Below are 288,358 nucleotides of genomic sequence, written 5' to 3'. Positions count from 1 at the left end.
AGGACCATTTTACTCGATCACCTCGAGAATCTCGGTCTCGCAGTGAACTGGGAAAAGAGCTCGCTTTTCCCCAGACAGATTATATATTTTCTGGGAATAGAGCTGAACTCGCTGCTAATGACAGCACGCCTGTCATCTCAGCGCACATTGGACATTCGGCGCGCAGCCGGCTCGTTCCGCTGCGGCGCGATAGTCCCTCTCAAAGCCTTTCAAAGGATGCTCGGTCTGATGGCCTCAGGATCTTCAGTTCTCCAGTTGGGCCTTCTGCGCATGCGCCCACTGCAGTTCTGGCTCAGAAAGAGAGTACCACGCACAGCGTGGGCCTCCGGTCGGCTTCGCGTCAAGGTCAATCAAGCATGCATTGCAACTTTGAAACCTTGGGAGGCAAAAGACTGGTACCAATCAGGTGTAAGCCTGGGGACTTCCTCGAGAGTGATGGTGGTGTCCACGGACGCATCCACCTCGGGATGGGGAGCGCTGCTCGAGGGCAGACCGCTTTTTGGCCAATGGTCAAAGCAGGAGAAGCTCTTACATATCAACTGCCTCGAAATGTTGGCAGTGAGCAAAGCGCTCACGCGCTTTTGTTCCCTCATAAAGGGACACCACGTGCTAATACGTTCAGACAACGTCTCAGTGGTGTCCTACATAAATCGCCAGGGCGGCCTCAGGTTCCTGACTCTGTACAGGCTAACCAGGCGCCTCCTGATATGGGCCCGCAGCAATCTGCTCTCGCTGAGAGCAGCGCACGTGCCAGGGCTCCTAAATATAGGACCAGACAGACTGTCCAGGAACCAGGTTCCGACAGGAGAATGGTCTTTGCACCCACAGACAGTCCAGCTGCTGTGGAAGAAATTCGGCAGAGCGGAAGTAGACCTGTTCGCGTCTCAAGAAAACGCTCACTGTCCAGAATTTTTCTCGAAGAGCAAGGACGCGCTGACCCACGAGTGGCCTCGCCGTCCTCTCTACGCTTTCCCCCCCGTCTCCCTCCTGACTCAGGTGGTAGAACGGGTCAGGGAAGAAGGATGCTCAGTGCTGCTTGTAGCCCCACTTTGGATGAGCCAACCTTGGTTCCCAATTGTGATGCAGTTAGCGAGCACCGCCCCGTGGCCAGTGCCTCTGAGGTGAGATCTCCTCTCTCAAGCCAACGGCTCGATTTGGCATCCTCACCCAGAGCTGTGGTCCCTCCATGTGTGGGCCATCAATGGGTACCCGCTGACCTCCCACAGGGAGTGTTAAACACTATCACACAGGCCAGAGCTCCGTCTACGCGACGTCTCTATGCCTCAAAATGGTCAGTGTTCTCTAGCTGGTGCACAGCTCGTGGTGTGTCACCCCTGCATTGCGGTGTGACGGAGGTTCTCTCCTTCCTACAGGAGCTGTTGGATAAGGGCAGGTCCCCTTCCACGCTCAAAGTCTATGTAGCGGCCATAGCAGTGTTCTCTTCGACCACGCTCGGCCAGTCTATTGGAAGGAACGATTTAGTCATTCGCTTCCTTCGAGGAGCTAAGAGACTGAATCCTCCCAGACCTCCCACAGTCCCTATATGGGACCTTTCTACGGTACTGGAAGCCATGAAAGGTCATCCATTTGAGCCCTTGCAGAAGATTGATCTTAAACATCTGTCTTTCAAGACGGCGTTTCTTCTGGCTCTCGCTTCAGTGAAGCGCATAGGGGACTTACACGCGCTCTCAGTAAGCGCGACGTGCATGGAATTTGGGCCGAATGACTCTAGAGTTATACTCAAACCTAAGCACGGTTATGTTCCTAAATCCCTCAATACACCGTTCAGAGCACAGGTCATTTCCCTGTCTGCCCTGCCGGTCACTGAAGGAAATATGGACGAAAGCTCCCTTTGCCCAGTCAGGGCGTTAAGAGCTTATGTGTCTCGCTCGTCTGTTTTCTGACAGACGGAGCAGCTCTTTGTTTCGTTCAGCGGGCGTTCTAAGGGACTAGCCGCTTCGAAACAGACCCTATCCAGATGGGTAGTGGACGCAATAGCGCTAGCTTACACAACCAAGGGCATGCAGTGCCCGCTGGGTGTCAAAGCGCACTCCACGAGAAGCATGGCTTCATCGTGGGCATGGTCAAGTGGGATTGCCTTGCAAGATATTTGTATGGCGGCAGGCTGGGCCTCTCCGATTACATTTATAAGGTTTTACAACCTAGAGGTTCCCGCACTACAGGCCAGACTACTGTCGGTCTAGTATGGCCAAAATCTCATAACTGGCGCTGTCAGTTATGCAGCTATTGAGTATTGCAAATCCTTGCTCTATGCTGCTATAAGGAAGATAGTGGCTAACCCCCCTCTCTTCCAGGATTCCCTGTGAGTCCCCTGGGTTATTATGTACTGTATGAACTCCGGGCTGTCGCCCTTGAGTCTATGGTATCAGATCCCAGCACGCACGGCGTTTTACAGTAGGTTCCCCTAGCGTATTCTACGCAGTACGAGAGTATCTCTCGTAAGAGAACATACTCGGTTACTAACGTAACCTCGGTTCTCTCTAGAGAGAGGAACGAGTACTGCGTATCCTGCCGTGCATGCACGCGCTCTGGTTGCTTCGACTATGAAAAACCAGAGAAATAATGCCTGCGAGCGGTATTTATAGACCTAAGCCACGCCCGTCTCGGCGGGACGTGACGCAGAGGGCGCGAAGCGCCCTCATTGGGTCTGACGTCACTCTAGGTCTCGCTCGATAGGCTTAAGCAGTTGCCAGCAGACCAGCCAATAGGCGCGCGAGCTGCCTCGCCTATGTCTGTATGCTGCCGCAACGCGTTTTACATTAATACAAAATTAAAGGATAATATTTTGGCTTCAGTATTCTCGTGGAAAAGGATTTTCCCCTAGCGTATTCTACGCAGTACTCGTTCCTCTCTCTAGAGAGAACCGAGGTTACGTTAGTAACCGAGTACGTTCTATGTCCCAGTTCCAGTTTCCTGTTTTCAAGTTTAATGCCATGCCATGCCATGCTTTTGTTTTATGTTTGATCTTGTTTTTGAATTGTTTTGTTATTAAAGTTGCATTTGGGTTCTCAACCAGCTTGCCTCCAGTGAATCTTTCATAACATAAACAACCCTTTATCTTTTCAATTACTCTTCCCAGTTTTTTCATCACCCAAATAAACTCCATATAATTTAAAACACTTCTTTTCCATAAACCACCTGGAAGATCTCGTTTTCTATCTGTCTATTTTCCCAATTGATTTTTGCAGAAGAATTTGATGGAAATTCACTGGATACTCTTGTAACAGCCGGTATATCATTCAGACCTTTAATCATTACAACAATATCATCAGCATAAGCCGATAACTTCTGAGTTTTTAAACCAACCAATTCTTTTCTCAGTTTATGTAAAAGGTTCTAATGCATAGCATTCGGGACGACGAGCCACCTGGTCTGATCCCACAATTAACTTTAAAAGGAGCGCATAAGCCACCATTAGACTTCAACACACCCTCAATGTCACTATAAAAAGTTATTAAATTAAAACCTAATACTTTCAAAACTTTCCATACATAATCATGTTTAACACGATCGAAAGCTTTCTCTTGGTAAATTTGTTTAATAGAAACCTGGTGCTTCTTCAAAAGGCGGGCAAATTGATGCCACATTGGCAAAGGTGTGATTGCTCTCCTCGATAGCCTGCATGATTTCAGTCAGCCGTATATCATTCCTTACCCTGAACATTTCCGCCACAGCCAACTCCTGCTGGTCAGTCAGTACATGTGGGCGACCACCACCAGGTTGTCTTCTGTTAATTATGAGAGTAAAGCAGTATGCTGTCAATATTTTACTACTATAAATGACATAAAACTTTGACTATATGTTGTTCTTCTATACAGTAATGCCATTTACATTACTATGTTGTAAAAGTATGGTGAATAGTTACTGTACACTGTAAAAAATTTGTAACACTGCCCAATCAAAAATTTCAATTGACCGATAACATCTAAATTTTTCAATTGGCCCAAGTGAAATTCTGTAAATTCTAAAATTAAATGTACAGATTTTCACTTGGGCCAATTGAAAAATTTAGATGTTATCGGTCAATTGAAATTTTTGATTGGGGAGTGTTACAAATTTTTTACAGTGTAGCAGACTTACTGGTTTTCTTTTGTTGAGGAGCACCACCACCTCTTTGTTGAGGAGCACCAACACCTCTTTGTTGAGGAGCCTTTGTTGAGGAGCACCACCACCTCCTTATCGAGGAGCACCACCACCTCTTTGTTGAGGAGCACCACCACCTCTTTGATGAGGAGCACCACCACCTCTTTGTCGAGTAGCACCACCACCTCTTTGTTGAGGAGCCTTTGTTGAGGAGCACCACCACCTCCATATCGAGGAGCACCACCACCTCTTTGTTGAGGAGCACCACCACCTCCTTATCGAGGAGCACCACCACCTCTTTGTTGAGGAGACTTTGTTGAGGAGCACCACCACCTCCATATCGAGGAGCACCACCACCTCTTTGTCGAGGAGCACCACCACCTCCTTATCGAGGAGCACCACCACCTCCTTATCGAGGAGCACCAACACCTCTTTGTTGAGCAGCACCACCACCTCTTTGTTGAGGAGCACCACCACCTCTTTGTTGAGGAGCGCCAACACCTCTTTGTTGAGGAGCACCACCACCTCCTTATCGAGGAGCACCACCACCTCTTTGTTGAGGAGCACCACCACCTCCTTATCGAGGAGCACCACCACCTCTTTGTTGAGGAGCACCACCACCTCCTTATCGAGGAGCACCAACACCTCTTTGTTGAGGAGCGCCAACACCTCTTTGTTGAGGAGCACCACCACCTCCTTATCGAGGAGCACCACCACCTCCTTATCGAGGAGCACCAACACCTCTTTGTTGAGGAGCGCCAACACCTCTTTGTTGAGGAGCACCACCACCTCCTTATCGAGGAGCACCACCACCTCTTTGTTGAGAAGCACCACCACCTCCTTATCGAGGAGCACCACCACCTCTTTGTTGAGGAGCACCACCACCTATTTGTTGAGGAGCCTTTGTTGAGGAGCACCACCACCTCCTTATCGAGGAGCACCAACACCTCTTTGTTGAGGAGCACCACCACCTCCTTATCGAGGAGCACCAACACCTCTGTGTTGAGGAGAACCACCACCTCTTTGTTGAGGAGCACCACCACCTCTTTGTTGAGCAGCGCCAACACCTCTTTGTTGAGGAGCACCACCACCTCCTTATCGAGGAGCACCACCACCTCTTTGTTGAGGAGCACCACCACCTCTTTGTTGAGGAGCCTTTGTTGAGGAGCACCACCACCTCCTTATCGAGGAGCACCAACACCTCTTTGTTGAGGAGCACCACCACCTCCTTATCAAGGAGCACCAACACCTCTTTGTTGAGGAGCACCACCACCTCTTTGTTGAGGAGCACCAACACCTTTTGTTGAGGAGCACCACCACCTCCTTATCGAGGAGCACCAACACCTCTTTGTTGAGGAGCACCACCACCTCTTTGTTGAGGAGCGCCAACACCTCTTTGTTGAGGAGCACCACCACCACCTTATCGAGGAGCACCACCACCTCTTTGTTGAGGAGCCTTTGTTGAGGAGCACCACCACCTCTTTGTTGAGGAGCACCAACACCTTTTGTTGAGGAGCACCACCACCTCCTTATCGAGGAGCACCAACACCTCTTTGTTGAGGAGCACCACCACCTCTTTGTTGAGGAGCGCCAACACCTCTTTGTTGAGGAGCACCACCACCACCTTATCGAGGAGCACCACCACCTCTTTGTTGAGGAGCACCACCACCTCCTTATCGAGGAGCACCACCACCTCTTTGTTGAGGAGCCTTTGTTGAGGAGCACCACCACCTCCTTATCGAGGAGCACCTCGACTGAAAGCTCTTACAGCAGTTTGTAACTTACAAATTATCAGGCAACAATCAGACCATTGAAAATCTATGGGCATAATAAATGATTAATTGATTAAACATTAAGATTAGTTGAATTAAATGGTAGATAAATGTATTAACCTGAATGATAAGAGATCAGAAGTTTGATATTGATTACATTATGAAAGGCAGTTACTGTGAATGAACAGTTGATACAGATGAAACACATATTATGTGTATTGAAAATGATACTTTGTGATTTTTTTGTTTTGTACCAACACAATGTTTGAAAAAGTGCACTTCTGATGATCCGTTGTGATATTAGTTCTAAGAGTTTTGAAAATGTACCAATTGCCTGTGAAAATTGCGTCAAAGCAATTAAAAACTAAAACTGTAACAGATTGTTATTTAATGTAAATTGAAATGCTAACAAATGTCATTAAACTTTCAATTTATGTGATCATGCACTTTTTTTTAAATCTGCAAATAAATGGTTTACAATGATTAAAAGCTTAATAAATCATTAACAAACATTATCCTGAAGGAGGCTGTGTTGCCGAAATGCGTAGATCTACTTTTAACTGGTTTTAATGATTTACTTTACCACCTGAGTGCCTTGGAGTATTTTGTCGACATAATTTGATGGTTACGTCCAGTTCATTTAATGAGCACCAGTGGCTATGTGAAGACACCCGTGCAGCACTCTCTGCTTCTGTTATTTGCAAAAACATATAATGCTTACACTGTAAAAACATTAGGTGAACAATAAGTCATGATAACAACATATGTTTTTACATTGCTTTAACTCATCAAAATAAGTTGAGCAATTTTCAACCTGTTTTAAGTTATACAAGGTTCCACTTTTTTTAAAGTCAGTTTAATGCAATTTAAGTTGAAAGTTGATTGTGCTTAAAAATGTAAGGCATCAATTTTCTTTTTTTCTTTTTTTTACAGTGTAACGGATCAATAGTTAAAATATATTCAAATAACTATAGCACTGTAAAAAAAAAGTGATTAGTTGGCTTAACTTAAAATTGAGGAAACCTGTTTCCTTAAAATTATTAAGTAATACGCTTCATGTGTTATTGAAAAAATTAAGTTATGTGAACTTGACAATTCCACATAATTTTAAGACAACGGGTTTCCTCACTTTTTTAAGTTAAGTCAACTAATCACTTTTTACAGTGAGATGCTGGTTAATGCTTAAATAAACGTATGAAATATAACATAATGATTAATAGATCATTAATTAATGTAAATAAAATGAAACATTAAACTTCAATTCCTATATTGCCTAGTGCACTTTTACATTTACAAATGCTTTGAAAAACAAACAAAGTTGAATTAGTAATTTTACGCACTTCACACACTATTCAAGTTAACGTATTATTCAATAACTTATAACCACAGTCTGTAAAGGTCACATTTTGTCTGTGTGTGGAGACTCTTGCTCTGACCTGTTGGACTGAGCCTTTTTTGTTTTAATCTATCTAAATTTAGCAATTTGAAACTATTTAAAACAACTGTGGACAAAGAAGCTATATATTCAGTTTATATTGTATACAAAAGTAATAATCCACAAGAAGCCATGTTTTACAGTGAATTTAGAAGAGCTGAGAAGCGTTAGGCATGCAGCTTTTATATTGCCACACAATCTTCTAGAGCATACGAAAATAAATGTTTTTTTTTGTAAATTTATATAAATGAATAGCTTTCTCTAACAGATGGAGATTGCAGGGGGACAGCTGACTCTAAAAACTGCATCTAGTACAATAGTGTAGGCTTAAGTTTTTGTGTAAATTGTTGTATTAAAGTCCCCCTGTAGTCAATAATTGTATCCCTTAAAACCCCAAAGGGTTAATATCCCTTATTAACCCTTTGGTTAATCACCAAAATGACAAATTAAAAATAAATTTCCTTGAAACAATGATTCATGCCTTAAAATATCTTGAATGTAACTTGACACTCTCGCCTCATTTAGTATGCGTGGTTCTATGAATATGCAAATGAGCCCCGCCTCCACTCACTCACTCAGCTCAGAGATCCACTGGTTGACGATCACACGTTGATCTGATTGGTTACAAGGTAGTTTGTGACGTCAGAAACACCAGCGATTTCAAAGCGTGTTTTTGAGACTGTCTTTGGTTCACTGCAGTTTTAAGGAGAGAATACTCAGCAATGGTGTCGACTTATGAATTTGCATATTAAAAACACCACATAGACATATAAACTACATTAAAAGATAGATTTTCACCACAGGGGGACTGTAAGGTTTGTTGGGCCTTTAAAACTTCAAATCAGGGCATGTGATTTAGCCCACATCTCCACTCAGGCAACCCTTCATAGATCGTGTAAGCACTACATCAACACTGACACTTTCTGTTGCCTTTGTGGCTTCTGAGTACAAAGTGACTGATTTATTATATGAAGCAATCACAATAATGTCTGGGACCTCTGGGACGCAAAGGCGGCTAGTCCACTGTTTGACCACACGATGTCGTCAGTGTGCACTGTCCTGAAAAGTGTAGAGCGATGAACTATTTCAGGATACAGCAGAGAGGAAAGCCTCATTTCACCATCAGAGAATTCTTTCAAAAACATTTCAAAGAATTTAATTATTCCAAACTCTTGACTTCTACTTGCCTGCAGTGGATATTTGTTACAGAAATCTTGGCCAGAAATATATGAATACACCTGAACTAATAGGTGAATAATTAATATCTGCGATAAATCAAAGCAGAAAATAACTGGAACATGAGGGGCAGGAAAGAGTGAACAGGACTAAGAATATGAACAACAATGGACTTCATAATTCATAACATCATTAAAGACTTAAACTAAAGACATAAAGAAAATCTCAGCAGATGTGACAGTCTGTGGTTTCAGGGAACAGAAGTGAGAGAAGTGAGAGAAGAACAAGCTGCTGCAGGGCTCTAAAAAATGCTCTCTGATCACTTGAAGGTTTGCAAGTGTTTGATGCCCTAAATTATGCGACAATGATGTAACGCTCCATCTCTGTAGCTCAACCCCAGCTTCTTTTGCTCTTTGAGAACATGAAACTGCATGCCGACTCCTCAAGGGTTTTCTATTTCAACTCTGTGTTGAAATATCAGGAAGATATGTATTGCATGCCCTGGAACAAATGTAGTGGAATGACAGCATCTCTGAGCATCAAACCATTCTCCAAATTGGACATTATGTGAGATAAGTAATCTATTTAACGCAAGTCATCATTTATTGCATCAGACAATCAAACTGACACAAGAAAGTGGCTTACGTGGGCATATGGCTTCTCATTTACTAAAAGGGTTTTCTGTTCACCAATGCATTTCAACTAAACACTCCAAGACATCACACACCCTTAGTTGAAACCCATGTGCATTTCAAATTCAGAACGAAGGACTTGCTCAAGTTCATTATTTTAAAGTAGATGTTTTGACAGTGTCTAGTGAGTCTAAAATCATTTAAAAGTCTGAAATAATCTACTGTATTGTTCTCCCGTTTTGCTGATTTTCAAGTTATACAACTCATGTGTTCCAGTGATGCCACTACAGCCAGTCACTGTCATGATGACATTTACCTCGAGGCTCCAGAATGATTAGTCACATGGTATTTATATGGATCAAGAGATACTTTTTTTTATCCACGAGCAAAGATAGCAAAGTTAGCTAACCCTAACCTGACCAGCTGCCATTGGCATGAATGGAAGGTCATCTAACGGATAATGCTATTAAAGCAATACATAGTCACTATAACCAATCAATCTTTGGATGAATTTCAAATTCAGTTGTGGAGATTGATTCCACTTCAAAAAAAGGTTTTATTAAAAATAAAATAAAAGGCAAACTTAACTCAAATGCTTTGTTTAATTCAATTAAGTTAACTTAAGAGCAGAATATTTGAGTATTTACTTTCCTGGCTTTTGAGAAATTATTGCTTGTCCCCCTGTAGTCAATAATTTATATCTTTAAACTCATCTTTGATCACCACAATTTCACATTTTTCCTTGAAAAAATTTCTTTATGCCTTAAAATATCTTGAATGTAACTCAACTCCCTTGCCTCATTTAGTATGCGCGGCTCTATGAATATGCAAATGAGCCCCGCCTCCACTCACTCACTCAGCTCAGAGATCCACTGGTTGACGATCACACGTTGATCTGATTGGTTACAAGGTAGTTTGTGACGTCAGAAACACCAGCGATTTCAAAGCGTGTTTCTGAGACTGTCTTTGGTTCACTGCAGTTTTAAGGAGAGAATACTCAGCAATGGTGTCGACTTATGAATTTACACATGGTTTGTCTTAAAGCACATTAAAAACACCACATAGACATATAAACAACATTTAACGCTGGATTTTCACCACAGGGGGACTTTAAGAAAAACAGCATACTGCATATTTTTCAGTTAAACTGTTCTCCTAAACACAATTCCCCAAAACTTGTAGGACAACATACTGTTGTAAATGTATGTAAAAAAAAAAGAATCTTTCATCTGTCTCAAGAGTATATTTACACTAAGAGCAAATAGAGTGTCACTTAGGCAGAGGCCATACACTAACTCCGCCCAGCATTGCCCGGTTGGGCCAGGCAAAATGACAAAAGAAACCTGTCTGATAACAGTGTAAGTATGGGGGGGTATAGCTGTTCAAATCCTCCTTTTCAGATCGCATTCTTCTCCGTTCTCCCATCGCATATCAGCTCTGAGAGGCGAACTGTATATGTTAAATAAAACTGAAGAAATGATTGAGGAAGTGGAAATAAAATGCTTAATGGGTATTTAATAGGCTTATGATTTAAATCGGATGTAGTGTCCTTGGATTGATCGGACAGGCTGGCACACTGTGAAGCGTGCAGCTTATATTGTTACCACGGTACAACCATTCCTGAGCATTCAAAGAGTCCTGTCTGCCCTTTCTGAATTTCCCCCAGCGTGAAACTGTCACACAAGAGGCTTTATGTATCATAATGATTTTATGTATAATAGAGTTTTGACAGTTATATAATAAAGGTTTGAAAGGTCCATTTTATGCCTCTTATTATTTTAAGTGTGTATGTCTTTAAGAAATATATGGTTGGCCTGTCATGTGCTACAGGAAACACACCTGTATGAAGGGAGCAGCGTGGCAAACAAATGGACGTCACTAAATACAATAACCACTGTTCTGGATTATGGGCTTAGCTTTCCAGACACAAACTTCAGGGATTTGAATCATCATGTTATTGGACTGTATCTGAGGCATCATGAGTGAGGCATCATCATCTTGGCTGGTTGAGGACTGAACAGCAGTGTGGAACCAGACCAAGATTTTCCTGTCTCCCTTCTTTTGTCTCAGTCTCTCCTCATCCTTCTGTCTTCTTTTCTCTCCCTCGTCTGTCCTTACTCGCAGGTGCTGTGTCCTGAAGGGGCGATGGGGAATGTGGCAAGCAGGACGGGGTCGAGAGCTGTGGGAACGGAGCGAGGCCGGTGGCGCGAGCGCTAATGAGCATGTGCACCGCACCGGTCCCGAGTCACACGGGGATAAAAGGAGAAGTGATGAAAGTGAAGGACGAGAGAGGACCAGGCCTGGACTATTTATGTTGTGTTTTGTTTATGTATGTGCAGCAGTCGTCCATGAGGGGCTGTCGCTTTTCTCTGGTTTTGTTGTTTGTTATTTTGATATTAAAGATTTGTTGAACGTTCGCCGGTTCCGGCCTCCTTCTTCCCTGAACTTTAACTTTGCTACAATATTGTATTAAATCACTCATCTAAACCCTGTTCTCTAATATGTTTTTCTTTGCTCTCATGGCCTGGTCACTACGCTGTCCAAGGCGCTCGCTGAGGGGCTGAGAGAGTGATGAAGATTGAATGTGGATTTTGTTTTCGGTCGAGATTGTAAAGATAGTGGTCGATAGAATGCGTTTATAAATACACTGTTACGACTGAAATAAGAGTTAACAATGTTAAATATAACAGAGATTATAAGGTAATTGCATAACGTAATTGGCCTCAACATGTTTGTTTGAAACAGGCCTCTGAATTGCAAAGGCCGATTTTAAACAGGAAATTGAGGGTTTGAAAACTGAATGTGTAAACGGGGAGCATGATTGTGTCCTTTTTAATGTGGGGGATGTGATAACAGTTTTTAAACAGTGTAAGATGAGGAAGGCACCTGGGCCTGATTATATATGGGGTCATTACTTAGGGAAATGAACGGTTAGGACCAATATTTCATGAGATTTTTGCCCTGTCCCTTCAACAACAAAAAGTACCTTCAACCCGTCTACTGTGATTCCAGTGCCAAAAAAGCATAATGCACATTAGAGGACTTTAGACCTGTGGCGCCTACATCTTTAGTTATGAAGAGAGAAATTATGCTAAGGACTTTTCTAGATCCCCTTCAGTTTGCGTATAGGGCTAAGCGAGGTGTCGAGGATGCAGTAGCAACTCTCTTACATTGAGGACTTCAGCATTTGGATAAGCTGAAAACATTTGCTAAATTACATTTTATTGATTTTTCATCTGCTTTCAATACCATTCAGCCACATATTTTAGTCGAGAAACTCATTAATGAATTTAAGTTGGATTTTAGACTTGTAGGATGGATTTTAGATTTCCTTGTGCAGAGAATAGAGAGTGTCTGAATGGCTGGTGTCATCTACTGGGTCACCTCAATGATATGTCCTCTCTCCTTTTTATCTTGTATACAATTTATTGTAGGAGTAGTTTTAGAAATAGGAATATTATGAAATGTTCTGATGATTCTCTAATTGTTAGCCTATTGAGTCAATGCATGGTCCTGTGGTTGATGATTTTAATATTTGGTGTCAGAATGCTTTTTTAAAACTTAATGTTCTTAAAACCAAGAAGATGACTATTGATTTTAGCTCTAGGAGGAAATATATTCAGTATAAGCAAACAAGTATTAATGGAGTGGGTACTGAGAAGGTCGAACAGAACAAGCATTCGGGCGCTGTCTTAGATAACACATTGTATCTTTGTGTAAGAGGGGGCAGCAAAGATTGAATTGATTGATAAATAATAACGAATAAATAAGGATAAACTGAATTGAACTGAAACCCACATATACAAAGCATGCAACACAATCCTACTGGAAAAAAACTAAAACAAAGAATCCCCCACAAACTGAAATCTCAACAACGATCTGAGCGGTATTGCAGAAAGCAAGGTTAACTTCCCGTCACATATACCCTGAACTCTCGGTTGATTTACTCAAACCTTACTCAAGATGCAGAGGTAGTCTTGAAAAGTTGCTACATCTTTAAAAATGAAATTGCTAAGTTGGCTTCAAGTGACGCACACCTATAGTAACGACTATAGGCTGTTCCAGTTAACCCACGTACGACGTGTACGGTCACACATAGGCCTAATTATACATCGCTCTTTCTAATAGGCCTATTTCCTTTTGTGCTATTGAACAATTTCTTTCATTCACTGAACTTCAAACTCATCCAAGCCACCTTGTTAATTCTTAAAACAGTGTCTTTATTAAACACTGTGTTGCACTGTATGCTTGCTAGTAACCAGCTGATGGTTATGTTATGTGCAATCAATATTTGTGTTCTGTGAAACAATGTCTCTTTCACAGAAATGAAAGGTGGATTCAGGATGCCGTGTAATTCAAGAGAATGGTCAATGAAACACTTCTGAGAAATAAATAAAACCAAATCAATTGAATCAGTTTGTTTATGGCTCCCAGCGAGTGCATGCGTTGATATTTATCATGATACATCATGATCTTGGTATTCAGAACGTCTGCAGTGTCTGCGATAATAATTTGTTTGGTTTTTAATCAGAAACATTTTATTTTCTTTAAAGGTCCTGTTCTTCGTGATCCCATTTTTCAAACTTTAGTTAGTGTGTAATGTTGCTGTTAGAGCATAAATAATACCTGTAAAACTATAAAGCTCAAAGTTCAATGCCAAGCGAGATATTTTATTTAACAGTCCCCTTTCAAAGCATACAGCGAACGGCCGGTTTGGACTACATCCCTCTACTTCCTGCTTTAGAACCGTTTTTTGACTAACCTCCGCCCACAGGAATACACAAAAAAAGGGGCCGTGGTCTTGTTGCGCTCCCACAGAGAAGAGGAAGAGTTGCGTTTGTAGAGTGTGTTTGTCGCCATGTCGTCGAGAGGCTGTTATTTTCATATAACACTGAGCTCATGCATCTCCAGGTTATGGTAAGAGGCGTGACCTTTCTGCTGTCGAATCACAACACAGGAACCGCTGGCACAATCAGAACTCGTTACGTATTTCTGAAGGAGGGACTTCATAGAACAAGGAAGTCATCAGCCCGTTTTTAGGACAGTGAAAACAGCGCTATACAGATAAGTAAATTGTGTGAAAAATACTGTGTTTTTTTACACTCGAAACATGAACACATGTTATATTGCACACTGTAAACACAATCAAAGCTTCAAAAACACAGGAAAAACGGGACCTTTAAAAAGTTAAATACTCTCAGTTTCGCATTTCTCATTTTGTTTTCCTTTTGTGCATCTGGTGTTCTTATTTAAAATAGAAATGTCCTTAAAATTGAGATTGAAGTTCCTTTGACCGGTCCACTCTTGAATCTATGGAAGCTCGTTTCTGCCATAGAATACATTCAATTAAAATTGTAATTGTGATTTTATTTTTTTATCTCAAAATTCGGACTTAATATCTCGCAATTTCCGACTTTTCTTCCCAGAAGTCACAGTTACCTTTTTGTTTTCCCTGGTGGAAACAAGCTTCCATAAGTATCCTATGTTTTATTCTTCATGTTGTGTGTTAGCTGTGTTAGTCTACCCTTGCATATTATGCAATAACACATGGTTAAGATGGAAAAATATTACATTTTGTCAATTTGTCAAATAATGATTTTTATTTCTATTTGATTACATGACTTATATACATAACATCTCTTTATGTTTACTGCAGACACACACACACACACACACACACACACACACACACACACACACACACACACACACACACACACACACACACACACACACACACACACACACAGCCTTTTAAAGACACCATGAAATCAAAATTGATGCTTGTCATCACTGTAAGCTCTCACACACTGGAGCAGGACATGGAGGGTTTGATTAATGAAGGATGGAAAACAGCAGGTGTGTTATCAAGGCCACACGACATCAACTGGACCCGCAGTCACTCCTCGTCATGGTGAACGCTGCTCTCCACATTTCTCCAGTTCTCTGATTCTTCTGAGACGCGATCGCTGCAGCTTCACAGAGCTGATCGAGAGTGCTTGAGGATTACTGTACTTTACTGTATTTAAGCCTCAGTAATCAGTGCATGAATAAAGCATGTATTAACACACTGAGTAACTATTACTATGTGTAGAAATAATAAGATGAATAAATGTACATTTAAATAGATTATTAACCATTTACTTGCACTTTCTAAATGATCTTATGAACCACTGAAAACTCCTAAATAACTGGTTTGTAAATAATGTAATACATAATTTAGAAATGATAAATCGACCATTAATAAAGTATGAAAATACAATTATTAAACACATTATAGATATGCTATATAGATATAAATCAATAATAAAGCATTTATTGCTGTATTAATAAACACTGTATTAATGTCTATTAATGCTTTATAAATTATGAATTAACTATTTACTAATGCTTTACTAATGATTCATAGCATGCAGTTATTTGAAAGTGTTACCAAAAAGATTTGAAGATAAAGAAACGAATGAATTAATAAGGAAAAAAAGTAGATCAAGAATCGTTTTGGGATTGGATTGTGACTCCCAGATCCGGAATCGGATCGGATGGTGAGGTGTCCAAAGATTCCCAGCCCTACTATACATGTGTCAAACGGTGAATAAACCATCAACACTCGGGAGAGGGCTCCAATACAGAGGCTAAAACATTTCTGCCATTTGTGTTACAAAACCGATCATGATTAGAGATTTTAAGCCTGAACAATACTAGTCTTTTATTAACAATCAGCAAAAGGAAGGAAACAACTTTTATATAAAAAAAGAAAAAAACTATTTTAATTCCAAAGCCTACTCACACAAGTACTGAAGGATTACATCGTGGTTCTCTCTTCTCTGCTTGTGTGTCCAGGGGTTCCCATGTTGTGGATGAGGTTTGGGAAAGTTTGTACAGTAGAAAAAAAATCATGATGTCTGTGGAGAGTCCTCATAAAACAAACAAACAAACAAACAAACAAACAAACCACAACTGTCTCTGTGTGTGCATCTCTATTACAAAGTAATGTTTTTAACCCAAAAGAGCCCTCAAGACATATAAATGCTTTTGTTTCTGGTATAAGGTAAATTGCACTATATATTAAATTACATTTTAAATGTAAAAATGTATTTGCTCGGTAATCTATATCTGACTTAAAACTAATAAGGTCAAAATATAAAATCGTATTAGGGGAGAGTGGGGTAATTTGTGCCAGGGGGGAAGTAGTTCGACCCTTGTTTCTGGAAAACCATAGAAGAAATGGGTCATGTGACCACATAATTTTGAAAAGCAATCACTTTTACTCGTCCTCCAAAGAAGAGAGACACATGGCATGAGAGTTAAGCACATTTTAGTGCAAAAAAACTGTTTTTTCCCTTTCAAAGTAAAATTTCTATGATTAAGGTTTTTTTATTGTAGTGTCTGAACAATTATAGACAAGTTTGAAAACATTTCACACATGTTTTAGTGCTTTAGTAGGCTACACAATGAGTCTATACAGTTAGCATGATGTTAGCTCTTAACTGCTGGATCATGCTAGTTTTTCAAACTTGTGGGTCTGGGGTGATTTGTGCCAAAGGGCCTGGGTTAAGTTGTGCCAGATCCAGACCACCTAGACCTACATACTCACAGGGGATAATCTTGAGAAGTGAGGAGATGGGCATGCCTCATCATTGTTTGACTTAGGCCTGCCTGCTATTTGTTTAATTTAGCTAACACTGATTTCAGTTTTGAGTTTGCACTATGTTATTAAAGAGAAGTTTTATTCCGTTTTTAAGTGGCCTATGTCACAATAGGATGTTTAGAAATTAGCCTAGTCACTTTATTCTTATATGTTACATAATTGATAGCGCTATGTCAACAGGCATCTATTGCCAAAGCCTTTTTGCATGAAATGATTCACAAATATCATATATTGTGTTGCTATGGTTCTCTAAATGGTTGCTAGGGCATAGCTTGATAGCTTCACAATGATCCTGAGAGACTGATTGGTCGTCTGAGTAAAATGAGCCCGCCCCCTTGTCTCTATGACACTGTGATCCAGAGTTATGTTCAATACAAAATCCCTATGCAATTGACCATAGTAGAAAAACGCATGCTATGGTATTCCAGGGTGACAATATCTAAATAAACCTTAAATGAGTAATTGTGTATTGAATTTATCTTGCTTTCATAAAGCATTACGGTTCATAACATTAAAATGTTCTATTTTACTTCAGAAATCACTGGCACAATTTACCCCCAATGTATTCCCCCAAAGGCACAACTTCCCCCGCACCAGGGGCAAGTTGTGCCATGAGACCACTTTTTTCCCAAGAGCTATATTTCTGAAACAATTTATTTCAGATCCAAAGTTATTGTTCTCAGGGATGCACCACATCCTGAAATATATGTACATCCTTAAGTTGAAGGCATTACTGCCATGGCCTCACTTTAAAGTCACTTTGAGTAAAAACTGGCACAACTCACCCCACTCTCCCCTAATGTTTTTTTTTTTTTTTTTTGCAAAGTCATAAAATAATAGGCTATAAATAATGTAATTGACCCATATATTTCTCCACAATATGTGGGCTATTATTAATCCTTCAACTAGTCTTGTTATCATCAAAGTTCAGTGTATAGCCTGCACTGTCTGAGAGTGCTGTCTTCTCACCATGTCTGAGTAAAATTAATAACACGATATCTTACGACGGTAACGGACAGTGACGAAAACATCTCCAGAGGAAATATTCCCGCTTTGATCCTTGACATTCCATCATGACATCATCACCATGATTCTGTCAGAGGACGCGCGCACAGAACATTCCCGCTGTGGCGCGCGCTCGGGAGCATTCATCACCAGTGAGGAGGAAGACACTGGATCAAGTTGGCAGAGAGGAAGACTCTTCTTCTGAACCCTTCATCTGTGCTCGAGTTACGCGTTTAATCATGGACGCGTCGCTCTTCCAGTTCTTCATTGAGGAATTCGGCGACTCCAACTGCACTCTTATGGACGCTTTCCAGCACACTGTATACGGGAACTCGTCTTTCGCGTCGATGAGTGTCGATGGTGGGGATTATATTCTTTATTAGCGCATGTTATTCAGCACTTGTCATGCACATTAATCAGCATCGGTTATGTATTTTCCTCTAAGGCATCTATTGTAACTCCACCACGGATGAAATCGGAACTTGCTGGCCGAGAAGCAACTCTGGGCGGATCATCGAGCGGCCGTGCCCGGAGTTCATCAACGGCGTCAAGTACAACACCACCAGTAAGAGCTCCAGTGCACTGTCACACACACACACACACACACACACACACACACACACACACACACACACACACACACACACACACACACACACACACACACACCTGAGGAGACAGTAGGAGAGAGAGCTGTATCTCAAGAACTGTTAGACTATTGATCTTCAGTCAGAGAAGTACAGCAGAAAGATGCTCAGCAAAGTGAGTAGATGGATGGAAAAATGATAGAACATTTTCTGTTAGGACAGGTGTAGCTTTTGACATTTGTTTTTCTTTCAAAGGCCATTTTTATTAATATAAATGACATAATATTAATATTTTAGGCCAGTAGTTCTCAACCCTGGTCCTGGCAAACAAAGTAAAAGGGTAATCCAACAAACTGCATCCATTGAAACTGGCACAATGATCATCACAGTTAGACAAAACAGCAGGCAATAGACAACACTCGCCCCGTAAGGCAGTTTTTTTCCCTCAAAGCTTATTTATGCAATCTTTATTACTATAAATGACATCATAATTTAGGCTAGCAGTTCTCAATCCCAGTCCTGGGAACCACACCGCCTCTGCACATTTAGTGTGTCTTCTTAATTTAACACATCTGATTCAGATCATCAGTTAGGAGAGAGCTCTATATGTCACACACACACACACACACACACACACACACACACACACACACACACACACACACACACACACACACACACACACACAGAGAACCACTGGACAATTGTTTGTTCACCATTTGTGCTTCTGTGTTCAGTGTTATCTGCCCTGCCACATGCTCTCTGCTTTAATGTGTGAAATCAAGCAAAGCTGTGAAGTTCTCACACACACACACACACACACACACACACACGCACACGCACACGCTCACACTCACGCTCACGCTCACACACACACACACACACACACACACACACACACACACACACACACACATGCTCGCTCAAGCTCACTCTCACTCTCACACTTATGCTCACACACACACACACACACACACACACACACACACACACACACACACACACACACACACACACACACAGTCTCCATGCTGATGCTGCAGAGATGTTTTATTTTTATTTTATCTGAAGAAATGTTCCTTTAATTATCATGACGTGAGTTGAAGTTGTGTCTGCTTGTTTGTTGTGAAAGTTTGCGTGATTACATATGCCAAATGTGTGCATTTGTGATCATCATTATATAATGTGAAAGAGAATACATGAATTGATTAGATTCTCCTGTGATAGACAGTAAAGGTGTAGAGTCGAACACAGGACAGCCCAGTTATTCCTAGCGGATTCGCAGAGCAGTTATTTTATGATAAATTTGTAGTATATCTCACTCATGTGCTGCTGTTTTACTGGATGTTGATTATATTTCATAATTAACAGTTGTTGCTTTTTGTATCAGTTAATGATTTAAAAAAGTTAAAGTATTTTACTTAAATGGACAGCTGGCTATAATTTCTCTATGGTTAAAATAAATATGCAATGCCTGTCCCTGAAAATCAATTCTAGGGGGCAAATATCACCCTCGATAAAAGCAAATATTATTTCTGACGTTGTGTAAACAAATGATTATGTAATTATCATGCTCATGATTATGTAATCATTAAGACCCTGAGTGTGAGTGTGTGTTATCTTCAGTTATGAAGGCTGAGGCACAGTCTGCAACTTTCTTCAGCGTATTGATGTGACTTTCACATGAGACAGGGCACATCTAAGCCTTTGATTGCTGAGCACTGAATGTGTGTTTTATATAGTGAGCTGCTGGTTATATTACAGTTTTATCGGCTCTTTATGTGCTTTATTTACACAACTGGCATGTTTTTCCGTGGCATCATTAATCCAGTTTGTCACCTCAGTGGTGTCGTCGGTCTGGGCAATCTCGCCTCCTTTGCGTGGTTGAATTTGCATTATGATGTTCAGGGGTGCACATCAGGTTTTCGTCTGGTTCTCACACACCTGGAGATCTGCTTGGTACACACACTTTACACGGCACACTTATCCTACAAGCTGTCCTCATCACATATGAACTAAGTAGTGCTTTTCAGGCAAGTCTAACTGTATTCAGTAATATTGTATTCAGTAGTTGAATAATCAAATGTGAAATAACTGTATAAATTAAATATAATTCATGTAATTAATACAGTTTATCTGTGTTAAAGCTATGAAAGTGATTTCCTCTTTCTCTTTTGTTGTTTGATTAACATTGGGTTAACACTGGGGTTTTTAAAGTGGGGGCCGCCAGGGGGGCTGGTGACCGGAATTGGATGATTTTCACGTGATTTTCAGTCTGACATATGCCGATTTTATGCCGGTCAAATGCACTAGCAAAGTTTTTCCGGCGTGCATGTTAATCAGTGAGTGCATTCACACCGCGAGCAGGAGCAGCGCGTGAGCGTCGCGTGAGCAGCAGTGAAGCGGAGGGTTTCGGCGCTGAGTCTACTTTTGCTGCGCTGCTCACGCTCAATTAAAGTGAAAGCACACTTTTGATGGACAAAATAAATATGATTTCACACAAAAAGTACTAAATAGTGTGTTTTAACAAGAATTGGAGTAGGCTATGTCAGAAAAGAAAATGAAGACTCAAAAACATTTATAGAAAATGTACCAATTTAAACTTGTTTTTATTAATCAGTTTGGGTAAAAGTGGTGTTTTATAAAAAAATAAAATATAGAAAATATATATTTGTGTGTGCTGTAAAGTGGTTAGAAAAAATGAAATCTGTATCGGCAGGTCAAACTCAATGACAAATCGGAATCGGCCTAGAAAATTGTAATCGGTGCATCTCTATAATCTTTCTTATTGGCTGGTATCAAACACCATCACATAATCTGATGTTCACCTAGATGTTTTATTTATTTATTTCTACATTTATTGTCGATGGGTTCAATAACACATGCTGCAAAAGGGGGACCTTGGTCAGAACCTAGTGGTATTTGGGGGGCCTTGTCATGGAAAAGTTTGGGAACCCCTGGGTTGACAGACATCTGCGGGTATATTAGGCTGCTGTCTCTTTAAGACACACGAGGGATCTGACGCGTAAAGCCTTGTTTATACTCGACGCGTCCGCACGAGCGCGAAGGTGCGCGCGGCAAAAATTACGTCATTGCGGTGTGGGCGGTCGTGCGCGTTGGGTTCGCAAGACCCAATTTCGCCTGGCGGTGTGCGCGACATTTTTTGTAACAACGCGCACGGCGCCGCATCCGAAGATGAACGACTTCGAGCCGAATCTGGCCGAGCTCGAACTTCTCACCACACCGGCACCCAGTTTGCACGTCTAAATGAGTTGCTTACGTTTAAAAAATGAGCATACAATAGCATACAAAAGTATTTTTAATGAACATAAAGGTCCATGTTTAATAAAAATGTTCAAGAAACTTAATGAAATGTTTAGTGAAATTAGAAAATATAAGAGATTGTTAATTTATTTGTATTGTATACACATTCTCATATCCATATATTTTGTGTTATTGTCACTAGTAATAATCTCAGGGTTTACTGGGTTTTACACGATTCTTTTTTGTAGTGTGGTATTGGTGGCCGTGTACTAAAATAAAGATTGTCACGTGTGTATAGCTTCTTCTAACCGCTGATTCCTGATGGTTTAGAGGACAATTACTCGAGTCGCCCCCTATCGTTTCAAAGAATAGTACTACGGCGAGCGCGTCAAGTATAAACGCCTCGTCCGTTTGGTGAGGTGCGCGCGCAGTCTGCGGAGACTCGCGCTGCGGAGCCAGGCGAAAGTATAAACAAGGCTTAAGCCTGTTTTATACTTCTGCGTCGGACCTACGCCGAAGCCTCTACGCTGTAGGCAACGCGTTGGTTTTCATTTATACTTCTGCGTCGTTGACGCGCAATTACACTTGCAGAGGGAGCATGTGAAACCCGAGGGAGGGGTTCTAGCAGACCAATCACAGCGCTTGTGTCCGCGTAGAGTTGACGCGTTGTTACATTTTTGGAGAGGTGCACGTCAGGGTACGGCAAAGGGTACGCGCGCTAAACACAGCCTACGACGTAGCTACGCCGTGAGTTCGACACAGAAGTATAAAACAGGCTTTAATGCAGGCTCTGTGTGCGCGCACAAAACAGCGCGCGAGTTCCAGTCTTGTTCTTGCGCTTGATGTTTAAACTGACAGGACGTAAAAACACATGCAAATGATAAACTTTCACTCCATGATGGGTAAACGTTGCAATTAATCCGCGGATCGCATGCGTTCCGAACTGAAACTGATCAACTGAGATCCCTATATGTGCATGACATCACACATGCTGCGATGTGACTAATTTGCGGACACGCACATCGCGATATCGATGCTAAAACGTTATATCGTGCTGCCCTAATCATGACTGCTATATTACCACAGATGGAGAAAACCCCTAAAACCCTCTCCTACTTCGTTCATTTTCACCACGCATGCGCACCAGTTATGTGCACCCTTGATTATGCTTTTCTTTCACAAATGTCAGCACTGTTTGCCTCTCGCTGTCAAGAAGTTTATATAAACAGAATGTTTCTAGCAATCAAGTGATGATCATATGATGGAGAAGAGTGTTATAAACCCGTCAGCCCCTCCTGATCTGCATGATTCCTGTAGTGAATTTGACACAGCACATGCCAATAAACAGTGACCACAATGCATTGCTAGAAAAACCCATCTGAATGCTCTACCTAATTAAGTTCACATTACGTGAATTATTCTGTTGAATCTAGATATTGTTTGCTACCTCAGACTTAAATGCAATCAATGGGACAAACCTTGAAGGGTTATTTATAGCTTGCATGAAAGTTCTGCGTAACACTGGTGTGAGCCGTTTCCCTGAGGCGCTCGACTCTAAACACTGCAGACACTGATACTGCACACACACACACACACTCACACTCAGTGCCACACACACGCAGTTTCTCCTTCTGACTCACTCTTTATTATAATGTTCACTTTTTATCCAGCATTTTATTCACGATGAACTAATCATTTACTAAACATTAATATAGATTTGTAGATTAGTTGACATTATCAATGACGTCACAAATTTCTTGAAGTATCAATATCTCAATATACACAAAATCTCAATATACCGTATATCAATATAGACATTGGTTAATCATAAACAAATGAACAGATCACTAGTAAATGACCATATAACTCGCTGATGTAAATTAAGTTATTGTAAGTCGGCCTATTAAAAGCACAAAAATGCAATTATGACAGTTTTTTTTTAGCTTACCCTGAAATATCCAAATGATACCAGTCCATCTGAGATGCCAGGGATTTTGGAAGATTTGAGATTTGGAAGTCAATTACATTGAACTGTGACTATCACAGGTCAGTTTGCTCAGCAATGCCAGTCTTGTAAAGGACAAACTTCACAGCAAGAACAATAACTAGAAAGATAACCATAACAATAACTATATTAGTGTCCACACCAGTGTACGATATCGTTCTGTTTTTTATCATTTTGTCTTTTGCCACTTTAGATGCTCGAGCTTTTCAAAGCAGGATGGATTCTGTTAATGATTTTAACATAAACTCATTCTGAGAGTGACTCCAGTGATGTCGTCTTCCTGTGCCGGTGTTGTTGTAGTGGTGGTGTGATGCTCTGCTATTCTTTTATACTTGGAACAATTTTTAGAACTTTATCATTATCGTTATAGTGTGAACGGGCCTTTAAATGCCCTACTAATTGCTCGATTTCTTTAAAATCTCATAGAAGCAATTTAAACTTTTGAGTTCATGGTAAAAAGGCTTTGTCAGATAACCCAAAACAATGAGTCAGTGAATCAACCTGTCTACATTAGGCTTCACCAATACAAGTACTTTTAGGGTCAGATCATGTCAAATAGCTCCTAAGTTTAAATTGCCTTTTACCAATTAGAAGTTGTGAAAAGTACTTTGATAGGAGAGAACAGTCATTGCTGGAGTTATCGGGTTATTCCTCATCTCAGTGCACTCATGCATTACAGCCGGCTAGATCTCTGAGAGGGATAGGATTGTAAGGGTAGTAAACATGCATCGTTCTATCGAAGTTGCACTAGGGATCTTTGTGTTTCTGTCATGCTATTTAAAGACAAGCTAAGCCCTGGGTTAAAACATTGCTGATCATTTCTCCCTGGTCGTCTTCCACATCAGAGAAGCTTGTTTTTTTTTCCATTGAAGATCTGTGTTTGTGTAATGTCTGATTAAACTGTATGTAAACTTAATTGATTTATGTAATGATTGAAGTCATAGTAGATGCAATATGATCACAGGACTTTAGTAAGCATATTGTAGAAACACTCAGAGCACTTCTGTTCACTTGCAATATTGTGATAAATGAACAGAACTGCTATTAATGGTGTAATTGCTTCTGAATGAGGGTTTCTCTTCGACTGTCATAACTTCGATTCATAGTTGCCACAGTTTTAATACATAATTTAACAATTTCTTGCACATAAATGCAATGCCACAGTTATTTCCCTTGTTCAAATAAAGTTGTATTACTAAAGTAGAAACCAACATAATGATCAAGTTTACTCTATACATGTATTCAGCTTTATATATAGTGCTGTGCAATAATATATTTTACATTTTGCTGTGATACAAACGATCATGCAGCTGAGATTTACTATTTATATAGTATATACTGTTATATGTGAGTTTACCATATCTATGCTGGTAAGCTGGATGTACTAAATATCCAACTTTAAACATATTGCTGAGCAATAATATACTTCACATTTTGTGATGATATAAACAGTCAGTTAAGACTTGCTATATAGTTTATATTGCTTTACATGTGTGTACTGTATGTATTTGGGTAAAGTTGGATATACTTATAGTAGTTGTAGGTTGTTATTATTAATTCTTTATGTGTTGACATTGAAGATTATAAAACCTGTAAAGTTTTCTTCAGTGTATAGCAATTTGATGTAATGATGAGCCTATTTACTATTTGTGGTGTGTATCACTGCCATGATTGAAATGATGCATATCAATGAGAAGGTTAAAGATTTCAATCATTCCGCCTACCCCTAAGCAGTTTAATTGAGGAATTAATTGAAAGTCATGGCGTAACACAACACATTTTCCATAGTAGCTGCATAATTTATTTAGTCCCCTAGGGTGCAAGCAAAAAGCAACAGTAGCAAAGAACATGATTGATGTTGGCTAATGGAGAAAAAAACCTTAGGAGAAACCAGGCAGCACCAGGTGGCTAGTTCTCCTCGGGCGATATAGTGCAAATATAATGCCTATACTTAAATAAATATGATTGTCCATTGATTGTAGTCTTTGAGCTCCGTCCAGGATTGAACATTAGAGTGCAGGTGTGTCCATCTGAGAGCAGCAGCAGTTCATCCTCTGTTAAAGAAGGTTGTAGAGACACAGACGTTGAATAATTGAGATGCCCCTCGCTGAACGCATGGCACAGGTCACGTTTTGGGGATTAGTTTAGAAGGAATGCAAAAGAATGAATGAATTAGGGCTATGTTTGACTGAAAGAAAGGTCTTTAGTCTAGACCTAAAGTGAGAGTGTCTTGAACAATGCTACGAAGATGATTCTATAGTTTAGGAGCCAAGCGGCAATAATAATCTAAAAGATAACCTTTCAAAACATCATTTTATTTACAGCAAGTAATCTATAGTAGTAACTATAAAGTTTTTCACTGTCTAGGTAACAATATTCTGGAGTCTTTTTCACTGGAGTCTGAGTCAAGTCTGAAGTCTTTATCACTGGAGTCTGAGTCAAGACTGAAGTCTTTATCACTGGAGTCTGAGTCAAGACTGAAGTCTTTATCACTGGAGTCTGAGTCAAGTCTTTAGTCTTTATCACTGGAGTCCGAGTCAAGTCTGGAGTCTTTATCACTGGAGTCTGAGTCAAGTCTGAAGTCTTTATCACTGGAGTCTGAGTCAAGACTGAAGTCTTTATCACTGGAGTCTGAGTCAAGACTGAAGTCTTTATCACTGGAGTCTGAGTCAAGTCTTTAGTCTTTATCACTGGAGTCCGAGTCAAGTCTGGAGTCTTTATCACTGGAGTCTGAGTCAAGTCTGAAGTCTTTATCACTGGAGTCTGAGTCAAGACTGAAGTCTTTATCACTGGAGTCTGAGTCAAGTCTGGAGTCTTTATCACTGGAGTCTGAGTCAAGTCTTTAGTCTTTATCACTGCAGTCCGAGTCAAGTCTGGAGTCTTTATCACTGGAGTCCGAGTCAAGTCTGGAGTCTTTATCACTGGAGTCTGAGTCAAGTCTTTAGTCTTTATCACTGGAGTCCGAGTCAAGTCTGAAGTCTTTATCACTGGAGTCTGAGTCAAGTCTGAAGTCTTTATCACTGGAGTCTGAGTCAAGACTGAAGTCTTTATCACTGGAGTCTGAGTCAAGTCTGGAGTCTTTATCACTGGAGCTTGAATCAAGTCTGAAGTATTTATCACTGGAGTCTGAGTCAAGTCTGGAGTCTTTATCACTGGAGTCTGAGTCAAGTCTTTAGTCTTTATCACTGCAGTCCGAGTCAAGTCTGGAGTCTTTATCACTGCAGTCCGAGTCAAGTCTGAAGTCTTTATCACTGGAGCTTGAATCAAGTCTGAAGTCTTTATCACTGGAGTCTGAGTCAAGTCTGAAGTCTTTATCACTGGAGTCTGAGTCAAGACTGAAGTCTTTATCACTGGAGTCTGAGTCAAGTCTGGAGTCTTTATCACTGGAGTCTGAGTCAAGTCTGAAGTCTTTATCACTGGAGTCTGAGTCAAGACTGAAGTCTTTATCACTGGAGTCTGAGTCAAGTCTGGAGTCTTTATCACTGGAGCTTGAATCAAGTCTGAAGTATTTATCACTGGAGTCTGAGTCAAGTCTGGAGTCTTTATCACTGGAGTCTGAGTCAAGTCTTTAGTCTTTATCACTGCAGTCCGAGTCAAGTCTGGAGTCTTTATCACTGCAGTCCGAGTCAAGTCTGAAGTCTTTATCACTGGAGCTTAAATCAAGTCTGAAGTCTTTATCACTGGAGTCTGAGTCAAGACTGAAGTCTTTATCACTGGAGTCTGAGTCAAGTCTGGAGTCTTTATCACTGGAGTCTGAGTCAAGACTGAAGTCTTTATCACTGGAGTCTGAGTCAAGTCTTTAGTCTTTATCACTGGAGTCTGAGTCAAGTCTTTAGTCTTTATCACTGCAGTCCGAGTCAAGTCTGAAGTCTTTATCACTGGAGTCCGAGTCAAGTCTGAAGTCTTTATCACTGCAGTCCGAGTCAAGTCTGGAGTCTTTATCACTGGAGTCCGAGTCAAGTCTGGAGTCTTTATCACTGCAGTCCGAGTCAAGTCTGAAGTCTTTATCACTGCAGTCCGAGTCAAGTCTGAAGTCTTTATCACTGGAGCTTGAATCAAGTCTGAAGTCTTTATCACTGGAGTCTGAGTCAAGTCTGAAGTCTTTATCACTGGAGTCTGAGTCAAGACTGAAGTCTTTATCACTGGAGTCTGAGTCAAGTCTGGAGTCTTTATCACTGGAGTCTGAGTCAAGTCTGGAGTCTTTATCACTGGAGTCTGGGTCAAGTCTGGAGTCTTTATCACTGGAGTCCGAGTCAAGTCTGAAGTCTTTATCACTGGAGCCTGAGTCAAGTCTGGAGTCTTTATCACTGGAGTCTGAGTCAAGTCTGGAGTCTTTATCACTGGAGTCTGAGTCAAGTCTGGAGTCTTTATCACTGGAGTCTGAGTCAAGCACTGCACTTCAATTCAAAATTGCCTCCACAGGAAGTTTTATTAATCATTTATTGGCTCTCGCCTACTTTCAGCATCTATCCAAAACATAAAAAAAATTGTTGTTCAAAAAAATTTGTCCCTGTAAAAGTTGATTACACCTAATTTCAATAGTCCACTTTAGACATTCTACAACTTTTGTCTAATTTTTGCAAGTGTTTCCATGTTTCATATTAATACCTACGTATAAACAATGAGGCACCGTCACCTCCATGAATGTGTACGTGTGTCATGACGATGGACGTGTTTGACATTTTTTCCATTGCTTAAAGGGGTGGTATAATGCCCTTTTTACAAGAAGTAAAATAAGTCTCTGATGTCCCCAGAGTGTGTATGTGAAGTTTTACCTGCGCTAATCACCCCGCCCAAGTAGCAGTGCTTCGCCTTCTGAGAAAATAGTTCCCAATATTTAAACGTTAAAAAAATGGCTGTGTCTCATATGACCTTGTTATTTGTACACACTGTGACTATACAAATCACAACATGTAAATAGGAAAATGTTGGCGTTATTTTGTCACTTATTGGGATAAGTATGCTAGCTGTAGCCATTTACATCCAGTCTTTGTGCTAAGCTAGGCTAGCGGTGGGTGCGTCAAACAGACTTACAGCACGCACGGAGATGAAAAAAGTATGTATGGACTTATCTAACTCTGGGGGATAAGGTGAATAAGCTAAAGTCTCAAAAAGTCGAAGTGTTCCTTTAAAAAAGTGAAATCATAATCAACCACCCCTTTAATGTGCTCTACAGCATATGATGGCAATATAGTATGACTTTGCATGTCAGTAAGTTATACTTGTATTTAAATTGCTGCACAGTTCTGTGAATCTCAGGCCTGGTTTCACAGACAGGGCTTAGATAAAGCCAGGATTAGGCCTTAGATCAATTAGGGCATTTAAGTAGCTTTTATAAACGTGCCTGTCAGATCCAGCATGCTCAGATGTGACTGAAGCTTGCACCACTAGCCCACTATAGTACAAATGTATTTATAACTGGTTTTACTGTAAGTGATTTTGTGTGTACTCTCATCCTTATGTCGAGCTGAATATTTTTATGTGAACGTGGATCAGGCACATATTGAGGTGAATTAAGCTCCCGGGCTTTGACAGAATGAATTCAGTCCCGTGACAGAGCCGGTGGTGAGAAGAAAATGTAAAAATAGATTGAGCTGATAAAGACGGCTATTTTTATGCAGCGTCTCCCATTTCCTGGTTCAATTTTTCCTTCCATTAAGGTTCATTTCCAGACCAACAATCTGCCAACCTTGAAGGATCTTATCAATTATTAGTCATTGAAACCGGTCTGCGAATGTGCCACAGGATACAATGGCTCCAAAAATAAGGCACCTAAACCTATTAAAAAAATCTTTAGAATATCTTCGCATTATGGGGTGAAATGTCACAGACATTTTTTCCCCCAAAACATTTGCTTTTAAATGATAAACAATAGATGTATTGTTCAAAATAAACTAAAATAGTGAGATAAAGCCAAATAATTTTTCACATGCCATTTGGAGTGATGTTTTGTATTGCAATTAATTTGAGTAAATTATTCCTTAATTTTCCTAAATTTTCTCTCCCATGTTCATTTATATTCTGTGGAGCACAAAAGGAGAAATTTTTAACAATCTACCTAGAGCTCTTTTCCATACAACGGTGATGCTTGACTTCAAATGTTCTCTGCTGTTGCAGCTCTCAAATTTCATTATCTAAATGTTCAAACATGGCATATTGTGTTAGATTGGATCACACACACGAGCTAATAGTGTTTGGCGTCGCTGAAATCAAACCTGGCACGGAGCATCATGGCAAATGAGATTTCAGGGCTTCAAGAATGTCTGTGAATGTACATTTCCGCACTTCAAGCAAAGCCACTGTATAGCTTCAGGAGACTTGACATAAAGTGCACATGTCATGTCTTTTAAGTTTAAGTCATGAGAACTACTAAGTTTTATCATTAACATAAACTGGTCAAGTCATCGAAAGCTTTCAAAGTATTTGTACATTTTTGGGTCATAATTCTGTGAGTAATACAGTGATAAAAGACATACAAAGATCCATATATTTCTGTAAGGTAGATTAAATCACTTGTAATACATTGGTTATCCTCCTTATTTTCTGTGAATGTGCGAGACTTATGATTCATTAGCCGCTATAGGGAAATAACTAAAGCATAACAAAGTGCAGAAAAAAGCAACAATATTTGTGCTACTGTCAGCACAGTATGCAGGAACAGACTGAAGAGGCAGATGATGAAGTTCACACGCAATATTTAATAATAATCCACAAGACAATCCAAAATAGGGCAGAGGAAAAACACAGCACACGCAAGCGTGACCATTTAAACAGAAAACTCAAACAAGATAATTAATCAAACACAGCTGAAAAGAACGAACTCATGATGACGTTGCCATAGTAACAAAGGAGGAGCGGGAAAATGAACAAAGGACGATAGAAAACTTGTGAATACAAACTAAAAGTTCATGATAACTACACAAACTGAACATAACTGTGACAGCTACAAACCAGTGTATTTATAATTACAACATTACATTAAAATAATATGGTAAGAAATACCAGTTTGTAATATAACGTAGCGTAAAAAGCTGTAAAAAATAACCGGAAGCAGGTGACACCAGAGGCCAAACAAATTTTAAGTAAGTAAACAAATAAATGAACTGAATGCAATTAAGGGTGAAGTGCAGAGAGATGCAGGAGCAGTATGTGACATGGCATCTTATACACAGTCTGACTAAGAGCCTGTGTGCTTCATCAAAAATCTTTTTATAGCATATTTTGTAGCCTTGGTGTTTATTTTTATTTTTATTTTATCTTATACACAGAAGCCATCGGCAGATGCTGCTATATTTAGTGGCACATCTGGATTTCAGTGGCATGTGCCAATGGATTGTGATGTGCCACTGAAATAATGGAGGGGAAGGTTGGGATGATTCCAGGAGCCCTGATCAGTGTTTATTGCCATTGGGCTAGTATATTTTTTTCTGCCAGAACATAATGTAGACGGTGCACACCACTCTACACCACTTCCACATGGCTACAGTCCAGCGGAGCTGTCAGTGGGCAGAAGAACGACAACTGTCCTGCCAATACTGCCGTCACACGCCCAGATGCTGACAAACAGCTTGAACCCAGTCTACGTGCTCGCACAGACAAGAGACCTTTCTCATCACTAAAGTCTGGAGAGACTGTTAGGATTAAGAACTTTTGGCCAGACTTATTTGAAGATGACAACATACCTGAAGATGACCAGATAACCCAGTAAACAATTACCGTCTTTCAGCGTTGAAATATGGTTGAAAATAAGTCGGTTCGCCTTGGACTGGTTTATGACGTGATTTCAACTAAGTAGTTTCAGCCGGACTGTTTGACTACGTGTTTTTAACTGATCATCTAAGACAGGATAAGTCTGTTATACATGCTACAATAACGGAGAAAAACACACTACCAAACCATGTTCGTTATCTCAAATAAATGTAAAGAGTTTTACACATTCCATCAAGACGTTGAAGATCGACCTGTTTTCAACATTGAAAAGTCGTAATTAGACGTTGAAGATTTACGTTTACTCAACGTCTATTAGACGACTTTTTGGGAACCTGAAAGTCAGACGCCCACAATCCATCACTCAGCTCGAAGCCCGCAGCCTGCTATACCTACCCGACATGGATCTTACACACGGTTGGGGCGTTTGTCTGTCCCACTAAGACGAATGAACCTTTAGTTCATGGCTGGTGATCAGAGAGGCAGAATAATCCTCTCACCGTGCCAGGAGTGTTCAGGTCGTCCACCCTGACCTCCTCAAGAAGAAAGGAGACAAACAATGTTAATGTGAAAAAAGAGAAGATCTAAGTTAATGTGAAAAAAAAGAAAGAAACAAAACGATGTAATTTTAATAAAACAGTCATTTTTAGAGAAGAATTTCATGTAGACACTTAAAAGTGGGTAAAATTGTTACAGTTTGTTTATTATGCCGGAATAGTAACATATTTGAGTAAACAGTTGGGGAGGGGGAGATGTAGTGATGTCTAGTTGGTGAGATCGTTACCTAATTAGCCACGCCCCTAAGTAGAGAGTTAGTTACTGTGCAAATATAGTTCACTCACACACACGTTCTGTAGTTAAATGGTGGGTAAATATTCCTGAATGCACCAGTGAAGTTTTGAGGTATTTATTGAGGTCAATAAAAACTTATACAAATAAATCAAGTTAAACTCACCTCAGTGGATAAATAAAAGAAAAAGATGGTGGGCTGGTAAAACTAAAGTGAGAATGATTTAACAAGTGCAAACAGAAAACAGTGGGAAGATGTGAAGGCATCTATTGTGTAGACTTCTGAAGCGTCAGAGAGAACAGTCACTGCGGAGGAGAGAGCGTTTGATTCCGTGTGCCAACACAGACGTGAAAATAGGGTCTCTGAGCAATTAAATGTGATCCTCTCTAAAGCTGTATCCAAGTTACATAAAGACCATTTTTGTTGATTTTAAGGCTATTTGAGATGAACCTTGTAACATTTATCAACTGGTTTCCACTTCTGCTCGGCTTCACCTGGAGGAATCATTCTTCAAAAGTGGAGGCAAAGATTCTCATATTGACAAATAAAACAACTTCCCTAAATTCATTCTGGGCTTTTTTTATTCTTAAGTCTTATTGTTGCGTATTTTACTAAAGTAATCACATGTATATTTTAAAAGGGATTGTTGTTCTACTAGAGGGTTGTGTAGAGCAGCACCCATATTTGCCCATTCCAGTGCTATTTTTTGTGTGAAATATGCTAAATGAAGGTGAAAAAAATTATTGTACAGTTCTTTTCTAGGTAAAACAAGTCTAATGCAAGAAAATAAATAATAGTTTAGGATCCCAGTTTCTACAGCAATGGCCTGTTCTCACTGATGTGGTCAAATAATGCAAATGCAGGGATGTGTGTTGGCGCAGAGTTGGAAATAAAATAGAGTTTTGCGCAACTAGACAAACCAAAGATTCACACACCTGTACACACACATAGACAAACGATGTTTATTTATTATCTATATATTTTCTGTATTTCATTTTTTTGAAATACACACAATGATTTTTGAGAAAGAGTATAGCTAGAGTATAGCTTTATACACTTTTCGTGGACTCCAGTTGCTCTGGTAATTTGCTTTGATGAGATCTCTTCTGAAAGAGTTCATTATCTCAGGAGACAAATCTGGGACACAGGAAGCGTAGGCTAAGGTCTCCATTTGATCTCCACGAAGCCTCTTAACCCACACTGTACTGCTGGCGGGCAATTGATCCGACCTATGCATTATACATTATAGCAAAAATAATAGTAAGTACATTTTTTGACAAGAGACATCATTATGTTTTCCCATCTCTGCATGCGATCAGATCATTTAAAGCCGCCACTCTCCGGAAAAGTTTTCAGTCCAAGGATTCAGTAAGGCAATGCATTCAATCAGTCAGTCCAAAACTGGTCAGATTAAATTAGAGATGGCAGAGAGAATAGTGACTCATGTCCAGTTGAAATCAATCCAGTGTGTATTTAGATTTTTAAAAACAACCTGAATATGAAACAATCCTTGAGTTGTGCGACTCCTCTGTTACAGTGCTGAGTGACTGAAACATTCAACTGGCGCCTGAGCGTTACGATGGCAAACTGCGACTCTCGCAAACCAGTGTCTTGCTAGTAAAGTTTTGATTGATGTCGATTGTAATCAAGGCAAAGACGATTGCAGTGACATACCGGAATAGAACATTAAGCATGCGTGAGTCTGTTCATTTTAATGCACAAACAAACCGTGTATGTGCGCACTCAACATTCATGTCTGGCGAGTGTTTTATAATGGACTTGTGGAAAAAGTGTGTTTTGGTGGAGTTTATTAGTCTCGCGTAGCCAGAGCGTATCGCAGCTTTTCTTGGTCAAGGGCCGCCCAAGAGCACGTTTGACTGACATGTAACGCAACCAATCACAGTTTGTTTTGTTCCGAGTCATGTTTAGGGGTGTGACAATATAATGTTGATATCCCTACATAACTGACCGGCGTGCATCTAATAAATTATTCATTCAAGGACGTTGTGCAAGTTAACTGCAACATTGGAGCCGCGAACTTCACAAACTTTTGAAAATCCAGCGTTTAGTTGATCCTGGTATGCGCTCATTGTCACAGTTGTAAACACAACGGCTTTCTTCTTCCACGAGGGGTTTTGGTGTCACAGCATTTGTTTCCCGGCGGACCGATAAAAAACGCAACACGCACGTCTCCCGGACATCCTGTAGAATTCAACCAATCAGATCGCGACTTCGAATCTCCTGAAGTGTTTCCAGAAAAGTGTGCCATATGCATCAGACGTTCAGCCAACGGACCGTGGATATCAGATGCTCCAAGCACAGACACACTCACTCACTCTGAAACTGTTCACTGTAGATGTTGACCCGCCTTCAGATCGCTGAGTTTCATGTTTTTATTAGGGATGCACGATATATCGGCCACAGTATCGGTATCGGCTGATATATGTTCATTTTTAATGTTATCGTTATCGGCCCAATAAGAAAATTTGGCCAATATATATAAAAGACGAAAAATATTTGATTATTTCCTTCGGGTGAGACACTTCAGATGCATGCTGTTCACCATGATGTTATTGAATTGCTTGAAATATGATTGGAATCACTTCAAAAAGGAAAATACAGTACACTCTGAGTATAGGTTACCATACTTGGCCTTCCCGTCATATCACGTCACGTCACGTCACTAACAAATACTTTGCCATCCTGCAGGTCCATCAGGCCAAGCCAACTGCACTAGGGTAGTCCTAACCCAGGTTTGATGCAGGAGTTGCGCTTGGCACGGGCTCTGGGTCGGGTGGTGTCCCCCCTGGTGGTCCAGGAGTGCCATCTCTGGCTTAACCTTGTGCAGACACGTGATGCTGAGAAAGTGCCACTTACTCGATGCTCCCACCTCCCAAGGTGGCCGCTTTCCTGACACTGTCCAGGACTTCTCACAGCAGTTCTCGGCAGTGAACAGTGAAGACGAACACAGGCTCCACTCCGTCCCCCGGTGGAGGGCCTGGAGGAGATGGGTTTTTCTTTTCATTTGTTTTTTCGCTTATAGTAGGAGGTGATGCCAGACGTTGAAGGGCCGATGGCTTTTTCACGGTCAGAAGAAGAGCAGTTTCCTCATTCCCTGGGTCATTCTCTCTCAATCGATGCTTATGGCCCTCGTCACCACGACGGCCATACATCGAATGCTTGCACAGGGAGCTCTATGGATGCAAACTCCTTGCCTCTTCACACTCCACTGCAGCTCACCTGCAGTCAGGGAAGTGAGCAAGGTAGGTGTTTCAATGCCTCTATGGCCCAGTCACTAGTTCGGGACGCATGTCCTTCTGACATGGCAACATCTGCTCCGTTGCACCGTGAGATACCCACCATAGGTATGTCAAAAAGGATTGTTCCCTTGGTGCGGAGCTTGGAAGCATGGATAGCGCTCTCAGGCACCCGCCCAGGTTCAACAGCGTCCTGTTTATCTCAGTGTAAGGCTAGAAAATGTCTGTCCTGTGTCCGAGGATCACGTTCCTTCTAGCGAAGAGCCTGTTCCTCCAGCCGAGATTGTGGTTGTGGGATGCGGGCAGATCTGTGATTGTTGAATAGGGCCCTGCACAAACTCCTGTTCAAAATGCTGACACAGAAACACATTCTGACCTGATGGAACTGAAGGATGCATACTCCCTTGACACAGACCGTTCCTAATGTTTGCCTTCGAGGTACGAGCGTATCAGTACAAGGTCCTCCCTTTCCGGCAGTCCCTGTCACCTCGTATCTTCACGAAGGTCACAGAGGCTCCCCTTGGCCTGCTAAGGGAAGTGGGTATTCACATTCTCAATTAAATCTACGACTGGCTAATTCTAGCACTCTCCAGTTTTATTGTGTGCACACAGGGACCTGGTGCTCGAGCACCTCAGTCGTTTGGGGCTTCAAGTCAAATGTGAAAAGAGCGAGTTCTCTCAGACGCAGAGCATCTCTTTTCTCAGTGTAGAATTGGACTCGGTCACTATGACAGCACGTCTTATGAGCGAGTGCACCCAGATGTTGCTGAACTGCCTGAATTCGTTCAGGGGAAAAAGAGCGGACTCACTGAAACCATTTCAGTGGCTCCTGGGGCAAATGGTGTCCTTGGTGGCGGTAACACAGCTCAGGTTGATGCATATTTCAGCACTGGCTTCAGACTCGAGTCCTGACATGGGTTAATCTTTTTATTTTAATTGAACATAGAACTGTGACTATCTCTCTTCAGTTGAGGATACTTCTCTCCTCTTCTCCACTAAGCAAATGGCACAGATATTGAATTTACGATCCATATTGTTACAGTTTTCAATTATTACTTGGGTTTATGCATAAACATGCCCAGAAACAAAAACATTAAAGCTATCACATTACTTTTTTTTTTAATCACTTTTTCCTTATAACATTGTGAAGGTCTTACATACTACCCATTTGGGCCTTCATAAACTTAAGTGCTTTTACTTAAACAAATGGAACAGATGCACTGTGACTCTAAACTCATTTGTCATTTTCAACCCAGACTGATGCTGTCACACCCTAAAACCTCATCATCTGCATGCAGAGAGAAACTGTCACTCACTTATACTTATCACGTATAATGATGGATGTAAAGATATCATAGAGGGTTGTGTAGATATTTCACTGGAACTAGCATTATGTTTATTTTGTATTTCATTTTTTTTATGCATTTGTTCATGTTCAATGATTTAAAAACCTGGTTATACAATTATTAGAAATGTGGCTAAAATGTCTGGTTTGCTATCTTTGTGGGGACTCTCCATAGACGTAATGTTTACTTAGCTTTCTAAATGGGGATATTATATAGACGTAATGGTTTTTATAGTGAACAAACTGTATATGATCTCCCTTTACACTAACCCTACCCCTAAACCTACCCATCACAAAAAACTTTCTGCAGTTTTACATTAAAAAAAAAAAAAAACCTTCAATTTCTTTATTTCTGTCAGGACCAATATCGTCAAATACGATTGACAACTAGCATACAGTTAGGATCATTGGCGGTATGGTTCCGTTCTGGGCAAGAACTCCCTGCGCATCCAGTCAGCCTAGCATGGATAAGAGCAATAACCCCCCTTAGGGTAAACAGAACAGAACCAACATTTATGTATTGCAGATATCATTAATTCAAGATTTTAAAGTACAACATGATTCGAGAATTTATTCTGATTCAAGGGGAATCAGAATACCAAATCCTGACTAACGAGAGGTGGAGCCACCACAGTTTTACCAAAGATCCTATGGGAAACACTGGTATTGCTATGCTAATGCAGCTTATAGCTTGTTTTTTGGATGCATAACTGTGGAGTATAGTTCAATTGTATTAATAAATTACAATTTTGTACTTATTTCATCTGTTAACTCTCACTTGTTCCTTACATGGCATTAGTGGTTTTAATGAATAGGAGTTGAACAAAAACATATTCAAGGGCGTGCAAAGATGGGTGGTGTTTATGATCATATGTAGTGGGCCAGTCTGGGCCAAAATGCCAGGGCCGATTTTTTGTCCCAGTCCAGCCCTGATGTGATGAAAAACATAACCTGCATCAAGTGTACCCCCCAGAAGAGTTATTGTGCCCCTGATTTCAACCATGATTTCAACTGAGGCGAACCCTTATCAAGCGAAAACACTTTCTGTCAGAGCGTTCTGTAAACCCATATGCTTCAGTGCAATGGCCATCACAATGCACTTTATACACAACAGCCGGATTTAGAATAGGTCATAATTGGCAGCGTGTCTCAAAATGGTGCTAATAGACCTACTGTTTGCTCTTGCAAAACCAATATTCTCTAGAAATCCTAGTTACCTGATACCATGTGAGAACAACACACACAGATCTTCTTACAGCCAAGCACATAATGACTATAAGATTGCTGCATCTGTCGAAACAAGAAGTGACTTCTTCGTTGAGTATGGATAGAAAAGCTGACTCATTCTCTTTTAAAATGGCTGTAATAACGAGATGCAGTATATTAACAGGATTTTGAAAAATCTAATTAAGTTCCCAAGTGCAGCTTGGAAAAGAGATTAGAATTTTCCATTAAAAATGAAAAAAGTAAAATAACCAGAGCAAAGCAAGAGAATTTAAGCATGATGTATTTTCAAAGATATGCAAAATAACTCCTTGGAATAAGAAACTAAGTGAATCGGTCTGCGCCTTTACAAATTACATGCTCAGATTCTCAAATGGAAACAACGTATCAAATAGGTAAACTCTGAACTGGAAGGTTTACCTTAGATAGAGCCAGCAGCCCTTGAAGTAGGGAAGAATTTAAACGAGTCAATGCCGTTGAGCTGTTATAAATGATGTGTGTATTCAGCAAGTTCTTCAGTGAGGACATTTACTTCAAAGACTTCCAATTTGCTTTAACTTATGTGAATTTTAACTATGACTGGTGAACAATGGAAATGTTAACCTCTTTGGGCTTTAAGAACCACACTGACTTTGTAATTCCTTTCATTCCCTGCAGGAATTGCTTACAGAGAGTGCTTGGACAATGGCACATGGGCACTGAAAAGTAACTACTCCAGCTGTGAGCCCATTCTAGAGGAAAAGGTGGGTAAATGTGTTAGAAGCCTGAACTGTACTCTACTGAACTCTGCTGTTTTGGATTAAGTGATGTCCCCAGGATTGTTTATAACATTTCATTAGTAAAAGAAAAATGATCGATCATCACTTGATTCCCCTGGGAATATATATTCAGTATCCGATTCAACATGTCACATTGGGAAATAAGATCTGGGCACTTCGCTGGCCGCTGGCATTCCTGTCTTGCAAGAAAGCACACACATGATGAGCACTATGGCTGGTGGCATTGATTGTCATGCAGGAAGAGCCAGCTGGAAGGAGACCACACGAGGGAGGAGGATGGCTTCCCTGTATAGCACAGCGCTGAGACAACAAGCTCAGTCCGATGATGCTGTGATATATCGTCCCAGACCATGATGGACCCTTCACCTCTAAATCGATCCCACTTCAGAGAACAGGCCTCGGCGTAATGCTCAGTCTTTCAGCAACAAATGCGAGACCTATCATCACCTCTGGAGAGATAAAAACGTGACTCTTCTGTTAAGATCACTTTTCACCATTCCTGTCTTGTCCAGCAGTTTGTGCCCTCATTGCTGCCGCTGATATCTGGTAAGGACTTGCCTTACAACAGGCCTATAAGCCCTCAGTCCTGCCTCTCTCTACCTATTGCGAACAGCCTGAGCACTGATGGGGGGATTGTGCATTACAGTTGCTTTTGGCATCCTTTACCAATGCCGCATGTATGAATTTCGGACGCTGACCCTGTGCATGTGTTGTTATGCGTGGCTTTGCCAGAAAGTCTTAGGTTTCTCATAGGGATGGGCATTCGATTAAATAACGTGAATTAATAATTAATATTTTTATATTGAAATTCATTAATTCTTTAACTTTTTATAAATTAAAAATGCAATGAAAATACAAAAATACAGTTTGTTTGTCCTCGATGAGATCTTTATTACAAGAAGATCAACTTGTGGCAGTGAAACTGGACGTTCGGTAGACTTGAAGATATGCCCTGCGGTGCTCTAAAACAGCGGAACCTGCAGCTGCGAGCCGGCGTTCTTAAACAGAGACCCACGGCCACTTCATCCGTTTTCTGTGATCGGATAGCTATCCAATCGTGAAAAGACCAGGTGTAAATGCCCTCCGAAACGCATTCGAGACGGATTTAAATCCGATCGCTCAAACCACTTCAGGAGGAGATCTGAGACGCATTCCAGATGAAACTGGACAAGAGTAAATGCATCTGGTTGTTGAAACCACATATGTAAATTTGACTTATCCCAAAAATGCTAAGAAATAAACGTGTGAGAGCGTGTTATAGGCTATATGTCATGTTATAGCCAGATATGACGACGCTACTTCAACACGCATCACCACAGATGAGCATCTATTCATCAAGCCAACGTGCAAACTATCGCAAATCAAAGTGAAAGTCATTCATCAACACACAATCATCTTCATTAAAAGTAAAGAACCGAAATGATCTTACCAGGGCTGTTGCCGCAATATCTTGTTGCGGTCTTTGATTTAGAAATTTTCGCTGATGATCAATAAAATGCAGCTCATATCAGTTGCTTTCGGTGACATGCAACAATTTAAATCTGCATATAGCGCGGGAATTCAAGATCGGATTTATATCCGTTTTGCAAAAACACATTTATGTGACCAGGTGTGGCCTAAATGGAATCGTTTTGATAATTCAGATAGCTATCCGATCTGAGAAAACGCATGACGTTCCCATAGAACTTCTGCACCAGTCTACTGATTTCTGTTGAGAAAGATAAGCATGTTGACATGATCTGGGATCAGACGCGACCGCAACCTGGTGACAGCCAGTCCCGCCGCCGAAAACACCCGCTCTGAGGGGACTGACGTTGCCGGGATGCACAGGTACCGCCGCGCTAAAATTAATTCCATTGCTTCAAGACTCACACTCTACGCAACGCAACCTGCATTAGTTTAATCGATAACAAATAAACGTGATCGACGAAATTCTTAACGATCAATTATCGATCGTCGATTAATCATGCCCATCCCTAGTTTCTCACAGTACAGATATTGCAATTGCCCTGGCCACATCTGCAGTCCTCAAGCCTCCATGCAGCACGTTTCATGCTTGTTCAGAACCACGGGCTTCTTTCTTTTGGTGTTTTTCAGAGTCAGTAGAAACGTCTCTTTGGTGTCCTAAGTTTTAATAACTGTGAACTTAATTGCCTTCCATCTGCAAGCTGTTAATGTCTTAATGATTGTTCCACAGGCTATTTTTATTTTGCAATAGATTTTAGTTATCTTTAATATATACTGTAGCGTGAACATTTACTTTTTTTACAAAACATTGAGTTTGCCTGACAGAGAATGTCTGTCTCCAGTCAGCAAACGAGATTTTTGTCTTTTTGTCTGCTCCCTAACAGGACCCTGAAGTGGCTAAACAGTAGGGAAACCTGTTTCAAGATGGGAGAACCTGACTCAGTGAGGTTCCCGATAAAACTATTGAACTGTTGTCTGAAATGCAGAATACAGTGAAACTGACAGAGTCTCAAAGACAGGGTGGAGAAAGGCAGATATTCGTTGACAGTCTGACACAGTTCTCAGATTATTAATACGAGGATTTCAACATGCACCATGGGGACTCATCCTGTTGAAACCACGATGCTCGTGTGAACCAAAACACTACTCCTCCCGCTCTGAAGTCTGAAGTGACAGTAAACAGACACATATTCAAGAAAAGAGATCACATCGTGAGCTTCCAGACTTGAACACACGCGTTCCTGTGTAAAACACACTGCGCATGGTCCGGGGAGAGTGAGAGAGCCTCGAGCTCCACACGGGATCTCCAGCAACCCGACTCATGCAGCGACTCTGCAAACGCAGAACCACGGTCTCGGGGGATTACTCTTTTCCTCAAAAGAAAGCGCACTTTGAGTGAAGCACTTAATTTTTGAAAACTAATGCAGTGTGAAATCTCGATAAGCCGTTGAGCATGGCAAAAGCCAAAACACTGAACACGCTTACAATGAGTGTCCTTGATCATAATAAGCAAGAACACGGCGCACACACTGATGAAAAATGGCATTGTGTTCCCCACTAAGGGAAGATTAACTCGAGTCGCTGAAACACAAGAAAACTCTGAAGACAGAACGGCAGATAAATCGTCCTCCTGAAGAAGAGCAATCTGAGGAGTGATGGCACTTGATGGTCTTTTATAAGTCACTGCAATTATTCCCTTTCTGTACTCATTGCTTATTGTTTTCTTACTGCAAGACTAAAAGCTTCCCTGCGCAACCTGAACTGTTTGGATTGGTTTAAATCAATTAATGCTATTAATGTCAATGCTTTTAGGTTCTGTTGTTTACAGAATCCAACACATTCTGAATGACATGCATAACATAATTTTGCTTTCGCCCCATATTATGAAGCAGCCCATATTTGACATTACTTCTCTCCATATCAGTCAACTTCTCCCTTCACTTCTGCATGGAAACATTCTCCAAAAGGACAATTGAATCCTTTAGTATGTCGTCTACAGTTTTGTGACCTCTTTCAAGGACTCATGAGGTTCAAGTCTTTTAGAAGCTTCCATAAGATATCAAGCAAGGACAAAATGGTCATTGAGTAATAACTATTGATTTGTGCTAAAATTGCAATCATTTATCATATTATATCATATCGCATGCTAGGAAGAGAATGAATTACTTCTGATCATGTCAGAATTAATAACGAATCTGTTTTCCACAGAGGAAGTACCCCATGCACTACAAGATAGCCCTCATCATAAACTACTTCGGTCACTGTATATCTGTGGGAGCTCTCGTTATTGCCTTCATTCTCTTTCTGTGCTTGAGGTAAGTGTGTCAGGGATTTATCAGCACTTGTGAGGAAAGGCCTTGTTCAACGTTAAGAAATCTAAAACAAAAAAAGTAAGAAAAGAAAGAGAAAAAAAAGAACAAATTGAATATGTTTTGACAATTAAGGGCCAGATTACTAACAGGGCACATTAGCGTGAGAGCGCGATCCCATTAAAGTGCGGATGGCAGTGGAAAGTTCTGGTCGTGATCTACTGACGACACACACATTAAATAACACAGACACAGTCGGATCATTTCCATAATGACCAACACAATCTACTTGTTAGCATCTGGTTTAAGACTGACTTGTTTTGGGTGGTAAATAATGACGCAAACCCCAGTAAATTGACGAGGGCTAACCTTAGTAAATCACCTTGTATGATTCATTTAAATACTCTCCTCACATACATTTTGCGTCTAAAAGGGAAACTCCTACAAATGCATTTAATATCAGCCGCAAAAATAACTGTCCACATCTTTTCAGCGCACATTTTTCACTGCGTGTCTTGAGTAAATCCTGACAGAAGCTTTTTAACGGCTGAAAAAGATGGTTTGCGCTGGAAGCTGTTAGTAAATCTGACCTTAAGCCTTAGACTTAAAGATAATGAAGATTGTATATACACTAAAGGAAACATTTGGTCATTATAATATCTACTCTAATTTCTTTTTAAGAAGTCACTGTTTTTTTTTGTTTTGTTTTTGTTTTAATACCAAATAATGGGGAATTAAATTTGTTATTTTATATTAAAAATGGCATAAAAACATTCAAATCTTCTGAAGTCATATGATAGCTTCGTATGAAAAAGACAAGTCATTACACAGTGTCACGGATTGTCTGTCTTTCCTTGTGTGCTCTTGTTGTGTAGTAATTTATTTAGTATTTTGCTTTATTGAGGGGTGTCCAATCTCTAATGTGACCCTGGACCACAAAACCAGTCACATGGGTCAATTTTTGGAAATTGAGATTCATACATCATCTGAAAGCTGAATAAATGTATGGTTTGTTAGGATTAGGATAGGCTGAGATACAACTATCTGAACATCTGGAATCTGAGGGTGCAGAAAACATCGAAACATTGAGAAAATCACCTTTAAAGGTTGAACTTTAAACTTTATGATTTTGCTGCATTCACTCACACAAATAACTGTTTTATATATTTACGGTAGGACATTTATTAAATGTCTTCATGGAACATGATCTTTACTTAATATCCTCATGATTTTTGGCATAAAAGAAAAATCGATCATTTTGACCCATACAGTGTATTGTTGGCTATTGCCACAAATATACCCGTGTGACTCGTGACTGCTTTTGTGATCCAGGGTCACATGTGGCATAGAAACAAGAGTTTAACTGGAGTATTAGCTGCGATCATGATAGTCACAAGCAAAACCATTCTCTTCGTAGTATATGGTTACTTATAATAATAATGAATAGAATTTATTTATAATAATATTTATATTTATAATAATAGGTGGTGCAGAATTGAAAAATGTGTAATTACCGGTGTGTTTATGGCACACTGTTTTCCGATTGAACTTGTCAATCACCTCAGATCCTTTAACGTTCCCGTATCATACGAGTTCCCGTATCATATGAGTGTATTAAACAGAACGTAACGTTAATCGTTTGATAGAGCAGCACTATTGCTTTGAGCTCAGTGAGTCGATATCCAGCGCTCTAGTCTTCCGTCACTCACACGTGACACTTATTTATGGAAAGATAATGAATTCCAAACTGTATCATGTCATTATGAATGCACTGCAACCTTTACAGTGCATTTGATGTGTGTATTTCCTGCACCACTGAGAATCACTGCACCCCCCCCCCCCCCCCCCCCCCCCCCCCCCCCATCGAGTCACGGCCCAAACACACGCCATTGGTTGATCCAAATCTGCTGGACAGATTCTCAAACAGAGTCAGTGTTGTGTACAATAAACATATGAATCACTTGAAGAATTGATGAAATTAAACATGTCATTTTTTAAATATGCAGACCTCATTGAAAGTGTCACTGAACATTTCTTTTAAATGGGCATTTTTATCAGGCTTCTATGTTTATTTAAGTGTATTTGTCATTTATTGCAATGCATTATTTTAAAAAATGTCACTGATTTGAGTAAAATAAATAAAAATGCTGATTTAAAAGAAAAAATGTCAGACCTTTTTGCATCTGAAGTCTTTGAATCCTTTAGCTGTGTCTCTAGCTCCTCTTTGCTCTCTGTCCCATATTCATGCTTATGTATTTCCATAATCAGCTCATGCAATGCTAAAACTGTGTCACAGGGTAATTGCTGAAATGATTGTTTTTTTTGTTAATCTTTTTTAATTCAAGGAGCATCCGATGCCTTCGCAACATAATCCACTGGAACTTGATTACGACCTTCATTCTGAGGAATGTAATGTGGTTTTTGCTTCAACTGATTGACCAAAACATTTATGAGACAAATGAGGTATGAAACACTTTTAAATTACATTTCAGCTTATTAATATGTGAACAGATCAGCAGGTTTCGAACATTCAGATTTACGATGTTGGCAGACGATTCCTCAGGATATTATTCTCAAAAAAAGTGGCTGAAGATATTGCATGAAGTATATTCTCCAAATCTCTGCCTCATTAGAGTCTTCCAGCATCTTTCCCTCCGCTGAAGAGAGGATATACAGGACTACATGTTTCCACCATGCGGTGTTTATTGTCGTAGACATTTTAAACTGAATATTAAACTAACCATGTTTCTAACATCTAACCTTATTTAACATCTAACATCTGAACAGGATGTACTGTACGAAACCAATGGAAAACTTGTGTCTTTGAGTGTGTGCGTGTATAAATAACATAGTTTGGGAAATGAAACTAGACCGTCTGTTAGAATCTTGTGATTAACAGATGAAGTCATCATTAAAACAAAGTTTGCTTTACCTAGTAACAGGGGGGTTTGCATATGAAGAACCAATCAAATAGTGGGAAATTATGTAATGCATGCCTGACATTTATGCCATACCTCTATACTATAAAAACTGTTGTATTCTTGTGCACTGTGGGATTTATCAATGGAATTTGTCTGAGATCCTCCGGCCTTGATTCTTCTCGGGAGAGTTGAACTGCTCGAAGACTCTCCCGGCCGTTATTAAAGCATTTGGAGGACATTTGCTGATGTCTGTCTGTTCATTTCTGCTGCGCAGCAGGTCAGTTTAGGGAAGCAAGGAAGTTAGGGTTAGAGACTCGGCCAGTTGTCGACGGAAGACGCAGAGAGCTGGAGTATAAAGGTTATTAAGTGTCAATTTGTAGACGCTCGGTGTCGATCAGTAGACGCGACAGATTTGATTTATTAAGTGTCGATTTGCAGACGCTAGATAGTCAGGTTTTAGGGAAAAAATCCACTACATTATTTAGACAGAACGACTGTAGTCTTCACTGACACAAAGACAGTAACAATGTGATTGCTGAGCGTGACACGAGTGGCATTGCTTTTTTAACATGGATACAACATAATACAAATATTTCATTATACACATTATAAGTAAGCAAATTTAAAGGGATAGTCCAACCAAAAATGAAAATTTGACAATTTCATCCCCATGCCATCCTAGATGAATATGACTTTCTTTCTTCAGACGAATACAAATGAAGTTATATTTCTGTAAAGAAGCATGTGATGCAGGTCTGACTCTGAAGTATACATGAACCTTACAGTGCAGTGTGATGCTGAACACCAGCTCACTAGCTCCTGTCAGTAATACAGTACAGCATCCATTGAGTCAGAATATCATTGTTGTTTGCTTTTTCAAGTATATCCTAGCAGAAGTATATCACACTGAATTGAATAATGATTTTATGGAAATCTGTGAAATGTATTATGCAGTAACCATTTAGTAGTAATGGCTGTTGAACATGTTGTGCATAACAGCACGGTTTGGCTTGCCACATTATTTTCCAGGTGCAATATTAACATTGCAGTATTTGCAATAATCTATCACCGTGCAAAACACTTTTATGAAATATTTGAGAAATCTGGGGTATGATGTTGTTTTAAGACCTAGAATAAGATTCCTGTTAGCATCAAGTAAAAGTAATGCATCCGAAGAGTTCACCTCAATTAACACCCTTTCTCTTTCTCTTTCTCCGTCTCTTTCTCTCTGTGTAGCCCTGGTGCCGTCTTATAACAACAATCTATAATTACTTTGTGGTGACCAATTTTTTCTGGATGTTTGTGGAGGGCTGCTATCTTCACACGGCGATTGTGATGACATATTCCACAGACAAGCTTCGTAAATGGGTCTTCCTCTTCATCGGATGGTGTGAGTTGATTTCTCTACATGAGTGTGCTCGTTTTGAAAGGCCTAATCATCTGCAATTTAAATTAGCTGTGAGGAAAGAAGCGGGAATCTAGTCTGCTATTCAGCAAAGTTTAACAACAACGTTTTGTTTTATTTGGAAGTTTTCTGTGTGTCATGTGACTTTATTAGAGTGAATCAGAAGTATAAATGGTACAGATATTGCAGAACACAAGAGTCAAGCACCCAAACTTAAAGGGGAGACTTACAAAGTTCAATGTGAGAATTAAAAAATAGTTTTAAAAATGTCTGGTAACACTTTACTTGAAGGGGTGTGCATAAGACTGACATGACACATGAGGTTTTATGCATGTTTATGACAACTGTCATTAAGAGTCATTCGCTCAATTATGACATTTTTAATGCAAATATGATATTGTTTGAGATGTCTTTGTTATGACAACTTGACATAAACCAGTACATCATAAACATGACATAGCAGATTAATCATCAAACTTAAGAAACTACTTAGCTTTATGGGTTAACGTTACATTATATTACTGACCACTTTTTTTTCCCCAGTGGTACAAATTGAATTTGTCATTAAAATGTCATTAAGTGTCAATACTCTGTCAAATAATTTTATAATTAATACTGGAATACTGGAAAAAAAGTGGTCAGAAATATATTCATGACACAGTTATAACGGCCTCATGACGGCCAATGTCAAAACCAACTAAACCACATGACAGTTTAATGTAATGTTAACCCATAAAGCTAAGTGGTTTTTTAAGTTTGATGATTAATCTGCTATGTCATGTTTATGACATATTTATGACAGGTTATGATATATTGGTTTATGTCAAGTTGTCATAACAAAGACATCTCAAACAATGTCATATTTGCATAAAAAAAATGTCATAATTGAGCGAATGACACTTAGTCATAAACATGCATAAAACCTCCGTCATATTCATCACGTGTCATGTCATGATTATGAAGGTGTCATGTCAGTCTTATGCACACCCCTTCAAGTAAAGTGTTACCAAATGGGGTACTAAAAAAATCTCAGTATATGAGAAATAGATGAATACAGTGCACTTGGCATTTCATCTCACGTGTTCAAGTCTCGAGCACCTGAACCCAGCCAGTCAAAATACCAAACAGAACAAAAGTGGAGTTTATATTGGACTCAACCTTGTTTACTTTCCCCTCAGAAATGATTAGCTTTCTTAATTATACATTTATACTGTAATATTAATAATAATAATCATATGATTTATTTTAGTACATATTTATTATTATTAAAATTTTGAATAACAATTATATGAATTTTTTTGAAGATAAAACAGTCGAAGGTAAATTTAAATATAGAAAAAATGAGAAGGGGGGAAAATAATATCTTTTTTTAAATTAGGAAATGAAAACCGCTGTGGCAAATCACTGTCTTAATGAATGAATCATAGAAGCATTCATTCAACTGATTCATTCAAAACGGCTGATTCATTCTGGAATGAAGCAACTTGGTCACTGAATCACTGAGTCGATTCGTTCATTCGTTCGCCACAGAGACGCATAACTCTTTTGCTTGTCTGTAGCTATTGTCCTTGGAGAAACAGAGAAAAAAACAGTCTAAAATGTCACTTAGCACAATATTCACTCTTTATTTACTGAACTGTTGTATAAATTCAACATCACATTTGCAATCATGCTAATATTATGGAAATATTGGATGACATCATATGTTATAAATATAAAATAACTCATTCTAGGGCCATTTTTGCCACCATATCACCAATTTTTGGTGGGATTTTGCCCCAACTCCCTGATGTCTGACCCTGCTTCAACAAAACACGACAAAACATTATTAACAGTTTTGTAAATTGTTTTCCGTCATTGGAAAGAGACATATTTGACGTTAAAGCACTAATGATTTGAAAGAAACTGTTGCAAGTGTCAGCGAATTTACATCACGTTAATTACAAAACATGCCATCATTATTAATCATTTTAATCTACTGACAGCCTTAAGCTACACTTGAAAACATAATTTTGTATAAGCGGCATGCTGTTTTGACCATTATTCTCTCTAAATTTAGTCAAGTGAACTATAACAAACAGGTTAGCTTACATGGCTTTCCTTTCTGAAGCGGACAATCCTGTCAGTCAGGTCTCGGTCCATTGATCATCAGTATCGGGGAGAACTGGATCAAATCTGAAGCAGGAGTAGTGAAAGACTGGTGACTACTGTAATGGTGGAGCCCTAATAATAATAATAATAATAATAATAAGGAAAAACAACAGTTACAATAGAGGCTACAGCACCGTCACTGCTCGGCCTGACCCTCCGGGGCTTGGGCCGTAATTACACTGAATTATGACGGTATTTTCAAAATTTCATGTTCAATATCCTCCAACTGGATGAAGTCTGTGCCATCATACACTACGCAATTTTTTGTTTATCTGCCAAGTCCGACTGTTGAAAATCAGAGCCAGTCTGGAGATTATGGGCAGATATCACAGCAAATGATGTAGCGTATGATGGCACAGACTCATATTTTTAGCTTTATTTAACTAGCGCTGACTTGCCCAGATTGCAAATTGGGGAAAATATTTGGGCAAAAGCCTTGCAGTGTGTTCCAGTCTTAACTCTTCTCTGAGCCCCAGAGGCAGACCAAGACAGGGGAAGATGAGGAAGCAGGAGACAAAGACGAGTTTGTAGTGAAATCTGTGAACGTTTGTACAAACAAATCATGATTCATCAATAACTTTTTTTCTGAAGTTTGTTCAAAATTTTGACAAATTGTAGGAGCAACTGGAACCTCTCGTAATCACATACTCTGGGTGGCCTTATAAATGTGGTGTATGTGTTTGTACATATATATGTTTGATTTTAATATTTCATTTTATATATATATATTTAGTGTTTATACACACACTGGCCACTTTATGAGGTACACCTTCCTCACTGGGCCTCATTCATTCATTCATTCATTCATTCATTCATTCATTCATTCATCATTCACACGGACCCCCTTTTGCCTTCAGAAGGTGCTGGAACATTTCTCCGAGATTTTGCTCCATATTGTCATGATTGCATCACACAGTTACTGCAGATTTGTCGGCCGCACATCCATGATGCGAATCTTTCGTTCCAGCACATCTCAAAGCTGCTCTACTGGATTGAGATCTGGAGACTGTAGAGGCTCTTTGAGTTCAGTGAACTTATCGTCATGTTCAAGATTTTCTTGATATGATTTGAGCTTTGTAAAATGGCGCATTATCCTGCTAGAAGAAGCCATCAGAAGAGGGTCCACTGTGGTCATAAAGGGAAGGACATGTTCAGCAACAAAACTCAGGTAGACTGTGGCGTCAGATCATCTTGATCATTCTACATGCCTAAATGCATTGAGTTGCTCTCATGTGATTTGCTTTAACAGGCAGTTGAACAGGGATCTAATAAAGTGGCCATTGAGTGCATGTGGTCCCACTTTTTATTAGGTGTCTTTAATGACCATGTATTAACATTTAGATTAATCATTGAATACGATGCACTTATTGTGTACATACATGTTTACACTGTGCTTGTATGTTTTTAACAATACCTGCATGATGTAGACGACATTCCCTTAACCATCAATCCGACCCATTTCACCAAACCTGTCCTAACCTCACCCATCTCCCACTCCACTGGCAGCACCAGAGTTTTGCAATACAGTATGAACACAACAAGTACATTGTGCTTATTTTTCTATAGTAGTCATAGTAGATAAGGACACCTAATATAAAAATAATCACGTCCAAGTGTGCGGAAAGGCCCAGTCTGCTTCCACACAAATGTCCTCCAAAGACGCACGCTTAGATAAGATAGACTGAGAAGAAGCAACGGAGGCTGACTCAATTGGTTTGAGCTGAGAACATTAAACCTTCTAGGAATATAGATAAGTTCCCAGAGCAAACACGAGCAGTACAGATTGCTCTTTGGCTTATCATCCCATGCATGAAACGAGGAACAATTGAATGCCTCCCCTAAAAAACTCCACCTGGTGCATATTCAGCAGCAATAACATACACACCTTAATTATAACAGCACAATTCTCCCGAAGGAACGCCAGAACTGATCCGACAGGCGATGGGTCCAAATGCACTCTCTGCATCACGATGCAAATATCCACCACTTGAAAGCGTAGGGCCTTCGTGATAATAGCAGAACTTTCTCATGGTCTGAGAAAATATTTTCATGCAAATAATGATCAATAATGCATTAAAAATATAAAGCAATTTAAAATACTATTTGGCCAGTGGAAAAGATTAAGAAAAACTTTCTCTGAAATGTATTCTACACTATTTGATTTATTTATTCCAAAACAAGGCAAGGATAGGTTACTAAATGATTTTTAGCAATGTAATGTGACGCACATCCGTATCTCATATTTTCCTAATGTCTTGTACTGTTATACATGGCATCACGTGGATGAATATGCATATGCAAATGATATGCAGATGAGGATATGCACAGTATAACGAGGCGTTGTAAGCTCATATATGGTTATTTTCGGGGAGGAGACGCATGTGCGCACAATCTTCCACTGACTAGGATTTATAAAGGGAATTCAGCGCAGGTTCTGCCGTACACACGGTTTATAAGTCTGAATATTTTTTGGCGTACACCATTTTTGGCTTTCAGGATCCTACGCACAGTTTTATGAATGAGACCCCAGAACTTATCAAAGAGGCCCTTTTCAAAGGTCAAACCCAAAGTTTCCACATCTTAGGCTGGGGATATCACATATTGCCCTGAGCCTTGGAAAGTAGATCTGCTCTAATTGAAATCTCTCAAGGACGGTCCTCCGATCTGAGAACCAAATGTGGGACTGATACGACACTGCTACCAACAGAATGTGCACACTGTTTTCTCACACTCTCGCAAGAACTGCTGGAAGCAGACTTATTGGCGGAAAGGCAAAGTGGGACACGTATGTGCTCGGAGAATTTATTCATAGTGATAATGGAGACTAAAAAGGGCACTGGGTTGTTTCACTCGAGGCGAACATATCTACCTCTGCTCTGCCGAATCAGAGCACAGACTGGAGAAAGGCATCACTGCACAGAGCTCAAGCAAGAAGACATACAGATGATCTGCTGTTATCCTGAACCGATACACATGGCTGGATTAACATATCCCGGAGGACAGTGTGAGAAAAGGCAAATGCATTTCTGCAGGTTGACACAATCCTCCCAAAGGATCCTCCCGTTCTGGGCCATCTGATCAGGAACAGCCCTCCGGCTGGGAAGCCTCAGCTGCCGACCTCAGATCTAGGGATCTGCCCGAAGCCCAATATCTTATTCAGAACGGCACGGATAATGGCCTCAAAACGAATAACAAATAATTCTGCAGAATAATAGAGAAAATATTCGGCTGACATATTAGCCGTGTTTCCATTACCCTTCAAATTGCGCAAATTGAAATTACGGATTGAAAATACGCCCAATGGAAACACGTCGAGTTTTTACGCTCACATGAGGTGTTCGAAACAGGAATATTTATCAAACCTGCAATGGAAACAGTTTTTGCACATTTACAGGTCACCTGGTGTGTTTGGACAGAAAATGAGAGTTCTTGAAAGAATTATGGGAATACTGGATTCTAAACAACAAAGAAATGCCACAATTGATCAAGATCTTGAAGCAGAAATGAGGGAGAAACACCAGAAACTCCTCATATGAGCCGCTCCCAGTATAAGGGGCTTTCCTTGTCATTAATGCTTGGATACACACTTACGTCTCCTTCGATTAATAATAATGGCTAGTGCGGCGGCTGGGATATACGTAAACCCACCAACATCTGTTGCCATGATTTTTGGAATGATTATCGTGAGAGGAAAAAATTACGTTTCACAATAGTTTTTTAGCGACATTTAGAAAACATCGCAAAAGTTTTGCGCAAATCTGTGATGGAAATGTGGCTAGTGACTGCTCGTGTTTGCTGGGTAACGGGTAAGGCAGGGGATAACACGAAACTATACTTAAACCTAAAATCACTACACAATTCTGGGCCCTATCACACACCCAGCACAATGCAGCGCCAAGCGCGACGCAAGTGTGTTTTGCTAGTTTCAGCCCGACGCAGTTTTCATTTTCACGTCCAGCGCCACGTTATTTAAATAGCAAATGCATTTGTGCCCATCTGTGTCCATGGGCTGCAGGTCTGACAACGAGGTGTGTGTTCAGGTGCATTGTTGGACCGTTGCTATTTTGAGGAACTGAAATAGACCATTGACCAACTGAAGCCTGGTCTAAAGTCAATGGAGCAATATTGTTTTTGTTATTTAAAGAGCGTGTTAGTAATGTGCGCCTATAGGCGGGTCCACAATGTGCAAACACTCTGCTTATTACTCACACTCTACTTATTACACACACTCTGCTTATTACACACACTTTGCTTATTACACACACTCTGCTTATTGCACACTCGGATACGCAGCAGCACACACACATGCCAAATAAAAATAAAAGGATTACAATGTGAAAGATGATTATTGTGTACATAAAGATATGGTGGAATCCGGCTTGTCCCGTAGATGGTCTGAGCTTTAACCTCTCTCACCTCTCACTAAAACCTCTCAGATTCGTTTGCTCTCTGGAGACGTGTTCAGTCTTTCCGCATACAAATTCCTTCATGTAAATAGCGAATCTGATTCCCTCTGATTGTTTTATTTCATGTTACGCCCAAAACCCACCCATTACTCATTAAGAGAATAGAGACAACCCTTTTAGACCATGCACCGGGAGCGCCGACCTTTTTTCCTGTCGTTAAACTAGCAAAAGTGGATTCGAACACACGCCCTAAGTGCACTTACACCGTGTGCTTTAGACCATGAGCTTAGATCATTAACATAGGGCCCAATGAGTGTGTGAAGTTAATGATTGTGAGCTATATAAATGAATCGAGCGCAGATCAAATAGCCGCTTAGACATCTCCGTGCATCTCTCAGAAATCAGAGCTTGGTAAGAGTGATATCAACTAAAATAGGCTACAACATCACACACATGCTCTACTTTTTGATATGCTTATTTAAATTATTTAAACCTTGTATGACATGATACACGAATGAATGCACAGAATGATCGCAAAACAAATAACCGTGTTGCTGTTATTATATAACCAAGCCAGCTCTCTGTCATGAGTAATAATGCCCGTTTTGTGGTTACGTATTGGGAAGCCAGGAAACGTATCCATCGTCAGACACATAAATTAGCCGAACTCTCCCTGTCTGTTAACACGATGCTACTTTCAGAAAACCATATTATATGAGTCGTCAGATTTGAGATGAACCACAGTGCAAGTGAGCCGAACCATGGGTGGAGAATGGTACGATACGATATTTACCAAACACCGTTGCTCCCCTAGTGTTTGTTCTGTAATGTGTAACGTGTTTATGACGTTATGTTCTGTTTTCACTGTTCGCTGGCTGTTGATTAGTTTCCACACACTGTTTCTGTGTCTGTTCTCCTTGACTACATTCCCTGTGTAATTTTCTCTTCAGGGTCTGGTTTCATCAATGTTAATTGTTTCTTGTGTGTAAGCAGACCTACTGAAAAACAGCTTCCTTTTTTGTCTCTATTTCAATCTCTTCAAGTGTCATGGCCTTCGGAGTTGCTTGCAGTGCAGTGAAGTTGACATATTCCTCGGCTATTCCTCGACTACTTTGATACCCTTGTTCTGTGCTCTTTCTCATGCAAGACACAATGTCTGGAAATAAAGTCAGCTGGATTGTCAGTTCCTTCTCGGTGTTCAGTTCTGAAGTCTTAGATCCCACCTCTCAGCTCTGGCTGGTTGCTTTGATATTGGGTTATTCCATGTCACGCCAATGCCAAGTTCAGTGCTCTTTGAAGGGTCACACTTACATTACAAGCATTTATAGGAGAAGCCCTACCATAAAACTGGGCGACATTACCCTTTGAACATTAGAGAATTTGATTGTTTTTAACAGATGGCATATATCTGCTTAAACAATCTTGTTGTCACATCATGAAGTAGTTCAAGTTCAAGTTCAAGTTCAGTTTATTTATAGAGCCCATTTAAAAACAGCCACAAGACTGACCAAAGTGCTGTACTACAAGATCTCATCAAATCAAAATCTAAACACTTAAAGACAAAGTACTGACAGAAAACCACTATAAAATAAGTAAATTTAGATGTTAATAACCCAGGAAGAACAGGTTTATTTTTAAAAGTGACTTAAAAATAGTCAGGGAAGGTGCCAATCTAATCTTTATTCCATAATCGTGGATCAACCACAAAAAAACTTGATCCCCTCTACGACTGAGTCTGGAGTGTGGGCCTAGAAGAAGGTTACACTATACACTATACGACTTTAAACATCTGCGAGAGAGAAAAGCTGGTCATCATACACTACAGGACAGAGGATCATACACTACACTACACTACACTGGACAGAAACACGTGACGCATTCTTCAGTGATGTTCTGTATTTTTCGTCCTGGGAGTGAAGTGAGTTAACCCCACTGTGTGAATACACTGAAACTGCTGCGAACAACTACTAAACAAATGGCAGATTCTGCGTTTTCTAACACATGTAGCCTATCTCATGCATGGCTTGCGGAAGCTCGCGGCTCCATCTATATCCTCTCAACATGATCACTCGTCACTCGTCAAGGGCCAAGCTCGTGATCCGGGATCAGGATGGAACATTTTTTCTTCTTTTTTTGTCTTTACCTGATCTCGTAAGTCATCTCCATTTTTTTCCCGACCTTTGTGACTTCGCACCCTTCATTTCCATTGTCTGGTCAGCGTATGACTGTATTATGATCAGTATTTATTAGCGATGCATCATACACCGTGTGTGTTCTACAATCGGCTCAAAATATCAAACATGTTTTGATGTCCTTCGACTGGATGGAGTCTGTGCCCATCATTCACTATTTGATTTTCTGTGAATCCTGTCAACTCCGAACGCACAAAATCTGCAAAAATCAGAGCAAAAGTGGTGTAGTGTATTCCAGCCTTTAGACTTCTGGAAGGGGTACGGACGCAGCAGTTCAGCTGTGGAGATTCATACACACACTAGAGAATTTTGAAATTGATTCTGAATTGAATAGACAGCCAATGTAGAGCCCTCAGTATTGGAGCGATGTGATCGCATTTACAGCTTTTGTGAAGAAATCTGTCATCTGCATTTTGGCCCAGTAGGAGACGAGCAGTTTGAGATTTGGAAATACCGCAGTATAGTGAGTTTACTCGCAAGTTCTTGAATCATTATGGCACTAATACAATTAAAAGTTACAAAGTGTTCAAACTGCTGGAGAGATTATTGTGGAGTCAGTGTACCACGTAATATTTGCAAGCATGCTAAATGTGTGTGTGTGTGTGTGTGTGTGTGTGTGTGACTAGAGGATTCTGGGGCTTATTCAGAGCTGTCGGAGAGCTGATAGGAAATTATACTTCAGTCAAAAGACTGTTACTTCTGTCGCTCGGCTGATTTACTGTGAGAGCAGCTCAGCGGATCACGAGGCCAACACGTTCACACTGTCAGCTTGTGTGATTGACAAGGACATTTTGAAAACGTACGGGTGTGTGTACGGTTATAGAATACGGTTGTCACTCGTGTAAATAACTGAACTGTGTGTGAACGTAACCGTATTAAGGACTCAAATACAGGACTGACAACTGTATTCTGGTGTTGTGTGAACGTGGCCATAAAGTGTCTCCAACCACTGTTTCTACTGTTTGTTTTTTGTTGGAAAAAAAGCCAGATATAGGCCAATTTCTTTCTCTTATAAGATGATGCATATAGTGCTGTTTTCTCTGAGGACACCACAAAACAAACAAACCAAGAAGACAATTAACTGTGCACAACATATTGCAAGGTGTGAGACTGAAAGTTCTGTTCAGCGAGGCAGCGTCTCTTTTGCCGAAACTCATGATTATCTCAATGCCTCGTCATTGTCATAATACCCGTCTGTCATGTTCACAAACAGTACGCAAATCGGCATGAGTCAGTCAAACAAATTAGTGGAGGTAGAGGGACTAATTACTGTACAAAGCAAACGACTCACCCACTCAGAGTCACATCCAAATGAAATACAGTACATCTGAAATGACGGCACTCAGCTCTGTTAAATTAAAGCTGCATGATCATGACGCCTGCTGTGTATTTATTGACTAATGGCCATAATAGGAAGGGAGTCAAGGGACTAATACCCTGTTCAATAATGTTTTTTACTGTATTAATGTATTAGGCTATATAGTAATATGTCATATGCAAATAAAAATGTATAGAACTGCATAAGCAATGACACTTGATTTTAATAAATAGTATGTTATTATAAACATAAACTAATATTATATTATTGGCTACTTTATCATGCTAGTGTAAATGGTGTTCCAACTCTGAAAATGTAAACATAAAATTGAACATGTAATTTGCAAATATGCATATGTAAATTATGAATGTCTTCAATCTAAACTTAATCTAAGGTACTATGTTGCATCTCTTTCCACTTGCATAAACAAAATCACAATGAATTCCCACTAGTTCGTGATGACAATTTAATTTCACGTTTCTGGAGTTGCTATCCGTGAAGTGTGATTTGCAATCTTCTCTCTTTCAGGTATACCATGTCCGATAATTATAGTGTGGGCCGTTGGAAAACTTTACAACGAAAACGAACAGTAAGTTGCTGATTTGCAGAAATAAGCTTAGTGCAATAAACCTGTGATGGGAGTGAATGACGGGGTAATTGCAGAGTAATTGTAGAGTAGAGTATATGCAAAATATGTCAATGAATGAGCCTGTGATTTGAATCCAGATACGTAGAATATTTATAAAACAGAAAGAGAAGTTAGAAATATATGTAAAAAAACTCAAATGTAAGAAATGTTAGCTAATGTAAGAATAAGAACCTGTTCGTAAATTCTTCGCCATTGGTGGCACCAACAAAACTGCACAAACTCCCCGGCACAGCACTCTGGTTATATTTTAAAACAAAATTATTCCTACCTTAAAATATCTTGAATGTAAGTCGACACCCTTGCCTCATTTAGTATGTGCGGTTCTATGAATATGCAAATGAGCCCCGCCTCCACTCACTCACTCAGCTCAGAGATCCACTGGTTGACGATCACACGTTGATCTGATTGGTTACAAGGTAGTTTGTGACGTCAGAAACACCAGCGATTTCAAAGCGTGTTTTTGAGACTGTCTTTGGATCACTGCAGTTTTAAGGAGAGAATACTCAGCAATGCTGTCGACTTATGAATTTACACATGGTTTGTCTTAAAGCATATTAAAAACACCACATAGACATATAAACAACATTAAAAGCTGGATTTTCACCACAGAGGGACTCATGGAAAATCATAGGACCTTTACAAAAAAGTGTACTTCAAGTTAAAACTGAAAATTTAAATACAGTATATTTTCCAAGTATACTCTATGTAGTAAGTATACTAATATCAATGTACTGGTAGTATACTTGTGTGTGTCAATACTTAAGACTAAATTGGCCCACTTTTTTATAAAGTATGCTTGGATATGCTTTATTTTGATCGTCCATTTGAGATATTCTGTAACTATAAGTAACTTTATAACTACTTGTCGACTAACTCTCATTAATTTCCAAGTACATGTCAACTAGGTTCGGATTAGTAGAATAAGTTGGCATGTAGTTGCAAAGTTACTTATAGTCAGCATAATGTCTGTTTGGAGCATCGACATAAGGAGTTAGCGGATATTAAGCAGACAGTCTACTAATACTCTAATGACTGCTAGTTGACATGTAGTGAAAGTTACATTAATTTGTGCTGTTTTAAAGCTGCTCTAAGCGATGTTGGGTGACGTCACTTCTTGTTGACGTTCGAAGTATTGTCAAACAAAACGTAGGCTAACTCGACCCTCCCTCCTCCTTATCCTGTCCCCTCCCCCTCCCTCCCGTGCTTCCTGAAACAGTCATGAACCATTTAGAGAAACCAAACTGGATTTTCCCTGTCCAGCAGAAACAGAGCCAGCTGAACGTCGGATCGGAAGCCCTTCTGCCGGCGGAGTTCTCGCCACCTTTTCAACACTTTTCAGATGTAAATTAGTGATTTTGCGTTCCTTCTCCTTTTCCCTATTCTTTGTTATTTGTTCATCCGAACGTCGTCTCTTTGGTCGTGTGTCGGCCATATTAAAATTCTCAAGAATATACATTTTTAACGTTAGTCGTTGTCGTTGTCTAGGACATCTCTGCTCCCAGTCCCAGTTTCAGTGCGAAATGTTGCGAAATAAAAAGTACAGTATTATGCTTTGAAATGTAGTGAAGTAAAAGTTTCCCAAAATAAAAATACTCTGATAAAGCACAGATACTTTAAAAATGTACTTAGGTACAGTAACAAAGTAAAAATACTTAGTTATTGCCCACCACTGAACTGTAGTTCATTTTGAGGACACAAGTTTGCATCTATTGTGTGTCTTTAGTGTTGCAGATGTAATACAAGTGAACTGTACAGCTTGTGTCGGTCAGCACAAACCCTCTTTCAGACGTAACCAGGGTTTGATAACACCCGCCAACCCAACAATCAACAGTGGCGGGTAACACTGTCAAATCACCAGCCAATCTGGTGTTACTTATGTTTACTCACTGTGCTGGGGAAGTTTGTGTTAGTCAAATCTGCGCAGATTTAGCGAAAATACTACATATATTAAATGCAGTGTATTGTGCAGAATCTGCTCATATCTGGCTAACTTGAACACACACGTCACTACGCAACAAATAACGGCGCGCTTGTTCATTTACATTGAAGCAACAGTGAAGATTAAAAGCATTTGGTGAACAGAAAATACATTATTTTCCAACATCCTAATTTTTTATTATCCACTTAATAAAATACGATCTGTCCACTTAAAATAAGTTTTTGGTAAAAAGGGTGAAAGAGGAAGGGAGGAGATGCTGGATGGCAAGATCTTGTTTGAATAAAAAATGTATAAAATCCAAATTTCATTAAAGAAAATTCTGGTTAATTTCTTCTTTTTTGTCTTGGTTATATATATATATATATATATATATATACAGTGCAATGCATAAGTGAATACACCCATGCTAAAGTTGACTAAAAAGAGGAATAAAAAATCATATTTTGGAAATTGAACTTAATGCCTTAATTTAAAAAATTAGGAAAAATCCAACCTTTAAGGACACCAATTTTCTTTGTGAATGAATAATGTATCGTAAATAAATAAATGTTCTTCCTTAAAATACATGGTGCATAAGTTTGGACACCCCTATGTTAAATTCCCATAGAGGCAGGCAGATTTTTATTTTTAAGTATTTAAAAAAAAAAAATTTTAGGTTACTATGCATCCTGATAAAGTTCCCTTGGCCTTTGGAATTAAAATAGCCCCACATCATCACATAGCCTTCACCATACCCAGAGATTGGTATGATTTTATTTCAGTTAGCCTAAAAGCTAGTTTGATTTGCATTGAGAGATGATCTTATGGAAAGTACCCCATGCCAATCTCTAGGTATGGTGAAGGCTATGTGATGATGTGGGGCTATTTTAATTCCAAAGGCCAAGGGAACTTTATCAGGATGCATAGTATCCTAAATTTTTTTTTTTTTAAATACTTAAAAATAAAAATCTGCCTGCCTCTATGGGAATTTAACATAGGGGTGTACTCACTTATGCACCATGTATTTTAAGGAAGAACATTTATTTATTTACGATACATTATTCATTCACAAAGAAAATTGGTGTCCTTAAAGGTTGGATTTTTCCTAATTTTTTAAATTAAGGCATTAAGTTCAGTTTCCAAAATATGATTTTTTATTCCTCTTTTTAGTCAACTTTAGCATGGGTGTATTCACTTATGCAGTGCACTGTATATATATATATATTAGTTCTATAGTTATCTGTGCTGTGAGTACACGCTAAAAGACCTCTGTGTTTCAGATGCTGGTTCGGGAAGGAACCTGGGAAGTACGTAGACTACATCTATCAGGGGCCCGTGATTCTTGTTCTTCTAGTAAGTATTGTTGCTTTTCTCAGATCTGTAGTTGTCAGAATTTAAAGCCAAGTGGACAAAACTCTTAAAGCATTACAAAGGACAAAATGTAAACGTAATACCCATTTGTGATTTCTAAGAGAGCTGTCCAATAATTATTAACATCAGCAAATAGTAGGCCAGGCCTTGCCAGAATTTCAGCTTGTTATATAATGGCAACGTCTACTAATTTCAGATAAAGTGCTTGAGCTTCGAGAGAATTATTGAACTGAAGTGAATCTTTTTTCCCTCCCTCTTCTTCATGTGAAAGCATTATAAGAACAGTATTTAATTTAAGCCATTGTGCCGTAGTGCATCAGACCTCTGCATGTTCTGTGCAGAAAGATCAAGCTGTTCCAGAAATATACAAATATGCATATTCCTAAATCCCAGGAGCAAAGAGATTTAGTGTTCACTGAAAAAAGGATGAACAAATTGCAACAGAAGCAAACTCAACTGATTTTGTATCCTCAGTATGTCCTGAGTAAGGAAAAAAAAAAAGCCCCAAAGAATCCCATTAGGGGAAAGTTTAGAAAAAGACCCAAATATAGAATACGCCTATTCATTTTTTTTCTCACGTGAATAGGGTAAACATTTTAAACCTTTAGATATCACCATGAAAATTACAGAGTTGGTTACTTACATCAAGACAAACAAAAAATGTATTACAAGTTTTTTTTTAATTGTTTGTTAACATGGACAAACGGTGCATAATCTAATTACGTATGTGCTCATTTGCATAAATACCACAACAGATCTAAACATTGGATATAGCCAGGTGAACATGGCTTGTTGAATCTTGTTGACACATAACAGTAAAATACTTAATGTTAAGGTCTGAATGGAACCCATTTAGGCTACCCATGGGCATTAATACATAGAGGCAGGAAGAACCAGCCTTTATTAATTATTATTGCAGAGATGGGGTTTGGGGCTGGGTCTGTGGGACTGTTTCTGGGGATTCACTTTTTATTTTACCTACCTTTTGTCTTCAGCATTCTCCTTACCATTGTCTCCTGTTCTTCCCTCAGACTCGTCCCCCAGAAACAGTCCGATTTAGTCAAATTTTTACCCTATTCACGTGAGAAAAAGAATGAATTGGCGTATGAATAGGCTATATTTGGGTCTTTTTCGAAACTTTGCCCTAATGGGATTCTTCTGGGCTTTTTTTTTTCATACTCAGGACATATTGAGGATACAAAATCAGTAGAGTTTGCTTCTGTTGCAATTTGTTCAAGGTTGACCCCCATTTTGGCTTAAAATGACTGGACTAACTGTAATGAGTGCCATTAATTGTGATTTCTGGGTTCATTCAGACATGTCAAACTCTTACTGACCGACTTCCCTCTTCCTCCTCCCCAACACAGATCAATTTTGTGTTCCTTTTCAACATTGTGCGCATTTTAATGACAAAGCTGAGGGCCTCGACCACATCTGAAACTATACAATACAGGTACAGTACTTTAACTACTGCTCACTATTACAGTAATATCACAGAGTGAGAGTTTGATGAATGATGCTCACCTGTTTCATGGTCATGTTCAGTAAAGGAATGGTTCTGTCACAGGGGTGTAACAATACCTTCATGTCACGATTCGATACATATCACGATACTGAACTCACGATACGATATTATTGCGATACTCCAAGACATATGATAAAAGGTTAACAAAAAATGAACTGTTGATTAAAATGCTAAATTTGGTGTTACATTGTGTGTGTAAATGAATAGTCTTGGACTCGGTGCTGGAAACCCAAAGCACAGGACAATAGAGACGCCAGAATAACAATATTCATGATTCTGAAGATGAAAATACAGAATTATTTTAGACGAATATGCTTGATCTCTGTCACTGACTAGATAAAATAATATAGGCCATTTGGCATTATCAGGACCCACAAATATTCCCCCATTGCATTATTATACATTATATTTAACATTATATATAGTAGTTTAATGTAGTACTGACACTAAAACTCTGAAAATGTGATTTTTTCCTCAAACATAAATTTTTATTTTGGGTGAACTATCCACAATACATATTGTTTCATTTTTGTATTGCGATATATTGTTACACCCCTATTCTGTCATTATTTACTTACCCTTGTGTAGTTTCAAAACCATATGCTGTTCATTCATTTCTTTATTAGGAATTATCTTTACACCGCTCTTTTACATAAAATTACATTTAAACACTCAGTCTCCTCCTCACACAACTTTAGGATGCTTGTATGTGTGGTTTTTTTTTTTAGATTGACACAATATCTGTGATGCTCAGATCCACAAAAGATGAAGAGGATAATAAAATAACATACGATTTATTACGAGCTCAGAATAACAAGCCAACATGCGAGACTGTGTGCTATACACAAACAACAACCGACAATGAACTGCACAAAGAGAGGAACTTAAATACACAGTGATGACGAACAGAAGTGATGATGAGTGTGAGTGACTGATGAGTGACGGGAAAACAAAGACAAAGAAACACACGTGATGAATGAAAACAAACTAGAAGTCAATGAACTGAATTAAATAGAACATATCACATCCAGTCAGTCATTATGAAATGACATATACACTACAGTCAACTACAGTTGATTGTAGAAAAACATAATAGCGTACATTTTGGGACTTTTGGAACAAACATTGGGTGAATAAATGATGACAGACATTTACATTTTGGGATGAACAATTATTCAGAAACAGATTAATTTTGTGAGTGTGAGTTTCATTTAAATAAGTCAATTCTACTGAAGTAAAGTAAATCTGCTTGACAAAACACAGTTTTTTCCCCCTTATGATTATGCCATCATATTAGTCAAAAAGAATATATATATATATTCCAATGCTGGGATTAATAACATTTGAAACGTTTGAAAGAGTAAAAAACAGACAAATAAATTGTTTTCAGTTGCAATCTTTTACATCATCTTCACTGTGCCATGATAATAATGGTAATTTATTCAAACGGTTCGCTGGATTTTCTGCTTGAGAAATGACACATAAATGTGTTTGCTTATAGAATGTGCAATTTCAGCCTAATGCATTTTATTCATTTTATTGTATTGCATGAAAAACAATCACATTTTCAATTTGCTTGTTTTCATTTCTCACATTCTGATATATTCCTTATATTTCATTGTTGGTGCAATTGTGTTGAAACACTTCAAACTATAAGTGTACTGTAAAAGAACAGTAATTAGTTGAATTGTAATGAGAGTCTGTGTAGAAACTGGCATGTGTGTGTGTGTGATCTAGACACTTCTGTACACACTCAGCCCGTCAGCTCCTCTGAACACTTGCCAGATCTTTAATCTGGTACCAGTCTTTGTCATGTCATTGGAGGTTACTCCGATTTGAAGTTTTTATTTATATATATATATATATATATATATATATAAATAAGCCTACCTTTTTTTTCCCTTTTTTTTTTTTTGAACTGAAAATCCACTGACAAGCATGAGTTGCTAAAGTGTGAGTGTGTCTCAGGGCGACGCTTACTTCAGTCAGAGCAGAAATGAGTTATTTCATCAGGTTATCTGGGGATGCATTTGCAAACTTTGCTGTGGCGTTTCACTTGATTTCCTAAGTATTAATGCAGTGAGTCTGAGTCTTGAGGACTAGCTTATGGAGAATTAATCTTCTTTTCTTCATTTTTTTTTTACAAAATGTCATTGTTGCATGGATTTTTAAAAATATATCAGAACCAATACTTTTAACTTTAATGTATAGTTTCTGGAGATTTTTTTATTTTTTTTGTCCCAGCCAAACTCACCATCACAATGATGGTTGAGTGGATGATCACACATATTGTGTGCGTGCGTGCGTGCGTGCGTGCGTGCGTGCGTGAGAGAGAGAGAGAGTGAGTGAGTGAGTGAGTGAGTGAGTGAGTGAGTGAGTGTGTGTGTGTGTGTGTGTGTGTGTGAGTGTGCCCTTGTTTATATTACATTGTGGGGACCAAATGTCCCCATAAGAATAGTAAAACCTGAGATCACCTACATTGTGGGGACCAGCCAGCGGTCCCCACTTTTCAAAAGGCTTATAAATCACACAGGATGAGTTGTTTTGAGAAAGTAAAAATGCAGAATGTTTCCTGTGATGGGTAGGTTTAGGGGCAGGGGCAGTGTAAGGGGACAGAATATACAGTTTGTACGGTATAAAAACCATTACGTCTATGGAGAGTCCCCACAAATATAGTGAACCAGACTGTGTGTGTGTGTGTGTGTGTGTGTGTGTGTGAGTGAGTGAGTGAGTGAGTGAGTGAGTGAGTGAGTGAGTGAGTGAGTGAGTGAGTGAGTGTGTGTGTGTGAGTGTGTGTGTGTGTGTGTGTGTGTGTGTGTGTGTGTGTGTGTGTGTTTATAACAAATATCAGTCATCGTCACTATATATTTGCCAATTTAATGTCTTATAAAGATGATATTTAAATGCTTAGATTTATGATTAAAGCTCTGTAGTTTTTAATGTGGGAGAAAAAACATAACGCAATGCAACAAAATGATCCTCAAAAGCCTGATGGTCATGCAACAAAACTGAATTTCATACAGAACTGGGTGCATAAGATATTGAACCCAGTCTCTATCCACTGTCGTTACAGTAACAAACAACAACCTTGGACATTCTGCTAAACATAGGCAGAATTTCATATTTGTGTGCTTCATATTTCCCCAGCTCACAATAGCTGAGTATCTCTACAATGTTTTGTAGTGATCCTGCTGAATAATGCACATTTTTGTGCATGTGCTTAATAGCACTCTGAAAATCATAGTTTCAGATCTTTTCTGGCATACATTGCCATCACAGGTGTGTTTTGTTGTCATGTTTGATAAGAGGCCAAATTATATGTTATTTGTAAGCGACTCAAGGGTAACAAGGGCAAATGGATGGTTGAGCATGACGTCTCCATCACACAGTTATTATAGCAGAAATAAACACAATTCAGCTGCTGGTTCAAACCTGAGCAGTGGTTTTGATATTTGATGTGTACATGTACTAAACTTTCAGATGTCGATCATCTAGATTTCATATATCAGCTATTTTACATTTTAACTCTCTCGGGACTGAGGTGTTTTCTGGGCCCTGGGGGTGTTCTGACATGCTCATGACATTTGTGCTTATTTCTGTTACTTGTGACATTTTCATGGCTAAAGTCTGATTACACTGTATTCAGCACAAACTCTGCTACAATAATATGTCAGCAGCATGTATGTTAAAGTTTGTAGTTTTGAGAAAATGATGTTTAAACATGGTTTGTGAAAAAACTAAAAAATGTTAGTCACTGAAATAAGGCCATATAACGTCTCGGTTACCAATGTAACCCTCGTTCCCTGAAGGAGGGAACGGAGACTTAGTCGATTGTGCCTAGTGAGCCCGATCACTCTGATTACTCTTAAAATCAAGCCAACAAGCTTTGGCAGGTGCGTAATCAACGCCCCGCCTTAGCCTGCGGGTATAAACACGGAAGTGGATGCACCTACCAGTTGTTTTTCGCTGAGGAGCAGATCGTGCCCCAGTCAGCGGTGGTCCAGTAGAAGTGGCAAGGGGACTAAGTCTCCATTCCCTCCTTCAGGAAACGAGGGTTACATTCGTAATCGAGACGTTCCCTTTCAGTCGGGTAACGTTCGACTTAGTCTCCACTACTACTAGTAACACTCCACTACTACTGCCACCTTCCAGTGCCTAAACACAAAGCTGCAAGAGCTTCCGCATGGCGGACGGTCGAGCTTAGGTCAGGAAGTCACTGCTGTTCCACAGGACCACTGGGAAAGCGTACCTTGAAGGAGAGGTCTACGCTGCGAACATATGGGATGTCATTGAGGTGGCTCCAGCCGCAGAAGGAGGGGTGGGAGACACAACCAGTCAATGACGGCAGAGGTGACTCTAACGAAGGAAGATACGAGCTTACCGTAGGAAGCATGCCGTAGAGAAATACACATACGGGATCACTGTAGGGATCACAATGTATGGGCCCCACCTAACACAAGTTTCACAAGCATACAAGTGATAGGACTAGTATCAGACGCTCCGCCACGTCTACTACCGACAGGGGGCTCGGAGGACCTCAATTGGGTTCCGTAGAACTCACCAGATTAAATCTACGCACTTATCCAGTCCAAGGAGGGGAATGGCATAGCAAGCCGACACTAAATTCAGGCTAAGTGAGGCTGACTTCAGTGAAGGAGCCTACTAAGCCGTGAGTTCAGTACACAGTAGTGTAATGTCGCCCAACACCTAACACAATATCTGTTCAGCGAGGCACCCATGTCGATGCTTAGGAAAGAGCACACGCTCCAGATGGAGGGACTCTTAACCCAAGTGGACACGGTGCACCTTGGACTTCCACCAAAATGATGGCCACACATTCCCACGTGGGCCAACCATCGCACAGGGAACCGCCCTCCTTTCTGCTGGTCCCCAATCAGACAAGTAGTTAGTACGGTACCGAGACTTTGCGTTCTGTTCTACCACCGCAGAGCGAGAGAAGCAGAGAAAAGTCAGGGCTGGGTCAGGCAGCGCTCGCAGGCTCACTATCTATTCCCATTACAGGAGAGATAGGAGCCTTGGTATATATCCAGGCCAGGGTCCCCTGCAGGAGTAGCCCTGGCCCGAATCCAGGCACACTTTGTCAACTGAATTGATGTAAGTTTCCATCTTCTGAGGAGTAAAACACATTAGGAGAACTGTTACTTAAAACAGGTTTTTAACTCGCTACCTGACTACTCAGGGGACCGCTCCAAGTGCATGGCACTGGAGAAGTCTCAGAGAAGGTAAGAGCTATGCAAGAAGGATGATCCCTTGCATTGCTCAGGAACCAGACGATCAAATTGTACCCCCCTCAGAAGCCGCACCGTGACGTGCCCATGAGAACATCGTCACCCAGAAAGGTAGAGCGGAAGCCGCACTCCACAATTCTAGTGCAGGAGGGAAGTGACAAAATGCCCAAACATCTCAGGGGTTCTTATTTCTAAAAACGCCAACGAACCGGTTCTACTTCGGATCACAAGCAGGCCTCCAGTATGGAGGGGTCTCACGCAGAAGTATTAGTATCCATAGCTCTTTCAGAGGTAGATACTGAACCACCACAACCAAGCTGCCGTTTAGGGCTCAGTGTGGGTGCCATCGATGCCCATCTCTGAGTGACTCAGAGGAAGTCAGAAGGCTCTCGAGGAATAAGTCTAGTTGGGCCGGAACGGGGCAACTGAAGACTGTTCCATTCTGACATAGCACACAGACGTGCAAGAAAGCTCACGGGGAACGCCCTTAGCGTGAACCCTGGCGTCAGTTCGTTCCGATACAACCACTATCCCTAGTGAGTAGCGAAAAGATAGGGGAATACCCAAAGCAGCACGGATGACCCAGTGCAGCCCCAAGAATCCTCCCTACTGACACCTAGGAGGATGGGGTTTCCACTCTCTTATGGCATTTGCTATCATGAGGCCCTGATGCGGCATGATTGAGCAGGCCAGAGTTTTACTGTGGAGAAGCGTTCCCAGCTTCAGCCCCATCGGAGGTAGTGGCAGGCGAGTTTGGACCAGCGAGGAAGCCCTTGAATTATCCTCGCTGAAACTATAGGCGAAAAGACGCCAATGTAATCTGACACACCCAACTTAACTGACTACATGCCCATTATACATGGCCCCTGCGCTCATGTCCCCTGATCTGGTCTAGAGTCACTGACTCGAAAACCAAGACCTGTACACGGCTAAGGGTTTGGTAGCACACCACGTGAGTGTGCTACTCTGCCATGGCCACTAGCGAATCTGGTCATAAAGTCAATGTTGAAGCGGTCAACACATGGAGGAAACCATCCATCCTGGGTCACACATGCCCCGGGAGCCTCTGAAATTAATCAGTGGGACCCTTTCTCATAATAATAATAATAATTCGTTACATTTATATAGCACTATTCTAGGTACACAAAGCGCTTTACATGGAAGGGGGGATCTCCTCAACCACCACCAATGTGCAGCATCCACCTGGATGATGCGACGGCAGCCATATTGCACCAGAATGCCCACCACACACCCGCTTACTGGTGGAGAGGAGACAGTGATGAAGCCAATCAGTATATGGGGATTCTCACACCAACACTGACTGGACATGTCCCCTGAGGAACATGTAAACCAAATTCACCTCCAGACTAAGAAAGGTTCCTCTCTGTTTAGGAAAGGAACCCCTCTCAGTTGACCTGCAAACCCCACTGGCTGATCCAGCAGGTCCTTCATTGCTACCACTGAAGGACCACAGTTTTACCTGCTGTGTGAAAACTGAACGGAGGCTTTTTATCTTCCAAAAAAAGCCCAAACAGTAAACACAGATCCCAATAAACTCACTGTAACCCAAGTATTACAGAAATGGATCCCATAGAGACCCGTTTCCATATCGGCTGGAGGAATGGCCTCATCGCAACCCTCACCAGTGGGAAGCGATGACCACGCTCGTCACGGTGCTACCTGCACACATAGTGACACAGGCAGCACCAGACCGAACAGGTGCCAGACGAACTGAATCGCCTTAGCCGAGTCAAAAATACACGAACCAATCGAGACGATCAGGAACACTTTTCAGCGCTACAACTGACCACCCCAAAAGGCTCAGCATACCAGACCTACTCAGAATGAGGCAACGGTTTGGAGGCAGAGACCTAGCTTCAGAGAGCCCGTAGGCAGCCAAAGACCAGGTCTGCCTCCTTAGTTAACAGCAGAGTGCGTGAGAAGGCATGAGCGGGTCCTCGAACGCATTACTGCTAACTAATGAAGCTGAGTCTCTAGCATAAGGAAAAAAACTGAAACAGCCAAGAACACCTCACGGCGCTACACCGGTGAATCAACAGAATTCCAGATACCATCAACCACAACTTCAGTAAACAGGGACTCTACTCGGAAGGCCCGTGGGCGGCCCGAGACTGAATCATGTGTACATGTAAGTGCACTTACCCATTTCCCTCGTTTCAGAGGATCTCAAAATAGCGTGAGACGCCCAACCGATACCGAATCGCCATAATGAGGGCTGGTGATACAGACGTGTCTGTTGGTGTCAGGCTCCTGGGTTGCACACCTACAGCTCACCTCTGCTAATGCTCAGGGATAAAGAAATTTGCTCTTTCTTTGAAAATGTAGGTACCCGCTTTTACGGGGAGCCAGCGGCGGAACAGACATACATAAACAAAGACTCCCCCCGGTCCTCCACCGAGGGGAGGGAGTGAACTGGTACCAAGAACAAAATCCCATCCCTGGGCGGCCCACCTCACTAGTGCTTGTGCTTGTGCTTACCACCTGGCTTGCCAGCACCTGGCCTTGGCAGCACCTTGGTGGGCGCGGCGCTACGCCTGCGTCTGGATCCACGCTGAGCCCCGGGTGAAGGCTGCCACACTTGCTCAGCGGGAGAAGAGGCGGACGCAGGGGGACGCCCTCGGCAACGGGCAGGCGGAGGATCTACCCCCAACGGCCGGGTGGAGGCAGCAGGAGGCCGTCGGGGAAGGATGTGCCGGATGGTCTCCGTCTGCTTCTGTACAGTGGAGAACTGATGGGCGAAGTTCTCCACCGCGTCACTAAATAACCCAACCTGGGAAATGGGGGAGTCCAGGAACCGAACCTTGTCCGCTTCCCTCATATCCGCCAGGTTGAGCCAGAGATGGCGCTCCTGGACCACCAAGGTGGACATTGCCAGATCGATCGCGCGAGCTGCAACCTTTGTATCCCGGAGGGCCAAATCAATTGCAGTGCGGAGCTCACCCATGAGCTCACGATCTGTAATACTCTCGTGCATGTCCATGAGTGCCTGGGCCTGGTGGACCTGAAGCAACGCCATGGCATGCAGCGAAGATGCGGCCTGCCCACAGGCCTTGAAAGCTCTGCCCGCCAAAGCAGACGAGAACTTACAGGCCTTAGAGGGGAGACAAGGGTCTCCCTTCCAGGAGGTAACGGTTGCTGGACACAGTTGCATCGCAATAGACCGCTCCACTGGGGGGATCACCTCGTAACCCTTATCCGCACCTCCATCGAGGGTAGTGAGGGAGGAGGAGCTACCAAGCCTGTTTTTGGCAGAGAAAGGTACCTTCCACGACCTAGTGAGCTCCTCATGCACTTCAGGAAAGAAAGGTACCGGAACGGCGGGCTGAGAACCAGACCGGCCCGCTCCAATAAACCAATCATCCTATCGAGCCTCGGCGGCCTTCTTGAGCATAGCCGTCATCTCAGGATCCAACATCGGCATCACCACTCTCCCGGAGGAGGGCAACAGCACAGAGTCTTCCTCCGTCAAATCAAGCTCCCCCTCTGATGCTGCGATGGACATCCCATTGTCCGGAGTCGCCCCAAAAGAAATGTCCGGTCGGTCCATCACAGAGGGGCCGGCGCATTCCTGCTGAGCTTCCCCCGGCTGCGATGCCTGAGAAACGGGAGGGATCCACGGGGCCATGCCGGGCGGATTACCCCTCACCGTAACTCTCATATCACCCGTACCCTGCGGCATTCCAGGTTTCCCCTGGGAGGTTAACCCAGGGGGCGCTCTAGAACGGGGCAAAGGCACAGGGACTACACTTCCGCATTTAACGGAAGCGAGTCTCGATCTTAGCACCGAGATGATCATATCCCCGCAATGAGGACATGAATCATCCATAAGAGCCGCTTCAGCGTGCTGAATGCCCAGGCACTGGACTGATGAAGTTTGATTCTTTGTTTTTAAGGTAATGAGGGCATTTACAGGTTCGCGTTCCTTCACGTGGACCATTTACATGTGAATCTCTTTTGCGCGTGTGGGTGTGGTCACATTAGAGCTAATGAGCTCTCGCTTGAGAAACTGGACATCTTGTTGGTTTCATACAAATTACTTAAACAGAGAATATTTGTTTTCGTTTTGAATAATTAGATCATTTAAAAGTACACACTTAAATGTTTATAAAGATATATTGCTCATGTATGTGTGACAAGTATTCGCTGAGTTTTGTTTCAGTTTAGAGACGTGCTCCAGAAAAAAAGTACACGGAGACGGAGAGGCAGAAAGCACACCCTGTTTATTTTCTTTATTTTACAAAAGCACAATGTTTTGTTTTGATTATAAGTGGACACATACAAAAGTAGACATATCACAGATTCTTTTTTCATATTTCTTTTTTCTGTATGACCATAAATGACGGAGTAATTTAAGTCTATTGTGCTACAATGTGAAGAAAATCCAGCAAAACGCGCCAGGGCGTTTATCGACCCCTAAGGGTTAAATGAGGTTTACAACCATGTTAAATTAGGGACATCTGAATGCAGTATAGTTATTGTAAACTCTGATTCGTGTGAATTTGTTATCATCGACATAACTAATATTGTCTCACGAATTCTCAGTGCTTTAAGACACATTTTTTAAAATTACACAGGCATGCGCTAGTGTGCCCAATAACACATTTGATCAATCTATCAATTAAAATGGCAGTTGTTCCATCAGGATGGAAGGTGGCTATAGTCTCACCAATTTTTAAATCAGGTGACAAAACAAATATTTCAAATTATCGCCCCATCAGCATCCTCCCTGTCGTATCTAAGGTTGCAGAAAAGTGGATCGCCAAGCTGCTGAATAACCATCTCAGCCGTGGTCCTTCTCTTCTGCATCCCATGCAATTTGGGTTTCGCAAAAATCACTCCACTGAGACGGCAAACTGTGTCTTTATAGAAACAGTGAAATCGTTGCTTGATAAAACCACATGTGTTGGTGCAGTCTTTTTGGATTTAAAGAAGGCGTTCGATACTGTGGATCATCGAGCCCTTCTGTCTAAACTGACTCACTTCAACTTTGCAGAAGATGCTTTAGTTTGGTTTCAATCTTACTTGTCCAACAGAAGACAATCTGTGAGTGTTGGTAGCACTAAGTCACCTCACCTTGAATGTTCAGCAGGGGTCCCACAAGGTTCAATTTTGGGACCAGTATTGTTCTCTGTTTATATAAATGATCTGCCAAACATTTGTGAAAAAGTCCATTTTCAAATGTATGCTGATGATGCGGTCATTTTTACATCTGCTAAAAGCACACAGGAAGCATCATATATCCTCACATCAGCATTGGAGAATATACAGCAATGGCTGCTTAAATCTTGCCTACTATTGAACAAAAAGAAAACTGTTGCTATGTTCTTTACAAAAAAACCCATAAAACTAGAGCGGTCCAATGTGTTCCTGGGGGAAGTGGAACTTGATATTGTAGAGGAGTTCAAGTACCTCGGGGTAACACTGGACTCAACACTTTCATTTAAAAAACACATCAAACTTACAGCGAACATAATTAAATTCAATCTACATAATTTTAAACAAATTAGACCATCAATGACAATTAATTCCGCTAAAATGTTCTTACATTCAATGATATTTTCGCACATAGATTATTGCATCACTACCTGGTCACTTACTGGAAACACAATTTTAAAACCCATAGAAAAGTTATTTAAAAAATCTATAAAAATACTTGATCAAAAACCTCTGTCATACCATCAGTGTAATATTTTAGAAAAATATAATTTGCTCAATTTTGAAAATTTTATTAATTTTAAATATAGCTGTTTAATTTATAAAGTTTTTCATGGATTAGCCCCACCTTCACTATCTCTATTTATCAAACCAAGGTCTGACAGAGGTCGTTGTACCAGAGCTTCATTTAGAGGAGACATAGAAATCCCACATAGAAAAACTAACTTTGGTCAAACTGTTTTATCTGTCAAAGGGGGTCATTTTTGGAATAGCATTCCAACAATTACTAGAGAATGTCCCACTTACTGCACATTCAAAAAGCATCTTAAACAATTTATTAAAATTTCACAATTATGTACTCATTTTAAATAATTTTATTGATATAACGTAATCTGCCTGATTGTGTGCTAATGTGTTTTGTGCTTGATATTGTACTGTCATTCTTTTATGTTGTATTATCTTGTATAATGTTATTTTCCTGCCTCGGGACTACAGGTGAAAATTAGCATTTATGCTATAACCTGGCTCATTTACAGTCTACAGAAATGTTTGATTGTCCATTAATGTGCACTGTCCCGAATAAAAAAAAAAAATAAATAAAAAAAAAGAAGAAATTAGCTGAAGTTAGGGAAGTTTTCCGAATGTCAAATAAGTTCCTGTGCCATAAATCTAATGAGAACTTGTTGCTCCCTCTCCTTCCCTGTTCCTTTTCCCTGTCTTTCTGTGACCGCAGGAAAGCTGTGAAAGCAACTCTAGTGCTTCTGCCTTTACTCGGGATCACATACATGCTGTTCTTTGTGAACCCAGGGGAGGATGACATATCTCAAATTGTATTTATCTATTTCAACTCATTTCTTCAGTCCTTTCAGGTGAGTGTCACATCATCATGTATGTATAGAGTCATCAACCCTAACCCTAACCCATTCCTTGAACTGTGGGTACATTTACAGGTGGAAAGGACACTGAAATAGATCATGTAATATTTGCTTCAAAGTCATACACCTAATACTGAAGAAGACACTTTCTTAAAACTCTTCATACGGTCTGCATTACCAACATGAATCTAGGCCAGACAGTTAATTGCATCCCTAAAGGACTAGAGTAGTAAAGAGACGTTTAACAATTGTTTACTTCGGAAATCAGAGCATTAGCACTATAAATAGCATCACTGCTCCCCTGTTTTGTAGGAAAATAGAAATCAATGGTAACACAAAGTTTAGAGGTAAAGGAGGGAGAGTAAGATCTTCAAAAAACTAATCACACCGCCAGTCATTCTTTCAAAACCTGATATCATGCTTTCATTTTGTAGTTGTACATCTTTTCTTTCCACATAATAATTGTTTCAAAACACAAGATTATTATACCATAATGGGAACATTTGATTTAATCGCCAAAACACAGCAGCATGATCTTCTTTCAATCCTGTGGTTGCATTATAAAAGAAAATACATTTACTGTAAACACTTAGATATTTTAAACATTTAGATAATCTCAAATACAAAATGCACAGTCTGTCTTCAAACTTAGCCATGAATTTTCATCAACATCACAGTGAATATTCTTGTTGTTAATGCACGTGGGAAAAACCTTCTGGCATGTTTTTTTGTCTTGCGAGCCTCATCCATGGCTTGAAGGAGGGTGACGTGTTCACAGGGATGCTGATCGTTCACCTTACACCTTCATGTAGAGATGGATTCTGCAATGGGATTGAGGAAAGGGGAAGATAGCGGGTCATTAACTCACACACATTGAAATGGATGGTTGCCCATTGACCAATTAGGTTTTTTGCCAGATTGAAACATGCCCTGTCAACAAAAATAAACTTTGAGTAAACACACAGTGGATCCAGCTCCATCACCCTCTAAAACTATAGTTTGGTTTGCTCTTTTATAAAGAATAATTGACTGTTGGTCTGTACAGGATTGCAAGTAACATGTGTATTACATACTGTATGTAAAAACTGAACACCAGATATCACTGTGCCTGAACACATTCTGCATGCAGTCGGCTCACAGCATGCTTTCTCTCAAAAGGCAACAGGTACATTTGTTTCATAAAAACCTGGTTCTTCTTCAAAAGGAATGCTGATTGATGCCACATTGGAAAAAGCGTAATTGCTCTCCTTGATAACCTGCTTTGATTTTGGACAACTGTATGTCATTCTTAGCCCTGACCATTTCCACTAGAGCAAACTCCTGCTGTTCAGTCAGCACATGTGAGAGGCCAGCTCCAGGTGGACTCCTATCAATTCCTATCATGCTGTTAATATTTTATGACTGTAAATTACATTCAATTGTGTGACAGTTACATTTTATTCACTATTCTATACAGTAATGCCATTTACGATACGGTACTGTAAAAGTATAGTGAATACTGTAGCAGACTTTCTTAATGAAATGTTCTGATGATGGAGCTTGACCTTTGTATGTGTAAGGGTCAGACAGGTCAATTTAGCTTAAAGGGAATTATTAATTCATTTATAGGGAATCACTTATTACAGCCGAGCAAATGACTCGTTGATTTGAACGGGCCGTGACTATCAGCTCTGCAGCGGATATAAATATCCAAACTAGTGAAAACACTGTTTTTTAGCAAGGTAACTTAGATCAGCAGTTTAAGACATTAAATTCATAAGCACATAACACAAGTAACACGTCTGTTTAAAATACAAACAAGACTGTATTGATTATTCTAACACATAAAACTAATATCTAACACAAACACACATTCATACGAGTTGCAGAAAGAACGAGTGAGGAAAGAATGAGTTTTAAGAGTGAGATGATGAAATGAAGAGTCTGGAGGCTACTTGCTTGTCTTTGCGTTCCTTTTGGGGATTCATATTTGTCGGCGTCAAAAGGGAGTTTCCCGGGTTTGTTGATTGGCTGGTGGTTTCCTCGTGCCTGGATGGATGTCTGGGGCGGCCAATCACGTGGTGTGCTGGCGGATAGATGGAAAGTCTTTGAAGTTGGAAGTGGGCTTTGCAGCCGAATCGTGGACCGAAACTTTGCAGCAAAACTTAACTTAGAATCGAGACTCACAACGGAAAAGAAAAGAAACTAAGTAAGAGAAAGAGAATTGAGATGAGATGAGAGCAGTTAGATGGCTTGAATGAAGCTGTTTAACCCATGTTCTTCTGATCTTGATTTGGGTTCTTTCGTCTGCTCGTCTACATGGTTACTCGTCTGTCTGGTTACTCCGTCATGGCTTCTCCATGATAGTCTATAGTTAAACTCTCCACAGCTTTGTTCGGGTCCTAAGATTTTAAACTCAAATGTTTGTCCAGCCTCCTGGATGAGTTCTGACCAATTAGACACTGTCTTTATTTGAAAGGTGGCATTTTCTTCACCTCTCATCGTAAATCATGCGTTATCTGTGATCTCTTTACTCTACAGAGGGTACAGTTTAGACATCATTCCTATTATAAGAATACGAAACATTTTACACAGATTTCAATCAAGCCATCTTCATAATTGTGAACATACGATCGCACTGATAGGAAACAAGACACACTTTCATTCAAACATCTAATAGTTATAACAATTACATGACTTATATGTGATCTAAGCATAATAAGCCCCTTTCACACAGAGATTCCGGAAAATACACGGATAAAGTGACCCGGGATTTGACCCGGGTTCATTTGATTTTGGTTCATTCACACTGCCAGTGATTTTCCGGAATCAGAGAGCGCGTTCATACACAACCCGTGTATGTCCCGGAAAGACACGTGACATCGATGTGACTTGTAATGTCTCAGCAGCGTCTTCAGTTTGCTTATGAGCTGCGATTTCTCTCTCGAGAAACCACGCTTGTGCATTTATTTCTCTGATTCGATCATAAAATTGCGCATTTCGTACCGTTTCACAGCTGGCGAACGATCCCAGCTTCAGCGTCATCACTACGACACGGCATTATTACGGCTTTTGTTCACACAGCGCGCGTTCCGGGACTGAACACGGCAATGTTACTAGGTCCCCAACCCGGCATCGATCCCGGCATTAAACCCGGGTCGTGTTTGCGTTCACACAGAAGGCGTTCCGGCAATTTGCCGGCAATTTGCCGGCAATTTGCCGGGTTCAAAGCGCTGTGTGAATGGGGCTATAGACACACACATAGGTTGTAGACACAATATAGAATTATGTAGTTGAACGATGTTTGATTAAGTCCGTCAAGAATTGTTCTGGGATGATTTTATGTATTTTTTTTATGTAATGTCTCTGTGGTTTTAAGAGATTTCAACCCTGGGGTCGTTCAGATGTCCTTAAGAAGAAAGAGGTCTGTTTTAAATCCTTTGTCTTGGTATCAAACAACCTCTGATGTTATCTTGGTGGGTCCTGAGCTTTGCCATCTCTGAACCTATCAGTCTCTTCCAAACTATCTAACATTGACAACGTTCCCTTTCGTCAGCAGGGAACTCCGACGCCTCGTCGGGGGAGTTCCCCTGACGAATTGGGATCACGCCAGGGATCCAACCGCCTTCGAGAGAGTTTAACAACGAGCCAATGAAAGAGAACTGAATTGGCATGCAATATTTGCATTCCGCGACCCGCCTACCAGCGCGGGTATAAAAGGCGGAAGTAAACATTGCGCAATGCTTATCGCCTCGGAGCCGAACAGGATTCAACTGTCTGCTGTTTCCTTCGCCTGAGAGATTAAAGAGAAGTTTTTCATCGAGTCCTCTTCAGGGAAGAGTCCTCTCTGTCTGCCGGTATTACAGCCTGTCAGCGATCGCCGCTTCCTGCTGCCAGCCGTGCTTTATTGTTTAAATCAAAAGCCGTTTTCACGGCTGGTATTGAGTGCCCACACGGGCTTGCAGTTTCCCCGTGTGTGGCCGCGGTGGGTCCCTGTGTGCTTCGGCACGTGAAAGAGAGGTTCTCTCTCTTTCCTGAAAGAGCTTTTTCGGGCGACCTGCGCCTTTGTCTACGTGACAAAGATGTCATCTCGCCCGTGTGTTTCTGGATGCGGTAGACTTCTGTCGCAGGATGATGGTCACAGATACTGTGTCCCGTGCTTGGGCTTAGCGCACGCGGAGGCAGCATTTGTGAACGAGTCATGTTCCCACTGCGGGAACATGACTCTGGCGACGCTCCGCTCGAGACTTAAAATCCTTCAGCGGAAAATCGCTGAGGGTGTCCCTTCAGTCTACACCCGATCTAGTTCGTCGGCTGGTTCAGTCCAGCAGGCGACTACTTCAGCTGTGGCTGTTGGTGAGCGTTTGAGGGTTACAGTGCGGAATATCTCGCCAGGTGAAAGATCCTCTCGAGGTTCCCACTCCTCAGTAGCGCCGTTGCCATCGGTGCCCCCGTTGGAGCCGCTGGAGCCGCCTCGTACGGTTCCGGTGGTCTCCTTCGGGGCGCCACCTGACGATGCGATGTCTATCGCTGCATCGGAGGGAGAGCGGTCATCCTCAGGTGACGACTCGGCGGGTCTACCCCCTTCGGGTGTAGTGGCCGCGGCCGAGCCGGATCCTGAGTTGGCCGCTATGCTTGCCCGGGCGGCCGCGAATGTTGGGCTCGTGTGGAACCCTCCACCGTGTCCCGAACCTTCGCGGCTTGATGATTGGTGTATCGGGGCGGCCCGCGCTGGTTCTCAGCGTCCCGCCCCGGTCCCATTCTTCCCGGAAGTGCATGAGGAGTTGACGAAGTCGTGGACGGCACCTCTGTCTGCCAGACATAGACCTTCTCATTCCTCCCCCCTCACCACCCTGGATGGTGGAGCGGTTAAGGGGTACGAGGGAATCCCCCAAGTGGAGCGGTCAGTAGCGATGCACTTGTGTCCGAAGACCGCTTCCACTTGGCGGGGTGCCCCTCTGCTCCCCTCCCGCGCCTGTAGGTTCTCCTCCGGTCTGACCGAGAAGGCTTACACGGCGTGTGGAGAGGCCGCTTCCGCCCTGCATGCCATGGCGTTGCTTCAGGTCCACCAGGCCAAAGCGCTTCATGACATGCAGCAGGGTGGTCCCGACCCAGGGGTGCTGCAGGAGCTGCGTGTGGCGACAGACTTCGCCCTCCGGGCGACGAAAGTCGCCGCACGTTCTCTGGGACGGGCGATGTCCACTTTGGTGGTCCAGGAGCGCCACCATATCCCGAGGGGGCCTTTTCGGCGACGCGGTGGGGGACTTCGCCCAAGAGTTCTCCGCCGCCCAGAAGCAGTCTGAGGCCCTTCGGCATGTCCTGCCCAGGAGACGGGATGTTGCTGGCCCGTCTTCTGCGGCCGAAGAGCCTCGGACTACTCGTCGCCGAGGGCGCCCTCCTGCGGCTGCCTCCGCTCCTCCTCCTGGGCAGCAGTCCAACCCCAGGAGGCGGGGCGCCGGTCGTAAGAGGGCTCCCCCGCCTGCTCAGCCGCCTCCGACTCCCAAGAAGGCCAAGGGGAAGAGGCGGTCCTGAGACGGGCGACCCAGAGGATCCAGGAACTGTTCTTCAGGAGGGGGCCCCTGCTCCCCTCCTTCCCCCGGAGGAGGGCCGGGTGGAGAATCTTTCGTTTGTCTTTTCTGTTCCGCCACCGACCAGCCGGTCGGTGGTACCCAAAACTTCAATAAAAGAGCAGTTTCTTCCTCCTCTGGGTCATTTACGGCGGAGACTGCTGAACGAGCAGTCTCTCCCGTTAGAGAGTGGGATGGCAGTGTGCGCCACCCTCAGGTCTCGCCACTCTCAGTCCCCTCTCCCCAGCTCTCAGATAGCAGTGGCGCCACCTCGGTCACGCCACTCCTCTCTGTCGCTGGGCGGGAAGGCTCGGAGACCAGCAGCCGCCCGTGGGCTTCGCTCCTCGTCTCCTCCCCTTCCCTCGCCAGGCGACAGCCTGCAGCAGAACACTCTCGGGTCTTCTCTGCCGTCTGTCCCCCGGTGGAGGCAGGTAGGTGTTGTCCAATTACACACCCAGACCCCGCTCTCGGCCGCCACGATGCCACCAGAGCCGTGTCCCTGCCCTCCACCTCGCTGCCCCTCCGCGGGTACGCCGGTCGTGCGGGTGGGCTCGTTGCGGCGGTTTCTCGGAGCCTGGTTAGAGCTCCCGAGTCCGTCGCGCTGGCTCATCCGCACCATCCGGCTCGGCTATGCAATTCAGTTTGCACGCCGGCCTCCCAAGTTCAGGGGCATCCACTTCACCCGTGTGCGTCTAGTGGATGCTCCGGTCTTGCGGAAAGAGATCGACGTCCTGCTGGCGAAGGACGCGATCGAGCCAGTCCCTCCAGCCGATATGAGGTCAGGGTTTTACAGCCCTTACTTCATTGTACCCAAGAAAGGCGGTGGGTTACGACCAATCCTGGATCTGCGAGTATTGAATCGGGCCCTGCACAAGCTCCCGTTCAAGATGCTCACACAGAAACGCATTTTCGAGTGCATCCGTCCCCAGGATTGGTTTGCAGCGATCGACCTGAAGGACGCGTACTTTCATGTCTCGATTCTTCCTCGACACAGACCATTTCTTCGGTTTGCTTTCGAGGGTCGAGCATATCAGTACAAGGTCCTACCCTTCGGGCTGGCCCTGTCGCCCCGTGTCTTCACGAAAGTCGCGGAGGCGGCCATTGTTCCCATGAGAGAACAAGGTGTTCGCATTCTCAACTATCTCGACGACTGGCTCATTCTGGCTCACTCGCGAGATGTGTTGTGCGATCACAGGGACATGGTGCTCCGTCACCTCAGTCAGTTGGGGCTTCAGGTCAACTGGGAGAAGAGCAAACTCTGCCCCGTGCAGAGGATCTCTTATCTCGGTATGGAACTGGACTCAGTCGCTCAGACTGCGCGCCTCACAGAGGAGCGCGTCCAGTCAGTGCTCACCTGTCTCAAGTCCTTTCGAGGCAGGACAGCGGTCCCACTGAAACAGTTTCAGAGGCTGCTGGGGCATATGGCAGCCGCAGCCGCAGTAACGCCGCTCGGCTTGTTGCATATGAGACCGCTCCAGCACTGGCTTCACGACCGAGTCCCGAGGTGGGCGTGGCAGAGCGGCACGTTCCGGGTCAAAGTCACCCCGCACTGTCGCCAAACCTTCTCCCCTTGGTCGGATCCTGCGTTTCTACGGGCCGGAGTGCCCCTAGTCCAGGTTTCCAGGCATGCTGTGGTGTTCACAGATGCTTCTGCCAAGGGTTGGGGGGCCACGTACAAAGGGCATGCAGTCTCGGGTCTGTGGACGGGGCCCCAGCTGCATTGGCACATCAACTGCCTAGAGTTGCAAGCAGTACGCTTAGCCTTGTGTCGCCTCAAGGGCCTTCTCAAACACAAGCACGTACTGGTCCGTACGGACAGCACTGCGACCGTTGCGTACATCAACCGACAAGGTGGTCTGCGCTCCCGTCGTATGTCGCGACTCGCCTCCCACCTCCTCCTATGGAGTCAGAAGCATCTGAGGTCGCTTCGTGCCGTTCATGTCCCTGGGGAGTTCAATCATGTGGCCGACGAGCTTTCACGTCAGCCTCCCCTCCCGGGAGAATGGCGACTCCATCCCCAGGTGGTCCAGCTGATTTGGCGAATCTTCGGAGCCGCACAGGTAGACCTGTTTGCCTCTCCGGACACGACCCATTGCCAGTGGTATTACTCCCTGACCGAAGGAACTCTCGGCACGGATGCCCTGGCACACAGCTGGCCCCGGGACCTACGCAAATATGCGTTTCCCCCAGTGAGCCTTCTTGCACAGACTCTGTGCAAGGTCAGGGAGGACGAGGAGCAGGTCCTTTTGGTGGCCCTGTATTGGCCAACCCGGACTTGGTTCCCAGAACTCATGCTCCTCGCGACAGCCCCTCCTTGGCCGATTCCTCTGAGGAACGACCTACTTTCTCAGAGACGGGGCACTCTATGGCACCCGCGTCCAGACCTCTGGAAACTTCATGTCTGGTCCCTGGACGGGATGCGGAGGTTCTAGATGGCCTGCCACAGGCAGTGGTAGATACCATCTCTTCAGCTAGAGCCCCCTCTACGAGGCGCCTCTATGCTCTGAAGTGGAACCTGTTCGTCGGCTGGTGTTCTTCCCACGGGGAGAACCCACGAACTTGCCCGATCGGTGTAGTGCTCTCCTTCCTACAACAGGGGTTGGAGCGAAGGCTGTCTCCCTCCACCCTTAAAGTGTATGTTGCCGCAATAGCCGCACATCACGATGTAGTTGAAGGTAAGTCCGTGGGGAAGCACGACCTGGTCATCAGATTCCTCAAGGGTGCTAGGAGGCTAAATCCACCTCGCAACTTGCACCCTGTACCCTCTTGGGACTTAACTCTGGTGCTTAAAGCACTTCAAAGTCCTCCTTTTGAGCCTTTGCTGTCAGTCGAGCTTAATATCCTGTCCATTAAGACAGCGCTCCTGTTAGCATTGGCCTCCTTCAAGAGGAATCGACGAATCGTGCCTAGAGTTCGGGCCTGGCCTTTCTCAGGTTATATTGAGACCCAGGCTCGGATATGTGCCCAAGGTTCCTACCACTCCCTTCGTGGACCAGGTAGTGAACCTGCAAGCGCTGCCCCAGGAGGAGGCAGACCCAGCCCTAGCTTTTCTCTGTCCCGTCCGGGCCCTCCGGGTTTATATAGACAGAACGCAAAGCTTTTGGACCTCAGATCAGCTCTTTGTTTGTTACGGAGGCCAGCAGAAGGGGAAGGCTGTCTCCAAGCAGAGGTTAGCCCACTGGTTAGTGGATGCTATCACCAGGGCTTATGAGTCCCAGGGTGAGCCCTGCCCTCCCAGGTTGCGGGCTCATTCCACTAGGAGTGTTGCCGCTTCTTGGGCTCTGGCACAAGGCGCCTCGCTAACAGACATTTGTAGAGCTGCGGGCTGGGCGACACCGAACACGTTCGCTAGATTTTATAGCCTACGTGTGGAACCTGTTTCCTCCCGAGTACTCGCTACGGCCAGTAATTAGAGGGAATGGGTGTGTCGGCTTGCGACGCCATTCCGTGAGCGGATACGTGCGTCGTTTTGCTCCGTTGGTTACCCAACAAACGGCTAACCTCGTGAGTTCCTCCATCACCCCCTCCGGTGCCAGGCGTTGCGGACCGCCGGCGCCAGGTCTGCTACCTTCAGTAAGGAGTTGCTAGTAGACTGGGTGTTTTTCCAGTGGTCCCTGCGGCGACCCATGATTGCCACGTGCAGTTCAGCCGTGTCTTCCCCTTGACAGACTCATTCTGTCGTCCCTGTTGAGTACGCTCCTCACTCCTCCGGACTGGGACTACCTTCAAGGACTGCCATATGTTTCACTACCCTATGTGGTTAGTACATGTGCGTATTTGAGGGCCTTCCTCTAGGCTGCCTCAGCTTCCGCAGCGTTCCCCCCCCTTATTATATTCCTTGGGGATGGGCACGCTTTCCCAGTGTTATCCAATATCCACTGATTGGGTCTTGCGGAACAGCAGTGTGATTCCCTAGTTAGCTCCCGCAAAATTTTTCTGGAAACTGCTGCAGGGTAGCTTAGCTGGGCGCTGGAAGGGGCCAGCACCATGGCGTTTTTGTAGGGATCCCAATTCGTCAGGGGAACTCCCCCGACGAGGCGTCGGAGTTCCCTGCTGACGAAAGGGAACGTCTCGGTTACGTATGGTAACCCTCGTTCCCTGAGTCCAGGGAACGGAGACGCCTCGTCCCGTCGCCATGTTGCTGTACCTTCGCGGAGGACTGGACACTGTTCGGCTCCTCAGCGAAAAGCATTGCGCAATGTTTACTTCAGCCTTTTATACCCGCGCTGGTAGGCGGGTCGCGGAATGCAAATATTGCATGCCAATTCAGTTCTCTTTCATTGGCTCGTTGTTAAACTCTCTCGAAGGCGGTTGGATCCCTGGCGTGATCCCAATTCGTCAGGGGAACTCCCCCGACGAGGCGTCTCCGTTCCCTGGACTCAGGGAACGAGGGTTACCATACGTAACCGAGACGTTCTTCCTTTAGTTGGGCTCATCTCTTTAAAGCTTGCATGGTCATAAAGTTCTTAGCTGGGGGTTTTCGTTGGTTAGCGTAGACTGGCTGGAGCCCACTCCATTTATAGCCCTAGATTAGACTGGTTGATTTGGGGTCTGGAGTGTTGAGTTCTGTGTGGATTTATGTTTGAACGAATCATCTGGAAGATTCACTTGTGTTTGGTTCACCCTCAAATCCTACATATGTTAGGTTGAACTGACCTGACAGCCTCTGCCATGGTAAGGCTCTGTTAACCACATGGCCAATGATGATGGCCTGAAATGAATTTGAAATGACAGTCCACAGCCTTCTGCCCACATTCCTCTGCTGAACACCTCTTTGTGAAAGCCCACAGCCATCTCTGTAACACGGTCCATGTCTGCCTTTCTGATCCCTTTGTTCGTCTATCCTGCTTCCTGCTCGCACATTCTCACACACAGTATCTTTTCACCAAGTGACAGGATTTTGTAACTGGGATTTATTATAATTGGTCTTTTATGATCGAAAGCACTATTATTCTAGACTACACACAATAGTCTCGTTGAAATCAGACTAGTTGAAAATCTGTAGATATACCAACATTTTTTTTAACTGATTAAGCATTAAGATCAGTTTGATTAAATGATAGACAAATGTATTAAACGGAATGAAAAAAGATCACTCTAAAAAATGCTGGGTTATTTCAGGGCCTTTACTGTGAATGAAACGCTTATAATATAGACAAAACATTTATTATGTGTAGTGAAAAGGACATTTTATGATGTTGTGTACTGTACTAACAATTCAGATACTTACACTGAGGTGCTGTCGGAGTCTGTTACAATGGGTCTGGGTCAGAGGTCTTCAACCTGCTCCTGGAAACCCACTGTCCTGCAAAGTTTACTTTCTACCTGCTTCAGCGCACCTGCCTGTGAGTTTGACCTTGATTAGCTGGTTTAGGGTTGAAGACTTCAGCTCTAGGAGCAATCTGTCACTGAGAGATGAACACAACAGATGCCTGCATTAAACAAAAACAGGCAGTTAGACACCAACATTTTAGATACCTGTGAAAATTCACAATCCTCTAATCCAATTTCGATACCACAGCTAAAACTACTAGACTAACTAGTATAAATTGTATAGCTTACATTTTTAAAGACAAGCAAACAGTCAGTAATAAAATAAGAACAAACAATCAGATTAAAAGCAAAAGCACAAATAAATAGACTACATACAAATGAAATAAACCGTGCTCTTCAGGCAGGTCTAATATTTTTCAGGTACAGAAATGTATTAAAGTGAGCTAATCAAATAAATAACACTGCATATATATCCCTTTTAAAGTTCAAGAGCAGTGAGTGATTTTTTTCTTTGTCCTTTGTTGTTTGATTAACATTAAAAACACGGACAGTATCAGGATTATTAGGATGATGTCACTTTAAGACCGAATGCACGCACAGATCATGTGTTTTGTGTTTTTGTGTTCACCGACTATGTTTACTATAGTATACTTGCAGAGATGGGCAGTTTTTGACATCATTTTGAATGAATTCTTCCACTTTGCGCGCTGTCTGAGAGACGCAGGTATCATTCACGTTTGTTCATGTTCATGTTCACAAAATTGCATTGTTAGAATTCAAAAAATTGTTACTGGCAACTGACACAGTTTTACACTCTCCAACACTGACCTTTACCTGCTTTTGCCGCGTGGCGAGTGTTAATTTTAGGCCCTATGCACATGGGCATGAACAGGACGCCATCACCTATACCAGGTAGGAGCTTATGGCATCCCGCTAAACTTCATTATTTCTGAACTTCCTTAAGGGCACCAGCGGATATTTGTTTAGAAGCTAAACACTGGCGGAAATCAGCGTGGAGCTAAATGGGGAGCGATTGAGGAGGAGAGGCGATTGCCTTCAATTATCCTCTTCAATGCCCATTCAGTACGGAATAAAATGGTCACATTACGGAATAATGGACCGCCGAGGTGCGGTCTGTGTTTAAGTTAAGCATCGATGATGTGGTTCTGTTACTGTAAGGGAGACTATAGTGACCGAGATGTGGAACTGCTGTGCATTAGCTTGAAACCCTTATATTTGCCACTTGAGGTTGGTAATGTTGTCATCTGCATTGTCTATGTGCCACCGGATGGAGACGTAGTAATAGTTGTGATACAGGTGTCAGAGTGTGTGCAACGCACCCCAAACGCTCCTCTGTTTGTTTTAGGTTTTATAAATCACTGTCATCTCTGAAGATTTCTTCCTGGGTTTCAACATGAAGTGAAATGTAATACAAGGAACATAGAATATTTTGGAGAAGTGCTATGGGAATGCATCCAATGCGTACACTGCGAAAGTTAAACCACTATTAGCCAGCTCTGACCACAATTTCTATGTACTGCACATCGCTGAAGTCAAGTAAGCCTTTGGCCTCCAGAGAATGTGGAGATACTGAAAGGCTGTTTTCTCTGTACTGACTGGAAGGCGCAATCCGAATATTGACGAGCATAATGAAATCAGGTCTGTGTCAAGTTCCGTGTGGATTCTGTGATACCATTTAAACAGGTTAAATGTTTTCCAAACAACAAGCCTAATATCACCAAGGACGTTAAAGAGTGTATTAACCTGAATCACTTGGCTTTTAATCAAAAAGACCCCGCACTCAGAAAACTGGCTCAGAAAAAGCGCAATCACAAAAGAAGAGAAACTCAAGCATTATGGAGATGTAGTTGATAGTGATATGAGTAATAATTCAAATAAGTTGTGGTGTATAACCAATATAACTCCCAAAAGTATAAGTATGCATACTGTATAAGTAAAAAAGTATAAGTATCTTACGGTAGGTTGGATGTTAACTCTTATGACAGTAGTGATGTATAGGGCTATTATGACTGCTTTTGTACTTGAGCCACAAATGAGACTGGCTGATAATGTTAAGGTTTTCAAAGGTCTCGAAATCAAAAAGGCAACTGGGTCGGAGGGTCTTTCCCTGAAAACCTTTGCAGAGGAATTAGCCTGTGCATGGATGGACATTTTCCAGAGGTCCCTTGATTCACATATTATCCCCGATAATTGGAAAAAGTCCATTATCATACCAGTTTCTAAAAAAACACAGCTCTGAAGAGTATAATGACTATGTCCCAGTTGCCTCAACCTGCATTGTAATGAAGTGTTTTGGAGAGGATTTTGGTGTGGAAGCTTCAGGACTATGGAAGAGGTAAAGGACTATCTTGATCCCTCTATTACAAAAACAGGGGCACTGATGATGCTATCCTGCCAGGCTGTTTTTTCTTGATCTGAGCTCTGCTTTGAAAACCATGCAACCACACAATTTCGAAACTTTGCAAAAACCAACTCTAAAATCAATCAGTGAATGCTCACGTTAAAAACAATGCTTAGCATTCATATAGCTCTTACGCACATCTATAAGACCAAATGGTCAGTGAGAGCAGAACGAAGCTGTCTCTATTTTAAAAACAAGAACAGTAAAAAGCAGCAAGCATTCATCTAGTTCATGTTCACATCGTGAAACAACCGAGAAACAGTGTGAATGGACAAAAAAACACACTTTTGGTGTAAATGACCTGAATTTACCTCTCAAGAAGAAGACTTTTATTTCAATACGTGAATATATATTTCATCCAGCGCTGTTTGTTCTTAAGTATCTTCATACTCTCTGTTTTTAAAGACTGAGAAAGCTTTTCAGAGGATTCAATGAGAAAGCAGTCCAAATGAATGCGAATCAATTCAGGCTCTTTTGCAAACCCATTTGGCCGATTAACTGAAAAGAAAGAGACGACACAAAAGAATGATTCATTCACAAATGTTTGGCATCGCTGGATCGACAGAAGTGCGGAACACACATAATAACTGCTGAAATATTCTCAGGGAAAACATTTCTCCGGTCAGTCAGAGATCTTATGTTGCACACAGTGAATACAATGCAGACGCCACTGTTGGCATTGGCCCGGAGAAGAATGCTGTTAGACTGGAAATCAAACAAACCACCACAAGTTTCTCTCTGGCTCAGCGATGTGAGTAAATGAAATATTCAGGATCCACTAAACACTTTCATTCAGTAAGGAACCCAATTATTTAGTTTTGTTTTGAAAAGTGCACAACCTCCTCCCCAAACGAAAAATATTAGTGGAATCAGAAGAAATGGGTCTTACAATCAGACAGAATGAGTGAACAATAGTGCTGATTATTTTCTCACTGTCTGTACTTTCAGCATTTGTTCTGGATGTATAATTTATTTATTTTATTTTGCATAATGATAACATTTATTGGGTGGGGAAATGAAAACGAAAAGAGAAATATTGTTTACCAACACATTTTGCATCAACAAATGGATAATGCTCCTCATGCACTGGCTTACCTCCTCTTCAAGCAGTGGTAGTGTTCTGCACTAGTAATGTCGCGTGATTATATGGCGTGTTACACATGTAACCTTGTTTGAAGGGGATTGCTGGCTGAAGAAATGGTGTTCCCTGCCGCATTATATGGGTCGCATTCCTGCCGAATACCGTGAGCTAGAACATCATTGACCAATTGTAGGCAAGTTAGTGTGTCTCTATAAGACTTCAGGATTGGTTGGAAAAAATAGAATTTCCCTGTACAACGCAACGCTGCATATGATATATATATATTTTTAGGTCAACCCACACTGGTTCCCTCGACAAAAAACCCCAACAGGATTTATCCATTGGCTTTAGAATAATGCAGAAAATAAGCTCCATGACCAGGATTGTGATGCATGCATGAATATCACAGTCTTTTGTTGGTCAAGGAGCTTATTTTCCTCAATAATTCTATAGCCAATGAAAAAAATCCTTAACCAGGTTTTGTTCATCATGATATTCTTGACAAATGGACACAAGTCTTATGGATTTTGAAGCGTAAATAGAATCGGCAGAAGTCTAAACGTAGACTATACACAAACTACAATCAGTAAGCTTCAACAACCCTTTCAGCCTTTTGTCTAAAAGACATGTTACCTGACAGTTTAAATTTTTTTTTACCTGACTATTTCAAGATGAGTAAAAGCTTTAAAAAAAAGGGAGGCATTACTAATGTAATTTATGTCAGATATTTCACCAAAAACCCATTGACTTTGGGACAAGATCACAAAGCAGCTTTCAATTACAGTCCTAATTCTGCCAGCAACTGCTCTGTACAAAGCACCAATTTACAATCTGTCAATAATTAACCACATTTCTGAAGCTGATTATATCATACAGATTTATGTAATGTTTGTCATTGTGGCGAGCACTCTCTGCTATGTTGCAGTTTGCTGTCAACAGTTAGAGTGGGCGAGAGTTTGCTCTCTGGGAATCATCCAGCAGTTGAAACGCAGGAAGAGTGTAGGCACATCGAGCATCTCAACATCAGCTGGCCCTCGCTGGATTAATGGCTATGTGGGAGTCCAGGCCCTTGTTAGTACATATTTATTGAATTCCTGCACTGTGTGTGGTAAAATGATGCAGCAAGTCTCCATTATTTATTTAAAAATAGACAGTTAAAGAAGGAAATGTGTCTAAAAATCTGACAGTCCACATGTTGAGGCAAATGTATATGGTGCACAGTGTCATACACACAAATTCAAAACTCTATCAGGAAACACACACGGCACTAAAATAACGGAGTAAACATTAATATTCAAACAATATGAGATGCAACATATAAAACCCTAACATATGTAACTGAAAACTGATAATTATTTAAATGAAATCACATCAAATGTGAAGTGTCACACGACACCGGTTGTGAGGAAGTGCACCAAAATAAGCAATTCAGTCTCCCCTGTGTCGCTGCACAACAAAACCATCACGATCAAGTGTTTTTTTCTTGTTGCTGTTGTTGTTTTAACAAATACATGTAGTTCAAATAAAGACAAATAATGCAAAGTGGGATAAGACCACCTAAACTGAGACCAAGACCAGACCAGCACTCCTCAAATTCATCTGAAAGATCCATATTTACTTCCTGAAAAGTGTCTTATATTTAATCAATAAATACAATTAGAATAATAAGACACTATATAGGCCTGTTTTACCATAAACAATTCAATCAATAACAACAAAATAATGTGAAAATTCTCTGCATCTGAATCTGAATTGGTACAATTGCAACTGCATAAATATTGTTGAGATTAACGTTTTAAAAATAACATTTTGAATATAGAAATATGACTAAAACTGCCAGTAGGTGGCGGAACGTCTCTGTTTCGTATGGTAACCCACGTTCCCTGAAAGAGGGACCGGAGACGTTCGTCGGAGGGATCCGACTTGAATGGGATCTTCACAGAGAGACCAATCTACTTCGAGAGAAACTAAACGAGCCAATCTGTGTGCCTTCCTGTTGGATCTTTAGTGAATAAACCTTTTCAGGCTGTTAAAAGAGTACTTTTATCCCTTTCCGATGAGGAGGAGATTGCAATTTGTAGGTTCTCCATCCCAGTGCTGTGATTGGCTGCTGGCATCAGCCGTGGCACACACAGCGTGGCCCATCCTTCTTTCCCCTGTGGAAATCATTTTGCATAATCTAAAGCACACTGTTAGAACCGTGACTTTGAAGTTTTACTGTGCATTACTCACTTCTCAAAACACCTCTGGCGATGTTCTGAATACAAGATGGAAGAATACTGAACTATCGTGAATGATTATGAATCCATACAGCTACATTTTGTGTAAACTGTTGTATTACAAATAGCGGTCATGTGTAATACAACAGTTTTACAGTTTTTCCTCAGGAATTTAATGGCAGGCATGGCCTGAATCTTGAAGAGAAAGTCAAGATGAGTGAAGGATAGTTAGTTCATAGTATCATAAGTTAGTTTAAAAAAAACAACAACACTTCAATGTAATCAACAAGTCAACAGTGACAATGGCACACATACCAACTTTTTAACATCAAACATCATTAGCAACATTTCCTGAGGTGAAAAAACTCAATAAAATAATAATAGAACATTTGAGGCTGTATCTCTTATTTAAACAAAAATTTGGAATCTTTGCAAATTTTTGCAGTTCAGTTTTAATTCCAGTTCATTTTATGTTATGTTTAATGTCAGTTTAGTGTTAATATCTTTTGAATAATATAGCCTTAATTCCTGTTTCTTCTCAGTGTAGATTCCTAGAGACATTTGAAGTACAGTGCTCGTTTTATGTATTCTTACTCATATTGGTCAAAACTTGTGGAAGGTCTGGTTTGAGTCTTGCATGGGATGCTTCATGAGCCATTGCTTTTGTGCATTGAATATAAAGTCCCTAGGGTGCTTGGTACAGTAATCGCAGTTATATTTATTCTTGTGTCTGTCAGGTACACCTGAAAGAACTGTATAGATGTCAATATTGCGAAAAGATTTTGTGTAAGAGAGTTGGGGACCATTATTGGTCTTATGTCACCCTTTTTAAGTGGGATCTCCTGATCTCTTTCTGTTTGAAGTGGTCTGGAGTCTATTTCGTCTTCTGCTCTCATGAAACTTGTAAGTGCTTCAGTGTGAAAAATAGTTTTGTTTCCCCTGAGAACATTATTTCTCCGCAGCCTTTGATGCAGTCAGTCTTCAGAAGTGGAGCTGACACCTGAGCAACAACATGTGCCAATTATTTCTGGATGGAGCTTTGTTCCTGAGAATTTTTTTTGTTTTGTTTTGGTTTTTTTTACTGCGAGAACAACCTGTGGTACAAGACCCACTGTCATACCACCATAATCTGGCACTTCACATGCTGAACAAGGCCAAAAATATTACATTTTGATGAGCAACATTTTTCATTTTATTGTTTGCATTTAACAAAGTTAATTGAAGTGACATTACCTGATGTTGTTTATGTTTTGTTTTTCTCTAACAGGGATTCTTTGTGTCGGTATTTTACTGCTTTCTAAATGGGGAGGTGAGTCAATGATGAGTTTAGTAATTTCATGGATGGACAGAAATGAAAGATGACTATAAATATATAGGCCCTTTGCACAGCCATATCACCCCGTCACCCTATCTGTTCTCTGACACCAAGTCTATTATTATGTGGGAGGCTATTTAACCCGACTCGCTTACACACAAACACCAAGACAAACAGAGCAATTTATCAGCACCCTGCAAACTGCTCTCATTTAATGGGGCCATGTGTATTGCCTATAGGATTCCTCTTCAGTATCACTTGACACATCTGTCATTTTTCCCTAGTTATTTCCCTCTTCTATGTCCAAACAGAATAACTAATATTATTTGTGTGCGTGTAGATATAAGTTGGCCCACATACCACATTGTGGAAGAAAATCTCTCCGTCTCACTATACTGTTATCCTTTCAGCCAGAGCCACGGAGGGAGTTTTATGAGTTAACTGGAGAATATGTCATGTATGACATACTTTGATGCAGAAGCAACAAAGGCACAGACGGAACATGTAACCAAATAAATACACAACTGTCATAGTTATTTTCGATAATCACATGTGTATTTAAATATAATGACGATGGTTAGCATTTAGCATTGCATATAAATATATATTTTTGCTTCGTACTGTGATCAGGAAAGCAATCGGATCGCAATCAGAAGTTATTTCAGACACTCGCTGGTGTCTGAAAGTGAGTTTTGAGCTGAGAATTGTCTTTAATGTTGAGGTTAGCTGTTAGCCTGATATGAAAACATGGCAAATGAGAAGCGGTGTTCACTCTCAAACTCTGCCTCTGTTCGTAACCACTCCTCAAGCCCCTGTTGGCCCGCTCTGGACAAAGGTATTCGATGGACCAAAAAAACCCTGGCTGTTGGCCCCCGATGAAGCCCCTACGAGGCCCGATCAAGCCTGGGAAGTGACAGTGGGCACATTCTAGCACGCTTGCTTTTGGCCCGACAGTGGAAACATGGCTATTGTTACCGAAACCCGGGAGGAAAGAGGGGCACGCTGTTGGAGAGTCCTCGCTGCCGAGGGGGATCGTGGTGCCGAGGAGGTCGTGCAGTTCGGACGAAGGTGCACCTGGTTTGCCTGACTCTTGGAGCGGTGGCTGACAGAGGAGTTGCCCCCGTCAGATGGGGGGCAGGGCCTGCTGCTGTCCGCTATAATGGGAAGGAACAGGCTGAGTGAGGGAATGGGGGACTCGCTGCCGGGCGCCCGAAGCCAGAGGAATCAGGCCCGAAGCCATCACATGGCACTGCAAGTGAGGGCTTCTCAGTTGGTTGAAGACCGAGCAGCAGTGTGTTCGTGGAACTGGACCAATATTTCCTCTCTCCTATCTCTTGCCTCTGTCCCTCCTCATCCTTACATCTCCTTTCTCTTACCTCGTCTGTCTTACTCTGGCGCCCTAATCCCCGGTTCTGCAAACAGTATACCAAAACGGCATACTATGAGGTTACTGCTGGTTTATCAGCCCGTAAAGCTGAGAATCTGTTAAACATTCCAAGAACAGAGAGAAAGAAACACCATCTAAAGCACATTCTCAGCAGCAACTGTAGTCACATATATCTTAAATGTCGCTGGAGCTGCACCCAAAGAGAAACGCTCTTGTAGAAATCCAGCACTGAGGTGAACTGGTTTCCAACCCTCAAACTCTGTACCACAATGCAAAAAGTAGCCCCAATTTAAGGCATAAAGGCACCGTTTAGACAAAACTTGTGGAGCTTGACCTCCCTTTCAGGACCATAAAATCACAAATGACCCTCGGAAGACTGAGGTTGAGAAGCCTTAGCTGTTTAAACTGTGTCATGACATTCCCCCCAGCTATGCCTAGAAACGTCCCTGTTTGTTCCTACATAACTGTGCCAGTTTCATGTCTCTTAACAGAAAATAATTATAAAAAAAATCACACAAAATAATGGCCATCCATTAATAAATACCGTGAGGTTCACTCTCTAGTCAGGCTAGTTGTTACAACAATAGACTAGTTTCTATTATGTCTTCTTTTCTACAGTCGCTGTCTGCTCTGATGACGGCAGATCTGACCTGCCATGAACACAAGTATTCAGCACCATTTCAGAATATTCTTAGTGTTTATTTATTATCATCATCATTGTTATTGATATAACTTATTGACGTTTAAATACAAATCTTCAAAACTATTTAACTAAACATTTATTATTTTTTCTTTAGAATATTATTTTACAGTCTAATGGTCTTTCTTTATATCTGATTTGTTATGTGGGTTAATTATTTGGATTTCTGTTATGACCCCAGGCAAGATGTAGACTTACACTCAAGATGATCTGTCATCTAGACCGTCAACATCAAACCAAATCATATCAGTGCCATCTGTGACTCAGCTATGTCATTCTCTGTTTGCCCATACATATTATAATGTGTTTAGTTGAAGGCAACAATGTTCTCTCTCATGACTGACCGACTAAACGAATCAATTTTGTAATGAAAAGCCCCTAGCAATCATCCAGCTCTTTTTATTGTTCTTTTTCAAAGCTCTTTTACTTTATATAACCATTACATGCATGTCTTTTTGATAGCTAAAAAATCAAGTCCATTCGTCTCTATCCATTTCAATTTCAAACCTTGCACTTGAATGAAGACTGGGCACTATTCTAGGGCAAAGGAGTTTTACAAATAGATGTTGAGGGTTAAAACAATTCACTGTCATGCATCTGCATTTCAATTCTTGTATTCTGAATTCCTGAATTTTTGTAGAAATAAAAAAATTGTCATCGTTGTCATGATCAGACATACTCCAAAAATTGCTAATATTAGATAATGCGTGAGAAGCAACACTTGAAAGCCAGTTAACCCAGGAGCCTCATAAACAAGATAAATCGCATCCTTAACCTATTGTGACATCCTTTTTTGTAGCAGCAACACCCCTATTGTGGCCATCAAAACAAGAAAACAACTGAATAAATGATGCCACTGGCTCCTGCGGTCAACAAGGACGACGATCCCGGGTGGAGTCGACTGGTCGATGGGCCGAGGTGGAGTGACGGGCGACCCGATGCGGAGCCAGGGGATCCATTTTTAAAGGCGGAGCTGGAAACCAACAGATCCTCACAGCAGAGTGGAGTAAACAGAGGAGGAGCCCAGGAACTGAATGGAGCTCGCAGAGACACAGGGACCAGCAGCGACAGGAGACTTAGGGGAATAACGTCTTCCTCAAACCATTGCATTGGGACCTGGCACAGCTTACCCTCAGCAGCAGGAGTATGGGCAGGGCTCATTCCATGCCGTCATTCTCCACAAGGATGCCCTCCGTGACGGATGTTGTCGCCAGCTCTTGCACCTGGTCAGACTCGCAGTTGGGCTTGCGCGTTGGCTTTGCCGCTGGTTTCGAGGCGGGCTCGGTGGGCTCAGGCTCTTCATCAGTGATGGGCATGGCTGATGATAGGCTGGGCTCTGGGGGGATTCACATTTCACCAGCACCCACTCGAAGTATTCTGCAAAGCTCCCTCGAGGAGCTGCCATGGGCATGCATCCCTCGGACCGCTCGTTGGGGGTGGTGTAGTAAAAGACGTAGAGGGAGCAGTGAGGGTAGTGAGTGAGACACGCCAGATCAAGGAAATCCCTTGTGTGGTCCTCGAGGGAACACTCCTCCTGATGTCCACCTTTTCTGTTAAATCCGTATTTGTGGTTCGATGTTCTGTCACGGGTAGCAACAGCAATAATCGCACGACAGGAGAATATAACAAAAACAGTCTTCAATAAATCCAAAAGGGAACACAGAGGAGATCACACAGTGTAATATACAACACAACCACGCAACACAAAGACATATATAACACCAAACAGGTAACTGACAGAACTCAGGGCTTAAATGCACAGGGAATGGTAATCAACAGAACTAGACACAGGTGTGGAACTAATGAGTAACTAGGGAAACTAACTAGCAAACAGAACTTAGGAAAACCGTAACAGGGTACAGAATGAAAACGACACCAAACCAGAATGAGACTGTTTCAATTACACAGTGACACTGTACGTCTAAGATTAGTTCTGATGCTAAATTAGGTCAGTCTTGAGTTATGGCTAGTCCTGAATAGAATCTTATACACTCACATTTATACATTCATGTTTATATAAAGTGGCAACAATTGTGGCAAGAATACATTTGTGAACCCTTTGAAAAGTTAAACCCACAATAATAGACAAACACAATCTGTCAAAACTAACAAGACACAAACGGTTCTGCCTTTAACATGTTTTATTGAATACATTCAAAGAGATTGAACCTTTGCATTTAGTAACTGATATTCTTTTAGCAGCAAAAAATGCTTTTTTTAAACCTCTCACCCACAAATCTTTTTCAGTCTATCGATATTTCTAGGTTGTCTTGATAGCTCAGCCCACTTAAGGTCCACACAGCATCTGAATTCGCTTAAGGTCAGGACTCAGGAAAACACGTACCTTGTTCTTTTTTTCTTTTTTTAACATTTAGTGGATTTATTTGTGTCCTTTGGATCATTGTCAGTTGCATCAGTTTGAAGTCATGAACTGTTTTCCTGAGGTTCTCCTGTAAAATCTCTTGATACATTTTTTAATGTACTGTTTTATCAATGCTTGTACAGTGTTCAGGCCCTCAGGCAGCAAAGAAGCACTAAACCTTCCAGCATTTTTTAGTGTGCAATGCCCATTTTTACCAAAAAGTTCAACTTTTATCTCAATTTGACCAGAAGCATTGTGGAACATCCAGGTGATTTGGGGCAAACCTGAGACGTGCCTTTTTTTTTTATTGTTCTAGACAAGTTCATGCCTTTTTCTAGAATTGTTCTAGACAAGAGTGGTTTTCTCCAGTATGTGTTGTCCGATCATGAACACCATTCTTGTTCAGTGTTTTTAGCGCAATTTTCCACCGGACAAAATTGCGATTGTTAACTCATGATTTCTGTTCTGTCTGTGCGCACCAATCTTGCACTTCTATCTACTCCTCAACCAGACCACCTAGAGACTTCAGGTTTTCGGCATTATGTTAAGGAAGGTCTAATCTCGGGAACGCACAAAAAAAAATCCAGGAAAAGATTTACTATCTCTTAGTGTTGTGATCCCATGACGTCAGAAAATTGCGCTAAAACACTCACTGAGTTTTTATTACTTGTTTTGATAGTGGACACATGAACAAGTGATACTGAAGATTCTCCTCCACAATCAGTGCAGAAAACTCAAATGCTGAATTTAAAATACCATGAACTAATGCATTTTCCTCTTCATAGGTGCGTTCCGCAGCCAGAAAGCGTTGGCATCGATGGCAAGACCATCACGCACTGCGAGTCAGAGTGGCGAGGGCCATGTCCATCCCCACCTCCCCCACCCGCATCAGCTTTCACAGCATCAAGCAGACCACGGCCGTCTGACCTCTACACAACTGCTTTTCCCCTTTAGTAATTCAGCCACACAGATGGACTGCAAGTGGCATGAGAGACCAAATGATTGTTTGCCTTTCCGATGGTCATGGGTGTATCATCCAATAACCAGTGAATTTAATTTATATGTCTGTAATTTTGACAATCTGCTCTGAATTAACAGTTTTTTAAACAGTATTGATGAACTGTTTCTTTTCACTTAGTAGTTTGCAAACATCCAGAACACTGTAGCATCTGTTTCATCTATCTATCTATCTATCTGTCTGTCTGTCTGTCTGTCTATCTGTCTAATAATTGGTAGCTGGCAATGAGTTAGTAATGAACTCAATAATAATTTCAAGGTTTTTTTAGGGAGGAGAGAGTGATCTATTTATTACAACAACAACAACAACAAAAAGTCTCAATGTTTTAAAATAAAACAATCTTAGTCCAATTTCAGCCCACACTTGTGAATCTGAATCACACTCGGGACCAGAGTCTCCAGATCTCCACAAAAACAGCAGATATGGTTGTACTGCAACAAAGGAAAGCAACTGCTAGTACTCACAGGCCAATACTCAGTTATATAAATTACATATATATGTGTTTTTCACCAAACTATATCATGTGCATTTAGAAAACTTTGAACATATGGGAACATTCTATGATACTTTTGCACTTTTTTCCTAGAGCTTGAAGGTGGTCACTCTTCCATGTCGAGTGCAAGCAGGACGTTTTATATTTTTTCTAGAAAAAAAATTGTACTTCACTACAAAAATTAAATTGGCAAGCCATTGTTCTGTGGCCCCAAGGTTGGCTGTCTGCAAGTGAGCCACAAGATTGCTATCCGTAACCACAGTAAACCTTGATCCAGACAGGTAATTTTTATTTATCTGTCTTTTTTTGTTATGGCCATCAACTCTAATACAAAGGAACTGTAACTGGCATGGATTCACTCTACAGGGTGGAGACCTAAGCATAAAGCAATCGCATGCTCTCGTCCATCCTGAACTTGGAAAAGGGCACACAATCCCTGATGACTGATATCTGTATGCAATTCAACTAGCAAGGAAAAATCGGCTTGAGCAAGATTTCGGATTTTCATTTGATTCAATGTCCACCAAACTTAATTTCCTACCAAAAGAGCATTTAATGGGTGGGGTATTTTGTCAAAGTGGAGATAAAACACCTATAATAGCCTGCAAGGACCAAAAATGCCCTCACCTCTTAGACTGTAATCAGGGTGATCCTGAACTGAATCTTCAGTATGGATCCCAGTACAACCAACATCATCCTCATTCTTAGCAGACGATCCCTTTAAAACTGGATCAAGATCTCAGAGCTAATGTACGGCCAGATCTGGTGTTTGGCTGATGCATCTCACATGTAGCTGTGTATTCCTCGAGGCCGACAGCTTCAATTATACTCGCCTCAGAGATGGCATCAGGATCCATGATCAGCCTGAGGTTCTCACATCCATAAATATCAGGACTGTTGACTTCGTGACACTGCCCAGTTTCTGATACAGTGACAAGAATATATTTGTGAACCTTTTGAAAGTATCTGAATTTTTGCATTGATTACTCATACAATGTGATATGGGGCCCTATTTTAACGATCTGAAACGCAAGTATTAAACGCGAAACACAAGTAACTTTGTGGGCGGATCTCGGGCGCTGTTGCTATTATACCGGCGGGATAAATGACTCTTGCGCCCGACGCAAATCTAAAATGGGTTGGTCTGAAGTAGCTTCATTATTCATAGGTGTGGTTTGGGCGTAACGTGAAATAAACCAATCAGAGCATCATCTCACATTCCCTTTAAGAGTAGACGCGCTTGTTCCATGGCGTATTGCTATTATAACGGCGGATTTGCCAGGCGCTCGCCAGGAGCGGTTCAAGGCCGAGGAGACTGACGTTCTCGTCAGGGACGTAAAACACAGAGAAGTGACATTGGGGATGGAGAAACACCCAAATTAGCTTCGGTTAAACAGGCGTATAATAATTTGGGTAAATGTGTAAGCTAGATTTATGCCTATTTTTTCACATCTTCATGGACACAACAATGATTTCCCTCGTGTGTTAATATTTTTCCTTGTAATAATGTTTGATTTGCAAAAATGAAAACTGCTGCTTCTGTGTAGATGAGAGAATCAAAGTGTGTGTGCGTTGTGCACACGCTACATTATGGCCAAGCATGCGCCCTTAAAATAGCATCTGAATAACATGCGAAACGCGCCACTGGCTTTAGACGAGGTTTCTCCTGGTCTGTGGCGGAATTGTTTTCTGAAACTGCAAAATAGCACCAGGGAACGTTTGCGCCGGAACACGCCTCCTCTTTTCACTGAACAGGCCCCGGGAGCGCAAGTTCATTCCCTAATTTACCGGCGTGCGTCTGTGGAGGGAAAAGTCCGCTGTCCGCGGGTGCAGAATAGGAATGATACATGCGTTGGTGTACAATTGCGCTGGGTGCAAGATAGGGCCCATGGTCTTAATAAACTCTCACACTTAATAAAAACCCACACTTTCAATCTCATCTCCACTAATAATAATAACAGTAACAAATGTTCTAAACAGATTTCCCAAACACTCCTCCAATCCCCACGTGGTCGACAGTTATCCAAGGAATTTTGATACATCAAACCATTACTAAGATATAAGTTAAATGGTCATCTATTTGCCGAACACAATGTCTAAACTTAACTAAAGCTGATACACACGATTTAACAAACATGGCCACCAGCAGCCAATCAAATTTCAGAGTGGCTGACCATTATGAAAATTGATATATTCGTACATAGTGACAAAACGAAGGTGTGTACCCTGAAAGGTGGCACTATAATAACCAACTTTACGTTTTTGCTCATAACTCTCTATCCATGCATGCTAGCATCAAAGTATCTGTTTCATCTGAATATTTGTGTGTCAGGCCCTTGAAATGTATTATGTATTTTTCTATAAAGTTTATCCACCATTCTAAATCCTTTAAAAACTGAGATCTTCACAAATCTTGGCACACATCAGCTCTAGTCCACGCAGTGTCTAAAACAGCAGTCATTTATTTGTATGGGATCGATAGAAGCAGGACATGTTTGTTTTCCAGCTTAAGAAATCCATTCAGGCCTCAAAGATTCAAATCTGTGTAAATTGTTCAATACATTGACTTGTAGTATTTAGAAATTTTGTTTTATTCCATTTGCAAAGAAACCTGTAATTACCAAAATACTTAGATCATCTTTATGTACCCAGATCTGTTATTGAAAACATATTTGTCAAGTTGCAAGACTTGAATGTATTACTTTTAAAAATGTGAAATAATCGAAAAGCAGCCTGTCTGTGTGTATGTGTGTGTGTGTGTGTGTGTGTGTGTGTGTGTGTGTGTGTGTGTGTGTGTGAGTGTGTGAGAGAGAGAGAGTGTGTGTGTGTGTGTGTGTGTGCGTGCGTGCGTGCGTGCGTGCGTGTGTGTGTGTGTGTGTGTGTGTGTGTGTGTGTGTGTGAGTGTGTGTGTGAGAGAGAGAGAGTGTGTGTGTGTGTGTGCGTGTGTGTCCTCCAAACTTGTAAATAGAATTTATACGAGGAATGAAAGTATTTTGTATTGAAAGTATTGAAAGTTGTTTTAAAAGTATTCCTCTGTTTGAAACAACTTAGTGTAATTAAGGTTATAAATATTAACATTGATAGTGTATTTCCAATTAATTATCAAGAGTCTACATCGATACATGATTTTGATACCTTTGAATGAAAAGAAGTAAAAACTAGTTGGGCAGAATTATGTAGATAATAGAGGGCTAACATTTCTCCTCAAAATTGATATTGTATATTTGCCAAAGACAAGAATATTTAATGTTCAGTTTGCTTTTTGTGTTTCAGAATGTTTTATTACCAGATTTTCTGTTTGTTTGTGGTATTTATTTTTTTAAACCAAATGCCTTAAGATTTTGAAAGTGTGGATATGTAAACAATAGACATAAAGGTTACATGATCGATGTTACTGCTCTGTTTGAATATAAAGCGTTGTGAAACCGCCTTAGGTCCTGCATTCATTCCTGATTTCATCATACTTGTGTTCTGTGTGGGATTTAAGAGACCCTTTATAAAATGTATACGTTTGCATACTTGGTTTTGATTAAGTCGGAGGAACATTTAAGAATAGAGAAAATGTATTATTATTTTTACACATAGCATTGTAGTAATTGTTTGGGACTCTAAATTTATAAAAGTCACATGAGAAAATGAGGGTTAAATCAGTTACAGACTCACTGAAACACACCATCCAAATATCACATGCTACATTAGACACAGCAGAGCATCATCTCAGTATTCACACCAAATCCCATTTTCTCAGTCTCACATTTTGTAAATACTTTAACAATTGTATTACACGTTTTAAAAATGCATTATACACCCCCTGACTCAATGCAATTGAGTCAAATTCACCAGCGATATTAATGCAGGTGTGCAAAATCATGTTAAATAAAACAAATAAAAACATCACATCCGGATGCTAGGCGCTGATATATCTTGGGATAGCCGGAGGGTGCGTGTCAAGTTATATAATTCATATGCTGACTCTTCTGTGTGAGTTTTTCTTGGCTAGACAACAAATAGAGCATAAATTCGTTCTTCAACCATCTCAAGCAGTGTCTTTTCTCTCACCATCAACAGGACATTATTTATTGCAGTTTGCATATGTTAATGTCAGCCAAGTTCTGTAACAATAAACCTGTGAGTAACCCTGTGAATGTATAAGGAGAGGACATTTGCATATGCCCGCCTCCAGAGGAAGATAATGACAAATAGTTATACATCATCGCACCATAGGCCCCGCCCACTGACGTTCATTAGCGTAACGGCTGACATTTGCCTACACTGGATGTGAGCGTAGCGTAAAAAGTAAATAGAAGCCATTATAATGACTGACGCTGTCTACACTGACACAGTATACTGTTTCCAATGCAAGGACGTTAGCCAATAATAATATTGGCCATTTACTGACAAACCTTAACGAGGTCATGAATTGAGAAATCAAATTTGCCTTGAGCTTTTGACATATAAGAGGTCATCAATTAAAAATGTATCATTTCAGACAGAGGGTCAGAATATGTCACGTCGTGGTTGCAGCAGGGATGAAAAAGGCAGTATCTAATCGCAGCAGTTTTCTTTATTAAACACTAAATTAAAATATCCAGCACTCAGAGGATCAGACAATATACAAGAAACAGAACAACCATTTAACTGAGATGAGATTGGATCAAAGGAATAACTGAAAACAAGCTTTTTATATTAACAAATGGAGGAAAATGGCCCCTGACCAGAGTCCAGAGATGACTCCAGCCCTCCAGCCCCTGACCAGAGTCCTGTGATGACTCCAGCCCCTGACCAGAGTCCTGTGATGACTCCAGCCCCTGACCAGAGTCCTGTGATGACTCCAGCCCCTGACCAGAGTCCTGTGATGACTCCAGCCCCTGACCAGAGTCCAGTGATGACTCCAGCCCCTGACCAGAGTCCTGTGATGACTCCAGCCCCTGACCAGAGTCCAGTGATGACTCCAGCCCCTGGCCAGAGTCCAGTGATGACTCCAGCCCCTGACCAGAGTCCTGTGATGACTCCAGCCCCTGACCAGAGTCCTGTGATGACTCCAGCCCCTGACCAGAGTCCTGTGATGACTCCAGCCCCTGACCAGAGTCCTGTGATGACTCCAGCCCCTGACCAGAGTCCAGTGATGACTCCAGCCCCTGACCAGAGTCCAGTGATGACTCCAGCCCCTGACCAGAGTCCTGTGATGACTCCAGCCCCTGACCAGAGTCCAGTGATGGCTCCAGCCCCTGACCAGAGTCCTGTGATGACTCCAGCCCCTGACCAGAGTCCTGTGATGACTCCAGCCCCTGGCCAGAGTCCAGTGATGACTCCAGCCCTCCAGCCCCTGACCAGAGTCCTGTGATGACTCCAGCCCCTGACCAGAGTCCTGTGATGACTCCAGCCCCTGGCCAGAGTCTAGTGATGACTCCAGCCCCTGACCAGAGTCCTGTGATGACTCCAGCCCCTGGCCAGAGTCCAGTGATGACTCCAGCCCCTGACCAGAGTCCTGTGATGACTCCAGCCCCTGGCCAGAGTCCTGTGATGACTCCAGCCCCTGACCAGAGTCCTGTGATGCTCCAGCCCCTGGCCAGAGTCCTGTGATGACTCCAGCCCCTGACCAGAGTCCTGTGATGACTCCAGCCCCTGACCAGAGTCCAGAGATGACTCCAGCCCCTGACCAGAGTCCTGTGATGACTCCAGCCCCTGACCAGAGTCCAGAGATGACTCCAGCCCCTGACCAGAGTCCTGTGATGACTCCAGCCCCTGACCAGAGTCCAGAGATGACTCCAGCCCCTGACCAGAGTCCTGTGATGACTCCAGCCCCTGACCAGAGTCCAGAGATGACTCCAGCCCCTGACCAGAGTCCTGTGATGACTCCAGCCCCTGACCAGAGTCCAGAGATGACTCCAGCCCCTGACCAGAGTCCTGTGATGACTCCAGCCCCTGACCAGAGTCCAGAGATGACTCCAGCCCCTGACCAGAGTCCTGTGATGACTCCAGCCCCTGACCAGAGTCCAGAGATGACTCCAGCCCCTGACCAGAGTCCTGTGATGACTCCAGCCCCTGACCAGAGTCCAGATATGACTCCAGCCCCTGACCAGAGTCCAGTGATGACTCCAACCCCTGACCAGAGTCCTGTGATGACTCAGCCCCTGACTAGAGTCCAGTGATGACTCCAGCCCCTGACCAGAGTCCAGAGATGACTCCAGCCCCTGACTAGAGTCCAGTGATGACTCCAGCCCCTGACCAGAGTCCTGTGATGACTCCAGCCCCTGACTAGAGTCCAGTGATGACTCCAGCCCCTGACCAGAGTCCAGAGATGACTCCAGCCCCTGACTAGAGTCCAGTGATGACTCCAACCCCTGACCAGAGTCCTGTGATGACTCCAGCCCCTGACCAGAGTCCAGTGATGGCTCCAGCCCCTGACCAGAGTCCTGTGATGACTCCAGCCCCTGACCAGAGTCCTGTGATGACCAGAGTCCAGTGATGACTCCAGCCCCTGACCAGAGTCCTGTGATGACCAGAGTCCAGTGATGACTCCAGCCCCTGACCAGAGTCCAGAGATGACTCCAGCCCCTGACCAGAGTCCAGTGATGACTCCAGCCCCTGACCAGAGTCCTGTGATGACTCCAGCCCCTGACCAGAGTCCTGTGATGACCAGAGTCCAGTGATGACTCCAGCCCCTGACCAGATTCCAGAGATGACTCCAGCCCCTGACCAGAGTCCAGTGATGACTCCAGCCCCTGACCAGAGTCCTGTGATGACTCCAGCCCCTGACCAGAGTCCAGTGACGGCTCCAGCCCCTGACCAGAGTCCAGAGATGACTCCAGCCCCTGACCAGAGTCCAGTGATGACTCCAGCCCCTGACCAGAGTCCTGTGATGACTCCAGCCCCTGACCAGAGTCCAGTGACGACTCCAGCCCCTGACCAGAGTCCAGTGATGGCTCCAGCCCCTGACCAGAGTCCAGTGACGACTCCAGCCCCTGACCAGAGTCCAGTGACGACTCCAGCCCCTGACCAGAGTCCAGTGATGACTCCAGCCCCTGACCAGAGTCCTGTGATGACTCCAGCCCCTGACCAGAGTCCAGTGACGACTCCAGCCCCTGACCAGAGTCCAGTGATGGCTCCAGCCCCTGACCAGAGTTAAAATTAAAATTTGAATTGTATAAATCAATGTCATGACCCCTTTAAATGCAGCTCAGATGTGCACCTCTGTAAAGTGGCTGCAAAGAGAAGTTTGTTGGTCTTTGCACACTTTCTGGTTGGCAAACATAAATTGAAGTGGGTATGACTTCATATTGTACAACTACAAATGTATTTTGCAACACTCGGTTAAATTGTTCTGCCAAAAAAAAAAAATGGTTCAGAAAAGTTCAAGAGATCACTTGATTTCTGTTGATGCAATAGCATTAGATCCACCCATGTCACACATGTCTATCAGCTGGAGTTGGAAACTGTTTTAGTACCAGAAGGACACTGCATTACCTGGGACCTGGGAGAATGACTTATCCTCAGTGACCCAAACACGCTGCAAAAGCCTAACTGGCGTGGATTAAAACTCGAGTGGATTAACTATCCGCGAGTGGTTCAGCTGAGATCCAGACAACAGAGCAGCGGAAAATCAGCTTAATGACATCAGTGACATATGGGTACAGTTTTGTTAATATGACAAACTTACATAAACTTGAAAATGTATTGTCAGTCTAGACGTGAAAAGCACCTGATATCTTCAAGGTTACATCACACAGAAGCTCTTAATGTCTCATATGTTATTGTTTACTCATTTGTATTTCATTTATTGCACCTCAACAAGCAGACAGATCATTTCTCTATTCAAAACTCATTAATGATTGTGGAGTCTTTGCTGCTAAATGCTCTCACACTTCAGCATATTCACATTTTGTTGTGAATGCAGCACAAAGGCTACACAGTTCTTTTGTTTGCAGCATTTATGTGTTTTTTCATGCATGTGATGCACATCTTCCTCTGACAAACACAAAAGAACGTTTATTCACTGTAATCCTTTGAGTCCTCTGGCAACAGGGGCTAAAAGGCAGACTGCATTTTCTCTAGCGTGATTTTATATCTACTAAAGCAGAGAATTTAAAACTGTGGCATAAATCTGTGGTGCTAATAATAATCCATTCTTGCCGTATACACTTCAAGTCCTGATACAAAGTCCAAAGGCATTACTAAAATGTTTTATCTGCACTGTCAAGTAAATCCAGGCCTTTGTTCATTTAATAGCATGTTTACGCCCTATTACACTGGCCATGAACTTCAGGACAACACCATGAAGGACACGTCCATGTGCTTTGAATCCTGTGCTGACTCTGAGTGGAAATGCCCTCTCTTGATCACAGAGGATCCACCCAAATCTGACATGATGGACCGTGGGCTGTGAAACCACAGGAACTGTACTGATGCATAGACGTAGACACATCTCACATCTTTTGTTTGTGTCGAAACTGAGCCAATAAATTATATTAGACTTTTCCGATTATTATAAAGTGATCGTGTTTCACTTGAGTTTAATTTTGTAAACATAATAGGACATGACGTGGGGAAATTAATTTATGGGCTGCCCAACATGACTGCTTAATGCTGGGAAAATCATGTCTCACCAAGCACAATATTTGACATTTTGTATTATTTTGACCAAATATTTAAGATGTATAAACTAATTTGAGGTTCTGAATGCTAAAAAAAAAAAATTTATTACACTGATGTCCTTTTATATAATGTGTGAAACTAACAGGTTTGAGCTTTTGGATTGTTTGTTTGTTTGCAATAAGCATGTATTAGATTGGTCTATCTCTATGATTCTCTGGTAGTTTGTGTACAGCATGTCTGCCATCTAGTGCCTGAATTAGAGAGTGCAGGCTCTCTCTCTCTCTCTCTCTCTCTCTCTCTCTCTCGCTCTCTCTCTCTCTCTCTCTCTCTCTCGCTCTCTCTCTCTCTCTCTCTCTCTCTCTCTCTCTCTCTCTCTCTCTCTCTCTCTCTCTCTCTCTCTCTCTCTCTCTCTCTCTCTCTCTCTCCCCCCTAAGGCTGCTGGAGGTCCCTGTACAAGACTCCTGTAGAGAACAGGTCTGGAGACCTTCAGTGGAGGATCATGGGATAATAGCCACACACAGACACAGAGCACACCTTGACCCAGGGCTGTCCGTTCTGTGGGATGCAGGAAACTGTTTTTCATTTGTTTTTTTAACTGTTTTAGGCTAAAGCCATTATTTAACAAATTAGAAGAGTGGTGTCAGACCCTGGGGGAAGTTTTTATGCCTATGTTTTTTTATTTATGGGCCTAAAAAAAAGAGGTTCATGTTTTATTACATTTTTTATTTGGGCAAGCCAAAAAGGCAATTTGGTTGTCACGAAAAAGGAAATTGAATGATGGTGGATCAACTGATGTGGTTGCAGTGTTACAGGGGTTAATGAAATCCTGTATAAGTTCAGCTAATACAAGTTGGTTAATGACTTGGATGCTGAGGTAAATGGGGCATAAAACTATTTATTTGTGATGTTGACACTGATGGATGTCTCCAAATGTAAGCATGAGTGAGTTTTGAAAGTAAAGGAAATTAAAGAAAAATGGGAAAAAGAGGGGAAATTTTTTTTGGAAATGTATTTTGCGATGCTATTTCATGTCTTGAGATTCTGTGTTTGTTTTTTAAATCCATTGCTCTCATTAGAGGTGGTTTTAAAAGTTTATTTTTTTTTTACTAAAAATGTCATATCTTTAATGTTTTTGTAAATAAAGTGATCTTAAAATCTCAAGTCTCTCTCTCTCTCTCTCTCTCTAGCTAGCTAGCTAGATAGATAGATAGATAGTTGGTTAAATTTCGTTGAAACATGGTTTACAAATGTTTAGTTCTGAGAAACAGACACAGGCCACTTGGTCAAGCTGCATCATAGGCTCATGGGAAAAAAGTTCCTGTGGCAACATTTTTGCAAAATACATAGGGGTAGAGTGGGGGAAAACGCCCCCCTGGGGTAAAACGCCCCCCACCTGTTTTTCCCAAAATGATCACTAAAAGTAGTCAAGATACATTTTTACTGTTGCTATGCACTACGTTGATAACGGGGATATACAAATCTCTATGGAGAAGCTGACACCAGCGACATATTTGAAGAGAAGAGTATTACATGGTAAATGCTATAATTTTCAGATATTAGTAAACAAGTGTTTAATACAATATTGTTCTGCAGGATATCGCAGTGATGTATGATAGATGAATAGTGAAGTCTGTAGTTTGAGATCATATGGTATTTATAAGGAATATAATTATATTAAAAAAATTAAACATTTTTTTTAAAAGTCATAGCTTGTGGGGTAAAACGCCCCCTACGCTGAGGGGTAAAACTATAATAAAATATTTCTGTCTATCAGATCCTTTGTTTTACACTTAATGCATAACTAGGTGGTAAAATCAAAATATTTGAACAAAACATGAAAAAATTACCTCAAGTGACTGTGAGCATTAACTAGCTAGCTTGCTAGCAAAGTTAGCTCACTGATGGAAGGTAGTTAAATTTGGCTATTTTGGACATTGCTGAAATAAATATTAATATATATACATGTTGATACATTAATTGCCTTTTACTTTTAGAGATTAAAAACTATTGTCTGTTAATTTTGCTGTTGATCTATGAAGCAAACTGGTTGGTAAGAAAGGGGGCATTTGACCCCACCTTGGGGGGGCGTTTTACCCCACCGCTGGGGCAAAACGCCCCCTTTGTACAAAAATATTTTCAGTGAAAATACTAATTAATTATGAAGGCTGAGCAATTTTAATATTTGGTGAATAACTCCTGCCATAGTCACTCAAAACCGGGATGGCAATTCTAGTCACATTTATGTTTTGTTTCACTGTAACGTCACACTTTCCTTAAAAGCGCGTTTTCCCCCACTCTACCCTATACACAATACATATCACTGCAGTTTCTAAAAGAAATTAACACTAGAGGCAGTAAAACAGCAAGTACTTTTAATCGTTTTCAGACACAATTATGACTACAGGGGCAGATTATGGATTAATAAAACTTGTTTCCACGCGGCTCCTTGCACAATTATATGACCTCAAAACATTTTACCATAGCCTAGTGTATGATTTGTATATGTTTTGGAGTTTTCATCACTTCAAGCAGCTCCATACAGTCATACTAAGCTCGCTCGACAGCTCAGCTGGTAGATTTGTACATGTGATGCGGAGAGTTCGGGTGCGAATCCTGTGAAAGAGACGAGTCACGATACAGAGCTTGAAGACAAGAGTTACAAACCAGCTAAATGCCATGGTTATGGATGCGTTTTTATATCACATTTGCTTTTGTTAACACTGTCGGTTCAATGTAAGGTTTAGTAGGTTTAGCAGTAATAAAACGTTGCCATATTCACGTCCATCTGTTCCGGGAAAACACTAAACACGCTTTCAGCGCCACTCACTGGACATTTCACTAAACGTGAACGAAATGATGGCAAATTGTAGGCGCTTTTCTTATTAAAGATTTTTTTTATTATTATTATTTTTTATTTTATTTTTTTGCTTTGACAGATTTTTCGAAACTGATTAGCATTCTCTAAACTGTAAGTTCATTTGTCACACCTGGAACATCAGAACTCGCCCAAAACATTTCATTCATGCTTCAAAACCTATAGTTATTGTATCAGTTAATAGACCAGTGCCACCAAAATAAAACATGTTTTTGTCATTGAGCCACACTGGACAACATGTTTAAATGCTTTTTCACCATGGAAATATTAGTTCCCTTACGAGAACGTTCTCTCGTACTGCGTTGCAAACGCTGTGGGAAAACTCCTTTTCTCGAGAATATTGAAGCCTTTATTTTAAAACGCATTGCTGCAGCATAAGCGAGAGCATCAGGCTCGCGCGAGCTAGCTGATAGGCTATGCTGCATGCAACTGCACGAACCAATGGCGAGAGAGCAGAGGCGCACGAACCAATCAGAGAGCTTGGCGCCCTGCCATACTCGAGCGCGCCAAATAGGGCGTGGCAGAAGAGTATAAATACAGAGAAATCTCGCCATAAAACAGATCTAATCTCCTTCAGCTTCGAGACTCACCTCTTCGCTGAAATCTCCAGAGAGAAGCCGCTCGTCGTTGAGAAGCCCTTCAGCGGAACAGCTTCAGGTTTTGGCAGATCATCCTCGCAGATCGCCGGCTGAGCGTTTCCCTGTGGCATCCGACGAGTATCCTTTTTGCACTATCTAAAAGAGCATACCGCTGTTTTCACAGCGCGCGAACAGCGTTGTTTCAAATGTCTGTTTGCGAGTCCTGCGGGGTTTCCCTGCATGTGTCTGACAGACACACACTGTGCGCGGTCTGTCTCGGTCCTGAGCACACCGAGGCAGCGCTCACTAAAGGCGGCTGTCCACACTGCGACAGCATGACCATGGCGGTTCTCCGGTCACGTCTCGCCCTCGCTACTTCAGAGGGCGAACCCGCTTCACTTCCGTCTTCGGCGCCCCACGAGCCCCGTAGGAAGAAGCGACGAGATCAGAGGATCCCCGAAAGCGGTGAGGTTGAAGAGCTCACGCCGGGTCTCTCCCCGCGTGCTTCACCCGCCTCCCAATCCCCGGTTCTGTTCGCGAGAAGCGACCAACGCCCCTCTCTCGAAGCGGCGGGACTCGTTTCTTTTGGCGGATCGGCGGATGAGGATGACGCTGTTTCTGTGGCGGCATCCGAGAGCGAGGAATGGTCGGGCTCTGTGGACCCCGCCCCCTCTTCTCTGAGCGATCGTCCTGACACACGTGCGAACATCGACGCCGAACTTTTCCGTGTCATGTCTCGCGCTGTCGACGAACTAGGACTCAACTGGCTTTCCCCAGCTGAACCTGCAAGAGGCCGCCTCGACGAGTGGTACCTGCCGGGCCGCCAACAGGCCCCCCGTCAGCGCGCCGCTCCTTTTCTGCCGGAGGTCCACGAGGAGCTCACTAAAAGCTGGCGCGCGCCCTTTTCAGCGCGAACGCGCGCTTCCGCTTCTCACACGCTCTCCTCTGTCGACGGCGCTGAAGAGAAGGGCTACGTGTCTCTTCCCCCCATCGATGGCGCTTCGGGCCACGAAGACCACCGCTCAAGCTCTCGGCCGCAGCATGGCCAGTTTGATTGTGCTTGAGCGCCACCTGTGGCTTAACTTGACGGAGATCAAGGACGCAGATAGAACCGCCTTCTTAGACTCTCCGATCTCCACATCTGGTCTCTTCGGCCCATCTGTCAATGGCTTCGCGGAGCGCTTCACCGAAGCACAGAAGGCTTCTAGTGCTATGAAGCACTTTCTCCCCAAACGCTCCAGCTCGGCTTCACGGCGTCCCAAGAGCGCGCCGCGGCCAGAGAAGTCAGTTCCTCAGGTTCATCAGCCCCGCCCAGCGGCTGAGACCGGTCAGCGCTTAAAGCCAGCGAAACGTTACCCTTTCCCTAAGCGCCAGGGACCCAGACCGAAGCTCACGCTCGACCTCGAGCCGAAGAAGCCGTCCTAACCGGCAGAAAGAGGGGTTCATGTCCCGCCGCGGCCGGACCAGCCCCGAAGATCGCTCGAACACTGCTCACAGCCCCCTCTTCAGTTCAGGCGGCTGGAGTAGTTTTAAATGCAGAAATAGGGCCTGCTATCTGTCATGCACCTCTGCACACAAACGCTGTTTTAACAGCGACCCACAAAAAGCACAAATCGAGCAAAATTTCACTTTCATGTCTAGTCGAGCCCCCGTCTCCGGGCGCTCAGTCTTCAGATATGATCATACCTCTGGTTCATCGGGCTCTGGCATGGCAGGCCATACCCGGAGTCTCAGAGTGGGTAATGAACATCATAAAGCGCGGTTACTCGCTTCAGTTCTCCCGCAGACCACCACGCTTTCGAGCGGTTATTCAAACTTCAGTAAGGAGCACACTAGTTCATGTCCTCCGCACCGAAGTACAGGGTCTGCTGGCAAAGGGGGCTATCGAGAGAGTTCCCGCTGCACTAAGCGAGTCAGGGTTTTACAGCCGTTACTTCCTCGTTCCGAAGAAGGACGGCGGCTTAAGACCCATTTTAGATCTCAGGCATCTGAACAAAGCCCTCATGACACGGCCGTTCAGAATGCTTACAACCAAACACATCCTGGCGCAAATTCGCCCAGGCGATTGGTTCTTTTCAGTGGATCTAAAAGACGCGTACTTTCACATCCAAGTGAACCCCCACCACAGGCCATTCTTGAGATTCGCCTTCGAGGGGCAGACATACCAGTACACAGTTCTACCTTTTGGACTGGCACTGGCACCTCGTACGTTCACGAAATGCATGGATGCAGCTCTCTCCCCCCTGAGACAGCGGGGAATGCGCATCCTGAACTACCTCGACGACTGGCTCATTTTGACTCAGTCAGAGGCGGAGTCCAATACTCACAAAGCCTGGCTTCTCAGTCATTTAGAATGCCTGGGGCTCAGGGTGAACTTCTCCAAGAGTATTCTGTCCCCCAGTCAGCGTATTACGTTCCTGGGAACAGTTCTAGACTCCGTACTTATGAGAGCGTGGCCCACTTCTACCCGCGCTCTCTCAATCCAACAGCTCGCCGCGTCGTTCACGAAGGGCACTCATGTACCCCTTCGAACGTATCAGAGGATTTTGGGCCTTATGGCTTCGGCAGCTTCAGTACTCCAACTAGGTCTACTGCGCATGCGTCCTCTTCAGCTGTGGCTAGCACCTCGGGTACCCCCTCACGCTTGGCGTACAGGTATCCTGAACATCAGGGTGGACCAGCATTGCATTCTAGCACTGGCCCCTTGGATGAACGCCAGCTGGTATCAGCAGGGCGTGAGCATGGGAGTGGTCTCAGAAAGGAGGGTCATTTCGACAGATGCCTCCAACTCAGGTTGGGGAGCCCTGTACGAGGGCAGGCCTGCCTCCGGCCTCTGGTCGAGCTCGGAGAAACGCCTACACATAAACTGCCTCGAGATGAGAGCAGTTTTTCTGGCCCTAAAAACCTTCCTTCCACACCTGGCAGGACACCATGTCTTGGTCCGGACGGACAACATGTCAGTGGTGTCCTACATAAATCGCCAGGGCGGTCTCAGATCCCGCAATCTGCTCGCCATAGCTACCCAGCTGCTACTTTGGGCTCAAACCAATCTGCGCTCGCTCAGAGCAGCTCACGTGCCGGGCACGTTGAATACAGGAGCAGACATGCTCTCTCGGGGCAACGTTCCCCCAGAGGAATGGTCTCTCCATCCCCAGACAGTTCTCCTATTATGGGAAATCTTCGGACAGGCAGAGGTAGACCTCTTCGCCTCAGAAGACAACTGTCACTGCCCAATCTTCTTTTCGAAGAAAAAGGACGCGCTGGCCCACGACTGGCCCAATCGTCCCCTTTACGCGTTTCCTCCGGTCTCGATGCTGCCTCAGGTCATCGAACGGATCAGGAACACGGGGTGTGCGATCCTCTTGATAGCTCCTCTCTGGCGGTCCCAATCTTGGTTCCCAGAGCTGATGCAGCTGTCAGTTTCAGACCCTTGGCCAATTCCTCTGAGGAGCGACTTATTGGCTCAAGCGAACAGAAGGATATGGCACCCCCGTCCCGACTTGTGGGCCCTTCATGCCTGGCCGCTCAACGGCTACCCCAGGACCTCCCAGAGGGCGTCCTGAATACTATTCTGGAGGCTAGAGCTCCGTCTACTAGACGTCTCTACCACCTTAAATGGTCAGTGTTTTCCAGCTGGTGTCAGGCTCGAAAGCTCGACCCTCACTCTTGTGAAGTACCGTTGGTTCTTTCCTTTCTCCAGGAGCTGTTGGACGCGGGACGTTCCCCGTCCACACTCAAAGTTTACGTGGCAGCCATCGCGGCTTTTCACGTTTTGGTGGCTGGCTCTTCTCTGGGAAAATGCGACCTTATTGTTCGCTTCCTTAAAGGAGCCAGGAGGCTCAACCCGCCTCGGCCTCCCTCAGTGCCGGCCTGGGATCTTTCTCTGGTTCTACGGGCCCTCAAGGGACCCCCCTTTGAACCCTTGGGGTCCACGGACCTAAAGTCCCTTTCCCTGAAAACTGCTCTGTTACTGGCACTGGCGTCTGTCAAAAGAGTAGGGGACTTACATGCGCTTTCCATAAGCGCTTCCTGTCTTGAGTTTGGCCCCTACGACTCTAAAGTCCTTTTGAAGCCAAAACACGGTTACGTGCCTAAGGTGCTCTCTACTCCGTTCAGAGCGCAGGTAATTTCGCTGTCGGCCCTCCCAGTTTCGGGAGAAGACAGTGATGCTCATACGCTCTGCCCTGTTAGAGCGTTGAGATTATACTTGGAGCGTTCGGCCTCGTTTAGGCAGTCCGAACAGCTCTTTGTCTGTTTCGGGGGCCGAACCAAAGGGTTGCCGGTCACGAAACTCACGCTATCCAGATGGATAGTTGATGCTATTGCTTTAGCATACACCTCACTGGGCCTTCCTTGCCCCATGGGTGTCAGAGCTCACTCCACGAGAGGCATCGCCTCCTCGTGGGCTTGGACTAGTGGTGTCTCTATTGAAGACATTTGTGCGGCGGCAGGCTGGTCAGCTCCGTCCACATTTGCGAGATTTTATAACTTAGAGGTCCCTGCTTTACAAGCACGGGTTCTCTCAATCTAACCTCGGCTCTCCGATCCGGGTTAAATTTCTAAGTTGTATGGGAACTTTACATGGGCTGGCCCCTTTCGCCCTAGCCTATGTACACACCAAGTATCTTTAGACCCGATGTTCTGGTCTGTGGTATTCTGGCTACTTTCTATCCCGGAAATTCCTGGATTAGAGTAGCCACGAGACTTAGCACGGCGTTTTAAAAAGTGTTCCCACAGCGTTTGCAACGCAGTACGAGAGAACGTTCTCGTAAGGGAACGTACTTGGTTACTTACGTAACCTCGGTTCCCTTAGAGATAAGGGAACGAGTACTGCGTTGCCCTGCCGTGCTATCCTCGAAGGTATCCATCAGGTATTTTCGTTCAGTCGATTAGACCTGTTTTATGGCGAGATTTCTCTGTATTTATACTCTTCTGCCACGCCCTATTTGGCGCGCTCGAGTATGGCAGGGCGCCAAGCTCTCTGATTGGTTCGTGCGCCTCTGCTCTCTCGCCATTGGTTCGTGCAGTTGCATGCAGCATAGCCTATCAGCTAGCTCGCGCGAGCCTGATGCTCTCGCTTATGCTGCAGCAATGCGTTTTAAAATAAAGGCTTCAATATTCTCGAGAAAAGGAGTTTTCCCACAGCGTTTGCAACGCAGTACTCGTTCCCTTATCTCTAAGGGAACCGAGGTTACGTAAGTAACCAAGTACGTTATATTCACATGTCATGTGTTTTCTACTCTTTAGTTGACATGGACTGCTTTTACACTGTTCAAGAACTGGGTTCTGTCTGAATGATCTTGTGTCTCACACTGAGCTTCAACAGTAGGTAAATATTCACTGGGAAAAGCCAATAAAGTATAGTAGGCTACACAAAAAGAGCATGGATATTTGTATAGTGTATTAACTTTTGTAGAAATGTTGCTTGTTCAACTTTACACACTCTATTATGTCTTCCCAAAAGCACCACACATTCTCCTATCGCTCTTCCACACAAGCAACTGTGAATGTACAGTTTACATGTGACACATTTCAGTATTTCTACATCACAGCTTTTGCTGTTTAGGGTTGTGATGTTCCTCCATGTTCAACAATGCTAGAGATTGTGGACAACGATTGGTTGATTGGTAAGATTTTGATTATATTTCATTACAATGGCTGAACATTTGCCAGTTTCAGACATTACAAACATTGATGTCAGATAATTATGGAATATACATGCCTGACATATTATGATAACTGAATGTATAATTTTGCATGTGATGTCTCACATGATGAAAGAATATTTAGAAGTTGTGAAGAGTTTGACAATTTCATTGAGAATCATCAGTTTTGATCATCAAGTCATGTGCGTTTCGTTACTGTACACATTATAGACAAATGTACTTACTCTTGCCAAAACACATGCAATTTGCTTAAATAATACATTAAAATCTGATGTGAACAAGAAACTAATTGTTCAGAGATCTGAACTTGTTGTTTTCAGAGAGAAAAAAAAGTCTCATTCGAGAATTGAGCCAAATATTGAGAAAAACTAATAAAATAATATCAAAGCAACCCATTTCATTACTTCCACAGCACAGACATTCAGTACAAGTGATGAACAATACAGATGAAAAGGATTCAGAGACAGAGAGTTTAAACCAAACATGACATTTAATAAACGAGTTTGTATTCACAGAAAGAACAGGCGTGATGTGTTTGGGCACAACAGACGGAGGAGCCGTACAAAAGAAGCGTTTGAGAGACAGACAGTAGATCCACAGAGGAAAGCTCCTGCATGGCCTTTCATTTACAAAAGAACAGCGACGAAATAACATTGGCATTATTCTGGATCCTCAATTGAAGTGTCTTGATCATCTGAAAAATAGTGGGAAAAATCTACAATCAACATTAATACTGACTATGCACACGGGACTCTACGGGCTTTACAGGGTGAAGTGACTTGAATTAAACTCAACTAAACTTAACAGAAATGCATTCGAGATGAAGTTGAAACGGGTGATTCCTCATACCTGTTCAGCCAGCCATGATGTGCTTTACAAAAGCTGTGGGGAAAAAGACGAGATCTAAATCAATATCCTGTGCTAATGCATGTTTAGTCTACACTATTCTGAACCCAGTGTTGCTATTTCTATTTTCTGCTTCAGTCATGTAAGCATAGTTTTCATTTAAGGGGAGAACAATTTAGACACATCCAAAGTCATCCTTGAGTTTCATAGAAAATCTTGTAGTAGATGGGTCAACACTGCCATCTAGAGGCGAGGAGAACAATCTTATTTTGATTAGAGATAGAAATATAGTTTTTGTTCTCATTTTCACTTTTACTACATTCATAGACATAAACTGTGATGTTATCGCTCTTCTGATAACAGATGTTGATCTATAAAGTAACATGCATTTTTGTAAGAGTGTGTAGAGTGTGTAGAAGCTGACCTTCGTAGTTTATACAGCCGTTGGCATCCTCCTGTCCAGCCATCAGCTGCTCCACCTCATCTTCCTTCATCTTCTCTCCTGGACACACACAACAGAGAGATGCTAGCACATTTAACAAAGAAATGCATGTAAATTAAATTAAATGTGAAACTTTGAAGTAGAAAAAAATTTAATATTATTTTCTAATATTAAAAAATATATATTTTCTAATATTAAAAAAGTACTCCAATAATCTTTGTTTTATTTAAAATCATTATTTACAGTGTGATCTCTATTGTTTACACTGAGAATCAAAATATTAAGAATGATTTTGAATGATTAAAATTGTCAATGGCCATTTGATTGAATAAAAATCTCTGAAAACAACTCTTAATATCTTGCACAGTTTGCTTTGACAAATTTATTGTTAATAAGACAAGAAAATATTTTGTTGAATAAAAGTGAGATGAAACCTAATGCAAAGGCTAAAACCCATCTCACAGAACTATGTTGTTTTGCCAACATTAAGTTAAAAAAAACATTATTTCTGAATGTTCTCCGAACGTTCAAAACGCCAATATTTTTAAATGTTTTAGAAACGTTTCTCTTGATTATGTGAACGTTAAGTGAACATTCCGTTTCATCATTCTTCAAACATTATCGGAACGTTACTTTTGAATGTTCTCTGAACGTTCCGAAAAACAAGTTGTTACATTTAAAAAACGTTAGAAGAATGTTCATCTGAAACTTTCTATGAATGAAGTAGCCTATAAACAATAACACTCTGTTGCAGAGTGTCAGTCCATAACATTGAACTTTGCAGCTGCTAGAGGACTCTGCTTCTCCAGAAGACAGTTCAATCGTGCGGTCTTTAATGGTTATAATGAAGCTCACCCAGAGTGGCGAGGACGTGTCTGAGTTCAGCGCCCATCACGGTCCCGTTTCCCTCTTTGTCGAACACCCTCAGGCCCTCGACGAAGTCCTCAAAGGTGCCGCGGTCTTTGGCCTTGCAGATGTGCTGATGCATGGGCAGGAACTGGTCGAAATCCAGCATCTTCACCTGCATATCTGACAAGGAAACAGCCAGATGTGTTTGGCAGGGCCAGGTGTGGACAGTCAGGCTGCTGTTCTCATGGGGTCAGGGTCTCACCTTCAGCTTTGGGTTTGCCTAAGACGTACATCACCTCAGCGTTGGTGGGGTTCTGGCCCAGGGCCCGGATCAGGTCTCCGCACTGAGCGAAGGTGATCTTCATCTCATTGGTTGGTGTCCTGTCAAACAGCTGAAACGCATCCTTGAAATCTGCCGGGGGAAACACAGTGGGACATGATCAGTTTCTCCAGCACACGGGACACTTGGCATGAATCTTGAGTGTTTCAAATGAGACCTAATTTATGATGGTTATGAAAATATGTGATACCTGTGAAAACTGTTGAAAATGGTCATTGCTTTATCATGAAAATGGTACTTTAAAAATTCGAGTGGATATTAACATCAAATTTGGAACACAACTTGGTTAGACATACGGCTTTGATTTTCAAGCAGTTTTACAGGCCAAATTATTTCGTAAAATATATATTTTGTATAAATGTTCAGTACATTTGCTCAAACTTCTATAACTTTTTAATAGAGCTCTATAGCTCTCTGACTGTTTGCATTGATTGTTACAGCAATTATTCTGATTATGTCAAAACATAGTTTCATTATTCAATATTTAGTCTTTTTCCCCCATTTAAAATATTTAAACATCCTTTAAAAGAAAAAAAAAAAAACTCGAAAGAGACTTGTTAGAGTTGAGAGAATATATTTTGAATTAAATTTCATAAAATTGTTTTTTTTTTTCTTGTCGATATTCTGAATCAGCAACATGCCTAAACGAGATGCATTAAATAAATGTAACATTTTTACTTGTGCAAACATAATGCATACAAACATCTGACTTACCCTCAATCTGCTCAGCAGTGAACTCAAGCTGCCAAGAAAGAAAAACACAAATCAAACAACAAGCAATCATTCAAACGTCTGAAGTGTGATCGATAACTGAAGGTTCTCAGGGGGTTCGATGTTGGAGATGTGATTATTAAAGCTCGCTGGTATTTGTCCTTCAGGACACGGCTGTCAGATGTCTCTGGTAACTCAAGCTCAGTCCCGTTTGTCCTGTGACTCATTGTCCAAAATAATTTATGAGCAGCCTTGGTCCAGAAGGAGCGTGTGGCCCTGTGGCCGTTCACCCGACACCGCTTCTGTCAAACAGTTATACGTCAGGGTTAGCAGTGATTGAAGACCGCCAACACATGACACTGATGCTCTTTACGGCCTTAGGAAATGGGAACATGCCAAAAGATGAGCCCACAGTTAGGATATTACGACCTAACACTGCAAGTACAGAGTCAAAGGTGTACTTTTGTATTCGCTCCTGCCAGACATAATTGAAAAGATTTAAATCTTAATCTCCGCTGCCATTAAAAGCCATTGTATCTGATTTGTCTGAATTCACTGAGTAACGTTAAAGCCCACTGAGGCACAACCAATCACGGACACAATGCCACTGGATGCAGGAAATTATACTGTAAATGATTATTCTCAGGAATCAGAGCTCATTACAAATGTATTCTAGTCGATTGACACGCTTGCTTGATGTCCTTGACTAAAGCTGTATATGGATGTGAAGCTGCTTGAGAATTCTCAACGCTGTTGAGTTTGGGTGGTCCAGTCTGGGCCGGCGTAATCAAAATCACATTGTGTGGCCCAAACCTCAGTGGGTAGGAACATATATTATGGCTTCTCAACCTCAACATTTCAGACTATGGAAATGTGGTGTAGAGTGGCGATGTTGACCACTCAAATCTCTTTTGTTGTCGGAAACTCTCGTCAAAATTTCCACCATTTGACTGGCAAAAACTAAATATCCCTCGACCTGCACAGAAAGCCATTGGGTTTTACAGATGATATGTTTGAGAACATTGTATTTAAATGCTTAAATATGTGTAACTAATGCGAGTTGCTAAAACATTTTGGGTGTGGGAAAGAGGTTCTCTGATGTAACAAGACAAATGGCTTCTCAAGTCTTATTCTGAGCTCTGCAGATTAAACAAATATGTACACAACACACGGCCAAATACAGCTGGATGGATCATTTATAGACGCTCAGCCAAAGGAATTCATCCATCACTCAGCAGCAGGCTGTGCTTTTGGACGCACTACCCCCTGTTCTTCAAATAGTGCATGGACAATAAAGAAACGTGAGGTTATCAATGTGAGAAGGCAACATTTGTCCTCTGGGAAACTTTTGTCCTCCCCAATGTAGAATGAGTTAGGGTTTGTTTACACGACAACGATATGCTTAAAACGGAGAAGTATTTCCTTTGAGTTTTCCGCGTACAGACGACACCATTATCAAAACGATCCCCGTTCACACAGATCCGCGAAAACGACTAAAACTGCTGTATTCTGCTGCCAGACCAGTAGATGGCGATGAAACACAATAGACTGAACATGCACTTTGAAACCCGTTTTCAAAACTTTGCATTTTCAGGCCCCCGAAACATAGTTGTGTGTAAACGAACGGCCAAAACGCATACAAAGTTTTACATTTATAGTTGAAAACGGTGTTGTGTAAACAGCTCCTAAAACTCAGATCTATGAAGAGAAAGTCTTACAGTAGATCAGAAGCGGCAGGAACGATAGCGATCATTTTCATGTTTCTCACCATAGTTAATCGGGAAACAGAAGAGTGATAAGCCGTTTACACGACACCGTTTTTAAATAAAAATGTAAAACTTTATGCGTTTTGGCCGTTCGTTTACACGACAGCGGCGCTTTGGGCGCCTGAAAACACAAACTTTTGAAAACGGATTTCAAAGTGCACATTTTTGAAAACGCTCTCCATGTAAACAACAAAAACGTGAATCTGTGAAGACGATGACGTCATGCACATGCGTGTTACGTGTTCAGTCTATAGTGTTTCATCGCCATCTACTGGTCTGGCAGCAGAATACAGCATTTTAAGTTGTTTTCGCGGATCCATGTGAATGAGGATCGTTTTGATAATGGTGTCATCTGTCATCAAACGTCTCCGTTGTAAGCATATCGCTGTCGTGTAAACGAATCCTCAGCGCAAACCAAACTAGACACCATATTCAGTTTGATAGGAATGAAAATGCAAACCCGTTCGATAAACTGTCAGAATGAGTGAGTTGTTTGGCATCTGAGCGATCGGTGTGTAGAGATGTGTGGTTGGTACCTGGACTTCTGCGGCGTTGAAGTCCGGCACCTTGGGCGGCTCGGGCTCCGGGGGCTTGGGGGCCGCTACTGGCTTGGGCTCTTCCTTCTTCTTGGGGGCCATGCTGATGTTCCCGGAGACAGAGACAGAGACAGAGACAGGCTGGGACACACGCTGGGTGCAGGACTGGGGAACGGGACCAGCCTTTATCCTCCACCAGCAGGTGAGGCCGGCCCCCCTCTGTCCCGGGATGGTGCCAAACACACAGAGGAAGGCCGTAAAAGGACAAGCGCTAATGCTTCTATTTGAGACACATTGTTCTCTCACAATAGACTCTCCCGTCCATCTGTACAGGGCCATAGAGACTAGAGTTTGATAGCACACAGAGAAATGGTTTTTGGTCATCTTCACACTTTAAAACTGTTGTTCAGAGTAAAGTCACCTTTGTCTTTATAGTGCTTTATACAATAGAAAAGGTGGCAAAGCAGCTTCACAGTAAAAAGAAGCAAGCTGTATTATTCAGTCAAGTCAGCCTAGACATTTTAGTCAATTACTCTGAAACAGTTGCCGGTTCGAGATAGAATTATCAGTAACACTTTATTTTACAGTGTCCTTGTTACATATGTACTTACCATAGTAATAACAGTAAATTATGCATAATTACATGCAACTAACGCTCAACCAAACCCTAATCCTACCCTAACCCTATAGTAAGTACATGTAGTTCATTAATATTACTCAGTACTTAAATATATAATTACACTGTCACAATGACACCTTAAAATAAAGTGTAACCCAATGATCTATAAGACCCTGTTACGTGTTTTTAAGGCATTACACTTTCCTGCCCCTTCTTTTCTTTCTAGTGTGCTGGCATTATAATCCATCTAGATCTCTGAGATCCGAAAATCTAAATCAGAACAAGAATTTAAAAGCCCAATCACTATTGTTCTTCTATGAAAACATGAACGAAATATCTCTAATATTTATTTTAAAGAGTGTAGAGGCAAAAAGAAATACATTTCAGTCTGAAAAAAAACAGATATCTGGTGCTATAAGTTATTGCTCGTCATCCACAGAACAAGTTTAAAACAAAATAGAAAAACTTGAGTTGAACTCTAATTACAGCCAATTCAAAACTTTGTCAAAAATAATATTCATTATTATAGAATGAAATATATTTAAATCTCCAAATCAGAAAAGAAAATAATACACTGCATTCTGAAAATGCAGCTGATTTTGAGACTGTTTGCATTGTGACATTATTTTTATGACAATTATGAAGTTCTCATCACCACAAAGTTCTAATTAATACATTTTCTATATTTCCTAAGCATTTGATAATAACATGTATTCATGACTTCAATGAGCTCATTGTTTTCTGCCTTAAACAAATACATTGTTTACACTGATAAGTTATGAGCGATGTGTGATGTGTATATGAACATTTCTGAAATACATTTATTTATTTATTTTAGTTTATTAGTTTATTTGTCAGGGACAATGTACAAAATACATTAATCTTACGAAAAGATGTTTTGTACCAGAGTTAGCAAAAGATATTTTCCATCTGCAGTCCCCGGGCAGGTGCACAATATTAAAACATTAAATAAAAAACGAATCAAAGAACCATCACAACGTAAAATATATACAACATAGACAAAAACATTTACTTCAATTTTACATTTGTAGACTTTAAGTGTGCTGATGCTGACACAGCTGGTTATCGGGGATGTAATTCTTTACGTTTCGAGAGAAATTATTCAGATCTACAGATAATTTCAGACTGTCTGGGAGTTGATTCCCAGTTTCTCCCATAACTCAGTTTCCTCTGATAACAGATCACTGTAAATTGTAATGTAGACTCAGGCATTAGCTTCTGTAAAGCTGCTTGAAATGATGTGTATTGTGAAAAGCGCTATACATGTAAATGCAAATTAATGTTAAATTTGAGGTATTTTGATTAAAGACCGTCTTTAGGCATTTTGTACATGAATACTTTTTTTTTTCACAACAGCAATGAAGTTAAACACTTGTTTTAGTAATAATACAGTATATTTCATCTTAACGGTCCTACAAGAAGTCTTTATTTTCCCCATCCAGAAGCATAAGTTCTTCTCTCCTCTGACCTGGAGATTCTTCATCTGTCGATCACTCATACAGGACCTGTATCTCCAGCAGGACTGAACTATACGTCTCATCCCAGCGCACAAATGTGTTCTAAACATGTTTTGCTAACATTCGAATACATTTTTAAAAACGTTATTTCTGAAAGTAACAAAAAAAACAGAGTTATTTTGTTATGAGAAGGTTATGGGAACGCTCCATTTGATAATTCTGCTTTTAATGGAATGATACTTTTGAATGTTCTGAAACAAGTAGCAACATTTAAAAATGTTACATAAAAACATTTCAGAAATAAAACAATTCACTTTTATCAAACGTTCTATTAACGTTGCTGGAAGAACATGTGATCATAACTTTGAGAGAACATTTCATTAACTGTCTTCAGACGTTTTCCTAACATTTTATTAAAAAAAAAAAAAAAAAATTCCTTAATATTGTAAATACTGAAACCACTCTTTAAATATGCATTTCAGGACATCACTATAGATAACATTTGTCTAAACTGCCCTAGTGAAAAAGTACACTACAAATACATGTACATATTATGTACTGAATATAAATACCCTACAATTGTACTTGTAGTTTACTAAACTGGTATACTTACAGTCGGATAAATTGGAAAAACTAATTTTGTACTAAATGTACTTTAGTTATCTGGAAAGAGTGCCGAGGTCCAACTAAAGATATACTTAAATATATTTGATTATGCTCAAGTGGAACTATTGCAGGTACACTATACATATCTTGCATTTAAAAACTGATATTATACAGAGATCATACTATCCTTATTAATAGTGACATTACAGTAAAACACATTTGAGTCTTAATATTACAGTAAGAAATGTGCATTGTGCAATAAAGTAGTCCAAATAAAGATTAATTTTAATATTTTTATCAGTAAGCCTCAAGCATTGTCAGTAAATATGTTAATAGTTTGTAGTATACTTAGTATTAAATAAATGTACTTTAAATACATTTTGGTATAGTTTTTTTCACTGGGGTGTGTATAACGTTGATTTCTTCTGTTAAATCAGTGTATTAGGAAACACTGTCTGCACTGAACTACTTCAGATGTGACAGTGTGTGTGATTGAGAGTGTGAATGAGAGTTCACGTCTATATTAGGAGTCAGGTGATGAGGAAATGGGGTTAATTGTTGAGAATAACTCTATAGAGTGATATTACATGATCAGCAACCCTAACACAATGCCATTTTTAATACACTATGGTAGCAATGAGATGTTTGATCTGTAAAGAGGTTGAGATCTCTTCTGAAGCCGAAGAGGAGACACACACGCGAGAGTCTCCGGCTCAGGAAACATCTGATGTTGCTGAAGTCTCTTCTGAAATGTGTGTTTTTCTCAGACAAAAGCCTCCGTTTGATGTTCATGCAACTTCACGGACATCACGTCCCGGTATTAGATCCTGGAGTGGTCCATTCCCCCCGCCACAGACCACCAACAGCTCCACAGGTGTGGGGTCACAGCTCCACAAACACCTTCAGCTGCTCACCGAGGCCATCATTTCAGTGTGTAACTAAGACATTTGCCTTGCTTGAGAACTCAGAATCAACTAACCTTTTCCCACTTTAATTTACAGGGATAGTAGAGAGGTTAGAAATTTCAATTCAGGAATTCAGGATACTTGATATCAAATTAAAATTTCGATTCCTTTGTGAGCATTTCAATATGACTTTAAACAATTCAAGTGTGAGACAAGTTATAATAACACTAATCAAACAACAAAAGATAAAGACTTATTTTACATTTGATTACAGTGTCTGTACCTGAACTGTCATATCTTTGGTCAGTTGTATCTATTTGTTGCGATTGCAAATTTTTTTTATTTGTTCTTTTTTAATTACTGAGTGTTTACTTGTCTTTAATAATGCTTGAAATGTATTAGTTAGTTGTTTCTATGGTATTTTTAAACCACTGTCAAAGTGTGTTCTTGAGCCTGTAGATTTTTGTTCATGATATTCAGTTAAATGGTTTGCAGTATGACTGATATCTAATTATTTTTTTCACCTTATTGGAATCGAAATTAGGAATCGATGAGCAGAATCGGGGTTGTTAAAATTCAGACGATCCCCAACCCTAAACATATTGAATTCTGCACAAAAATGCCACAATTTACAGTAAATGCCTCTTCAAAGTGCACGGCAACAATGCTCTGCAGATCATGTAAGAATAATGCGTATGGAACAACATATAAATATTACTTTCAATGTTTTGAAGGAAGAGCTGTTAATGGACCCTCGGCCAGTCTTTAAGTGCCTAAACCTGCGATTAAACTAGACAACAGATCCAGCTCTTCTCTCCCTGCACCTGAAGCTCTTCAGATGGCCAGATCTCTGAGCGCGGGTATAAATGGCTCGACACAGGCCGTGTGAAGACCAGGTCAGGTGATCGGGCTCGGATGCATTCTGCACATGCCAGCCTGAGACCACAGAAGACAGGCTCGTAAACCATGCAAGATCTGTTATTCTGGCAGCGACCTGTTGTTCTCTTGGTATGAACCCTGGGAGGAGCGCAGCTACATTACAATAGCCATTGTCATCCGAGCCCGTCTTCAGTGACCTTCACATCTAACAGCAGCTGCTGGAGCTCAGCAAACAGCTCACACACACACACACACACACTCATTTCTGCTCCGTTTAACCTGGCTAAAGCGGGCTTTATCACTCTAACCCGCAGTAAACCGGGATCAGTATATCATTATGAAGAGTCAAATAGTTATAAAAACAGCATGAATTAAAGCTTCTCATTGTTCAAACTAATGATTTTCAAGCTTGATATCATTTCTTCTGATCTTATCTCACACATTTATAGAGGGCTCAAATGATTCCTCCTGTTTTAAACAAGCTTTACGTCTCTATAAACAAGTAGCAAAATACATAATATACATCCAAAAGATAAATCTAGTAAACCCTAACACCCAAAATAGTAGTGATTCATGTTTTGTTATGCTAATTTAGAAGAATTTCTGTTAATGTTGGTTTTAGGATAGTTACCATCATGGAGACAAGTGTTGGATGAGCTTGATTTGAGAACAAATAAATCTTATTATTGCAGCACTCATATACAGCAAGTGCTACTTTATTACATACTATTGTTACCAAATTAGCATGTTAGCAAACTAGCTTGTTAAAGCTAGCTAAGTTTATACTAATACAAGTGTTCACATTGAGATTACAAGAAAGTTTTAAGTTAAATGTATGAATTAGTGTACTCAAACATTTCAAGTTAAGAACAATTAAAATGTATAAGTACAAAATAAAAGTCTGCCAGTTCTGCTTACTTAAACTATTCCTTAACTTAAAAAAAAAATTGAGGCAACTGATTGCCTTACATTTTTTGAGTTTTGCCAACATATTCGGGTTTACAGTAATTCCTTCATTTTTTGATGTCACTATAATTTACATTTAAAATAAATTAACTATTATTTTACACATTGATTAAATTAATGAGCAATCACCATCGCACCTGCAGATGATAGGTGGGAGAAAAGACCAAATAAGTCAGGTCAAAAACAAAACAAACAAAACATGGAAATCGCACACTATCAATACTTGCAAACGAGTATCAAAATTGTATTAGCAACGTTTAGGTCCCATGACCTTCATCAGGTCGTTTCGTGACCGAGAACATGAGACCGAAAGGTTGCTAATAAAATTGATACTCGTTTGCAAGTATTGATAGTGTGCGCGATTAATTATTATTATTTTTTACATTGATTAAATAAAATCATTGAAGTACAGTACATGTCTATTGAGTTGTTTATAGTTTGTAAAGTAATTAATTACATTTTAATTTTAAAATTAATTCATAGTTGCAGCTTGAGAGGATCTGAAATGAACTTAACGGCAGAAGTGACCAGACTATGATTCCCTCGACCGCGTGTGGAGCGCGTGATTCGAGCTTTGATTCCACTTCTGGTTTTCTTTGGCCTCCGGTGAAATACTTCGGTTCCGATGAAGATGAGTTTAAGATGAAGATGAATTTAAGATGAAGATGAGTTTAAGATGAAGATGATATCACACAGGGTTTATTTAAATAGCTCCAAATAGACAGCCAGGAGAAGGAACACAAACGAGGATAATTACGTGGTGGTGGTGTGGCGCAATGGATAAGACACATGCCTTTGGTGTGAGAGACCCGGGTTCGAATCCACTGTGAGACACCAATGTGTCCCTGAGCAAGACACTTAACCCCTAGTTGCTCCAGAGGCGTGCGACCTCTGACATATATAGCAATTGTAAGTCGCTTTGGATAAAAGCGTCAGCTAAATGAATAAATGTAAATGTAAATGTAATTACTTAAACACAGCTGACGCACATTAACTAATAATGACGGTAACTATGGAGACAGAGTGGCGGGAAGCAAAGAAGCACGTGACAAATGAAAACAAACGGAAAGTCCGTGAACAAAACTACAGAATGGACACATCTGGGTGTCTGTTATTCAGCATCTAACTTATTTTCTCCCTGGAATCGGGTCAGAAACATGATAAACCAGGGGTTAGTGCAATAGTGAAAAGAGTGAAAAGCTTTATAGGATGTGAGGTTTCATTGAGATACATCAATATAAATTTCGTTTGTGCTTGCACTAGTTATACACACCAATGTAGAGTTATACTGCAACAAACCTCAAACAACCTTTGCCACAATCAAATAATTTTCACTTTGGTCTCCCACAACAAATAAATAGATTTAGATGAATAATATATAGGCTATATATAAAAAAAGACATCATATCAAGAATAAAAATAATGTCAATCTCACAGTGCTACTATAGGTGTGCAGAACATAAGAATATGATGCAAGACACAGCTTAAAGTCCCCCAGTGGTGTAAATCCAGATTTTAATGTTGTTTATATGTCTATGTGGTGTTTTTAATACGCTTTAAGACAAACCATGTGTAAATTCATAAGTCGACACCATTGCTGAGTATTTTCTCCTTAAAACTGCAGTGAACCAAAGACAGTCTCAAAAACACGCTTTGAAATCGCTGGTGTTTCTGACGTCACAAACTACCTTGTAACCAATCAGATCGACGTGTGATCGTCAACCAGTGGATCTCTGAGCTGAGTGAGTGAGTGGAGGCGGGGCTCATTTGCATATTCATAGAACCGCGCATACTAAATGAGGCAAGGGTGTCGAGTTACAGTCAAGATATTTTAAGGAAAAAACGTTTAAATATGTTATTTAGGTGATCAAAGATGATTTTTAAGGGATAAAATGATTGACGAGTTACTTTGGGATGATTGTGTATCAGCTGCTGCTCTCTCTCTCTCCCTCTCTCCCTCCCTCTCCCTCCTTCTCCCTACATCTCTCTCTCTCTCTCTCTCTCTCTCTCTCTCTCTCTCTCTCTCTCTCTCTCTCTCTCTCTCTCTCTCTCTCTCTCTCTCTCCCAGAGATTGAGTGATGTTACAGGGATGAGCAGTTTCGGGAGGGAAGAGTGTCACCTACTGGGCCATATGGGATATGTCTGGAGTTCAGAGAATCCACCAAACACTCTTCACATAACTCTGTGTACCTCACAGAAACGCCTGTCTCTACTGTATGTGTCAGACCTAAAGGTCATGGTAACTGCTTTTCATAATGCTGTTACAATCAAACTTTAATTTGCATCTCTTCTCATTAGTGTAATACCTTATTTCCAACTAATCTTAATGGATAATCAACAAATCAGTTTATAAATACATCTAAAGATTTCTACAGTTATTTCTACAGTCTAATCTGAAGAACTTGATTGCAATTATGAAAATGCATAACCAAATAAGGTAAACCTTGCGACATCTCCCAAAACCTACTTTTGGAGAGTAAAAACAGTACATGCAAATAAAGTTAAAAAAATAAAAAAATAAAAATAAACTTCATAATTTATTTTAAACCCTGTCAGAACCCCCAAAAGTTTTTTCCCACTGATATCCAGCACAGCTGTATATTTTTTGATGAAGACCAGTTTCCAGTTGTCTATTGTCCATTAGTGTGATGTCTAAAGCCGGTTCACACTGTACGATTCTGGCCACGATCAGGCCGTCTGAGACAACTATTGTGAATCCTAAAGAATCCTCTGATCCTAGGCCTAAATATGAAGTGTTTGATCGCTACTTTGACATGTTTTGACCATTGTGATCAAATATTACCTCTGACGATATTCTGGCAGTGTCGCAGGCCTAGTCTTAATTAAATCTTATTCTTAAAATTCCATTAATTTAGTTATTATTATTATAAAAAAGCAATAAATTAAACTAAATCAATCAAATGAAATCAGTATCAACATCTTTGCATCACAATGTATTTAATGCTGTTCAGAGGTGCCATGAATGCTATTACAATGGCACAAATAATGTTATAAGATAATGTTTTAAACAAAAACTGTTCAATAGAGAATATGAAATGATGGTGAACAAATGAGTAGATACTTTTAAATATTAAACTAAAACCACCAGTAGGTGGCGGCAAATCACTGTCTTCATGAGTGAGTTATCGAGTCATTCATTCAGTAATGATGCAAGTTCACTTCATTTAAAACAGAAGAATAAATATGCAAAGCATTGGCTACATTTAGAGGACAATATTTAGAAATTGAACAGAAACAGGCAAAGATCTTGTAAACTAAAACGTGAACATTTGAATTTTTGGTGTACCTGGTGAAAAAGTGCATTAAACACATTAAGTAGAATCGGGTGTGTGAACATGTCAAGTCGAGGTCAAGATGAACGCGCTCCAGCCAGTGCCAGAGTTTCAGCTGCATTTATTTACCTTACCTTTATAAAGGGCAACGTTTTTCTAACCCTATTAAAAGTAGGTCATGTTTTATCAAATTCTTAAAATTCCATTAATTTAATTATTAATATAGCCTAATAAATAAATGAATACAGCAAGCTAAATCAATCAAACTGAATCAGTCTCAACAACAGCCCTCTCTGCCCTGCAGTGGCGCGCGCTGCCTCATGAAGTGTCTAATGCTCAGAGAAGGCATGAACACAACACAACTGACCGGATCAGAAGCAGTGGTTGTGTTTTCTGTCGCTCTTCGCTCTAGGCTCCTTCTGAATATGCATTTTTCGGGGCTTATTGCTGCTTTCAGTTATATTTGATAGTATTCTTATTATTGGAAGCCCTATAAACTGTACAAGGGAAAATTATGCAATTTGGCATACGGGGGTAAAAGCTGTGTGCTTTTATTGCTCATGAATTTTCAGCAGTTTTTGAGGCCCCAAAAACCACCAAAACCTTATATATGTGTGTGTGTATTAATCCTTAGGAGACCAATAGGGCCTTCCCAGTTAACACAGAACGTTCCCCTAATGTTATTTTTTTTTTTTTTTTTTGGGAACCAAATACTTACGTTAGGGGAACGTTCTTTTTTGGTTTTATTTTTATGTAACAATAAAATAACGTTCCCAGAACGTTGCTGGGTGGTTACCATAAAAAATAACGTTCTGGGAACCATAAACTAACATTCTGAGAATGTTCTGGGTACCAAAAACTAACGTTATGGGAACCAAAAATTGTTAGCTGGGTTGCATACTGTTAGTGCTTGGTCCCTAAAAACACTTTACAATAAGGTTAATTAATGAACATTAGTTAAATACCTTGGTTAACATGGACTAAGAATGAACAATACTTTTACAGCATTAATCTTAGTTAATATTAATGTTAACATTTACTAATACATTATTAAAATCAAAGGTTGTATGTGTTAACATTAGTTATTGCACTGCGAACTAACATGAACAAACAATGAACAGCTGGATTTATATTAACTAACATGAACAAAGATGAATAAATACTGTAACAGATGTATTGCTCGTTGTTTGTTCATGTTAGTAAATACATTAACTAATGTTAACTAATGAACTTTGTTGTAAAGTGTTACCAAAATAATCCTTAGGAAAACAATAGGGGCCGCTAGTGCTCTCTGTGACCCTTAATACTGGCATTTAACTGTTTTATGTACTGGAATCCGGCATCCCACAAAGCCAAAGGTTAAGCTCAACGACACGCATCATGTCACAATCTACTATATAAGCGTTCTGACATGCAAACATTTCTCAGTTGCATTAGGTCAAAGCACACAACTGTACGCATGGCATTTTGAGAGCAGCACACAGTGTCTCTGTGTAAAACTGCACTCAGACCTCAGGAGCGTGAGCTGAGGCTGGATGTCTGAGAGACCCAGGTGAGCCTGTGTGCGTCAGAGCCAGGGGCAGAACCTCAGCCCGACGCTGTCCTCTTCCAGCTCACTGGCTCAGCAGAGGGCCAAACCATGGTCTTTAACCACGCTGGAGTCGACTGCACTGTGAGCGGAGATAGAGGTGCTTTATCCAGAAGTCTCTGAAAATATCTGGTAGTTTACCTTTTTAATGACACAGCCAGGTTTGTGCATGCTGTAATATGGAAGCCTTCAAAAAATAAATAAAAATGTATGAAAAAAAAAAAAAGGATGTTGAAGCAGTTTTATTTTATTGTATTCAATATTTGAGAAAAAAAAAGATTGTGTACTAACAAATGTATTTAAAATGTACAGTGTGACTGCATAGAAACCCACACAGAACATCCTTTCACGCAGAAAACAAAGCTCTGGAAACCACACACAACACTCTAGCATTGTTGCAGCAATATTGTCACTGGCACATACCATTCACTTGTAAAAAAAAAAAAAAAAAAAAACAAGTAAAAAGACTAGTTCGCTTTCAAGGGACCTCGATGTTGCATCAGTTGCAGACGCTATGGGAACGCTTTCGGTGTGCGCCGGTGTCTGAAGCACATGTAAATACTAATGCTGGGACAAATATATCGATGCATCGCGATTCTTGGATCGATTCCAATTTTTTACGAATGCATCGCGAATCGATTTTTAGCTTAGACACAGCAGATGGCGCTCCAGGCTTGTTTTTAACCGCACGCTCAAATGCTCACGAAGAAGAGCGCTCGTGCTCGTGCGTTTGGCTGAGTCAAGTACTTGCACCTAAGAATGCTTTTATGACACAAAAGTTAATGTAAACAGCATTAACAAACACCCTTATAATTCGCTCCAACCTTTTTGAACTTTATGAATGACTATTTTACAGAAGGTTCACAAGCACGCTGTTTCTAAAGCACACAGTGCCATCTGTTGTTAAAAACTAAACTCAGAATCCAGAATCATTTCTCGATTCACGATGCATCGATATATTGTCCCAGCCCTAGTAAATACATACCAGTTCATTGGTCGAGGCAGTCATGTGATGTCACTATAAAGACGCGCATGCAAAAGACGTCATCAGCTTCTTTGTCTTCAGGAAGCACTCTGTGTGTTGTGAGTCTTATTTATTGTTGTCTGTCCCAGCGATTATTTAAAGGGGACATATCATGAAAATCAGACTTTTTCCATGTTTAAATGCTATAACCGGGTCCCGGGTGCATCTACCAACCCAGAAAACGTGAAAAGTGACAACTTAGTAACTTTGTCTTGGTGAGCCTTTCTCTGCAAGCATGTCAAAAAATAAGCCGACCAGATTTCGCTCCCCTTCTGATGTAGGAAGATGATCTTATTATAATATTACCGGCCCTTAAGCTGCACGTTTACACACACACCAGCCGCCATTTGCTTTTCTCAAGCGACAACAGAGACCAGTTCTAACGCAATGGCAAAAGTTCCAGCAAAGCATGAAACTGTTCTGTGGTTGAGCACAGACGAGCACTGAACACTATTGACCAAAACATGTCACCGCTGTCTTATAAAGACCTCAGGAACTGTGGACACTTGTGGAAAAGTTAAACATGACGGTACATTCAAGTTGATGAGATGAATCAATGTAACTCCACAACAACAACATAAATGTATCCACTAACCATTCAGATATGTCCAGGTGCGTCTAAAAGTTGAACCTCTTCCTGAGTCTCTCCGTAAGACTGCACTCGCTACGGGTTATTTCTGAGGTTTGCTTGTTTTGTTATTCCGGGAGGATCGGCCGTCTTCTGAACGGGGAAGATCTGGGGGGTATTTTGAGCTGAAATTTCACTGACACATTCTGGGGACACCACAGATTTATATTACATCTTGTGAAAAGGGGTCATAATATGTGGCCCTTAAGATGGAAGCAAGCAAGCATACATTTAGAAAGAACACACATCTATGTGTGTTTTGTTTAGGAGCAGAGTCTCCCATTTCCATATCCATTTCTCAATTTCCATGAAGAGTTGTCGAGATTGTGGGAGAAACTGTATTTGTCTCGCACTGTTCTCAATGGTTCACCATCGAATTATTCGCATGCACTAGGGCTACGAGCATGGATATGAGAAGATGCCCAAGGTATGAGAGGTGCTTGTGAGCTACCTCTCCCCGAGTACAGTGTCTTCACTGAAGGCTCCGGTCTTGCCATCCAAGCCGTGTCAGACCACTTTGGGTCAAACCACCATGGCAGTGTTGCAGTCGTACCAGGCCGACGTTCTCAAGGACCGGGGTCAAAGTGAGGGATTGACACCTGAGACAGTCATGGAAAGATCTTGCTCTCCGTGCCACAAAGTAGACGGTCCATGCCATCGGCCAATCTATGGCTGCTAATGTTGACACGGAGCAGCATCTGTTCAGTGATCGGGAGGTCTAGAGAGGTGAAAGTTCAGTCTGTGGCATTCCCGAGTTTCATCCCTCCCCGCATCCAGGATCCGTCATCACCTGTAGATCCCTCTGACCCACAGCCAGTTCCTAGTGTGGGTGAGCGTGGCAGCACACCCCGAGGAGGCCTAGGCAGGACCTTAGAGAGGTCTTTTTGCTAGCAGGTCTGAGGATCTGAAGCCTTGAGGGTGTTGGGGCACAAGAGGTTGTTGGAGTGGGTTTTCCTCAAGTCTCCGGTAAGGAATTGAGTGAGCTCTCCCGAGGAAAGAAAGAGCTGAAAAAAGAGAGAATGTGCAAACAAGGGTTTGAAACCATGGAAAATCATAGTTTGCCTAATGATAGAGGCACATGTTGCTTCCCATAGAGGTGTTGGACCAGGACTCCTGGCGATCCATGAGGAGGTATAAGTGGCTGTGTTGAGCAGACACTAGGTATTGTTCCCATGCTAGACGCAACCCACCTTTAATTACATCAATCTGCTTCCCTAAAAGGTCTGCTTGGAAGGAGACAGACTTCATAAGTGGACCATATTGCAACTGCATTCCACTTCTTCATCGGTTTTTAGAGATCGAGCAAGCTCTCCCAAAGATATAAAGAGCTCTGAGACCAGCAGCAAGTAGCAACCATCAGCCTAAGGGTAAAAGAGCTTTACAGAATGGACTAGGACATTATATGAGACCCACTCTCTCTCTCTGTGGCTTCTCTCGGGCAAAGTATTTCAGAGAAGGGCAACTCTTCCAGTTTTTCTTTTTAAAAAGAAAAAGACTAGAGTAAGAGTGGTCACCTCGGTACCTGATGGACTGTGAGGATTAGCAGGGTTGTAGTGGTCGAGTCGCTTTAGGCCTCCTATTCCCTTGTATGTCGTTCCTCCCGTGGAAGGATCCCTCTTTGTAGTACTTTACTTTCCTCTTTCAAGGGGGATCGGGGTTGAGCAGACACTGTAGAAGAGATGGACTATATCTCCATGGAGTCCATCTTCCTAATCTGTCGTCCTTCCTCTAGTTTGAGAACTGGAGGTTGAAGTGCATGTATGGCTGCATGCCTCCAGCTTGGGTTGCTTTCTAAGAGCTTTATGATGTTGAGGTATGTGAATGACAACCCACTTGAATGGTCTTTTTACTCTCTTCTGTTGAAGATGTAAGTTAGACATGGTCGAGGCTATGGCTACGGTTTCCCTTGCTAGCTCTGCTCCCAAGGGCTCTAGAAAATTAGGCTTTATCATGAGCAGGGGGATTGAGCAGGAGTGAGTGTTCACACCTCTATACACTGAAGCTCTTACACACAGTAAGTGCTTTGGGAAATGGAAAACTAAAAAAATAAGATGAAAAGCGACCCTGGACTTAGACCCTTCGGTTGTTGTGTGATTGCTCGCTTGTGGTTTCTATCACAGCTTGAGTGCAGGCATTTTTTCAGGATGGCGTAGTGGATATTAAAGTGCCCCCATGAATAAAATTCATGCAGTGTGTAATATAGCTATTTGTGAATGTAAACGTTCTGCAAAGATGTAAAGTCGAAAGTGCATGATAAATAAAGTTATTGTCTCCCAAAAGAAAGAATCGACTCTGAACCGCTTTTACGAGTCGTTTTTTGTTTCGAATCAAAGTGCTTTACGGTTTTACGACACTAGAAGATACATTTGTATAATGCCCATACACCATACACTATGGGCCACTATTACCTAAAACTGTGTCTTATTAATGCAGATTGTCTGTCTTTCTTACTACTTTGAGAAAAGATAAAGGATGGAGAAAGATTTGTTTTACAAACTTTAATGTTACATCAGTCATTCACATTAGTGCTGGGCTAATGTATGCACTGTTACTGATACAGTTCCCACATGTTCACCGAAAGCAATATGAAATATACACATTGGTTTGTTTATGGACATACACTTGTCAGAGCTGATGGTGAGGAATTACAGCTGCAACATCTCATAATGTTATCTTAAACTGAGTAGTGTATCACTGAGAAACGTCCTGCTCAAGTCGTCCTTCGATGGAGGTAAGTTCAATCGCTGAGCTGTAAGAGGCCTCCGACCAGAGCTGACGTTCAGTTATTAGATTAGATTAGATTCAACTTTATTGTCATTACACAAGTACAGGTACAAGGCAACGAAATGCAGTTTAGGTCTAACCAGAAGTGCAATAGCAGCAAGTGCAGGATATACAGTGGTTCATAAGTGCAGAACATGGATATGTACTGAATAAATATAGAGTTGAATACTATTATAAACAAAAATTTACAGATAGATTGTCCTATGAATATAATATACAGATAACTATTACTGTGAACAGAATTTACAGCTAGATATGTACTGAATATAATAATATACAGATGGCTATTACTATAAACAGAATGTTTACAGATAGATATGTACTATGAATATATATACAGATGGCTGTTACTATAAACAGAATGTGAGCATAATATACAGATGGATATTACTATAAACAGAATTTTACAAATAGATATATGTATAAGTTAGGCTAATGAGCAGTATAACAATGGATTTAAAGTAGTGCAAATAAAGTTTGGACAGAAGCTATCCGAGTGAGTGCAGTGGAAAGTAATTGCATATTACAGTTAAGGTACGATATTGCAATGTATATATAACAGTCGGTACTGTAAATAAACAGTCGGCAGTGCAAATGAGCATATTCCAGTCAAGGTAGTAGTGCAAGATGCATATGTAAACAGTTGTTACTGTAATAACAGTCAGCAGTGCAAATGAACATTATAGTATTGCAAATAACAAAATGGAGGCAGGTGTGAGGAGGGAGAGGAGAGTCAATCAGTATATAAGGGGAGTGGGATATTATGGCAATGGGCGTTTAGCTTCCAACAGGCACTGTACGCGGTAGATCAATCACATCTGGGCCATCTGACCAATCAGAGTAGAGTAGACCAATCACAACAGACTGGGTCATCTGACCAATCAGAGCAAAGTAGACCAATCACAACAGAATGGGCCATCTGACCAATCAGAGCAGAGTAGACCAATCACAACAGACTGGGTCATCTGACCAATCAGAGCAAAGTAGACCAATCACAACAGACTGGGTCATCTGACCAATCAGAGCAGAGTAGACTACTCACAACAGACTGGGCCATCTGACCAATCAGAGCAGAGTAGACCAATCACAACAGACTGGACCATCTGACCAATCAGAGCAGAGTAGACCAATCACAACCGACTGGGTCATCTGACCAATCAGAGCAGAGTAGACCAATCACAACAGACTGGGCCATCTGACCAATCAGAGCAGAGTAGACCAATCACAACAGACTGGGTCATCTGACCAATCAGAGCAGAGTAGACCAATCATAACAGACTGGGCCATCTGACCAATCATAGCAGAGTAGACCAATCACAACAGACTGGGCCATCTGACCAATCAGAGCAAAGTAGACCACTCACAACAGACTGGCCCATCTGACCAATCAGAGCAGAGTAGACCAATCACAACGGACTGAGCCATCTGACCAATCAGAGCAGAGTAGACCAATCACAACAGACTGAGCCATCTGACCAATCAGAACAGATTAGACCAATCACAGCAGACTGGGCCATCTGACCAATCAGAGCAGTGTAGTCCAATCACAGCAGACTGGGCCATCTGACCAATCAGAGCAGAGTAGCTCTCGGAAAGGAGGGATTTAGAGAGACTGATTCATCCAACGAGTCGTTTGAGAATCATTGAACAATCTGGTTATTTACAATGTATATTATGAGAAAAATAAAACTGTTTTATGACTTTTATTGCATGTAAACTTGTTGTAGGAGACTCCAAACCCAACATTAGCCTTTAAAATAGCATAGAGGCACTTTAACGTTCCCATAGCGTCAGCAACAGATGCAGCATCGAGTTCCTCGAAAGGGAGCGTTTAAGGGTTAAGTATGTAACCTGGTTCCCTGCGAAGGGAACGAGACGCTGCATTATGTAACCATACCTCAGGGCTTGCACATCTTCCTTCAGACAATTCAAAGGCAATGACGTCTATCACATGCACATCTTTATATTTCATCTTTATATCTTTATATTTACACATGCTTCAGACACACATTGCATCAGCAACTGACGCAGCATCTTGTTCCCTTCCCAGGGAACTGGGTTACACACATAACCCTATAAGATGTTTTTCATTCAGCTGAGGACTCCCAGAAAATTGAGAATCAAACTGAAGCTGTTGTTATAATTCATGACTGTGGCATAAAAAGCTCAATTTGTCACCCTTGGTTGTCACCCAAAACCTCAACAATCACAATCTCAACAAACCCACAGCAACCATCAATGAGACGTTATTACAGGGACTGCCTAAGCAATGCACTTAAATATATATGTATGCAAGGGCCCATTGGAAAGCTACTTGCACAAAGCCCTGTCTGTCTAATTTCAGAAATGAACAGCTTTCTCAACCTTAAAGAGGCTTAACACTGTCATCGTATAATGCTCTTCTCATCTGCTGCTTGTTGTGCGCTCAGCAGGGCTTGTGCTGTAGTGGATTTTAATGTTGCCAGATGGCAGAGATCAGAGGCTATCTAATGACAATATAGCGACTAATGGAGATACAGCAATATCCTCTACACCGATACAGGCTTAGAAGTGTGCACTGAGTGTGTGTGGTGTGTGTATGATAGGAAAATGAAATTGCCGCATTCCTTTGGATCTTCACTGCAGGGGTTTAGTATCGCTGAGGATTACCAGGACGAGGTAAATAACGTGCCCTCTCTTCTGGCACTGGACCTGCCAGGATACTTGTTACCATTTCTTTTAACAAATGATAATGGCTCATTTGATGTGAAAACTTCCCAGTTTACAACCTTATAAGGATAGGGTTATTTTTAATCATTTTAAACGTGCTGTTCTGCCTGTGAGTCATTCCCTCGTCCGCTTCAAACATGACACTGAACCTCCGCAGAGGCAGATTACTGCAAAACACGCTCTCAAACGCTCTCAATCACTCAGTCTCAGTTTCAGACTTAACTCCCGGATTTCAGTGCTTGCCTGCTATCATTTTGAAGGTGTTAAAATCAGACGGAAGCCCTTGTTTTGGAAAGACTAAAACACATGCGCTTCTACTGTAGGTTACATTTCACTTTACAGATGACAATAGAGAAACTACGAGGAGGAGTTCATTGTGTGGTTTCACAGCAGAGTTTAGCAAACATCTAAACTGTGTCTAATTCATCTTCCACTTGAAGTACTGGGAGAAAACAGGTTAAAGAATAGAACAAATAAAATAAATAAAAAGATATATGTGGAACTTGGAATAATCGATTATATATTTTAAACGTATTTGGATGAAGATAAAAGTGTATTTTAGGACATGTATGTTTCTTTCAGAGATACATATTTTGCAGTATATTTTTGTGCTTCTTAATTTTAATATGCAAGTGATAATGCATTTGTCATAATTTTGGTACAGTAAATAGAAAATCAAACGAAATGGTACAGTTATGTTTAGAAGACTGAAGTTGTTAAGCAGAAATATATTGTTTAATGTTTGAACTATATGTCATACTCATTGAACTTAAATATATTTGCCACTAAAATTGAGTTTTAAAGCCTCAGATACAGTATAAGCGAAAAATGACTTAGCTGTTATCTTTTAATGTAAAATGGAAATAATATCACATTGCTATTCCATATGAGTCTGACAGACTGCAATCTAGGGAATCCCAAGAGTGGCTTTTTTTCCCCCTGCAAACTCCACCTTCCTTTGAGAAAACTAGTACAGGGAAAAACTTCATTTAAATCCCCTAGTTAAGAGCTGTTAAAGTCCACCTGTAGTTTCATTCCCTTAAAACTCATCTTTGATCACCAAAATGACCCTTGAAAAAAACAAAACGTCATGCCTTAAAATATCTTGAATGTAACTCGACACCCTTGCCTCATTTAGTATGCGCGGTTCTATGAATATGCAAATGAGCCCTGCCTCCACTCACTCACTCAGCTCAGAGATCCACTGGTTGACGATCACACGTTGATCTGATTGGTTACAAGGTAGTTTGTGACGTCAGAAACACCAGCGATTTCAAAGCGTGTTTTTGAGACTGTCTTTGATTCACTGCAGTTTTAAGGAGAGAATACTCAGCAATGCTGTCGACTTATGAATTTACACATGGTTTGTCTTAAAGCATATTAAAAACACCACATAGACATATAAACAACATTAAAAGATAGATTTTCACCACAGGGGGACTTTCAGCTTCTGGCAGTATTGCCCCTAAAGAGGGAGATGGTCTTTTAATCAGTGAAAATATTCATATTTTTATTGAGCCTAAAAATCTTTTACTTGAATCACTTAGACATCAGGGATATAAAATATAATCGAGTGTAAAACCACCTGGAATGCCAAAACATTGCCTGCTCAGTCAATGTGCCGGGATTTCTAGCAGAACCGCTCACGTTAATTCACTCGGGGAATAGTTCATGGCCAGAGGGAAAAACGCAGATTTTATGCTACCATTTATGAGACGTTTAAAATTCTTCCAAACAAAGCCAAAACAGAATCAACCATTCCTGCATGTTGGTTCTGTATAAATCATTTTACAAATCATTTTTATTATATTATAACGGAATAGGTCACACAGTAAATAAGTTTATCCCAGTGAATGCATAAACACATCTGAGTATGCTCTTCATATAAAGCTATTGATTCAGAAGACTGGGATTACCGATGGCTTATCCGGGGCTTTGGTGTATTTGAAGCTTCTGCAAACTATCATTTCTAATGTTGCACAACAAACAGCAGCAGGTTTGGATCACTTCAGTAGCCCAATGAACACACATGTGCACATCAGTATCATGGCTTTATTTGGAAAAAGAGAACATCAATTAGTAAAATGTAGAATATTTACAAATTCTTTTCAGATATGCCAAGATATGGCATGCAAAGATGACTATTTAATGTTTCTTATATTTGTCTTGATTATACCACACACAGATACTCTCATTAATGGATACAACAGTTGATAACACATGCTATCTATAGCCTAAATATCACTTTTTTGGTTGTTGCAAGAATTGACCTATACATTTTCCTAAGAAGTTAATGTAATAATGTATGATTTATATTTTGTTTGAACTTTTTTGATCCACTTCAAATGTTGACAAATGATTCCTCACTTTCGCGACATTTCAAATGAATGATGTTTAGCTTATTCAGGCAAACAAACAAACAAACAAACTTTCTAATTTTATGAATCATCTTATTTTCTTAAGATTATTAACATTTAGCTGATTCTGCATTTTTTGTAAACTTATGACTTTAGCTATTCTATGCATATTTAACATCACTGGTGCTCATTCCCAGAAGACCTCAATACCTCAAACACACAGCCTGTAAACTACAGGTATGCTATTATTTAACTTTTCTAAGCGATCAGCTTCATGGTTTTATGGTAGGCTATCAAACTGAGTGCCATATATTGCTTCATGGTTGCAACTTTTGTGTGCATGATTTTTACCTTAATAAAAATGCTAAATTAAGGTTTTATTTTTGTTTTTTGAAAATGTAAAAGTGCAGAAAGTTTTGTACTGTATGTTGGGTATAGGTTTAGGGGTAGGGGTATTGTTAGGGGAGAGAATATGTTTGTACAGTATAAAAACCATTACGTCTATGGAGAGTCTCCACAAAGATAGCCTAGTGTGTGTGTGTGTGTGTGTGTGTGTGTGTGCGTGTGTGTGTGTGTGAAGTAAACATAAAAATACTAAATCAAACACATAAACGAATAAGCCAAGTGTGTAAACCAAGGTGTTGTCATAAGTGAACTTGACTGACTGTTCAAGAATGCATTTAATGAATGAGCAAATATATAAAAAAAACCTAAAATATTAAAACCATTACTGAAAGATGTATTTCAGAAGCCAGAGAACGTTACCCAGCACTGAATTAGCATATATTCATCAGTTGCATCGCACGGTGTGGACGCGCGCCGCTAATAAACGCTCCTCTGCCAACATAAAGCACAGCACTGAATGCGCGGCTTGTGCAAAAGGGGCGTGTCGTCTTGACTCGTGGTGTAATGAACCCCTGGAGACCGCGAGCCAATCAAATCCCTCACCCTTCCCCTGTGGGCCAATCAGAATCATTCACGCCTGTCAGCGATACCTGCCTCTTTTTCTCCCAGCTACTCCACTACTCTCAGAGGTCCAGTGAGGGTTACCGACGTGTGCTGGTCTGACTCGAGGCGTCTTGTCAAAGAGGACAACTTGCCTAAAAATAACCCGAAAACCAACTGATTCTTTTGTTTGTTTTTTTTCCAGCGGCGCGGCGTAACGTGACGTTAATTGTGAAGTAAACGTAGGAATCTGTCCTTTTAAAACATCCCACTACACATTTATCTAACGTTTGTACCGTATAATGCGGCTGTCAGATCAACATCTGCCTCGAAAATCCGTTTAGAAACAGATGCGAAACTTTCAGTTAGTTTTGAAAGAGCCCAAAAGCATGTTTTAAGTAGCCTGTTAGTTTACATAAAACGAACTCAGTCTCACAGATATTTCATTAAAGACATTTGCGCTTGAAGTCTGTCAGTTAAACTTGCAGACGGTGTTTCTGAACGAACAGTAGCCTAAAAGCCCGCGAATATTTCACGTATTGTGTATTTCGGTTCGCTTCAGCACATCGATACCCATGATCAGTGTCCGATAAACCCGTTCAGCCGATGTTTTTTGGTGTCCTGAGCAGAGAAAACTGATGGTTGAGCCTGAGGGACACCGCTTTATTATGTCGCTTTTTTTACAGCAGGGCTGAAGGGAAATTTAAAAGACCTAAAAATAAAGTGTCGGTTTCTACTCCACAAAGAATCATTTGAACTTCCTACCGCAGAAGGAGAAGGACATAAATAGTTCTGACATGTGGATGTAATTTCAGGGAAAAAAGGCAGACAGATGCAGAGAAATAAAACGCGAGCGGGAGAGAGAGAGAGTGGGAAGGGACCTGTGACAAGGAAAAGCCGTGAGAAAATATTCATAATTTCACAAGCGAACGATGTAATGGGAGGGCGGCAGATGGACGAGAAATGACTGGCTCTTTATCGGCGCTTAAACAGACGTAAACATCCGAGAAATCCCGTTTAATCTGACATCGGTGTGCGTGAACTCGAGTCGGGATGGGAGCCACGCTGATCGTACACACTTTAGGGCTCCTCTTTTGCGGCACCTTGCTGAGTTTCGTCTATGGTCTGGTAAGTTCGTTTCTTTCTTTCTTTCTTTCTTTCTTTCTTTCTTTCTTTCTTTCTTTCTTTCTTTCTTTCTTTCTTTCTTTCTTTCTTTCCAATTCTCTGGTCATGAAATAAATGGTGATTGTCTCCGGTCTTCTTTCGAAGCGCTTTCTGATGTTCCTGACTGACTTTCTTACAGATGCAGTAACACTTAATACTGTCAAGTGGGATTTATTATAAGAGATTGAGTGGCATGTCACCAGCCTCGTCTTCTAACTAAACAGGATTGTCCTCTAATAGCCTTGTCTAATCGATGTTCTGCCTTTCTGTCGTACTTTACACTGTTGATTGATGGTGTAGCCTATTTGTCTTGATTCGTTATGCTTCATGTACAAAAACCTCAAGCTAAAGACAGAGTCCACACACCATATAAACCTAAGTTTGCCTTTACTTTGGCAAAACCTTGGTTGAGCGCCTTTATTACAAAGTAGCTAAATAAATAAAACGTGGAGTCCTGATACCGTGATGATGGATGTCGTCCTTTACAGCTTCACACTGTCAGATGTGCACTGTATTATTAAAGCCAGTCTATATGGTGAAAGCTGCAGTTTCTAATATTAGTCATCACTAATCTAATCTATTCTCGCTCACAAAGCCATCAAAAACTGAAGCATGCTCAAGTGCCTCTACATTGCTTTCAATTCAACAGATTTTTATACATGATTATGGATGTCTTTGAGCACCTAACCCTACCCTGACCTTCAGGACAACTACATAACCACTGCAAACATGACAACTGCACTGGAATAAAACGACTAAAAATAAGCACGCTGTAGGTTGTTGACGTGTGTGAATGTGGCATATAGCCTATATTTTATGTGCTTATATTTTTAAGTCTATTTTTAATTACCTTTTTGCATTCACCAGTTCACCTAGTGACAAGTAAAGTATTGAACGTACAAATAAATCATGTAGAAATTAATACGAGGACTTACTAACTGCTTATACAATATTTTTTGTGATTTGATGTTAAAATGTGAAAAGTGACACCATGTAAACAACTTTGCATATAAACACGTATTTAGTGCAGCAAAATGAATGTATATAAAAAGTGTAAACACAAAAAAGTGGGACAGAACTAGCATACAGATTATTTGGGTTAATTTTCGCTCAGTTTTTTTTTTGCATCTTTATGTTGACAGTCTTTGAATTCATTGCACAGATTATTCTTGAGAAAACGGGACAAGCCTTTGGCAGAAGCAGCACTGGTTCTGCCATCGCAAACACAGAAATTATTACTTTTGCGGCTTTTTGAGATGCTTTCTGTGACCCATTTTGTGCATTTCCGACAATCTGAGCACGTTTGAGGAAAGTTTGAATCTGTGGATAATAACACGGTTCACAGTACACCAGAGTGATGCTGCGTGACGTGAATAAATTATGCAGATTGCCATACGTTTTGATGTATTTATTGTGGCTTGGAGACTGAAGTTATATGTCAGGTATTTGAAATCTTATAGCGTACTTAGCATTGTTTTTGTCTGTCTCTTTCACGGTGTGTCGATTGTATTTTGTCAATAGAGAAGAAAGAGTGTTTATTCAGCAGTAACTGTGAAATCATTATATATATATATATGTACAGTAATTTATTGCAAAAAACAGTACAAAAGTGTCACAAATGGTTCATACAATATGTTTGTGTGAGAAACACAAGGTTTTAAACCCTGAAAATGATCCCGCTCCATCAACGCAGTCACATCTCATTCACAAGTTAAACCTGAACATTAGCATCTTTGGCCTGAAACACATGGCATTTCACAATCTAAACTGATGTGGTTTGAGTGTGTTCAAGACTGGAGCGTTATGGCGGAGGGATCAGTAGTTTTAGGTCTGTTTCTCACTCAAAGCAGTCGCTAGGCCTCAGAAGACTCGGGATGTTTGTAATGGTTTAATAAATCGTGACGGTATTTGTATCTGCCGTTCTGCATTATATGGGCGCTCAAAAATGCCTTTATAGTTTAATGAAAATAAAGTTATCGTGGGTGTTTAAATTGAAATGTATACCCCAAAATTATACCCTAGTTTAATCCATGACGACGATAAATTTCCCATTGACTGCAAAGGTTTCTCATTGAAAGCAATGGAGTTCCTTGTTTGTCAATAGAGTGACTTTACTGTCTCAACCGTGGCTCTCACGATGCTCGACCGGGCTTCAGGCTTTGACTCTTCGAGAGTGAAAACAGGGTGTGTGTACAGATTGTGCCTCTTATTTTTTCCAAACACATTTTCTAAAATGGCACCAGCAGGTTTTCATCTTCAAAGGAGACGCAGAATCTGCTCGAGAGTCAGATTTGCCATTAAAGGAGCGCAGCTGAAATATGTTAGAACAGAAAATAACGTTGGAATTGCTCCTAATTGCATTATATGCTGAATGTGGTTAAATTGAGCGTATTTACAAAGTGCCTTATAAGTACCTTTAAATAAAATTATTTTGAGTTGTGCTTGTTTTTTGGGTGGTTGCTATGGTGTTTCTTTGTTGTTGCTAAGGTGTTATGGATTCTGTTGGTGGTCGCTATGGTTGCTGAGTAGAGCAAGTCTTCACTATATTATATTCGCTATGGCTTTTTAAATAGATATATATATATATTCATGGTTTGCATTCCCTTGAGTATAATATACCGACATTGTATAGCTAAGATGTATTTTTCTTTTGTCTTTATTTCACTAATACAATATTTTGCAGATCTTATAACTGGTTTGCATGCTTGCCATTCACATTATCACATGCGTTCCCAAATGCTGTCGCAAGTACATCAAAAAAGAAAACAAATCAAACAGCCTTTGTGTTTATTCATAAACATAACACAGGTGCACAACGACTGAAAAACAGTTGTACTAAAGACAATGTTGAACAGCGCTGTCACATTAAGAGCTAGCAGAGCTCTGTTAGACATTCAGGGCAGTTTAAAGAGTTGCAAAAGGACTGTAACCAGAATCAGCCTCCATGAGCTGTTAGATTAAGAGCAGGGCTTGTGGAAATACAGTCACTCTCAAAGTGCCTTTGTCTCTGATCTCATTCGTTGAAGTAAATGAATGAATTCATTAAAACCAGGGTCCCAAATACTCAAGTCTGAACTCCTCTGTGAAGTGAAGCATGTCTTCAATACTTAGATGCGCAGATCGTGATTTTTCATTGCAGATTCTGATCATTTTTTAACAAGCAAATGAGCAAATTCAGAGATTAGTTTCCCTTTAAGCAAATTTATCTGTAGTTTATTTGCTCTATAACAGGCCAAACTGGCCTTAATATATATATTCAATTTTGAGTCAATTTTGAGAAAAAACGAGTTAAAGTTTTCTGAAGGTTCCAAAACCTATACCTTAAAATCACTGGGAATAACACCACATTTGAAACACACCAAGTCCAAACCAAATAGTTCCTATATATCTATAGGAAAAAAAAAATTCAACCCCCCCCCCCCATGATACCACAATAGTTTGATTAACATTAATGAAACAGACAGTCTATATATTCAGACCTACTGTACCACACGGATCTAATATGATGTTACACATCAGATGATTTCCCCCAACAGTTAACCAAACGTTCACTTCAGACGTAACAGATTATGTTTGCGTGAATACTCGCAAAGGCAGATATTTTGAAATACTGTGATTCTGTGTATGTGTATATCAGGATGGCACGCTGTCTGAGAGGCTTTGTGCGACGCTTCGGATCTGTCAGTCAGCGTGAGTAAGATCGTTTTTCACGAAAAAAAAAGTACTCCTCTCATAAAACATACAAATGAAGATACTTGTAGATGTTTAATTGCTTTTTGGAGCATTGGGATCGCTAGAAGAGGGGTTAATGAACTCTTTCATGTGAAAACTTCAAAATCGGCCAAAAACTAAATTTTTCACTTGTTTTGCCTGTAGCTCGAAATTATCCTGTGCGCATTCTGACTCCTTTTGCCAGCACGGGTCACACACACACACACACACACACACACACACACACACACACACACACACACACACACAAACAGGCGCACACATCTTTGTGGGGACTCTCCATAGACGTAATGGTTTTTATACTGTACAAACTGTATATTCTGTCCCCTTACACTAACCATACCCCTAAACCCATCACACACACACACTAACCCTACCCCTAAACCTACCCATCACAGAACACTTTCTGCATTTTTACATTTTCAAAAAAATACAATTTAGTATGTTTATTAACCCATTTCCCTCGTGGGGACCGCTGGCTGGTCCCCACAATGGAGGTGATCTCATGTTTTACTATCCTTGTGGGGACATTTGGTTCCCACAATGTAATATAAACAAAAACACACACACACACACACACACACACACACACACACACACACATACATATACTGTATGTAGTAGGCATGTGCCGGTATCAAATTTTCATGCTGCGATGAATTGATTGAGCTTTTATCACTGTATACGGTATGATCACGATATTTTAATTGCTCAAGAGAAACGGATGGATTGGGGGGTGGGGGTGGGGGTGGGGGGGGGGGGGTGTAGAAAAACCCAACTTGCATCACAATAGGTGTAATTGTGATTGTCAAAACATTTGGTAACTAAACAGAATTTTACACAATTTTCACGATTTCAATTCAATTCTTGGGATTTGATTTCAATCTTGATTCAATATTGACTCTGGATAAATATTAGGGAGGCTACAGTAGATAGCCTACATGTTAATTTTTCACAAGAAAAAATATATCTCACATAATGCTGTAAACATACAGAGAGCCCTGTCAGCTGGTATTATTAAAGGTTAAAAATTAACAAATTAAATTAAATATAATTTGGTTTTCATTATAATAACAATTATGACACAAGTAAAAATATAATACAAATGTAATATAGTGCACATATTTAGCAAAATACTCGTGTTGGTCATTAAATGGCTTTCCTGAGGTAAATGTAACATTCTGTGACATAATTGTTCACCTGCAGTTTTATTGACCTCTTTCCGTGGTTGAAAAACACTGATTGATCGATATTATACGTATGAGGCATGAATACCTTTTGGTAAGTTGTACTGAATCTTTAAATAAAAAGTAACAGATGATCGGTTTACTTGAACTGAGGCGCTACAGCGATCGGTCACGTCACATTTACAAGCGCCAAAACGGTATTTATTCGTAATAAAATGGACAGAACATGAGAGCTGAGAATGTTTTTCATATCAAAAGTAACCTGCTCTGTCTAGTCTGTCGGTGTCAGTGTCCTCTTTGCTCCATGATTTTTCTCTGCGTGAGAAAATGGATGTGTGGTGTGAGAGTGTGTGAGAAGTGTAAATTGCGTGAGTCTCACGCTGACTGCGTAGAGTTGGCAGCCCTGCTTTTAGAAGGGGGGTAAATCGTCGGCAGCGTTCCTCCTTCCGCCGTGCTTCTTCTCCATGTGAGGATTCATTACATTAGACTAGAGTGCGCACTGCGCCGCATGCACACAGTGCTTCTACATGTGGGGATTGTTTACATCAGAGTTCGCACGTGTTTCGCGCAGCATATACGCGGTGTTTGTTTAAGCGGTTGATGGAAAATAAGCTAATGCGCGTTCTATAAATATAAATTCTGATATATTATTTTTCATGGTATTTTGAAGTGCCCGCGATAACAATATCGTGCATATTCATTACCGCGGTTTATCGCATTACCAAATACCGGCACATGTCTAATATGTAGCCATTTGAAATTAGAGGCAACCACTGCATTTTAATCACAATCCAAACTAAGATGCTACCCACATGTGACATGAGTAGTTGTTTTTAATTTAAATTAGACACTGAATGAAACTGCAGATTCACTCTCTGACAGTAGGTGGCGCTTGTGGAACAGCAGTGGTTTCTTTAGGCACCGCTGCGCTTATAAACACTACTGTATACAGAGGAATGCTATCGAAACTGATCTGAAGACAGTCAGAGATACATTCATATAAACCCCCACCACATTTCAATATTTATATATTCTTGCTATATTTCGCACATGTTGAACAGTGAACTGCGGAGCCTGGTCCAGTGTTTTCTGATGTCTCATCTCCTCTTTACTGTATTAATGTCCTGTTTACAGACTTCATAATATTTCACCACAAATGACATTTTGGGAAATGATTGCAATGCTGTTTGTGTGCAAGTCCGGAATAAAGATCGGCCAAAAAATAAAATGAAAAACCAATCGTGTGTTTGGCGCAATAACCGTCCGGGCCTGATTGACCGTTGCATCTCTATTTAATACATCAACCAGTTCATCAACCAGTCCTGAGTAATCGATAACCTTCAGGAATCTTCTGGTCCTCCAAACCGGAGATCCCACTGTACTGATCCTTTAAACTACATTACAGAAAGAGCTAATAAAATAAGCATGCATAATTCATGTGTAACTGTATTAAGACCAAGTAAATGACAATCTATAGGAAACAGTCACCAATAGCTGATGGTGCTGCTGATTCAAGACTATTGACCTTGTTTTGTATTTAAAAGCATTTGCAATTTTCATCTGTTGAATAAATAAAACACTGCATAGTCTAAACTGCATGAATCAAACACACAGTTATTCGTATTAAAGCTACAAAAACATTTCCTTTAGCGGTTAGCTCTACATTAAGGATATAAGGATTACCTGTAGGCAGTTTTACACATAGGAAGATATTTCTTTAAGAATGTTGAAAACCAAACAGTTTTGTTCCCATCGACTTCCATTGTATTGTTTGTCCATTCTATGGAAGTCAATGGGAACCGAAACGGTTTAGTGAACAACATTCTTCTAAACAAGAGATGTGAACAACATATCTTCTATGAAGAGAGGATACAGATCCACAAGACCCGCACTCAGTCTAAGGAAAGCCAACAACTGTGAGATAAAACCACTACTTTAATGAAAAAATGGCAAATGTTTCGGCCACATGTGACCTTTCTCAATGCCCAATAATCAATAGTCTTAATAAAAGAAGAATAAAGAAGGTCATACAGGTGTCAAATAATGACAGAATTTTCATTTTTAGGTGGACTGTCCCTTTAAGCCAAGGTTAAAGGGCTTCAACGGTGAATTATTATAGAATGTGTATAGTTTCTTTCCATTCCATTTTAACATGGTGATTAAATCAACATATGCCAATACTGACTAAATCACTGATTTAAGCTCACAACAAGAGCGATAACTATAAAGATAACTTTAACCATAAACTATATCAGTGTCCACACCAGCAGATGATATCAGCTGTTACAATTGATCTGTTTTGATAAAAAAAAGACAAAAGAAAAAAGGTACTGTATAAGAAGCTAGAACTAAAAATGAAAAGACAAACCACCACAGACTAGATAGATATACACGTCTTTATTCCTCTGAATAACAATAAACAGTGAAATATATTATTATTCAGGGAGCAACTAAAACAGTGAAACATGAAACTACAATTAAACAAGCAGAAGTTCCACTCTAGAAACTATAATGTTGCTGTTGAATCAAAGGAGGACGCAGGATCCACGCGCAGCAAACTTTATTAAATAAACTCAAAACTTGGGGAACAAAGACTGAACTAGCAGGGCTTAAATACACAGGCAAACAAGCTAAACAAGATAACAAGGGGGCGTGGCTAATCAGAAACACCTGGAGAGACTAATCAACAAGAAAAACTACAAAGGACTACACAACATGACACAGGACAGGAAATAACAAAAGTGCACACGAGACAGGAATCATGACAGAAACGGAGGTCTATAAAACCTTGGTGTTTTCTTATCACCACCATCCTCTCCAGTGCATTACACTGACATGCTGCCATTACTTTAGTTTGTGTTGGTTTGTGTTTCCTATGGAAGCTTGTTTCTGCCACAGAATAAAACATTTTAAAAGATAATTGTGACTTTTTATCTCACAATTGCGAGTTTACATCTCGCAATTCTGACTTTATTTCTCAGAATTGCGAGTTATAAAGTCAGAATTGCGTGAAATAAAGTCACAATTGCGTGAAATAAAGTCACAATTGCGTGAAGTAAAGTTGCAATTGCGTGTTATAAAGTCAGAATTGCGAGATGTAAAGTCAGAATTGCGTGAAATAAAGTCACAATTGCGTAAAATAAAGTTGCAATTGTGTGTTATAAAGTCAGAATTCTGGCTTTTTTCCTCGCAATTGCAACTTTATATCACGCAATTCTGACTTTATAACACATAATTGCGAGTTTATATCTCACAATTCTGAGAAAAGATGTCAGAATTGCGAGATACAAACTCAGTATACACTTTTTTTTTTACCTCAGAATAGTTTATATCTCACAATTCTGACTTTATAACACGCAATTGCGACTTTATATCATGCAATTCTGACTTTATATCTCCCAATTGCGTATTATAAAGTCAGAATTGCGAGATATAAACATGCAATTCTGAGAAAAAAAGTCAGAATTTCAAGTATATTTCTCATAATATTTAAAGTTTATATCTCATAAGACTGACTTCATAACCTGCAACTGCGACTTTATATCACGTAATTCTGAGATAAAAAGTCAGAATTGTGAGAGGTAAACACGCAATTGTGTGAAAAAAAGTCAGAATTGTGAGATTAAAAAATCGCAATTACCTTTTTTATTTTTCACTCTGTGGCGGAAACAAGCTTCCATAGTTTCCTGATAACAGTGTCTAAAGAGATAAAAATCCTCAAGTTAATGCCCACCATTTTCCAAAGCTGTACGCAAGTAGGATCACATTTAGGCCACACTTTGTATGTCTATTGAGGGAATTCTAAACCATCCGACAGAAAAGTAACGTTTGAGTTCATTTGACCTGCGTTTGGTCCATTTACGCCTCGTGCTTCAGAACCGCGGATGAGGCGATGGTTTACAGCCTCTTAAAAAGTAAAAAATGTTGTAGTACTTTTCTTACCTACACCTATTGTTGTGCTCCAGAAGACATTTATTCATCAACTGGAGCTGTATGGATTATATTGTGTTCACTTGGTGTGGTTTTTAAAGCGTCAACTTTAAGGAACCCGCATAATGTGGACTCGCAGACATGGATTATTTTTCTACAAATCTCTGTTTGTGTTCCACAGAGGGGAAGAAGTGAGTAAATGATGAGAGGATTTTTATTTTGGGGAGGAGTTTAACACCTTTAACACAGCTAAATTAACACTTTGTCTGCCTGTCCTGCTGAGAGATCCAGCATTTGCTGGTTTCTGGTCACTTTTTTGCTTGAGGACAGCATGAGTATGCTTGTCCATCAGCTAATCCAGCTCTAGCCTGGACCAACATGGATTTCATGCTGGTTTATGCTGGATTTTGCAGCAGGGTGGTAATGGCACTCGCAACCGAACTCAACAGATGCCAACAGATACATGTCAGAAAGCATGTTGTGTCTTCTACCAAAGCCTGTGTTATCTAGCTAAGATAGCAAACTGTAGCATTAGCGTTTCACTTATACAGTACCATGCACTGGCATCATGCGTTTCAGCCATATCTATGAGATTATCTCACCCCTTGGGTCTGAGACTGTAAAGAGACAGAACTTTGACTCTATTGTGTGGGTGGAACAAAAATATTGACTTGATATAATAAGTTAAATAATTATATATATATATTTTAAAAAATTATCAAAAAATACAGGAATTTATATAATTATAGTAAATTATTATGTACAATCATTATGTAAATAGTATTATTTACATCAACAAAATAATAATAATGTCTATATAAAAAAAAAAAAAAATCATAAAACTATGTAAAAGTTGTTGAAAACATTACGTTTATTTTCTCCTAACTGTTTCTGTAAATTCAAGACATGACTGACTGTGTTTACGTGAAAAACCTTTATGTGTGCATTTGCACAAAGGTAAAACTGGCAAAGCTTAAACATGATGAACTTTCGTGACGGCTCAGCATAATAGAGACGATAATCCAAAACATCTACCAGCTGACAAATTACTTCTGATTTATGGAACAGTAACGGTGATGAAAATACCAGAAATCAAGGATGTTTTGTGATGCGTTTGTATAGGACTCTCCTAGGCTACGTCTACATTAATCCGGATACATTTGAAAACGGCGTTTTCGTTTATAAACGCTCTCCGTCCACACTGGCGTTTTCAGGCGTTTTCGGACGTTTCAGTGTGGATGAGAAACGTTTGAGAAACGCTTGAAAACGCTAAATTCACCTTTACTGCGCATGCGTAAAACCCCACAAAAGATCACTGATATGATTCAGATGGAAACATAAATAATGGAGTTATCGCGCAATTCTTCTGACAGGATCATTTTATTTAGTAAAATACCTCACCATTCACTGATGCGGTCCAGGTCGCAGTCACTTATGTTTGGTCTAAAACGCGACTGCTCTCATGTATCGCCGCAGGACAGCAAATGTGAGTAAATTCTGTCATCTTTGTAGGACTGTGATATGAAGAGTATATTTTTAGCAACAGTGTGAAAGTGAACAGCACATAACAGGCACAATATTGATATAAACATCAATATCTATTGGTACAATATGCGTCACATGACTAAATTTACGTCATCATTATTAAATACCACCGGTTTCACAGTCCACACTACAGCGTGAGCACGGCGTTTTCAGATGTATCCACTTTGGGGTGCGTTTTTATAAAAGCTTTGTTTTCATTAATAAAAACGCCAAAGCGGAGAGAAAAATATACATTTTCAAACGAAAACGTATTAGTGTGGACATGGCCCTAAACTCCTGATATATGACAGTTAACCCTGTGAGTTTAGCAGATTCTGTTCCGTTCCCATGTTGCCGGATTGTGTGGAGCACAATAACATCCAGGAGCATCTCTTTTTAAAAGGGCAAAGACTGTGGTTGTGAGTTAAGGTGAGCCACTGAGAAACGGTCTAAAAAAAGAGTCCCATCTCAGCATGCCCTTTTTGTAGGAAATGTTGTTTAGACTAAGTGACTCACTATGTTCCTGCATTTATTAAGAAGAAACACAACTTCTCAGGAGCCATGGCGTGCAACTAATGCCCGCCGCATGACTGAGCTGTTCCTTCGCTGCTCAAATCTTATTTATCACAGAGTAGCAGTCTCGTCACTGCAGACGAACGCTGTGACCCAACTAGTGACCCAACTAATGACCCAACACCCAGCCAAAAGGACAATAACAAAGGGTTGCGTTGCAGTTTGTAAGCTGTTACAGTCGATTATTGAACATGTCGCTACTTTAGGAGGAAGACACTAATGAGTGAATCTGTCTTTCTCAAGATATCGATGAGGTAAAGCTCATTATAGGTCAAACATGTGGCTAGTTTTGACACGTACGAAAAAAGGCAATGATTACAAACAGTGCTGGACACAAAGAGAATTGATAGTAGTATCACGATATTCAGACTGCAATTCCACTAATGTGATAATGTCTAACTAGTGTTAGATTTATGACGACTCTTATCCTAACTATATTTACATTAATGTCTTTTATATTATTTGTTACATATAATGGTAAATATACAAACCCATAGATTGTGAAATTAAATATTTATTGATCATTTGACAAGAACATGCACCCGTCTCACATGCAATGAACTTTTTCATTTTATTTAACATTTAGTATTATTGTTTTAATAAAAAGATCTGTCCTTTCCTTCTTGCTCTTAAACCCCCGAGAACAGCGTGCGAGAAACATGGGAGAGAGTTTATTGTTGTTATCCAAAGTATCTCTCTATTTTTAATTAAGCTTTGAGAACTCCTTTGAACAGACGCTTAATTGAATTGTACTTCCTTCAGAAGAAGAAGGTTTTTGAGATAAATACAAGAAGGAACCATTTAAAACGTATGCATATTCTTGGACACGTCTTCTACAGTCCAACTAGTTTGAGCATTTCGCTGAATATTTGCATTTGCACCTTTTGCGAGTCATGCAGTAGTGTTATTCTGAACCCCCATCCACACAATATATTATAAAGAGCAGATTTATCTATTGTGACATAAAAGTATTCCTATGAATTCTCCATTTCACAGAGAGTGTACAGTTTCTGTGCAATAGGGTGTTTAACATATTGAGAGTTATTTCTCGCCATTCCTCATACATATCCCATTTATGTTTTTGCTGAGGTTCGTACCCGTCCATTGCAAATAAATTACATTATCTTTGAAGCCACCAGTCTCCTTAATGTAGTTGCAAAACATTTTTACAGCACTACAAAACATTGCACTTTGTATTTGTTTCTTCCGAGGTCTTCTTACTCATAAGCATCTTATACAGTATATGCAGAACAATGTTTCTCAGAAAGGGTTTTGTTTGTTGTACTACACCCATGCTATCTTCTCCAGACATATGGCCTAAAAACTGTCCGGATTCAGTGAACTGAACATCCAGTAGTGCAGCATGAATCACTGCGGCTCCACAAACCGGCGGTGAACAAATGGATCTGCTTTGGCTTTCAATCCCCTATTTCTTCTCCAGCTCTTCACACCAAACACACATTGGAGTCTGATCTATTCTTACAGTGCATCCGCTGGATTTTCTAAAAAAAGGTCTAAGAATTGACAGCGCGGGCCGCTTTACTTTACTTTATCAGCAGTGTTTTCACAGTTACTATGACAGCTCTGACCTTCAGGAAGCATTCCCACTGATTGGCCCTTACATTTGTGTGTCTAATACTAGGTACAAATCGTCATGATTGCAATCAGATTTTTTTCCCCTCGCTGAATTCATGCCTTGTAACCTTGCGAGCACTTGATAGGAGAAACCGAAGTGTCAGTTGTAGTCAGCTCTTACTGCGTTCAGTAGGACACTGTGAGGCACAAAATGGTGCCATGGTGTACAGTAGTCTCATCCTCTGGAAACTGAAGTCAGGTCCTAGTAGTGGTGAAATAACTGTTTTAAAGCACTGTCTCAATCCTCCATTGGTCAGACAAGCAGAAACTCCTGCCTCAGACTCGCACCATTGGTTGAGCCAATACTGAAAAACCCAGCATGAATCCAGGTTTGCGCTGGTCTGGACCAACACTTTCATGCTGTTCTCAAGCTAAACTGAGCTGGTCCGCCAGCATACAAAACATACCTTATGCTGGATTGCAATGCTGGATTAGCATTAGATTTTAGCAGCGACACACTATGGCTCTATAGGTTATAGTTCTTTATAGTAGGGCTGTAGTCAAGACCACCTTTGTCGAGTCCAAGACAAGTCCAAGACCAGGACTAGTCGAGTCCAAGTCAAGACCGAGTCCAAAGAGGTTCGAGTCCGAGTCAAGACCGAGTCCAAAAAGGTTCGAGTCCGAGTCAAGACCGAGTCCAGGACAGGAAAAAAAAAAGTCTGCTAAAAAAATATAGGCTATAGCCTATAGAAATTAAATCACTATGTAATAATGAAATAATGAATAATTTTAATTTTATTTAAAATAATTGACAAATTCAAAGAACAAAAAAAAAAAAAAAAAAAAAAAACATTTATATAGGCCTAAAGGAGCACACACATTCGTTTCGACTGTCTGATCAGCCTCACATTCTGTTCCTGTCAATCATACACGCGATGTCAACCAATTAAACTGCATGAGGGAAGGCCGAGCCAACTCACAGATACACACACACACACACACAAGAGATGCGGATAAACCGCGGATCGGGCGGATGACGTGACGAAAAATAATATTTTAATTAAATTCAGGCGGGTGGCGGCTGAAGCAATCAAATGAAAAAAGTTTGCCACTAAGCAAACCTGCAAGTTATGAGCTGGGTTATTTTGTTTCGATATTAGCTATATTTTAAAACAGCCAGTCATTGGAGCCTAACGTTACCACTCGTGGAATAGGCAAAGAAAGAAAGGTAAGAAAAAAAGTCGGAAACCTTTGCCCATTAATTAGATGTGCAAGGCAAGCAGGCTAGTTTTCGGGGTGTTATGGACAATCAAAAATGTGAATATTCACGTTGCACTAGCGGTGGACTTTCAGCGAGTTTATTTAAACATTTATCTTTTAAAGAGCCGTTTGTGAGTCAAAAGAGCCGGCTCTTTTCAGTGAGCTGATCAAACGAGCCCGTTCACGAAAAAGAGCCGGCTCTTTTCAGTGAGCTGAGTGAAACGAGCCGGTGTGGTATAGTATCCTATACCACACCGGCTCACGAAAAAGACCCGAAATGCCCATAGTTATTAAGTGGCCAGTGTTTCACTTTCCCTCCAATAATATTTTGTTTTAATATCGCGGCGACGTATGTGTGATTACTGGGAACATAATAAAGACTCCTGGACTCGGTCGAGACCAAAAGCCATATTTGGCAAGACCAGTGGCCGAGACCGAGACAAGTCCGAGTCCGAATACCAGCGAGTCCGAGACAAGTCCGAGACCATAGAAAAACGGTCTCGAGTCCGGACTCGAGTCCAAGACCGGACTCGAGTACTACAGCCCTACTTTATAGTTTCTAACTATAGTTTAAAATTCATAGTTAGAACAGTCTTTAAGGTTTTTTTTTTTTAAGCCTATTTCCAGATTAGGAATTGTGCTGAACACATAGGGCCCCATTTTAACGATATAAGCTCATGGTCTATAGAGAACGGCGCAAGTGCACTAAGGGCGTGTCCGAAACTCTTGCTAGTTTAACGACAGGAAAAATGGTCGGCACTCCCGGCGCATGGTCGAAAAGGGTTGTCTGTATTCTCTTAATGAGTAATGGGTGTGTTTTGGGCGTTATGTGCAATACACCAATCAGAGTCTCATCTCCCATTCCCTTTAAAAGCCAGTGGCACTCGCACCATGGCGGATTCACTATTTACGTGAGGGAATTTGTAAGCGGAAAAACTGATCGCGTCTCCAGAGAGCAAACGCATCTGCTCGTGCGCGAGGTTAAAGCTGTGTGTGTGTGTGTGTGTGTGTGTGTGTGTGTGTGTGAGGTTAAAGCTCAGACCATCTACGGGACAAGCCGGATTCCACCATATCTTTATGTACACAATAATCATCTTTTACATTGTAATCCTTTTATTTTTAATATCTGGCTAGTTTGTGTGTTGCTGCGTCCCTGTGTGTGTCATAAGCAGAGTGTGTGTGTCATAAGCAGAGTGTACACACATTGTGGACCCATTGTAGGTGCACATTACTAACGCACTCTTTAAATAAATATATATATACATACTGCGCCATTGACTTTAGACCAGGCTTCAGTTGGTCAATGGTCTATTTCAGTTCCTCAAAACAATGCGCCAACAATGCGCCTGAACACACCTCGTTGTCAGACCTGCAGCCCATGGACACAGATGAAATGAAAACTGCGACGGGCTGAAACTAGCAAAACACACTTGGATCGCGCCTGGCGCTGCATTGCTCCAGCTGTGTGATTGGGCGCATAGAGTCCGAACATGATTCTGAGATGTTGAACTTTCACCCATGCATCGTTGTGTCAGAAACAGCACACTTTAAGTGAATACAGTGCTATGAATGGATATGGAAAAGATGTGCTCCATATTGTGTGTTTTGTGTAATGAAAGAATGTATGTATCATTCCCAGATAAGGATAAGCGTCGGGGAGAAGAAAAGCAGTCGCTGTGATGGGAGTCGCTGCATGTTAATGCTATCATTGTGTGGAAAGGGAGTTTCGAAGCTTGGCTTCTTCTCTTCCAGCAGTCCACTACACATTAAAACTAAAATCACAACAAGTGGACCAGTATCTGTGCCATAAAGCTCACTCCCACTAAAGGAGTCAACATTCCTCCACGAGAGCTAAATACTCCATACTAAGGATAAAAGTAACTGGAAAGAAATATCCCTCAATTGAAAGCGCTATCTTTCTTTCTGAATATTCCTAATTTGCAGCCGGTCTGCGGTCTGACGTACAGCAAGTGTTGGCACCAGTTCATGACTCAGAGCTCATAACGCTCGTGTTAATAGGTAAGGCCTCAGTTTCACTGGCGTGGTAAAGCAATATGATGGCAGTATTTGACTCAGGAAAATGTTGTTTACTTGACTTCCCTTGACCTTTGCAAGGATTTTCCCCCACACCGTTTCCACTCAAAGAATGTTGGAGTGTGAGTAACTCAATGCCGGTTTTACAGCCAGCTAAATAGGTGACACAGCTAGCACAAATATTTCAACGAGAGGCATTTTACCTGTCAGGTTTCTGGATGAAGTCCATGATGTGCCAAGCCCTGTGGAAAGGGACTCATGCATTTCATTTATGCATTATACGTTGATGTCTCCTTGCTGGCTACTGAGGATTTTGTTGGGCATCCCACATGTAGGAGAATTTAAATATATCAGAAATATTTGGGGAAGGTATGGTAGACTGATAACTTTCAGTAGCTGAATGTTTCTCAGGCACTTTAACGCATTGGTTTGGACCATTTGATGTCCTTTTGTATGAAGAGGTTAGGTGCCCACCAGTGATCCACACCCAGGTCTGCTTTAAAAGGGTACAGCAAAGACTATAGAATAACACAAGACAAGTCACTCGTATTGTTTTGAATGGGGAAAAATGCAATGCTCAATATAGCGGAATAAGTCCCGCCTTCTAAATAAGAGCCAATTGCTGATTGGTAAAGTCATCGCATCACTGCAGTTGCTGTTAGAAACTCCGGTTGCTATAGAAACAGTCAGACCTAAAGCATGCGCTTTAGCTTGATCCAGCCTGAAATTATTTTTTTTCTGTCATGATACGAGCATTGAGAAACAATTTCTGAGATGGTTGTTGTCAGATTTCATTGGTGATTTCAAATATGAAATTTAACCGTAAGCTTGGCGAACAGTTTTGGAGAATGTGATGTTTCCCCATTCAAAGAGATAGGAGCTGCACTTGCATGCCCGAGAGGCGTTTCAAAGATGGCCGCCGAGTGAAATGACTTGTCTTAAAGGGACTTTGGGGTACAGTTTATGTGTGGTCCTCTATGGCTCGAAGGTAGTATGAGCGCAATCCGTCCTGACACACGAGGTGAAACACTATTGATGACACATAACAGGGTTGCCAACTCTCCAGCTTTTGGGCTCTGTCTCACACTCTCTCACAGCCCAACTAAATCTCACGCCAAATAACAAGACGCTGCAAAATAACTTTCCCAAAAGTTTGGCATAACTGTGAATAACTGAACCGAACTATAGGTATAATTTCATAACGCATGTGAATGTGTGTCAAACATGCAGAGAAATGAACGCAGTCATTTGGATTAAAACATGCATTTTCATGCATCATAAAATTTGTGCAAAAACATAATATTTACATAACAGTAACTGTAATAGGATTTATGCACCACAAGAACAATGAATGACATGAATGTGTAACTGTGTTACCGCGTTTTCTACCTCTGACCTGTTTACACTTAGATTGCGCTCTTATTCTAAATCTATAATTTAGTCATTTTAAAGTATATATCTGCTTTACAGCTGTGGACAAACAAGCTTATGTTGTGTAGCCTACAACACTTTTATATATTATAACATGTAGGCCTATATAATACACATTTTGTAGAGCATACAATGTAGCATACAAAAATGTATGATTATTATTATCAATTTCAAGCTAGCTAATCAGTTTATGTGATTAAAGTTAAGGTTAATAGGGACAGTTTCTAAAAAGTGCATCTAGTGCAACATTAGGCTGAAATATTTGGGTAATTTAAAGTCCCCCTGTGTTGAAAATCCAGCTTTTAATGTTATTTATATGTCTATGTGGTGTTTTTAATATGCCTTAACTCAAACCATGTGCAAATTCATAAGTCGACACCATTGCTGAGTATTCTCTCCTTAAAACTGCAGTGAACCAAAGACAGTCTCAAACACACGCTTTGAAATCGCTGGTGTTTCTGACGTCACAAACTACCTTGTAACCAATCAGATCAACGAGTGATCGTCAACGAGTGGATCTATGAGCTACTGTGAGTGAGTGGAGGCGGGGCTCATTTGCATATTCATAGAACCACACATACTAAATGAGGCAAGAGTGTTGAGTGAGACTGTCTTTGGTTCAACTATTTTAAGGCATGAATAATTTTTTTTCAAGGAAAGATGAGATTTAAGGGATATAATGATTGACTACAGGGGGACTTTAAGACAAACTTTTAAATGAATTGTTGGATCCTTAAAACCTCAAATATGGGCATGTCATTGATTCGGTCCACGTCATCAAAATCTGACTCCAGCCAGGCAAGCAAAGCTATATAATTTGCTTTTTTTTTTTTTTTGCATCTACTGTACTTATTAATGTAGATTTCTTATAGCTGCTCTAAATTAATTGTCAGTGAAGAGCAAGATTATTTAGGGATTCTTCTAATCTCTTGCAAATGCATCCATGGCACAGAGGTGTCATATGTCCTCCTGAATCATTATCCACTAGTATTCGCAGTGGTGCTCGTGTTGATGACGCAAACGTAGCACAGTTCTTACCCAGAAGTGTAATGTGAAAAGAGATCTATGTCGGCAGGGGAGGATGGTGAAACTGAGGTCTGGTTCAGACCATGCAATTGAACCAAGTGTGAATTAAACACAATATACACACAGCCAAGACACTAGGATCATTATCTCAGAAAGTAGGAGGCAGTTTTTTTGCTATACTTCTGCATAGACCTGCTATTAAAAGGATTTTTTCCCATGTGTCTGGTTGAAATGATGTGTGCCATATGTGGGCAGCTGACAGGTTTCAAAGGGATATGTATACAGAAGAGGATAGTCTTTTTAGATACTAGGGAAACATGTCAAGATACTGTGACACACCATAGGGAAGTCTTGTCGTCTCTTTGCTGGTTATCACATGATATACAACCCACACATTTTATAGACAATTACAGCTGTGAAACTTTAGATCTGACAGAATTTATGATAGAACTAGAGATCAGATGACTAAAGCTATATATACACCAAACTAAAACTAATTCTTATGGACAGCTTGCCTGAGCTGGAGTTGTAGAAAGAAACCACTTCTTGATGTATTCACAAACTTATATTGTCTTTAGTTCCTGCTTTCAGCCTTGGTGTCTAGGTATAGAAACAATAAACATCACACACCGGCTTGACGGTGATTTATTACGAACTGTCGAAAGTTACACCGCGTCCTAACCAGACGCGAGGCGACACCTCAACAAAAGGTGTCTTTTCCATGTTAACCAGAGTTTTTGTTCTAGCCAGCTGCGACGGTGATATGCGACGAGCGATAGCGAATTCAGTTTTAGGAACAGTTTCTATTCTTAAGATTCTTATGACAAAGTATTACATTGATAATCTCAGGTACTGATTATGTGCTTTATTTAATGTTAAAATAATTTATTGTGAGTTTGAATATCATTTTGCGTGATCTTTATAGATGTACTGAAAGCAACAATGGTTAATTCCCCTCAGATTAAAAGAAACAAGAACGTTCAAACTGTGAACAAACTGGAGTGCATTCTATGACAAAGATTGCTTCAGTCACTCAGTATGTATTCTTAATTATGTGTAATATTTATACATTCGATTATTTATCCTTTTCGAGTGCAGTGCATTTGAGACTCCGCCCACACGCTCTCCTGATTGGCTGTGATTTTGGATTTATTTGGTTGCGAGTGCAGTGTGTTTGCAGAGAGACTCCGCCCACACGCTCTCCTGATTGGCTGTGATTTTGGATTGATTTGGTTTTGAGTGCAGTGTGTTTGCAGAGAGACTCCGCCCACACACTCTCCTGATTGGCTGTGATTTTGGATTTATTTGGTTTTGAGTGCAGTGCGTTTGCAGAGAGACTCCGCCCACACACTCTTCTGATTGGCTGTGATTTTGGATTTATTTGGTTGCGAGTGCAGTGTGTTTGCAGAGAGACTCCGCCCACAGGCTCTTCTGATTGGCTGTGATTTTGGATTGCTTTTGTCACGTCTCGTTGTCGTGATGCATCGCGTCTTGTAAGGATGCTGTGTTAGAGTCTCTGGTCAGTAATAGCTAAATAGCACCAAGTGGGTTAAACTGCTGGCATCCATGTTTGTTTTTCACAGCCACAAGCTCTAGTTATCTCTATACACCAAACATAGCAAGTTCAGGAGTGAGTCTTCTAATTCTGATAGTTCAGACAGAATAGCATACGTTTGATGGCTTTGACTCAATCAGTTTGACTCAGTCCACTGTGAATGTTGTCTTCTTTCTGATGTCCTGGCCCCAGAATCTCAGGCAGCTCTGCATTCCTCAACTCCCAGGTTGACAGAGTAGTGTTACCATGTGAAAATTCTCAGTCATGAACTTTTGCTTCTCCACTCCTTTTTCCTGCTACTTTTTTGTTTTTTGTTTTTTTGAGTCGTCACCCTCTAGTAGCAAGATTTCATTTGAAATAAGGAGGACCTATTAAGCATATTATTTTACAGAATCTTGATTAGGGTTGTTTAAATTTTAACGATTTCGATTCCAATTCTTATCAATTCCTAATTTTGATTCCAATAAGGTAAAAAAAAAATCATAGATATCTTTCACATTTAATCAAAGTCTTATTACAAAGCATTTAATTCAATAAACAATAAGCAAAAATCAACATGCTAAAGAACACTTACACAAGGAACTTTTACCTATAGTTTAAAAATACAATTAAAACAACTAGACTAACTAATATACATTTCAGGCATTATTAAAGACAAGTAAACACTCAGTAATTAAAAAAGAACAAATAAAAAATTAGCAATCGCACAAATGAGTACAACTGAAAAAAGATACGACTGAAATAATAAACAGTGTTTTAAGATTTCCAGGTGTTCAGGTACAGAAACTGTAATCAAATGTAAAATAGCACTGCACTTTATAAACAAAATAAACATTACAAACTTAGTTACACTTAAGTTATTCAGTCAAGAATAGTGAGTGGTCTCTTGGTCAAAGGCTGCTGTCACTTTAAGAGCTGTACAGATCCAATATACTGTTACACGTGTTTTCTCTGCCAGCTGTTTATGTTCATGTAAGACATTACCGACTGTGTTTACCAGAATATTTTGACATGTTTTTGTGTTTATTTGTTCAAGTGCAAAAAGAGGTCTTCTTGCAGTTCTTCTTGCACTTGAATGGTTTAAAGTCACATTAAAACGCACACGAAGGAATCGATAAATTCCTGAATTGGAATCGATTTTCGATTCCCAACCCTAGTCTTGGTTTTGCTTTTTGTCTCTACTAGAACAGGTTTTCCTGCTCCATTTCATTCTCCACTGTTGCGGCTCCTCTCTTCCCAGTCTGTCAGTAACGCTCTGTTTACTTCCTGTCTCTCTGAAGCCCCTCCTTTCTGAAAAGCTCACTGTGCTTTGATTGGTCAGCTGGAGCAGTGTGTTGTGATTGGTCGAGCGCTTTGAGTGTGTTTGGGAAATGTCCTGCCCCTTACCATAACCGTCAGTTTAACACACTACTAACTAACTCAACCAGGCCCCGCCCCTTTATTCTGCGCATGAATTATTATAATGAGGAATATTGTGATGCGTTCGTTCCCGGAAGAAACTCAAGACTACAATGGAGGCGTTTCAGGAGTTCAGAAACACTGACACTGATATAGAGAAGAACTTTTTCACTCTCAAACAGCAACAGTACACACTAAAGACAGATGAAGATGGAGAAAAGCAGAACAGATCCTCTTTAAAGAATAGTTACCCAGGATCTGTTATACTGCCTCTTCAGCAGGCGGCACCAAACTCTTGACGGCTGTGAAGCGGGTGCTGAGGGCTTGGGTGGGGGATTCTTAAAAGGACCTTTATTAGTTTCATTGCAAACCTCAGGGGCTTATGGGAGTTTGTAAGTATGCAGTTCACTGCTCTAGATTTTCCAGCCAGCACTCTCAATAACACTCGGGAAAAACACTATGCGATTCAATGTTCAGATAAGCAGAAACGCCTTGTCCTTCACGAATGCAAAAACTTGGCAACTCTTGTGAATATTATGCTGTATAATACCTAAGCTCTTGGCTTGACACCATATCACAGATTAACTCTCGAGTTATTTACCCTTGCTTCTTTGTAGTGCCGGAGGAAAGTGGAAAGTTTTGTATCGTGTAGGATGCCATTTCTTTCCCAGGGAAGGTGTAGTTACCCCAGTGTAATGGGTTTTGAAATGTTTTGTAATGCAAGGAAACCTATTCTGTACCGAGACAGTGAAGAAGCATAGCCGGGCCGCGCTGCTCTCCGCTCTCCGGGTCTGTGAGGAAAGGTTTGAGTTGAGTCACTGACGACGCAGCCAAACACTGGGCTTCATTTATCCACTGCCCGCACCCTTGTGACTGCTGCCTAATGTATGCAGAGACCATGAGCCGTAAATGCTGCACTATCAGTGCCACAACCTGCATTCCTCCACACGGCTTCACATACGGACACACACAATCTGCTTTCCCTCATGAAGCCGAAGATAAACAGAGGAAGAGATCGCTCTTGCTTCTCAGCGCCTCCAAACACGTGGCTCCTTTCTAGTTTGTAACAACCACTTTTTTTAAAGATCCAATCATTTCCCGATGGATAAAATCGAGTCCCGTCCTACTTTTATTTCTTCTCTCGCTCAGAAACATGCCGTATTACAGAAGTAAAGTAGATTCAATGTTTTTTATTGGCACACTGTAGATAGTGTTCAGTTGACTTAACTTTGAAAAGTGAGAACACCCAGTGCCTGTAAATAATCTTCATGCATAATTGAAAATATTAAGTTACGTCAACTTGACAATTCCACAGAACTTAATTTTTTCAATTATGTTTTCAATTAAGTTTATTTACTTAACAATTTATAACAACACCAATATGCATGCTCATATGTTTAAATCTGACACATTTGAAAGCATCTACAACGTAAACCCTTTTAGATATATAAATGAACGTAGAGATGTACAAAAGTTTATGTTCACAAAATATTGAATTCATGGAATGAGATTAATTAATGCCATCACATTTTTTGATTACATTATATCAGTTTCATTCTGTTTTGTGTGACACAGAAACACTGTTACACTTTAACATTCACTGTTTTTAATTCACACTTGTTGAAGTTTATTGATAAAGCAATGAATGCAGAAGACTTAATTTCTCTTCTGGATGTAGAATTGCCATTAAATCCCCCTTCTTACCTAGAGTCCATGCTGCATATTGCGTTGACCCAGGACATATGATTTGAAGAAGATTTTGCACCTCTAAATATGTGCATATGCAAGAGCAATTACTTCAGACATTGTCATAAAAAAAAAAAAATGCATTAAGATTATGCAAAATTACCTCTGTGTGAAAACTAATGAGCTCACACTGTTCTTAGAAAATATAGTGCGTAATGCTAATCAAAGCAACAAATTATCATCTCTTGTGGCTTTAATTAATATCTGCCTGAAGTGAAATGGTGGTGCTGGTTTATGATGCATGGCTGCGTGACTGGAGGTCAGTGTCCGAGGATTCTCTGAGCTGTGGGACACTTTCATGAGAGATGCTTCAGGCTCTTCTTTAGCAAGGTCTGTCAAACAACAAACACTTGAAGAGAGACTGAGTTACTGAATACAGAAAACAAAACACTGCTTCAACTAAATTAATTCTGCACTGACACCTGCATTTATCATTTCAACACGAGCCTTGAAATCCCACTACATCATTTAAACACCAGTAAGAGATATAGCCAGACAGATAACTTGAGATACTAGAAAAACTAATATAATAATAAAAAGCTAGCAGACAGTGGTCAAAGAAGAGGCACTCATTTATTAATTTATTCTGTGTGCATTCAGAAATGTTTCTTCGCTCCTCAATAAGTAACGAATAGTGCATCAATGAAGCAAACTCTCAATGAAAATGACTGATAACTAGATGGAAATACATTTGACCTTGCTCAAGGTTCACTTACAATAGGCCATTTAACTAGCTAATCAGAGGGGTGGGATGTTTAGAGGAGGACGAGAGACACCTCCTGATAATTAGGCCGTCTCTGATTAACTCCCAGCCCGCTCTGTCCTTCTGTTCCTCGACTCAATCAGACACTTACGCAAAACTCAGACGTTTTCCTCTGACCGCTGCCAGTTCACAGCAGGCCGTCGCTGGGGCAGAGAGTTACAGCTCTTCTGAAACACCAGCTGGAAGCACTGTCCTCTCGGCACTTGCTGAGAACCAGTGATGGTGTCGTCTTGGCGGATGTGCACCTGCTCACCTCAGACAATCACTGCACTTACATTTACATTTAGCAGACGCTTTTATCCAAAGCGACTTACAAATTAGGACTAAAATTAGAGCACTTCACTGGGCACAATATTGTAGATTAGCCATACGCTCATCACACATCTGTGTTTCAGATGCGTTTCCATTACCCTTCAAATCGCCCAATTGAAAATACGCCCAATGGAAACATTTTAAACTCCTATATATCGCAAAAAAAGTTTTTTACAAACTGAAATGGAAAGAGTTTTTGCACATTTACAGGTCACCTGACGTAGATGACGCGGTTTTATTTTTTGCTTTAAAAATAGCAAAAATCACTATATCTATGTTATATATATTTTTTTGTTGTGTACTTACATTATCCCGACTGTTTCCAACAACTTTCAAACCAGGAGAAATTTGTAATTTCATTCGAAGACACGTCCCGTTTATTTCCGTTTTGTCGCCGTCAATGTCGTCATATCCGCGTTGTCCCTGGTTTCCGCTCGTACTGCCATAGCAACCAGAGCCCTCTGATAGTAACCAAGGCGACAGACGTGGACAACTGTGTAGTTCGCAATGTCTATCTGCACGCTGTTGTTGTTTCGTTCAAACATTATGGACCATGGCAAGCAGACTTTGGATAAAAAAGGAGAACTAAACCGAGAATCAATATCAGCGCGGTGTTTTCGAGATGCCGAGAGCTCCCATAGACAGTATATAAACGAGAGCTCCACGTCCGAGACTTCGACCGCTCCTACATGTACTTTATTAAACAGGTGAGCACATTTACATAAAACTAATCAATGTTATATAGTTCAACAATGATAAAATGTTAGAATATGATCTGTATGTTATTCTAATGTTGATCTAGCTCATTGCTAGTCTCATACAGACAAACTAACACATACATTTCAACACATTCAAATGCAGTTTAGTGTGCTAGTGTAATGTTAGACCAAGTGAAACAGCGCTGCGTTACCTCACAAGTTTAATTTGTCTAATAAACTGACCTGTGAGTTGTAATTCTGCACTTGCGTGTAGTCCGGTAGAATGAAATGTCCATATTCCTTTTATATCCGCGGGACTCGCGTCGCGTGTGGAGCTGATAGCTGTCTCTTAGCAATCCCGACCTGCTTCATATCACAGTCATGATAAAAACATTGATGTATTTACTCATCCATAAACATTATTAGATCGGTCGGCTTGACGTTGACGACAAGATCCATAATTCTTAGCAAATGTTGCGTCATCAAACTACGCCTTTGTTATTGTAAGAGGTTAGCGACCCCTAGCGGCAATTTTTTTTACATATTGTACGTTTAAAATGTATTATTTTATTTAATTCATAAAAGACTAATTTATCCAAATCTTTTAGCCGCATAACATCGGTTAATGGAAACGCCGTCATTTCACAATCGTTTTTTTATTGACATTTAGAAAATATTGCAAAAAATTTGCGCAAATCTGTAATGGAAACGCGGCTATTATAAACTCAACAGCAAAAATCACACTGAATCTTACATGTTCAATTCCAGTATGAGCCACATTAGTAAATCAATTAACCCATATGAATATTTAAACAGTCAATATAATAAAGGAAAGAACAGAACCTCTGCTTTTGAGCAAAACAAATAGCTTCATTCGTCAAAAAAAGTAACATTTTGAACAAAAAGTTGAGAATTTTGGCAAAGACTTTGTCCATAGATTGAGTAGATCGAGTCCATCAACACCCCCAAATAGGAGTGTGCCATATATATCGTCTACGGTAATATCGTAATTGTCATTTTAACGATGTGCGATCTGACATTATCCAGTGTGTCCCTCACTTAACAAACACATCTAACGTTACGTTATGTAGTCTAGTAGGTTAGACTAGTGCACTTGTGTGTTTAGAGCGCACGCTTTCACTGCGTGATTAAAATGCATTTATAATGCCCTCAATGTTCAAGAAAAGGAGCAAAAGTACCTCTGGATGTCTTTTATATTTATGTAATTTAATATTAATATCACACGAAGAGTGATGTTTTTTTCTCTCCAATTATCAGCATGATTATATTTATTTATTTATTGCCATAACCAACATTTTTCTTGGTGAGCTCATCCATAATTATAACACTGAGACAAAAAAATAAAATAATTGCATACATGCATAGATAATCTGGCACAATCCGACTAAAAACAAACCAGTGCAACACAAAATAAAGACGAGAGCAATAGCATGTCGCCACGTCTCGGCGCCATCTTGATCACAAATGTGATATTGATTTTATACAGCAGTTTAATAAACTAGAAGTTAATTATTAAATTATTTAACCTAATTTTGCTCCATTTCACTAATGAAAGTGTCTCTGAGCAACACACGGCAGTTTCGTTACTGAATGAACGAATCTTTTGAATGAATGATTCAGTGACTCGCTCATTAAGACAGTAAAATGCTTCGTTCCTGAATGAATCGGTTGAATCTCAGTGACTCACTCATTAACAGTGACTTGCTGCCACTCACTAGCGGTTTTAATTTCACATTTAATCTATCTTGTTAACTTTAAATCTTTAACAGTCTGTGGAAATGCATCTCAATGCCACTTCTGTGTTTCCTCTGCAATGCAAAAATGGATTTAGTTGATACTGATTTTATTTGATTGATAACAATCTTATTGTGTTTTACTATTCTATGTAAGAATTTAACACATTTAACAGATGATGCAGACATTAATTAGGTTAAAATGGCTTTATAATGGTAAAAATGTCCACAACTTGTAACTTGCAATTACCACTTTTAAAATTACTTAATTGCAAAGAAATTGCTTAAAATGTAAAATGTTAATATAAAATTTAATTTGGATTTCTTATTCAAACAAGATCTTGTCATCCAGCATCTCCCCCCGTCCTCTTTCATCCTTTTCATCAAAAATCTGTTTTAGACGGACAGATCAATACAGTACAAAGAACACCAGAAGCTTGTGGGATGTTGGAAAATAATGTCTTTTCTGTTCACCAAATGCTTTTAATCTTCGCTGTTGCTTCAATGTAAATGAACAAGCGCGCCGTTATTTGTTGCATAGTGAAGTGTGTGTTCAAGTAAGCCAGATATGAGCAGATTCTGCACAATACACTGTATTTAAAGGGGTGGTTGATTATGATTTGACTTTTCTAACTTTAGTTAGTGTGTAATGTTGCTGTTTGAGCATAAACAACATCTGCAAAGTTACGACACTCAAAGCTCAAAGCAAAGGGAGAGATTTGCTTTTAAAGAAATCACTTTTTAAGGACTACAACAAACGGCTGGTAGAGACTACACCACATTCCTCCCGGGTTAGTGACATCACCAACCCTAAAATTTACATAAACCCCGCCCCCGGAACACAATTTATAGATTATCATGACAGAATATGCTAATCAATGACTCAGAATCAATCAAAGAATACTACACATCAGCTTCATTAATTCACCAACTAACCATTCAGAAATGTCCTGTTGCTTCTACATGTTGTCACTTCTTCTTGATTCTCTCCATCTTTGTCTGACTCCGGTTTGAACATAAACATTGACATTTTCAGTGCATGTGTGTGTGAGGTAAAAGGACAGGAGCTCTTGAAGCCCCGCCCCCTGTGCCGGGAGCAGCAGCTCATTTGCATTTAAAGGCACAGACACAAAAACGGTGAGTTTTGAGATAAAACTTCACATACACACTCTGCAGACTATTTTACATCTTGTGAAAAGGGCATTAAAACTCCCCTTTAATATATCATGATGACTCACGAGTATTTGCCCTGAATCTGGGCAGATTTGACTTACACAAACTTCCCCAGCAAAGTGTGTTAAGTTGATTAACACTGTTGATTATTACCTGCATATGGCGGGTTGGCGGGTGTTAATTTCAAACCCTGGATGAGCTGTTATCTAGTTTATAATTGTGTCCCCTTTAGAAAGGATAACACCTACCAAGACAAACAGGAGAACATCTCCGAAAGGTGTCCTCCTAATCGGCTACAGACAAGCTGTGGCGAAGAGTCGCTCTTCAAAACACGTCTTATCACGTTTTACACCAAAAGCTTTTCACGAGTGCGTGTTAGTCTGCCACGCACGAGTGGAGCGGTCTGACAGCGGCCATAGAGCGAGCGAAGGCCAGATCCCTGATAACCACACGGATGGGCTTGACATTCTCCCACTGCATAATGACATCAGCCGGTGTTCCCGAGCATTCCCTGCGTGCCGTTACAGCCGTCGTGTCTTTGGCTCTGGCTTATCGGTTAAAGCGCCGGAGGTGCGACTAAAAGGATGTGACAGCAAAGCCCTGGTGTAATTTCACAGGCCATGTTAGATATGTTTGTAGCTAGTGTCCTTCAAATGACATTAGCATCTTACAGTAGCTCATAGAAATGAGCTTTATTAGAGAATACACTTTTGGTCATGGGCAATGTTTATATTACGGCTAATTACATTAGCACTCATTTTCTGGAGAGTAGCGCTGCAGAACACACGGATTAGTCGTCAGGGCATGAATGAAGAGGGGTGCGAGAGCTAGAGACGTCTTCTGATGTGATTATGAAGATGCTGACCACACTTGTAAGCTGGCATTAAACCATGAATACAGTGCAGATACAGTACAGGAACAGCGGGAAGTTGATTGAATCAGAATGTTTACCTTAATACTCGTTTCTTGTCTTATTGCGAATGATGGTGCACATTATTCCAAATAATGATTTTGTTTGAAGAATTGGTAACACTTTATTTTACAGTGTCCTTGTTACATATGTTACATGTACTTATAGTAATAACAATAAATTATGCATAATTACATGCAACTAACCCCCAACCAAACCCTAATCCTACCCTAACCCTATAGTAAGTACATGTAGTTAATTAATATTACTCAGTACTTCAATATATAATTACACTGTCACAATGACACCTTAAAATAAAGTGTAACCTAAGAATGAATTGAATATATACATATCAGTCCTACTAGGATTTCGTAATATTTTTTGTGATCAGAATGACTGATTTTAGTGGTGGTATATATTTTTTCATAATTAGGATACATACACATACCCATATTATGTTAGATGTACAGTCATACATGTCGATACAACAAATAAAATGCATAAATCTAGTTTATTTTGGTATCTTACTAAAAAAGGCTGGTCCAGTTGTGTACTGTCTAACTTTAATGGTGGGAATTATGATTACATAAAAAAAAATTGTGTGTATTTGACCGTTCAAGGGCATTAAGTCTAGAAATAGAGCACAGTGTGCGGTTAAATGAGGAATTATGCAGGATCACAATTTTTTATTTTTTTTGCATTTTGTTGATTTAGCGTTGTATTCAGCCATAAATATTATGATACAATTAGTAATTACACAGTAATACAGTACATATTACTATGTATTTACTATTTGTGTGGTGATATAGCATACAGCAGAGGCCAAAAGTGATGTCCGGTCAAAGAAAATTGAGACTCAACATTTGTTAAGTATTTTGTAGTCATATTGCATAGTTGTGCTTGGAGTCAATTGCTTTATTTATGAAAATAACACAATGAAACATGCCAAATATTGTGTGACATAATTTCTGGCCAGGCTGCAGAAACCAGAGAGAACCTACAAAATATTAATAACTGATTATGGTGTAGTAATGTATGCTGCTTACTGTTTTTATATGCAATTTCTTCTTGCAGAGTGAAATAAAAACTAGCTGCATTTTGTCAGATAAATATCTTAACCAGGTTTAGTGTTTTGTTCTTCTGCTATATTAAAAAAATATCAGATATTTGCCTCATATTTTGATGGTTTACTTTAACTCATAGGGTCATTGAACACTAATATCCCTTCTGGACGTCACTTCTGGCCAAGATTGAGAGTTTGTCTGAAGCTACAGACCTTTTGGTGTTCATCCTTTCCCATGTGTGTGTGTGTGTGTGTGTGTGTGTGTGTGTGTGTGTGTGTGTGTGTGTGTGTGTGTGTGTGTGTGTACTTTCCAGACATGTCAACATTCATTTGTCGCAGGACATCTCTTTGAAGGGCTTTCAGACTCATTCTTAATCATATTTGCTTGCCTCAAATCCTTTAATTTGTCCATTCGCTCCCCTGCCTCGGGCCTTTGAGAATACACCGGGTCCATCACAACACACCTGCGATGTTTCAGAGAACACAACTCTGGAGAAGTGCGTTTACAGAGGACGAAGAAGAGGACAGCGCCTGCTGTGCACGTCTCAACACATTGTTAGCATCTTAGTTATGAGCGTAACATCTGTAGCATCCCAAAAATAGACAGCACTTAAGAGAATTAAAAGCAGATCTCCTCTAATCCGTAATCTAGCCGCGGTTGTTCTGTCCTGGCTGTAATGAGCCCCAGCCCGCACAGGTTAACAGATGCTGACCGCTGCGCACAAACATCCCTGTCCGGTGTACAGTTACACACCAATGACATCCATTACGGTATTGCTGAACACCAGTGGCCACTCTGCACTTTACATAACCCGTCTCTAAGCTGTGGATGAAAATGACAAACAACAAAAAGCGTAGTGTATATTAAAAGATCTTATATAATAGATAAAAAGCATGCATTTTTTTTCACCGAGAGGGGGAAACGGGCCACACTAAAGCAACACACACTGTTTCCACTGCAGATCTTCAGTCGTATCTGGCCAAGGCAACACTGTAATTAGGAAGTAAATGCTGCACTAAGTCAGAATGTGGTTTTGCGAGCATTTCCAAGGGACAACCAGTCTTGTGGTCTGTGGTTTCTATCATCAAATGCAAATTGCACAGTTGAGGAGGAGTGGCACTGACTCACAGGCTTCATACGGGCCAGGCTCAAACATTCATGTGGTGTAATATGTCAGAAGCAACATATTCATGTCTTTTCCAGATTGTGGACGTGCCATTAAAAACACCATGGCAAGGCTGTAATTTACAAGATCACTGCCCTCTTTCTTTCTCCTCCTTTTACTGGGTTTTTTTTTTTGGTGACGCTCGCCAACAACAAGGAAGGAAAAGTCAGGCTGTGATGCAATGAATGACAAAATACCTAAACAAAGAACACAAATATATACTAGCGTTTCCATAATCCGCCTCTCCTTGTGAAGATGTGCGCTGCTTCGTCTGGTGTGTGACGGAGAACGGCCTCTTCTTGTTTCTTTCAGGTTAAACGTGCAGTGGCTGTTATCTGCGGTCGCGTTTCACAGAAGACTGTGAAGCTGAAGTCGGTTTATATCGTTTCTGTGTTGAACGTGGGAACCTAAAAATGTGCTTCACGGGGTTACATCTAAATACATTTTATTTTAAGCTAAAATTAATACAATATAAAAAATAAATGCCAATTCAAAAACGATTAAATAATGCTGGTTGTTGGAAACTAGAAGAGAACGATATGTTTTACTGTTTTTGAAAGAGTCTCGTCTGCTCATCAAGGCTGTGTTTATTTGAGCAAAAATACTTTCAAATATTGTGAAATATTATTCCAGTGTAAATCAACTGTTTTCTATGTGAATATACAGTAAAGTGTAATTTATTCCTGTGATCAAAGCTGAGTTTTCAGCATCATTACTCCAGTCTTCAGTGATCCTTCAGAAATCACTCTAATATGATGATTTGATGATCAAGAAACATTCATTATTATTATCAGTGTTGAAAACAGTTGTGGACAATTTTTTTCCAGGATTCTTTGATGAATAGAAAGTTCAAAAGAACAGCATTTATTTGAAATAGAAGCTTTTGTAACATTATAAATGTCTTTACTGTAATTTTTATCAATTTAATTCATCCTTGATGAATAAGAGTATTGATTTATTTACTCTTAGTGACCCCAAACTTTTGAGCGGCAGTGTATAATGTTACAAACGGTTTTGAACTTTCTATTCATCAAAGAATCCTGAAATAAAAATGTAAATAACTGTTTTCTAATAATCATAAATGTTTTATGATCATCAAATCATCATATTAGAGTGATTTCTGAAGGATCATGTGACACTGAAGACTGGAGTAATGATGCTGTAATTCAGCTTTGATCACAGGAATAAATTACACTTTACTGTATATTCACAGAACAGCTGATTTAAATTCTAATCATATTTCTTAATATTACTGTTTTTTTTTTTTTTTTTTTTTTTTTATCAAATAAATGCAGCCTTGGTGAGCAGAACAGACTTCTTACCAATCCCAAACTTTTGAACGGCAGTGTATATGTACTACATAATGTATATTCACATATACATGGGAATATGTACACAATTATGAGGAAAATATATTGTGTTAATCATTTCTGTTTTTGTTAATAAAGAGCCATTTGTGCCCAGATCCTCCAGGCTGTTGTTTACAGCGTCTGCACTTCAGTCTTCTGTTCCTCTGTAAAGCACTAGATGATTTGCACAATGTCCGAGATGCTGTTCACACTGAAAGTGAATTATACAGGACAAAACACCATTAGTATTCCATATGACACAAATGGCAACAGATACATTATTATTTTAAATCAATCAATCAATAAACAAATAGATAAACTTATAAATGAATGGCAATTTTGCACCTATTCCTGAACTCTTTCCTCCTTCCCCCTTCCCCATGACTGTGTGTCTGGCGTACTGTACCAGTGTTAAAATAGCTCCTTATTAGTTTATGTCCTTTCTGCAGCTTGGAAGTATAAATCATATCCACTTTTGTGTTATTAAACACATTCTGCCTAACTCTTCCTTTTGTGTTTCATGGAGAAGGACGATAATACTGCGACTGAACGAGAGCGTGATGACAAAATGTTCTCTTCATAAGACTGAAGTCTTTAAGGGTCGTTCAGGGGGACGGAGGGCTTATGTCCACACACCCGCGATCTTTGACCCCTTTTATCTGCAATACAAATGATTTGGTGGTGTATCTTCTCAAGGTCAATCCATAACTAATCCCTGTGGGACTTATGGAGTATACAGTAATACACCGTAAACAACTGATCACATTAAGATAAGTGATCTCATTGTCATGAGTTCCATTGTTAATACTGTTGTTTTTAGAATAGAATAGAATAGAACATAATAGAATAGAATAGAACAGAATAGAATAGATCAGAATAGAATAGAATAGAACATAATAGAATAGAATAGAACAGAATAGAATATAACAATATAACAGAATATAATAGAATATAACAGAATAGAACTTAATAGAATAGATCAGAATAGAATAGAACATAATAGAATAGATCAGAATAGAATAGAACATAATAGAATAGATCAGAATAGAACAGAATAGAATAGAAAAGAACAGAATATAACAATAGAATAGAACAGAATAGAATATAATAGAATATAACAGAATAGAATAGAACATAATAGAATAGATCAGAATAGAATATAACAGAATAGAATAGAACAGAACAATAGAATAGAATAGAACAATAGAATATAACAGAATAGAATAGAATATAACAGAATAGAATATAACAATAGAATAGAACCGAACAGAATAGAATAGAACAGAATAGAATATATAAAAATAGAATAGAACAGAATAGAATATAACAATAGAACAGAATAGAATATAATAGAATAGAACAGAATAGAATAGAATAGAACAGAACAGAACAGAATGAACAACATAATAGAATATAACAGAATAGAATAGAACAGAACAGAATGAACAGAACAGAATAGAATAGAACAGAATAGAATAGAATCTTTATTGTCCACTGAGGTGGAAATTCGTCTGATTTGGGATTTTTGTTATGACGTTATCTGTCTGATTCAGACTGTAGATTCACTTGCATGCACATGTTATGATTACCGCAGCTGAAATATCTCACTATGAACACTGTGAATACACAAACACCATGTTTTGAGATAGACTCACACTGTATTTATGTTACTGAAGATTGTGTTTTCAGTGATTATGTGTTGCTGCAGTTGTCTCTCAAATGCATGCTGTTGTTTGTTATGATCATATTCAGCAAAAACATGACGTGAATGGTCAGGGCGCATTATGAGTATGTTACTGTAGTACTGTAAATGCAGTATGGTATAGAGTAGGGCTTTTTGTAGTCAACAAGTGCTTGGTCATGGTGCTCTTCGTCGTTTATTTGATTATTTCAATGAAATTAATGTACTAAATTTTTGTTTGATAATGTTTTTTATTTAATCTTTTGTATTTCTAGGGGATTTTATGGTACTATTTCCACTGTATTTATAATCCATTTATTCACTTTTTGAGCATAGACCTGAAAATAAAATTCTAACTTAAACTGTGGTGAATCTTGAATGCTTTAGAGCGACAGACTGAAGTTTGATCTCTTTTCACAGACGACACTTGGCAGATGATTGCTGAAGTGAGAAAAGTTTGAAAAAGTGAACTTAAAAAAATTAATGAATTTTACGTTTATTGGTATGAAAAATGCACAAAAATGTACATTTTTTTGCGTTATTTAAAACACGTTTTACTCTAAAACTGCAAGAAAATCAAAGCCATAAATCTAAACAAGTTGTTCTAAATTTGAGGTTGATATCTCAAAAAAAGATCTTTCAGTGAGAGTGTGTTTGGCTGCAGTACCAAACGCTTCCACTAGAGGAAATGCGTCTCCCATTCATTTCCAATGCGTTATTTCTGACCGCGAGGAGCTCAAGTGGGACTATTTTTTACAGGACCATTAAACCTTTTCGAATCATGCCCATCATTTTTATGTTCACACAACAAGTGCCAAATCATTTACGAAGTTTTGTACCATTCCAATTAAGTACATTTATTTTATTTAAAAACAAAATTTTGAATAAGTCAAAAATAGCCGAAGAGCACCAGATTGTTAAGCTGCCTAGTTGCACGTTTATGATATTAATGTAATTACTTGAATATATAGTGGTGGTGGGCATTCAAAAATGTTCTGAGTTTCAGAGCTGAGAAAGAGTATGAAATGTAACATTGTTCTTCATTACAGAGAAATACTGAACCATAATAATGAGCCTTTAAAACATAAATTAAGCACTCAAGCGCACACATAAAGCCTGCTGCAGTGTACCGGCAAAAAATAATGACTGCGTCTAAAAAACAGCAAGCAGACTGTCTGAACATCTTAACTGTTATTAATAAACGTATGTTTTCTGAGTCAGTGTCAGCCGAATATGAAGCTGTCGACTCACACTCGTCCTCTCGCTATAGCAGATTCGCTTAGAGAGAAATGCCCGTTAAGTTAAACGTGTCATGCCAATCTCTGGGATCGTTCTCCTTTGTCCTCGTTCTCTCGCTCCTCCACTGTCGTCCAAACCAAGAACGTAACGGCTTTATATAGCACTCAAGCTCTATTTTCTAAGTGAACCACGGGATGTGGGCAATGGGTAAATGAATTCAATGGTAGTGTTTTCCGAATGAAACACAAGAGCTGTGCATTATGAGAGATGTGTTTAATGTAGAGAGCTGTGTTTATCTCAAACTGAGTATAGAGAAGATAATGTGCTTGAAAGGTTTCACTGAGTGTGCCTCTCAACTGACCATTTTTAGTGTGTAAGCAACATTAAAAACTGTAATTATCAATCCCAGATCATAAAACAATATACCCCACGACTGTCCGCCTCTCTTTCCATTGTTCTGGGAAAGTTTGAACAAAACTTGCAGCAAACCGCAGTAAAGTCAACTCAGCAGCAAATATCTGCTTGATCACTGCCAAAAACTGAAGCCCACAAATACTGTGTACATAGTTTGCTTCTCAGAAATGATGACAAACAAAGAGCTTCGGAGCGTAACTGTGTTTGCCCACAGTGATGATGCAAAAGCTTGACCACTGCTGGTCTCGGTGTGGCTAACGTGAACAGTGCTGCCATGTCCGCTCACTGGGACTGAGCTCGCCAGAGACGCCCTGGGCCCGCCACACAGGAGCAGCCACTGACGCTCGGCATTACAATTCCCACATCCTGGAATCGCTCATTTACACGTTAAACTAGCTAAACGTTCACTACAGCATTAATCTCACAAGAATGCACCATAGTGCTAACGGTTTCCACCAAATTACATAATGACTACATGATATGTGCAGCTTGTTCAGGAGAGGTCAGTGATTACACGTACAATCCCAGAATCCCACACACTTACAACTGAACACTCTAAAAAACACTGGGTTTAAAACAACCCAATTTGAGTTGTTTCAACCCAAGGGCTGGGTAAATATAGGGACAGAACACATGTTGGGTTCATTTTACCCAGCAGATTGGGTTGTGTATTTAACCCAGCATACTGGGTTGATTCATTTTTACTACAGTACTAGCTTTTTTTTATTCTTTTTTTTTTTTTACTTCATACATGAAGTAATGTTTATGGATTAACCTAAATCCTCTACACTTTTTTTTATTTTTTTAAATACTCGATATATGCTGCACTTTTTTGAATAAAATCATTAAATGTTATGCAAGGCATCAGGTGTTTCCATCACGCGAAAAGATCAACGCGCCACTCGTTTAGGTGACTCACATCGCGCCACTGTATGTTGCTTTGCTTAAAATTATATGATTTATAGAATAATAGCGAATTTATAGATAAAATAAAATGTACACAAACCTCTATTTTACCGAAGACATGCAACCATTTGACGGAGCTGCGCTGCTCTCTCCTGAAGAGGTCGCAAAAAGCCTGTGATAAATAACTCAACCCCTGGAGTGTTACATCTGACCCAGGATCTGGGTTACACACAAACTACCCAAACATTGAGAAAATAACCCAAAAAATGTACCCAAAAGGCTTAACCCAGGATTTGGGTACAAAAAATAGCCCAAGTTTGTTTAGAGTGAAGGAAGGACCTGAGAATCTAGAGACCAAAATATGATCATAAATTCACATTTCCTTCAGAAATGTATAAATCTATATGTTACGAACTGAACATGGCATCCCCTTGAAACTTTCAAAAGTTTCAGTCTTTTTGTCCCTTAACACAGTTTTGTTGTAGTAACAATCACTGTAGCACTTACAATACATTATTATGTGGTTACCATGGTACATTGTTAGTGAGGCTAATCTAATATAAATCAGTATGTGGGTAGTTGTCATGTGATCACTGTCATGTTGAAGACTCTTAGTTTGTATTTCCTTTCCTCGTTGTTGCATTCTTCTCAATTCTTCCTGTTTAATCTGTTCCCTCGGCACTGGCTGTGTGCCAGTGAAAAATTGGTCTGTTCATCAGATTCATATGTAGTGCTACAAATACGTTTTAGTCTGTAAAGTTGACTAATCTGCATTTGAGAGGGGTTGGATGACGATCTATTCCTAATATCGTGTTTTCATCCATAGGTTTTCGATACTTGGATGTGTGCAATAAACCATCTATCTTAGTCATCTTAACATCCAAAAATTAATTTTACAAATCAAACATGTTTAATATTTAGCATTGATCAAACTTGTTGATCGACGGTGACAGAGAATTAATTGTTTAAATAGTAGTTGGAGATGTTGGCTAGCCTCACACACTGAAGAAAGCGTGTAAAAATGTGTAAAATAAAAAAATAAAATTGAATTTTTAAGCCTTTAAAACATTTTTAAGAAACAGGATGAGTCAAAATGATAAATTATTATTTATTTGATCTTTTATTTTAAAAGACTGACTTGCAAGAATTGCGAGTTTAAATCTCATAATTCTTTATGACACACAATTGCGACTTTATATCATGCAATTCTGACCTTATATCACACAGTTGCGTGTTATAAAGTCAGAATTGCGAGATATAAACATGCAATTCTTGAACTCTGTCATGGAAACTATCTATAAACCTCGATTAAACCATTTAATAATCAAGTTAAAAGGAATGTGTGATATTACGCTGTACCCACATTGAACCAGCGGATTGGAAAACGGATGGATGGAGGATTCAGCTGCGGCTCATTCAGTGCAACCGTCGCAGTGCATTATGGGTATTCTCTAGCCGCTGAGCATACATCGGTTGTACACTCGTTATTGCGGTGCATTGTGGGATTGAATGAGTGCACTCAATAACGTCCACTATGGTTTCGGACACCACTACACACGGCTGTCTCCTCTATAGTGCCATATTTAAGGGTATAGGGGGCGATTTCAGACACAGCCATTGTTTACCCGTGTCATGTTTAGTTCCTCGTTCACTCGGCGTATTTATACCTTTGTTTGTCAGATGTCCCTTGTACTAATTACTTCAGTGTATAATTACACCTTTGGCAAGACTTGTGCAAACTAGGCCAATTAGAAGCAATTACGTGTCATTCTCCTTTTTTGTATTATACACACATAAGTATTATTACAATCCATTAAATAATTATCCTACATTATAAAACTGACCATAGATCAGTTAAAGCGTTAGACTCTTGTTAATGTCTTCATCAGACCAACGCCCTTTAGCGGGAAAACATTAGAAGTTTTCAAAACCAAGGTCCGAAACAGAACGACGTAACAAAGTTATGACGTTTGTGAAGTGCACATCACCAGTCCCTTGTTGCTTATTATTGTACCATGTCTTGTAGATTTGACTGGTATACTGTGATTTTTTCCGGTTCTGGCTGCTGAGATCTGGTTTTCTTTAATAAATAAGCTGCATTTAGAGTCACGCCTCAACTATTCCTCTACCACACGTTACAATCACATTATTAGTTCTACCATTCGTCTGAGGAAACATTGCTATAAATGATAACTTAATGAGGTACGACTCAAAATATAACAGTGTGCAAATCTGCAGAAACCGTGTTTGTTTTAGTATTAATGGGTCAGGCAGAGTCAGCAGCCTATTCATAAAATCATAAAGTCACACAGTGCCAAGCTGGATATCTCCTGCTCTCTTAAGCCTAAATACAGTAAACTCAATATTAGTTGAGGTGTTTCCTTGAAAAGACATAAATGCGCGGTGTCATTCAAACACAGGGAGTGCAAAACCCTGGCGTATTTATACTCTGTGTATTTTTCTCGTTTTCTTCCTGGACTGCCTCCAGCGCTGTTTAACAAAAAGAAGACTGTTTTGAATGAAATGCTATAAATTAGAATATCTCCGCTTCCCCCCTTGACTCTAATGTTTACTTTGGTGGCTGGGAGTCAAGCCAATGGAGAAGGAATAGTTTTCAGAAATAATTGTGAGGCACAGACTAATTACTTGTGATCCGCCTCTGGGGAAAGCTTAATCCCGATTCATGCTCGGTATCTTGATAGAGTGGAAAAGACGATCGTCTTTCCTGCCAGTTATTGTGTGTTGTTGCCAGCCAGCCTCACAATCGGCGATCTGTTTGGCGTAATTGAGGAACACCTCGCAGCGATGACGAACCTCTGTATCTCTGCATTGTGCTCCGCTTCAATTCAATATTCTCAGAGCAGTGTAAGCCAGCTATGAACGGCACCAGGATGATATACATCCGATTGGATTAGACTCAGGAATGCCGTCCTCAAGAACAGCTGCTGACTGCTGGCGACTCTCTTGAGGAAGTAGCCGTTGACGTTTAGCGAATGAGGTCAGACTTGTGTGACCCCGTGACATAAAGCCACGTGTGTATCTTGACAGGGGATCTTGTTTTCATTAGCTCTGGCCATGAAACTGAATCTATCAGATGCGTTCTCGGAATAAATGTGAATTAAGCAGGAGTGAGAATGTATTCGCTGTCCGCATATTCTGTTTTAACTGGCCAAATCAGGTGACCAGTCACACCCAGATGCTAATGATATTTGTTATGACACTCTGAGGGGTGAATTCACAAGTTTCATCCCAGGCTCATTGGAAAAATTTCTGTTAAATGATATTAGGTTGCTTCTTGTACTTGCGCTTTCAAAGTGACCTGTGCAGTGAGTGGCGTTAAAAGCCTAAAGAGATGAATGTGAATCTGGCATCGCTTTATTGTGTTGGTTGCATGGCTTGCGTAGGCTAGTCAGGTAGTCAACTACTTCAACTAGTTTGAGGCCATTGAGAACTCAAGCACTCAATCATGACAAAACAACGTGCTTGTTTTTCTTAAACTGCGACCAAAGAGAGTTTATGGCAGGAGGACGAGGACGGTGAATAGATCACATTCATGTTTTTCTTTTTTTTACAAAATATATAAGTAGGGTTGGGTGTCATTTGAATTTTAATGATTGTGATTCCAATTCTGCTTATCGATTCCAATTCTTATACATTTTCCAATTTCAATTCCAATGAGGTAAAAAAAAAAACGCTTAGATATCATTCACATTTATTCTAAGTCTTAATGCAAAACATTGAATTGTAGGTGAATGCCATGAACAAAAATCAACAGGCTAAAGCGTTTGCCTGTGCTTTAAAAATAGCATAGCGAAAACAACTAGTTTTCAAGCATTATTATAGACAACTAAACACTCAGTAATTAAAAAAGAACAAATGAACAAATAAGCAATCGTGCAAATAATCACAACTGAACAAAGATACGACTGATATAAACACTGCTTTAAGATTTTCAGGTATGCAGGTTCAGAAACTAATCAAATGTAAAATAGCACTGCACTTTATGAATAAACTATACATTACAAATATAGTTATTCCGTCAAGAACAGCAAGTTGAATGGTTGCACTTGAATGGTTCAAAGTCACATTAAAACGCACACAAAGGAATTGATAAGAGGAATCACAAGTATCCGATTCCTGACCTTAAGAATCCGATTCCAGAATTGGGAATTGGATTCTCGATTCCCAACCCTACATAAGAGACGTAGTTGCTGCCAACATTGGGCTGTCAACTAACAAACACTCATTGACGCAATTTTATTTTTATTTTTTAAACAATAATATAAAGCACAAATACTGGAGTATTGTTTTAACAAGTAGCCGACTAGGAGAAATCAGTGCAACCACTAGTCGGTTGTTGTATGTATCTCAACAGTTCGGAAATGAAATGGGTTAAAAGGTTAAAGCTTTGAAAATAACGTACCGTCTACACTAAACCCTAAACAAGACAGTGTAAACTAAAGCAAATGGGAGATAACACAGCATTACTAAAGCAACCAGGCCGTTGTTGCTTGCTTCTGCTAAATCAATAATGAATGGCTATGCTCTTCTTGATTTTGTAATTTCATCTGCATATTAACTTTTGTGCATTTGTAGTCAGTCCTCTAATTGTGTGTCTGTGGAAAACAGTGATCTGCGACATTCTAGTTGAATATCAACGGTTTTATGTCAGTTTTTTAATGGTGGATTCGGGGACATTGTGGACATTTAGATGTTTTTACTAGTGCTATTATTTTAAAATGTAATACATATTGTATCCCATGTTATTCATTCTGTAATTCCTTGAGTTAGATGTACATTTCAGACATTCAAAACTTTTAGGCTAATTCGCTGAATTCACAGCGTTGCTATTAGAACATATCCTACATTAAAATATGGACGATTAAATATTATTTTAAATATAAAAGAATAAGATAACATTCCAGATAAATAATTTAATTGGGGATTTTCTTTGTCTGTCATCGGTTATTGCAGTATTCAACTAAATTTATGTAGAATAGTTGATTTAAAAAAAAAGAAAGTTGATTGGAACAAAGAAAAATTGCGCATTGGCTGATGTACAGTGTTCTTAAGGTGGATTTCTTCCCCTAAATCTTGTATCTGTTTTCTACTTTGCGAACTGTAGATGTGTTTGAATGTGTTGTCCTGTTTCTCACTGGGACTTGCCTCTGCATAACATTAAACCAGTACTGAGCAAATTTATATCTTGGTCTTCTTTCCTGCCCGCTTGGATTGGATTCTGGAATATTCTATATTGGCCCATCCAGAACACCAAACAAGTTGTGTCTTTCCCATATTTACTTGTGGCAAAATGTTGTTCCATTTGTGGTTGTTTACTGTGCGTAGCCATAAATGTCTCTCCTCTGTACACCCTTTCAGTGCCCAAAATATGACTTCCCTTCACCTCCTTACTTGAGAAAAGAGAAAATATTGATGGATAGAATATTATGTTTACAGATGCTGCCAGTCGGTGGGGTCAGATGTTTCGGCGTCAGAAATGCCCAGTCTGGCGTGGAGGTGGAAAAACAGGGCTAGAAAGGATGATGTGATTGAGACTGTGATTGCCACTATGAAGCAGACAATTTGGGTTGGCTGACTTCAATTTACTTTGGATGAGTCACATGCTTGTCTGTCTCTACTACTCAAGCTGACAGGAGGAAGTTAGTGGTGATTTTCTTCACTGAAAACCCTCTTAAGGAAACCTTACTGTCTACTGTCTCAGAAGGGTTAACTTTTTCAACCCCTCCCTTCAAACATCTGACTTACATTTTTTCACTTAACTTAACTCTTTCCCCGCCATTTACACGTTTTACGGCAATCCGTGTTTTCACTGTCATGCGGTAGGGGGGCGCTGTTACACATCTTCTGAAAGAGTGCAGCATTCTTGAGTTGCAAAAACAAGCAAAGAAGAAGATCTGCGTAAACCAGAAGAAGTGGATAGACAGCTTTTCTAGTAGCTAACTACTTTTTCCAGCAAGTACGGGTTTAGCGCGACCAAAAGCTTTGACGAATCTGCAATTAACTGAAGCAGCACAGCATCTTCTTATTAATCACAAACTAAAATTGTGCAGTTTATATCACACATCTTGCTTATTCACCGAGATCGTCTGGCGATTATGTAAAAGACGTGGGTTCACTGGGTTGATATTTTACATAAATCGACAAGTAAAGGTTACACTTTCATAATGTGATTTATGCGAACCAAAGATTAAAACAATGTCTGTGTGGAAGACTTCAAGCACATACAGGTGAAACATAGCCTTTTTAAATTGATTCATTGTCCTGCTTTATTGCAGTCTATATCAAATGTCAAATATCTTTTTTTGGAGGGAACAGGCCTTTAGAGATTTTATGAAATGCATGATATTTCAGCTATTTCAACACATTCCACTCAGGTCCGTCTTTCTCGTCCAAGGATTTCTGCTGTGCTCTTTTATCACGCCTTTATCGTCTCTGGTTTTTCTACCTCTGCCTTTCTGGAAATAAAATAAAAATGGCTGTGAGACGCTGGTCTCATTATCATATCCAAACATGGCAGTGCACAGTAGAGTTGAGAGTCACTCGACCACTCGGTCGTAAGATAAAAGACATGCTATTCATTTCATTAATTTGGGATTTTGGCCTGGCCATTTGGAAAATATTGTGATTTAATTTAATGAAATCCTGCCTGGCTACTGTGCTTATATAAGTGTGAAATGTTGACTGCCGTGTACCGTGAAAGGTAAATGTTTTTAGACACAAAAAGAAAATGTTGATTTAATGCCTAAATTAGTGCTAGTGCATTCGACTCAAACTACTGGACATTTTCATATTTATCCATCTTGATTAATGTCAGTCTGACTTCCAACTACATTTCTTCATGGATGTCAAATATCAGGTTGCAAATGGACACCCATAGTAATCCAATTCATTATATTCATAAGAAAACAAGCTAAACTGTCTCAGTGAATAGACAATATGCAATATTAACTCATGGTTGTCTGACATTACTGACTGTGTGTCATTTCTGTGTCACCAAATGTTACAACTACATATTCTAATGCTTGCATTGCAACAAAATAGCAGTTTCAAGTGCATTTGTTGACTGAAGAAACCCCATTGGTCGAGCCAGTTTTGCGGTGTGGGGTCCATCACTCCACAAAGCCTCAGTGTTTAGACCGTTCAGGAGAAATCAGCCGACGAACGACTTGCTTCCCGTCTCTGCGTTTTATGCTTAGATAAAAGAAGGTACTGTAACATCCAAAAAATGACATACCATATACCTGTGAAGAATGAAAACAAGCCTGCCTTATAATGAAATATTCACTCTTGAATCCTGTTGCGACCTTCAGCACTTTTCTATTTAAAGGGGTGGTTGATTATGATTTGACTTTTCTAACTGTAGTTAGTGTGTAATGTTGCTGTTTGAGCATAAACGACATCTGCAAAGTTACAGCGCTCAAAGTTCAGAGCAAAGGGAGATATTTGCTTTTAAATAAATCACTGTTTAAGGACTACAACAAACGGCTGGTAGAGACTACACAACATTCCTCCCGGGTTAGTGACATCACCAACCCTAAAATTTACATAAACCCCGCCCCCGGAACACGATTTATAGATTATCATGCCAGAATATGCTAATCAGTGACTAGAAGATAACTACACATCAGCTACATAAATTCACCAACTAACCATTCAGAAATGTCCTGTTGCTTCTACATGTTGTCACTTCTTCTCGAGTCTCTCCATCTTTGTCTGACTCTGGTTTGAACATAAAAGGCTAAAAGTTTAAGTGAGGTGTATGTTCCTGTAGATAGATGCCACAAGGCTTTACTGCTGATCATACTGAAATGGGATCCTCCAATCGGAGAAGTTGCCGTCTCCGTGAAAATGAAACATGCTGCTTTTCAGTCGTGCCTTGATTCTTAACTGTAGGGTTTTAAAATGCCACTGTAGGAAAAATACATCCGAAACTGATACTTGAGGTCAGAAATTCTCGTCAGAAATTTTTGCACGTTAAAAAATAAATACTCACGTTTACACACTGCCTCCGAAACTTTCATCCGTCATAAAATAAATCGATTTTCCTTGTTTTTCGCATCCGTAGCAAGCATTTTGAGAGGTGTTTGACAATTCAGAGCCACTGAATCACGAACACGAAACAACGCATATGAAAATTTCAGACTCGGCGGGCAAGGACCTTTACTTTGAGGCCGTTAAGTATGTTGTGCATCTATATAGTATGAATATGGGTAGGATGAATGAAATTTGGACGTATTTTGTCACTGTCAGATGACCTACCAGAATCAGTTGTGCCGTTCACAACTCGTCTCCCGTGGCCTTATAGGATAGGAAAGTGTTCATCAGATGCACACTTCAGTATCTCATTGGAAATAGTAAGTCAGTCAAGCAAGTGCCATTGAGAACTGAATGCTGAGCACATATAAAAAGCAGCTTTACAGTAATAACAGGAAAATAATGTAACAAAGTTTGTTTCTAGAAGAAAATAGTGTCACAGTCCAGCTTAAGTAAGTTCAGTGATGTTCATTTTTGTTGCAAAAAAAAAAGTAAGTCAGCCAAGCAAGTGCGATTGATTGATATGAATGTGAACTGTATGCTGAGCACAGATCTAATGTACGGCAGGGTTAGTAAGAGTGCTGTGCTAGTATGCATGTTAAACAACCAGTGAATGCTTACAAATAAAGAAACTGCAGTCAGGTCTATCAAACACCTTCCCTGAGACGGAGATCAATATCCTGAGATCTCAACAGTGACTGGAGCTCAGCTGGATGTAATCAAGCTCTTAGCGAACGCAAGGTCCATTTTCTCTGTGTGAATGCAAGAAATATTAATTCCATCTTATAAGCAGTGAAACCGACAAGCTACGTACTATAATCTCTAAAGGCCTGATGTGGCTGTTTTTCATCTATAAATAGCACGCATGCTTTGGGTAAATGAGGATGATGATAGTAAATCGGTGGTTCTCATATAACCGTAGCTTGTTCAGGAACAGAACGTCTAATTATGGCTGTGAGCGACTCTTCCAGCTCGGATGTGTTTTATTCTTTAAGATATGGATTTTTGGACATTGTAAGGCAAGCAAAATCCGAGTGCTGTTAATGGGAAAGCATTTCTATGTAACAAGAGTTGGCAGTTATTAGTTAGCATTAAAGAAGGAAATAAAATATAGAGGTTGAAAAAATAAATAAACAATGAACTCTTGTTTCCAGTGAATAACTGAATACACTATCCCAAACATGGGATTTAACATAAGGAAAACTGCTTCAAGACCATTAGCTTAAAGAGTCCCTGAAACGCCTCCATTGTAGTCTTGAGTTTCTTCCGGGAACGAACACGTCACAATATTCCTCATTATAATAATTAATGCGCAGAGTAAAGGGGCGGGGCCTGGTTGAGTTAGTTAGTAGTGTGTTAAACTGGCGGTTATGGTAAGGGGCGGGACATTTCCCAAACACACTCGAAGCGCTCGACCAACCACAACACATCGATCCAGCCGACCAATCAGAGCAGAGAAACGCTGACTCGTTGAACTGCTGATAACGACTGAACTTGCGACCATAGTTGGCTAACGATGCTTTCGGGAAACACACTGACAGACTGGGATGCAACAATGTCAAATATGCATGAAAGCATGAACAACTATTCTAGTAGAGCCCAAAAATTCCAGGTTTCCCAGTGGATAACTGTGCGCATAACTGGAAATGGTGGCATTTCCGGCATGCTGTAACAGTAGAGAGGAAAGGAAATTAAAGAGATAAAGGGGAAATAATGTAAGCCAAATTCAAAGTCACACCTGCATTGGCTTCACTGCTCAACGTGGACAAAGCATGCCTGAGATTTTACATGAACTTATCCAGCTTATTCCCGACGAGCTGACTGCGTGTTGAATGATGGGTCGCACTTCCGGTTTGGGGAACTTCCATTCAAAAAGACTGAAACGAATCAGTTAAAATCACAAGGTTGCCCTAAAAATAAAGCTGATCCGTCAGTTTTCCTTCATGTTTTATTCATTTCAGACATCATGAGAATAACATGACACTTGGTATTTTAACGTGACAAGAATATCTACGGCAAGATCCCCTTTCAGTCACTGCATTCTTTTCCTCGTGATTATTTTCTTTTTTTCCCTTTGCATTCCTCTGTAATAGTATGAAAAAGGACAACATGTACTGCACATTTGTGGTCTGTTCTCCCGATTTAATTTATGATACATTCCCATTAATAATTCACTGGAATGCACGAAGAATCTCTCGTTATTCTCCTCTTTCCAGGTTTGTTTTCACAGGTAAATACAATTTATTATCAGTCAAAATGACGGAAATCACTTTGAAATAGTATCATTCATTGCTGAGGTAAATGAACATTTTTGATTAAGGCAACATATGTTACATAATACAGATATATATTACTACAGCGATATTTGGTGCTTTTGGGGTTATTCATGATGTTGAAAGTACCTTGTTGATGTTTTTACACTTTTAAATGTCCTTTTAATGTTCGATGGTTGAAGGGTGAGTAGAATAATGTCATCTCATTGTACCCAGTTTTAAAAAATATATATGATTGGGTCAGCAAGCCTTTCCCCATATTAAGTTAGGAAGTTACACCCATATTTCGTGCAAAGCATCATGGGGTGTAGGAATAAGGTGGATAATTGGATATAAGAATATCACATAAGAATATTACATACAGCACTTTCATAAACCAAAAGCCCAACTGAGATAGAAAATGCAGAACCTGTAGAGATTGTTAGATTGACTCTCCACAGCCGGAATATTGGATCCCGTCTCTTTACATGATCCTGTCAGAAAAAAAAAAAATATATATATATATATTTTTTGTATTAGAGATTTTTATCTGATTCACAAAATCAGTGAACAAACCTGTATTAAGGTATATTTTCAGCCTGAGGGGAAGAGCAATAAACAGGGTTTATTGAATAATCTTAGTTGTGTAAATGCTTCATTGCTTAGACTTCATCTGAACTTCATCTCGACTTCGTCTGGCCAGAACAAATCCAACAAGTGTTATCATACCAAAGCAAAAGCAATGGAAAGTTACTGCTTCTCAACATTGTCCTAAAAAACCTTGAAAGAGACTTTTCTCTGATCTCTTATGAAGACAAACATCCCTTCGAACCACACTATCATAAGATTAAACAACAATAGCAAGCATTGCAAGGAAAATAAAAGAATAAAGATGAACAATTAGAGGATTAAATTGATATTCAATTATAAACAATTATGATTAAATTATTATAAATGAATTAAAAGGATAAAGAAAACACAACACAGATGTATGCTATCTTGAAGCCACACACACACACACACACACACACACACACACACACACACACACACACACACACACACACACACACACACACAAAGAACATTGTTCTTTTTGTTTACTTGGCAAAAGCTTTTGTGAGCGTGGAATATGCACTGATATTAAAGTGAAAAAATAGCTGAATATCTTAGAGTTGGTTCTGTGTTTGTCTCCCTGATATATTAGACTGTCTGTTTATCACTAGAGATACAAAATGTGTGCATCGCTCAGAAAATGTACATATAGTGAACTCAAAAACTATATGTTCATTAAAGCCAGGCTTAATATTCCACCCATTGTTCCCTTTTTCAAACTGCTAGTCTTGTGTATGACCATTAGTTAGACGATAATATATCAAACCAAGTGGAATCTGCAAGACAATGATGCTAGAGCTATCTATCTATCTATCTATCTATCTATCTATCTATCTATCTATCTATCTGTCTGTCTGTCTGTCTGTCTGTCTGTCTGTCTATCTATCTATCTATCTATCTATCTATCTGTCTGTCTGTCTGTGTATCTATCTATCTGTCTGTCTGTCTGTCTGTCTGTTATTATCTGTATGTATGCATGAATCTATAATGATATATTTTAAGGAATGAAAAAAGCTTTGATAGTGCTTTTAATATCAAATCAAATATTTGTGAATGTAGCGTGATGCTGGGGTAGCATTGTTTTTATGCAATGCATTTTTATTTAATAAGTGATACTACATACTACATAAAATTATTAGTTAGAAATTAGTTATACTATTTAATGTCTTATAAAATAATTAGTAAATGTAAAAATTCAGAGCATTTATCTCAGTGAATTAATTACACTGAAGAGCTTGACATATATAGAGGCTGTTTTATGGTTAAAAAACAATATGCCCTAATAAAGATCAATAATACCCATGGTAATCAACTCTATATTAATCTTTGTTATATATTTTGTGTGTCTGTACAGGTTGATGCTGATGATGTCCTCACGAAAGAGGAACAACTCTATGTTCTGTTCAACGCAAGGCGGATATGCGAGCTGGCGATTAAGTCCAAACATAAAACTGGTAAGTTATAAATGTTGTAATCTTTAAAAAAACTGAGAACACGCAGAGGAAGAAATCCTGTTATCTTAACGCTCAGGTCAGCTGGGCATGGCTGAAATGACACCTTTGATGGACGTACAGTAGGAGTTGTGGACACATGTGTCTCCGCTTGGAGGTCTCAGGTGCTTGAGTGTGACTCTGCGCTACGCCACATCCAATCAGGCTGATGCTAAAACGAACTGGCATTGATTAAGCTGGATCTCTCAGCAACACTCCATCAGTCAGTGCCAAAGCCAACAGAATCCATTAGTTTCTATTACACTGGCCTGACACTTTGTTATTTAAAATATTTAAAATAAATAAGCAGCTGTCTGTCAGCTCCCTGTTTTAAAAAAGCACATGTTTTAGTCTTAGACTCCAGGGTGTAGATTTGGTTTGAACACGGCGGGGGTTGAAGTGTGCAGCAGTTTAGTGGCGTCCCGGGTCATTCTCCCTTGTGAAATGAAATATATATTTTTATTTTTTGGTAAAAATATATTTTGTGTGTGTGTGTGTGTGTGTGGTATCATACTTATAACCTACACGCAAATCTGATTACTAAAAGTAATGATAAGTAACATAATTCCTTGTTTGGATAGGATACACAGATATTAAGTGTTTTATGTGATTTCAGCATCTGAAACCTTTTCAACTGGACAGGATTTTTTTTCTTCAGAGCGCCATGGGAAGTCAAACTTCACCTTACATCTGAAATTGCTAATTTCCTGCTCTTAACAGGTTCTCATTTCATCTGGCTCTGAATGATTTATGTAATATTTTTGGATATCAGAAAGCCAGGTTTTTCCTTATATCAATCATCATTAGAACAGAAAGCCTTTTACACAGAGAGAAAAGTAGCCATGTCCAAAATTCATGAAGTTCCAGACTTTAACTCTCTTGATTCTACTCTGCACTTGCCCTTATAAAAATGTATTCAAACGGGTTGCGATTGGTATGTGAGAATTGCAACAGCTGCTCTGCCTCGCTGCGTGGGTATATGAGGAGCCAAGCCGGGACCCGGCCGCCCAGCGCTGTTCAGGGAACGAGGGTTACATACATAACCGAGACCGTTCCATTTCAGTCGGTCACGTTCGACGCCACATCGGTAGTGACCAACGAATAGGAATCCCTACCAAAGCGCCACAGATGCTGCCTCTTCCAGCGCCCTGTGAAAGCCTCCTGATACCTCTATGCAGATGGGGCGAAGGAAAGGACAGGGCTTACACATAGAATGTCCATCACTGCTGTTCCGCATGACCCACTCAGTGACCCAACACTGAGGAACACTGGGAAAGCGTGCCCTTTCCACTGGAAAAGAAACGCTGCGGAAGCCACACTAACCCACTAGGGCCGAATTACATATGGCATGTCTCTGGGGTGGCTCAGCCTGATTAGGGTGGCACTACACCTAGCAGAGATGGCAGAGTCCGCTGGGAACGATACTGGCTTCTGTTTAGGAGCTATACCGTGGAAATATACACATATGAGATCCCCTCAGGGTCACACATATGGGCACCCAGCCTACCACCAGTTCTCATGGATACATCGAGTGCAGGCCCGCCACGTCCGGCTAACGAGGGTGATGGAGGAACTCAACAGGGTTTGCTCGTAGGAACTCTCTGAAGCAATATGGGCACATGCACTGGCTGAGCAAGCTGACACTAGCCAGGGTCCCTCAGTGCCTTCTACCCATTTGAGGTGAGAACACAGGATGATACTGGCTCTACACGAAGGCTATAAAATCGAACGTAAGTGTTACGTGTCACCCAGCCCGCAGCTTTACAGATAACAGTCAGCCAGGTGCCACGTGCCAGAGCCCAGGTGGATGCAACACTCCTAGTAGAGTGAGCACACAACCTGAGTGGACAAGGCACGCCCTGGGTTTGGTACGCCAAGGCGATGGCATCCACTAACCAGTGGGCCATCCTCTGCTTGGAGACAGCCTTTCCCTTCTACTGGCCTCCATAACAGACGAAGAGCTGGTCTGAGGTCATGAAGCTTCGCGTTTGGTCCACGTACAGTCGCAGAGCATGGACAGGTCACAGCAAAGCTAGGGCTGGGTCTGCCTCCTCCAAGGGCAGCACTTCCTAGTCCTTGAAGGGAGTGGGGGGGAACCTTGGGTACATATGTGGGCAAGGTCTCAAGATGGCATGGGAGTCATCCAGCCTGAATTCTATGCACGATTCGTCGACTGGAAATGCCTTCAGGTCCCCTACCCTCTTAATGAAAGCCAATGCAACCAGTAGCAACATCTTCATAGACAAGATTTTTAGCTCTGCTGACTGCAAAGGCTCAAATGGGGCATTCTGAAGTGCTCTGAGCAAATCCCAAGAGGGTATGGAGGAAGGGGAAGGTGGATTTAACCTCCTCGCTCCTCTAAGGAACCTGATGACCAGGTTGTGCTTTTCGACCGACTTGCCTTCTATTGGATCGTGATAGGCAGAAATTTCGGCAGCATAGACTTTCAGGGTGGCCATCAACCACCGCAACGGTCGCAGTCTTTGCCCTGTAGCGTTTTTTTTAGGCGGCCCACTGTGATACATACTACTACCAACTCGAGGGAGTTGATGTGCCAATGCAGTTGCGGACCCGTCCAAATCCCTAAAACTGCATGCCCGTTGTATGTGGCACTCCAGCCTGTGGTAGAGGCATCCATGGAGACCACAGCATACCTGGACACTTGTTCTAGGGGCACTCCTGCCCGAAGAAACGAAGGGTCGACCATGGGCTAAAGGTTCGTCGACAGACCTGAGTGATTGTCACCCAGTGAGTCCATCTCAAGACTCGCTCGTGAAGCCAGTGCTGAAGCGGCCCAATATAAAGCCAACTGAGCGGCGTTACTGCGGCTGCCATATGACCCAGGATTCTCTGAAATAATTTAAGTAGGGCCGCTGTCCTGCCTTTGAACGAATTCAAGCAGTTCAACACTGACCGAACACACTCTTCTGTGAGGCTTGCTGTCTGGGCACCATGTCCCTGTGTACGCACAACTGATCTCGTGACTGTGCCATTATGAGCCAGTCGTCGAGATAGTTGAGGATGCGAACGTCACATTCTCTCAGGGGAACAAGGGCCCCCTCCGCAACTTTTGTGAAGACGCAAGGAGACAGGGACAACCCCAAGGGGAGGACTTTGTACTGATATGCTTGACCCTCGAATGCAGAAACGGTCGAGGGAAAATTGTAACATGAAAGAGCAGGAAGAGCAGAAAACAGGAGATGATTATAAAAAATGAGCAGGGTTTATTGAATAATCTTAGTTGTGTATATGCTTCAATGCTTAGACTTCATCTGAACTTCATCTCTACTTCGTCTGGACTTCGTTTGAACGTCGTCTGGCCAGAACAAATCCAACTAGTGTTAGCATACCAAAGCTAACAAGGAGAATTGAAACATGAAAAATCGGCCGTAACCTACCGCTTTTTCTTGGGTACAGTGAAGTAAGGGCTGTTAAACTATTAAGGGCTGTTGCACTGTCGCAGAACAAGCCGTTCTCAGATTTGGGGCAATGTGACGTACTTTTGCACAAGCCCCTCCCACGACTGTTGATTGACACTGCAGCTTTAGCGTAGACCCGCCCTGAGTGAGCTAAACACAGCTGTAGACTAGACTGGGTAAACCCAGCCCATTCTGTCGGCGATTTGATTTCGATTTGATTTTCATCAGGTCTAATTTCGCCCTGCAGCTCAGGCTGGAAACCTGTACATTCTTCTATCCTGCTTCCCTTACAAATCTGCGGGGACCAATCACAAACTGGCTTATCCACCTGACGTGCTATTGGCGGGTTTAACACGATTGGCTCTCGCACGACTGTTAATCCAATTCCTTTTAACCTCTCGATGATGCTGAATGGCTTCTTTAGTTTAGCAAACAAATCGCTCAAGTGGGTGTAAGTACCACTCACTTTCATGTTTGTTCTCGTTGTTACTCGAGGATGGATCAGTACCAACAGTTCGTGACCCAGCTCACGGTCTCCGGAGATAGGCCTAACGTTACTGATCACGGCAGAAATGAAAGTGAGAGCACACACTTTATGACAGCTCATTGAGTCGTTTTACGGATATAAAGTTTACCAGTTTATTAAGCACCCACTGAAAAGGTGTGTATTTGTTTACTGTTAGTTGTAACAAGTGTTTTGTGTACTTCGCTGTGTATGTTGATGATAATGAAAGGGAGAGAGAGAGAGAGTTTATGGATAAGACATTAATGCACAATTCTTATACTGTTTATTCAGCTCTTACAGAGATTCTCTGGAGTAAAACTAACGCTCATCTTTTGTGTGATGGACAATAAACTTCATTGAACTCTTCAGTACATTTTTGGCCATCATTCGGACGGGGTTTGCTACAGCAGGCTTGTACTAATAGTGGATAAAAGCAAGATGAAAAATAAGTTATAACCATAATTAAACTAGACTATACCTGTTCCATCTCCATACAGCATATATTCTCTGGCTCTGTGGGCATTATTGTCCGACTCCGGGTCGAAATGAACACCGCTACTGAGAGTTTCTGTTTTTGTCCTGATTGTCCTGACTCTGAGCACGAGCTCGTGCGGCTCCGCCCTCTGTGCCGGCGGCAACAGCTCATTTGCATTTAAAGGGATACACACTAAAACGGAAAACAGTGCGTTTTTTTTTCTGAGCCCCAAAAAGTGACAAATTAAACATGCTGTAAAAGCTGATCTGTTGAGTATTTTGAGCTAAAACTTCACAAACACACTCTGGGGACATCAGAGACTTATTTTACATCTTGTGAAAAGGGGCATAAAGGGGTTTTAAGTGATGACATAGTTGAATCATTTTTTTCTGTGTCTTATCTTTACTTAGTGACTTATGTTGTGATGTCTAAACGACACATTGGCATTGCAACATCAGAAAAGAAAAAACAGCAGCTGCTAAATGGAAAACAGCATAGCACAGCTCTGTGTAATCCCTTTTGGGTGATTTGCCACGTTAAATAGAGATCTGGGAATAGAAGAGTGTGTGAAAGGGTTATATTTTTATGGCAACCTCAGTTTCCTTTCACTGTGGTCACTTCAGTCCCTGGAGCACAGTCTCAAACGCTTTTAAATAACCTTTTCTGGTGGCCTATTGTCAAAGCCAGACTGCTGTATTATTTTCTTCTCATCACAGGCTTATTTTACTTGTGTTAAGTCACTTTTGTCTCGCAGCATGAAGCAGTTAGGGACGTTTTTGTCCAAACTGGAGTAAAATGTTATGGAATCTCTTACACAATGGGTAAATGTGCTTGACTTTTCAGTTTTAGATGCAAACTTGAATGAAACATGACACGAGCTGCAGTATGTTAGTCACAGAGAAAGAGGATATTTCCAAGACATCCTGTGCTTAAAATAACTATACTTGGTTATACATGATTTTATATTCAAATCAGAGTATCACCTTTCTCCATTGCATTACATATGTTTCATATTTATATATGATGGTTTAAGAAATATATATATATAATAGCCAAACACTCATTGCTAGACAGATGAAATGATTGTGTGCAGATGTTATCAGGACATGGTTATTTACAGGTTATTTTACTGTTCTCGTCGCATATCAGCTTGAAGAGGCGTTTTATTTACATTTAAAAAATATATAAATGGAAATAAAGTGTAGAGTAATAAACAGGTATTTAATGATCTACACTTACATTGATTTCTGATGGGCTGGCACATGGACCGCACCTCATGCAGCTCATGAAGCGTGGCTTCCCTCCTGAACCTTCCCAGTGTGCTCGGGTTATGGTTGGTGTATCGGTGGGATTTAGGGACTAGTAACTAATGAGTTAATCACTAGAAGTTACTTAATCAGAAACCATGGAAGCAAATGAAGAGCGGGAAACAGAACACGGGAAAACAAGGTGATACAAACTAAAAGTCCATGAGATCAGAACATAAACCTGACTAAATAGCATATACGATTATTTACGGTTGGTGCCAATAGCTTTTAATTATTATTTACTATTTTATAACACTCAGTGTAAATATTATCTAAAGGTTTTTGCAGATAGCCACTGCCTATTTTAAAATTGTGATTTCCAGACCTGGAAAACATAATACAAATTAATCAAATTAATTTGAAAAAAATGTATGGAAAAGTAATTTCAGTCCCACTTTATATTAGGTGTCTTTAACTACTATGTACTAATATTTCATTTAATCATTTGGTACAATGCACTTATTGTGTACATGCATGTTTTTACATTGTACTTATTTAAAAAATACCTGTATGTAATTATGGCTTGTTATTATTTATTTAGTTTTTTGTTTTGTTTTGTTTTTTATTTTATTTTATTTTATTTTATTTTATTTTATTTTATTTTATTTTATTTTATTTTATTTTATTTTATTTTATTATAATGCAGTGTTGTGCAGTGGTGTTCGTAAATGAGAACTTTATGCTGACACAAAAAAAAAACTTACTTACACTATCAAGAAAACAACAACAATCAAAACAATTCACATTCATAATGCAATTATTAACATCGTTACAAATATATTTGATTGGATGGCTAATGTCCAGCTGTTCTTTTAAGTAGTCGGCTTATCTGGGGATCATCAGTCACCAGAGCATGATGGCCACAGACACAGAGATGAACCTTTAGTGTCTGAAAACCCCTCAAACATCACGTTTCAAGTCATTTCAGGTTTGAATGTGAAGTTGGTTACTTACTTTTTAATTAGTCTTCCCATTAACACCATTATTTATTAGACCGATTTGCAAATGCAGAACATGCACACAAACACGAAGCGTGATTAATTACATGAACAGTGTAACAGGCCACTCGTGTGACTTTCATTCATTCTCCATTATAGGCTATAACCTGTCACTCACATGAGATCCACCAATAGCAAACCACAACCATCCAATCAATTCCTCACAGACAAAATCAAGCCCCGCCCACATTTGATCTTGTTCCAGAAGCGTTTCACTCTGATATACGTCACAATAGGGGAGACAAGACTCATGCAACTTTCAATTTTATGCTGACTTTAACCCTCTGGGGTCTGAGGGGTTTTTGGGGTCCTTGAGATGTTCTGACATGCCCTGACATTTGTGCTTTTTTCAGTTGCTTATAAACATATTAATGGCAAAGGTGTAATTACACTCTATTTAGCACAAACAGGGCTACCATAATATGTGAGCAACATGTATGTACATGTTTGTATTTTTGAGAGAATAATGTTTATGCATGGTTATTGAAAAAACAAAAAAACAAAAGTTTCTGAAATAAGGCCACAAAACATATACTAAATATGTGTCAATAAGACTTTTGACTAATGGATGTTGTTGACTTCATCCTTCCTAATGAAGGCAACAAAATCATCCTTCCTAATCATTCACATAAAACAATACATTGATTTTAATTTTGCAAAACACTTTCTGTTTGGAAAGGCAATATGCGAGTGGGCGTCAACGATCCTTACACCATCATGCACATTTAGTGGTAGAATATATATATATATATATATATATATTCTACCAAATTGGTTCACAGTTGGAAGCATCTCATTTTTATTTTTATTTTTCCATGTCTAGTAATTGTGCAGTTAATTCTCATACTGTATTTTCAGTTTTGGAATATGTATCCTCTCCCTAAATTTGTCACTAATAAAACACAATAAAAATTATTTAAAGAAAAGGCTTATATTTACCTTTTAATAGTTTGTTTACATCTACCTTGTAAATATATATTTTTATTAAAAAGGTTACAATTACAACAACAATTCAAGTGCAATCTTTCTTTGTAAAAACTAAAGTATACTTATTAAAGTATACTTACTTACTAAAGTATAGTTATTTTTGACAAAACATACTATATTTAACATACTGTATGAGCAAAAATTTGCAAACAAAAGCTTATTTGAGGTGGCAAATATTTTACAGTAAAAATGTGTAATCTATCCAAAACTAGTCAACGAAATGTGTTCTTTCATATGTCTGTAACATAGGTCTTTCGTTTATATAAGAAATATAAATGTTAATTTTCAGTTTAATACGTTGCTTATACAAATAAATTTTATTTCAACATATTTCAGTCGATTTTTACTCATCTCAGTATAGCAATACAGTTTGCTAAAAGCGGATCATTCATTCACACACAGAAACGCGATTCACTTGAGAAGGAAAAAAACTTACTACAGTATTCCATAGCTCAGGATCCTTTGCTCCTCGAAATACCCGCACTTCTGAGGTACATTTTCCATTATTATTATTCCTCACAGCGCCGTGAGACAGTGTAAACAAGTACAATGATCTGATTAAACTTGATGTGTTTTCTCGAGCTGATATGGGGGCGTTCACAGTTTGCATGGATGCCTCAGTCATTTGCGTTTGAATAGCGCGCGCTCTCCGTGGGCGGGGTCATATTAAAAATAATTAGATGAGATGAGAACGACTGACATCTCGCTCTTTTCTTACAGATTACATAAACTGAGAATATTTATTTTTCATAAAAATTACTTCATTTAAAAGAAGAGAATTCAAGCTTCATGCCAGTGTGTCTGTGTGACTGTTTGACTGAGTATTCGCTGAGTTATTCTTAATTTTCGGACGCGTTTCAGAATTGACTTCACTGACAGAGAGAAAGCAGAACTCACATCATGTTTATTTTTCTTTATTTGGCAAAAAGCACAACACTTTGTTTTTATTGTGAGTATACACAAAAATAATACACACTTAACAGGATCGATTGATGTATGAAACTGGTTTGTAACATCAAAGTCAACAGAGTATTTGGAGTCTAGTTTGAACTGATAAGGAAAAAACCGAGCAAATCACGCCGGCGTGATTGCCGACCTCAGAGGGTTAAAGACGTCTAATATAAAGTGTGACTGTTATTTCTATAGAATATTCTATATGCAGCTAAATTGCAGCTAAATTGCAGCTAAATTGCTCTTTTTGTGTGCAATCATTCTCAAATGATTTTGAACTCCTTGTTATCCAGTATTCACAGTTGACTGGAAAAGTCATGGAAATTAATTTGTCAAAAATGTGAGAGTCCGAGTTTAAATGACACCGTATATTAGTGTAACCGTCATGTCATGTTTAGTTTTATAGTTTCACTGTCATGTTCCCGTTTAGTTTCTAGGTCATGGTTTTCTTTGTCACTGGCTGAACCTCCTAAACCCTCAATCACTCTTCCCTATGTTAGTCCACTAATACAGTTCACTTGAAGAATTGAATGAAAACCAGTGAGTGAATTTGGACAGCCGCTGAGCATACATCAGCTGAACACTCGTTATTGCGGTGCATTGTGAGATTGAATGAGTGCACTCAATAATGTCCACTATGGTTTCGGACACCACTACTAATGGCTGTCTCCTCAAATAACGCCCTGTTTGAGGGTATAGGGGTGATTTCGTATTCAGCCACGGTCTTTGCCTGAGTGCTCGTTTGTTACCATGGTTTCTAACTAGTTCTCACCTGTTCCCCGTTTCATTGATCGCCTCTTTCTTCAGCTCTTTGTTCTGTGCTGAAGTTAAGGGTATGTTGTAGTGGTGTATCGCCCTTTGTTTTTATTAAAGCTTCTTGGCTATTCGATCATTCTGTCACTCATCTCCCTTTTGGAGAAGTTACACGCTACCCGTGACAATTAGTAGCTAAAGAAACAGAAGTGAGGATTATCCGGCAGCTATGACTGTGTTCAGTGGCAGTCGAGTCCTGTTGGGTCTTGAGTTAGTCCAGCAGCAGAGGCTTGTCAGGAGGGCTTCAGGAGGCAGTGGATGGTCCAATATCTCCTATTAGAGGCCACTGATCTCAACGCTGATGCTAAGCAGAGATCTGGCACTCAAACGGCTTCTCATTCAGATGCAGGCGATGCTAGCTTGTCTGAGCTCTGTCACACGTAATGCCTCCCGACATCTCTTTCGTGTCACTGCCAAGATGGACAACTGTGCTCTTTTCACTCTTTCAAAACCATTTTCAGTGTTTCAGTCTACTTTGGTTTGCAGATTACTTTCGAAATATGAAGTGATGAATAACAGACAGGAATAATTATAATATACAGTGGGGTCCAAAAGTCTGAGGCTATTTAGTGTTTTTCAAGGCTTGGCAGAGTGATCCCGATTTCTAACTGCAGTTTTGTGAAACGGTCGTGATTAGCAGGTCATTTCTCCAGTGAAGCGTCACACTGTGGTGGTTGAGCAGCGAGTTACGGGAAACACACACCTGAAATCTGAGGGTTTTTTAAAATGATTTTCACAATTTGAGCTGTTTCCAGTTTTGTACCAGTACTGAAACAATTACCTTGAAATTCTTAGAACCATAATACATAAACCTTTGGAAGTATTACCACCTTTTGCTTCATTAATCTGGCAGAAACGCCACAAGCTACCAGGATGATTTGAGAAGGTTCAGTGAGCCAATCTGAGCCAATCTTTGCTTGTCTGATTGTTGATCTACAAATAATGTCTTAAAGTCCCCCGTAGTAAATAATTGTATTCCTTAAAACTAATCTTTGATCACCAAAATGACATATTAAAAGTTTTTTCCTTGAAAAATATCTTGAATGTAACTCGACACCCTTGCCTCATTTAGTATGCGTGGTTCTATGAATATGCAAATGAGCCCCGCCTCCACTCACTCACTCAGCTCAGAGATCCACTGGTTGACGATCACACGTTGATCTGATTGGTTACAAGGTAGTTTGTGACGTCAGAAACACCAGCGATTTCAAAGCGTGTTTTTGAGACTGTCTTTGGTTCACTGCAGTTTTAAGGAGAGAATACTCAGCAATGCTGTCGACTTATGAATTGGTTTGTCTTAAAGCATATTAAAAACACCACATAGACACATAAACTACATTAAAAGCTGGATTTTCACCACAGGGGGACTTTAAATCGTATATAGGGCCTAGTTTATATCATAACTATTCTTTATTTTACATTTTCTTTGTACAAAAACCTAAAATCTGTTTGTGTCCAGGCTTAATTTTTTCTAACATGGTCTTAGACTCCATTGGACATTATGTAATACAGATTTAACGACTGAAGTAATTCAGCATCTTAGAGTAAAACAGTTTTTTCTTTAACCGTATCTACATTTACATGCAACCAAACCAAATAGTTAGTAATTGGATTGATGGTTCAGCCTTCATGTAAACACCTCAATCGATCTGATTAAGCTCAATTCAAATGAGTGCAAACAGTCCCTCATCTTGTTGACACAGGCTATTTACACTAACTATTGACTGGTTGAGCCAGACAAACAGCAGGATGGCAACTAATGACAGTGATGTTACCTTTTGACGAGATAAAATCTGCCCTTTTACGATCCCATTCTTTTCAGGTTTCATCGCATATCAGCTCTGAAAGGTGTTTATTACAAATGAAAATCAATAAATTATTTGAAAAGTGAAAGACAAGGGACTAATGGGTGTTGAAAATGCCTATAACTGAAATTTGATGTGGAAATCAGACAGGCTGGTATCATTGATCAGACACACCTGTATCATTAAGCCCAAAGTATAGTACGTCATGTTTGATGTGAGTACTAGCATACACACACAGCTGAATGCACAGCCTCTCTAAATGTACTGCATATATAACCGCAACTCCTTTCCTGGACCTTGGAGGACACCTTTACTGTCCTTTAAGATGTGCAAATAGTATCTGCCATACACTACCAGTCAAAAGTTTTGGATCGGTACGATTTTTATGTTTTTAAAAGAAGTTTCTTCTGCTCATCAAGCATGCATTTATGAGATAAAAAAAAAAAAAAAAAAAAAATTAAGTATTATGACAATTTAAAATAACTGTTTTCTATTTTAATATATTTTAAAATGTAATTTATTCCTGTGATCAAAGCTGAATTTTCAGTGTCACATGATCCTTCAGAAATCACTCTAATATGATGATTTGATGCACAAAAAACATTCATTATTATTATCAGTGTTGAAAAAAGTTATTTAAATTTTTATTTCAGGATTCTTTGATGAATGAAAGTTCAAAAGAACAGCATTTATTTGAAATAGAATATTTTGTAACATTATATGTATAAGAATTTGTATTTAATTTCTTGGGGGAAATAAATAAAATAAATCAATACTATTATTCATTAAGGATGAATTAAATTGATCAGAAGTGACAGTAAAGACATTTTGATCAATTTAATCAATTTATTAAAAAAAAAATTCTTACTGACCCAAACTTTTGAACGTTAGTGTTTAAATGTTACAAAAGCTTTATATTTCAGATAAATGCTGTTCTTTTGAACTTTCTATTCATCAAAGAATCCTGAAATAAAAAGGTAAATAACTGTTTTCAACACTGATAATAATCATAAATGTTTTATGATCATCAAATCATCATATTAGAGTGATTTCTGAAGGATCATGTGACACTGAAGTCTGGAGTAATGATGCTGTAAATTCAGCTTTGATCACAGGAATAAATTACACTTTACTGTATATTCACATAGAAAACAGCTGTTTTACACTGGAATAATATTTCACAATCACAGGTTTTTTTTTTTTCTAATCACATAAACACAGCCTTGGTGAGCAGAAGAGACTTCTTTTAAAAACATAAAAAATCTTACCGATCCCAAACTTTTGACTGGTAGTGTATATAAATACCATCTATCCTAGTGCAGAGAGTCTCTGCTCATTCAGAAATGATTGTTACTGCATCCAGATAATAAATCTCAGATCCGCTGGCTGTAAGTTTCATGCAGTCAATGAATAGCATAGGTCAACTGCGATGTTCAACGGTGGAAAAAAGCAGCAGTTTCAGCAGATCTCTTGTACTGTCCCGCAGTGACGTGAAGCGATGTCTCTGGCGGAGAGATTCCTGCAGTCGGGTCTCTGCTCTCGGCCCCGCGTTGAGTCAGATCTGACCTGTTTACCTGATGACTCCGCGCTCTTTCTGGTGGCTGTTTTCTGACCCCTTTTGGAAGGGTGCACACGTCTCTCTGATCACAGACCAGCAGGAGAAAGCAGGCGACGCATGTGCTCTCTCACAAACACTGTTCATGCTGGCTTTCTGCTGTTTTAGAAGTGCTGAGACCAGAAGCCACCGCTGATGTTGCAATGCATTTTTAATTTGGGTCAATGATGGGACAATGATTTTATCTTAAAGTTTGGATCTATTCATTTGTTTACAATTTGTTTTAAAAAGCAATTGTCAGGGTTCAAGCGCTTTAGGGCTTTTAACTGTACTCGTAAAAAGATATTATGTGGCAAGTCTGTAAGCAGAGATGACAAAGACCATTTTCAGCAATTTCAGGTATCTTACCTTAGAAATATAGTGTTTTTATCATGTGTAGCTGTTGTATTGTCCTCCTAAAGGTTTGCATGCTTCTTTCATGAAGTTCATTAACGTTCTTGAGGTTTCGTTGAGGAATTATAGACCCTGTCATAGCCATCCACATACCACACAGTTACATACGTTTTGATAAATATTGACCTATAGGGAGTCCAGAGAAATTGTGCGACTCTAGGATTCGTTTTTTTTTTTTTAATCTCAAATATTAAAAATACAATTTGAGTAAAAATTACAATTACAAACACTGCAATATATAAAACAATTTGCATGCATGAAAAACGTCAACTTTGAAATTTGACCTTTGCATGACAAGGCAAGATTAGTTCAGGTGCGTGTCTGTAAAAAAAAATATATATATCTAAATGTTTTTACCTTGGAAAATATATTTGAAAGCTATTTTGAAAAGAAAGATTAAGATTTGTGCATTCACATATATTCAAGGTGTAGGCAGTGCACTGGCGATGTGAAGCTCTCCAGTACGAGGTCGAAGCAGAATCAAGCTGAAATGTCACGGTTGCTTCAGCAAATGTGTTTTATGTCACATTTGCTTTTGTTAGCACTGCCACTGGTTTAGTGTAGGTGGTATTACATTATTTTCAATGGTGACATTTCATTTCCAAACTGCAGCAATACAACAACCAGCGTAATAAAACATTGTCAGATGTGTTTTGAGTTAAACCGAACATGCTGTTTGTGCCACTCACTGGACATGTGTGTGTGTGTGTGTGTGTGTGTGCCCCCACATGACACAAGCAGTTTGCAAATTTCCTTTCCCTTTTGTCTCCAACTGGAATTTTACACGAACTGTCTTTCTCTCCGTCGCCGTCAAAGCAATTCTCGCTGTCCTGTTGCTTTCGTGAGGTATTGCCAAAGACAGTTCTGGCCCTAGCACAATAAATGCGTGTCAAAGCACATTAAGGAGATTTCCTACAGTGAAAACAAGTCTATTTTCAAGTGTTCATCATCCAAAGGAAACGGCTGGCCGCTGCATCCCTCGGTCTCGCTGAGCGAGGAAAGACTCGGCGATTGATTCAGCAATGTCTTCTGCTGCGCCGCTGACCGTGTCTTTGTGAGACCACCCTTGACGTTTCTATACTGCCGTTTACGTGGCGCTCTCCGCTAACCGTCGAGACGACTATTATTAGAGCATTGCGTCGGGGTGTTTGCTCAGCAAATAGTTAGCTGAGTCGGTTCGTCTATTCTAGTCCGGGCTGGAGGTGGCGGAGCCCGACCTCAGCTCAAGGCTAGGCTGCGCTGCGAAGCTCTTATTTGTTATTATTGCACGTTTGTGCTTCGGTTAAGACCAAGTCTCCATGGCGGGGCATGAACAAGGTTCCCATTGAGAAGAGACACTGAGGTTTCAGCCCGGGTCGCACAGTGCCGGGATGTGGCTTGGGTCTCTCTGGCCTGTGTGTGAAAATAGCCTGACGCTCAAACTTTGCGGTCGGCTGTAAAATAACACCACCAGATTGCTGTAAAAGCTTTCATATATCAAAACCCCGGCACAATTCAGGCCAGCCGTTCCCGAATCTCATGTGAGAAGGGGGTAAGAAGATAAATATTATTCAGAAACCCCAAATGACATCATCAATAGCCACAGCCTCATCAGATACGGTTATAGCTTCCTCATAACCTTGGATTTTGGGGAAATTATATATGTGGTGTTTCTGTGTGGAGCTGCATGTGAAACCAGAAGGCTATTGGAGGTCGTCTGCGGCCTAACGCTCTATATGTAAGATGAAAACCTCCACGTTTGGCTATTGTTATTGTGGAAATGTGAAACACACATGGCTCACTCCCTCCAGGACGAGCGTCCTGCAAAACAGGCCTGTTGTCTGAAACTCGCCTTTAATTACATGTGCAAAAAATTGACAAGCTGCTCTCCAGGCATATAAAATGTGCTCCATCATACGCTTTGATTTTCCCTCTGAAAATCTTTAATTACAGGCATAGGAAAATAATGGATCTGCAGTAAAGCCATACGCCGAGATTTATCCTCAACTAGTTATTTGTGGCAAGTTGGGGGCAGCTGGTTTCAATAACAGCGACTGAAGGCAAAGCCAGAAATACTAGCGTTGCCAAGAACATGTGGGGGGGGGGGAAACCAAAAGGGCATTTCTGTCATTTCTGCGAGGAGAGAGGAACTAAGAGTGAGATTCTTCTGAACTGAAGCTTTATTTGGGATAAATATCTAGTGCTGTTACCAAACTCTAGATGGCGCAGGCTAATAGGCCCTTAATGCAATCTGCTAGCTGTGACGTCGTTTACGAGACGGCGCAAGCTGATTGGTCTCTGTTACATCTGCGGCCAATGAGCAGCTTTAAATAATTTGGTTCGGTGTTGGCTGGTGACAAGTCTTCCTCTGAAGTTTAACATCATTATTCCTAATCACAGAACGTTGCGCGTCCGCATTTATCACTTCCTAGATGAATCACGTTTGATATTTAACAAGCTGCGCAACGAGTGAAATAATTAACCATATAAGCAAACTAGCAGGAATATATGCTTTTGCGTTTCATTTAAATAGTACTGAAAAAATTAACTCATCTAAATGAACTTTTACTCAAGTCAAAATTACTATTAAACGTCACTGAATTAACCTAAATACATTAATTCATACGTTAAATAAAGTAGACATAACTCTTTAAAGTAACAATGGCAGGTTACCTCTACACTTGACAGCAGAAAGACAACTAAACACTGCTGGAATGAGAACACGCTAACAGTGAATGAATAGGCATCGCATGAGCGTAGAAAGATGTTCATCTGCACATGTCTAATGCTAACCATCAGATAATGAATGCTTTGCTTAGTTTTTTCAGTAATCAGTGTCATGTAGGAAACACATAAAGAGCGAGAATGTGCATTTGACCGTAAGATACTATAGAAGGTAATGAGTCAAATAGATACTATAGAAGATTAACATTTATGTACAAATGGATCATATATTCATTGTGCCTGTAAATAAATATGTGTTAAGTTATTGCATATACGTTAAGTACACCGTAAGTTATTTATAGAAGTCTGGGAGCTCATGCATGAGCAACAATATCAGTGATATACTAATGGAGAATATGAAGTCATGTGTAGAGTGAAAAGATCCACGTTTGGGTTTAAAGTTAGTTTCTCAGAAATGCAGATGGAAGAATAATGTTGTTGCTCATGAAGATTGAGTGTAACTAAACTGTTATGAATGATAATATTGCGTTTTTTCGTGAACTTGGTAAAAGAAGACAATTAATTCATTCATGCAATTAGAATCAGTATGTCTTCACGTGTTGAAGTCTTCTGCGCGTGCGTAGCTTCAATGAGCGATTGTCTCTTCAGGAAACATTGTTCTGGTAGGAACATTTACATCTCTTTAAAATTCATGATGAACCCTAAAACAATGTGACATGCTAATTTCCAGTAAGGGCGGCGCTGTAAAGTTTGCTAGCCTCGATGCATAGAAAAACATAAGTAATAATATAAGCTAGGTCTGTGAATACGAGGTTGACCTTGATGGATGACAGGCAAGGGTCGTAAATAAGTGGCCAGTTCGCACAGGCAAAGCCAAGGTCATACCCAGGTGGGACAGTCCAAAGTTTGTGCAGCCTTGATTTTACCAGAGGTCTGATTTCAGCTAATATTAAAAGCATATAAAGTGCATATAAATGTGTCATCTTCAGTCATTCAGACTCATTCAGGATTTTGTCATTGATGTATTGGTTCTTTAACAAACGTGGCCATTTTTCATTCTTGCATTCAAGAACAGACTTTGAAATACTGTCGGTGGTCTTCTACGCTTCATTATTGTGTTCATTCTCACGGTGGTGAATGACATGAAGCATTGTTGGTAATGCAGGAACAGAAGCTGCTTTGTGCTCTGGGTGTGGAAGTTATAGCACGTCGTAAAACAAAGAGAAAAGGGATGATAAAAGTTTGCTGTGTATTTTAAAGCACCTGAAAGAGATTTATGCTCCAGTTTTAAAGATGGCGTCATGTGTGCTATAGAAGATATTGTGACACTCGGGTAAAGTAAAAATCAAAAAAATTCCAAAAAAGAGCAAAAATGAAAATGGGGTGATAAAACGAGGCTAATGACTTTATTTTATTAGCTTTTGTTTAGCATTTTAGATGAGTTCAACATTTTATTAATAATAGGCCAAAACATTATATGAACCGCTCACCGTCCAACATTACTGTAAGTCTGTCACATGACCAAAATGGATAGAAGTGGGGTGAAGAACAGAAAAAGAATTATTTTTATCACTGTTAGTCTTGAAGTTAATCAACATTGTGCATCCTTATGGACATTTTTATCTTTTTCAGTTTTGTTTTTGTATCACTTTGCCTGTGTTATTGCTAACTGCATAAAATTTGGCACAGGGGTGTATTTGTATTGGAATTTTACTATTTCACCCCCATTTCCTTTAAAAAATCTATTTTGCACTTGTAACGCAAAATAGTTCCTCTCAGCGCCTTTTGGACAAAAATGTCCGCACTGAAACCCATTAACCCATTACTGCCATTTTTAATCCCAGGGCCATTTAACTATAAAATGATGCAATCTTTGTTAAGTGGCTTTCATTCTGTTGGCAAGGCTTCAAAATGTAAAATGTTACTATTTTTTACCAGATAGTGCCATTTTCTCAGGTTTGGCCTATAAAGAAAATACTCGCTTTATTCCTGTTTACTGCTTCGGCATATTATAGAGCCAATTGGATAAATTATGCAACGATAATTGTGTAATATTGAGAGAGGAAAAACTCAACTGCAAATAACAAATCCAATCACTGTGACCAGTGGAGTTTTGCTGCATCCAATGGGGAAAATCTGTCAGTGCGCCCAAACAAAATCTCACGAAAGCTAATTTTTTGAGATATCAACGTCAAATTTGGAACAAAACTTGTTTAGATTTATGGCTTTGATTTACTAGCCGACTTAGAGTTCAACATGTTTCATAAAATATAAATTGTATATAAAATAATGATAAATTATTTTCATAAACTTTTTTTTTTGGATTTACTTTTTACAATTTTTTTTACTTCAGCAATAATCTGCCAAGGGTATATATATACATATTTTTTTTTATTTTTTTATTTATAGTTGTATTTATATATTGGAGTTTACAGCAGTGACAGTCGCATTCTACAAACAAACTCTCACCGTACATTTTCAGGACTCACAACCCCATTTTCGGTGAAGCCTATGTGCTGCCTGAACGGAGTATGCTAAAATTATGGCATTATATACTTTTACATACTTTTCAGGACAAAAGATCAAGGAAAGATTCATGACCCCTGTATGCATGAAGTGTATCCTTCTGTAATTTCATCTCATTAAAAAGCCCATTAGCATTACAACTGATTTATCTAACTATAATATATATACTTTTAACAAAATTTTGGGCCCTCATCTAACAGAGTCTTAAGCATTCAATTTCAGGGTTTGAATGCAAAATGTTCAATTTCAAAATTCAAGACCGTCCAACTTAACATTAAATATTTTTAAAGTCCTCCTGTGGTGTAAATCCAGCGTTTAATGTTGTTTATGTGTCTATGTGGTGTTTTTAATATGCTTTAAGACAAACCATGTGCAAATTCATAAGTCGACACCATTGCTGAGTATTCTCTCCTTAAAACTGCAGTGAACCAAAGACAGTCTCAAAAACACACTTTGAAATCGCTGGTGTTTCTGACGTCACAAACTACCTTGTAACCAATCAGATCAACGTGTGATCGTCAACCAGTGGATCTCTGAGCTGAGTGAGTGAGTGGAGGCGGGGCTCATTTGCATATTCATAGAACCACGCATACTAAATGAGGCAAGGGTGTCGAGTTGCATTTAATATATTTTAAGGCATGAAGATTTGTTTTTCAAGGAAAGAATTTTGAATATGTCATTTTGGTGATGAAAGATGAGTTTTAAGGGATAAAATGATTGACTACAGGGGGACTTTAACTAATATACACTTACTTAATAGAATTAAAATGTACTTACTGTGTATGTACTTAAAAAATTCTGATTCAGATTTGCTGCTATTGAAGTTGGGATATGGCCTAATATGATTATTACATATCTAACTACAAGTTGATATAATGTCAGGTAACACTTTATTTTATGTCGTTGTTACACGTTACATGTAGTTACTGTAGTAATTACATGCAACTAAACCTAAGTACATGTAGTTAATTAATATTACTCAGTAATTAAATGCAATACTCTTTAACAAAGAGACCTTACAATGAATTGTAACCACATGTGCAGAATGTATAATGTAATAACATGCACGAATAAGAATACTGTAGGACTTCTGAAGACAGATGAATCATGGTCATGGTTGTGTGCAAGGCGTTTCACTCCTGAAAGTCTCTAAGGCTCTAAGATGCGGTTTTGTTGATCTGATCACAAGTGGACGACGCTAAATAGCTTTCATCGTCTAGTGTGGTCAAACTTTGCTGCAATTTACCAAAACATTACATTTCATTATCCTTCTCATCTGCTTCCTTTTCACTCGTAATCCACATAGCTTGGGTTTGTGAATCAGATTACTGAAGTATAATATATTATAAATGTAGATTATAAATGTAATTTAGGGTGAACTTCAGTCTACAAAAGTGCATGCACATAAATGGCAGACAAGATCAAAGTCAAGTCATCTTCATTTATATAGCGCTTTTAACGATGTAGATTGTTTCAAAGCAGCTTTACAGAGATAAGCGTATAATTTAAGGTAACAGAGATTGTTTTGGCTTTATAGCGGTTCTTTAATAAAGTTATTTTCCAGCTGAAGTTAGTTTTGATTGATTCGCTTCCGTCGCAACGATCATTAGTTATTAAATTAGGGGCCGCTAAGACGACACCATTCTCTCTACACAGACTTTAAATGTGAACCTGTGATAAACGCTGATGGCGCTCACATGAGCATTAATAATTGGTGCTATAGTTATGTGCGTTTGAATATATGTGCAGGTTTGGAACTACAGACCAAGCCTAAACAAAGTACTGGTCTTTCCTTATACATTTTGATACAGAATTTTATTTTGTTTTGTCACTTCGGGGTAGGTACGCGAAACTTCTTGTATACCGACAACGCTTTATCTGTATAGTGGTAAAGGGATCCTCCATAGGGAGAGACTAGTTGGCACTTCAGCACTGCGTTGGATCAGGTCCAGGCGAAGGTCCTTCATCAGATCTGGAAACGGCCTGGATCCGGCAGGCTGCGGGAAAACCTTGGGATAAACAAAGACACTTAAATTAGCGTAGATGCCATTCTTCTCATGATGTAACGAGTACATCAGGAGTTATGGGAAGTGTTCCCGGTTCCGGCTGGCCTAATCTATGCAGCCTAACATTGAATTATAGAAGTCTATAATGTGTTATGTGTATGCTAGGTCAAAGAGATGTGTCTTTAATCTGGCTTTCAACTGACAGAGTGTGTCTGCTTCCCGGACAATGTTAGGAAGACTGTTCCAGAGTTTTGGTGCTAAATAGGAGAAGGATCTACCGCCAGCAGTCGATTTTGATATTCTAGGTATTATCAACTATTAACTATTATTAACTAAGATAGCAGTGCATTGAACAAAAGACAGCGGTTCATTGTCACAGTGTTTGACACTTGAGCAGATAAAGTAGTAAAGATTGTCCTTCAGGAAGAGCAAATCTAAACGTGTCCTCATTCCCTCCTCTATAATTGTGCTCAGGTAGTGGAGGAGGTTAGTGGTGTGTTGCTGGAGTGGAGTTCAGTCCATCTAAATGTCAATCCTCTCTGTGTTGTAGAGGGTTTCTGCTCGCCGGAGTGGGATGGGATCGTGTGCTGGCCCGAAGGTCTTCCTGGAAGGATGGTGTCCACTGCCTGCCCGGAGTACATATTTGACTTCAACCACAAAGGTGAGCTTCACTGACACATGTCCGACTCCGAACCACATGACACTCCCATGACAATAACAGATGACCTCCAGAATCTGTGCTTTTCTCCTCTTACAGAACGCTCACAATTCTAGTCACGTCTTCCAGACAAACATTCCCAAATATGTCCATATATTTTACACTCGAGGCGCGTTTTCATAAAACAAATATATTGTGTACCTGGACGGTGAACTGAGAACTAGCGGTGTGAATCCTCACTTCATTACATTTACATTTATTATTTTAGCAGAAAGTGCCAAAGTGCCAAATAAATAAGAATAACATCAGCAAATAATCCGAGGGAGAACACAATATAAACCATGCAGGCTTTCCAGAGAGTTTGCCTGAGCACTATAGTCGTGTTAGTATTCAGCAGTGTTGGAGAGAATCAATCAGACTTCTGTCTAGAAAGTCAAATCTGGTGTAGGATTTACTTTGAGACCCTTTTCACTGCAATATCAAAGAAACATATTGGATTAAACATGACATTTTGAAGTAGAAAAATAGGAGTTTCTTGCAAAACATGAATCTTTATTTTATGTACAACTTCAACAAATCTTTATTCACAGTGTTGGGCTGTTGGTAAGGTCATGCGTTTCCTTGAATCGGTTCACACTCTTTGTTTCTAAGCATCATTTCCAGAAATCTGAAGAATGGGAAGAATCTGATTCAAAGATTCGTTTACATCATCACTCATGTCCCTGTGATTTTTTTTTCATGATTTTAGCTTTAAATATTTGTAGATGAAAGCTGTTTATCAGATTTTAGATATTATGGTAACACTTTACAATAAGGTTCATTAGTTAAAATTAGTTAATGTATTAACTAACATGGACTAGCAATGAGCGATACATTTAAACAGTATTTATTAATATTTGCAAATGTTCATTAATGAAAATCCAGCTGTTCATTGTTTTAACTAATGCTAACAAATACAACCTTTGATTTTAATAATGTATTAGTAAATGTTGAAATTATTATTAATAATGTATTAGTAAATGTTGAAATTAATATTAGCTAAGATTAATAAATGCTGAAGAAGTGTTCATTCTTAGTTCATGCTAACTAATGAACCTTATTGTAAAGTGTTACCGATATTATTAATGAAACTGATTAAAAATCTTTCTTCTTTGCGTTCTTTCAGTGGAAAACGTCTCAGGTTATATATGGGTCAATGACGTGATGCCTACATTTTCTGTCCGATTGCATTTTTTCAGGCAAAAAAGGGTTTAAATGCATAAAAAGATATTGTATATTTGTAGTACCTCTCCCACTTTAACTTTTCAAAAACCTTTACTTATTTTTTTTTTTTTTGTTATTTAAAGTGTCAAAACATCATGTGGTGCGACCGTCCGGCCATAACTTCTGTTGAAATCTTTGAAATTACTCTGAATTTATTCAAATTTATATTCTGCACTATTTGGCATGATTTCCAAAATGTTTTGTAATCCTTTAAAAAAATTCAAAGCATTTGTATTTATATTTCCATCATAATATACAAACAAACTTTGTCCGATGATGTCCATTTTATGAAATATCATGTGGTGCGACCATCAAGGAACATTTTGGGACTTTTATGTTGAAAACTATTCAAACACAGGAAGTTACATCATATACCAATTTACCAAGGACCCATGGAAGCAGCAAGCAGGTTTGTAATTCTCTCAAATTGGAAAAAAAATAAACCTCTGTAATGGTTGGTAATATGTAGTTGCCACATTTGGATGTCACGTGGTATGACCTCCATTTTTTTTTAATATTAAAGTTATTTTTACAAATATATATTTTTTATTATAAATTTCATAGTGACCTTTTTATTGGGAAGCTAGCTTGTTTTGTTTAGGTGGCCAATTCTGTGCCTGTAAATTTTGACTGAATTTGAAAATATCATGTGGTGCGACCACTGCAGACTGTTTTCCATGATAGATATATGTCCTAGATTGGCAGTTTCATGCTTTTATATTCAATTGACAATTTATATAAAAAAAGTACTTTACATTAGTATCATTTGGAATAGATTTTTATGCAATTTGGGATATTTTATTATATATTTCATGTGACGTCATCGACCAGGAAACTATAAAGCATACCTGGAACAAACAGTCACTAGCTTCTGATAGTGTATTAATATAGACTTCATATTATAATCTCAAACAATAAAGAATACATAATTAGTTTGCACACAATCATAAGAGAACGAGAGAAAGGGAAATTCCCGTCTGCTCAGTTCCCTGCGCATATTATACATTGCGGACCCATTATCAACACGTTGCCTCGGCAAACGCGAGATGAGCCACTAGATTATCATTGCAGATATGCAGACCCATAATCTACGCGCTGCCTCTGCAAACGTGCGATCTGAGCCATTCGATTCTTATTGTAGAGATGCACGCAATCATGACGCAATCACGCAGAGGCGTTCCTACCGCGTCTCGACACAGCTCGAGTTCCCCTGTAAGGGAACTACGTACACAACATGCCATGAATGTTTTGAACTAGATTTGTATTATATATCATTTGCATTAAAGGGGTCCTACTATGTTTTTCCACCTTTTCTAACTTTAGTTAGTGTGTAATGTTGCTGTTTGAGCATAAACAACATCTGCAAAGTTACAATGCTCAAAGTTCAAAGCAAAGGGAGAAATTTGACTGTAAAGAAATCACTTTTTAAGGACTACAACAAACAGCTGGTAGAGACTACACCACATTCCTCCCGGGTTAGTGACATCACCAACCCTAGAATTTACATAAACCCCGCCCCCGGAACACGATTTATAGATTATCATGACAGAATATGCTAATCAATGACTAGAAGATAACTACACATCAGCTACATAAATTCATCAACTAACCATTCAGAAATGTCCTGTTGCTTCTACATGTTGTCACTTCTTCTCGAGTCTCTCCATCTTTGTCTGACTCCGGTTTGAACATAAAAGGCTAAAAGTTTTTGAAATTTTCAGTTTCATGTGCATGAAAAGCAGCTCTGACTCTATTCTGACAGTCTAACTGAGTAAATCAATGTGTGAATGTCCTGAAGACACGACTAGAGGATGTGTGTGTGCTGTGTCTCCAGGACATGCCTACCGGCGCTGTGACTTCAACGGGACCTGGGAACTGGCTTCAAATAACAACAAAACCTGGGCTAACTACAGCGAGTGTGCCAAATTCCTCACCCATTACACCCAGAACCAAGAGAGGGTAAGACCTTTCACCTTACAGTTGCTGTCATCAGCCAAAAATTTCAAGCATTTCAGATGTGTGGATATAAGTAATTAGTTGTGTAATGTATTAGATGTTTCCTAATGTGTCTGTTAAAAGTCGTACTCTTGACTCAAAACATGACATGAAATCAAACTGAGTGCGAACTGTCACTTTGATTCGATTATTTAGGTTTGTTTTACTGTGTATATAAGACATTTTAACATTCATGTTACAGAATGTAACTTTAGCTTAACTTAGTCAATGTTTTTAGTTACATCAGCTCATTTATATGCTGTCTGGGTAACCACGAATATCTACAGAAATAATAAGGGAATTTTACATACATGTAATTGGATTGAACACAATGCAATTAAGTCGCGATATTTTCTAAATGTCGATAAAAAACTATTGCGAAATGACACGTTTCCATTAACCGATGTTATGCGACTAAAACGTCACTTTTTCCTCTCGCGATAGTCATTTAAAAAATCATGGCAGCAGATGTTGGTAGGTTTACATATATCTCAGTCACCGCACTAGCCATTATTATTAAAGTGAATTTCGTTTTGTATAAATTGTATCTTAATTTTAATAGATGTTTCATCAACCAATTGCCTGGATTTAATAAATAAGCAAATATAACAGACAATAATGGAAGGAGACGTAGGCGTGTTTGCCAAGCATTAATGGCAAGAAAAGCTTGTGAGCGGCTCATATGAGGCGTTTCTGGCCGTTTCTCCCTCAAATCTGCTCTAAAGTCTTAATAAATGTGGCATTTCTTTGTTGTTTAGGGTACAGTTTTCCCGTAATTATTTTTTATCTTTTATGAGTTTTAATAGAGAACTCTGTCTTCTGTCCAAACATACAGCATCATCTTTAAAGAGTGATCATGTGACTGTTAAGTACGTCAGGTGACCTGTAAATGTGAAAAAACTGTTTCAATTGCAGTTTTGTGAAATATTCCTTTTTCAAATTGCCTGAAAAACCCCCTCATGTGAGCGTAAAAACTTTTTAGCGAACAATGGGAGCTTTTGCGAAATCGACGTGTTTCCATTGGGCTTATTTTCAATTCGCAATTTCAACTTGCACAATTTGAGGGGTGTTGGAAACACGGCTAATGTTGAGCAATTGTGTTGCTTTGGCTCATTTTAAGTAAAGTGAACAAGCAGCAAACGCTTGTTTCAGTGTATATAGCCTAGGCTACTTTCATATACTACTTCATTTAGCAGTAACTGCATATTGCGACAGGCTATTTTTGTGAATAAAGCGCAGTCTATAATGAGGCATGTCTGCACAGAGAGGAATGACAGTGTCTTCCTTTCAATATTGAATATGCAGCATCATTTCAGCTCTGTGCGCAGGTGGTTAGTGAATAAGACGCCGGTATTTGTGTTGACATACCATGTGCAATATTGATGCAGCTGTTTAGTGATCCTGTTTGCATTTTGATTTGTTCCTCACACAAAGTTATCATGGCTGTAGAAGGCATGGCACATAGCTTGGAACAGCATGAGAGGAAATGACTTTTTTCCATATTGCTTTAAGAGTCTAACCACATTGTGTGGACACAGTTCATTAGTCATCAGTGTTAACACTGAAGTCTTTTGTTTGTTTAGCTTTGTTTAGATTCATTTCTCTCATCCGTGTGCTTTTCATTTTGGTGTAGACTGGTGAAAAGCTGAGCTGCTGGCAGAAATATTTACCATTTAGATGAGGAATGCACATAAACTCAACTCTCAGTGGAAAGAGTATTCCAGAGCAGAAGAAGAAGTGAATTTAATCAATCAATGTAGTTCGACTAAACTTGTTGAACCTCTAAGTTACAGAACATCCCAGCTAAACAGGGAAGGTTTTTTTCCAGTATTATTATACATTGTTCATGAAGCGTTTTTACCTGAAACATGTTTTGAATGTATCTACTTGTTTCGGAATGTTCAGAGAACATTTAAAAGTAACATTCCAATAGTGTTTGAACAATGATGAAATGGAATGTTTTTAAAACATTTAAAAAAACTGGACATTTTGAACATTCAGAGACATAACATTTTCATAACTTAATGAGAAACATTAGTCAAACGTTTTCAGAACATGTTTTTGTTAGCTAGATAATGAGTTGGCATAGGGCTTCAGACCTCGTGGCCAGTGACGTCTTCCCATCGTGTTTACGCTACGTCTCGTTCCCACTCACGGACCCAGGGTTACGTTCACTAACTTATATCACTCTGAGGCCGAAATATTCGTCATTCGGTGGCTCTGAATTGTCAAAACACCTCTCAGAATGCTTGCTACGGATGCGAAAAATGCAGAAAATTGAAATCAACGTGAGGTCATATTCATTATTTAACGTGCGAAAATTTCAGAAGGACCTTAACATAGTTTGCTAAAAATGCAGCAAAAATGGTTTGTATAGTAAATATCCATGTGGTAATGCCTGTTTTTGGGATAATCCAGTGAGTTCATTTCTTTACAAATGAAAAGTACTTCTCATTTTACTCAAATAGAAATGTGGATAAATGCGGAAAGCTGTAAAGTCCACTTTGTGTTACTGAATTTAAAAAAAAACACTGCTTAACACTCTTTCACCGCCATTTTCACTGCTATACGGTAGGGGGCGCTATTACACGCTATTGCATGCACAAAAAGAAATGAGCGATAAAAGCATTGCTAATGCACATTCTAGTCTTTGGGGGAAAACACTTGATCTTCTCAGCTTTTTGTTCAAAATGTTGCTTTTTTATGAGACTTACCCATATTCAAATGTTGATAAAAATAAGTTTAAAAATATCAAATAAAAATAGAGGCTTTATTCTTTCTTTTGACATATTGCATGTTCATGTATTCATACAACAAAATATTCTGGGGGCCATTCAATTTTTTTGAAAATGATCAAAAACGCTGGCTGTGGCTGGCAACTTAAAAAAAACCCTGGCGGGGAAAGAGTTAATAACAAGCTCTTCATTATATTGTCTTGTTTGGGTTACTTAATTTTCCTCTGGCATTTAATTATAATAGGCACTGCTTTGCTCTGTGATAGTTCTGCAGATATATCTACCACATTATCACCACACAATCTCTGACATCTTTTACACTCGTACCACTTATTTCAAGGCATTTTGATTTCTTTTAGCTCCACAAATTTACATGAATAGATCAAAATGAGATAAAATTACGTGAATGTCTTGATCAAGTGGATCATTAAGGTAATTTACCATAGTTCAGACATTTACAATTTACACATGTTGCTCATATCTGGCTTGTTCACTCATTAACAGGTCAGATGGACCGATTTATTCATTTTCATAACAATTCTGTCACGAAGGTATAATTGGCTTTCTAGATCAGTGTTCCTCTCAGATAAATGGATGCTCGCTGCACTGAGATGGTCAAATCTTCAAATCTTGAGATTGGAGATCTATATGTTGAGGTCATGCCTGTTTGCTTCGAATAGGCATTTGATGAAGTCCTGAGAGCCACTTCTGTAGTTAATGAAAAATCCATCCATGCAAATGAAATGCTTTGGAGCAGCGCTGGGTTTGGCCATCTCCACTCATGCTAAGTGTTAACAGCTGGCAGATCTCTCGCTCTATCAGCCCGGATGGCTCTCTCTAATAGTGCGGTCGCGATGTGAAGTCACTCCACTGACTGCAGCCTGGAGTAATCTGGCTTTTGTAAGGCCTCTGAACTTCAAGACAAACTGTTTTCACATAAGCCATTGAGCAGACACCTTATTCACAGGGTGTCAGCTTGCTCTCCAAATAAACACTTGTGTTTTTGACGGAAAAACTGCCGAAGGCAGAGATTCAATCGCTTCATCTGCTTTCATGTACACTTCAAAATATGCAAATGCTTGAGCTTTGAGTTTAAGCCCAAACAGAAATCACACTCTGCTGACATGATGTTCATGTGGTGTAAATAGTAGATACGTAAAGAAACTGGGGGATTGTTTCAGACAAGGTCATAATACACTAAGTTGAGATGAAGAACAAATGAAATGGTTCCAGACTTTGAACTAGTGTAAATGTTGAAGATAATTTGCCTAGATTAACACAAATGCAAGGATCTCGCCATTGCAACTCCATTTCTGCACTTTCACGAATGCTTTCATCATGACTAACACATGCAAACACGGTGTAAATAAGAGATTCATTATGCGGTGAAGACAACATTCATTGTCCAAAGCCATTGTCCAGCTTGAGTTAGTTTTTGATTGATTAATTTCCGTTGTAAAATCATTAAGTATCAACATTAAGCTGACACGCTTAAAACTTTTCATGTGTTCTGCCCGTTGATTTACGCTCTGGTGGCCTGAGAACTCACACTTTGAAATAGGGTTCAAAGAGCACGTTTTTTGAGAAGGGTTTTGAAAGCGATATCATCTCCATGTAAACGTCAGAGGACGGTCTAGTTGACACGGTCTCTGCTGACACTTCAGTGATTGTAAAGAGCATTTTTTGTTTGCTTTCTGTAAAACATATGTAACATCATGAAACTATTCTTTATTAGCATTACCTAGTTCCCTTCAACAGGTATCTTAAAGGATTCAAAGAGAGGGAGAAAGAGACTGGTATACAAAAATAATCTCAGTTTATCATCACAAATGGTATGGTTAAAATGTTGAAGGTTGGCAAATAATACTGTCCAGAGGCACACAAATGGCCAACAGCAAGCCTCACTATCACACAGAAGCACAGTGCATCAGACACCTCAATCTCAGTTAGCACAGCACCCCCAATAGGAAAACTCTGTACACAGCAAGCTCACTGAATAGTACATGTGCAACCACACCAAATCTACGCTAGAGGCTAGCTTTGGGCAAGTGCTGTGCAATGTTATAATACTGTTTGCCAGACCATTCAAAAAAACAACCACCCCTTCAGAAAAAAAAAGAAAAAAGAAGTACAATAGACCTTGGAGGTACAGTACACTGTAAAAAATGTCTAACCTCCCTAACTCAAAATTTTCTAGTGACTGATAACATCAAAATTTTTCAATTGGCCCAAGTGAAATTCTGTAAATTATAAAATTAAATTTTGATGTTATCAGTCACTAGAAAATTTTGAGTTACGGAGGTTAGAAATTTTTTACAGTGTATAATTCTTAATTACAATAGGGGAAAAGCAGCAATTACACCCAGAAGCACAAATCACAAACATACCATAAGCACACACAGCATAAAACCAACTGCACAAGTTTCTTTCTATTTGTATTGTCCTTTCCTGGGTTACACAAATAGTGTTTCACACTGTATAATATCCCAACATAGTCAAGTCAAGTCATCTTCATTTATATAGCGCTTTTAACAATGTAGACTGTCTCAAAGCAGCTTCACAGAGATAAGCGTATACTTTAAGGTAACAGAGATTGTTTTGGCTTTATAGCAGAGTTAAGTTATTTTCCATCTAAAGTTAGTTTTGATTGATTTGCTTCCGTCGCAACCATCATTTGTTATTAAATTAGGGGCCGCTAAGACGACACCATTCCCTCTACATACCACACAGAATAAATATATAAAATCTATTTTTACCCACAGCAATAATTCAACACGTTAAGCAGGGAAGACACAAACAAATAGCACAGTACATCCCACATTAATGAATTAAATCATTACATAATTACATTAATGAATAGCTACCTTGCACTAAGGATCCCCGCTCTTAGTTGCATTAACTACTGGTGCCCCGCTCGGCTACTAGGCTTCCCGTTTGATACTCGGCTACTAGGCTTGCCCTCGGTTACCAAGCTTCCTAAATTGCACGCAACAGTCAATAAACAGATGCTTACCGTTCTTGTGTACAGCTACAAACAGCAATACGTCGCCAGTGTGAATGAAAAGCTCTCGTTGCTCCAGCTCACAGCTGAGAACAAGGAGAGAGACATTAACGTGTGACTTCACTACATCAGTTCAAGGCATCATGCTTATTGTACTTGTATTAAATGCTGCCGATAATAGGCGCTTACCGTCCCTGCTTCCGGCTGAGAACAAAGGCAATGCGCCGACCAGTATATTCAGTATGAATGAACTACTCTCGTCCAACTTTTAACAAGCGGTGCTTTGACGCGGAAGATGAGAATTCTAATTCCTGTGTAAATTACTTTTACCAGCTCACACTTGATGCACACTGGCCAACGAAACAATTCATCAACCCTAAACGCTGCTTTTATCTACTTCCTAGTTCCAACCACACCCTATAGTACCTGCGTGGAAAACTTAGCAAAGGAGGTTAGCCTGCAACAGACTCCCTCTGTAGGAAGGGAGTAGGTATAGATAGCCTACATAGGTCTCAACAAAAACACTTAATGCATTCACAGCAATCAAAATGTAAGTAATTGATGATTGATCATGCTACTAAGACGAACACTGTGTGGTTGACCCTTTAGTCGATGATTGATTTACTGACACATTAAGAGCAATAAGCGATTTTGTGACGAAGAACGTCTGTTCTTGCTGTTTTCAGCGCACTGCTAACCAACTCCTCAGGCGTTACCATGAACTCTGTTACCCACATGTTGCAGCATTACTGTCAGGCTCATATCTTTCCGTAAAAGTCTGTTTGTAAAGCCTGCATCAAACTGCAACTGTTCTACCGAAGAATCCACTATAAAATGTCCTGAGCAAACAAATAATGCTTTATTTTACAGTGTCCTCATTACATATGTTACATGTACTTACCATAGTAATAACAGTAAATGATGCATAATTACATGCAACTAACCCTCAACCAAACCCTAATCCTAGCCTAACCCTATAAATACATGTAGTTCATTAATATTACTCAGTACTTACACTTTAACAATAACACTTTAAAATAAAGTGTAACCTAATGCTCAACTGAGACATTCACACAGTTGAAAATAAACCGAATTGAAGAGGATGAAGTTCAAAATACGTGTATCTGTTTCATTCTTCCTTATTTGATGTTCAATATTGTGTGCATGATACACTCATGATCTGCTTGCTTTACCACCACTGCACTCACTCTCGAATTGTCGTCTTCATCCTCAGGAGGTTTTCGACCGGCTTTACCTGATCTACACGGTGGGCTACTCCATCTCTCTGGGGTCGCTGATGGTGGCGACGGTCATCCTCGGATACTTCCGGTGAGAAAAAACCCCTCCTGGGACTCACTAAACCCTTCACAAATCATCAACCTTCAAAAGCAATTTTAAGGGGCTTTTCCTCGTTCAGAAAACAAGTGTGTGTGATTCTCGGATGATATTGTCTGAACAAAAATGTCATTTCAAGCAAAATCTGTATATATGAAATATCCTGACATGAATATCCATTTTTTTACCTTTCTGTTTGATCCATACAGTTCTTGCTAACATGTCAGCATATCTGTGAGTTGTAGCTCTGCCAGTGTTTCTGCTGTGGTCTAGACAATCAAGTGATTGATGGCCATAAATTATACATTTTTCAAACAAATGCTGAGGTGTAATTTAGTCTTGATTTGTTAGGTGATAAATAAATCTACACGCTGCAGGTGCTCTTAGGCTACAGTCTCATAGATTCCCCACTATATTTATTTACTCTATGCAAGTGTTATAGACATTATTCGTTTAGACACATTCATCAATGCTAGCTGGCGATGTTTGCATACTGGTTCGAAAGACAAAATATTTTAAATAATTAAAGAGCACCTGTTCTGCTTTTCTCCACGTTCATCTGTCTTTAGTGTGTAATGTTGCTGTTTGAGCATGAAAAAGTGTTTCTGAACTCCTGAGACGCCGCCATTGTAGTCTTGAGTTTCCTCCGGGAACGAACACGTCACAATATTCCTCATTATAATAATTCATGCGCAGAATAAAGGGGCGGGGCCTGGTTGAGTTAGTTAGTAGTGTGTTAAACTGGCGGTTATGGTAAGGGGCGGGACATTTCCCAAACACACTCGAAACGCTCGACCAATCACAACACACTGCTCCCGCCGACCAATCAGAGCACAGTGTGCTTTTCAGAAGGAGGGGCTTCATAGAGACAGGAAGTAAACAGAGCGTTACTGACAGACTGGGAAGAGAGGAGCCGCAACAATAGAGAATATGAGGAGAATAATCAACATTCAAGCAGGAAAACCTGTTCTAGTAGAGCCTGAACACAACAAGACTTTGAAAAGAGCATATAGGTCCTCTTTGAATGACTTTGAGTCATTTTTTTTAATATTTAATGTGGAGTTGGTATGCGCTTTCATTGTCATGAGACATGAGCAGAACAAATTTTTGTGTAAATCATCAATTACGGAAACGTATGAATGGCTTTACAAATGATTTACACATAAATATGTTCTGCTCGTGTTTCAAGAATGTGGTTTTGAGGGGTTAATGTAATTGAGTGTGTGGAGAAAGTGACTATTTTACTTTTAAAACTAAAGTAAAACTTTGCATTTTTAACTCGACAAAAGCTATCGGTTTTCCAAATGAACTGCATCAAATGAATGTTTATCTAATAGTTCACCCGGTGTGTGTGCTGGCCCTTTTTCAATATGAAGACATATGAGTGCATTTATGACTTTAGCGTTCAATCGTTCCATTTTCATTACTAATTAATGCAAAGAGGTTCCCCTCGTTATTTATCCAGTGGGCTTATTCAAATAAAGGGCCGGGTCGTGTGCGGAACGAGCCGCTGACAGGCACCAGATTAGCTTGACTCGGCTCCAGTGCTCCGTGTTTTTAAGAGGCCTGTGCGTCCGGAAATGCAGGTCAGGAAAATGACTTTAATAAGGGCTCGTTTGGGCTCCTGCTGAAACACTGCCAGTCTTTCCATGGTCTCCGGTGCACGGGCTCCAGGACATCAGCCATGCGGCGCGGTGACTCTCCAACATTACCTCCAGTGTCTGAGACACGCTCCACACGAGCCTCCCGATCAGTCCTTCCCAACGGGACGCTGCTTAAACAGCAGTTAGTCTAATGACGAGGAGGGAAGCCGTTCCTAAACCTCTCCAGAGGACAGAGAGCAATAACAAACATAAACCCTCAAGGTTTCACATGTCTTTCTGCAGAAGGGACTGATGTGTTTTTTAGTGAGAAAAGACATTCTCTGAAGTAACTACAATAGGAATATGGAGACTGATCACACAAGAAATGACAATAATCAATTATATGGCTTTTGCAAAAATCTTTATGTCAAGTTTACATGATGGTAGTGATAAAAAAAAATTGGTTTAGTAAAGACATACATCACATTTAAATAAACGTATTTCCCCCCAAAAAATATAGCCTTTTTCTTTTTTAGTTGACTGAAATCAGTTCTTCGATGTTAGCATTATTATTTTTATTTTTGTAGTTATTATTAATTTACATTTTGGATGTAGCTTTCTATGACCATTTTAGTAACTTTAATTTTTTTAAAACCAATTTGAAACCAACATTTCAAGAACTTTCAAGTTACCAATCACCAATATATCACATCACACCATATAATCATGCAAAAAAATCATGAAAATTAATAAAACTTTAAATTAAATTAAATGAATAAAAATTAGCATGTGAATGTCCATTTATAGTCAGTATAAATGTTTCTAGTTCTAGTGTTTCTTTGGCTAAGAAAAACTTATGTGTGTGATGTCTACTAAAATTATTTTTTAAAAACCCATATACAATCATCTACAGCTATCGCAATATCATACTTTCACTACACAATTATTTTGGCCAAAATAATAATTTTTTTTTTTGGAAAAATTCCAACACCATGATAACTAATCTTGATCAACACAACTAAGACCTTAATGTAACATTTCCCATTTAAGGCTTTAGCAAACTAACTGTCCTGATTTTCTGCTTAACAACAGTTAATTGAGATCACAGATAAAAGCCCAAAATTAGAGGCAAATCGGTACGACGATCGCTTTGTTACGATTATCAAAGATGCAATCTGAGAGAAGAGTTAATGCTTTAGCAGGTTGAATATCGAGTCCTGTGTGTGATCCAAGATCTGTAGTGTAAATGTGTTCTGACTGGAACTGACATCGGCAAAGACAGACGGTTGTTTACTGGGAAAAGAACACCAGTTTGAGGACTGTGAAAGTCATGTTGTGTATAGGCAGCATTACTCTGTGTACCGTGGTGAAAAGGTGAAGGAGGGTGAACATATTGGTGGTATTGCCCCCTTTTGTGCTTATGTTCTGCACTTCCTGTTTATAATATTATCATATGTGTTAACGTGATATTAATATTTCATCTACAGTATACTGGTATATTGCGACACCCCTATACAGTCAAGGAGAAATCATAAGAATTCAATGTTGGAACCCTGCGTGAGAGAGAGCCTTCAGAGTATATGACGAGTAACTTCTCCAAAAATCATAACAGTAATCTTAGCTTTAAAATATCACTGAACTTTGTGCACAATTTGTGGTGAATGCCTGGTGTTGGAACAAAGCAACAAACATCCACAATCATTATTGACCCGTTGTGGTTCTGAAACAATTTGTGAAAACGTGCTCTTATAGTACAGATTGATCAGTCATTCTCTTGAGTTGCTCTTGTTTGCTATCGATTGCTGTGTGGGCAGACATGATGTTAATACAGAATCCTTTTGAGACAAAGGTGGCCTTGACATCAGCTTTAATATCCACTGTGATCTCGTGCATTTATACGAAGTTTGGTTCAATCACATGTATGTTTTTGCACATTTGCATGAACACTGAAACATACAGGATGAACATGTTGGTAGCATCTAAAACGTAAACATTTCTATGCATGAACAGCTTTAGAAACATAAAAAGTTTACCCATCATTTTAGGTTATTGAATACTGAATTAATGAATCAAATGATTAGGTTGATTGTATTTTATTTATTCAATGAGATTCCAATGCCACATTACATTTATATAACACATTTTACCTCATTGAAGATTATAATAATTTAATTTAGTTTAGTTTCTGCTGCTATATTTAACTTGTTTTTAAAGGTATTCCATTATTTGACACAAGCCTGAACTTTTATGCTAAGTTTAACTCTATATCATTATTTAATCTTTCCTTAATTCTTTTTTTAAATAATGACTTTGTTTGCTGTGGGACAGGAACGAACCATGAAATTAAAAGGCACCATGAAAGGATTTTTGCTTTATTGCAAGACTTTTGAAGCTGTAAAAATCAAGTGTAGCGTCAGTTCTGGCAGGTCACGTTAGTCAAGCTCGCATCAGTGACTCTCAGCTGATCCACATCTACCTATAGGAATACGACGCCTATCACTGTATACATACTGTATATAAGCTCCTTCAGTATTATCAAGATCTATCGCTTTTCTCAGGAGCTAATTACCCTCCTCCCTCCCCAGCTCCACCTCTCGTCAGTCAGGATTTGGCATTTTGAATAAATTCTCGAATCATGTTGTACTTTAAAATCTTGAATTAATGATATCTGCAACACATTCATGTTGGTTCTGTTCTGTTTACCCTAAGGGGGGTTGGTCTCAGTGATCTCCTCAGACAGCTACTGTAGTTCCTCTGCCGGTTAATTGTTCTAAAGGGAAGTTTATAGATTTCGTCGAGTTGATGCTCCTGAGAAGTGGCTCCTCCTTCACCATGGGTGAGGTGGAGGAGGACTTTCCCAGGCTCTTACCCGCCACAGACACTGGACTTGAGCCCATGCCCTCCTCAGAACCAGCCAGCCTTCCCACTTGCCCACCACGGTCACAGAGCCAGAGCTCACCGCAGACCCAGAACCTGGGCCCAAGCTCACCACGAGTCAAGAGCCAGAGTCAGCGCCACAGCCAGGACCTGCCATGAATGGAGAAGGCCACCCTGGAGACGGAGCCTGCAGCCCTACTCGTCCTGGAGACCAAGCCAGTCATCGTGTCCAACCAGGTGCGAGACCCGGCACTCATGGCCGTGCCGTTGGGGATTTTAGTTCCATCCATGTCCCCTTCCCTGGTGTACAGTCACTGCCTATGAGCATGATCAATATAATGGACTCCCTGGTTCCCTCTTATTCCCAAGCCAAGTCTCCTGCGTCTCCGCTAGTCCCGCCCAGCTCCAAGTCTCCTTCGTCGATGATGGACCCATCCTCTCTCTCCCGCCTCCTCTACCTAAGCCCTAAGCCAGCTGGTCCTTCTGTCACGCCTCCACTAGCTCCCTTCAGTCCCTCAGTTTCTCCTCTATTGGCTCTGCCCTGCAACTCTGTCTTCTGGTCTCCAGCTCCACCTTGGCCCATCAACTAGTCAGCTCCACCTTAACTCCTTGTCCCCTTAGCTCCACCTGGTACCGTCGTCCTCGCGGCTCCACCGGGCTTCCTTGTCCCTCCGGCTCCACCCTAGTCAGTTGTCGCTCTGCCTACGCCATGAACTTCTGGGCTTTTGGCTGTGCCTCATGCCTCCACCCCTTCAGCTTTGCCAGGCTCCACCTTCTTTTGATCTCAGCCTTGGTCCTCAGTCCCACCGGCTCCGCCTCGGTAATCCGGCACCCTGGTTCCGTCTTGGCTTCCAGGACCTACGGTGTTATCTGGTCTCTTCGCCTCCTTGGCTCCGCCTGGGTCTCCAGCTCTCCTGGCTCCACCGCTGTCGTTCGGTTTACTGACTCCACCATGGCTCCTCCCTCCTTCAGTGCTGCCGTCTGTCCTCACCTGGCCCATCCCACCACCGTCTCCTCCCTGTTGCTCAGTATAAAGACCATTGTGTCTATGTTTATGTTTTCATAATGATAGGTGTACCAGGTGTATTGGCAGGAAATTATGTTCATTGGTAGTAAATTGTAACCACAGTATTTGTCACTGTGCAACGGTCGTATCTCCCTATTATGTTTTCATATTCTTGGTTAGAAGTTTGAGGTGAGTTAAGGGCTCAAACATTAGATTAGATTAGATTAGATTCAACTTTATTGTCATTACACAAGTACAGGTACAAGGCAACGAAATGCAGTTTAGGTCTAACCAGAAGTGCAATAGCAGCAAGTGCAGGATATACAGTGGTTCATAAGTGCAGAACATGGATATGTACTGAATAAATATAGAGTTGAATACTATTATAAACAAAAATTTACAGATAGATTGTCCTATGAATATAATATACAGATAACTATTACTGTGAACAGAGTTTACAGCTAGATATGTACTGAATATAATAATATACAGATGGCTATTACTATAAACAGAATGTTTACAGATAGATATGTACTGAATATAATATACAGATGGCTGTTACTATAAACAGAATTTTACAGATAGATATGTACTATGAATATATATACAGATGGCTGTTACTATAAACAGAAGTGAGCATAATATACAGATGGCTAATACTATAAACAGAATTTAACAAATAGGTATAAGTTAGGCTAATGAGCAGTATAACAATGGATTTAAAGAAGTGCAAATAAAGTTTGGACAGAAGCTATCCGAGTGAAAGTGCAGTGGAAAGTAATTGCATATTACAGTTAAGGTACGATATTGCAATGTATATATAAACAGTCGGTACTGTAAATAAACAGTCGGCAGTGCAAATTGAGCATATTCCAGTCAAGGTAGTAGTGCAAGATGCATATGTAAACAGTTGTTACTGTAATAACAGTCAGCAGTGCAAATGAACATTATAGTATTGCAAATAACAAAATGGAGGCAGGTGTGAGGAGGGAGAGGAGAGTCAATCAGTATATGAGGGGAGTGGGATCAATGAGGGTTAGAGTTTAATAAAGAGACAGCTCTGGGGAAAAAACTGTTCTTTAGTCTGCTGGTCCTGGTCCGGAGGCACCTGAAACGCCTGCCGGAGGGCAGGAGAGAAAACAGTCTGTGGGCTGGGTGAGAGGAGTCCTTAAGGATGCTGCGAGCTCGATGCAGACAGCGTTTCCTCTGGATGTGCTCGATGGCAGGTAGTGGAGTCCCAGTGATGCGCTGGGCGATTTTCACCACCCGCTGCAGTGCCTTGCGCTCTGCAACAGAACAGCTCCCATACCACACTGTAGCACAGTTGGTCAGGATGCTTTCTATTGCACAGCGATAGAAGTTCACCAGGATAGTGGAGGAAAGCTGATTCTTCCTCAGTGTCCTCAGGAAGAAAAGGCGCTGGTGAGCCTTCTTGACCAGGCTGGAGGTGTTGGTTGTCCAGGTCATGTCCGCCGAGATGTGGGTCCCCAGGAACTTGAAACTGGAGACACGCTCAACAGCCATTCCATTGATGTGGATGGTGTCGTGTGTGCCTCTTGACACTTTCCTGAAGTCCACGATGAGCTCCTTCGTTTTGGTGGTGTTGAGGAGCTGGTTATTTTCGGTGCACCATGTGGCCAGGTGCTTGATCTCCTCCCTGTAGGCAGTCTCATCGTTGTTGCTGATGAGACCAATCACCGTAGTGTCGTCCGCAAACTTGACGATGGAATTAGATCCGTACACAGGCTTGCAGTCGGAGGTGAAGAGGGAGTAGAGGAACGGGCTTAGCACACAGCCCTGTGGTACACCAGTGTTGAGTGTGATGGATGTGGAGCAGTTGGAGCCTGATCGAACATTCTGGGGTCTGTTGGTCAAGAAGTCCAAAATCCAGTTGCACATGGAGGTGTTGAAGCCCAGGTCTCCAAGTTTGGCTATTAACTTAGTTGGGATGACAGTGTTGAATGCTGAGCTGAAGTCAACAAACAGCATGCGTGCATAAGTGTTCTTATTGTCCAGATGTGTGAGCACAGAGTGCAGTGCCATGGAGACTGCATCCTCTGTGCTCCTATTGCTACGGTAGGCAAACTGGTGTGAGTCCAATGTGGATGGTAGAGAGTCTTTTAGGTGTGCCAGGACCAGCCGCTCAAAGCACTTCATTACGATGGGTGTGAGTGCTACAGGGCGGTAGTCATTAAGGCACTTCGGGCTGGAGTGTTTTGGCACTGGCACAATGGAAGTGCATTTAAAGCATGTTGGTACAGCTGCTTGGGCAAGAGACAGGTTGAAAATGTCTGTAAAAACCCCAGCGAGCTGCTCCGCACATGCCCTGAGTACGCGTCCAGGGATGTTGTCTGGTCCAGCAGCCTTGTGCGCGCTGATCCTGCTCAGTGCATTGCAGACATCTGTGGAGGAGAGTGTGATCGGTGGGTGGTCAGCTGAGGATTTGAGCTTGGTGGCAGTTTCTCTGTTGTCTCTTTCAAAGCGAGCATAAAAGTCATTTAGCTCGTTCAGGAAGTTGACATCAGTGGCTGCGGGGGTGGAGTGAGAGGGTTTGTAGTCACTGATGGCCTGAATGCCCTGCCACATGCGCCGAGGGTCAGCGTTGGAAAAGTGTCCCTCTATCTTAAGCTTGTAGCAGTGCTTGGCCTCTTTGATGCCCCTTTTCAGATTTGCTCTGGATGTGCTATAGGCTTGTGCATCTCCTGATCTGAAGGCAGTATTGCGTGTCTTCAATAGGAGTCGCACTTCCCTGTTCATCCATGGCTTCTGATTTGGGTATGTGGTGATCTGCTTCTGGGTTGTAACACTGTCAATGGTGGTATTAATATAATCCAGTACAGAGGAGGTGTAGCAGTCAATGTCCGTGTGAGAGCCACTGGTGGCTTGAGAAGCAAACATACTCCAGTCTGTGTGTAGAAACCTTTCCTGGAGTGAGAAATCTGCCCCCGCAGGCCACACCTTGATGGTCTTCACTGATGGCTTCACGCGATTGATCAGAGGTGCATATTTGGGGGTGAGGAACAAAGAAAGGTGATCTGACTGTCCCAAGTGGGGGAGGGGTGTCGCGACGTAAGCTTCAGCCATGTTTGTGTAAACATGGTCTAAGGTTTTGTTTCCTCTGGTGTGACAGGAAACATGCTGGTGAAATTTCGGTAGCACTGACTTTAAGTTTGAATGATTAAAATCACCCGCAACAATAAACGCAGCTTCCGGGTGAACGGTCTGTTGTTTACTGATGGCTGCGTGAAGTTCTTTCATAGCAAACTTGGCATCAGCATCCGGGGGAATATAGGCTGCAGTTATAATAGTGGAAGTGAACTCCCGCGGTAGATAAAACGGTCTACATTTAACCATGAGAAACTCAAGGTTAGCTGAACAATGTCTCCCAACAATAGCAGAGTTTGTGCACCAAGCTTTGTTAATGTAAATGCACAATCCACCACCTCTGGTCTTACCGGAGCCATGTAATGTTCTATCCGCCCGGAATGTATGGCGTCCCGCTAGCTCAATAGCGTTGTCCGGTATTCCGCTGTTTAACCATGTTTCCGTGAAAATTAGAACATTACAGTTCAAAAGTCTCTTGCTGTATGTGATGTTGAGTCGAATCTCCTCCATTTTGTTCAACAGCGACCGTACATTGGCAAGGAAAATGCTGGGTAAAGAGAGCCGGTGTGGTGTTAGCTTTAGCTTAGCTCTTAGTCCTCCGCGCTTCCCCCGCCTTTGTTTACGATCTCGCCGGCGCCTGCGAGCACTTCCGCCCGGCCGGGCAGAGTGCATAGCCTCGGGTGATCTGGCGATCTCAGGAAGGAGTCGAAGGTTGTCCATAAAACTGTCGGAAATTCGCAAACCAATATCCAAAAGCTCACCTTGGGTGTACGATGTTAAGGCACAACTGTTCTGGACGAACAGACCCGAAATGAGCAAGAAAAATACTGCTAAATTACAGAATCTGGAGAGACCGCGAGCCTCGCGATGTACTCGCGCCGCCATCTTGGATCTAAACATATCTATATACACATATACACAGATATAAACATATCTATATAATAGTCAAATATAACTATACACAAATATATTTATAATATAATGGATTTGTATAGTTGTATACATTTTGACAGCTGTATTTTGAAACACTATTTAAACAATACTTATGAGTTCTCATGAGATCAGACTGCAACATTTTTTTCAGAAGTCTGCAACAAATCTGGAGGAGTTATTCCTTAATAGACTTGCTCCGGTCAAACTGAGAGAGTGTAGACAAACTGGAGTGAATTTGGGTAACACATGCTTGCAATTTTGTTTTTATAGCTTACTTTTTGAGCCCTAGATTTTCAACATTTGTGCTTTCTGAACCCTTTAAATCCAAAGAATGTGTTACAGTCAGCGGCAGACTCATCTGGCCCTAATTAAGATGAGTATTGTTCTTCTAGCCTCTGTGAAAGGGCATTGGAGAGCAACCAAACAAATACATACACAGCTCCAAGTATCTGCTATTGCATACTGATCTGCAATGTTCTGGTCTGGGATTTTCACGTACCTTGATACCTCAAACTTTTTACACCTAATTACAAAATATCACCTGTTTGACCTCATTTCTCTCTCTTTCTGTTTTATTCTTCTAGGCGGCTGCACTGCACCAGAAACTACATCCACATGCACCTGTTTGTATCGTTCATGTTGAGGGCCATTAGTATATTTGTGAAAGATGTGGTGCTGTACTCTGGTGCTGCGTTGCAGGAAATGGAGCGAATCACTGTGGAGGATCTCAAATCCATCACAGAAGCCCCTCCTGCCAACAAAACCCAGTTTGTAAGTGCAGCACACACACAAGCGTATCTCACAGTAAAGTTCATTGCAGAGGGATGTCACATTGTGTTGTTGCCATAGTAGGCGGGAGCGTCATTATCATCTGAAAGCATTTGTTGTTGTCGTGCCACTGTAGCAATTTCCACATAAATGCGTGACCAGGAAACAGGGTTTTCAATTAAGCTTTATGGGAATTCAATAATGTAATTTGTTTAATTTTTAATTAAACATTATAATCAAGACTATTATAGTAACTATGGTAGTTACTCGTGCCCAGTTTCAAGAAGGATTATGGGTATTATCTTTTGGCATGAATATGGGTCTCAAGACCAGGATATAATAGAGGGTTGAGGATGATTCTTTTGACGTGGTCCAGTAAGCAGTCACCCAGCAACCACCAATTCCCCTGTCAATTTCAGTTCAGTAGCTGACACTGAGGAAACTTCTGTCTCCATAAAGCCTTATTGAATCACACCAGTGTTTCACTCTGGCCAATAGTGTTTAATCGTGCCAAGTGGAAGCGGCTCCAAACACAGACAGTTTACATGCCCTCTTGCACATCACTGGCTGCTTTTACACAGACTTCAGTCAGCACACTTCTGTAGTGGTCGACCGATATTGGTTTTTTGATGGCCGATGCCGATATCTTAGAGAGCAGGATGGCCGATATTTTTTGATATATTTATTTTAATCAATATTTAATAAATTATAAATAAATTATAAAACAAATCTTTAAAATAAACATGCTTTTATACTTTAGATGGCAACTTCTTGAATCTGCAATCCTATTACAGTATTTTTCACGAAGTAATTGTTTAGAAATATATGAATATGTGATTAAAAAGAAGGTAAACACTGTAACAGGGCACTCAGTAATCTGGTAATTTCGTGCTGGTAATCATATTTTTTCAAATAAAGACAAGGTAACGCTAATTTTACATACAGCACAGTGAAAACGATATGAATATGACACAGTTGGCAACTGGATATATCACAGATATGAATATGACACAGTTGGCAACTGGTTATATATCAGCATATTTTAAAATGAAGGATTTAAAGTGTTTCGATCGCGTCTCCTGAAGCTGATCTTCTGTTCGCATTCACTCACTTCGCACGGACCGACCGTCACTCGCAGACAGTAATGCACACTTCACAAGATATCACATCATTAAATGTTTATTAGATATTCAGAGATTTGATTAAATGATGTAGATGCGCATTTGCTGAATGTTGATGGAAAATGAGAAAGTATTTAGCCTGATTGTTTGCCTTTTCTGTTACAAATAATATAAAAGCAAACGCTTCACTTTACTTACTTTGCATACCATTTACTTTTTGTTTAGCAGTTCTGTCTAACAAAGTATTAGATATGACTGACAGAGATCGTAAATGAATGAAGACGGAGAATGTGAGTGAGCGCTGTGTGATCTGAGGAGCTGCCGTTGCCGTTCTCTTCTGGCGCTGGTGTTCTCAGCGCCGCCCATCAAAATAAAAGTCCCGCTTCCAACACATCGGCCAATCAGAAAAACTTATCGGCTGATGCCGATATTTCAAAAATGCTAAATATCGGTCGACCACTACACTTCTGTTTCACCTGTGTGTATTTATTGTTGTTTACGTTGTGTTTTTGTTTCAGTTTAAAATGTTTGGAAACTCAGTTTCCTGAGATGAGGGAACAGGGCATTGTGCACTGTACGCTGGCCGTGTAGTTGCTCTTGAACTATTAGCCAAGCTCACCAGTTATTCCTTAGTCAAAAGATTCAAAGGATTCGCCGTTTGGCACCCACTTTACATATGCTGCGAACTGCCTCCATTTAGCGTGCTGAAACTCTGTGTGAGACACTGGCATTGTTCAGTAAGACTTCAGTATTTTCAGAGGTGGTTAAATGTGTTTCCACAAAATGTCAGCTATTGACAAAATCTCAGGGAACAGATGTTACGAGAGTACCTAGAGATGATTACCCTAGTAATTCAGAACACCTGAATAGTGAACGTACTCAGAACACCTTGACAAGCACTCAAAATATCTTTCGACGCTTGTTTTAAATAGCCCTTCTCTCCAAAGAATGAATTTTGATTTTGGGGGGGATAGTCAAGTTACATGTAGTCCACATCTCAAAAGCAAATTAAGGTGACCAAGGAGCACATGCTTCTAATCAATATGTGCTGAATCGATTCTCCTTTACCCTTCAAGATTGGCTGTAAGGTGGCTGTGACTCTCTTCTTGTACTTCCTGGCGACTAATTATTACTGGATTCTGGTGGAAGGCCTGTACCTGCACAGCCTTATCTTCATGACCTTCTTCTCAGACAGGAAGTACCTCTGGGGCTTTACTCTGATTGGATGGGGTGAGTAAACTTGTTGACGGACACTCATCTCCAGTACACAACACTAGAACATCATTATTCAGCTTCTGGCTACAGACACCAAATCATGTCCACAAGATTTAATTACTGCTTTCGTTAGACGACATCTCTGGTTAATTTGAAATAAATAACTAAGTGGGCTATCAACTGGTAAATCAAACAGATGTTATATTTTAATGGTAACAGTTGCTGTGAGGTATTGCTGTGTGTTTCCATGCACTGTGTGTTTTGGGGACTTCAGCAGACACACGTGTGGATATACTTTGGACTTCACGGCTCCTGCATTGTACACACTGTGCGGAAAAGTTGGACATGCACAGCGCATACAATGTGGATGCTGTGGAGCTGAGCCTCTTCTCTGATGCTTAAACCAGGGTTGCAGAGCCAGGGCTCAACAATGGTGCGCCAGTACTCCAGCTATACTCTCTGAGGTAACGCGCTAGATTTGGGGGACACACATTCACTATTAACTAGGAGTTTTCCCTCGATAAACTCCTAAATACTGTTTATTGATAGTTAGTAAGACAGTTGTTGTAGTGGTTACTGTATGTTTAGGTATGGGGAAGGGTTAAGGGATCTAGAAGTCATATAGAATAGTCATGCAGAATAAGGCATTAATATGTGCTTTATAAGTACTAATAAACAACCAGTATGCTTGTAATATGCATGCTTATAAGCACCTAGTTAATAGTAAATATGTGTTCCCTGATCTAAAGTGTTACCCAAATGCGCTGCCACTCTTTTATATTGGTCCCACCAACATGTTACTATTAAAATGTTTTAATTAAATTGTTAAACATATAAAAAAATAATTTGTTTATTAATTTGCAGTGATAGCTGGAATATAGACCTATTTTACACCAAAACATTTAAATAATGTAACAAATGCAAAAAAATCATGGCATACAGTATTTTTTTTCTTAATAAATTGTATCCAAGACTATCAAAAATCAAAAAACGATCAGTGTTGTGTGATAATAAACCCATATGTCCTGTATGTTGAACTTGGAAGTGAAGGTCACTAAAGGTTTCACTGAACAGGTGTTCCTGCGATGTTCGTCACCATCTGGGCCAGTGTGAGAGCCACTCTCGCTGACACGGAGTAAGTGTTTGTGCTTGAAATGTCACCATGTGTCCATTTATACAGGAATACACTATTAATTCAGCTTGTTGAACAAAGAACATTTTCTGTGCATGGTAAATAATGAATGCACATGCAGGATGTTTTGAAAGAACATCTGTGTGTTGTATTAGGGGTGTAACGGTACACAGAAGTCACGGTTCGGTACGTACCTCGGTTTTGGGGTCATGGTTCGATGTGAGTTCGGTACAACATGAAAAAGCAGCAAATCCTCAATGCTAGGTTTGTGCTAATTTATGTTGAACAGACAGTTGTGCAAATTACAGTGTGTTCCAGCTAGCGGCGTTTAGTCCCCCTGAAGTAGTGGCGACAGTAGTGTATTAAGCAATAAACAATGCATTCTTGAAAATGAGCATTTGGTATTTGGTCGCAATCTGCTACAAAACTGAAATGCATCTCTTGTGTTATAAAAGTAGAAAATAAATAGAGTAATGAAAAATGAAACTTTGAGAGTGAACATGCGGTGACAATGGCAGAGTCTACTTCACCTTTCCATGAGGAGACAGCGAGTGAAGCGCCACCTGAGTTTTCCCATTTCCAGGACATGCATATTTCATCACTGGACTGCAGTGAGACATCCACGACACAAATCTGCACAATACCAATGCTTTCGGTCTCATTATAACATTGGAAACAACTTAAAATACTCCATCATTTATCGTCATACAGAGAAGTTTGTGGAGCTCGTCACAAAACTGAATGGAAACTCAGCGTAAAGGCTACTAGCAAGCTCTTGCGTGCTTCTGAACTCTTGTTTTGGGTTGGAGCGTAGATCGTCTCTTCTTCTTCTGCTCTTTTTCCTGTTGTGGCGGTTAGCAAACACTGTTGCATTACCGCGCACACGCGCCCCCTTCTGGACTGGAGTGTGGATCGCCTGTGACTGACTGTATTCGTCATCTGACTGTCTGTGCATGTACCGCTACACCCCTAATATTGAATATTAATAAGATGTCTGGGATTGATCTTTCTAAAAGTGACTGATCTGGTTTATGATCCACAGGTGCTGGGATTTAAGCGCAGGAAACCTGAAATGGATTGTGCAGATCCCTATTCTGACAGCAATTGTTGTAGGTTTGCATAAGTAAAAGGATATTCATTCAAAAAGTCAGTGCTTTTTAGGCAGAAAAAGTTGTATATTTTTAAATCAATCAAAAAAGTATAAATTCAGTCAAATGTAGTAGTTTAAGTTCTGCTGACCTTTGCATTATTCATACATGTGTCTCCAGTAGATTTCAAATATTTGATTCATTTGTCTGCCATTTGCTTTCGTGTGAACACAGTGTAAGAATCCTCAATTAATGCAGAGTTATTTCATGCATCATTTATTTTATTTTTAGTCTCAATTATGATCCATTAATTTGTGTGTGGTTTTTTTTTACCCTCAAGGTCAATTTTTTGTTGTTCCTGAATATAATCAGAGTCTTGGCAACAAAACTCAGAGAAACAAATGCAGGGCGATGTGACACCAGACAACAGTACAGGTAAGAATAAGCAACATCTGAAACACACACTACTGTTTGACGTTCACCATGACTGAATGTATATTATCTATAATACAATCAATATCAATAATGGTATGATCACACTTTAGATTAGGGTCCAATTCTCACTATAAACATTTTGCCTCAATAAACTCTTACTGTAATTGCTAGTATATAGTATATACTAAAGGACTAACTAAAGTTAATATTTGTTCAAAGAAATCACTTTAGCTAAGTTTTTGCTATTTTCTGTTAATTTTGTTAAATAAAAGAATAAATTTTTGTTCAATAAATATACTGTCAGAAAAATGTGTTCATTTTAAAAACACTGAAACAAAATCATTAAAAAAGTAAAGATTCTGAAGGCATTGAATGAGATCCAATAATAATTTAATAAAAGCTTTACAGTAGGAACAAATAAATATTATATTTTATTATATGATATGATTAATATAATTTTTTTATCATTATAAATGAAAACCAGATTACACAATAATAATCAAAAATAATAATTTTGTTTTAATAATTATAATTAAATTATAAATAAACATGATTACCTCTAAGGTGGACACCCAACTTAATATAAGATATTTACCATCTGAATAACCATGTCATGTCAACAGATGGAAAAGTCAGACAGGTATTTATTATCATGTGAATTATTATCTTTTACCCCAAATACCATACTTTTACAGTTCTTCAGGTTAATGAAAACTTGCTTTAATTAGCTTGAACAAATCTAAAACTTATTAAGAAGACCTTCGTCTCAAAATATATACAATAATTTTAGCGATTCTCGTTTTCTACTTAAATCTACATTTTGAAAAACATAAATAGCACAGAATCAGCTTTGTGTTGCTGCCCGCGATCGCGTCACGGATCAGACAAATTTCCACGTGCATCTTTGAAAAGTGCAGATTTTTGTACCCCGGTGCACCTAATATATGCATTAATGTTATTTTTGATCAATTTAATGAATCCTTGCTCAATAAAACTTGTGACCGGTCATGTGTATTCAGCTAACGTGTGCTTGTGTATCTTGTTTGCGCCCCGCAGAAAGCTGCTGAAATCCACCCTGGTGCTCATGCCGTTGTTCGGCGTTCACTACATCGTCTTCATGGCAATGCCCTACACAGAGGTGTCCGGCGTCCCGTGGCAGATACAGATGCATTATGAAATGCTCATTAACTCATTCCAGGTCAAACTTCACACTTCTTGAGATGCGGATGATTAAGACTGTATATAGACACCAACATATTTTGCTATAAGTTGAATCTTTATATTTCATGCTCTGTTTTCCAGGGATTCTTTGTTGCAATTATATATTGCTTCTGCAATGGAGAGGTAAGAACGAATTTCTGTAGCTTCTGTATCCCACATTTTGTCTGATAATTGTCCATGTCCACATGCACAGGGCGTTACCTGCAATAGATCCTGCAATATATGATCCTGGCAGTTTCTTGTATGTACTTGCACTTTATATTATTTTATAGAGCTTCTGAATTTGACTTATTAATTTCATAGTTTTAATTATTTCAGTTTAATTGACGTATTCTCCTAACTGTTGGTGACCCTCTTGAATAGTTCAGTTAAACAAGCCCCTGTATTCTGGTTTTAAATGGATATTTCTTGGAAAGAAAGACCTTGTTTTCCAGTGCTGAAGTGAGCTATTTTTTGCTTTATTAGCTACTATCTTTAAATAACTAGAAGAAATGCAGTAACTGAACTCATTATTCTCTCTTTCCCCATCTCATATCAGCTCAGTTTATTTGCAATTAATTGAAAAGTGGAAATACAAAACTGGCCCAAAAACTGATGCAGCTCTTGATGGGAATAACATCACAACATTCATACACACTCCATCAGTTAGGTTCAGAAGAACTGTTACTAAACATCACTGCAACAATGATCCAATCATAAACTCTTAAGAATTTGCCTATTTAAATCCAAACAGCGACTTTCTTTGGCCGATCAGTGTGTATTATCTGCCACTATTTACACGAGGAACTGTTTACTCTCAGTGCAAAGACTCACTTAGTGTATTTCACGCATTTCTTTATTTCTACTACACTACAAAAAAAAATATGATCAATACGTTTTTATTGCAACATATGTTTTTACATTGCTTGAACTTTGTTCTAAGTTATACAAGATTCAACTCATTTCTTAAAGGTCCCATTGCATGAAAATTTCACTTTATGAGGTTTTTTAACCTTAATATGAGTTCCCCTAGCCTGCCTATGGTCCCCCAGTGGCTAGACGTTTAGATGGGTGTAAACCAAGCCCTGGGTATTTTTGAGAAAATGAAAGCTCAGACGGGCGAATCTAGAATCTTCCCTTTATGTCGTCATAAGGGGAAAGGTCACCTCCCCTTTCTCTTCTTTGCCCGCCCATGAGAAAATGAGCTGCGCGAGCGATATTGGTTTTCCCTCGAGAGACATCATGGCTTGCAAACGAGCGGAGCATGGCAGTTGCTCAGTGTTTGGATGTACAAATGAACACAAAGGTATTGTTTTAGTTCCTTCATCCGAGCCTCTGAAGAACCAGTGGGTTATGCGAATTTCTGATGTGTAATTGTTCAAGTTCAGACAGATAATCTTTCTCTTAAAGTCATTCAATACTGTTTATGCATCAGTAAATCAAGCCAGTGACTAAACGATCAACTTCATGTCGTTTCTCTTAGTAGGATGAAAATAAACTGTGATTAATATACAGAAAGCGATCAAAGAAAATCTCTTTCCAGTCGCCCAAGCTGTCAATCACACAATCACACAGCGCGAGTTTATCTGGACACTTGCCAACACTCGTTATGAAATCAATGACGCTGTTACACTGCACAACGAAGATCTTACTGTATGTACATCATGTTTGCATTGGTGAAATCATTAGTGAGAGTGCAGAAACTGCTGCAATGATAAGATCTTCATTCACGCGATCAACAGGCTGTCATCTGCTCAGTGCTCATCACTGCAACATTTTATGTGAAGGGAATAGATCTAAATACTTAAAAAAGCTTCTCACGATTCGTTAATCCCGATAGCTGTAATAGTAAAAACTTATAATATAAGTTTTCGAGAGAGTTCCACATGTAATGCTAAATATTTCATATGCAAGCATGTCAGCCATTCACAGCAGTGGGCGTTTACACTGAAGTCTCACAGCAGCCAATCACAGCAGTGGGCGTTTACACTGAAGTCTCACAGCAGCCAATCACAGCAGTGGGCGTTTACACTGGAGTCTCACACAGACACGCCCCTTCAAACAGAGCGTTCAAATCAGAGGCTAAAATCAGGCTAGGAAATATGCCTTTTATTTCTAAATTATAACAACTTTTGATCTAAAAAACATACTAACATTATAAGGGCACCCCAGGAAACATTCTAAAATAATAAAATAATCCATGCAATGGGACCTTTAAGCCAATTTAATGTAATTTAAGTTGAAATGACTTAAACATCCAAGTTGATTGTACTTCAAAATTGAAGGCAGCCACTTTTTGTTGTACAGTGTAGCAGTGATGTATGGCCTCATCAGTCCTGATCCCTCTCTTCAGGTCCAGGCAGAAATCAAGAAGTCGTGGAGTCGGAGGACGCTGGCTCTGGACTTCAAGAGGAAAGCCCGGAGCGGCAGCAACACGTACAGCTACGGGCCCATGGTGTCCCACACCAGCGTGACCAACGTGACGGCCCGCGGGCCCCTGGCCCTGCACCTCACCACCCGCCTGGGCCCCGGGGCCATCAACGGGCACCGCAACCTCCCGGGGTACGTCAAGAACGGCTCCGTCTCCGAGAACTCCATCCCGTCCTCGGGCCACGAGAACCTCCAGGCGGAGAAAACCATCCCGGTGGTGGAGGAGGAACGAGAAACCGTCATGTGACTTCAGAACGAGGACTAGTGTTGCGCACGGAAGGACTAGCAGGTCCTTTGTTTCCTCAGGATTTCCTCACAGTTTGACTTGTGGGACCAACCAGAGACCATCAGTAGCCCGTAAATGAGCCGGACTGGAAGGATTCGGAGGATCAGGACAGATTTCGGTTACGGTGAACACCCTCATATATCACGCGAGTGTTTCACCACGCCGGCGCTTTCAGGTCCGATGAAGAACGGTGAGTCTGCCTCCGATGAAACGTCTGGCTCTCTGGACCGTGAACTGTAAATAAGACAGCCGTGAGATTTATATTGGACTTATTTGATCAGCACTACCGTCATTTTTATTTACACTCGTTCCGAATGATGCCAGATCTGTGATCTTTGTATTATTATTGCAGGTTTTTGTTCGTAGAATGTGATATTTATATTTCTCGAAGCCTTGAGAGTTTTATCAGTACACTGCTAAGAAAAAGCAGTTGTTAACCTCAACATTGTTAAATAAAGATGCGTTTACTGGAGACGCACGATATTAGGTCTTGTTTTCTGAAAAATGTCTCAAATATCTGCCAATGGGTTCATGAAAATACTCTCGTTTTCCCTATGAAATGAGTTTATTTTTCTGACCCCGTTTGTTCGTGTTTTAAGCAAAAACTCACAAATACAAGACTTCATGTCTGCTGCTCAAATAAATGTCTTGATTCAAGAATGTTTAGATATTTTTGTGCTGGAAACAATCCAAAAATACCGAGGAAGAATATCAGTGTAGATTCGCCAAGTCTTGCCAAGCGGTCTTTTTTCTCAGCGAGTCTGACAGTGAAAGCGGAAGGAGATTCGCTCTGTATCTGCAGATTCACTCAGCACACGGCTGCATTACTGCCAGTCATCCTGAAGTCATTATTACATGTGTAAAATGTCAAAGCATTTTGTTATCAGGACAGACACATAAGCATAAAAGAGAAATGCTGTGTCTGTATGTTTCTTTTTCACGGTCATGTTTGACTACCTTTACCATTGAAATCTACTATAGCAAATTTATCCCAACAACTCATTATGCTCTCATTAATAATATTTATAAAACCGGATTTGGTGTTCTGAGTGGTTGCTAAGGTGTTGATTAACAGCCCAATTCAAAACCTTTTACAAAAGCTTTTCAACTGCAGTTTTCGTCCAAAGAGGAAAATCCTCACATGGTCAGATCACGTATATCAGCAATAAAACAGCTCTGATTAACACGCCAAATCAGGTTTTGTTCATGCCAAGAGACGATGAGTTATGAACAGGCATTTAATATTCAAGGTAATTATTTTAGTTATACACTGTAAAAAAAAAAAAAAATGTTGTAACTTAAATTGTACGTGTTTGTGCTGCTTTGAAATTTTAAGTTTAGTCAACTCAAATATTTCAAGTTGACTAAACTTAAAATTTTAAGGCAGCACAAACACTTTTTTAGGTCGAATAAACAACTCTTTTTTTTTTTTTTTTTTACAGTGAAACGCATAGCAAATACAGATCTGAAGCATCCTAAAGTCTATAATTAATGAACATTATTATAATGCCTTTGTCAGCACCCAGTATAGCTTTGATTTAGTGTTTTCTTCTGCTAAGTTAGACTGTATTTCAGGTGTCAGGCCATGAATAAATATATATAAAAGCAGACACCTTGTTGGAAATGGATTTGCAGCTTCATGATCTGCACTGTGAGAGCTTTCAGGGAATTATTAATGCTCATCATTAGAGCTGTTTATTAAAATCTCCCGTCCTTCACTTTCATCATTATCGTGGCATGAATGAGTCATATTTTTCACATATAGATTTCCTCCTGGAAAGTCTTTCATTATGCTTGCGCTTCACTCATATTACTCACCTCATATTACAGTCAATCGCTTCATCGTAACGTATATGGGAAGATGAAAATCATCAGATGCCAAATTATTATTTTTTACAGCCATAAGGAAGAACAAACAGTTTTTTTTCTACATGTATATGGGGATTGTTCATGAAGCCGTTATTTGTTGGTCAGTATTATAGTTTAGAGGCTCATGGTCTGTTGTGTGTAATATAATGCTGCTTTTTCTTACTCCATGTATATTCATTCATATTGTGTTTACATCCAGTTATGAGCTCAATGTGCTTCTCTGCATTTATTCTGGAATGTAATAATTCATATGAAAAGACAGTAATTCATATGCTGATATACTTGCTGATCCTCAAAAAAGAAGTTCTGTAACACCTTATTTTAAGGTGACGTAGTTACACGTTAGTGACGTTACTACATGTGTTCATATTTTAAGATATCTTCGTTACACTGTAATTATACATTCAAGTACTGAGTAATATTAATGAACAACATGTACTTACTATAGGGTTAGGGTTTGGTTGAGGGTTAGTTGCATCTAATTATGCATAATTAATAGTTATTACTATAGTAACTGACACTGTAAAAGAAAGTGTGCTTACTATAGTAAGTTATGCATAATTACAAGCAACTAAATCAAACCCTAACCCTAATTGTAACTCTATAGTAAGTATGTGTAGTTGATTAATTACTCAGAACTTATTTGAGTACACTGTAACTACGTCACCTTAAAATAAAAATATCGATATCGATCGATAGTCGATGCATTCAAACCATTACTGTATTTACAGAAATATATACATATGCATTCTGCTTTTCTCTATATAACACACATTTGAACTTGAATTTGAGGATTTTATTACTATTAAATTCAGTGTTATTTCTGGAATGCCATCTCTGTCTCAACAGCAGCAGGTGTGTGTGTGTGTGTGTGTGTGTGTGTGTGTGTGTGTGTGTGGTTCAGTCATGTACGACCAGCTGATGGATCAGAGAAGATGATCTGCTTTGAATCACTGTCCGCCTCTGCTTTACTCCTGTGCATTTCCCTCACGTGTGTGTTCATGTCCTCATGAGAAAGTGAATCATTGCAACGAGGAATATTGAATCCCAAACTGAGCATTCTGGCACCATCTACTCTCCTTCTCAAGCAGCGGAGAAAGCGGTTCCTCAGACGAGCACACGGGGAGGAAACGAGGAGCGCTTTCACTTGTGGAGTTCCAGTATTTTAAAGATGAACGTTTGACATGATTATGTTGTTGTTGTTGTTTATATGTTACATAAATGCAAAATAACTTTTCTAAGCACCGGTGTTGTATTATTAAGTGCTGATCATGTGTATCATGTGAATAAGAAATAAATGAAAATGTATAATTAACAGAGAGGCATTTATTGTCCATATTTACAATTTACAATAAAATAAACGAACTGTAAATGTACATTTATAAAGTGTCTTACAAAAAGCAGTTATAAAATGGCTAAGGTTTCGATGTTCACTTCTTCGCAGGCTTCTTGGCTTCACTGCCTTTGGCTCCTCCTCCTTTCCCTCCTTTCTCTCCTTTCTCTTCTCCTCCCTTTTTACCTTTCCCTCCTCCGTCTGATGCCTCTTTCTTTGATGTGCCTTTCTCTCCCTTCTCCCCTTTCTTCTTCGGGGCTTCCTCCTTCTCCTTCTCCTCCGCCTTCCCTTCTTTGCCCTCTTTCGCACCCTTGCCTTCCTTTTTGCCGTCTTTCTCCTTCTTCTTCGCCCCCTTCTCCGCGTCGACCTTCCCCGCGACGGTTGGCACCTCCTCCTTCTCCGTGGGCTTCACCGCTACAGAAGACACAGAGCAGGATTAGCTCAACGCTTCACCAACTTATGGCTCTTCACAACCGTCTTCATTTAGGCAGTTTCACACACAGTTAAGAAGAAACAGATTGAATTAAGCATGCGATTTTGAAGAAGAAAGAATAGTTGTAAAATTATAGCAATAATCTTTTTTAATACTACCACAAAAAAAAAAGCTGTTTTGTAGTCTCCAACAAATGATTGTAAAAATCAGTTACGCTTTATTTAAGGTGTCCGTGTTATAGTGTAATTATACATTTAAGTACAGAGTAATATTAATGAACTACATGTAGGCTACTTACTCTAGGGTTAGGGTAGGATTAGGGTTTGGTTTAGGGTTAGTTGCATGTAATTATGCATAATTTATTGTTATTACTACAGTAACTAAATGCAACATTGTAAAAAGGACACAAAATAAAGGGTAACACTATTTTTCAGTCTCCTTTACGTGTAATTATACAGATAAGTACTGAGTGAAATGTATGTAATTATTAGGGTTTGGTTTGGATTGGTTAGTTGCTTGTAATTATGATTGATTTACAGTTACATTAATTGCATGTAACATGTGTAACAAGTACACTGTAAAATAAAGTGTTACTAATGTTATATGACTTACTGAAATGTCCCATATTGTACACCTTTCTGAAGTTTTATTTTAGGTTTTGATGTCCTTAAGAATATATATTTGCGGTAGAAGTACCAAAAACCATATATTTTTACAGCTCCTTTCTCAGGTCGATTTTGGCCTGTCTACTTAATATTCATGAGCCTCTCTTCTGATTGGCCTGTTGTTTTCTGAGTGATCCCCCATTGGTGCGGGTGAGACTGAAGGCGGGGACTAAGTAGTTCTGTCGTCACATTTATACAGAAGTCACATGGCTCATGAAAAGACACAGCTACTTTATGCAGGCTGTGTGCATGTGTCTGTGGAGCGACTGGTTTGAAACTCATATGGTAGTTTCATCGCCTCTAGACCTCTGCTATCATGAAAAAAGCCAGGAGATTTCAGTTTTGACAATATGGGACCTTTAAGCCTCTTACTTGTCAAACTGACCCCTAACAGAAGCACCTGGATCTCACAGTCGACTTTGTGATACAAAGTAATATACCCTTTTTTTAATTGTGCATCTAAATTAGCTAAAAAAATAACCCTAATCAAACAAAAATAATAATTTAATAAGAATAAGTCAACCTGCAATGGATTTCTTCTTAATTGAAATGTATGTACATTTTACCTCATCAATTTAACACTGAATTAAGCCATGCTTTTAAAGTGTTTGCTTTACATAGAACATCTAAGTAAATACAGTAGATGTTGTGTATATATACGTAATGAGACTTCAATACTCGGTACACAACATACAATAACAGTAACTTTCACTGGATCATGTTTGAGTATGAATGTCATTTTGAGTAGAAGATGTCACAAAACAGCAAGTTACTGAACCCAACAACAAAAGCAATGATAAAACAGTGGAAATACAGCTGGAAAAATGTGAAAAATGTGAACTTATTAACTATTCATGATGATGGGAATACCAGAATCAGAAAGTGGAGTAGGTTGTACTTAATTTTATTATGTTGAAATTTACACTTTTATTTCTACAAGCTTATTGAGTATTAATATAGAATTAACTGGTTTGTATTCTTGCCTGAACTAACTTATTCAGTTAGAAATTACATGTGAGAATAATTTTTATCAGTGATTTATTATACCAACGTCACAATCCAGAACAGTGTATGGAAGATTCACACAGTAGTGCGTTCACACTGAAAATTACAAAAAGAAACAATGCAATTGAACAAAATTACTAAAACGTTTTGATGGACAACTTTAGACATTCTAGAAGTAACTTACTGTAGCAACTACATGTCAACTTATCCTACTAACCCTTACAGTCCACTAATGGTCTAGTGAGAGTTAGCTGATGTGACTTATAGTGAGTAGAAGGTCTAGAGTGCACCATCCAAATAAAGTGTCACCAAAACTTTAACTAAAATATATACCATAAATATATATAGATATACTGTTATCCCAGACAGCAACATAGTGTCGGCCCAGATCCGGCCCACATCTGGTGGTAAACATGATCCCACGTGTCTGAGCCGACACTGTCTGGGATAACAGTATATCTGAGCGATCCTAAAATAGCGCAGCTCTCCTCGAAGACAGAGAGATGTTCAGAGAATGATGAAGTCAGCTGATTGCTTTCAGATTGATCCACTGCCGACTAATAAGCCATCTTCACTGCGTTCACAGGGTTCATGACTGTAAACACTGCTGAATCTCTCACACACACACACACTCTCTAACAAAAGGAGGATTTCACATGCACACAAAAACCTCATTCCAAACACACAATCAGTCTGTTACATCTATATAATCACAGTAATGAAAGTCTCAGCGAGTGTGTTCAAAGCTCTTTCTCTGGCGGTGAACATCCAAGCGTGTGTGTGCCGGGACAGAAGAGTCGGGATGGTCTGAGGCCGCTCCAAATTCCATCAAACATTTTTACGGGAAAATGTTCCAACTGTAATATTTTCCCTCCCGCACGTTCACCCTATGCACACAATCCCAGCGCATTCCTCCATTCTTCCCCGATGATTTACACTCGGACGTGTGCAAGACACACACGCTGCTTTCCAAAGAATAATATTTTTGTCATGTTTAATAACATGCATTTATAATTGGAGCAAACGTGAAAAATCCTCATGTTAGACAGTCAAGAGACGAGCAAGCCAAGCTTTGAGCTGAAGTAATGAAACTAACTCACGGTGAAGTACTTTTCATACGCAATTTTTATACAGCAGTTTATCACATTGGTGGGAAAACGGTTTTGTGTGTGTTTTCAAGCACAGAGAGACACTAATATTGAAAGCTCACATACGCTTTTAATGTGTCCATTCTCTCTGTCAATACAAACTGTATTTTCCATTAATTCGGTGGCTTTTAACACAACCGTCACCCAGAACAAAAGGAGCGTCACAGTTCATGTCGAAAATAAAACACATCTGAGCATAAAGAGGATGAAAGGGAAATGACATGTTGTAGACAACATGAAGCAAAGAACATCAGAGAAAAACTTATGTATGACTTAATTATTAACATTTCATTTTGGGGAGAAGAATATGCCTCAATATGGTCATATCTCCTCAATTGTTTTTGTTTTTTAATAAAGAAGCTTATTTTTATTGTGATTTAATTTCATGATACACATTTTTCCAGCATTAATATTAATGTCACACAGTGTCCTAGCCTAGTTGTTTAAAGAAGACCTATTTGCTCTTTTCAAAGTCTTGTTGTGTTCAGTCTCTTCTAGAACAGATTTTCCTGCTTGAATGTTGATTATTTTCCTCATATCCTCCATTGTTGCAGCTCCTCTCTTCCCAGTCTGTCAGTAACGCTCTGTTTACTTCCTGTCTCTATGAAGCCCCTCCTTCTGAAAAGCACACTGCGCTCTGATTGGTCGGCTGGAGCAGTGTGTTGTGATTGGTCGAGCGCTTTGAGTGTGTTTGGGAAATGTCCCGCCCCTTACCATAACCGCCAGTTTAACACACTACTAACTAACTCAACCAGGCCCCGCCCCTTTATTCTGCGCATTCATTATTATAATGAGGAATATTGTGACGTGTTCGTTCCCGGAGGAAACTCAAGACTACAATGGCGGCGTCTCAGGAGTTCAGAAACACTGACACTGATTGCGCTGTGGAAGAATAGGTCTTCTTTAAAACCCTAACTAAAGGCTGGTGCTGTAAAAGGCACTGTGTTATTAGTTGCAAAACTACAGAAACAACAGAAGTTAGTTAATATTCCTGAGCCGTTCAGCATTAAACCACGGCAATCATCAAACAACATGAAGAGAGCTTAATCCTCTCAAAATGGCCTGTCCTGTAAATATTGATAAATGAAGTATACAGTAGATATTATTACAGCTGGACAAACGCCTCAGATTCCTTCTTTCAGTTTCAGCTTTGAAGCACAGTTTACAAATACAGGACATATGACGGAAAATCACTGAAAAAACAAAAGCTCTTTTTGTGCAACACAATGCTGTAAGAATGACTGTCTTAATATCATGAAATGGATCGTTCTGATTGATTCTGCTGTTCAGATACGACAGCAGATCCGCCATCTCAGGCCGCTCCACATGTAATCAGTGTGTGTGTGTGTAATCGAAGGATCTAAGGGTGTAATTTGAGTTCTTTTAATAGCAGTGTAAGTGTGTGTTCAGCTTAAACATTCATCTGCGTTGTCCTTCATTCCTGCTGTTTCTTCACCTCTTTCATATTATATTTATCTCTTTCCACCTAGCAATAAACATATTCTCTAACATAAGTGTCTGAACCTCAGCAGTCATTCATTTATCACTGTACATTAATTAGTACATCAATAACTAAGTAACTTTGTACTTATATTTTCTGACACCTGATATAAAGTGTGACTGTAACACTTGTTGAATTTGTGCTGATCAGAGAAAGTCTCTCTCAGTACAATTGATCTTATCATTGAGAAATCGCAACTAAGAATACTTAATAATATAAGATATTATAATTAAAAGCACTTGCCTACTTGGTAGATAGAAGAGTTGACATGATTGGATATCAGAAAAATATTGTTTTAGGTATCTGTGTTGTTGTCAAAGTTTAAGTCGCAAGTCATCAAATTTGGGACTCCAGTCCAAGTCATGTGACTCAACAACCCTGATATTTATATATCAGCGCATTATCTCTCATCGCAGTCATGTCTGTTTAGCACACAAAACACAATAATCTTGCCATTACAACTCGGTTTCAGAAATGTGTGCTACAGTGTCCTCGCTGTTTCACAGTCACAAAAGAAGAGAAAACAAAACCAGCAGCGCTGTGAGTTAAAAACCGGTAAGAGATTCTTATCACTTTGAAAGGCTATTCAGTCGACTGTCAATCAAAAGAGTTGGTGAGACTTTAAAAGGATTTGGATCCCAGACAAAACAGGATCTCGTGAAGAAATTGTGTCTAACATAATATCATAATTAGTCCATAGTTAATTATGAACTTCAATCTATGGTGTGTGTTGCTGGTATATTCTGCTATGACATTATCAGTATACAGTCAATAACTCATAAAGCATATGCATGTGTTAATCACAGATTTGACTAAAGATCTTCTGAGCACAGCCCTCACACGAGAGTTCATCTGCTTTATAGAAGAAGTCTTGATTCCTGAGGACTGCGATCCTGGACCTAATTTATTCTGCCTCTCATTTATATTGAGAACTGGCATGTGTTCATGACAAACCGAACTTTATGGATATTCATATATAGGAGTTGATTGTGTTGCTTGTGGTGAGATTGTTCCCTGCAGAGCTCATCTACTTCCACACTCACTTTATTCTACGAATCCTGATGCATTTGTGTTCATCTTGCATCATCACAAGTATGCACAGCGTGCATGATATACAATACAGAGCTGGTCAGTACCGTTTAGTTTTTTTTATTAATTTGGTGCACATAACACCCCTTAAAACTAGTAAAGCTAGTACAGTGAAAAGAGGTGCAGTCCATCCAATGAGAGGACAGATTTACTCCCATGTGACCTGCATGAACACATGTTGGTATGCTTTTAAATGTTGTGTGGTGAAAGTGAACCAAACCAATGAGAAAATGCAGCATTGTCACAATTTAAGTATTTTGGAACGAACCAAACGTCCTTTGTTTAGAACTGTCCTCAGTAAAGAACTGTATCTTCTAGCAGAAGTTAGGCAAAAAAGAGTAAATAGGAAAAAAAAGTGATTAAAGGCACTCAAAGCCAAGCTGTATTGTGAAAATATTCATGGCTAAAGCTATTGCTTTCACTTTGCTACAAATGTAGTCTTTTTTTTTTTTTTACTTTATTGCTCAAGTTCACTTTACAACAGCCAAAACTGACCAAAGTGCTTTACAGAACAACCAGATAAATAAGAAGATAATACCTCAAATAAAACAAATAAAAGCAGCAAAGCTTAGAGCAACCTTAAAACCGGAGTAGTAAAACAGTATCAGACTCAAATATAAAACAGTAAAACCAACTAAAAATAGAGATCAATATGTTAAAGAAAACAGGTAGGTTATAGCAGGGACTTGAAGGCGGACAGAGTAGGGGTCGTTCTAATCTCAAGGGGCAGGTGTCCCAGAGTCGAGGCCCTGCCGCCGCTAATGCCCCCCTCTACGCTCGAGTCTAACGCCAGGGACCAGCAGAGCCTGGACGTGGGATCTTAGGCTTCTGGAAGGAGTGTAGGGGTGAACAAGTTCAGAGAGAGAGGCAGGAGCTAAGTCTAGATAAAAGAGTAGGGTGGTCAATGGTGTCAAAAGCTGCCGAAAGATCTAAGAGAACAAGACCCACAGTATCTCCAGAATCAGTGGAGAGATAAACATCGTTTAACACTCTCAGGAGGGTGGACTCGTGCTGTGAGCAGACCTAAAACCAGACTGAGAAACCTCAAAAAGTGTTGGAGTTGATCCAGCACAATTTTCTCCAATAGCTTAGAAATGAAAGGTAAGACAGAGATAGGCTGAAACTTTTTTAAACAGAAGGATCATAGCCACTCTACATGATCGTAGCCACTGTAAGACTGGCAGGAGCAGAGCCCGTTTGGAGACACTTGTTGATAAGAGACACCATACCTGGCCCAACCCAATCGATGATTAATTAAAAAAAATCTCGGGTGAATGATATCATTAGGACAAAATTAAGGTTTGAGCTTGACAATCATGTCCTTCAGTGTCTGGAGGTTGATAGGATCAAATAAGCAGAAGAAGGTGTCAAGATTGGGGGGGCAGTTAAATTAGGGCAGACACTAACTCTTAAGTTAGTGATTTTTTTAATAAAAAAATATTTGGAAGTCTTCACATAGAGCATCTATGAGGCAACGGGCAATGTGTTAACTGAAGGATTTACAACAGACTGAAAGACTGAAAACAGAACCTGTGGGTTAGAGGGATTCAATTAAGTTCGAGAAATGAGCAGCTTTCGCAGACTTTGCAGCATTCGGGTATGATGTTAGAGAGTCTTTGAACATTTGGAATGAGACAAGTAGCCTGTCCCTTTTCCATTTGCGTTCTTGCATCCGGGTCAAGTGCAAGTGTGAGCATAGTTCAGCAAAGCACAGGTGGAAGTTTGTGCTAAACTGTGGAGAGCAGAACCACGACAATGTCACAGGTGCAATAGTGAGTTGAGAGAGCTCCGGAAGAGACAGTGAGAATAAAATAGACGTATGATCGGAGAGCAGAAAATCTGAGAGCACAATATCAGTGACATCGAGCTCGTAAGACATGATCCAACGTGTGGTCCTGAATATGAGTAGAGTTTCTGATCCACTGCGATAGATTAAAAGCATCTATTAGATTAAGGAACTCCTGCGACAAGGAATTTGAGAGGCAGCAAACATGAATATTAAAATCGCCCACCAGTAGAAAGCGATCATAGTTTGTGGCAATATTGATAATAAGTTCAGTAAATTGCTGTTTAAAATCTTTAGTAGAATGTGTAGGGCGGTATATCACCCCTGGACAGACAGGATCATTCCAGTCTCGTGGAGAAGCTGAGCTTCAAAGCTGGGGAAGGCCGTGACAGGGACAAGCCGGCAGCGTGAGGAGAGAGAGATATTTAAACTGTTATCATCCCACCCCGCGTCCACTCGGATGAGGAGAGTGAACAGATGTACAGTTCAAGGGAACCAGTTCTGAGAAGGGTGTTAAATCACCAACCTTTATCCAGGATTCTGTGATGAACATAAAATCCAGGTTATGAGATGAGCAGAAGTCTTTTAATAAAAAGGTCTTATTCACCACAGAGCGGGCGTTTATTAATGCCATCATAGGCAGAGGAATAGTAACATGAGATGAAGACACTTTTCTCAATGAGCGCAGATTTCCGTGATTGACTCCTTGCTGCCGGGAGCTGAGGCCAACACTGTGGAGATCAGCCCGAGCGTCAGGACTCAGGTGTAGGGGAAGAACAGGACGGAGCCACCGGTAAACCGGAGTCCTCGTTTCCTCCTTCGCTTTCTCCTCGAGATGTTGAGCGGTGGATACCGTGCGGGATGATCGTTCTGAGCGACTCGTATGATTTGTAGAAGGGCCAGCCCAAGACCAAGGTGTGAGAGTTTGTGAATGAGTCTACATCAGAGACGCCGATGTCTAGGAGAGCTTGACGGACGAAGCGTACAGAAGGTTAAAGACACAGCAGACAGCCAGAGAAGAAAACACAAGAGCAACAGACGGCAAGCCAAACACACAGGCGCCATCTTGGAGACGTTTAACTCTAAACTCTAAACGACGCTTAACTTTAAACCAGGGGACTATAAATTACTTGGGGAGACATTTAAACATTGATTACCCACCAAAAAGTGCAGGGTAATAATGGTTTCTCTACACCTTAACACATATTTATGACCAATTGGCATTTCTGTTGATAACATTGCACAACCTAATTGGATTCCATGGCTTTTAAATCTTCAGTCCACAGTAATATCTTCTGGCCGGTGTGTGGCAGGCCGTGGCGTGAGGTTAATGACTTGGCCTGCAGCTGAAAGGTCAGGGATTGAATCTCAGGGTTAGTAAAGGTGTGTGAGAGAGACGGGTCTTGGAGAATTACTGAGACGACTCTCTGTTTCTCCAGCAGATCTGGGCCTGGAAACCGTCATGCTCTGGCTAATTCATTACAAGCTAGGGAAGTAAATACGGATAATGAAATACTTAAAAATATATATATAATAATCTGCTATCTTGGAAGTTTTTAAACTGATATTAATATGCAGTTTTGTGACAAGAAGAATTAGCTTCGATACCAACAACAGGCAAGTACTCACAATAGAGACAAAACAACTAAAAACATTTATGAAGTTGTCTCAGGTTAGTGAGGTTCTTCTGGACAAAAGTTAGGAGCGTATCTCCTCCCGCACCATTCATCATATTGACATGCATTATTGAGGAGAGGTGTGTTATATATTTTCTAAGAGATCGGACTTACGATGTTCACACAGCGGACGAAAAAAGCGGCAAATAAATCCCATAGACTTAACATTGTGGAACGGTCGTAATTTTGAATTCCAACTGTCACTTTCACACACACACACACACACACACACACACACACACACACACACACACACACACACACGCACGCAGGGTCAACTACAATTTTTACGTTGATGTAATGATGAAAAGATGACAATGACGTAATGTCTAACTTGTCCACACTGAAATCAGGGCATCAGTGCATCTCCGATTATTTCAGTCAGTCGTTTAACATTTCTGTCCTTAAACAGCTGTCAAATATTAAATGCTTAGTTTAGCTACTTACAGCTTATTACACACTTTATGACCGTTAGCTGAAGCGTCGCGCTGGGTTTTACGCTCAGCAGCTTCTGTGAACGTAAAGCGAGGCTACTTTGATTTGATTGGTCATCTCAGACATGTTGACATCAGACTGAGGAGCTCAGAGGAGAAGGACAGTTATCTGGGCATTGTGAAATATCCTTCCAGCACTAAAGTAGAGTTAATTTGAGCCAATTATTTCACAGCCTTTATTGTATACACCTCAGAAAAACACTGAGGTCCGGACCTGGATTGTTGCATGACAAAACACACTGTTTTTCATCACATGCATGATACTTTTTAGCAGCCTGCATAGTAGCCAACTTAGTTTTCAAAAGGGTAGCTTGTCAGTAGTTGAACTATTTTAAAGGGGTCATTAGGATTTTTTTACATAAAAAACTAATTTAGAAAAAGCTGTTTTTTTCAAAAGCTGATTTATACACTTTGTTTAAAGGGGCGTGTCTCATTTAAGAAATGTAAACGCCCACTTTTATGACTGGGTCTTTGCATATGAAAGAAGTATTACATGCGGAACTCTCTTGAAGTATACAAATACGTAGTACAATATAGATGGTTTGAAAGCTAATAGTATTTAATAGTGTCAGTGCAATCAAATCAATCAAATTGCTGAATATTCCCCCTGTAGTCAATAATTGTATCCCTTAAAACTCATCTTTGATCACCAAAATGACATATTTAAACGTCTTTTCATTGAAAAAAATTCTTCATGCCTTAAAATATCTTGAATGTAACTCGACACCCTTGCCTCATTTAGTATGTGTGGTTCTATGAATATGCAAATGAGCCCTGCCTCCACTCACTCAGCTCAGAGATCCACTGGTTGACGATCACACGTTGATCTGATTGGTTACAAGGTAGTTTGTGACGTCAGAAACACCAGCGATTTCAAAGCGTGTTTTTGAGACTGTCTTTGGTTCACTGCAGTTTTAAGGAGAGAATACTCAGCAATGGTGTCGACTTATGAATTTACACATGGTTTGTCTTAAAGCATATTTAAAACACCACATAGACATATAAACAACATTAAAAGCTGGATTTTCACCACAGGGGGACTTTAACTTTTTAACTTTATTTTTTACTATTACACCTGCCAAGATTAACTGTCAAATTAATCGTGAAAAGTGTTAATTACAGCATTATATCTAGATCTACTCCCACTGAATAAAAGGTTGCAGTGTATTGTAGCGATCATGACCACAGTCACATCCCTGCACGAATGCAATAATATCTCCTTCTCTGCTCTCTAATGAACGCTTTAATCTGAACTAACACAGTGCAACATGATGTAATTAAGAGTGATTCATCATAGCCCGGGGATACGAGTTTCCATGTATCAGGATTAGATTCGCATTCAGCGACCTCTCTTAGTGGATTCTTCTTCTTGTGGTGAACATGATGTCATTTCAGATGTGTGTCCCTCAGTGTCCTCGCTTTATTAGTGTAGTAAAGTGTCTGGGCAGTCATCGTGCTAGTGCTGCACTTAATGGCACTGTGAGCATTTTAAGTTTAAAGTATTTCATTCTCACTCACCTTCTTCTGTGGTGTTTAAAAAATCCTCATTGGTACAAAGTGTGCCAAGAAAATATCCCTCACACCATTACAGCAACATGAACCACTGATACAAGGAAGGTTGGATTTATACTTTCATGTTGTTTATGCCTATTTCTGACCCTACCAATCAGAAGAGCGTGTGGGCGGAGTCTATCTGCAAGCGCACAGCACTCACAACCAAATCAATCAAAAATCACAGCCAATCAGAAGAGTGTGTGGGCGGAGTCTCTCTGCACTCGCAACCAAATCAAACCAAAATCACAGCCAATCAGAAGAGTGTGTGGGCGGAGTCTCTCTGCACTCACAACCAAATCAATCCAAAATCACAGCCAATCAGAAGAGTGTGTGGGTGGAGTCTCTTTGTAAACGCACTGCACTCGCAACCCAATCAATCAAAAAGCACAGCCAGTCAGAAGAGGCTGTGGGCGGAGTCTCTCTGCAAACACACTGCACTCGCAACCAAATCAATCCAACATCACAGCCAATCAGAAGAGGCTGTGGGCGGAGTCTCTCTGCAAGCGCACTGCACTCACAACCAAATCAATCCAACATCACAGCCAATCAGAAGAGCCTGTGGGCGGAGTCTCTCTGCAAACACACTGCACTCGCAACCAAATCAATCCAACATCACAGCCAATCAGAAGAGGCTGTGGGCGGAGTCTCTCTGCAAGCGCACTGCACTCACAACCAAAGCAATCCAAAATCACAGCCAATCAGAAGAGCCTGTGGGCGGAGTCTCTCTGCAAACACACTGCACTCACAACCAAAGCAATCCAAAATCACAGCCAATCAGAAGAGCGTGTGGGCGGAGTCTCTCTGCAAACACACTGCACTCGCAACCAAATCAAACCAAAATCACAGCCAATCAGAAGAGCGTATGGGCGGAGTCTCTCTGCAAGCTCACTGCACTCGCAACCAAATCAAACCAAAATCACAGCCAATCAGAAGAGCGTATGGGCGGAGTCTCTCTGCAAGCGCACTGTACTCGCAACCAAATCAAACCAAAATCACAGCCAATCAGAAGAGCGTGTGGGCGGAGTCTCTCTGCAAGCGCACTGTACTCGCAACCCAATCAATCCAGCATCACAGCCAATCAGAAGAGCGTGTGGGCGGAGTCTCTCTGCAAGCGCACTGCACTCGCAACCAAATCAAACCAACATCACAGCCAGTCAGAAGAGGCTGTGGGCGGAGTCTCTCTGCAAGCTCACTGCACTCGCAACCAAATCAAACCAAAATCACAGCCAATCAGAAGAGCGTGTGGGCGGAGTCTCTCTGCAAGGGCACTGTACTCGCAACCAAATCAAACCAAAATCACAGCCAATCAGAAGAGCGTGTGGGCGGAGTCTCTCTGCAAGGGCACTGTACTCGCAACCAAATCAAACCAAAATCACAGCCAATCAGAAGAGCGTGTGGGCGGAGTCTCTCTGCAAGCGCACTGTACTCGCAACCCAATCAATCCAGCATCACAGCCAATCAGAAGAGCGTGTTGGCGGAGTCTCTCTGCAAGCGCACTGCACTCGCAACCAAATCAAAACCAAAATCACAGCCAATCAGAAGACCTTGTGGGCGGAGTCTCTCTGCAAACACACCACACTCGCAACCAAATGGATAATCAAATTCACAAATATTACACCCATGCCACCGTTCAAAGTCACTTAAATCACCTTTCTGCCCCATTCTGATGCACAGTTTGAACTTCAGCAGATCGTCTTGACCGTGTCTACATGCTTAAAGGCATTGAGTTAGATTCACTGAATGAATTCAAATGTTTCAAGTAAAACAGTACAAAAACTCTTTCAGTCACACAGTAGACTTTTTTTTGTTTTTGTAATAGAAAAGTTGCACTTTATAAAGCATACTACAACAAACAAACACATGTCAAGAGTGTTGATTAAATCAAGGCTTTGATCACACATACTCTTGTGCTCTATAAGCAATAAAACACGTGTTTCTGATCGTAAACCGCACAATCAGGCCACTCCTCTCTGAGTGATATTTAGATCGCATTTTTTATGGGTGACCTAATTAATCCAGATGTAGCCGCAGTGGAAACCCACTGACATTATTTGCATAGCTGCCTATGAAAAATGCATATGTCCACAGAAGAAAGCCACAAGTGTGTAACGCGTTCCATCTATGAACACAAGGAACAGGCACTGGAAAGGCGCCTGACGAGGGGCACTAAATGGTAAAATGCTAAATGGTCTCCGTGGTATCTGGGAGAGTCCCATTAGAATGTCTTTAGCGCTAATGAGGAATATAATTAACTGTGGGGAAGTGCGAGCCTCAGAGGGTTTGTTTGTTTCAAACATACTCCGTTATCCTTGGCACTGTGTGTGTGCGAACAATCCTCTACACCTCATTCATGATCCGCATGTCATTCCATCTCGTGCGTGTTGCAGTTTTCTGAGAGAGAAAAAATCTCGTCAGTTTACAGTCTGTCAAAGAATGCTTCATCTACATGAGCCTCATGAAATAATGAGGCTATAAATATTCTTCTCTTTGACAGCCGACCCGTAATGTGATGGTGCCACAGTGGACTGGTATGAGAGTGTAGTGCAGTATGTTTCTGGACTCTGTCTGGATCAAAAATATTGATCACTCACCTTGAACACACAGGTATACACACTCTTTTTATCCAAGAGAACATTCCCAACTCCTCAATGTCATCTGCATTTCGACTTGCAACAGCAAGTAGCAAATCATGGTTTATCCCCAGACAGCAACATAGAGTCTGCCCAGATCTGGCCCACATCTGGTATGCATTGAATCCACAAGTACCAGATGTGGCCCGGATCTGGGCCGACACTATGTTGCTGTCTGGGTCGGCCATCAATTGCATTAATGCTTGTACTTTATTATTACCTTTCCCATCCACCAATTGGTTGCAATTTGAAAATGTCTCCTTTGCTTTGATACAAGCTAGTCAGGTTAGGTTTTGCTGGAGTGTGAGCTAAACTAACGGCTATTGTCTATACAAACAAGGTAATAATTTCTCGATTCATGGAGTCTTTAATGCTGCAGAACGCAGGCAGAATTATGTCTTCCTCTTTAAGCTTGACTTCAAACGCATCAGAAATATCACCCTGATCATCACAATAACAACATATCAATATGTATAAGTATGTAACATTTATAATTACAGGAGACATCAATATGCACGATATACTTGTACAGGCCTGGTCAGAAAGTTAGTTAAAGTTTAATTATTTATTCCCGTTTAAAACTGAATTCAAGATGGTGCCGAGCTGATGGTGATCATCAAGCCCTCCTTAATTTACGTTTCTCTACCATGGACCCTATAGAGGATCCATTCTTCAACTCAAGGGCTTCTTCTACTTCTGTTACTCGACCGGCTGTTCTCTTCATCGTAAAATGAAGAAAGCCTGAAAGGCGCAGTGGACTTCTTGTTAGGCTAAAGAGATGCCGGGTTTTATCCCCAAGGATTCTCCGCATCAGGCCTGGAAGCTTTAGGCTTAAACTCTACCATGCGCTGGACCTACAGTCTCGTCAGTCTTTCCGGACTCATCAACCCCTTTTTGCGGATCATCCAGACAGTGCTGCATCAAGAGGGGCGTTGATCAAGATCCATTTGCAATAAAAAATGTATCTTAAACAATTTATATTTATCACTAGACTTGACGGACAAGACTTTAACGGAAACTTGGCTCAACTGAGTTGGATTCATTAGTGCACTTATCACCAGAAGATTGTGATTATTTTAATTGTCTTAGATTAGTGGGCCGATTAGTGGCTACAGTTTTTAAAAACAGTTTAAATTTTGCCTTCTGCTTAATACCTAACATTTGAGTTGCAATTATTGAGGATTCAGCAATCTAACCTGATGATTTGTGCCCTTTTTTATAGACCACCATAAGGATTTTATTCATGATTAAGGGAATTTTTTTTTTTGTCCCCACTGAGGATAAACTCCTAATTTTGGGTGACTTTAATATCCATGTCTGCTGCCCTTCCCATCACCTGGACAAATGAATTTGAACAACTCATTGAGTCATTTGATCTCGTTCAGCATGTTAATGGTCCCACACTTGAGCATAGACATTCCCTTGATCTTGTTCTATCTCTTCATTCTCTTGGCCTTCTATTACGTGACACTGATGTTAAGGAAAGCTGTTTGTCTGATCATATGTCTGTCATGTTTAATGTAATACTTCTGTACTTGCCTCTGAGTGATCGGAAGGACGTGCATTATTCTCGTGTGATAACCCCATTAGGTGTAAAGAAATGTCAGATTCTTTAGAAAGGAGTGTTTTGGAAGCATCATCAAATAGGGACAATGTTGTTTAATTAAAATTTTAGACCCCCAATAAACACAAAGGTTTCCAAATTTAGCTCAAGCCCATGGTTTAATCACCATACCTCAGGCATGAGTGTTGTGAAGCATAGCATAAACGGAAAAAAGATAAGTTACGTTTCTCAGGAGATTTTTAAGAATTCCCTGTCTGCCTATCAACTCGCTGTCAAAGCAGCTAAGGATATTTCAGATTCAATATTTAACAATTCACATAATCCAAAAGTAATACTTTTGATAAAGTGGTTAATCCTATGACAACATCATACCCTGGCGTTACCCCTGAGTCGTGCACTCTGTTCAGTATATATTTCAGGAGTAAGATTGAGGCTTTATATTCTTGCATTCCCTGCGCTTATCATCTCATTCATTTTTCCAGTTCTTGATAATGACCAGTCAACTCATTTAAATCCAACTGATCTTAATAAATTGAGACCGACTACCTCACCTGTGGATATTATGCCCACACGTCTCTTTGGAGATGTGATAGGTGTGATTGGTCCATCTGTGCTGACCAGCTCATTGACTTCTGGCGTTATTCATTCCTACTTCAAGCATGCAGTGATAAGGCCATTTCTGAAGAAGCCAAATCTCAATTTGTCCGATTTTAATAATTGTCAACCCATTTCCACAATCCCTTTCTTGTCGCAGGTGTTAGAGAAGTTTTTTTTCTTCAACTTTCTGCATTTTTAGCAGACCATAATGATAGATTTCAGTCTGGGTTCGGAACCACAGCACCAAAACTGCCCTCCTTAATGACGAATTACCTTTTAATTTTGCTCGAATTAACTGCTGCCTTCGATATAATCCATCAAAGCATTCTTGTACTGTAGATCGCCAACATCAGGAGGATGGTATTAGAGACATTGCTTTGCGCTGTTTTTCTTCCTCTCCAATAGGTATGTAACAGTTAGGATTGATAAATCTCTCGTCTCATTTGGCTCCTGTATCATGCGGGATGCCTCAAGGGTCAGTTCTGAGCCCAATTCTATTTCCTCCAGATGTTACCTTTGGGGTCTATTTATAGGAAATATCAGATTGCATACCACTGTAATGCCGATGGCTCACAACTGTGTGTCCCAACTGTACACCCGCTTGATTCTGTTCCAACATTAGTAAATGTCTTCATAGTTGATGAACTTTGCAACATTGAAACTGAATTGTGACTGACTCTTTCACTTATATACTTTAGTTACCGTTGTTTTTTTCCAGTTTCATTCATCCACTTTTACTTAGTGTTGATTGATTGTGTGTGTGTGTGTGTGTGTGTGTGTGTGTGTGTGTGTGTGTGTGTGTGTGTGTGTGTGTGTGTGTGCGTGTGTATGTGTGTATGTGTGTGTGTGTGTGTGTGTGTGTGTGTGTGTGTGTGTGTTTGCATATTGATTAAGACTCTTTCACTTGCATAGGTATATACTTTAGTTACCGTTGTTTCTTTTACAGTTTCATTCATCCACTTCTACTCAGTGTTTACCTCTGTGTGTATTTGTGATCGTTTGTGTGTGTGTGTGTGTGTGTGTGTGTTTGCATATAGATTAGCTATTTTGCATTCCATATATTCATTAAATAAACTTTTATGTACATTCAGCAAACACACACACACGAACACATAGTCCTAACCTAGTCTTAAATAAGTTAAAAGGTGTTAAATGAACACAGAGTAGTGAGGACATCGGATGCGTGTCAGATCCGCACCATGTGCTTCAGATCTTAAAGTGACAGCAGCCTAATAAACCTGCTGCTGTCTGTCATTAATGTAAATCAAAGAACAAATGACAAAGAGAAAATCACTCTCTGCTCTTGACTGAACTTTTGTAGCTTTAATAAGGATAAATCTATATTTAATTCAGAATGTTTGCAGTGAAGACTGTGAAGTGTTTGATAACTTATTCAACCTCTGTATATTTCCTACCTGTTATATCAAATATTTCAAATATACTGTCTTTGCTGTTTCTACGTTCATTTTGAGATTAAATGTGAAATTATTACAATATAAAAATGTATTAAAAACTTGTGATTATTTACAGAAAAATGTGTTATTAATTAGCTTTTTTTTTTTTATTGAACGGCAGCACTAATATACATATCATTGTTATTGTTGGGTGGGTGGGTGGGTTGGGTGGAGGTGGTACACACTTCATTTCTCTCTTCCTTGTATTTTCTTTAGTTATTCTTTCCAGCAGCTACAGCAATAAACTCTTCCCAAGCTCCCGCAGGATCCTATCCATGTTTTTCTTTTTGTCTGCCTTTACTTTCTGCAGCTCTTCCTCAAAAACACACAAAACTACCCCATAGGGGAAAACATGCGGCGGCAGGACTGGATGGATGAGGCAAAGCAAAAACAGAGAACACAGGGAGAATAAAGAGGGAAGCGAATGAGGAGGGTAACCAGAGATAACTAATGATCAGGTAGAAGGAGGGCCAGGTCAAGACAAGAGCACATGGCACATGTCTAACCACCAAACAACCCTCCAGGCACTCAACAAAAAAGTACAACTTCATCAAGAACACATGGTGAAGGAGTGAACCCTCAGCCTATGTGTTCACAAAAAAAAAAAAAAAAATTTTTAATGTCCTGACCCCGACATTGAACCAAAACCATGAGCGTCAGGATCCGGACACCAAGCCCTGCATGTTACGGAGTGCGATGGATATATCTAGTAGAGCAGTAGTTATGATCGAGTGGTTATCAACGTGGGTTTTTCAATCATGGTGTGCCGCATGCCAGAAAGCAGCTGTAATTCTTTGGTTTGACAAGCGCTTGGGAGATCATCGACTACGCTAAAAAGGTTTTGGCAGCGATAGTCGTTAGTCATGCTGGGTCGCCAGCCGGAGTCAGACAGGGCCCTGATTCACCAGTTTCTTACGGAGGCGAGACGTTTAGCCCTAAAACTGTTATAACCCTGCCACCATGGGAGTTCAGAAGGGTCCTTGACACTCGTAGAGGAACCCTAAAGACCTTGCTCACATCCGATCTCAAGTGGTTGTAGATGCAGACTGCCGTCCTTTTGGGTATTACATTGGCTAAACAGCCTGATCTTATGAAATGCGTCTCTATAGCACGGATTGTATTTATCTGGCAATTTATACGCGGAAATATGTTTGTACGTGCATATGATATGCACTTTATGGCGTGTAATACGCAAGTACCCCACACCACTCATCACGCCCAAGGGGTTTGCAGTGTGTATCATATGCACGGAAAAACACATTTCCGCGTATAAATTGCATGATAAATACAATGCGTGCTATCGAGACGCATTTCGTGAGATCGGGTTGGGCTAAAAGGGTGAGAGAGTAACAGGCTGTGATTGTGCACAAAGAGTGTATCAGATACTTACCTGATGATGCAGGGGTGATAATTCATCTGTATTGACACAGATTTCTGTCAAAAGTCACATATATATCAACTCCTGCTAAACCAAGCAATTATGCTTCACACTTTTCTTCCTCATTCTGTACAGATAAGTCAGAAGTTGTCAGAAGTGGTTGTGCCAGTTCAGGGGCTTCACTTCTACATGAGCGCACATGTAGCACAGGTCTCTGATCGGCTCTTTGTGTTCTTCGGGCCAGAGCGTCTGGGCCAGCCTCGATTTAGACAATGGCTATCCTCCTGGACTGTGGACACAGTTCAGCAGGCTTACGGCTTTGATGTGATGGTGTGATGGTTTTCTCAGCATCTGGCGAGCCGACCCAGGTGAGCAAGCCTCCACAGGATGGCAACGACGGGGCATGAATTCATGTTTAAATTGGACTCCACCTCCAGCATGAATTTTTCATTCTGTCAGCTCATGCCAGAGACTCGCTGGCACTTCTTTTGTGACAAATGCCAGGGCAGTTCTCCTCCTCTCCCCAGTCTAAGCGTCTGACGCAGGGCCTGGCTTTAACCGTGGCAGCGCCGGCACGGCAGGCTGAGGGTCTGATGGCTAAGATCAATACGAATGCGGGTCCTTCACATTCAACCCTTTATGGTACGGTGTTGCCACATGGCAACAATTCATTTCTACTCATTTCCTTGTTAATCAGAAAAAATACAATATATTGCACTATGGGAATTAAAATGGCAGGCCTTAAGGTAGCCAATGATGTGCTGTTTTAAAGCCTGTTGATGCTCAATTAACCTCATTTCTAAACATCTCTTCGTAAGGGGGATTTTTATTTTTAAATCAAATAAATTGGATATTGTTATTCACAAATCAACATTGTTTTACTGTAAATTGAGAAAATATCAATGTGTCCACATGGCAACGCTGAACACAGTGGATTGCAGTAATGTATTTCCCCATTGGGATTTTTTTATAGATAGCAGCATCAACAATATGATTGCAGTTATTTAATTATTTGACGTGTTTATTGTAGTATAGTTGTATTTATGTATAAATAACAAATTGATTTCTTCTTTTCAGAAAATGAATACAGCAGTATTTTAGGGAAAGGCCAATAGGAAGAGTGCAGAGTTAGCTCTTCCATGATGAGAGTGAGGACGAGTGACTCATGACTGGGAATGATAGGGATCTACTTATTTTTGGTTTGCATGAGTTCCAAGTATATAAATCTAGCCATTTCTAAAAGAAATGTGCAATTAAATAGAAAAGAAAATCATAATTGTATAGAAAAAAAATACTTTTTTGACCATTTTCTATTGTGGTACAACGTTGCTTTTTTGATTTGTATGATTGAAGCTAAACAAATATTTAATTGTTAGAACATAATGCATCCCATAGATGAAGTTAGCATGCGGGGCTGGAGCGTGAGTGGAGGAAAGTGAACCGTGCGCCGCTGCTCTACACTGTTGAGCGAGATACGGACACACACACACACACACACCCCTCATACTCCAGTAGTCAGCGGCTGGAGAATGATTATTTATTTTCTTGTGTTTTTGAAGGTGAATTTAGTTAGTTTGGAGGAGGGTTGTGTTTTCTAGCACCAAATGCTCTCCTTTGAAAAGCAATTTTCCTCTTCGCACCGTGTCGTTATCATCCAGTGCAGATCCAGTCTGGGGGAAGAGTCTCTCGCTCAGAGACTAGATGGGCAGCTGAACTTGTGAAACAAAGCGTTTTGAATCTCAATGATCATGAATACAATAGTTTTATCCTATTGATTTAATTGTATTAAATATTCATAAATAAAGATTCTTAAACGTGTACATCTTACAGATACATACAAATACTAATGAGTGTGAAAGTGTACGATGGCCCAGTAGTGCACAACACAACAAACATGAGTTAACAACACAATGAAATCAAGTCACAACACAAGAGGAATGCTTCCACACACCAGCGTACTTCACTAACTATCATGACGCTTAATTCAGATAATTAATCATTAGTTATTATCGATGTGTGATCCTCCACTTTAAATAGTGCAGCACTTCCTTAAAGCCTTAAAGTATTCTCAATTTTACATGGACCAAGAGCAGTGCATCCCAAAATGTTTTGCCGTTCATTTAATTAACCCCACCTGAAAATAACATTAAAACCAAGCATGTATTTCTAAAAGGCAAAATGCCAGTGTAAACGAGAACATAATGCCATAAAAGATCAAATACGTGATATTCTGACGGCATCCACACGAGCAGCCTGTGTACGACTGAATATGAAGGTTGTGTGTAGATTATGATGCCTTGTGTAAGTGGGGATTTAGCACTATAGCATACAGACACACACACACACACACTGTGCACAGAGATGGATGTAAGACTCAGAGTCTCTCTGACACAGAAACATGCCCTGTGTGAGATCTGGTTTTAATGTTGGTCATATAGACGAGCAAAAATGCAATATTTCCCGAATATCCACACGAGTGCAAATGTGACATTGATTTTATACAACAGTTCAACAAACAATTAAGTGACATACATTGTAAACACAGTATTGTCAGTGTTGTTTGCTCTATTTTGCGACAAAATAATAGTTAATAATACAGTACTTCCACCAAAAGCCACAGCAGAACTGTTGTGCATTTCTGTCCATTAGTGATCAAATCTGCAGCTTACTTACGATCACCTTTTTGTGTGTTGAACTGATAAAATGTTGCATTTGTGACTCACTCATAAAGACAGTGACTTTACTGCCCTTATCAGTATAAGGCAATGATAAAGATGTTCAGAGAAATGAATAATGTGCTTAATAACTCTGCACACTTTACAATATGACCTTATAAATGGTAAAACTAAATGAAATAAAATGCAATAAATGCAGAATATTAAAGTTAAGGCTGAATTTTCATAGCACCGCTTTGACTGTGTTGTGTCTTGATTCTGCTGCAGTGTGTGTTGTGAACTTGTGTTTTATGTTATATTCTGATGTTGTGCATTACAAGGCCAGCGTACAGTCATTGGCAGAGCAAGGCTTTAAGACACCTTTCTTACAGTGGAAAACTGCACACCAAAGAGCCACAATACCACCAGAAAGGTGTTTATGAAAGTAAAAGGGCTCAGTACTGATTCCTGGATGATTCTAAACGACAGGCAGAGAAAGAGAAAGAAAAAGAAAAAGAAAAAGTAAAGATCTGTGCTTTTTACTCATTCATTACTTTATATTTTCTAAGATGCACCCATTCACTTACATTATCAAGGTAACACTTTACAATAAGGTTCATTAATTAACATTAGCAATACATTTGTTACAGTATTTATTAATCTTTGTTAATGTTAGTTAATAAAATCCAGCTGTTCATTGTTTGTTCATGTTAGTTCACAGTGCATCAACTACTGTTAACAAATACAACCTTTGATTTTAATAATGTATTAGTAAATGTTATGAATATTAACTAAGATGAATAAATGCTGTATAAGTATTGTTCATTCTTAGTTCATGTTAACTAAGGTATTTAACTAATGTTAAGTAATGAACCTCATTGTAAAGTGTTAGCATTAACACTAGCAACTTTCACTTATCTACTGACAGCAGATTGTAATGGCGGGCGAAACACAACCTCAAGAACACTGCGAACGCCACATTTAGCTTCGCCGGAAATAGTTTGCAAAGCTTTTCTACCGAGGACAGAGAACCGGAAGAGCACGTGACGTGTCTAAGCGACGGGATTGGCTGGCTCCTCTTCTTCTCTGACCACAGCAAGCGGTCCACTACCTCGAGCCTGGACCTGCTCAGACACGGTGTGTAGCGCTGGGGTTTCCCCGAGAGCTGAACACACACACACACACACACACACACACGAGACGTGAAGAGAGGGAGAAGAACAGAGGGAAGCAGAGGCAGAGATCAAGACCAGGAGACAGAACACAGATCTGACACATCAGCTGGAACAAGAGATATGAACATGAAGAAACATATGGAAGAAATGTGTGAAAGGAAGAATGGAAAAGGAAATTTAGTGGCGGCCCAATTTAAATGGGAAGTGAGTGAGGAAGAGGAACGGGACTTTGGGAATAACGTGCAGTGAACAGATGAGTCGTGTTTCAATGCCATGTTTGGTGAAAGAGTTATAAGACACACCAGAAGGGTCGAGCCAGCACTGCTTGTCCACAGAAGACCACTTCAGTTTGTGTTGAATGCAATGTCAACTTTTCATTACTTTTCATTATATTACTTTACCCATCAATAGCTTACGTCTCACTAAAGGTCCAGTATTCATACAGTATGTCTGCATATGCTGATTAACCATTCACAGCACTGTATGCATTCATTCATTCATTTATTGAGTAGTTTAATGTGGGATTATTGCACAGTGGGAAAATGGATCGGCTAATAATGGGATTATTCATTGAAATTGATCTGATTGACTTTCACAATCAAACGCAGCCTCCTGACACAAGCCAGTGATGAACTCACAGATCAATCTGGGTTTGTTTTTGTTTTTTGCAGAGCCTTGTGAATTTAAAAGACCAAAACAAACCATAATAAACACTTTCAAAACAGAAGATTAGATATATATAAATGTCCTCATGTTGAGAGGAATCGTGGGTAAGTGCAGAGGTGCTGTGTGTGAACATTTACTCATCTCGCTCACACAAAAACAGATTCAGTATTGCTCAAATTAATAAAAGCAGTGAAATGCAAACTCAGGATATTACGCAAATCTGCAATAATTAATGAAATATGATCAATTACACAAATGGACTTTATGGATTTAATCTCACTTTATTGACTTTATGATCCAATTCAACCATACTAATAAGCAAAAAACATGGTGAGAAAAGTAACGCTTTACGTTCCATTAAAAGTTACAAAGTAATGCAATTAGTTTATTTTTAGGGAGTAATGCAATATTGTAACGCATTACTTTTAAAAGTAACTTTCACCAACACTGTGTGTGTGTGTGTGTGTGTGTGTGTGTGTGTGTGTGTGTGTGTGTGTGTGTGTGTGTGTCTGTGTGTGTACTTGTACAACTATCTTTGTGAAGACCAGTTTGAGTTTTAGACCATTGGAGTGAGGACAAAGAGAGTAAAGGACATTTTGTCCAGTCCTCAGTTTCTGAGAGCCTTTAAAGGCCTGTTTGAGTCAACACTTGGTTTTAGGGATAAGGTTATAATGAGGTTAAGGGTCGGTTTAGGGTCAGGGGTCGGGTTAGGCACTTAGTTGTGATGGGTAAGGTTAGGGTAAGCGGCTAGAGATTGCATTGTGTCAGTGAATGTCCTCATAAAGATAGATGTACAAGAATGTGTGTGTGTGTGTGTGTGTGTGTGTGTGTGTGTGTGTGTGTGTGTGTGTGTGTGTGTGTGTGTGTGTGTGTGTGTGTGTGTGTGTGTGTGTGTGTGTGTGTGTGTGTGTGTGTGTGTGTGTGTTATCATACAACTGCTGTCAGAATCCTTGTGCATTCAAAAATCTCACTGGATTATTTCAATTAAAGGCAAAATGTAAACTGATATTTCCTTCTGACACACTACAGCCAAAGATATAAATACCTGACTTAAAACCACTTTTGGGGGTGAAAATACTAACGTGCCTAAGACTTTTGCACAGTACTATATATATATATATATATATATATAAAATGCACACTGAATAATTGCTCCAAACCAGTTTCACAAGAATATGTACCTTTGTTTGAGTTTGTAATGAGTTTGCAATGTGAAAATGTATGATTTGTTTAAAAAAACTTAAGTGTGAAGCTCTATCCATACAATGAGAACATACAAATGAGGTCGTACGAATACAAAAGTGCAACAAAGCAGAAGAGCAACACACACACACACACACACACACACTGAGTGTGGTCAGAGATCCGGCTCTTACCTCCCGGCACGTCCGTCAGCTCGTTGAGGGGGGGCACCGTCTCCAGTGTGTTGGCGTACGTCTTCGCAGCTTGTCTTTGTACGTTCCGAGCCTCGATCTCTTTTTTCGTTCGTGGAATCCGGCATTTGAAGATGCAGCACAGGGTTATTACTGGGAAATGAGGAGCAGAGCTTTGAAATCTAGAGAAAGGGTCGTCCCACACAGCAGGCAGCGTCTCAAATCTCTTACTTCTGTAAATGCTTTTCTGCTCTGGGGAAATTTCATTAAATCACTTAATGCGATTCACGACGTGTAAATAATTAAGTGTTTATTTTGACACCCATTTATGGGAATTCTGAATGCAAATATATGCATAGCTTGCCATTTTAAAGAGGTCACCCAGAAATAAAAATAATTTTATAATTTACTCGCTCTCATTATAATTATTTAAAAAAGAAACAGCCTATTTTTTCTGTGAAACACAAGAGGTGGAATTTTTTATAATATACTGGTTACTCTTTTCCATGCAGTTACAATGAAAGGAGACTGGAGCTTTCGAGCTACAAAATGGACACAAAATGTGTCATAAGTGTCATTAACGTACCAAAAAAAATTGTCAATAAAACTTCCAAGTCTTCTGAGGTTATGATCTCTTTTTGTCCCTTTGGAGCTTGAAAGCCTCAGTCCTTGGAAAGAGGGGCTAAAACATGATCATATCGAATGCAATATGGCTTTTAACATAAGATGAACACTTTTAGACACTTACTAATTGCTAGGATGAACATGGAGAAAATGCCAATAACCTGCCATAATCGAAGCCCCCAGAACACCACTGTTTCTGAGGTGACCGGGTCCGGCTTCTTCGGCGGGTCTGTCGGCAGGAGCTGTGGGGAAGATAGGGGGAGAAAACAATCAGATGTTTTTCCGCATCTTTTTCTATTTCCAGGTAATTGCACCACCTAAATGGAGGGAATGGCAACAATAGCAGTGATTAAGGATTGCGGGAAGATTTAACCACCTTCTCATATGATCACAGTGTCAAGAAGAGACGCAGAAACACTTCAGACTGTTGACTAAAAGAGGAGGAAAAGTGGAAGAAAATGGCAGTCTGTAAAAAAGGGGTCCAGAGAGACTCTAAGCTAGCATACGTTTGAAGGATCTGTTTCAGTAGCAACCCTGTGAGTGTATTTTAAAATATGTTTTTCATATTTAATATCACCTATTATGTTTCTTGCTCTTGTAATGTTTGCCATTGATGTTCAAACTTATTTTTGTGGGGTTTCGTGGAATATTTGTCTTCACAAATAAGAGATATCTCAATGTCGAGATTTTAGTAACAGTGTGTCTGTGTATTTTACTTCCTGAACTTTTTTGGACACATCTACATTGTCAGTAAATTAAAAACACCAGCTTTGCACTGAAAATCGCCTATAATAATGATGTAATAAATGGCTATAACTTGCTGATGGATTGTTACATGTAGACAAAATTTCATCTGGGAATCTAGAATATCCAAGTAAAACTTTCTAAAGGAAAAAATCCAAACTTCAGGAGGTTTCGTTTGAGTTGAGTGAAAAAAATCATTAAAAATGTGCTGCCGTTTTTCTTAAATCTGGTCAATTCATCCAGTCTAAAGATTGAAAGTTCAAGTTCTCCAGTTTAAAATGATATATGGCACTTGATGCTGAAGGTTATAATGGGTCAGAAAAACAAAGAAATGAACAACTAACATGAACTAAAAGTGAGCAACACATTTGTTACAGTATTTATTAATCTTTCTTAATGTTAGTTAATACAAATCCAGCTATTCATTGTTTGTTCATGTTAGTTCATTTCAATAATGTAAATGTTGTATTAGTAAATGTTGAAATTAACGTTAACAAAGATTAATAAATGCTGTATAAGTGCAGTTCATTCTTAGTTCATGCTAACTAATGTAGTTAACTAATGTTGTAGTTAACTAACCTTATTATAAAGTGTTACCAAATAACTAAAACTGAAATAAAAATGTATAAAAACTATATGAAGAGTTCAGATGCAAAAGCCTCTAAGTGCCATCTGAAATTTTCTTCTAGAATGATCATTTTTATCAAGCTCGTATATTTAAGTTCAATAATTTCACTTAAATGGCAGTGCAAATTACCTATTAATTGTCATTTAAGTGAAATTATTGAACTTAAATATACAAGCTTTATAAAAATGATCATTCTAGAAGAAAATTTCAGATGACACTTAGAGGCTTTTGCATCTGAACTCTTCATATATATAAACTATCACAATAGTAATAAAAGTCATATTTCCATGACACTAAAATAACTCTGATATCCAGTATCAGTTCCTTTGATAACCCAACTCTAGAGTGTGTGTGTCGGCTCTGGCAGGATTCAGGCTCCAGGTGTGACAGCAGCTTTAGGGTGAGAGTGTGTTTCCAGTGTTTTAATAATTCAAGCGGTTTGTGTCATACAGAGAGCACTAGTGGAAGGACTCGCCAGTGTTGACATGCTGATTAGTTCCTCTGCACAGGTTATCACTCCACATCTCATTTGTAGTCTTCTTTCAAAGTCTGCACTCCTGAACTATTATACCTGTGGACAGGCTTCACTTCACTTGTCTCCAGTCTGCATCTGTGAGTCCTTGCTGATACACAGCTTTTCACTGAAGGAACTTTTCGTCTTCATGCGACTGCACTGTCCACATAAAAATTTGATGTAGCTGGTCATGCAATAAGTGTGTTTGCCATCACAATGTGACTCAAGACACGTCCCTTCAAGAACATCTGGAGACCAGTTCCTCACAGTCCTGGTGGTGACAAGCAGCTGCTAGTCTTCTATGATGATGAGATGTCATGTACCAACATGATTATGGTTTCGCCTGCCAAAGAGTTATATGGCCTTTGACACATGCATAACTACTGTGTTCTGGGTGATCTACTGACTGGATAAAGTCATGGAGGCCACCCCAAGTCTCTAAAGCTGTATTTCCTTCCAAAGTTCCTTCCAAATTTAACTTGTGCACACAAAACTGGAATATGGCATAAAACTATTGCGAATAAAGCATCATTTCCATCCGATGTGTTCAAGAGAACAAAATCATCACTTCCTGGAAACATCGGTGCAAAATATCTGTCATGAAAATGGAAGTTTCTGCAATCCGGAAAGAAACTGTCTCTTTTTTCCTCCATCATAAATGACGAAACACAATAAACGCTGTCACTTGAGATGCTGTGATGCGATTGGTCCGCTGGTTAGTCCAGTTATCCAATCACAGCCTCTGATGAGGCGAAGTCACACAAGTTTTTGGTACCACATCAAGGGATTTATCCAATAAATGTGTTTGCATCGTAGTTTATGCTCATGCCGTCTTATCGGATAGAACAATTATCCGCCTCAATTTAGCACATTTTTTTAATTTATGCAAATCTTGCCATTTTCATTCAATTTTATTTGCATAAGATTTGGATGGAAAACATACTGTAGGTTATAATGTTCTGTAAGTCAAGTCAACTTTATTTGTATAGCACTTTTAATTAAAGCAGCTTTACTGATAATCATGACGTTAATGTTTATAATATCTTAATATCTTCATGCCGTCACATTTAGCAGATAATATAGTTTACAGGGAATCAAGCAGGTGAGATTTGCTTTATAGTATATGTATCATATGTTACTTAAATATCCAACTTTAGCACATTTCTCCTCAACAAGCTCAAATCCTTCATGTCTGTCGTGTAAAAGGTGCACATGATAAAGTTGAATATTTAGAGGAAAGGGTTAAGTGTCACCATGAAATGGCAAGGCTTGCCTCAGCACTAATTATTAGCATCGACTTAAACCATTCGTATTTAGTATTGACTGATTAGAGTGATATTTTTGCTAGATAAAGGGTAGCATTTCCTATCAGTAAGGCTGGAGATAGCAGATAAAAGTAAATTAGTATTGATGTTTCAGTGTTATTCAATAACGCCTGAGATTTCCGCATGTCTCCTGCTGTGTCGCATCGATAGAGAGAGTGCTGAAAGCCCATCCAGAAATTCAGAGATCGGCACCTGTTTCTTCAGGTCTGAGCAGATACTGTACGAGCAGGCTAACAGTTCACATGCAGAAACTCTTCAATGCATGTACAGATATACAGATATCTGGGGCAGAGAATGAGACAAGGACACTGTAAAATAAAGCGTTACCAAAATGTGCACATCTCTTAATGACCACTCTGTCTAATATAACTCCAAGAAGTCTTGTTTCCCTCTAGCTGTTCAATATAGGCATACTCTTTACAGACAGAACTAACTCTGGTTTGGGTTTAAATTTAGAGTTTGATCCAAAAATATCAAATTTAAGGTCAAATGTTTGTGCAATTTACAGTCAAATTTGTATCAGACCCGCAGTCCGCCCGTGCCGATTGATTCCCGACCCGCACCGTAAATGACCACGTGAATATTATTCCACCCGTTACATCAGATATTAGCAGACCGGGACTCTGGGAGGAATGGGCCCAGCACAAACCCTTGAGGCACTCCGCTCGGATGAGTTCAGTTTCGGCTCGTTCTCTGCCCAACATATCTGGACACAACTAAATAGTAGTTCAACTTAATGAGAGTATGACAACCATCTTCATTGGGATTGAATCCTTAGGGAACCAGGTTACTGCGCTCACATCAGTGATAAATTCAGTCGCAGATAATTGGTTCGTTCGTGTGAATCTTATCACACTTTTGAAATGCGCTGGTGAACGCGTGATTCAATACATGAGCACCCTTGCCCATCGTCTCAGGATACCTGGAATCAGTGTTACAAGCACCCCAGGCACATCGTTTTACCATTCTTGTAGCATAAACACCATCAAAACCATGAGAGCTTCGGATCTTCCCATGTTTCTCCATGTTGGTGACACCTAAAGATGCCCGAGTTCCCCGCGCAACTGATACTCAACTGCCATTGGCTGATCTGCGTTCGAGGGGCGGGGCTTACCAATTGGTTAATTTAAATAAAAGTTTTATTTCTCATGATGCTAAGAGGACCAACAGCCACATATACACTGCAGAGTTTCAGGAGACACAACCGCATATAAATGCCGAGTGAATCCGCTGAAATATCCCAGACAGTCTATTATATGACAGTAAAGCCTAATCTTCTCTTATTTGAATAAGGAATGGCTGAATGAGGAGTCCTCCACCGAGATCTACTCCCACCGTCCCACAGGTGAATAAAACAACCTGTTCACGTCTCCTGGAGTTTGACTTTCACACAGGCTTCAGTCTCCTGCACAGAACAGCTTATGCCTTTACAATAGCAACAGACTGTCAAATCACATTGAATGTGAAGAATCGTTGTGATGAATAATGAAGATGTGCTTGAAATCAAATCTAATGTCAATGTAAATATAGTTCATAGAATTATTAAATAATTACTCTGTTAATTATGATTATTAAAGTGCTACAATTAACTTTTCACCAAAAAACTCCAAATCTACATGAATTACTAGGCTACTACTTAATCTGGACACATTTAAAACAGTATATTTACTTCACCGTATCAGCAGAACAGACATAACAGCCTACGACATAGCTCGCCGATTATTATCTTTTACATGAGTCTACAAGGGCGATTATACAAAGTGTCAATGATGTCATCTTACTCAGCAAATATATGACGAGTTTGGTTCCAAAACACGATAAACGTAAAAAAATAATAATTGAGTTCCCGCAAGCTTGTTCTCACACGACAGCATCAAACTTCTGTCACGCTGACACACTTTGACTCCATGGGATCTTTTGAAAAACTTTCAATTGTTTTACTCAAAGTCAACGAAAACTGAGCAGGACAACAAGCTGATCGCCGTAAAAAAGTTCAGGAAGTATTTCTTAGCGATGGCTGATTGAATGTCGGCTATTTTTAGTCCAGTGCCTGTGTAGCCTATGAGATTAGTATTGACCAAGTTCAGAGGCCGTCATATGTGGATCAACTTACTTAGTTGTGCATTTTCAACATTTTATATTGATTCAATGGATTAATTGCATTTTGGGGGGGGGAAAGTGTCATGAGTTTATTGCAATTTGGGGAAAAAATAATCCGTTTTCATAATAAATCTTTGAAAATCAAAATCTGGATTTGAAATCTTGATGTTATTATAACCTAAATATGCTATATGAAAGTTTGAAAACAAAAAATAGTGGTTTACATCTTGCCACTCATTTTCATTTTTACTCAAATTAATCATAATGGATTTATCGCGTTTTGGAACCAAACTCTTCATATTCAACAGATATAGGTTATACACTGGAAATGTGGTCATCACTGGTTGTGAAGGCGGTTCATCAATTGCAAACAAGTCATTGCGCATTGTGCCGATCTGAGTCGAAGTCTCACCGCTATTCCTGTGATGAATGTGCGTTTCTGTCTCCTAGCCGCTTCACTCGCTGTCGTCTTGTAGTAAGCTGAAGCAAACTCAGATGTAGATGGCTTATTTTCTCCTTCTCGCTCATCTTTTCGTGCTTTTTTGAAAAAGTGTAATCTTGTAGTCTACTTTGCACACCTGCCATTGTCACCGCATGAACTCTCACGCGAAGATGACAGCGTTACGCACAACACGTCACATAATCAAATCAAGTTTGAAAACAGCCGCATTTTACCGCGCACTATTTTGATTGGTCAATCTAACAATTAGACTAACAAATCAACAATTTCTTATTTTATTTTAAGCAATCAGAAATCTGAGGCTACACCAATGATACACACACACACACCCACACACACACACATATGAATGTTTATGTTAGATGGAATGAATGACAGCACTAGTATTTAGATAGGCTATAGATGTCTGACACCTGTGGTCAGGAGAAGTAGAGGTGAGGCATCTTTCCCATCTTATCCTAATATTTATATATGTTTTTAAGTAAAAGATATTAAGTTAAAGCCTCTGAATCTCTGTTGTGCTGAATCCATGAGGCTACGGCTCGACCATCTTCTCCTAATATTGATTAGCGCAGCTTATAAATCATATACCGTATAGACAAACAACTGCACTAACCAGCTGTGAAATGAAAAAGCCACTAAAAAGCACAACCTGTGCTTTTATTTGAACAAATATCTCTTAAAATGGAGGGTTTTTGAGTGAAACAAGTAGATCTAATTGAAAACAGAAAAACTCCTGTTTTCGGCCTGTTGGATTTAAAGATATATTGCCTCATTCAGCGTTGTTGACAGCCACTCAATCACGAGACCGGCTGTCTGGAGAGTTCAACTGTTAGTACATCATATATTGATATTTTTCTTTATAATGTGCTTCATGTCCCTTCTCTTCTTTCATCCAGAGAAATAAAACCGTTGACTCTTATTTGAGGAACAATCATTCACAACTCGAGACAAACAGCAAGCAGAGACAGGCTGAAACTGTCCGCACACATTCACGTGTGTGAAATAAATTACACACATTTAAACGTCTTCGTATGTATATTAAACAGCATGAAGAGCTTGTTCTTCCAGCATTACATGATATGATATAATTGTGTCTTACAACACTCAGACTCCCTGCGGCCGACTGAAGAAGAAACCCCTCTGATCACTCATAAATGTGTCTATAAATATGCCGCTGTTTTCCACTTCTCCTGCTGAGCCGACCGGAGCACTGCATGATACCAAACCAGGAATCTGTGCTCCTTAAGATGTTTGATGTTGGGATTACACACTGTACAGGCAGGGGGAATTGGCGGCACCTGGCAATTGACCCTGTAATGAGTTTTTAATAAGCAGAAAACCACTGCGTCTGACGCCTGCTGATAGAAACCTGCACGATTATGAATGTCTCCAGCACCGTACAGATGTGCCTGAGAACAGCTGAAGTCGTGTTCGCGGGACAGGTCTGTCTTTAGACGGCACACCTGTGGGTTTAGATGGTTTTCTATGCGCTGCTCTGTATATTTGTGCCTCACTCCATCAGCGCTGTGTTTTTAAGATCTGTAAAAGTAGTCCAGCTTTGGGAAACCTCGTCTCATGTTCCCTGGATGTTCAGATCGGCTCTATATACTTCAATAATTAGTTTTAACATTACATCAGCATTTTCTGTAATTAATTCAGTCCAAACCATATAACACACAGACTCCTTCTGACAGCCTGCATGTTCAAAATCCTCTTTTTGATGGATATTTTCCTAGGTGTGTTATCTATTTATTTTATTCTTGTTTTGTTTTATAGACTCACTCTCTAATAATGCTGCGTTAAAAACAACTTGGGTCATTTTGACAAACCATCAGCTGCTTTTTTTTTTTTTTTTTTTTTTTTTTACTGTTTATAAATTGTACTGCTGGGTTAAATTTTTTAAATGAACCCAAAATGGGTTGTAAATTAAAATCACTTTAACACATGCTACAACACAAGCAACAGTTATCAACAGGTGAAATTTACTAACAGCAAGAACATCTAAAAATTGTCTGAAGTCACCCAGAAACACACGAACTGAAAGCCCGTAAACAGTGTATCATAGCGAATTGACATGATTACAGTTTTTCTCAGTCGCTTTGGTGCATTTCTCACATCACTATTTACATTTGCACAACAGTTAATGCAGTTCTCAAAACAATTAGTACAAACTGCAAAACCTAGTTGATAACCTGCAAAAGCGTGTCACTTGCTCAAAATGGAGAGCTCATTCCTCAAAAGCAAGTATTCATGTCAATGAAAGTGTCAGTGTCATCAAGATGAAAAGTCCTGACACCATTGTTTATGAACAAGATAGTCAAATGGCTTTGTCATGTTTTCATTATGACAGTTTACTCTGTAAATGTTTTCCAATGCAAAAAAGTCAGATCTTGGCGACACTACCTGAACATGCTCGAGACAGCACTATATACTATTTGCACAGCCATTTGAAAAATACAGTAAAGTTACACATTACTGTATTTAGTGTGGTAACTGAGTACAAGACACTGAATATGTATGTTTCACATTTTTACTGCATATGCTCTTTGCAATTCTAATTTGTTCACAGCATTGTGCAAAAGAAAAAATACACCCTTATTTACAACAAACATAAACTCCCTTTGGGTAGAGCTGTGCACAACTGTAAACAATACTGCAGTACATATTGGAACTGAACATACAACATAGTACTGTAATCATTCATGCACATCCAGACGCTCCTCATCAGTGAAAGCTGAGATTCACCTGAGAGAAATTGTTCAATTAATGAAATGAAATTTCATTGACTCAAGCAATAAAATGAGGATTATTAGTTTTATATGGAATGACTATTCAGCATTCACAAGTATAGTTAATTTTGACTGACATGACATAAGCAAATGATAATGTTATAAAACAGCAGAGAGTTGTATGAAAGCAATTGATGCATGTCCAAAAGCATTTGCAATTTGTTGGAAGGAATGAGAAACTGCTACTATGATGTGCACACATGACTAAATGTTGTGGAGGTTGAACTAACTGTTGTGCAAATGTAAAGAGTGATGTGAGAAATGCACCAAAGCGACTGAGAAAAACTGTAAACCATTCCTGCTTTTTGAGTTCCTGTTCAGCAGTCATTCCCATCTCACTTCAGTTCGTTTTCTGCTATTTAACACACACGTTCCTGACATGAGCACCAAAACGTTAGCAAAAAACAACAACATTTATACGTCTGTCATGGAATGTTTTAGTCAGATGTTTTTTAAATGTTATATGTTAATGTTCAGAGAACATTCAAAAGTAACATTCGCATGCATGTTTGCAATGCGATTTTTCCTTAATGGACCAATTTTCCTTAAAAATAAAAAACTCCAAATGTGTTACATCGTTGGCCATTTAAAATCAAACAGTGACAATGTCATTGAATTATTTGCATACTGAATGGCTACTGATCTACTGATCTACTTTGTTACTGTTATTCTCTTTAACCATCATTTGTAAATGTTGATCATTTTGTAAAACACCAATGATGACCCTTAACTTTCCTGAAGGATTACATTCTGACACATGGGCTTGTACACGAGTTGACTGCGTGGATCTCTGAGCTGAGTGAGTGAGTGGAGGCGGGGCTCATTTGCATATTCATAGAACTGCGCATACTAAATGAGGTACATTCAAGCTATTTTAATGCTGGAAATGTATTTTATTTTTAAATGTCATTTTGGTGATCAAACATGAGTTTTAAGGGATAAGATTATTTATTCAGTGAGTGGCACTAAAAGCACATTCAGTTTTATCTGAAACAGACGAACGTGAATCCGGCAACGTTTTATCATGACGGTTGCTGTACGTATCACAGCAGTTTGGAATTGAATGTCCGGTGAGTGTTGCTATAAGATTCATTCGCTTTTGAAAATAACATATTACATACACTAAACCCTAAACATACCCGATAGTGTTAACAAAAGCAAACGGGAGATTAAAAATGCCATTTCAGCTCGGTTTTATCGTGCCGCTTTTGTGCTGACTGTGTTTCGCAGACTCGTCTTCACATCACGAGTGCACTGCTGTTTATGGGATGCAAATGTCATGCGCTATGGTAAAACTGTTTTTAGGTCATACTTTTGTATTGTGCAAGGAACTGCACAGAAATAAGTCTTTATTAATTGAAAATCTGCCCGTAATCATAATTTGTGTGAAAAGCAATAAGGGTTGTTGGTGCTTTACTGCATCCGGAGCTCATTTCAGCTGGAAACTGCAGTGTTTTGTATGTATTACAAACATACAACGGCATCTCACATAGTCTGACGGCAGATACAAATAAACAATAAATAAATGGCCTTTGAGTCATTCATTACAAAAGTGTGCAATAAATATGCTAAACATGGAAGCTTGAACGTGTGCTTGACACACATTTGAGCTTCTTATTTTCCTTTTAAAGGCTGTGAAGTGCCTTGGATCCGCAGCTTTGTTTGATGCGTTGATGTAATACCCACTGAAACTTATGGAGTGGCTCCTCCCCCTTTTCAAACAGCCAATAGCATTTAGTTTCCCTCACAGACTGCGAGTCGTACTTGACGGCACCATTGATACGCTGGATTCAATAGTAGAGGATTCATTCGTTAATTCTTAACCAATGTACAGTGGGTTAAAACTCGAAGGTTTGATTAACTGAACACACACTCCAACACATATTGCTCACGTATCAACGGTCGCTTTGGTCAGGTGGTGTTTATAGCAAAGGGGTGGAGCTTTAGGTTCTAGAGAGCATTTGATTGGACAGAAGATGTGATGAGAAGCTGAAGTGATGTCATAAAAGTCCCTGATCCATTTTAGCGGAAGTGAGAGACTGTACGTTTTGAATGCTTAAATATCTCCTAAATGTGAATTTTGTCATTGTTTTGGAGCACACCAGCTTATTCATAACCTTAAAGGGACACTTCACCCATGGGAACATTGATCTTCATTGAAAGTGGGTCATATATGTAGTCGAAATGTAAAATAAATTTTGAATTTGGTGCCTTCTTGACCGAGGAAAGAAAGAAAGTAACTTCAGGACGCATTTGTATGAAAGACAACAACTCCCACAATGCACCACATTGCACAGCTGCGCAAGCCACTCCCACTAATCCAGAACAGCATATGAATCACTCATCCGTCCATAAGGCTAGCTACCTACAACCGGAGCTTGAAATTCATTTCACACAAAATGTCTAACGTTAGTTATTTGGCGAACTCATTAATGAATTACTCCTCATTTGTATTTCTTTCGAAATGGTGAATTATTGCATGGTAACGTTACCGGGATGTTCAGTCAGATGCGGTGCGACCGTGCGAAACTAGGATGGTTCACAACACAAACGTCCGTGTCCTCGTCTGATTCAGAGATTTCGTCTAGGAGAAATTCTTTGCCGCAGACGGACTCTATCTCTGTGTTCGTAGCGGTTCGTAGTTGCATAGTGAGATCACCGGCGCCACCAGTCCGCCCTAACTCGAGCCAGTCTGGGCTTCTCGTCCGCGACAGGCAGGTCTTCCGCCTCGGCTGCTCTTCGCTATAATGCGGCTTGTAAAGGTAGCCACAAACACCCGATTCGAGCAGCAGACTTCCGAAATCCTCTTCTTCTAAATCATATTGAGTAACGTTACCCTCCGCTATTGTCATATCTTCACAGCTGGCTCCACAGTGCCTGTTAGCTTAGCTTCCAAACAAGATGGAGGATATTGCTTTCAGTTTCAGAAAGTGAAGTCCCACCCACTGATCTGTAATAGGTCTGTAGCGTGAGCGGGTCCCGCCCCCTGGAATAATGAGGAGCTAGTGTTTGTAGTCTCTACACTTTTCAATGAAATGTGACTTCCTGCTTATTATGACGCAAAATGATGATTTTTACGTCATAATAAGCAGGAAGTAAAACACTTAAATCCTTATTTCTCCCATCTCAGGGAAAAATGAACGAAAAATCCACGTTTATTATAATATATGACTGGGTTTCTAACAATACAAAGCTTAATGCAAATGGGTGAAGTGTCCCTTTAAGGCTAACATATTCATACTAAAAGCTAAAAAAAATACATTTAGATTTCAGCGGGCCTTTAATGGCGGTTGGCAAACCCACTTGAAGCTGCACGCCGCCACCTACTGCACGACACCGGCACGACAGCTGATGCCGAATGAAGGATCGAGGATCAGGCTGAGGATCCCGATCAGTTAAAAAGCACTTTCTCGGACCCAATACCTGTCCTTGAGATAACTCAGGATATCCCTGGAAGAAGCACATTTTTGCGATGACTCTGTGTTGTCCCGGCATTATAGTGCAGAATTCTGTTGCATGTCATACCAAAAATACATAAATATATAATTCCTGAGCAAAATCTCATTCTGCGTTTTTCTCATGTTTAAGTTTAAGTCTCTAAAAGTAAGTAATATAGTAATTTTCTAAGCAATTATAACAATAATTGAGTGGCAACCCTGTTTCAGAGTAAGACAGATGCAGCTGGTGAGATCATCTGTGTTAATGCATTGATGTGACTAATGACCTTCAAAGTTCAAAACAGCCGTTACCCATTTCTCCTATTCCATTAGTTTCTTTCAGTACTTTGGGTGAATAAAATGGGGAAAAAAGAAACATAAATGATGCCCTATGTTTGCTATGCACATCATGAATCTCTTTATTTATCATCCATCAGTCGTTCTGGGAACTCTGAGGGAGTGACCTTTCATGAAACCGAGCTCTGATGTCCCTGAACTCACTTTTCTCTGAGGTTTATCATCTGAGTGGATTGTTATAAATAAATTCCTCCTTGGTTGCTTCAATTAAAATTTTTTTCTTTAGGCAAGGAATCGTCATTTTGTCTAAAAGACAAACACAGTGTCCTAGCACTACTGCACTTATAGCTTTTTAGGAGCAATATAAATAAACAGCGGCGTTTGACTGTCAATGCATGTTTTTGATAATAACATAAGCACTAACTATGAGATAGAGAAATTGGTCACATTTTAGGTCCAATTCTCACTATTAACAAATAACTTTTTCCCCAATAAACTTCTAATTACTGCTTATTAATAGTTAGTAAGGTAGTTTAGGCATGGGATTAAGGGATGTAGAATATGATCATACAGGAATAAGGCATTAATATGTGCTTTATAAGTACTAATAAACAGCCAATATGCATGCTAATAAGCAACTAGTGAGAATTGGACCCTAAACTAAAGAGTTACCAGTAAACCTACATGCATGTTTAACCTCATCACTGCCATTGTGTCTGTCAATGCATCCAGTGCCATAAAACTGAGCGGCTCACGCTAGCCGGTTCGACACAAAGAGAGCCACAGCGACAGCGCAGTTTAAGGGCCATAACATCCGTGCAGCTCCTACCTCTGGGTCTGGTATCTGTGCCGCGGCGTTGAAGACGTGGTGTGCGATCAACACCGCCGCTACGCTCATCAGCAACGGCACCAGGGTTAGCGGCGGATGGTGCCCAGGCCCCTCGATCGCCATCTTCCCTCTTCTTCTCCCGCGCCTCATCCCTCCCCCGGCTGCTTCTGCCCCGAGAACTGCGCACGACCACAATAGTGCGGGTGATTGATAGTCTATCGGTGCGAAACGTCCACCGCCTCCCCTACATTAACACTGCTCTGGTCTCTTCAGTCGTGCAGACACACTACGCTCTCTCCAGCCTCTCGGCTAAAGGCCATTAATTAATTAATAGCCCCGGTGTGGTTTACAGCCTCGCCGTCCCGAGCACAGAGAGGTTACGAGAGTTGTGGGGGGAAGGGAGTTACACAGAAGCACACAAAGGGATCAGAGGAATTGCGTGACACGCTGTATTTTGATCTGCCTGGCCAAAGGATCGGCGACAGGTTCCCCAATAATCATGTGAACAAACTGTTGTTCAGCTGTCCACTGAGAGAAGGAGAGTTTACTGAAAGCAAACTGTTAAAGGGCTGACACTGTTTGCTTTTTTCCAAAATAGTCTCATTGGGAAAAATCAAGCGGCATCCTTCCGGTCTCTCTCTTGAAACCAACACGGAGGCTGCAATTCATCGACTGGCCACTAGAGACTGGCAGCAGAAGAGAGTCAATCCTATACACCCCCATGTTAAAATGCCCAACTTCACAGCAGAAAAACATGTTTACATGGTGCAAAAAGTGGTTTTAGTCTTTATAGCTAATTTTGCCCTTCATGACAACTGTGAGGGGGGTGAATTATTTTATAACTCATGTGTTTAAATTATATTAAGCCTTAAAGTTCTGCATAATTAAGGGCGTGGCCACTTGAGTGACAGGTGGATTTCCGCTGATGTCACTACTAGCCGTTTGTCTGCTGTCTGTTAGCGTCACGTCACCTCAGCTAATCCGCCTCGCTGCCCAGTTACGGTTATCCGGGAGTGACGCGCGGCCTTCAAAAACGCTCCTCAGAAACTTGCGGGTGACGTCACGGACACTACGTCCATATTTTCTTACAGTCTATGGGAAAAACGTGCCTTTTGCAAAACTTCACTGCAGTTTTCAGCTGAGTTTAATTATAGTGGCAGTACAACACCAAGTGTTAACTTTAATTTCTTTTGACAGCAGCATATTATTGATTCATTAAGATACATGTTTGCACGATTCCTTAAACAATTCTATCTTAGGACCTCAAATCATTGTGCATGATTTGTAAACTAATACATTTTTGACTGTTTGCATCACATAACCAGATCCATACACTCTTAGAAAGAAGTTGATGTGACCTGGTGTGTCAAGGCCTGAAAGAGGATCTGTTCTGCTTTTCTCATCTGTCTTTAGTGTGTAATGTTGCTGTTTGATCATGAAAAAGCTCCAGTTCTTCTCTATATCAGTGTCAGTGTTTCTGAACTCCTGAAACGCCTCCATTGTAGTCTTGAGTTTCTTCCGGGAACGAACACGTCACAATATTCCTCATTATAATAATTCATACGCAGAATAAAGGGGCGGGGCCTGGTTGAGTTAGTTAGTAGTGTGTTAAACTGACGGTTATGGTAAGGGGCGGGACATTTCCCAAACACACTCAAAGCGCTCGACCAATCACAACACACTGATCCAGCCGACCAATCAGAGCACAGTGTGCTTTTCAGAAGGAGGGGCTTCATAGAGACAGAAACATCAAATGAGTTTCCTTTGTTTCTTTATATTTGTAAATCAACATCATCTTACAATTCCTAAAATGTAACCTTTACCTATGCATTTATGTGTACACCTACACTTGCTTAACTTTGACCGTGAGTGTAAGAGGCATTGATCTGTTAATAACATCTGCTCACATGAGCCGTACACGGGTGGAACTGAACCTGATCCTCTCTGTAGACAGTGCTATGAACACATACAGAAACAGATCAACATTAGATTGATTTCATTGACAATTCCTTTAAAGTCTGAGAGTATTGTGACAGACTTGATTAATATACTGGCTTTCATTAAAAGCCTCACATCTTTATGTGATTAATAAATCATTGGCTACAGCACTGAACTTGTGATATGACTCAAGACTGCTGTTTTCTCCACCATAAAGCCCAACTGGCTACATTGCACTGTTTATTACTATACATGACTATTTACCAAATACTGTATAAAATGAGAAACTAGTAGAAAGACACGGTTGTATAAGCATCAACTGATCCAGACAAAGACCAGTAAACATTTGTTTATTGCAAAAAAAACAACAGCTTTTCTTTGGATCATTGGACCATCATAATCTACCTTTTATTGACATCTTAAAAACGGGTCGGCTTGACAAAACACCTTCAAACATTTTACACCAGGTTAATACAAAATTAGGCTAAATATTTTTTTTGAATAATATTGTACATTTAATTTACTTGCTTTTTAGACTTATTTTACCCTAAAATGTCACATTATTTTAGTTTAACATGTACTTGCTATAAGTCCTACTAAATGTATTATTAGTCTTTGTGGTGAATCTGCTGTCTAATCTGTTGTCTTATCTCCATTATTGATGGCCACAGGATGTAAATATGAAGCGAGTGGTTGTCCTTTGTGGTCTCTCAGTTGTGGATACACTTGTAAAGCTCTTTGGCATGTGTTTACATTTGTTAGATATATTGTCTGAATAGATTAATTTGCTTAAAATCAAATCCATATTTATTCGCATTTTTTAACACATGGCAGAGCATTGGAGGGAAAACAGTGAACAAATGTTAGAGATGGTTCACCCAAAAATTTAAATATTGTCATTACTCGCCATCATGTCATTCCAAACATGAAGATTTTCTTTCTTCCGTGGAACACAAACCTTGACATTTTAAAAATCTTTTAGCAATTTTTCGCTGAAAAACTGTTTTTTTGTCTTGTGTGTGTGTGTGTGTGTGTGTTATAATTATGTTTTTAATCAATGTTATATGTAACAAAACTTGTTTAACAAAACATGGTTTGGATAAGAAATGTTTAATTTTATGAATAATGTTTATTTAATAGATAAAATAATGCAAAAATAATGGTAACAATAATTTATCTTCAGAAACTACATTTCAGTGCCCATATGGAAATGTTCCGTATGGAAGCTTTAAGGGTTCCGTCAGGAGCTTCATGCTGCTATAGAACCTTTCAGCAGTTCCCATCATGAGATCATTTTATGGATTTATTTTTACTTCAACAATTTATTTTTAATTCAGTTATTTTTAATTAAATGTTCTGAATTAAACAGCTTGTAAAGATACTTTATCACTAGAAAATGCCATAATTTAAGGCATTTCTCCTTATATAGAAGATTTTTGTCATGAGGCATTCTGTAAAATTGAGCCAAGAACCCCAGAGATCTATACAGAAACCTCAAAGCTCTAGATTTAGAGCAACAGGGTTTCAGATCTCTGCTGTATTGAGCTATATTTGCATTAACCACTAAGTCATCATTGGCAGGCCTTGAGCAGATGGCTGGTGTGACTAAGCGGGGAAGCACAGTTGTCAGTCGTCAGAGGCAAACAGTATACTCTATAGTGTACACAAAACACAGATTTGACACATTTTAAACTTATGAATTTCCATTTCACCACATTATAACTTCATGATAACTTCATCTGGCAACTGCTATATATCAAACTTAAACCACATAAGCCCCTTTCACACTAGGTAGCTCAAGGAACTCAGTTATAGGAACTAGCCACCAGGGTGGTTCCCGAGAACTCAATGTTCCCTATCAGTCAGTCACGTTCAACATTAACGTCAGTGACTGGAGAAGTGGGACCTCGTCTGTGAGCCCAATCACCTTCTAGTGGTAACAGAACAAGCCAATGCACACTGGCGCTGCCTCCTCTGTTCTCATTACCCTCGATGGTAGGGCGGTCAAAGGGGACGTGGAGATCCCACAGACGTCAGAGCGTACAGTTGTGCCCGTA

At 40.2% G+C, this 288,358-nt stretch overlaps 4 protein-coding genes across 4 annotated transcripts; 2 read left to right on the top strand and 2 right to left on the bottom strand.

The window, feature by feature from the left end:
* The first annotated feature begins 17,884 nt into the window (after positions 1–17,884).
* Positions 17,885–99,155, top strand: LOC311292179 (corticotropin-releasing factor receptor 2). Its single transcript, XM_084411763.1, has 12 exons — positions 17,885–18,132; positions 18,218–18,337; positions 38,609–38,694; positions 42,406–42,512; positions 44,852–44,969; positions 46,664–46,817; positions 57,428–57,488; positions 60,747–60,819; positions 62,205–62,290; positions 74,021–74,156; positions 91,972–92,013; positions 97,254–99,155. Exons 1-12 carry the CDS (start codon positions 18,012–18,014, stop codon positions 97,392–97,394), a joined length of 1,245 nt encoding a protein of 414 aa, XP_084267889.1. The 5' UTR covers positions 17,885–18,011; the 3' UTR covers positions 97,395–99,155.
* Positions 99,156–116,164: 17,009 nt separating this feature from the next.
* On the bottom strand, positions 116,165–121,363 carry myl13 (myosin, light chain 13). Its single transcript, XM_084411247.1, has 7 exons — positions 121,184–121,363; positions 118,885–118,912; positions 118,093–118,242; positions 117,837–118,010; positions 116,964–117,041; positions 116,543–116,575; positions 116,165–116,387 (listed from the first exon to the last, which is right to left on the bottom strand). The coding sequence occupies exons 1-6, from the start codon at positions 121,283–121,285 to the stop codon at positions 116,547–116,549; spliced, it is 561 nt and encodes a 186-aa protein (XP_084267373.1). The 5' UTR covers positions 121,286–121,363; the 3' UTR covers positions 116,165–116,387; positions 116,543–116,546.
* Positions 121,364–142,049: 20,686 nt separating this feature from the next.
* pth1r (parathyroid hormone 1 receptor) lies at positions 142,050–243,843 on the top strand. The gene is made up of 13 exons (XM_084410354.1): positions 142,050–143,092; positions 191,804–191,903; positions 212,954–213,064; positions 216,159–216,283; positions 223,290–223,384; positions 233,479–233,665; positions 235,860–236,013; positions 237,073–237,133; positions 238,173–238,239; positions 238,559–238,653; positions 239,710–239,851; positions 239,956–239,997; positions 242,207–243,843. The coding sequence occupies exons 1-13, from the start codon at positions 143,018–143,020 to the stop codon at positions 242,528–242,530; spliced, it is 1,578 nt and encodes a 525-aa protein (XP_084266480.1). The 5' UTR covers positions 142,050–143,017; the 3' UTR covers positions 242,531–243,843.
* A 1,296-nt stretch (positions 243,844–245,139) lies between these two features.
* On the bottom strand, positions 245,140–284,513 carry tmie (transmembrane inner ear; the record flags this gene model as incomplete). Its single annotated transcript, XM_084410178.1, has 4 exons — positions 245,140–246,185; positions 270,617–270,766; positions 271,362–271,479; positions 284,364–284,513. The coding sequence occupies 4 exons, from the start codon at positions 284,511–284,513 to the stop codon at positions 245,869–245,871; spliced, it is 735 nt and encodes a 244-aa protein (XP_084266304.1). The 3' UTR covers positions 245,140–245,868.
* Positions 284,514–288,358: the final 3,845 nt, after the last annotated feature.

Source organism: Rutilus rutilus (assembly GCF_951802725.1).
Source record: "Rutilus rutilus genome assembly, chromosome: 6".
Taxonomy (NCBI): Eukaryota; Metazoa; Chordata; class Actinopteri; order Cypriniformes; family Leuciscidae; genus Rutilus; species Rutilus rutilus.
The sequence above is the reverse complement of the archived record's forward strand: the minus strand, read 5'-3'. Positions and strand labels throughout refer to the sequence as shown.

Coding starts and splice junctions, on each gene's coding strand:
- LOC311292179 (XM_084411763.1), top strand. CDS start 18,012: ATGGACGCGTCGCTCTTCCAGTTCTTCATTGAGGAATTCGGCGACTCC. Junction 38,695..42,405: donor AGCCCATTCTAGAGGAAAAG/GTGGGTAAATGT, acceptor TGTTTTCCACAG/AGGAAGTACCCCATGCACTA. Junction 44,970..46,663: donor ACATTTATGAGACAAATGAG/GTATGAAACACT, acceptor CTCTCTGTGTAG/CCCTGGTGCCGTCTTATAAC.
- myl13 (XM_084411247.1), bottom strand. CDS start 121,285: ATGGCCCCCAAGAAGAAGGAAGAGCCCAAGCCAGTAGCGGCCCCCAAG. Junction 118,243..118,884: donor CACTGCTGAGCAGATTGAGG/GTAAGTCAGATG, acceptor TTCCCCCGGCAG/ATTTCAAGGATGCGTTTCAG. Junction 116,576..116,963: donor CGGCTGTATAAACTACGAAG/GTCAGCTTCTAC, acceptor TTTTCCCCACAG/CTTTTGTAAAGCACATCATG.
- pth1r (XM_084410354.1), top strand. CDS start 143,018: ATGGGAGCCACGCTGATCGTACACACTTTAGGGCTCCTCTTTTGCGGC. Junction 191,904..212,953: donor TAAGTCCAAACATAAAACTG/GTAAGTTATAAA, acceptor TCTGTGTTGTAG/AGGGTTTCTGCTCGCCGGAG. Junction 223,385..233,478: donor GTCATCCTCGGATACTTCCG/GTGAGAAAAAAC, acceptor TTATTCTTCTAG/GCGGCTGCACTGCACCAGAA.